We start from the raw sequence: 288,358 nt of genomic DNA on the forward strand, positions 1-288,358 counted from the left end.
TTTTCAGGCTCTCCCTTTACCGAGTGATACTGTAAGGGTCCACTGGCATGCTGCTCAGTGTGCCGCACTCCCCAAGCACTGGGGTTGCTTGCAGACATCCCACTACTGGGACAACTACAATGTTGGGTCTATAAAAATGACTAAAAGGTGAAGATTAAAATTAAGCACCAGACTACTTTTTGCTTTCTCCTGAGGCTCTAAATCTCACAGAGGTTTTCAGTGGAGTAAAAATATTGTAAAACAAAACTTACAAATCTCCCTTCTTCATTTTGATTCCAGGAGGTAAAATGTCAAATGTTGTAAGCTCACTACACTGACTTTGATTCTTGCCAGAGGTCTAACAAAATCGTGCCATTCTCAAAATCAAAGTGATTGGGAGCATGATGTATGTTTGTGCAAAGCAAATGTCAAATTTGTATGCTGGAGTATTCATGATCCGCATTTCTGGATTCATAAACAAGTATTTGAGCCAAAAGTCCATAAGTATCAGCCTGATGGAGAGCAGAAACACTGCTATTTACTTATCTAGCTAATGTGAACTAATCAATACACCTCCAAGAGTGAATATTTGAAGAAAGTAATTCACGCTTTGTCTGCAAAGTTGAAGGGATTAATTGAGCAATTTTTGATAATGAAAACATTATAGGAAATTGCAGTCTGATTACGGAGCAGGAAAAGAAGCAAAATGCACTGGTTACCTTTCCCTTCATGAATTAGTTTCTCTGTTGCAATAAATTGTATTGCGAGGGGTCAGATACATGTAGTGTATAATGCAGAATTGTCATTAACCCTCACACACACCACATATAATACCTTTCTGCTGTTGAGAGGTATTTAGAGGGTATGAACCAGTTGCCAATAGTTAAAATTCCTTACTTAGTCAAATGCTTTTCTTTTAACAGTATAAATGTACCATTTTCAAAACTGAACTCTGCAAAGTTCAAGATTTCCGAAGATTTCATTTGTATATAGTCTTGTTCTCCTCCTCCCTTCCTTCATCTCCTCCTGCTATCGCTTTTCTACTCTCTGTTAAGTACTGTAAGCAGAAACAAGTCTATGCAAAGCACCACAGCTGCTGGAAGAGTTTTCTCAAGACTACCTTGCAGAGCAGGCACAACTGAACCTCGAGGCACCCAGAACAAAGACAAAATAATTTCTGGGGAAAGTCTGCCAGCATGGGAACGTATGGCTTCAGCCTTCCCTCTTACCCCTGCAATGGTTCCCTCTCCATAGAAATCATCACCATCTCCACTCTCTTCTCCATTTTTATGGGGCCTCTTCTTTTTCTTTGCTTCCCAAAAGAACATGGAGGTATACTAAAGTGTTGAGTGTGGCTATGTGTTTGTGTTGCCATTCAGTCCTACTCATGGAATGACCTGCCAAATTTCTAACCAATTCCTACCATGTTTTAAAATAAATAGCTAAAAAGTGTTGACATACCCATGCACTTTGATACCTTGGAATAATTATCTGGATAGCTCCCTGTGAGGGTGGTGAGGCACTGGAACAGGTTGCCCAGAGAGGTTGTGGATGCCCCATCCCTGGAAGTGTTCAAGGCCAGGTTGGATGGGGCTTTGGGCAACCTGGTCTAGTGGAGGGTGTCCCTGCCTGCAGCAGGGGAGTTTGGAACCAGATGATCTTTGAGATCCTTTTGAACCCAAGCCATTCTATGATTCTATGTAATAGGTTTGATTTTGCATGGGGCTTGTTCTGTTTGCTAAGATTGTTGTGTGTATTTGCATTGCACGTTGTTTGTTAAAGGCAAATCAATAAGATCCTGATTTTTTAGTTCACAGAAATAATGCATATCATGCTTTTTGCATGGTAAAACTTTCTGGAAACAACTTCCTTTGGGAGACACTCCCATTGACACCATGTAATCACATGGCACAAGAGTTTCCTCTTTGCAGGGATCATTGTAAGCTGGGCTCGTTCACTGGCACATGGATTCCTGAAGGGAATCTCTGTAGTTTCCCTGGTTCCCATCCGGGAACTTCTTATCACTTGTTAAGAAGGAAGCTGTCCCAGGAGAAGTGACTGGAAAAGAACATGCAGGTTGCATTCAAAGCTCATAAATCAACTTTAGCAGTCAATAGTTTTTAAATGGGAATTTGATTTTACTTCTTATCTGGATTGGAGTGATTTACATTAACTTTTTTGAGTTTTTCTCAGACAATGGCAGAGCTGAAGACCCCCAGTAAGAGCTGGTGCTAGCGATGCTCCCATGGGCTCTGGTCTTGTGAGAGCTTCTTCCATGGCCAGAGGAGCTGGAGGTCTGTGAGCTATCCTGGCTTCTGCATTTCAAATTAGAGCACTGGAAACCCTATAAATTAACCAGAACATCTCTACAGAGGCGAGCATTTTCTGTCCTCAGCCTGTAACCCAGACACAGCTTACACTGATTTTTTTTTTTTCTTTTTCTCAGAACTTTTTAGAGGTGATACTAAAAAGAAAGGGAAGGCAATGCCATGAATGTATCTACATGTTCCTGCTTACAATACAGCTGAGAGTCCTTCCAGATGAAGAATATATCCAGATCCCCATAACACACATAATTACAACATCTCTGAAAGTTCATTTCATATGGTTAATTTCAATAGTAAATGATGAAAGTGACCACATTACTGTTGCAGGCCTTGCTGGATAGGCAGAAAACACTGCATCTTTGTCTTACTTTTGTAGATGACTTTGCAGACAGCAGAATCCAGTAGTGCTGCTGCTATTACTTTTTCATTAATTATACACATCCTCTAAGGTTGTTAATGTTGTTTTTACAGTAATAAATTAAACAGAGTTTATGCAGAAATAGGATTCGTCTATAATTTGTGTGATATGAAATCCTAGTAGTTTACATTATAAAAATAATGTAATATCTATTGTCTCAATTTTGCATATTTTTATTTCATTCATCACATAAATTGTATTATTTCTGTATAAAGTTCCCATTATAATACTAACTTTAAGGATGTTAATTTCCTTCAATTGAATTTTAAGTATGCTGGTTGTTTCACTGATAAAAGTGAATAAAAGATTTAAAAAAAAAAAAAATTAGCTGCAGATACTAATTTTCTTTTTTTTCCCTTCTTTTTGCAGTAATTTTTCAAAACCTGCCAGAAACTGAAATATAGGAGTAGCCTGATTCCAGCCCACTATTACAGAATTTAGTGAAACGGTTTCTGAAAAGAAAACATTCTCAACTGCATTTTGAAGTGGATGTTATATCCTCGTCTTTAAGGCAAGGTAACTGTTCTGCTCTCATCTCAACTAACTGTAGTACATGGGTAGAAAATATACGCAATGATTTTATATCCAGAAAATTTGCTGTAGTACCACTTAGCCTATTTGTATACCATGTAAGGTCAATACTTTACGCTTATTCTAGCTTTTGTATCTGCCTTGCCAGTTGGAGTAATCTGCAAATTGTGGGTAAAAGTGCTGAACTACTCACATACTGGCAGCATTGCACAGGCTCTGTGTATTTTGTTATGTACAGAAAGTGTTTGGGTGTTAAGACGAGCACACGATATTTGCGTGACAGTTTTCTACCACTTCTAGGTAAAAGATAGTAGGTTATCTACAAGTGTCCTGGAGGTTGTATTCTGGTTTTGTGTGTTTGTTATAAATGTTAAGATTGATAAAATCTCTTTTTTATTATTTTAAAAAGTGGAAAAATCAACAGCATGCCACATTTTTTGTGCCAACTAGGTGGTACCAGAATGCACAAAGAGTAACAGCAGAGAGCTGAGCACAGGTAGTTTTTAAAACCAAATAAAAGTAGTCTCATGTTTCAGAGGAATTCAAGCCACTTAGACTTCCTCCAGCGTGTGTGGGGGGGGAACAGGGAGGAGAAAAAACCCTAAACCAACCCAAATCCTGTAAACTCTAGGCACTAGTGAATGAGATATTCTGCAGACCAATGTGTGTGGTACAACCAGTGATACCTCTCTGATGTCTTTTAACCTGTTGTTGATACATATATGGTTGCCAGATGAATGATATACAATATTAATTTTTATAAACGTATATAAAAAGTAGTCTTGTATAAAGAAGTATTTCCCTGTAACTACTTCCCATAAGAATATGGTTAACGCAGGCTAATTTGTTCATGCCAAATACCTAAGTTAAAATGGTTACCACCAATTAAGTGCTTTTACTCAGAACACATCTGCATCCTATAACTCTGCAGACTAGGGTGCTGGTCCACACTAAAAGGGATTTACTCTTGGTACCTTTCCAAAGTAGACTTGGAGTTTGAAAAAAAAAAAAAGGAAGAAACAAAGAAACCAAAAGGCCAGAAATGCTTCACTTCAATGTTTATTTTCAGTGAATTTATATACAGGAGATTAAGGAAGACTCTCCTACAATAGGTCAATTAGAAGATGTAGAAGCATCAGAATAGTGTTCTAGTGCTGAGGAAAACACTTCCCTCCACAGATGCTCAGCCAGAAATTAACTGGTACTCAGCAAGATACTACTCTGTAGTATCTGTGGTGAACCCTGATTCATTTGGCTTGTGAAGCAACTGGAGGCAAACATTTTGAATAAAATATTTTAATTTCAGGTCAGATTGGCATTAACTCCAATCTTATGTTCCTGTAGTGCCACCTCTCTGTGGGCAAAAAAATCAATGTGAAATCATCTCACTTGTGTGCTCACAGGGCTCTGGGGATGAGCAGCCGCATTACCTAGACACGAGCAAATGGCTGGCGATTGCAATTAGCCATTTCTCTCTTATTCCTCTGGTGCCTGTGCATGTTGAGATGTCTGGCTTGGCCTGGGATAAAGACGAGGGAGCTGAGACAGCAGGCTAGCTCTTTCACTCATGTTAGTGTGGTTGGGTAGACGAAAAAGCACTTGAGTGCCCTAATTAAGGGAAAATGGCACCTCAAGCCCACAGTAAAGAGACAGCTTTAACAACAGGAAAGACACAAGCTGAAATTTTACTTTTTGGGATATTGTAGCCAGATGACCACAAATCCCAAACCTGCAGGAGCGCAGACTGCCTGGGGCCCTAGGGAGGGCTAACTTTGGAAGTTCCCAAATCCTTAGTGTGGAAAACCTGCGTGCACAGACAAAGGTTCCTTCCAAGTGGCTTTCCTACTTTGAAAAAACAAAAAAACCCCCAAACGTCCTATTTCCACTCCTTTTTAGAAGATGGCAGCTGTGTGTCATATCACGTATCAGGCCATAAAGGGGTTCCTAGCTGAAGGAGTTTCTGATGTATTGGTGAGTTGTGTATATCTATATACATATACAAAAAATGTAATATAAACACATTTGTACTGATTGGGTATGCTACCTAGCACCATTATGTCAAGCCATCAAAAGGAGAGTAAAGTGTAACATGCCCTCTGAAGCTTGTCTGTCTCTCTTCCCTTGCACGCGTCTTGCTCTGTGTCAGGTAAGTGAGTAGACATTTCCTAAAACAAAGTGAGGCTGCTCTTGACTCTTACTTACAAAAGATTCCAATAGAAGTTATTCAGAATATAAAATATTCATGAAAAGGGATTTAAAATATCATCCACTTCATATTATTTTAGCAGTAAATTAAAGCTAGTGACCTCCAACAAAATTATAAAGATGGTTAGATTAGCAGGGAAGGAATTCAGCCCTATTTCAGCACACTGAAGCTACAAAATAGTTCTCTCTGGCCCCATTAAAAGGTTCAAGAATTGTAACAGGGGTCTCTTGATTTCTATTAAAATAGCATATACAGTATGATTACAATACATTATATCTCTATATAATATTTATTCATTTCCCCCTAGTCTTTTGAACTTCATGATCCTTTGGTCAATTATTTTCAGAGAAGGAAATTGAAACTTCTTACATGGCAACTTTGACAAATGTGCAGCATATATATTGTATAGTATTCTCTCAGGAGAACTTCAGAAATAAAATTAGTTCCGTCAACATGCCATGAGTTCATCAGCTTGGGCCTCCCTGAACCCTTTGTCATGGCAAATATGCAAAGGACTCTTTCATCTATATCCCTGCTCTGAAACATTGTCTAAGATCACTCTTATTACTCTTCCTAATTACGTTTCCCATCACCTAGCCTTTCTCTCTGAATATAGGTTTAATAAAAAGGTATAATTTGCCCTTGGAAAAATCAGTGAGGAAATACATGTGTGTGTGTAAGTGTATATAAGTGTACACACACATACATACATAATTTGGAGGAAGAATTACTATCTCAGCAGGCAATAGATGTCTTCCATTTAGCAGCAGGCCAAAGATGATGATAAAATCATTAATTCTGTCAATATAAATGCTAAATAGAAATGGGAAATTGGATCTCTGCCTTGTGTCACATTTTCTCTGGTAGGAAATTACAGCAGAGAAATTGAATCTGACGAACCTTCTGTGTTTATAGCCCCTCATCAAAGGTACAGCACGTGATGTACAATAAATAGCATGACACCTCTTAATTAAACAGTGCTATTGTTTAGCCCAGAATAAATGCATTTTTTTGCTTGGCCAACAAACAAGCTACAAGCTCCCACAGGGATCATAAAATAAAGAGGCCATAAAGTTAACCAAAATCAAATTGACAAGCCTGCACTAATTATCTCTGGTATTATAGCACTGCAAAGGTGGCTATAGGTTGACAGATAATAGACGTGAGCTCATTAGTAGAGCACTGAATATTTTAATGTTTTCAAAGAGAGCATTTTTTATCTTTAGTCTAGGTGTTGTATGCATTGTACAATTTCCTAAATTACCATCTTAGTTATGTTTGTAAGTTGAATCTATAAAAGCATCATACCTGGTAGAAAACGGCTACGTCATAGCTGGGGAAGCCTATTTTGGACAGATATAAGCTGTTTGACTTTTACACTGGGTGATTGCGGGGGCTTGCAGAAAGTGTGGTGAAGAGAAGGGAAGAGTGCATGTGAAATAAATGAGCCTGATATTACCGTGTGAGTTCAGACACAAGAAGAATATTCAAGATCTTACTTGTATGTCTGTGATTTAAAAGTACTGCTTTTCCACCCACACAGAATTCTCCTTGTTAGCTGTGAATGTGATTCAGCTTTGAACATAGATTGTGTAAGTGAAATATCTTTTCAGTTTCTCCTTCTGTGTTTTCTTTAGTTAGTTAAATGGATTTATCTTCCTAGTAGGAAGGAATATATTAAAACCCTCACCTCACAGAAGGCCAGAGTATTAATATGGATTTCTGAATGCAATCAATTGCTTTCTTTAAACATAAACAAAAGTTTTCTGACAAACTGAATTCTTTTGTCCATGCTTTACTTGTAAATTATTTTCCTAACAGCTCAATCAAGAAATGCAAGAAAGAGAGTGCTGTTCTTTGACGCAAGATAGTTGACCCATGAGGGACTTTGTTTTCTTTAGACCTAATCCCTGTGTTTTACAATGAACAACTCAGTAATGTGAATTATTCTTTCCACTCTCACCAGTGGAGTGAATAAATAAAATCAAAACTCAGTGCAGGGGTAGGGAACTTTGCAGCACCTCATTGTTGGTTTATGGAAAGAAAAGCCAGGGTCCTTCCACAGTTGCAAAAAAAAAAAAAAAAATTAGTCTTGACTGGCAGCTTCTGCCTTGAGCCGCCACCATATGGCAGGGAGCTCCTCTAGCTTTTTTTCTAAGAAGTTCTTCTCAGTGTGTTTTGTTTGCATCTGAGGATCCAATCCTGCAGGTCCTGTAGCCTGGCCATGCACACATGGGGCTCTTCAGCACTGCTTAACCTCCTTTTCTGCACTGCTGAAATCCTACCACCCTCCCTTCTCAGCGTGAGCGGCTACTGGCTACTGGCTGCTCCAAGGAGCCGGAGGGCCTCTGGCTGACAGCACTGGCCTCTCCCTCCTGGCCCCCATGGGCAAGAAGCATGACTGGTACGGGGAAGGAAATGCCCCAGGGACAAGGGGATGTTTCTGACTTGCTGATGGCATCCAGGGCACGAATTGTCATTGCCAGACTATGTGGAGCCGTAGTCATACTTCTTCAAATTATACAGTGGCAGAAACAGGGCAGGTACCAGGGATTTAGTATTCCTTTTCCACTCAATTCAACCATTAGAAAGAGTCCATACTGAAAACCCCAGACAATCTTGGTAAAACGCCAGTCTTGGTATTTTACTTAACTTTGAACAGATATGCGTGGTGTTATTGCATGTCCAAGTTGCCTTCCAAGTCTTCACATGAAAAGATAGCCGGTACTCAAAAATTGGCTATACAAGCAAAAAGTCTGGATTAAAAATCATCCTAAAAGTAGTTGCGTCTTGTAACTCCTAAGTAACACTAAAAGGTATTTTTGAACTCCCAGATGCACAGAGGCATTTTAAATGATGCATGTTTCTTTTACTAGCTAACCTTTACTGATCTTTCAAGTCATGTTATCTTTAGGAATCAATAATCTACCAGCAAAAGAAACTAAAAAAACATGGAAAATGCTCAAAGACCCGTCTGTGACTACGATTGCAAATGATGGAAAACTCTCAACTCAAATTACTGTTTGAAATATCGTTATTCATAAGGGCAAACAACCCTTTTGCTGTGCCCATTAACCTGAATATGGACAACATTAAAAAGCACCACAGCTGAACTATGAGACCCATTGAAGATGAAGTGGTTGTTATAGCTGTGTTCATATGCAGTATTCTTGAGTGCACTGTAGCTATGTGGCTTGAATACAGAGCAAGTCCGATCTCTATCAGAAAAAAAACCAGATTCGGTAACCAACCTAGTGTCAAAGATGTATTTTACTGTGCTTTCAAAACTGAGAGATTGTTCCAAAACAGAGTGTGCTGCATGGAATGTAAATGTGATGCTGTTTTATTTGACTAAGATTTTGATTTGGTAATGCTTTTTACCGTGTGTAACATAATAAAACTTGTATAGAAAGGCAAAATGCTATGTACGTGGTAAATTCAGATGTGAAGTTAGAGACTTTGGGGAGAAAAGAAAAAGCGATGAGAGAGAGTAATTAAATACAAACTAATTTTTTCAAAAGCTGTGGCAAATTCTCCCCCTCTCTAAACCTTTAATCCAAGTTTGGTGTTTTTGAAGGATGAGTAGAATCAAAACTATTGTGAAGAAGGATGGTTACTAAAGGATTTAGTCAGCAGTGGAAAAAACATGACAAATTTCCAGTTTTACCTTTCCTTCAGACGTTCTGGGCCAATGTGAGGATTGTCCCAGCAGCCGGCCCACCACAGTTTTCTGAAGGCTTTTCATGAGCACTGTGGGCACAGCCCTTCCTGGTAGCCTGACTTTATCAATCCTCAGCTTTTATTGGTTCTAGATTTGCATTTTTGTTTGTATGGATAAGTTCTGTCGTAACCCTTAAAAACCACTGCCTTCATTCATATCAGTATTTTTTCTAGCCATTTCTCTGAGATAATTCCAGAAGCGTTTCCCAACCAGCTCCACTTTAAGTGTCATCAGCTAAAAATAAGGCTGAAAATGTAGTACATCAGGAAAAAAGCTTGGGGATACTACACCTTACTATATATCATCTTGATTTTTATATTAGTTTAAACCTACTGACTTGAGTATTTCTGTCTCTACTATGAACTTAGAAATTGGGTCTCAACTACATAGCTGTTGTTGAGCTTTGAGAGTGTCCAGTTTTCCTTCAGGGGGCTGGGACTGAACTCCAAGCATTCATGAATCCTTCAGGAAACCTTTGGTGTGCTTGACCTAAGGGTGGCATTGGGACTAGAGAGAGGCTTGCATGGCTTTTTGGTGCCTTTATGTGTACAAAGGATTATCAGTCTTTATTACACACACTAAATTTCTTTGATGGAGTACACTTTTTCTAACTCCCTATACCACATCCCTGAGCTTGGAAACCTGGGGATTTCTTGAAATCTTTCAGGAAAGACGTCCAGCAAGACCACATGACCATAAACTTGTAGCTTTGTGGGGTGGAGTAGAAGTAAACCTTTTGAACTTCTAATCAGAGTTAGCTGGGAATCTTCAGATGTGATTTTCTTTTGGTTCACTTACTAAACTCTTAGGTGAGAATGTTAGTCTGTACTTTCTCTGGTGAGGTTTCATTGAGCTGAATATCCCAGATCGAAGGGCCTCTGGGCTTCTAGATACCTGTTTCAGAGGTTTTGACTGTGGCAAGTTATTAGCTCTAAAAATTAAGAATATGTTGGACAGCAAGACCTCCAGATTCTAGGCCCACCAGCTTGAGTGTCATCAGGTGGCCCCAATCCAAGGGTGTGGGGCACAGGATATCGCTGTATTGGTGATGTACCCTAGAGTGAGAAAGTTGATCTGACTTTCATAATATCTTAAGTCATAGTTTCTCTTTTTATTTTCAGTGGCTGATCAGTTTAAAGTAAATCTGTAGAAATCTAACGTTTTGCCAACTGATACCAAATACATAGGCTGATGTAGAATAAAAAGGCAATGACAAATAGAGTCACACTGGGAACTGGTATTATGAAGGAAGTATGTTTTTTTCTTTGGAGCTATCTATTATGTTATTTATGAAAATGAAAATTTTTGCATTTCAGCTGAATAGAAGTATGTGTGCATACTGATAGTGTTTTACTTTTGCATTCCTATTTACAAAACCTATAAATTCTCCCTTCCTGCTCCTTTTTTTTTTTTTTTTTTTTCCCTTGGCCTCTTGGTATTTAAGCTTCTGGGAAAGTGCATGTCCAGGATTTTTGCTGTAAAATAGAAGATACAGAAATGAAGTTAAGTTTTCTTAAAGAAGTAGGATTTAAGAAAAACCCAATTATTCCCACCAACAATACCATTGTGTTTCCATTGTTCTTTGTTTCTTCTGAAATATCTGAAATTATTTTGCTTCTTGTAGAAATTGAAAATGAAAAACACTGTTTGTGAAATCATCTGTATTATAAATATAAAGCAAGTCTGGAAGTTCACTTGGAGATTACCCAGTATGAGTGTCATCTTGTGTGGGAGGCATTTTGCCCAGGCACTTTCTTTTTGTGTGTTAAAAATACCTTTGGATTCTGCATAGTGGTGCAAAGAAATTCAGGCCCACTAGGAGACCACCTCTAGACTGAGAGGAAACATATGCTCCAGAAGCAGTGCTCTTTTTCATTTGCTCAGCCTGGCATAATCCTCACATTCCCAGACTGACTCTTGTCAGGATTTAAAAAATGTATGTGGGGGCAGCTGGAGTAGTTTCCGTTCCACTTTATTTAAACCGTGCCTCTTAGCCTGCCACAGACTGGCAGACAAATGCCAACCTTCTTCAACTCTTGGTAGGGATGACTAAACCAAAGCACTTATATTGATTTTAGGATGATTTAGTACCCCTGTGTCAGGAAGATGTCCGTGGATTCCTTTATTCATGCCTCTACAGTAATGCTTTAAATTGGCAAGGATTCACAGTTCAGACTTCATCTCTAATCCATATTAATAGAATAGTATTGCTTTTTATTAGCTTTATAGCCGTTAATGAATGATTCGGTATGGGCTATGTGCTTTCTTGGTGGCCTCAGACCATCAGATCCTGTATAATGACGTATTTTTTTCTCTGTAGGTGAGATTTTCTGGACTTGTTTGCTCTGAAGCATGCATAACACACCTTTGCATTGAGTTTCTTTATCAACAGTGTAATTGTATTTCAAGGGTGCTCTCTCCAGGAAGAAATCTCCACAGACCTCTAGAAATAGACGTGCAATTGCCTGGACGAAAAGGAAATGCCAAGTACCAGGAAGACAGGGCAATACCGAGATCTTCAGGCAAATAAGAGCCAACAGTTCAAATCAACCTTAGCACAGATGATCTGTACATAATGTTTTGGGCTTTCTTTTTCACTTCGCTGGAAGTTTATGCGTGCAAAGAAGGCAGAACAGGATACGCTCACTAGAATCAACATATGTGTGAGAGCATTGCAGTTTAACTACAGTGAATGCCACAAGACAGTAACCAACATAAATACCCATGTCATGTCAGGATTCAGAAATGACATCGTTATCTATGATTGTGTTGGACATAATGTTTATGCGAGGAAATGTAGCCTCAGGGTCATGCCAGGTTTGAATGCAAGGAACAAGACAAACATAAAACCAAATTTCATTTCATTGTATTTGTGTTTGTGAACTGCAAGTACCTCTAAGATCACATGTGTAGAGTTGCAAATGCATCAGCCAGTCAACCCAAAACTAAATAATATTAAGCACAGTGAAAAATTTTGATAAGAAAATTGCATTTTGAAACAGGTTTTGAGAATGCTGTGATTCCAAAAACAGTGTACACCTACCCTGGATGCCCAGGGCATGTATAGATATGAATTTGCTGGTAGAGATAAATACTCCAATATGTGTGGAATCAATGGGTTACCCTACTACAAGAACTCTTGTAAGCCACATCTTTTGACCTGACTGTAAATCTTAAGATAGTAAAAGGAGACATTTCCTCCTTCCTTTTTTTCTGGAAACAAAAATAGCAAGAATAAAGAAATTTAAATTTAAAATAATAATATTTTCTTTCTTTTAATAAAGAAATTTAAAATTATTCTTTATTCTTCTGTCCCCTGACTTTCAAATATTCAAAACTGAGGAGAAATTGGTCCCTTTATAGGTTCAGAAATCAATTTATTCTATCAATATTTCATGTTTTGGGGAATGGACATACTAATTTTTACTATTTGAAATTTACACTTCTGTAAGCCTGACTTGTTGTTTCTATGTTTAACCTTTGTGTTATATTTTTACACATAGCTCATGTTTTCTGTTCAAAAAGGGTGCTGCGTTCTGGATGTAGTCTGTTCCTTTTAAAACAAAATCAAGTAAGAATAAAAAAGTGAAGGAGGAGATGGAAGTGCAGCCAGGGGATCTGCTCATTTTAGAATTCAAGACCTTGTCTTCATAAACAAAATCTAATTACGTGTAGTTTCTAGAATTAGCTTTTGGAACTTAGCAAGAAAAACTCAGTTTGGGGGAACAGACGTCAGAGCTGCAGAGATGATGTTGGAGTTTAGGACTGAGAGAATGGGAATGCCTTCCATTTTCTAAGACGTAGTTAGCTTCTGTGTGTTGAATTTCTATATCATTCCTGATAATAAGCGGTGCCCATGAAACTCAGTTTAAACATATGCAATGCCAGTAAAAAACAACCAACCAAAAAAAAACCAAAAAAGGTTAGTCAAACTTTAATCTTTTTTTATACCAGGCCAAACATTCAGGAAGGAAGTGAAATTGCCCAACACTTCTTTACTTTTTTTTCACTGCCTGTTCCTTGTGTTCTTTTTTTTTTCATATTGTATCTGTTGAAGTGCTGTGTAACAAGAAAATTACTGGTTTTGTCTTTACAGCCAATGATTAAAATAGCCAGCCAGTACCAGGAAACTATCAGTGGAAGAAGATACTTTTCAGAGAAAAATAAAAAAAGACCTATCCATCACTTTGTCTTCCCTCAAGTGAAAGACTCAAGTCTTGCACAGCCCTGGTCGAGGATTCATGATGAGCAGATCACAAGTGCCTTATCTATCCCATATCCTTTTGTGGTTAAAAAAGCACATTCAAAGTAAAATATATTTCTGCCACAATAGGACTGCAAAGTCAAGAATTCACCTATTTCACCTTTTAGGAATCTTTAACACTGCTATGTAACAGGCACTACTTGCCTATTTATAAGGGCAAGTAGTGACAGGATGAGGGTAATGGCTTTAAACCAACAGAGGGTAGATTTAGATTAGATATAAGGAAAAAATTCTTCACTCTGAGGGTGGTGAGACACTAGAACAGGCTTTGGGCAACCTTGCCTAGTGAAGGGTATCTCTGCCCATGGCAGGGGTGAGTAGAACTAGATGACTTTTGAGGTCCCTTCCAACCCAAGCCATTCTATGATTCTATATTTGTGTGTTTCACCTCACAAGACTGACACGCAGCAATGGTTACTTGAGCCGAGATTTGTATGTTTCTCCTGAAAAGCTTGACTATACCAGCACTAACTCTAAAAGCAGAGCTAGGAGAGGCTTTGCTCATCAAGCTGCAGGTGCTCACAGCATTATTAACTGTTGCAAGAGAAACACTTGAACTTTTACCAGACATGGTAAAGAAGGAAATAGCATTCACAGTTAAGCTGGAAGAGGTGTTTGCTGGTGCTGTGTGTTTGATACATACCACGCAGAGACTGCTCGGCTCTCTCAGTGAGCAGTGGGCCATGCACCCAGGAAAAGAGCCCTCAGGCAGTGTTGCCGCTTGGGAGTCACTGTGCACACAACTATGGCCATGGTTTGGTTTGCCAGGCCTGCCCCGATGACTGCTGCAATGAGGGAGGGAGAGCCCAACTTGTACTTGCCCTAGCTCAGCTGGATGGTTTCCTTCCTGTGGGAGAAAGAGCTGAACAGGCTGCACTTCTGTGAATTACAGCCACGCTCAGCTGCAAGGGTGGGCTTCCATTATTTCCTCCCTACACGCCCCACTTCAGCTTGCCAGGTTAGGCAAGATTCTTGTATTCCTTTGGATGCTGAATCTTTAAGAGTATTTTAATAATGGCAAAAATGAACATGACATGTCGCCAGCAAAAATATATTAATCAATTTAAGGGTAGTAAAAAATCATTAAATTCATGGAGAGTACTGGTCTGGAAAACTGAAGGGCTGCACATTTTCCAGCTTTACTTCCCTTCTGGATGCTGGTAGTGAGTCACAAAATATTTGACTGTTGCAGAGAAGTTACTGGGCTGGGTTTTAAAAATAATTGGTGAGTGCAGTCCCCTTGATCACACACGAAAAAGAAAAATATCTTGAGGCCTGTTTTTGGTAAAACAAGTATAGCTGGACAGGTTTGGGTTTTTTCTTTTTGTTGTTGGTTGAAATGAAAAAAAAAAAAAAAGGAAAATGTATTAGTTCTTGTAGAACCTAAACAGAAATTATTCAGGGCGATGAGGGAAAGAGAAAGTTTTATGAAACAAAATCCATGATTTTATTTTGGTTTAGCCTAAAACTTTTTCCATTAACTCAAAAGAAATTTCCTTTTTCAGTCTGTTTTTCCTATTAAGGGCAGCTTCTAAATGAGAAATGACACTTCAAAATGCTTTTAATACTGCCCCTCTCCCTCAAAAGTTAAAAGGAAATATTTTCCCATTTTCAAATGTTTCCCACCCATTTCTTTCAACTCATAGTATTTATTGAATCCGCTTTCAGTTTCTCAACAATTTTGCCTTTGGCACAGTTCAGTTTTCCACTGACTTCTCCAAACTATTCAAAAAAAGTACCCAACTTTGATCATGTGTCGTCTTGTAAGGAATAGGTGTGTCTGTCTGGCAACAGCTAAAACAGAACATGAGAGGTGTGTTACAGCAAGTAGTTAAAAGAAATTCTGAAGGAATTAGGATGGTCAGGAGGCAAGTGGGATATTGAGCTCAGGCTTAGTCTCAAATTTTATGTCCCTGAAATTATCTGGAGATGTGATCTTGACAGAGTATATCACAGTTAGTAATACCTTCTGTGATACATATGGTGGAGAGGCTTGTATTGTTATGAATATTGAACTGGTTTTTTTCTTCGTGTCTGTTGGCTACAGATAGTATATAGAGAGTCTTGAAGTCTTTTTCCCTGTACTGGAGCCCTGTAGGCTTTAAAGGTCTTTAAAGTAAGGTTTTTCAGAGTGACTTGCAAAGCTAGGTACAATCTGTGACACCTGCAGAGGTTTAGTGTCTGCCTTCTGAAAATTCGCATCTCCGCACGTTTTAATTCTTGGATTCAGCCCTCAGCAGTGTTAATCAGAACATCTTGCAATAAAAGAAATATGAATGAACATTTAATATAATAAAAATCCTCGACATAATAGAAAGCCTTGGAGAAGTAAGCAAGAGGAAAACTAAATAGCTGTTATTATGCTAACCATTGTTAATATTGTGTTTTTTTGCAATATCATGTTGTATTTCAAGTGGTGACTTAACATAGAAGTAGTATCACTGTGGGTTTTGATTCATTACTTCTGAAGATTCTTTCTTGTAGAGCGAGAATAAGATTGGCCATATTAATGCATAAAGAAAATTGTTATTTAATTTAGGTCCACAGAGTGCTTTTCATAAACAGGCCCAGCACTGAGGATTGTAGTTTTAACATTAAAGTACCATGATAGGTTAATTGTACCTGAAAATCCCGATATGAGACAGCGTTTTGATGAATGAATTCTTTATGTAGGCAGATGGGGGCAATCACCTCTCTGTACATTTGAAAGGGTATTGATCTTTCAGTTGTGTTAAGGATGCAGTGTTCTTAATTGGGCAGTTTGTTTCTTTGTTTTGTCTTGTTTTGTCTGTTTGATATTTTAGCAAGAAAGGTTCCCATTTATTGAAGATTCTATAGCACTAATGAGATTGTCATTTAACCTAATTCTGTTTGTTTCACTGACAGAAATGTAATACTGCCATATTGATTTTGCTTATAATAAAATGCTGCTTATAATATCTGTGGCAGCTGCAAGAATGGGCACTCATTTTCAGTCTAAGAAAAAAATACTGACAAACTTACCATTTTTCAGATCCAAAATGGTAGAACAAAAACATAGGAAGGAAGAGAGAGTTTCTTTATTTTGAGGGTGAATGACTCTGAAGAAAAAAGAGTGGGATTGAAATGGGGGGTGGGGGGGATAGGGGAAGTGTGTTTGATATCCGAGTGTTTCGTGACATTTCTTTCTAAAAGTTTCTTTACTGTAGATGAAGCCCAATGGGAGGATAGCAAACTCCAGGTCTCTAGTCTCTAAAAACTCAGCAAAGGTGATAGCTGATTGACTATTCTTTGATGACAGCTGCCTCTATAGTCTCCTTGGCAGTCCCTCCTTGGAAGCCTTCCACTGGAGGCTGCGAGCTCTCTCCGATGAACAGCCAGATAGCTTTCATGTTTTGTGAACTGCGAAAGTTGAACTTTCTTCAAGTGTATCTAAGAATATAGTCTGTGTCCCAGCAAATTATTTCAAATGCTCTGTCCCTGCTAGCCATCAGATACATTTTGATTAAATCAAGCTGAGTTTATTTGCCCTATGGAATAACTTGGTCTCTGGCATATAAGATAATGTTAATGAATATGGAACTGCTCTTAAAATAATATCCAGGACCAGTATCCTCTGTACAATCTAGTTAGGCTTAATATTACTTGACATTAGAGAAAAATGTGTTACAGATAAGGGATGTCACCTGAAGTGCCTATAAAAGAGAAGGAAATGGGACTCTCCCAAGAAAATAAGTTACACTGATATAAGAACAGCCAAATAGAAAGTTTGCTGCAATACAGTGTGTTCAGAGAGAGTTGTTATTGGCATATTATCCAAGAAGAGTGTGTGCTTTCCACTGTGAGAGCCCCTCTTCTCCTGCAGGGCCTTACTGTTTTCTCAACTATTGACGCATGTTCTTCTCCGGCAGCCAGGGTGAAAATTGTGATATAGTCCAGGCAGTACTTGAATTTCCATACAAAGGTCTTTCAGCTTGAATTACTCATACAGGACATACAAGCTGGAACCGTGTTGGCTTTCTCTGCTCCATTTGCAGCTGTTTGTCCCAGGGAACAGACTACATCAGCCAAGGCTGATCTTTCTTCTTAAGTGCAAGAGGAGAAATACTTCTCTTGTCAAATCCAAGCAGATGTCTTCTGGAGAGAGAGAGAGAGGGAAAGGTCATTATAGATGCATATTGTGCCTGAAGTAAAGCGTGGGACAGAATTTTGTCCTCAGTTAATATAAGGAAATTAAATGAGTTAATAAATAGAAACAAATCATATTATAAATTAACTTGAATTTGACCAACTTTCACAGGAGCCAATACTTGAAAATATGTCAAATGACAGTGGCAAAGTCCTCTAATCACTTCATGATGGTGAAGCAGCTACTGCTGTCATGTATGGTTTGCATATCTAACGCTTTGCCAAATCTGACTGACTCCTGTTGGACTCAGGTGCTTCTTGGTTTCATCCAGGGCCCCAAAAGCACCAGGAGGCTCTCCAGTCCCTTCTTCTTCTCCCCTAGGAGCTGGGCTACCTGTGCTCGAGGCCAGCTCTGACAGAGCTGGTATATGCACGCAGCCATATATCTTGCTGAGGTGGACCTTGCCTTGCTGACTTGATATCGTGGCTTGACCCAAACAGGGTGATCACTGCTGGCCAGCTCTGGGTGCTGTTGCCAAAGCTGCCCTGCTTGCCTTGCTGGGGTGCTCTGGGACGGTGCCCCAGCTGGTGAGGGCACTGCTCCTCTCCCTTCCCTGCCTGAGCTGCTGGGCCCTCACTGTGCCCTGGCTTTTTAACTGTAGGTTAGGTAGCTCTGGGACCACCACTGAGGCATGTTTTTGCTTGGGGAAGTTGAAGCTTCTTTTAACCTAAATCTTTTAATAACACTGTCAAGGCAAGGGCTTTAGAAACAGTATTTTTCTTTAGGCAATCTCAGTTTTTGTAAGTGTGTGTGCAAGCACATGTACATTAGGGTCTATTACCAAGAAAAGGAATGCTATACAGTGTTATATAAGTATGCGAAATACTCCAGTCCTCATGAAAGGACTGAGTAGGATCAGATAGTTAAGGTGGCTAACGTAGTGACCAGGAGATAGGAACTGAAGCCACCAGGGAAAGTAAATGGTTAGAAAGTGCTCATGAAATCTGGATGCTTTCAAGTTTGCCTAGGCCTGACTAAAATAATCCTTGGACTGAAACAATCACAGAAACATTAGTAGTAATCTTTGTGAAAGGTAAAGGAAGTTCTGAATTGCTAAAAATGGACAAGCATTGGGACTACCTATGAAAAAAGGAAAAGTGAAGGAGTCTAGTAATCATAAGTGACCAGCTTTATTTCAAATCCTAGAAAAATTAAGAAAATTATAATTTTAGGTACCTGGAAGACAACAAGAAGAAATATATAACAGTCAAGGTAGATTTTTCTCAACCAGTAATAACTAATCAATTTTCTTCTAGAAAATGATAGAAAGAGATAGCATTTAATGAAATTTTTTAAATTGTATCACAGCTTATAGGAAAGCTAGGAAAATACAGACAAGCTGGTACTTCAGTAAAAGTCAATGTGACAAAAATAGTCCTCAGCCCTCTCATTTCATCCTTGCACTGGTAGGGCTAGACCAACTAAACAACCACAACCTCCAGTACTCCTCTACTTTCTCCAGGGAAAGAAAAAAATCATCTTTATCTATCAGCAATTAGGATTACTGGGCATCATTGTGCCCTTCAGTGTTCAAGGCCAATTCCTCGTACACTATCAGCTGATCTAAACTGAAATTGTGGTTAAACTGTCAAAAGAGATAGTGACATTTTTACTTTTGCCATCTTATCCTCCTTTCTTCTCTCTTTATCCATCCTCTCAGGTAATTAAAAAGGTTCAATTTAACCTGGATCATCAGTTCCCTGATTAGGCTGACTGGTTGCAAAAATGCTTGTGTCAGCATGATGGTAGAGAGTGGTGAAAGGGTAAAGATAGAGCATTGTCTTATGTTACAGCTTACGTGAAACTGTTGCCGTAGCGTAACAGGTTTCCTGCCTGACGTGTCAGCTAAGCACAACTAACTGATCCAGTGCTACAAGCAACTTCCTTATTATTACCTATCTCCCTTCCCTGCTCCCCATATCAGATATGATTAGTTTAAGCTTTCCATGCCTCATACATTTTTGCTGTTCTACGTTTAACCACAATATCCTGTTTCTGCAGGTGCACATCCTTCTTTGCAGCCACGGTTATGTCAATCCTGGGGAATATTTTCCAGAAGCTTGTGGATGCACTCACTGTAAGTTTTCTCCCATGTGTACAATAATTGCTTAGAGCTCAGCACTGTTGCATGCATTTCTTTTCCATCTCTATATAGGTTCTTTCCAGGACATTAGGATTTAAATTTTCTTCCTGTCATAATGACTGGTGCCTACTCTGTTAGAATACTTCTTCCTGAGCAATTCCTCAGCTCAGTACTTTTATCAGAACAACATACCCTGTATATGCTAAAAAGAATCACAAACAGGTGAAATCAACAGCTATGAAGTATGAAGTAATAGAGCAAGTTGACACTTTGCAAAGAATTCCTTTCATATGTTAAAATTTTGATGTTTTCAGCTCTTCCTGGTTTTGCCATGTCTAGAAGGTGATATTAAAAGTTGAAAAGCTCAGTCATAAAGTCAAGTCCTTTTGTTTCAGTGTTCTAAAAATCAATGGGTTGATGAACCTTCCAGGCATGCATTCAGCCTTTTGGTATGCAGAAAATTGTAATTTTTTTTATACTGAATCTTTCATTTGAATATATGACAATCAATTTTGGCTGTTGATTTTGTGGGTTTTTTTTTTAAACTTGTTTGAGAAACATTTACTGCAGTGCTTGGTTTTTGCCCCAGTCCTGCCAAAATAACACTGTCAGAACCAATTGTGCTTTCCAGCTACTTAGAGAAATCACTCCCTTCTGGAAGGGATAAAAAAGTTTTGAATCAAACTTCATATACCTAACTTCCAGCTAAAACAGGCATGGCAGGCAGAAGGCCAGGAGAAATGTAGAAAAACTTACAGAACAGAGAGCTTTTATGTAAGGTAACAATACAGGTCAAGACGACCCATAAAGCAAAAGGCAAATGTTGTGGTTTAGCCAGAAAGAATAAGGGATTAAACATACCTGATAACCAGTGGACAAGGCAAAACTCTCCAGAGAGAAATAGTTTCTGTTGCAGGCTTTTTTACAATGCTTATGCCAATGTGGACTTAATACTGCTTTGGGCATTTATTGGAAAGAATAAGAAATACTGTGGGAATGTAATTCTGAGTACCAGAATCCATGGCTGAGAGTTACAGACAATACTCAACCATGAGATTTTTCTTCACCGTACATTTTAAGATTGCAAATGTAAAACAAGTTATTTAACTTTTATATGAGGGAAGTACTATGTTTTGAACTCATATTTTTAGAAAAAAAAATTTACTGAAAGCACTAGCAAAAGAAGTAACTTAGTGTCTGTGTCAGTCTCAGGAGGCAATTTATTATTGTCCCCATATAGAGTGTGATTAAATCATACCTTCATAATTTAATCCACTGTATTCAAATGAAGTATTTTCTTCCAGACTGAGAGAAGCTTCCATCTCATAGTTGTATATACATTTGTAAACCAAAGATATTGTGTATAGAACAGACAACTGTCTATGAAGCTATGAGTTAAATACAAATGAACAAGAAAGCCACACCAGAGAAATGTTTATAGCCTAATGGAAAGAGCACAGGCAACAAGATGGAGAAACTTCAATTACTAGTGCAGGATATGGCTTACTAGGGGTAAGAGTAAAGTAACAGAATCTCAGTGATGACTGATGGACAACTGTTACTAGGGTGTCTCCTGTTATAATTATATGAACAAAAGCAGATTTGGCATCACAAGAGCTGGGCAGGGAGCAACATTTTACACTACTGGTAGGAAAACCCTAAAAGAAAGGAGAACTAAGAGTCAAATGGAAAACTTTGGGTTGAAGTTGCTTTCTTGAGGATAACAAAAATGTTCTATTGTAATAAAACTCAGGTCTTTTGAGAAAGCATGTTTGATTTTGGCTAAAATCATAAGCAGCGTCACTGTAATCTCAGTATCGAGATAGGAGTGCTAGCAGGGATTGTCACCACAGGAGGTGTAAGTTTGTGTTTCAGAAGTGTAGTACAAATATTCCTAAATTGATAAGATCTAGTTATTCCTAGACATGATAGCTGACCAACTATTTCACCAAATAATCCCTGAATAAATTTGAAGAAATGTTACTTTATAATTGGCCTCATAAATAGTATGTATAGGATAGGAGGATTAGTCATTGCAGGTAATGTTTGATCAAGTAATTCAATTTAATAAAAGCATAAACAAATAAATATCCGTGATATAGGCTCCTCTTTCAAACATGAAAAAAAAGTCTAGCTAATGTCAGATTTTGCAGAAAGATTGGAAGTTTCTTACTAATCATTGTAAGAAGAATGCAATCTTCTTTATGCTTCTACAGTATAACTAACACCATCTCCACTTTTACAGTAGCATTACTTTTACAGTTCAGTAGGCCCAAGTAAAAGTTAAAAGCACAACGGATATTTCAAGGGACAGATCTAACATTGATGATTGAGTTCAAATAACACTTTAAACATAACTGTGTAGATATATTGTATTTTTCTTCTCTTTTACTCCCAAATCTGCAAGTTTATGGAGTTCATTGGTACTGATCCTGACCACCTTTATGGAAATGATTAACCCAAATGTGTGCTGGACATCTTGCAGCATTCAGTTTCATCACTTTGCAAAAGAGATGCATCGGGGCATCTTGGATTATTGTGTTACTGGTTTCTGGGGGAAATAATGCAGTATCTTCTTGTTTCGTGATTTAGGAATTCTTTGGTGGGTAGATATTTTGGTATAACCGATTTCTTAATCACTGATGATACTGGATTGCAGTTCTCAGGGATTTATTTTGGTAATGTTATTATAGAGGTTTAATTTGCCTCAATCTCTGTCTCTCTTTTGAAAAAGAGAAATGATATTTTCATTCCTGAAAACCAGTTTTCATGCAATGGAAGTATATTTTATTTCACATCATAGTAACTTTGCTGTGTCTCTGAGCGGTGTGTTCAGTTTGTAAACAGAAGTTGGAGAGAAAAGCAGAGGTGCAATAAGAAAGAAGAAAACACCAGGACACACATTTAGCACACATTATTGGATTGCAGCCCGTTTTAGTATTGTGTTGGGTTTGCGTGGCAAGGTTTTGGTAGCGGGGGGGCTACAGGGGTGGCTTCTGTGAGAAGCTGCTAGAAGCTTCCCCTGTGTCTGATAGAGCCAATGCCAGCCAGCTCCAAGACAGACCCGTCGCTGGCCAAGGCCAAGCCAAACAGCGCCTCTGTGATAACATATTTAAGAAAGAGAAAAAACAGTTAGAGAGAGCTTTTGCAGCCAGAGAGAGGAGTGAGAAGATGTAAGAAACTCTGCAGACACCAAGGTCAGTGCAGAAGGAGAGGCAGGAGGTGCTCCAGGCACCGGAGCAGAGATCCCCCTGCAGCCCGTGGTGAAGACCATGGTGAAGCAGGCTGTCCCCCTGCAGCCCATGGAGGAAGGATGAGGGGGTGTAGAGATTCCACCTGCAGCCCGTGGAGGACCCCACGCTGGAGCAGGTGGAGGCACCTGAAGGAGGCTGTGACCCCGTGGGAAGCCTGCGCTGGAGCAAGCTCCTGGCAGGACCTGTGGATCCATGGAGAGAGGAGCCCACGCCAGAGCAGGTTTGCTGACAGGACTTATGACCCCCTGGGGGACCCCACACTGGAGCAGTTTGCTCCTGAAGGTCTGCACCCCATGGGAGAGACCCACGCTGGAGCAGTTCATGAAGGACTGTAGCCCGTGGGAGAGACTCACGTTGGGGAAGTTCGTGAAGGACTGTCTCCCATGAGAGGGACCCCATGCTGGAGCAGGGGAACGATGAGAGGAGTCCTCCCCCTGAGGATGAAGAAGCGGCAGAAACAACATGTGATGAACTGACCGTAACCCCCACTCCCCGTCCCCCTGTGCCGCTGAGGGGGGCGGAGGTTGAAGCCGGGAGTGAAGCTGAGCCCAGGAAGATGGGAGGGGTGGGGGGGAGGTGTTTTAAGATTTGGTTTTATTTCTCATTCCTCTACTCTGTTTTGCTTAGTAATAAATAAGATGAATTCCCTCTCTAAGTTTGGTCTGTTTTGCTTGTGACGATAATTAGTGAATGATCTCTCCCTGTCCTTATCTCGACCCACAAGCTTTTCATTGCACCTTTTCTCCCCTGTCTGGTGAAGGAGGGGAGTGATAGAGTGGCTCTGGTGGGCACCTGGCCCTCAGCCAGGATCAACCCACCACAAGTATCTAGTTAATTCAGCTTATAGTTTACGTTTAGAAACAAGTGCCTCCCTAGGTGGGGCTAGCAGGTTGGTAAGACAGAGACCAGTAAAGGAGTGGTAAGATTGTGTCATGTAAGCAGGCAAATTGGAAAAGAAGAGGCACAATATAAGGGTCAATGTAGCGTCTTGACCAGATTATTTTAATGATTCCTAAAGAGCCATCTTCCCTGGGGCTTGTCTTGTTCTTGGTCACACCTAAAATCCTGACCTCTCTTGGAGCATGCTTATCACTTCAGAAACCCCGGGGGATGTCGCGATTGCTCTAGTGCCATTAGCCATTTCTCGCAAAGCGGCTGACCAGGTCCTCCAGAAATTAATTCCTACAGTAGCATTAGTCAACGTGAAACTAAGTTGTAAAAGATTTCCCTGAGGCTCAGAATAGGTATTATGTGCCTGGACCGTATTCTTTTAAAGGTATGTATTTCTTTTAAAACAGAGAGGCCGGCCATAATTTTTAACCTTATCTAAAAGTGGTTTGATACACTAAAAAAAAAATAATAACATTACATTGATATATTTGCCCATATCTGATGAGGCTGAGAGCATATATTCCAAAACGGTTCTCATACAACACGTTAACTACGATAGACACTAAGCTGTACCCTCTTACACCTTGGGTGCCTGTAAAGAAGTGTCTGTGCCTGGAGTTTCTAGCAGTAAGGTCTAAGAAGAGATGATAAATGTGGTTTTTGTGTATTTTTCTGTCCTGCCCTTACCCTGATACAAGCCCAAAGGAGCCTTGCTGGCCTGTAGCAGGGCTGCTGAGCGCTCACTCCAGTGTAGCCTGAGTTTTGTTTACTCTTTAAAAATATTATACCAGCTAGAGGCATCCTGTCAGCATAACCGATGGTTTAAAATTGCCTCCTGCCAACTGAGTTATTTCCCTTCTTAAATTGCTATACCAGGCAAAACCATCAGGTCAGGCCCTGACCCCCTTCCCCAGGGCTCCCCCACCCTGCCCAGGGCCCAGGACCCCGTGTCAGCCCCCCGGGGCCATCAGCCCCTGCTCCAGCAACACCATAGCACAGCCAGTCTCTAGCTCCCACAGCCCTGCCCAGCCGTGGGCCTCGATCTGTCCCCAGGGAGGTGCCCGATGCCTGGGGCTGGGGCTGCTGCCAGTGCCCCCGGGCCTGCCCTGCTCCCTGGTATCGGGGTGTCAGGCAGGGCCTCGCAGGCAGGGCCAGGCTGGGGAAATACACCTCAGGCTGCGAAGGAGCAGTGGGATTTTCTTCAGTCTGGCCTGTTTTGAGCTCAGGGAGGATTTTCTTTTCCTCAGAAAGGCTAAACCCAGTGAAATCTTGGGGATTTTTTTTTTAATCTGTGGTGTGTTTTGACTTTTTTCTAGTCTTTTGTCACTGTACTCACAAGGAAGAATTGTGTTGAAAAAATTAGAAATAAAAGTTAGCAGTCGAGTATTTAGATGGCCGTCATTTGCAGCCTGTGTTTGGATGTAGATGACAGGCCGAAAGTTTGGCTTTCTGGCAAAAAAAAAGAGCAGTTTTTTTTTCTGATGAAGCCTGCGATGGTATGCAAGCCATGGCTAAAAATCATCCCCTAGAAGGGTCACTCCAGATCAGGCTCTGAATTTTACAGCTTTCTGTAGCACTGGTTTCGGGTACAACACCCACATTGGACACCAGCCTTGGTGTTAGCCTGAAAGAGGATTTAGATTCTTCCAGTTCCCTCTTGCGGATTTTAAACTTTTACAACTGAGGTGTAATTTGTTTGCACCAGGGAGTGCTTCTTCCCTAAACTCAATGTTGCAGATAAAGGATAGGGACTTGCTAATCTTAATTAGTCTCGTTTATTTAAAAAGCAAACCCTTGAAAAGAAATGATGTCATGACTGCCATTTGCTCTCAGCTGCTATTTGCTTATTTATTTTCAGTGTAGAAAAAGCATCTAACCATCTTCCTAATGAATGTAACTCATTCTTTCCGTTCTGCAGGAGCTCTTCATTAGAGGGGACCTGCTGCAAATAGAGAGAGGCATCTGACAGACTTTCTATGTACGTGGGCAAGTTCTTTCGTTACCTTCTAGGTGCTTTTTTTAGGTTTGGAGGAGGTTTTTTTTAACAATTCCTTAATTGCTTGAATGGTGTCTCCCTACTGCTTCCTCAGTTTCTCACAAGTAGATCAACACATAATTACCTCGGTGTTAGATTGGTCCAACCACTTGTTAACATGACTGGATATTAAAAGTTCATATAGTACATTAATGTAATTAAGTTTTAAAAATAGTTACAGTCCAGAAGTACATGGAAACACTGCATCAATCAAAACTAGTGAAAGTAGCCATAAATATAAATGGACCAGTGCTTGAGATGACTTAATGTTATATATGTATGTGCTTTCCACTATTGACTTCAAATAATTTTAACAATTTTGAAAGATGATAATTTAAGTTACTGTGACAGATGAATAATTATTGTATTCTTCTGAAGTGAAGTTAACATAGAGAATGGGTTTATTTTTTTTACTGAAAAAATATTTATCTGTAAAGATAAAAAGTTTAAGAAGCAGATCTTAAATCTCTGAAAATCTATTTACATAATGAATGTTCTTGCTTTGGATTGATTGAAAAGGAGTAAATTTTGAGGAAAAATTGCAGAATATGTTCTCTTATAAGGTGAGAACTTTACCTTTAAGGGCAAATCTTCACTTGTGATGGTGCACAAGGTTTTTCTCATCTTGTGAAACCAAACATTTGTGAAATGACTAACAAAACCAGGGATAACAGGTTGGCATTATATTAAATTTTCAGATCCCTAGTTTTGAAAAAGTTATGCAATAGCCTATTTTCTGTTTTTATCTGCAGCCATGCAGAAATAGCTCTTTCCAGTAACAGTCTCTTCTTTATGGACATCTATGGTAAATTTGCATTTTCATACAGCATGGAATTAACATTACAACAACTAGATTTTGCAGACTTTTTCTCTTGGGTGTTGCCACAGGAATGTACTTACCCACTTTCATTTATTGCTCCATGCAGAAGTCCTGTACGGACTCTGTATACTCCAATTTTCTTTCAGATGCAGAAATGCATTCTTATATACAGATTTTAAAGTGGAGGAAAGAAATGACAGCTGGTGAATGTGAAGAATATGACTTGAATACAGCTAATACAGTATCACACCTAAACACCTCTGTGTTGATGTGAAAAGAGTTTATATGGTTACAGATGTCCAAAATCAAGACATTCTTCAGATTTGTGATAGTGGATGCTTAGGCATCCACAGAGTCCACTTTAATTACAGATGATGCTCTGTAGCCCTGGTCACATATCAGATTCTCCTGGCAGGTTAAAGGTCTGATCAAGGTCTCTGGTGAGACTCCTGGGACCATTGATCATTCAGCTAATGATACTGTGAGATGAGGAAACCATCCAAATAGCTTTGCATTGTGTAAGCAAAAATACATGGTGTTTTTGACATGCAGTGCTTAAAATAATGCTTTGGCTCTGAAGGAAAAGGGTTTGTGAAGAACATTGGCAAAATGATTGTTTTGCTGAGGTGGAAGCTAATTTCAGGGTTGTGCAGAATCTATGGACTGGTCCACAAGAATACTTTTACCAACAACAAAAAATAATATAAGAATGTTTATTTCTCCTAGGACCTTTTAATATTGCAAAGGCCACCTTTAATAAAAACAAAAATAAAACAAAACAACAACAAAAACTCAAACCAAACCAAAACCACAAAAAAACCCTAAAAACAGGGGGAAGGCTTGAGCCGTGACCTGTGCAGAGCTTTTCTTGTCCTTCTTGATTCACTGGTTGAAACTCTGCAGAATGGAAAGAAGGTAATTGTGTTCAGAAACAGCTTATCCTGGAAATGTAAAGACACAGATTATATTGATTGGTAAGGTGCTTCCCCCTAACTCTCCGCTCTTCTCCACCCTCCACCTCCCATTGCAGTGTTGACAGGACTTAACACACTAAAGTGCCTGAACTCTCAATTTTCACACTGTAGCCACAGCAGTAATGCCAGCTGTTTGGCAGAAGTTTGAAACTCTAAGGAAGTCACAGAGCAAGAAAGTGAAACACCTAAACAGTGTAAAAGAGATCTGAACATTTTAGTCATTTCACAAGTGGCTGGTTCTACAACAGGATGTTATATGCAATTAAATGAGTATAATAATTGCCTCCACTGAAGTTAATGGAATGATGTGAGTATAAACACAATGCAGGAACACAATCCAGTCAAGCAGTCAGCCTCATAGAGGGAATGATGTTATCTCCAAAGAGGATATCAGATGCTTCTCTAACTTACAGTGGGAACCTTGTTCTTGTAGTGCTTGCTGCAGTTCTGAAAAATGCCTGTAGCCTACATTGGTTCAGCGCTGCTCCCAGTGGGCTGTTATTACTGTGTGCTGCCTATTATAAATGAGGTTTCCCTCCTGAGGATGAGCTCTGTCCTCACTGAAGTGGAACAGAGGCTGGAGCCAGGACTAGGCAAGAGACAAGTGCAAAGCTGTAGCTCAGTAACAATGACCATGTCATTAGGGAAGTGCAGTGTAGTCAATGTATGAAGAGACCTTTTCAAAGCAGCCATGCTACTTTCTTACTATTACCAAAAGCAGAACAAACAAAATGGATTCTCCACTAAGTTATTTACATTAGTGTGCTTCAAAGCAGGTAGAGCTCTTTATATCCCATTATGAAAGGCATGCAAGTTACAGTGACATGGATCCTCCTTATGAACAACTTAAACTACACCATCTGCATTTAACAAAGCTCCATATGTACTGGTATGATCTAGCTACGGGCTGGCTGCCTGTATTTGTTAGTAACACGTGCAAAATAGATACCAACATGCAGAATCTAAAGATACTTTAGCAGGCTTTGTGGGAGGAACTGGAAGGCAGTGTCCCTTCTGCCTTCAGTGACCAAACAGAAAACTTGGGGCAACAATCATCCCAGGACAGAATTGTTGCCTCCTATCAATACATGCATTTGCCAAATTCAGCATATTGGTCATCCAGTTTTAGCCAATGCTTTTTTTTTCTTTTTTTTTGGCAGAAAATTTCATGTCTTCTTCCCCTAGGCAATCTGGGCAGACAGTATGTGATTTTAGATGTCCATATTCAAAGCCCAATCCTTTTGCCATGCAAATTTCAGCATGAGGGATCTGTGGGCTTCAGTTTAATGAAGAATAAGAAAATTAATCCTTCTTCAAAAAGGAAGGTTCATTAAGCCAAACAGCCCTGGTTACCCAGGACATAAACCAACATCCAAATGTTTGGCTCATAATGGGGTTGTTCTATGCTCTAAAATAAGAGGAATTGTTTTGCTGTTTCTTGAAAGAGCATTAAACACAGTCTGTAACTGAGAAGGGATTTAGCAGGGGAGTGCTTATTTTTCATCTGGTATTAGCAGTTAGTTCCGCTGGAGAAAACTCTAGGACCTGAGCAGCACTTAGCTGTTTCTTCTCCTGAATTCTGAGTACTTGAAATACTTGGGATTTCTAGGTGGTGTGTGGAACTTCTTGGCTGAAAAAGACGAAATTGGTGAAAAATTCCGGGTGAACCAAGATAAAATTTTCTATATGCTTGCATGTGTGCTATGTGTGTGCCTTTGGTTGTTACAGGTGACTTGTACTGCAACTCTTCTGACTCCAACTGTCTTCATAGCTCTGGAAGAGCAACACAGGACTAACAGTCTCCTAGATCTAGCCCTGTCATGGTTGTACCCTCACCCACTCTTTCCCTTCCCTACCCAGCAAGTCTTTGACCTGAAGCAGAGTGGATTGCTGGTGAACTCTGGGGATGACAGACATCTTGCTTTAGGAAGGCTTTGTGAAACATCTTTTTACAAGAGATGGCAGCAGCTCAGGTAGCTATCCTACAGGATGCAGTTCATCTTCAGGCTTCATAATCTTATCATTATAAGATAAAAACAAAACATTGAATTAGGAAAAAAAAATCCAAGCTAAGTCTTTATAAAAAAAGTAAATGGAGAACACAGCGTGATTGAAAAGTGACAGGGGATCATGAATGTCTGTTTTCACAGAAATCTGGATGTGAGGGATTGGGCTGACTGTAATAGATTCCCCCCACCCCTCTTTCCCCCCCTTTCCATTCTGCTGCCTCTGATATGGAGATTTACACTGACCTCTGGGCTTTTACATCTTGCAATTTGCCAGCTCTTTGATAGAAAGCACATTCTCACTGGCCACTTAATTCCTTTCTGATCAGTATTACGTGACACCAGCAATCAGAGGGCCTTTGATTCACCAGGACAAAAGAGAGAATGGAAATGTACTTTTTTCACCCTAACACAGCATTGCCATAGTCCCATGAGCTGGCTGTAATCCTGATTTCATTTTTCTTTCCTGTTCTTTAGTGATGTTAGAAACCCAGCTTTACGGCTAAACAAGAACAAGATAAGACAAGTTCTTTTACCATTTGAATACCAAGGGAATAAATCTTTTTATCTCTCCCTAACTTCAGGTGCAGGAAGTAAAAAACCTTTTCAGTATTAACACTGAATAAGACTGGTCCATTCTGCTTTGCCTGAAGCATTAGTTTCGTTTCTAAAAGGACATGTATTTAACCACATAAACCAGTAAGAAGCATAAGGAGAAAATGTGTCTATTTTCAAAAAGATGACACTTAAAAGAAGAGACAGAAAACACATTGACCATTAGATGCTGACGTCTCTAACGGTCTCCTTTATCAGACTAGGTCCTGGGGAACTGCGAGGGTGAGGGGTAGAAGTCTCCGCATTCTGTGCCTTGCAGAGGAATTTAATTGAAAACCCAGAGATGTATCAGACAAGGGAATGAAACCATCCTCGATTAAAGTTGTGACTGGAGGATTCTGGAGAAACTCCATTAAATATTAGTTCATGAATCTGGGGCCAATTTTGTCTTTATCAGTGAAACTACTTTAATACTGCATATGTAAATAATAAGGGTTAAAATAAAAAAAAAAAGGAAATAGGATGTAGAAGTAAGGAGAAATGTCATCTTTCAGTTTCCTGTGTTATACCTAGTTTCTGCTAGGTGCTCTTGAAGCATCAAAGTCCTGCTCTTCATTGTGTATGTATATAATATATACACACTCCTTTTCTGAGGATATCCCCTCATGCAGAGTTGATGTTAATCAGTTTTTGGAGTATTGCTTACTCCTTGTTTACCAAACAATGGTGTAACATTAAAACAGAAAAGCCATCTCTTTTTCTTATTCAAAATAACACTGTAGATTGGTTCATTTGGTTTTATATATGTGACACATTAAAGCATTTTTAAATTTGAAATAAGGCAACTTAAATATCTTGGGGTGGAGGGCTGAAATAACTGGGAAAATATGCAGCCAGCATTAACATGAGAAGATTTCTCAAGCAGAAGAATCTTCAGCCATTTTGAAGCTACTAGTGTTGGGAAATTTTAGGCAGATTTGGAACACTATCAAATAGATAAACTATATGCACATTATGCTATTTAATCATATTCAAAATCTTTTTCAGGTTGTTTGATCAAAGCTGTTGTCTGATTTGTAATTATTGAAGTGAAGGATTCTATCTGATTTTTACAGGAGAGACTTAAGCGCAATGCATAGGCAGAAAGGAATTGATTAAAATCACAATATTTTTAATCTGATGATAAAAGGTATTTTGTCAAAAAATTCTACCTCAGGAAACTTTTTAGAACATTGTAGATTTGCATAGAACAAAAACAAATTTCTAACCTCATAATCTTAAGTGTATCTACCAGGAACATGTATTTTTTTATTTAAATTTCTGGTTTTGTGAATTAACTTATGCAACTAACCACAATGGTCTCTGTGTATATTACTTGTATAAATCATCAGATGTACAAAGTCTTGTCTAGCTGCAGACATGGTGCTTCAGGTGTTAAACTGCTGAACTGCTTAGCAAAGGTCTTTCTTCTTAAAGGAGCTACCCGGTCAGCTGTGACCCAGGCCAGAGACTTGGGAAATTAAGGAATCATTACTTCTATAAAAACTACACTTGCAACTCCAGTTGCAATTAGAGGTACTGGAGGGTCTTCCTGCATATAGAGAGAGTGATCTTGTACAGCATGGAAGAAGAAATCCCTGAAGGTTTGGGGAAGCAGAAGGGAATAATATGGGAACAGTTGCTGAAACTTTTTAGTTATGAAGTAAGAAAAAATTTGTCAAGATCATAGCATCGGAAGTTATGTATAAAGAAGGATGTAATTAATTGAACACTTAAAATGGTGTGAATTTTTTGCTTAGCTCTTCTGTTTTATGCAAACATGCACCTTCCATACGTGTCTTGCACTCTCTGCACTGCCCCCGTGGAATGCGGTACATCTGTGCATGACTGCCTGAAGAGTGTGTGGTCTCACACCATAAATGTTGCCTTGCACTTCATTCTCAAGCTCATGTGTTGGATTGTCTGGGAGCAGAAAGGAAAGTTCCCAAAAAGTATGTGGAAGGTTCTCTTTGAGCTTCTGAACCGAGTAACCAGACACATTATTCTTCTGCATGATACCTAGGAGTTGGCTTTAAAATTCTTGATATCCAGCTTTAATTGCAAGGCATGAGAGTGTGCTTTGTCCAACTAAAATGTGGTGAGCTTTCTCTCATTTTCTGAATTCTAAGACAGTGAGCCATCCAGTTTTGCATTTCTAGTCTTTTAACTGGAAAGAATGTGATCCCTGACCAGTTTTGGGTTGGTTTTTGGTTTTGTTTTTATATTCTCCAATAGAGAAGAATGAAAATAAACTGGCAGATGGTGTTTGTTGCTATACTTCCCAAAGTGGCTGCTCATTTTGAATAACTGAGGGGTTTTATGCCCGGGTTGAGAAGCTCTGTTTTGGGTGTTCGTCATGTGACTGCCAGAGGGGTTTCTGAAAATTTTGCATTGCAAGCATACTTTTCAAGTTTCCTTTCACCTCACTTAGTTGTTGTCCAGGAAGCTGAATGAACGTTCCCTGGCAGGAACATTTCCAGACACCCTGAGAAAATGGGAAGATTATCCAAGCCATACGTTACCCAAGCACGGACTCTGACATTGCTGTGCTTGTGAAACTGCTTGACAACTCCTTGTTGCGAGAGGAGGCAGAGGAGACATCAGCTGCCCGCTGGAATAAGCCTTCCAGTCCTGCAGTGACTTCAGGGTGAAGGATTACAGGGTCTGTGAGTGTAATCCACCTGCCTGAATTCCCACTGTGGAGGCAAATCAAATCTCCAGTTAATCCATGTGGAGTAATCTTTGTTGTAAAGCCACTGCCAGGTAGAAGGACTATAGGTAGACTGAAGGGAAGTTAAATTCATTTTGAAGGTTACAATTGACTATTGTAAGGACTATTGTCCATAAATAGAAACCTGCCAACAATGTGGATCTGTATTTTTTCATTCCCTTTCCATGATAATAAACAGAGATAAAACCTATTTTAGCTTAGTTAATGGAATTCATTAATAAGTATTGAGTTTAGAAGGATTTTAGAAATATTTTCAATTGATGAATATAACAGTGTGAATATATAGCACTGAGAGAAGAGCATATGTTCGAAGTTGCTAACAGAGGACTAAGAAGATGTAAGAGTCAAATCACTAAGAAAAGGTGAAGCAGCTTAAATCACCTGTCTGGATTTTATTCCTAGCAGACTGAGTGCTACATTAACACTCTGCATAGTGTTAGTGAGAGCAAAAACTGTTATTGGTTTTAAGATTGTGGTAGTTTATGAAAGGGATTCAATAACACAGCTCTGCATAATCAGGATCTAGTTGCAGTGACCCAGGAGACCACTTCCAGTTCTGTGCCCCTATAGGTAATATTTAAAAGGCAGAGCCATAATGGAGATGAATGGATTTTTTCAGCTACCCAGAAAAAAATAACTCTACTTTGTAAACTGAATGCCCTTGCTAATTCTGCTGAGATATGTGTAGAAGGTATCTGCTGACTGTGGGAGATCCTTAATCTGGCATTGAATCATCCATCACTGAATGCTGGATCTAATTAGCCAAGTCAAGATGGTTTTCTCAGTGTCCTCTAAGTAGGTAAGACTTGAAGATCTTGGATTTGACATTCAGTCCTCAACCACTTCTCTGACCTTGACTATGAACTTCTGGACAATCGGATGAAGTTCTTTGTGTTTCCTATGTGAAAAGTAGGGAAGAGAGATTGTTCTGGCATTTTTGAGACTGTTCATTTCTTATTAATGTGTTGCAATTAGAAGAATCTTGAAGAAAAACTGAGAGCTTGAAGCACCCTGTGTGTGGCCAATGGGAGAAATGGCAATGGATATAGTTAAGCGGTTGCGAAAAGACATGTTAATCTGGATTTTGTGATGTACTTGAGTAAAATAATTGATTGTTCTACAGGTGAGGACCAGACACTTAGAGTGTGTTTATATCATCAGTGTTCTTTTAACACAAAACATTTTATTTTTTTTTAATATGATGCTTATTATTATTATTATTGCTTTTCATCTTACTATTAGAGCCCACAGTCTTGTTATGATGACAGATCAAAATTGGAAATTTTCACTTCACAGGAAATGAAAAATTTCAGCATGGGATTTTATTCTGAGTTATAATTAAACCTCCTATTTTTCATAAAATAGAATGTTTGAAAAGATATTTTGGGGTAACTTGAATTACTGTACTGAAAGCAAACATTTTGCCTTTTCATTTTTAGATATAAATCAAACGTTTCAATAGAGTCAAAAAACAAACTTATCTATAAAAAAAAAATTTGAAATTAACAGCTGCCACAGGAAGTTGTGATTTTTAACCAGATTAGCATTTTCTCGGAAATATATCCTGCTAGACAATATTTGACTAGTTGGTATTAATTAGAATAAAACTGTTTTGAAGAATGGTTGGGCATGGACAGAGAAAGGTTTTGATTTCATTCCAATGACTCAGCTATCATGTAGCAAAGCAGTAGTTACAAAACCTGGGCTTCTGTGACGACCAAATCACAGTCTTTATAAAATGAAAACAGCTAGCTATGTTTTCTACTTTTTGCTTTGTTTTTCTTCTTCCTCTATTTTATATGAAATCATGTGATGAAAATATGAAACATTTTAGAACAGTTACTTGTAGCATACAGATACTGTGAAATAGATAAATCAAATATTAATTAGAAAAGATTAATTTATATCCTGTTAAATATCCTTTGATTCATGAGCAGTAGTTAATTTAATCATAGGCATAATTTATAAAAGGAATTGAGCCTGAAGCTGTTGTACCTAGTTCATTTAATAACCAATTTTGTGTACTGTTCTTTCTGTGATCAGTTGCTGTATGATTTGAGAAGCGCATATGGCAGAAACAAAAATTGCCTCTTATGGAAGCGCATCCCTGCTGCCTTCCAGCTTGACACACAGCTCCTCTACCCACCAACACACCAGAGCATCCTCACTGAGAGGAGCTCCTGAAGAGACCCTTATGTGCTCTGGGGGGTGTGGGGGCTGGACCAGACCCTACATAGAAGCCTTATCTGGGGCACCATTCAGCATATAGAAGCAAAGAACCACAGAGCCTGCCCTCCTTGAGACCCACAGTGCAGCCCAGCCGCAGTGCTTTGCTTGATGTGAGCCTAGGTGCAAAACCCCTTCTCTCCAGCTCAAAACTTCAGGCAATCCTCCCACATGGGGGCCACCACGCTGAACCTCCCTCACAGAAAGTAAGTGCCTCCTAATACTAGGTGAGAGGAATGAGGCTGGGAGAAGCAGGGGCCCTGATTCTTCTGAGAGCAGTGGTGGGTTTCCCTGTGCAGCTTAGGGGTTACAGCCTCAGATGGGGAAAGCCAGCACAAAGAATCACTGCTCGCCTTCTGGAAAGATAAGACTACTAAGATACCATCTGAAGGCCAAGAAAAGTTCAGCTGACAGAAATTGTTACTGCTAAGCTGATGTCAAAGGAGCAGCAGCACTGATTTACACCAGCTGAGGCCAGGCGATAGGCCAGGGTGGGAGCAGAGGGATGGAAAGTACAAATGAGCTCTTGGAAGGCAAACCTTCATTTTCACCGATGTAGAACTACATTTAATTTGCCAGTATGTATTGAGAGTAGTTATCAAGTTTATTTATAATGGTAAGGATAGAAATTCATCAAAGAGAGCTTTCCTTACACTCTCTGTTTTATATCTGTATTACAAGTGAAAAATAACTGGTAGAAGTGAAATAAGCTGCTTTATGCAGTGTTGGAAGTTTTATGTTAATATATTATAAAATAATAAACAGATAGGCTTACTATACTTGCCTAGTATAATATGCTATCTATAAAATTTATAATTGATTAATTACCAAAAAGCTGCAAGTTCTTTAACATCTGTTAATTAGCCTAGAGGAAGAAAATAGCCTGATCTGCTAATACACTATTCATCTCTGTTGAAATTAGAAAACTGTGGTCTAACCTTTACTGAGAATCACCTAGCATTTTCATATTAGCCATTTTTGCTGGAGATACCATATTTACCACTGCAGTGTGACTGACAGTGACTTCTGGACAGATTTCTCATGGTGGCATCCTTCAAGCTGAGCACTGTACACTGCCCCAGACCTCAAGTGCCTACATCCTGCAGTTCCAGGCTGTCTTCAGAGCTATGACTATCTTGTGCCTTTTATGGGATATTGCTGCAGGGTTGCTTAGTTTGAGAGGAATCGCTAGGCAAAGAACCCAGTGGCTGAAGCAATTTCAGCAAAACATTTGGGGTTTTATGCTGGGAGGAGGGAAATTACTTTTGAACACTGGAAATATCCACAGAAAAGTGAGATCTTTTCTCAAGAATATTTTTTTCAGAGATATTTCTGATCAAAATGAGGGAACCTGATTTGTTTTTCAGTGATGACACACATGGTGACTATGACTACCCACCTAAATGTAGGACAGCTGGAACTGAGCTGCACCTGCCGTAGCTGCAGGAGGGCAACTGAACTCAGGTTTTCTACATCTCATCTGAGTGACTTAACCTGTGCCCCTTGGAGGACAGGCTCAGCAGGAGTACCAGGCTGAAGAGTAAATTGGGTTCAGAGGCACCACCCCAAATGCTCTGAGAGAAGTCTTTTAATTATGGTAGAGTCACTGAGCACTGCTTAGCCCAATGTTGTGCAAGTAGCAGCTTCTTCAAGATCTCGGTTTTCCTGCATTGGTGGGGCTGTTGCTCCTGCAAGGGCTGTAAGTGATTTCTCATGTGTTTTCTTTCACTGAGGCTTATTTGCTGTATTTAGCCTAGCTGTAGGGGAAATGGTGGAAAAATTTTTGCTCCAAATTATGTACAGGAAGGATGATTTGAAGCTAGGAAATGTCCTCACCTTTCCCCTTTGGGGATTTTTTTGGTAGCAACAAAGTAACTGAATGTTTCAAGTTCATCAGGAGTCTGCAAAATGTACCTAACTTGTCTCAGTGTGCTAGTGTAAAATAAGGAAATTCTGAAATGTCAAAAATATTCTTAGGACAAGAAAAATTATCCCTATGTAATAACTTCATCTGTTCAGGCTCTTCCACATTTTTTTCCTTCTACCTAATTATATATACATGCAAACTTTTATAAAAGAAGGAGTATGGACTGAGGCTTACGTGTAAAATATATTTTATCTTTTTCTCCTGGAATAATCATCAGTTGAGATTATGCAAATATCATAAGAAAATTGAGAAAGTTTCTAAGGTGATTAAGATGGCCTTAAAAGTAATACCAGCTAGTTCTGCCCTGAGAACAGTTCTGTTTCTTGGATATAGTTGGGTGTGGGGTTTTTGTTTTGTTTTCATTTTTTGATGTGTGTGTTTGTTCTTCTTGGTTGTTTGTTGTTTTGTGTTTTATTTGATTGGTTGGTCGGGTTTTTTTCATAAATGGATGACAGAAAACCCTGCAATGTATTTTAGGAGTAAAATGCAATTGTATTAACCTGCTAAGTTTTGACATTCTAGTTTAAATAACACCCTTTTCAACCTACTTTTTATGGCAACCTGGATTTTCTATTTTCAGTAAGAGGGGAAAAAAAATGCATCATGTATTTGCAAGATGTGACACCACACAACTTTTCAAAATTCTTTTGCAGTATGTCCTTATTGCTGTCTTTCAAGTGTGCTAAAACAAAAGCAATATGTGCTTGCAGCTGTTATACTAGTAACTGTGCTTCTTGCTTGCAAAACTTTGGGCTTGCACAAAAAAAATAAAGGTTAATAATATGGTCTCTTGTGCATAATGTGCATATGTAGAATGAGGGTGTTCTATTGCGTGTTCTCGTAGTAATGCCTGCCTTGTTGTTGATAGTGCTCAGTCAGAAGTTCTTTAGTATTAGAATATCTTTGGTGTTTGAGCAGTTTCTCTCTTTTCTTTTCCAATGTTAATGCTATTCATCTCTGAAGATGAATGTTCTGTATCTATTATATTTTCCATGGGGTTTGTTCATCTAGAATTCCAATGTTTCTCAAATATTAATGAATTTATTTTCGTACCATCCATTTTCCCCATATAGACAGAAAAAAAAGAGTGATCTAACAGGTAAGTTCAAATTACTGTATCACATTCTGTGGCTGAGGAGAAAGGGCAGTATGGGATAAACAACTCTCTGGGCTTATTTATGTATGCAAAATACTTCCTTAGTAATTTTACCTGTTATAATTACACTGGATTAGACAATGATAAAGCAAAAGTACTGTGTCCTCTTTGGGCAGCTCTAGGTATGTGATATCAAGATACGTATCCTGCATAGTCCGCTCCCCTATGTTTACCACAAAGGGCTGTGTTTGTAGAAGAGCGATCATGCTGAATATCTCTATATCCACATTAGCATTATTACTCTAATGCAAATTTTATATTAACACAGTTGCTTGTGATGTGATTTCCAGTGTTAAATCTCCACCTCTAACCACTGATATGTTTTCCCTATGGGCTAGATATTTGGTATCCTATTTAAACTTGCATGTTTCCAGCTGGACAGTTTCTGTTACTTGACCACTTTCTAATCCATGTACTTTTTTTTCTGTCTAATCCTCGTGGTTTGCTGTAAGGCAAAATGCTGTCGTAGATCACTTTATATGTCCCTCATTATGTTTACATGACTTCCAAAATAAAATCTCGAAATTTTCTTGGTCAAGTTATTTATACGTTCTACCTAAATGGATAAACAGTATGATACTGTGGCAACCAATGATGTTTGGCATCATTTGTATAAGTTCCAGTAACAATTTGTGTTGGCATATTATTGATCATGCTTACTGAAAACCATGTTTTGTTGATGGGAAGTGATCTGTCTCTCCAAAGTATGCATGTGCTCCCGTTGACTGGTGTAAGCATAGTGTGTTTAGGATAGTGATGCTCAGGAAATACAGGCTTTTGAAGAAACTGGAAAATGAGGGATTTATTCTGCGCAGTCAGGCAGTCTGTGTAACTGCACGAAGTTTATATGGTGTTTTTTCCCAACTGGCTAGATTAAAGCTAGCTCAGAATTGTTTGCATTGTAACGACTAGCTAGTTCGCTCTGTGTGTGTGTGTGTGTGTGTGCATGTGGAGAGGAGCAGCCACAGAGGAATAGCCACTGCAGTCCAGAGAGTCTGAAGGAAAATGTGGGTGTTTCTTAAATTAGGGTAATACCATGCTTTCAGGATAAAATGTGTTCAGCTCCGATGCTTCTTGTTCCTCCCTTGTGTTAGAGAGTGCTGGCACAACTCTCAGTGGGACTGGTCTGAACTGAATTCAGGTTTTAAAAATAATAATAATCTTATCTCCATTTGTTCAGACTATTTTTTTCTATATATTTCACACTGTAGTCCAAGAAATCCTGTGTCGGTGTGAGAGGGGTTGGATTCTTAGACTGCATGTGGAGGTGAACAACCTGGCTTGGGAAACCCATGCAGCCAAGAAGGTAGAAACTCCATGGGTGGTCCAGGCAAATTCTCTGTGTTCCCAGCTTATATTCTAAAGCAGATCCTTTGTAAACCTGCTGATGCTGCCAAGCCTGAGGCACATGGTATTTTGGAGATGAAGTTGTTTAAACCAAGTACTTCAGCTAAGCCTAAGCAGTGCTTGGGCTGCATCGGTGACACTCTGGTTGACTCTGGGTGTCTGATTCGGTGCAGGCGGGTGTGGCAGCTGCTCACCCAACAGCAACTATCTCAGAGAGAACCAGAAGTTTGTACTATCCCAGCTTCTCCGTTTTTTGTGAGTGTTTGCCTCCAAAGCCTGCAGTAGTGGGATTTTTGGGTTTGTTTTTTAATATTATTGCTCCAGAGGCAAGGTAAAGGGGCCAGTAAGGTGCATCTCCCCTACCACCAGCTATTAAGTGACCTCTGATTCCCTCCTCTTCTAAGCCACTTGTGCTACCTGCTATCAGAACTTGCCCTTTTAAAAAAATTATTCCCTACTGCTCGTCACTTTCACAGGAAGGTCATAGCTTTCAAATTAAACTAGTGCGAAAGTCTTTGCAACAAGAAATCTTTTATTTCCCAGAACAAGTTCACACTTTCAGAGCAGAACCCTATCTTTCCATTTGGGGCTCTTATTTTAAGTGAAGATATATGACATTGAATCCTCATCATATTACTTTGTGCTTTTGCCTTGCTTGACACTGATTTTGCCTTTTTTTCTAGGCCAAGGAGACAAAATATTTTTAATTACTTTGAGCATATTTTGTTCCCCAAGCTTTTGATTTTTCTGATGAGCTTTGAGGTTCTTGTCTGAATCTTTACATTTTATTCCTAACTGTATGGATATTTGGGGATATTTGCTGGATTAATTTTACTCTAGCATAGCTATATGGAATAACTGCACAAATCTAGGCTTCTGTGCTCAACAGCATATGTCATTGTCAGAACTGCTTTGTACCAGTATCTGTTTTCAGTTTCACACTGTGGTAAGCACCTTTGGTGGAAAACACTTTACGTAGATGGATGGCAAGCTGCAAGCAAATTAGTAGTTGGTATCTGCTGGCTTCTTGAGAGTAAAATATGTTAGCGTAAAAATATTCTAAAGTTGTTCTTTCCAAAAGAACTTATGACTAGTGCTTTTTTCAGTTCTTTTTAGCTTGCGTATAATACAGTAAGCCTTACTACATCACTGCTCTGTTTCTTCTCCTTTGCAAATATCCTTTTTATTGTTAGCAGTCTGTTCAGATGCTGCACAATCCTCTTTGGACTGTGTTTAGTAGTATTAAATATCACAGCAGCACACTCTTGACTTTGTTAAAAAAGAAAACACATGTTCTAGGGGTTTTTTTCTGTTTATTTCTGTGACTATTCTGCTGTCATATAAGCATACCTCGTACAGTTTTTGCCTGGAATATGCCAAGAACCAAAGTAGGTATTTCAGATGTCAACTGATTGGATACAAAGGTGATGAGGTCTGAAGTAAACCTCAGTAAACAGGTGAGGAAGGAAACAGCCTCTTGATGATGTGTCTAACAATGCTGAGGAATGCTTTTTCCCAAAAGCAAATTCTGTGGGAGCACTGTGGTCAGGTGTTGAAAATATTTACCAGATTTACTCTCTTGTGGGGAGGGAACCCCTCCACATCTTAACTGTCCCTCTTGCTTACTCTTCTGATACAGTTTCCCTAATGTGACATACTCATTTATTGCAATAGTACTAATGAAAACCAGTCATGAGTCGGGTTGCAGAGGCACTTGGATTGTACAGATATAGTGTAAAATCTGTTCCAAAGGGTTTATTCATTAAGCAAGCCTTTTTTATCTTTCTCATCTTCTCTCTTAGCTTTTGGGGCCATTGTCTGACATTTTGTGAAATGTGCAGTTCTCTGAAGTGGTTTCCAGTCAGTCCTCTTTGAAATATTTATGATAGTTTCATCTAAAAACTCTATATGTAGAACAACTGAGCTTTAATATATATGTAACAGGATAACATCTCAGTATAATTTTAATAAGATAAGACCTCACTCAGAACACGGATTGAAATGGGGTCATGAATCGGCACAGCACTAATCCATTTGTAAAGCGAAAATGAGAAATGGTCTGTTTGTGACATTCTCATAACACAAGCGAAGATTGTTATCCTGCTCGGCTCGCGTTGGTGCGGGGGTCGGGGGGAACAAGGACGTGTAATCTAGCAGCTGAATAAGGATGACCTTGATCTGCAAAAAGGCACTTTTGTTAACAAAAATTTGTAAGTGCTCACAGTTTCCATTTTCGTGCTTTCTCATTCCTAGTCCATCCCTCTAAATTGATCAATGCTTTGTGTCAGGCAGACTGTGAATCTGTCTGCAGTGTGTGTGTGTTTCGTCCCCTCAGGTGAATCCTGCAGGGGACGTTTTCCCTCCAACACCCCTGCCAGGCCACATGAAATTAGGTGGATAATGTGTTTGCTTCTCTGGACAGTATTATCAGCTGTGCTGGTGTTCTTGTAACTTAGTGTTTGGCAGTTTTGTTGGTGGGGTTGTTGGGTTGGTTTTGGGTTTTTTTCCCTCATTATTAAACACTACTGATTTTTCTTACTGGCACATGAAGGTTGATGCTCAGTTGATTGTGGGGGGGGAAGCTGCTTAAAAATTAAATGACTATTGTATCACTGCTGAAATCAATAATACTATGTCAGCTTGCAGCACATGAAAGTCTACCTCATGGTTTAAAAAAAAGTTAACGAGTAATCATTATTTCAAAATAATTCACTATCTGTTTCCAGTTAAATGTAGTTGTCTTATTAAAAAAAGTTGTACTGCTCTAAACTGACTAATGTGATATAGAATGGAAACATTCACTTCAATATTGTTTAAATAATGGTTGCTAAAACCATTTCTATCTGCACCTCATTCTCACTGTTAAAACATCTTCATTTTTGAATGACGTACTGTCTGCACACACAAATTTACAGCAAAATATTCCTCATTTTTAGCAATTATTAAGACAAAGGAGTATATTTGTGACATTATTAAAGCATCATCAACCTACAAATTAGTTACCTTATCTGTTCTTTATCTGCATAATCCTCATACCCCCATCACCATGTTTACAAATCCAAATGAATATTATGCAGCCCAGATCTAATTAATTTTGGATTAGCCTTCCAGACACATGTAGTTCTGATCAAAACAATCTGTATTCTCTCTTTTCTGATTAGGATGAAGTCTGACCCCTGGAGTATTCTGTTTGTCAGGGGATGTGCTGGAACATGAATATCAACAAGCAGGTTAATCCTTAGGCTGTCACTTTCTCCTGTATACGCAGCATCCTGTGTTTTGTTGCTAGAAACCTTGGGGATCTAGGTAATGTCAGAGAGCAAATCAGTATCGTGCGGGGCTCAGGTGAGATTGATATCTGACTAGACATTTAAGCAATCCAGCATGATGTATAACGAAAATAATCCGCTGAAATGACTTTTTGAAAAGATCTGGCATTCTATTGTGCTCTTCTTGAAGTGAAAGAGCCAACTTGAAGATATATTTGAAAGGAAAGCTGAGCTGCTATAAATTTCAAAATAGGTAATGAGAAATTTAGATGATGGTGATGGGGTAATTAATTTTTTTTATGCATCCTCTGACAGGGCAGCTGTCTGGGACTTCTGTTCAAATGTTCGTGGTACAATCAAAAGACTAATATGGAAAAAAATAGCTGCCCCCCGCCCCTTAAGTCAAGATGGGGTTTGGAACAGGACAGTTTGTCTCACAGGTAAAGCCCTCAATTGCAGTATTTTCAAGTTCCATAAATTGTCTTTTGTCCTCTTAAGAGAACTTCGTCACAAACTTGAAAAAAATAATCGTGGTAGACCACCTCCTTAGCCATGCTCTCTCATAACTTAAAATAAACCTTAAGCACAGAATCCTGTAGGCTTCAGGTTGTGTGTTAACCCTAAAGCAATTCAGTGGTCTGTGTGTTGTGATATTCTGGATATAGACAGACAAAGAAAGATCCCAAGAGTTTGGTGGACTGGAGCCTTTAGATTAAGTTTTTGCCTTGGCAAAATGCATGTACAAGGTACCTTGAACTAAACTTCGACTTACATTGCGCTTCCTCCTGAGAAATGCATGGATCTCCATGCCTATAAGTACTTTAATAAGTAGTGCAGATCAGTAAGAGCAGCACTGGAGAGGAAAAAACTTGGTGCTGGGGATGTGATGTCAATCTTTACCTATTTCACAGGGCTAGCTGCAGTCTGGTCCTGTGGTCTAATTGTTCATTTGAAGTTGGATTGTATTAGATATGGTACTGAAATGGACCTTCTGGTTAACTTGATCCACAATGGATCCGGTTTGTGTACTCGGAGTCACCTGCAAAATGTAAATCAGTATTCAGTAAGTACAGAAGACTGAGAGATTTAGTTTAAAAGTGTTCTCCTAAGTCAACTAAAATACTAAGGCAGATAGGTGCAGCATATAAAGGTAGCTGTTCACAAGACTACATTAATCAGCTCTGTTGCGAGCAAAATAAATGAGAATATTTTCTATGATTATTTTTTTCTACAATACCTGGACTCCCCATAAAGAATGCCTAGTCTTATATATGGGGCATGATGTGCAATCACATATAATGAAACATGGGCTAACAACAAAACAGAATTGGAAATCTATTTTAGGCATTAAGGTGGTATCTGTCCTCTAGGCCTTACCTCAGCGAACTACACCCCATGACTTGTTTCATACTGTGTAAGCAATCTGAGGGTAAATCCTGCCTTTGGAGCCATGTTTGAATGAGGAAGGATCCTCCTCTTCTTTGGCTGAGGAAGCCACTAGGATTTCTAAAGCCTTCAATTTTTCCTATGGGCAGAAATATTCTGCAATACAATAAACTTCCAAGGCAATAATCAACGTCCAGAGCTAAAAGTTCCCATTGCTGGCTTGAGTAACCTGATTTCATTAATTTCTTGTGTAGTTTCCAGTCTGATCTTCACTCAAGGGTACAGTGGCTCTCCCATAATTAAGGCTTTCCTTGTTCACAGCAATGAGAAAAATATTTTGCTTCTTGTGTGCAAACCTCTGTGACATCTGTTCACTTAAATTTATGATTTGGCATTTGAGGACAACTGGGCTACTTGATGGCTTAAGGCCTGGGTTTGAGATACCGCAGCTGCCGCTGGCACAGCTTATGCTCTGAGGTTGCAGCAGATAGCTGTGCTTGTCTTTGTCTATCCCATCATCTAGGCTTTCCTGGGAAGCTAAACTGAAGTGTCTCTCTTTCTGTTCTAAGTGAGGGTGAAAGTTTAGCAAATCTTCTGATAAAGGGAAGGCAGTTTACTTGTCTCCCCTGCAAAAAGTAACCTTTGTGTTTCATGTTGAGATTAGATTTGTCTACCTTCAATTTGTCATTGGTCTTGCTATATACCTCTTTGAGATTGAACCCCTGCGCCATGCTATTGTTCCTCTTCTGTGTGTTGGTAGCAACATATGCTGATTGAGTCACCTTTTTAGTCTGCTCTTCATTAAACTGCATGGACTGAGTTCCTTGGGCCTTACATTATAAGGCTTATTTTCTAGGATCTCATTTTGATGTTCCTGTATATCCGTATTGTTCTTGGCCTGCAGCTGTCAACACTGTATGCAGTGCTTTTGTAAAGACCTGATACTGCGTGCGGAGCCAAGATGGTGTCCTTGCTTCTCTGTGTTTTTCTAGATACATAAAGGTTGTATTGGCTCTTCTTATCCAGTGTTTGTTTGACCAGTCCTTTAGAGTAGGCTCACAACTGTTCTGGTTGAACAACATGATTTTTGGTGAACAGGGTTACTTTGGAGACGTGTTTTGGGGTTTTTTTACCAAAAAACCCAAACACCCACAACCCCACCACTCTCCTCCCTCCCGCCCCTGCAACACCCCCAAACTCACACACAATATGGTCATTTTAGGATTGGTAGCTCTCTACATTGAATAGAGGATTTCTTCATTGATTCTTTGCCTTTGAACAAGAAGTCCCTCTGCTTCTAGTTACCTTTGAGTTTCCCAGTTGTTATCCTTTCTGTGGGTAGTCACCAGAATTTAATGACACTATTGCTTTGTGCTTTACAAAGCACTTGAGGTAAAGGAAGCAAAAATATTAACCAAGCAACGTGGCAATGGTCAGAAATACATAAATATGAAATTAGATAAAGGAAAAAATAAAACCAACTGAGCATTATTAACCTGGACTGATTTGAAAATTACTTTTTACCATGAAATTTTAAATTATCTACTGTTTTCAGCAATTAGTCAGGAAGCTTTTAGGATAGGAGAGAAATCAATCAGGATGGGTAATATCTCAAAGCCTCTCTTTCCAAGTTTTGAAGGTGCCTGGGAAATCAGTAGTATTTGAAAAGTGAAGATATTGTGCATGCAACTTTTCCGTAAATGTGATAATGAATTTACTATTAGCATAAAGTAATTTTCCAATACAGGTGGTCTGCAAAGAACTTTCCTTGGAAGACTGTTATTCTAAACAAACTCAATTACTCTTTTCTTTTTTTTTTTTTCCCAGAAATGTTTGTAACCACAGGGTAGGATAGAATAGGTAGAGAATGAATATTTTTGCATTTGAATGCAGATTAAATCTTGTTGTGTTTTCTTTCCCATTTCCCATCAAACCAGATTCATTATCACTCAGCCATGCTCCCTTGGAGTACAGAGTCATTCACTTTGACTTAGGGTCACCCAATGGGTCAGAGCTACCAGCATGAGCTTCTTACCAGATCATGGAGGCAGTCAGTGTCAGTGATTAAATGGATTTTCTCCTTTCTGTGCCCTGAGGTACCAAGCTTCTAGATCAATATCTGGTTTTATACCATTTCCCAGTTACACAGAATTTACCATGACAAGGCAGCTTTATTTATGTATCATTGAAAACATTATTGAGCTGCCTTCTCTTCTGTGCTTCTCTTTAATGAGTTATTCTCCAAGGTTGGAGACTAACTGATTAAGTTGGTGTTATGGATAGCTTTGATTGGAGATACATCAGTACCTGTGTCAAGTGAGACACTGTGGATGTTTCTGTCTATGCTTCAGTCAAGCTTAGTTTTGTTAAATACACAAAGGCAGCTGGTAGCTTGAGATGCTTTGCAATTATGAAAAAATCATATACCTTTTCTACAAGTAAAGTTACAGTAGCTGCAGGCTGCAGTATGTTTTTGGTAAATATATGCAAATCTGCATCTACTTGTATGCTGCCAAAAATGATTAAGGAACAGAGAAGCCTAAATACCTTGGGGGAAAAATTTAGCTCTAAGGCCCAGCTGCTGCAAATACTTAAGCATGGGCTTAATTTTGTATGTGTGATCAGCATTACTGTGAGTTTAATAGATGTGTTAGCATACATAGAATTGAAAGCATGAGTAAATCTTGCTGAGAGAGAGGTTTATGTTTGAAACTCAATGTAAATAGGATAAACCTGGTAATATATGAAAGAATGTGACCCTCAAGATTGTTAGATGATGGAGTTGGGTTCAGATTCTTTTCTCCTTTTGAGTGGAATCTGGAATCAGTCTTTGAATAGGAGAAACTGGAAAGGAGAGGGGAAAATGAGGCTGCAAAAGCAGTCTAAAGATCAAAAGGTGCCAAAAATAATTGTGCTGTTGCCTGATGAGTTATTGGATGGAGTGCCTCAAATAATTGTTTGGGCCTGTAGCAATCATATGTATTGCCTCCCACTCCCCCTCAAAGTGAAATGGCTGAAATGCTTTTTATAACTAGCAATTTCTTATGATCTTTGATGAAAAGCAAGGTCTGCAGATATTTGAATTAATGTGATTACATTTGGATTTTTCAGTGTTCAGACTATCTTTGTGGTCTTTAAGAACAAATTGCCAAGAGTCAGATCCATTGTGCTAGACACCATATGGTTACTTTACTGTGTGATTGTCAATTCCTCACTAAACTATGAAATGCATCTTTCACCCCACTAAACTGACTGTCTTAATACAATTATTTGACACTTGACTTTAGGCAGCAAACTAACAAAAGCATGAAAGAAATTAATGAGAGGAATTAACAAATATGCACAAAGGACAGAACTGGAAGAAAAAAAAACCAGCGGAAATTAATGCTATGACAACTCATCTTTTAATTTGAAAAAACAACCCATAGAAAAGATTAATCACATTGTTAAGTAGTGCAACTTCTAGTAGCTAAAAAAAAACCCAGAGGGCTCAATTCATCTTTGTATTTTGTCTTTAGAAGTGAGTGTCAAATGATGATGCAAGATATGAAACACTGATGGATGGGACTGAGTCCTATGTCTGAATAATTATGATGTTGTGAATCTGTGCAGTTCTGCTGACCTTGGTGTAACATCAGTTTATGGCAGCTGAGAATCTGGCCCTTGCTGAAGTTATATAATCTTTCTCAAGAGAACAATCAGCATTACTTTGTGAAAGAGACTGCAGAAAAATCTGAAATCTAGACAGGGAGGTGAACTGAATCTCTTGTGTACAGAACATAAACTGATGTGTCATGATGGTAAGGAACATGTGCTGCTCCATGCACAAAAGAGTCACATTCCCACTGTTTATTGTACATATGACAGAACACATACTTAACCAATCTTATGACAAAGGCTAATAGCAGAATTTACCCCAGTGGTTTAATTTTTTCACAGGAATGCACAAAACCCCAGGTCAAATACTGCTTGAGTCAGGGCAACCTGAAGTAGTGGTGATGGACATTGTCTAGCTTAATTGCTGAATGAGGTTGAGGCCTTTGACTTCAGAAAGAAGCACTTTCTGAATGCATAAAAAGCTTGTGCAGCCCCAGACATATTATGGAGCCTGATTAGCCATAGTTTAATCACAATTAAAAACTCAACTCATCCCTACTCTATCCCAGCTGAAAACCAGGACATATAGCTGCTTTAGATTGTAGTTTATGGTACCTGCTTCCCCTTATGTAGGAAGCTTGGAAGTTAGATGCCAGCTTCTTTTACTGGAAATTATCTGAAGTCAGCAGAAGCTTGCTTACTTAGATTGAATCCAGGCCTTAAACAGAAGTGTTGTTCTTTGGATGCAGCCTCAAAGTGAATGACAGCCATATGATTGGGTGGATGAGCACCACTCTTGCTTTGGGGTTACCTCTAGGGCTTGTGTACCTCTGTCTTCAGAACAATCCACCACGCTGCAGCAAAAAAAAGGAGTGCCATGAGCTAAAGCACTGTCTTCTATCCATAGGAAAGCTGAAGCATGTGCCCCAGGTGTGTTACTGTGATCAAGGAGCCGGAAACAAGGCTGGCATGCCCTGAAAAGCAGAGAGGGGAGGTCAAGATATTCAGGTCCTCTGTTGTCCTCCTTCTTTTGTATGTGATACAACAGAGGATAGAAGGAATAGCATTCTGTTGCAGTGATTTAGTCTTTTTATACAATGGCTATTAAGTCTCCAGCCATTTGGACCAGGCGTGAAGACTCTGCCTGCCTTTCTGCCTTTGCTGGGAAAAGCAGTGTCGCTGAGGCAGGATGCAGAGGAAGATGATAAGCCAAGAGGAATTGCAATGGTGAAAAATGTCCAAAGCAGAACTAGAGCACTGTTTGAGAGAGGGTTTCTTTCATATTCTTACATAAAATGCAAACTTAAATAACACTTTTTAATGTTATAGGGAGTTCAACTAGCCATTCCCCATGAGGAAAAGACAAGTCTTTTTGAACAGTCCTGTGAGAATATAACTTGTTCTTGCTGTCTAACAAGACAAGGATGAAAAGACAGTAACATCAAAATATCCCAATCCCTGATGAATCTCTGTCATTCTGGTTATACCAGACAGATACTGACTTTTTTTTATTTTGCAATCATAATAAAATGTGCTGGGATTGCAGAAGGCTTACAGCTGCTGCTGTCTCATGAACAACTTTGTTAAGTGTTCATTTGAAGCAGCTCATCGTTACACCAGAGGAGATTCCTCCTCCCCTGCAATGCTGCATTGCTGTCACAATGTTCTACAAAGACTGTTTCTCTTTCCTACTTCTGAACCGCACAAGGACATTAGCATGAAAACGAGGACTTTGTTTCTTAAGTGTTCATCCATTCCTCTGGCTTGTCCTCCCACCTGAAGTCCTCATCTGTGGCATCAATGAGTTGCAGTGGAAATTGGTTTGATGAGGCAGTTTAAGTGCAATCCACTTACATATTATATGCAATAATCTCTCTCTAATTATAGACCTCCCTTTATTATTATAACATCTTTTAACACTTTTGAAGTTCCCTCAGTCTCATAATTCAGCTTCATTGACCAGAAGACAAAGAAATCCACCAGCTGCAGAGTTAAAATCATGATGCTTTTGGCTTTAATCTCTCTTTAATTATTAAAATATAAATTAGCTCTTGTACTCATTACTTCCCAAAGAGCTTTCTCTTCTGGGTTTCTCTCATCCTCTGCTCACAACTGCCACCTGCTTCTTCTGGTGGCCTGCCTTGTGCCAGGGAGGAGACTCCTTCCCAGTGTTTGTCAAGAACAAGTGTGCAGGGCCTTAATGGCAAGAAATCATAGTAGAGAAGAGGAGTGGGTGTGAGCAAATGAGCAGGTCAAAGAGCAAGGACATCTCTGTCAAAGGACGTTCTTTTAGTACATCAGTATTTAGCAGGGCTATCCCTTTAGTAAGAAGTAAGTGAAGCCTTTTTGGACCACCACCGAAGTTTTTAGCCAAAACTGGATGCATGGCATTCACCACCCAAGTGCTGTATTTCCTTGCAGGAAGGACAGCAATATGCTTCTGACAGTCCATGAAAAGGAGACCATTTGGCCTTTGGGTCAAAATCTCTTGTGTATTACTGCAGCTGGTTTTGGTTATCATGTGTTAATGGCTTAGATGATATACCTCTGTCCAGACTGATGGACATACTTTTTTTTTGGTGACAGTTAAGATTATTTTATGTATGTTGTTATTCAATGAAAAAATGGTTCTATTTCTAACATAGTAAAATGTCTAAATACACATTGTTTTGCCACAGTTATTTGTTGCCTGAGATCCTACATAAGGAATAGATTTTTCTGTTTACAATTGCATCTCCATCCCAGCAAAGAAAAACTTCGGAGGAAAGGATGCATATATTTTAATAGGATGGAATATTTCAAACACCAGGATTTGGTACGTGGCTCTTAAGGTTCACAACTCTAAACTAAAGCCTACTGAAGTCCATGGGTCTAACACTGTTTAGTATCTGAATGCATAGGAACACCAAATAGGAAATCTCAAGCAAAAAGGCCTATGGTCATACAGAGGGGCTCCTTAAGTGCTTAAAATTAAGCATTTGCTTACGTACAGCTGCTGGTTCAGAGTTTAAAACTTTACTCCTGATAGTTGAACTATGAAAGCATTTATTTTCTCCTGTTTCCAAAACTATGTGAAGCAGAGAGGAAAAGTCAGGGACTCGGGGTGATTGACACCTCTAGAAATAAAGGACAATGTGTGGAAGAGCTACACATACAGCTCTAGCTAAAGAGAATGCTTTACCGAGCCATTAGAAAGGCTGAACTCATGGAAAAATCATACAGCATATTCAACTTAATTGTGTCGCTTATGGAGTCCCTAAATGATGTGCAAAGGGATGATCCTAATTAAGACAGGCTCAACCTGTTGGCTAAAAGCTCAGAACATGGCTGTTCTTTCTTATGCTTATTATCTGAGCTCCTTCCACATTTCCAAAACGTACAAGACAAAATTTAAAGCATAAATCAATGAAATATATTCTGTGTCTGGGTTCTGTGTATTCATGATTTTTTTCCCACAGACTTTGAACGTGGTATGGTTTGGTTCATGGCCAAGTCCTAAAACAAAGCTTTTTATTATTATTATTTTAAAAAACCACAAAGGATAAAAACCAAGTCTATCTTCTATGATATTGTTCAGGCTACATGAATTAGACATGTGAAGCTGTGGCTCCATTGAAAACAGATTTTTGCTCAAATAAATGCTGAGGAAGCAATTTTGCACTCTGCCAGAATGAGTTATTTGTAACATCTCTTAAAATACTTTTCCTAATTTTGACAATACTAAGAAAATCTTGGTTTGTTTTACCATGAAGAAAAACTGGCTGTGCATAACTTATGTTGTCTTAAGAGGATATCCAGAACTCTGTTTATCTTTTATTTCAATAAGTACAGAATTGGAAAGGAAAAACAGAAAGAAGCAACAGGAAATGTGCTTGGGTATTTGAGCACAACCCCAGTAAAGGATGACTCAGTGTGGTTTATTGGATCTTAAATACTGTAAAGCCAAGCACATATGACTTCAAAGGGAACCCAAAGTATCACCTCTGATACAACAGGAACATCATGCAAAGTGGCACAGCCACCCGTGCCTGACAGCGAAGTGATCAAACTCTCTGCCAAAGGCAAGAGAAAAATTTGAGGAGGGGATGGAGGCAGAACCCCCCTAGGCAAATACATGGCATAGCTGCAGCATCGTACTTTTGAAGAGCTGAGTTCTGACCCCTGTCCTTTGCCCTGGCACTGCTTGCTGCACAAAGCAGGTAGGCGTTGCCCCAGCCACTCTTGTTGGTCCAGCGTTGCCACCATCAGCTGGTTGCTGCCACTCAGCAGCAGTGCTTTGCTGCAAAGATGTCTCCTGTCTTACCCAAGTCACCCACGCAAGAGGTACCTTTTACTGATGAAGAGGTTCAGCTTGGTTCTTTTTTAATGGGAAACCTTTGTTTATGATACTTGCTGTAAACAAAGGCCCCACAAGTTATTTTTAAAAAGGCAGAGTGTGACACTCTCTGGGAGAGCAGGGTTCACAAGAAATCGTAGGAAAACCCAGTCCAGCCTTTGCATCCCCCTGACCAGAAGTGCTCTCTTTGCAGAAGCCACATAAAGATTTGGGAGATTTTTAGGGCCACCAGAAGATTTGGCACGGCATAGCGTGCTGCGCTCAATGGGTGCCTAGCTGGGCAAGGCGTCCTCCCCGTCTTGTGTAAACTATGAGCTGCCCCAAACCAAAGGATATTTTGTTGTCAGTGCATCAGTTCTATTGTCGAGCCTTTTCTCCTTCTCTGGGTGTTGAACCATGGGGCCAGGCTGCTGGGAAGTGCCCTTTGTGCAGGCGGGAAGTTAAGTCATCAGTGATAACAAAGAGATGGTCCTAATAGTACTTGCAGGAGTGGGACATCTGAGGAGACTGGATGTGAAAGAGGAAACAAGTGGTCTGGGACAGCCACAGAGGAAGCATGTGCTTGGGAGGGTGGGCAGGCCGTAAGGAAAAAAGGAGAAACCTAATCTAGAAATCTTAGGGCTGCTGAGCTATGTGAAGGTATAATTTGTAGTCTATCTCAGAAAAATAACATGAGGTAAGAGCTGCAAGTGCTTTCATGATTATTAAGCTTTACTTCAGAATTCCTCATCTGACCCTAAGTTTTTACAGGATGGGTTTTAAGATTAAATAAATGGGGGGGGGGGGGGGGGGGGGGGGGGGGGGGGGGGGGGAAGTCAGCTTGTGTAGCTACAAGGATTTTTTTTATTTTGATGACTTTGCTTTTCTCCTGTTCTCCATCTGAATTGCAGCTTTCAGAGTTTCAGTAAGCGTAAGCAGGATTGTGGTTCCTAATGAAAAAATCTGCCAGCTCCTACATTGGCGTGGATGTGCCTGGAGTGGGCAGAATTGTACAATGCAATGGGTTTACTTCCAGAGTGGAAGCAGTAATTTTTGAAATCTAATAAAATTTCAATTTTATAATTGTTTAGATTGAGAGGGAGGTTTTCCACTTTTTATATGTTTTATTCCTTTTTTTAATTTTTTCTCCTCAGGTAGTTTTTACTTTTCCCCTTATTTATTTTTTTTTTTAATAAAAGACTATAAATTAAAATTGGCTGGGAGAGAGAATGAGGAAAAGGAGAAAGAGTTTAGAGGAAGAACGAATAGGAGAAGAAAAAGCATGGAGATATGCAAAGCCAGTGCTTTTCAAAACATAAATGAAACCGTTTATGGAAGTATTGTTGTGCATTTTTCAGTAAGGTGTTCTTTTTGCTTCACTGAGCCATGTAAGAAGTCAGAACATCTAACTTGGTATTGTCATTAGCGTAGTGAGAGCTGACCCAGGCCTCTGTTTACGTAGAAGGGATAACCACAGTGGGGTGGGACTGACTTAAAGAGGACAAAGTCCTCTGCAGTAGAAGCTGGTGTGAGAGCATTTTTCTAGTGAAGCAGGTCAAAAAATAGGTACCTTTAATGATTGTGCCTTCCCTTCTATCTATTAAAAAAGGTTATTTTGACCTCTTAGATCTTTTCTACAACAATCACTCCTTTGCATGTTTTCCCTTTTTGCTAGGTTTTCTTACCATTTCACGCTATTATTTACCATAAGAGGAAGCTTTACTCTCCTGTGCATCCCTCTCAAATACTGGAGTGACATAAATATACCTCCATAAACAAGTGTTTGTTAGGGCTGGTTTTGAGTGCAGCACTGAGGAAAAATGCCACACGGGTTGATTCAGTGCATGAAACTTTCATTTATACATGGAACAGGTACAATAGGATTAGTAATGGGAGAAAATTTCAAACACATTTGTGTTAGAGGGTAGTTCACAGAATCACAAAATTGTGAGGGCAGGAGAGGACCCTTGGAGATGTTTGAGCTCACCTCATTACTCAAAGTAGAGTCAGCTGGAACAGGCTGCTCAGGACCACAGTCAGGTTCTAAGGATGGAGATTTGACAGCCTTTCTGGGTGACCTGTGACGGTGTCCAGACACTCTCAAAAAGAAAAAACAAGCAACAATAAACCCCAGACAAACAAACAATCAAAAAACCCCAACAAACCCCACAGGTTTTTCTTATACTTAAATGATCTTTTTGTATTTCAACTTGTGCCCATTGCCTCTTGTAGTTTCACTGGGCACCACTGAAAAGAGTCTAGCTCCACTTTATTTGCACCCTCCTGTCAGACACTTATACACACTGATAAGATCCCCTCAGAGTTTAATGGTCCCAGCTGTCTCAACCTCTCCTTGTATGTCAGATGCTCCAGTCCCTTAATTATATTCACAGCTCTTTGCTGGACTGACTCCAGTAAGTCCATTTCACTTCCACTTTCCACTATGCTTAGCAATCCTCCCCAGCAATTGAAATTTTGGGTCTGAAACTGAAAGTTATGGTGCCACTATCAGCCCTGGTGTCGTTCCTATTGAGTATCAACCCACGCTCCCAAGGGAGCTAGTGCCATACAGCCAACTGATATCTTGGCATGATGACAAGAAATATTCTTCTGCAAGAGCAACACACCTGCTTAGCCCTGCTTGGAGGATGGTTTTCCTCTCCTAAGGCATTGCAGGTATTGTTTCACACAGTAGGATGTTGGAATGCTTCCCAGTAACATCTAAAACCATTGAATTGCAAAGACCATAGTTGTGCCTTTGTTAGAAACAAGCAGAAATGGATTTGACCATTGCTAAGCATTTAATTGACATTTGATCAGGTGTTAGATGGGGGTGGAATCGTATGCTCCAGGCATCTTTTGTGTTGATGTTTCAAACAAAAAAAAAAATTAATAGGAAATGCAGGGAACTTATATGCAAGCTCATATTTTAGTCAAAATTATTTTTACTTTGCAATTCTTTTTCTTTCATTTTAAATGTTACTTTTTCTTTGTCCTTTAAATAGTTTATTTGTCTGGATATGTCGAATAAGAGGGATGCTGTATGCTGCCAGGTAGGATAGTTTGACAGCTGCTTGAGTCAAATATAGGGTTCTTATACTGCATATATTGAGAATAAATTAGGTGTCACTGAGTTTTATGCTCCTCATGTTTAACAAGAGCTACATAATGCAACCAGGGAAGCATTCATAAAATAGTTTCAAATAATATCCTATTTATTTACTACCAGGGCATGTTTTAATTTTGAAGCTTAATTTTAATGGTTTTCAATGTGGTATCAAATTGCTAGTTACATGGGATCTTTAATAACTTCACAGGTAGTGAGCTTAATTCAACGAATAGTGAGGGACTGGTAGATAACTTGCTTCTGTGTTCAGTCAGCTTTCCGTATTAAAATGAGGATGCAACAGAATGTCTGAAACATTGACCTCAGGTGGGTGGATATACTTCTCTGAATACAACATTGACTCCTACATAGAGAGGGAGGTTCCTACCTTACTCAAAAATATTAGAATGCTTTCACTTGGTTCTAATTGGTTTTGACAAGTGTTTACAAGCCCGTTCTCTTCCACAGAAGTATGGAGGGGGGAATTTTAAAGAACAGACAATCAATCTTTGGAATTCTGAAAGGAAATACCAAGTGGGTGTGTTTGTGTGTGAATATATAATTTATACCTAAAATATGATTCCACACATATAGGCATTGGTAAGATGGAAGGAATTTTTGAAGCACGCTTTTATTTTTTTGAACAAGAAATTCATTTGCCACTCTGCACTTCTTCCAGCTGTCTGTACTATAATGATTTATGAGAAAGGATTGTTAAAATTTGATTTAGAGTGAAGCTAGACACTGAAGTACGTTCACTTTATGACAGATATTTCCTGTTATCTTTGTGAAGACCTCTGCAATAACACATTTCCATACCCTCCTAGATCTGTTAGAACCTGCTTAATGGTTCTCAAGCAAAGTCCCAGACTCTGATTCCCCTTTGTGTTCTGCCTTCTGGACCATGCAGGAGGGAAAATTAGGTACAAGAGGGAGCAGGTGGTGCAAGACCCAGTAGCAAATGAGCTATAAACTTGGGGAGAACAATGTAGGTAGAAGCAATTAATTTTATATTGAAGTACACTATTCTTTCCGCTAATCACAGCTGCTCAGGTCTCACTGTGAAGAAGAAAGGAAGGATGATAGGCAGATATTTGTACTGCAATAGAAAAAAAATCCACCTAGTCTACAATTTAAAGGGTCTTGTGTTAAAAGCTAAAGCCATTTAAATTCCAGCTTTAGGGGAACATTAACTTTTCCTCCTTAGAAAATGTATGTTAATAGAGGACTTGAGAACTGACTCTGAATGTGTTTGTCAGCTTAATGCTACATCAAACCCTTTACCTCTTTTTTTTTCCTCCTTTTTCAACTCTTTGAGCTTTGTGACTAAATTATGATAAAATAAGAATTCCCACTATTTATTTCACTAAGTTTTATAGTTGTTAAATCAGAAATGGAAAAAGGTAGGTTATGGATCACAATTTTCTCTGTTAGATCAATTAAATAAGGACCAGTTCTGCTATGCTTGCTTTATTACAGTAGCAGAGAGATGAAGTTTTTCTTCACATACAGGAGTGGTTGAAGCCCTATCTACTTATCTGACTATAACACCTAGGAAGCCCGCTTCTGGATTACAATCATACAGTCAGTGCTGTGTCCTCACCAGTGCTTACCTCAGCTGTCTGAAGCAGCAGGGCTGGAAACAAAGGGCACGCTTTGAAAGGAGTCCCCTTGCAGCAGTAAAAATTCACCCCTGTAAGGAATGAGCAGTGGTGAAATGTGTACTGTTTGGAGTATCTAGACCAAGTCTTGGTGTCCCATGGGGGAGCAAGGGAAGGAGAACAACTTCTAATTCTATCATAAGTTTATGGACTGGGAGCAGAAACTGCTGTATGAAACGGTATGCCTTGTATTCAGAAGGGGTGGGATTACAGAGGGATCGTTTTCAGATCTTTAGGCTCTTAAAAACCAGTGGAAGTTGGACACCCTCTGTAACGAGGGATAATTTCACCCAAGAGCTAGTGAGAGAGGAATGAGGTCATTCAGAGTCATGGGGCTTACAAATAGGCCACAAGATGAAATTCCAAATTATTATGGAAAATAAGTGCGTGTTTGCAACAACTGTGTTTATGTGGAAATCCTTTGCCTAGTTTGAATGTTTCTCTTGGAACCACTTGACCCCCAGAGGCAGTCTTCAAGAACTAAGTTTGGAAGAAATATATACGTTTGGCCTGCTAAAGCTAGTTGAGTCAGATGTTTGGATTTGTCACTCCCCTTTCTTATATAAAGTCTGGGCTCAGCTGCGCAGGAGGGTTTGCTAGCCAGACTGAGGAGACTGGTTATTCTGAGCTACGTTTCCTGCCTTGTCTGTTCTGCGGGAGATCTGATGCTTTGGCCTGTGTTGTAGCTGTTGTGTTCAATGTTGTAAACTGCTTGGGGTAAGTACGGGAGGCTTGAACTGTCTTGTGGCTGTTCAGTGAATGAGTTTGAACCCAAGTGGCAGCTGAAAGAAAAACGGATAATGTATCCAGATTCTCACAAGGGAGAAGATACTGAAGTTTAATGATGGAATACTCCATAACTTTGTGGACCAAGCCCAACAGGGAAAACCAGAAATTAATAATTTTAAGCTTTGGTGGGAAGTAGAGTGGCCCAACAAAGTTTTTATCTTTTTTTTTTTTTTTTCCCCCCACTAGCTAGTTGTCCCGTCCCACTCAGTGGGTTAGGGTGAGGTTAACTTTTAAATTCTCTGTGTGGTAATCAGGAGTGATGACAATTACTTTAGAAGTTCAAACCAATCATAAATTTACTTAAAACTCAGTGAAACTACAAAAGATAGAGGCTTGGCAAAAGTCGTAACAATGCTCAAAACTTAGCAGAACTATGAAAGGTAAGGGTTTAGCAAAACATGTGACGATATTACCCTATTGTGCTGAAAATTAAGTTAGAGACAAAGAGAGTGATAGAGAGGAAAAGAAAGAGAGAAAGAAAAAAGAGAGAGAGAGAGAAAAGATATCACCACCCTTGGATCCAGCAATGTTCTCTGCTCGTAGTTGTGGTCTTCAGGTAGTGGGCACGCACCAAAAACTTATGTTTCCCCTTTTTGTAACCCGATATGCCCACCCCACAGGCGGGGGTCTGTCATCACTGAGCAGGCACAGTACATGCTCAGGAATGTTCAGAAATGGTCTAGAAATTAGTTGGTGGGTTGTGGGGGTCCTGGGGGTCTCACTGCCCCCCCCCCCCCCCCCCCCCCCCCCCCCCCCCCCCCCCCCCCCCCCCCCCCCCCCCCCCCCCCCCCCCCCCCCCCCCCCCCCCCCCCCCCCCCTTCAGGGCTGACCAAATGAGTGGTGATCTGTCACAGGTACATGGTGCACAGGGCACAGATGGTCATTGTTTACGTGTTTCAGGAATAGAGGAGTGGTCTCACAAGACTTTATCCTGCCGCTGCAGGCTCCGTCCTTGTTCAACACTCCCTGGTCGTCATCAGCCCATCCCTGTCCATGTCAAGACGAGTGTTTGCAACATTCACTTGTTATCAGGACCTTACAGTAGTGTAGTGTAATATAGTAAGGTTTTTCCACTGAAGCCAGGGTACCAGCTTTAGCCCAAAAATTACCCAGTTGTCACCAAAAAAGAAGTAACAATACAATAATCCAGGAAAATTTGAAGTTATTAAATATGAATCAAAATTGAGTCTTTATCCATTTTGTATATTATATAGTGGGTTTTTTCCTCTCACATCTGATTTTCTTGTGGTGTTCTCCACTCGCTTTGTGGATCTTGCTGTGCCTAACCTGCATCAAGGAAGGTATTGTCTAATTAAAAAGGTTTATGTGGAATATAGACTTCAGCTACAGATTTCTGATTGTTCTGAAAGAGAAATATGTTCATCTAGCCCAGCCTAACTGGAAAATAACTGATGTAGCTTCCATAAGTGACCCAAGTGACTCCACCATTGGCCAGTGAAGTATTTCAAAATCATAAATGAGATTTAAACATTAGATTATTTGATGTCCTGGAAAATGTTGATACTTACTTTCTCGCCGTCTACCAGCTGAGTCTTTTGGACTGCATTTAGGTGATGTCCCTGAGCATGAAAGCTGAAAATATACTATTTTCAAAAAGCCTTATTTTCATCTTTGCACTCCAGAAAGGGTAGCTTTCAAATAACTGCCACCGGTCATAGCAGCACTGTTACCTGAGCTAATGGGTGACATAGCAGTTGCCATGGCTTGTCTAATTAGTGGGTATTTTACCTCCTTGTACATTATGTCCAGTCTGCTCTGCTTACATCTTCAGTATTTAGCATGACCAAATAGTCAGCTTTGAAAATCTGTCCCTACACGTCCACAAAACGGGGAGGCACATGGGACCTCGCAGAGCTGAATGCAGCAGCATGCGTGAGGAGTATGTCACGGTCTGGGCTAAATCCCTCCTACTTATCTATCACCATTAAATCTGAGCCTAAGGGTATGCGTGCAATGCAGTCTACCTCAGGTCTCCTGTTCCAAGTATATGCAGTTGTGGACACTTGCATGCTCATTTTTCAAGCTCTAGCATCTCCATGGGTGACTTCTGGTGTTAGCTGAGGCTGCAGGCACTCAGCTGAACAGCGCTTTCCGTTGGAGTTATGCCCCTTCTCCTCAGAAGAGATAAGCGCTCCAGGCGCTGTCACCCAGACAGCCATGGCCGTGTGCTCTTGGAGGCCCACGCCGATTTACTGAGAGGAGGGATGCGGCGGTAGCCAAGGCCGTGGTAGCTATGTGTATAGCCTGCCATTCGCATCACCCTCCTTCCCTATCTCATATTTAGTAATAATAAATTATTGTTACCTATGTTGGGCATTAGCATCAATTATCAAAGTAATGCAATTCAGCTAGAGTGTGCATTGGGACTTTGTCTTCGTTCCTATTTTAACGCTGCAAGGCTTCAAGCTAACTGCTAGCTGCCTGCCAGATCAGGCCCGTGGATACGTCTCAGGCTGGTGCTTATTTTGCACGGTACGCAGGAGGGTGCTTCTGGAAGCCGTGTGCTCTGTGCAAACTGCGCAGCTTTCACTTACTCTGACGAGAACCACCCAGTTAGTCTGAGACAGTTGAGCCTCAGCATTTTAATAGATCTGTGTGCTGTTAGACCTCATCACATTGTTATACCCAGGAAAAGGCAATTTTAATTTTCATATTGAATAGTAATTCTCTAACGTAAACATATTGCTTTGAATCAAAGCAGCCCAAACTTGAAAGAATACATTAAGTGGAAACAGGTGTAGTCAGCTGTTTAAATACTTCGCAAGTTGTTTGACACATTACCACAGTAGTTTGATTCACATTTGAAAGTTAGCCATTTGCATAAGCGGAGTGAGATCATAAATCATTTTGGACAGCGTATTATTATTGTGTTAGTTCCTGTGCATTGATGGAAACAAGTAGCTGCAACAAAGCAATGCAAACCTGTTCTGAAAATATATATGTGTTTATGATCATTAAAGAAAAAAAAGCAATAGAAAGTACTTTTTTCATAAATAATAATAAAAATCAGATGAGGTTTTTCTCAATTGCGTTATTTTTGTGCTTCCTTTTGGTAAGCTTGGAGTTGCTGAGTTGAAGTGGCTCAAATGTGTGTTTAAATAAGTCAACAGGGCACCTAAATACCATGTAAAAGGAAGCTCAGGCATTGTGTTTGCAGAAGTGAATTCCAGCTGCTACAGAGCACTCTGAATCGTGCGCTATCTGGATTTTCTTGTTGTCTTTTGAATAATTGTTGCATGCCATGACCCATGATCTTTGTTTCCCTAGAAGTACACACTACTCTATATTTTATGACATGCTGCAAAATGGATGAAAATATTAATCTTTAAAAAAAAAAGTTAATTTAATAGAGGAAGAAGGGAGAGAGCCAAGCATTATGTTATAGTTTTTTGATGAATGCTCTATATTTCATCTTTATGCACTGGAGCCAAGAGAGTAACTCATCTCTTTGCATAAACATATGGTGGCTTTATTTTTAAGCAGATTTGTGACAGTAGTGAGTGAGTGACTTTCCAGGCTCTGACAGTTGTCATATTCATGGGCAGCAGTACTGCCAAAGAGCATACATATTAACATGGTTATTCAAACTTCCTGTAACACCAGAGTAGTGGATTCAGAAACTACTTCTCCTAAAAAGTTGAATGTTACTAGGTTTGTTTGCTCAGGGGTGTTCTGTTTGCTTGTTTGGGGCTTTTTGCTTGTTATTTTGACAGTTTTTGAAAGTCTTTATTCCAGAGCCAACATATACAATAGAAACCGATTGCCTTTGATTCAAAGTAGTCAAAGATACTGGATTTTTGCAACTGCAGTCTTTTTCTGGTGAACAGATCTGTTTGTGGTGTTTAACAATGGGAGCTGACTAGTGTGTTTTTCTCAATAAGCAGTAAATATGAGAGACTGTGAAATGGAAAGCAAAAGGAACATCATCCCTGTCTTTTGCTTGACAAAGACCATCTGACAGATCCACTCTTGCCTCCTGACAGGCAAGAAAGGGAAAATAATGAAGAAAGGAGTCTTGAATAACAAGTTGAAATGCTAAGGATTTTATGGAGAAGTGAGAACCTAGATATAGGACCAAAAAGACCATGGCATGCTGTGCTGAGAAAAGTTTATTCAAACATATAAGAGGACAATATTATCTTTTTTTATTAGACAATTAGTGTGTTACAGCCAATAAAACAGGATCAGGCAATTGAGATCAGATATAAAAAAAGCCAACCACTCAGTTTCTTGAAAGCACTCTAAAATTTTCAAAGGAAAATATCATCAAGATCAAAACAACATCTTCATTATACTGAAATGGAACAGGGAAAGGGCATCCAGATAGGCACGGTCTTTCTGTCTTCTGCTCAGTTCCCCACTTAGGCAGTCGCAGTGCCGATAGCCACCAGCCATACAGTCGCAGCACGTGCAAACTTGAATGCTCTCAAACTTTCTAGTTAGTTTTCAAAATATAGGATTTTCAAGGAAAGGGATGAGTAAAACACAGAAAGCTTGATCTCCAAAGTTATTAGCTGGTTTTCCTATTGCTTCATAGGCAGTGTTTTGTGTACCTCTTTTCAAAGACATTAACTGTTTATAAGTGTTATTTGTTGAAATTTTGATGCTGTCTATTGTGTATCCTACTTTTTCCACAGGAGCTGAAAATTGGGTCGGGGGAGGAATTCTCTGCTTCTAGTCTTCATGTGTCAAAACTTATTTAAATGCAAATAGCAACCTTAAATGCTTTCTCGCAATTTACTTTTACAATCTGAGAATCCAAAAGGTTTAACTGATACGTAGCCTCAAAACAGAAGATTTTCTATCAGTTTATGACATTTCTAGAACCAGATCCAAATAAAATCTGTGTAATCAATAATGAACTGTACATTTTTATACGACAGAAATATCATTGAACATGTAATTTAGTAAGTTAGCAGAAAAGACAAATGCAATAGATAGCGAAAGATGGCAACCAATTCTGCTGCCGTCTTCCAGATCATTTTGCACCCAATGCAATGAGGTTTTTATAACCCAAGGCTGCCAATGAAGCTGTACAAAGAACGTGAGCGGAAAAAGATCAGATTTTGCATTATATAAATACATAGATGCTTAGTGAAAATAAGAAGGAGCAGTCAGTGACAAACTTTTTATTTCTGAATATTCAGGAATACTTACGTCAAGGACTTGAATAGCTTGTGTATTTAGAAAACAGGCAACTGCTAATAACTAATCTTACAGAAAGAAGGTACAATATGGAAAACAAACCAAAATATTATTTTTATTTTTGATACAACAAACCACTTAGACACGCGCTACATCTTATAATTTGGGTAGCAAAGCATTGAGGCATCTACTTGAGTTCTCCCAATAGTACTACTTAAAAATTAATTCAACAAGCTGTTGAGAAATCTTGCTTGATCCCGTAAAACACTCAAGAATGTGCAAAGTAATATGGTACACTTCTGGTGTCACCTGAAGTCTGTTACTAAATCTGTTTTGGATTTTTACTGAATAAGCCTAGTCTCATTTGTCCCAGTCCACTCCTATGCATAAATTTAATCTTCCCTTGGCATCAAGGGATGGATTTGCTTTTGCATTAATTGCAACCTTTGCCCTAAACTATGAAGTTAGATGATCACAAAGAATCACAACTGAATGGGGAATAGCAGCAGAAGTGACGAAGTTTTCATCTCAGGTAAAGTTTTAACTGATGCAGTGAACAGTATGTCAGGCAACAACTAAACTGGGTAGACCCCCCCCATGTTCAGAGTGACATGAGATCAACTGTGCAGTTTGTAGTTTTTGTCTTAATACTGCCACATATATACACCTGTGTGGAGCAAGATCAAGCTATAGGACAAAAGCAAAGCATGCTGTTCTTCTAGACTTTCCAGTTTCCTGAGTTCTTACACTTGATCTTTCAAGTGTGAATGTTTTTGGTATATTGTCCTTTTTTCTGGTGAGGAGATAGGGACATCCACTAAATGACTGGAATAGAGTGCTTTTGATAGCACTGGGTACTTCCAAATTTTACTGTCACTAAACAAAACTATGTTTGCTGAATGCAAATTAATTTCTTTACATCAGGATTCCTTAGAGACCACCAGCATAAATGGGATCAAAAAAGGATTAGGCAAACTTACAAAGGAGTCATGAACTATGATCATGAATCATGATTCTATGATTCTATAACTATTAAACACAATGGTTCACCAGCTCATTGAGAGGAGTCCCTAATCTGCTGTTCAATGTGATAATTCTTCAATACTTCCCGTAAGTATCTATCCCCTGTTGATCATCCTGAGAGACAAGAACATAGAATCATAGAATGGTTTGGGTTGGAAGGGGCCTTAAAGATCATCTAGTTCCAACTCCCCTGCCATGGGCAGGGACACCCTCCACTAGACCAGGTTGCCCAAAGCCCTATCCAACCTGGTCTTGAACACTTCCAGGGATGGGGCATCCAGAACTTCTCTGGGCAACCTGTGCCAGTGTCTTGCCACTCTCATTCAGCAGTACTGCAAGTGAGGTCTCACTAAAGTGGAGTAGAGGGGGAGGATCACCTCCCTTGACCTGCTGGTCACGCTTCTTTTGATGCAGCCCAGGATACAGTTGGCTTTCTGGGCTGCAAGTGTGTGTTGACAGGTCATGTTGAGCTTCTGGTCCACCAGCACCTGCAAGTCCTTCTCCTCAAGGCTACTCTTAGTCCAAGATACTGGGCTCTGTATGGGGTCTCTTGGCCTGACTCTATAGCTGATACATCGTGATTTCACAATCAAACCTGGAAGACCTCACCAATGCAAAAGCAATTTATTGTCATTCCACATGTGAGGGTAAATAATTTGCTAGGGGTAAGATGATTGAGAAGTCTCTAGAAGAAGCCAGAGAAGACATGCTGCAAAGAGCCATGAATTAGGACATAGTGCTTTATTCCTGTTCTTAACTAGAGCATTTTACTGAAACATTTGCTGCTTCTACTTTTGAGTTTCTCAGCAGTGCCAGTTACCCAAACTGGATCACTGGTCTAATAGAGTTATACCTCCACAGAGCATACCTGAAAGGGGTAATGTGTATGGCAACCCATTTTTTCCTCTGAAGGAAACTGCCCTGTACTTGCTTATAGGCAAATATAATCCCTGTTTTAATTGATGATTTCCCAAACAATTAGATAAGAAAATCTGGTTTAGATGTTTCTTCTCTGTAGCCGGAGGTCAAATCTGTTATATGATCTTAGAGCAAGTAAGGCCACAGACAAGTCCTAAGAACCGTTATTGATGACCGTGAGTTTCACATTAGAAAATAACTGGTACTAATTTTCCTTCTAACCAAAAGGAAAATGTGTGTGGTCCTCCTTCTAGACATGTAGTCAAACAATGCAATTGTTTATTCTACCTGGGATGATTTTGTCTCTACCATCAGCCAAATGATATATATTCATATGATACATTAATCTCTTATTATGACCATTGAAAAAATGACTTTTTTCCTCTAAACCTATTTTATAGTAGCAAAATTAAATGTGAAAACTTACAATTTTTCATTTGCAATATGGATCACGGAAGTGTGTAAATTGATTCAAGTTGCCTGTGTTGACTGACCCTTACACAGACAGTAATTTAAGCACTAGTCAGTAGTTTCTCTGGCAATTATTTCCGATGCTGCTAGCTGAGTTCTTATATCTGAGATAATAGATAGAAGATACACAAAATTTCAAGTGTTGGTTATGCTTTTCACCAGACCTACTGAAGAAGACTTGATGAATTATTTGCTAGCATCAACTTTTTTTGACCTGTTATCTTATACAGTAATAGATACTATGCCTTTCCACAAATTTTGTCTGATTGACCATTTTGTCATTTTAATAAAGTCTTAGTTTAAATCCCTTCTCTGTAATTAGAGATTGGATGTTTTTGTTTGAAGTTAAAATTAATCCACAGTTGAAAGATCAGAATTTTTAAAAGAATGAACTTCAGCCACTAAGGTTCAATAATGAACATAACTTTGAAATTTAATCTATGTGTCCTAGGAGTAAATAAATATGTTGTTCTAGGCATCAGTTCTGTTCTTGAAGATGTAGATTTTTTAAATTATTTTCTTTTTTTGCCCACAAGCAAAGGGGGATGAATGAGTGATGCCATCAGTATTTCATCTCTCTTTTCCAAGCAATAAGCTAATTTAGCAAGTAGTTTGACTAAATTTTTTCATGTCACTGCCTTCATCCTTTGACACACATAATGTGGATCTCTATACCTTAAGTTCATTTGTAATCCATACAGATTTAATGACTTTTCTGAGCTCAGATTATGGGAGGACAGGACACCACTGAGATCAGTAACAAGATACTGATGCTTCTAAGAAAAAGTGAACACACCTGTAAGAGGGAATTTCAATAAACCAGTCGTTGAGTGTACAATGATTGGCTGTACAGTGAATTTAAATCTCAGATCAACACGTAAATGAAATTGTCCTGCAGTGTTACAAAATGTCTTCTTCCAATTTCATCACTAAAAAGACATCTGGTATAGCTGTCATATAAATTATTTAAAATTGGAGACACACAAATTTGAAAATATCCTAAAAATACAAGACAGGAACATTCATACTGATTGCCTTCATTTGACCCACAGGCCATAACTCCAAACAATAGGCAGCTAGGCATGACTAGTAACACACTGAATTTTTATTAATAAATCCTTCTGAGAAAATCTGGATTACCTGTATCTCTTTCTCTGGACTATGTCTTTTGTAGTTCAGCTATTGAGTTGTTCCTGACAGAAATGGTGTCTACCATATTTCAAGCACATGATATCTTGCCTTGGAATGAGGCAAAGTAACAAGCTTTATACCTCAAGGTACATTTTGTTCTTTGTGCTTTTTCAGCATTGTCAGCAAAAAAAAAAAAAAAAAAAAAGCCATCAGGCAGGTGATGAGCATGAAGAGTGACAGTGATTTGAGGTGCTAGGCACTCTGTATTGGGAGTTAAGGCACTTCAGGAGCCTGATTGAAAAAAATAGCTCTTTAAACAATTTAAATTTGATTGGGTTACTCTTAGCCCCCTGTTAAGAACTGTCTATCATAGAAGTTCTCTACAGTGCTTTGAGGGACAGGGAGAGGGAGAAGGTAGGTCTCTCTAAATCAACTCTTATAATCATCTCTAGGTTGTGGGCAGAGTTTTCACTGTTCCTTTGAGAAGTTCAATTACGTGAAGATTACAGAAGTAGCTGTAGGAGAAGTTCTCAAGTGCCTTTGGTATTAATTCAAAGAGGAAGGAGTCAAAAAATAATTTGAAGCCTGACATTAATCTTTGAATTTGTAGAAGAGCAATTGTTAGAAAATTCCCTACTGGTTTATTTTCCCAGTTTGATTCAGAATAGTTTTGAACAGTAGGTTATTCAGCACAGAGTTAATATTTCTGTTCTGTATAGCTGGCATAAAATATTGCTGTCAAGAGTCAATTTGGATTGGTAAATATTTTTCTCTTGCAGTCTTCCAGTATGTTTTTAAAAGGGGCAGAGCAGATTGAAAAGGTGATCTTGGAAAAAGAACTATTCTGCTAAGCTTGATTAACAACAGTTGGTTAATGGATCAAAACAAGAATCTAAAATCAAAACTTTTTTTTTTTTTAATATAGTGAAGTTAAGAGTTGAGACTGTTTAGAACATTTTTGAATTTGAAAGCCTGAGAATCTTAATTCCCTTCAGCGTGCGTTCAAAGCCCTATGAAAGAAGTTGGGTTTACAACTAGTGTATTCAGTTCAAGATCATCAAATTCTGTCTGTGTGGCCTGATCTCATCAGAATTACCTTATTTTAGGTCACTGTCTCTGTAACAATAGCATTGAGATCTAGCGCCTACAAATCTGACCCAAAATTAAACTATATCCTTAGGCAATCTTGGATCGTGAACATTAAATCTTTTCTAACTGCAAATTATATTTCCTTCATTAATTTCTAGAATTCCCCAAGTCATCAATTACACAAAGCCAAATGTTCAATATTGAAAATGCCCAGTAGATTTGTATTTTAATTTCTCTAAGCTCTTTATCATTGTTCAGAGATAGTATATGTGATTTACAGACACTTAAAAATCCCATGAAATTATGAAATTATCATCACATTGGGAATCACTTTTCCACGATTTGCATGAAAGGCAAGGTGGACAATTTGCATAGACAAGGCTGAAGCAAAAATGTATGCTTTACTCTGACCAAGAGGAGCAGCAGCAGCTCAGGTTAACATAACAAGCATATTTGCCTCTGGTTTTCCAACTTAGATGAAGTCTATATGTATGAGCTGGGACCAAACAATCCCTTCAGTTCAGCTGTTCTTAATGTTATGCAGTTGCCATACCATGGTGTACAGCAATGGGGAAAAACAGATTTCCATTTCCAATTATAAAATACTAGGTAAAAGAGCAAGCATATACAAAGCCTGGCTAGGACACAAAGCTTAATATCACATGCCTTGCTCTAAAACCCTTGTTCTCAACAAGGGTTCTCATTAGAACCAAGATCTCTTTGAAGACTTGGAAAATTTCATGTTAGATTTGATGAAAAACAGAGCTTTGCATGAGTTATTTTTGCAAGAAGAGTATAGGGCACAAGTCAAATTATTAGGTTCCCTTGGGGATGCTCAGACAATTGAATTGCTGGATTGTCTGGGTGTCCTGAAGCATATGTGGAGATCACAGACTGTGTTTGCTGATGGCACTGTCTTGTCCTCATGGAGTTTTGACTTTTCCATCTGAAGGGCAAGTCAAGGAGAGAACACATTACTGAATCTCAGTATATTTGCTGCTTGACATTTCAGCACAAAAATTTAAACAGAAGTGCAGAGATGTTACTACCTTTGTCATAGCAAAATTTTTGACCTGCACTTAGTTCGTATAGAGAGAGCAAAAGCAGTTAGTGTGGTGGCCTTTTTGTACCTTCTCTGGGCTCAGGACTTTCTTAGTGTTAGGATGGTGGTCTTTGCATATTAAAGGAGGCATAAGATCTCTGCTTCATACCTGTGTGAACACTATCTTCAGGTTGCTCTGCCTTAAATTTCTCTTTTTACTTTTGGTGAGCAACTGGGTTTAATTATTCTTCCTTTGGGATGCACAGTATGCTTATCAAAAGTGTTTTCCATTAGAAGGGATTTCACCAGGAGTACCCACACAGGTGCTTTTTAATAACATATAAGGGACCTTTGCACAGAACTCTGCAGACCTTCAGATTTGTTACAGCATTATGACAACAAATACAAGGAATCTAAATAAAAGCTTTTGTCATGTTTCTGAAAAAGCAGGGATTTATTCTGGAGTCTTGAGGAAAGTTTGGAAGGCTATTTCCATGGTTTCATTGGGAGAAGAGGGGTCAGGTTTGCTTTTTACCTAGTGCTTGCAACCAGTTATATGCAAATAACTAGCAATATTCACACAGGGTTTTGGCTGGGTTTTGATGGTTTGGTTGGGTTTGTTTTTTTTTTTTTTTTTTAATGATAAAATGACACAGACTAGCTTCTGATGTACTCATGCTAAGTAACATTTTATTTGACAAATAGTCCTACTGAACTCAGAGGGAGGAAGTACATTCAATATCGTGTTTTGGAATCTGTCCATAAATAAATCTTGACTTTTTCATTGTTTCAAATTTTTTATCTCTGAAATTTCCTGGGGTAGATTCAAGATGTCCAAAACTAAGATCATTGTTCCTTAGTGTAAATTAAAAGAAAAATTAATTCTGTCTGAATTTATTTCCCACAAGTTTAATGCTTTCAAGATGGTGTGCTCCATCTCACCCTGAGCTTCACCAAAGTCAGTGTAATCAGGCCAGTGGTAAATATTGTCTAAAATTCCAAGAAGGAAACTTCCTTCACAGAAGATGAATATTGCAGGTTTTAATTTAAGCTGTAGTTTTTCAAGACAGAGAGAGATTTAGAGAGTCAAAAGCACATCTGGGAATATTTTATAAACTGGAGTATTTTCCCAATGAAAATGAAAAGCTTGTCTTATGTTATGTCCAAAATTTCATCTTAATTAGGGTTTGCATTCCCTACAAGCAGCTATATTTTATGTTTGTTTTGACATCAGAGACATGCTGTTAATTAAATGTCAGGAAAAGCAAAGGTGGTGGAGAAAAAGAATGACATAAAATATGTACATATGAAAATATGTATATGCATGTGTGTGCATGTGAAGCTAAGTAGTTTCTTTTGCTCTTAGAGTCAACATTGAGTTCATCATTGGGCTTTTTTGCTTCCTACACGTCATTGGGAAAAATTACCTTGGGAGTTTAACAAAAGGGTAAATGAAACGGAGAAAATTTTTTTTTTTTTTGTACTCAGTCTCTAGTAACCAACTCTTCAGTTTTCATTCTGAAGGTGAACTTTGAATAGTCATTCTTCTTCTCTTTGTAGTACAAGGTTTATTGGGATATCTTACGGATTGTTTGCTTTCGAGGGTTTTTTTCCTATCATTTTTATTTATTTATTTATTATTATCAGCTTCAGTTATTCTTAACCCAGCTGTCAGAAACACTGGTATGTGAACAAGATGCAGTAGCCGTGACTTGAGTTCATGTTCCGTTTTGAGATACACTGTGATCTGAAGTTCACAGGTGCAAACACTTGATTTTTGTCAGGTATAACTAAATTTGAGCTAGAAGTCTGAAATGGGAGCAACCATTAACTCTTTTTAACTGTCCACCGAATACGGTTTATAATAAAGATGTCACAGGGTAGCACACACAGTAGTCAATTCTGTAAATGTTTATCAAATGCTATTTCCTTCCTTGCATAAAATGCTCATTGTGAACTGAAGCATATGTGGAAATTGTAGGTGTTAGTCCTGAAGGCAATTCTAGGTCTTTCCTGTTGTCCCATACAGGGACCACGTAGACGGAGGATATAGGATTATATAGATGGAGCCAAACACTTTTGCTAGGTACTGGGCCAGAAGACAATCGGTCCGCTGGAGTTTCTCATACTTTTGCATGTATGACTTGTTTATCTTTAGACTGCCAATGACTATTGGCCCAAGTTATGTTCTAGCATGTGAATAGTATTATTTTCCATGGCATTACACAGTCCTCTGACAGCAAATCTACCCCGCCTCCCCATGCATATGCATAGAGATATACTTGTTTTCTTATGCCAGCTCTCAGAGTAGAGGAAGTAATATTCCCTCCTGGAGAGGGAAAACAGTATTCCGCTTGTCCTGTCAAGTTATCGTCTGTTTAAGCTAGTTAATACTCCACACATTTATTTTAAGACATTAATCACTGAATCTGAATGATACACAGATTTTTAAGGCAGTAGGAAAAAAAAAATCCCGCCAGAGTCTCGAACTATAGTCTTTTTATAAAAGGTTGTTCTGCCTGTGTCTATATCCTGAAAAGGGAGACAGTCAAGTCACAGCAGTGTATCAAATAATATGAGATTTAGAATGTAAAAATCACAACAGACATCTTATTCAGCACCAGATAAAATCTGAGTGAAAAATTAAATTTAAGATTTGGGTCTTGTTCCAAACCCTTCTGGAGACAGTTTCTAGATACCTGAGGAGCTGCCTCCCTCTACAGGACCATGCCTGGCCATGACAGCTATGGAATAATAGAAATACCAGCTGTAAAATGAAAACTAACAGGCAACAGGAACAGAACTTTCTCGCAGATGGTTTGAGCAGTGGTGTTTACTCCTGGAATGTATTAAGGATACCATCAGTTCCGCTGCAAAAGAAAATGGTTTCCTTTAATTGACTTAACTTTCCCCCAAGTAAATAAACCTCACTGAGGAGGGGAGAAGCACAGAGTAGGTACTCAGTCAACAATGTCAACAGTCAACTCAGTCAAACAAATGTTTTTAAGCAATGCTATTGACAACACATAAAAAACTTAAATTACCTGCTGGCAGAATCTATAAATTTTCCAGCTAGAAAGCACGTGTGTTTCGTATGTATTCTGCTTGCTGTAATACTGACAGCATTTTGCACATTTTGTTGACACGCGTAGAGTAGGGCACCGACACAGCGGGTCAAGCTGGGTTTTGCCACCCTGGTGCCGCGCAGCCACGTGCGGCCTTTGCGACTTGCCTGGCCTCCATCTCTTTGTCTTACAGCTAGTTCAAGGTGAAATCATCTGGGGGTGGGGGAGCATTATGTCTCACTGTATGTTAACATGGAGTTCATCATAACAAAATGTGCTCATTTAAATTATGACCCCTGGATTGTAAATAAAGATTATGTAAATAACCTTCTGCTTTGAGGAAATGGAACGCGTTGTATGCAACTTATATTGGTCTTTTGCAATTCTCTCTTATTCTTTAGATGCTTGTCATAGGCTAAGTCTCCACTATCAGCTATGTGTAAAGATGTGCGATATTCCTTTGAAGAACTTATGTGTAACTTTCATAGCTTTTTATCTCCAAGAAAATTTACTCACACTCCATTCCTTGTCTAGCGGTGAAATTAAACTATAAGAATGTTGTTTCTCTTGTATTAAGCACAGAATATGAAATCCTCTTGGAATTAATAGTATCTTGAGTTTAAAAATGAGGATAATCTCTATGACATTGGTGTCTAGAGGAAGCTCCTCTGTAAGCTTCATAGTCCTTTACCATACAGTAGTGAGGGCATTAAAAGACTTGGATGTAGAAAATAACTTTGGATTAAACAATTAATGGTTGACTTTTGCTTAACTGAAATTGAAAAATTAATAAATAGCAGAGCACTCTTTTGAGAAAGGCAAAATTTAGTAGGCTAAAGGATCCAAAGTTTGAGTTAGTATTTGGCATTCTAATATTGGGTGGACCCAGAACGTCTGTCATTACCGCAGTGTTGGGATGCATGTGAGGTTGTGGGGATATGAGGAGACTCTTATCTCCAAAGTCTTTGGTGGTGTTATCGCAAAATGTAAAGATAAAGTAAGAGTTGCTGAAGTCTAACTCAGCTAGAATTTGTATATCAAAACAGGTAAGAAAAGACTTTTCAGCTATATAAATAAACAAGCAAATGGAGCTACTTTCCTGCTGCAGTGACAGCACAGGTGTTGCTTTGGATGTGATATTTAAAAAAAAAAAAAAAAAAGTAAAAGTTTTGCCTTGATTTCCCCACATACACACACCCAAAACTGAAGGAGATAATCAGCTTAGGTAAGCTGAACAACCTCTATCCCAGGGGTATGGAACAATTAGAAGAGGAAGACGTAAGACCCAGTAGCAAGGACTAGGTTGAGACAGAAAGCCAGATACATCTGGAAAACAGCAAATATAATAACTATGTTTAAAATGGGGAGAGAAAAATGATCTGTGTATCTACATGCATCTGTAGTCTGGAAAGATTAAAAAATGTTAAAAATTGAAGGAGCAATTAAACACGTTGAAATACATAAAAAATGTCTTTCATTATAGCACTGGCTTTAACATGTAGATCAAACCAGCTAAATCACTCTGATAAATTCATACAGATACTATATATCCTTTGTCTAGTATAGTGCATCAACTTGACATTCATAAATTTCATCCATTAAAAAACTAATAAAAAATTGGAAAAGGCATGTTTAATAGGGGAATTTAAGATAAATTGTAAGGTAAATGAATCATAAACAGATGATATAATGACAGGCATTATTGAAATGTGGATTACAGTGCAGATTAGAGGTAAAACTCTCTGGATTAATTTTGGGATTAATCTTGTTTACTGTTTTGACAGGATCTATTCTTGCTGTATATAACTTTATTTGCTTTAAATCCAGGAGGGGGAAAACCTTTTAAGGTGAAAGATCAATGCACAAAAATGAGTGGACATAAACTGTCTATAATTATATTTTGACTGAAAACTAGAAGAGCGATTGAATTATGCAATACCCTCCAGTAGAAGCAATGAGACCAAAACAGAGACCTATTACTGCTAAAATAAATAAATGCCTGCATCAATAGTGGACTAGCTTTGATGGTCTTTTAATCTCTATCTAGTAATGTGTTTTAATGAAGTACAAAGATTTTTTTTATTTTTTTTTAAATATAAATAGACTGAAAACAGGTTTTATATTGTATGCAATGAAAGCAGCACAGGGCCACATTCCAAATAGCAAGGATACAGGAAAATGTCAAATAGTCAATCCTCAACACCTCTGTCCTGTGTAATAAATATGGGCGGTATCCTATTAGGGGAGAAAATGGAGTATGTAATTACAGGCTCTATCATAATGCAAATATTATCAGTGGGGCTGAGTCAACATTGCAAAGGGCAACAGTAATTCAGATAATTCACTTTTAGTTTTAATGTGGTAGTAATAGGTTTTGATTGTTTGGGGTTTGTTGGTTTTTTTACATCTCTGTGTGTGTGTATAATTCTTATTTACATTAAGATACAACACCAAGCATGTGTTTTGATCACACACTAAATAATTACTGTGTGTTGAAAGTATTAATTCTAGGATTATCCAGCCAAAGCAGTAAAAGTGATATAATTTTCACCATCTTTTTTTTTTTTTTTCTCCTTCATTTCCCAAACTGGCAGATATTAGCTTTCTAAATCAAAACTCACCAAGCAAGTTTCCAAGCATCTCCTGGTCTGTCCACACTCATCAAGTTCCAAGAAATAGAAGGGGTGAGACAGCTGCTAGTAGCATTTTGAAAATGTTGAAATCCCTTAGAGTAGCACAGAAGGACCTTGGTCTATAATTTGTCCACAGCAAATATGTCATGAATGTAAAAGTTATAACTCCCTTTAAAGGTCAAACTGGCAGTAAAAGTTTTTAAATCCTTAAGAAGGATGTAGAAAATATCCAATTCTATTAAAAAAAAAAAAAAGCATGCTTTTGTGGTATAGATGCTGAAGAACAACTAGGCAAGAAATTCTCTGCAAAGAAAGGATTAACATTAATTTCTGTAACTTAGCCTAGTATAGATTTTGATGATTATGGAACTAGTTTCTGGCAGAAACTATGCTGCAGCACAGTCATCTTCAGTAAATCTCAAATAGGATAAATAATCAGTAAGTACTTGTCCCCCATTTAGTCACCAAAAATAAATTAGAGGAAATACGAGCTTCAGAAATCATAAACACAAGGCATTTATCATGTTTTCTCATACATATGGTAATACTTAGTATGAGGTTGTTGGTTTGTTGGGTTTTTTTCTGTTCTGCTTTCATAAAAATTCCTACAAACACTGAAACTATTTGGAGATTAGAGCCACCAGTTGCCCTATCAGATTTCCAAGTTGTCACTTTACCACCCTACTTTCACTTGGACTTTAAAAGTTATTCATAATCTGCTCTGATAGTAACTCCCCGGAAGATATCTTGTAGCTGAAAACAGAACAAAATTGCACCTTTCAGTTAAAAAGCTTAAATTTGTTATTTTCTTGTTGGAAAGCCAACAAACCAAACAAATGTCTGAAGGGAGATCTTCACATGTGTTAGAAATAACTGAAATCAGCCCATGGGTACTTCTGAAACATATACATGTTCTTCATTTGATGCAATGACAACTTTAAAAAATCATCAGCTTCTCCATAACTCTGAGGGACACAATTTTGTGTTAAAATATGCACAAAGGTGACAAACAGTTTGGTGTCCCTTGATTGGACCCCTGGTGTCCCTAGAGTTTTTACATCATAAAAATTAATTTAGCAATGCCTCCTCTGTTTTGCCACAAATTACTTTTTTTTTTTTTTTTTTTATTGCATTGTGAGCTTGGCAACTCTTCTAATTAAACTGTTTAAAAAAGAAAAAAAAAGGTGCATCCCTTGATTTTTCAGTTTTAATCCCTACATGGGTCCATTATCCCAGACCAAAACAAATGGCTCCTATCAGAAGTGATGTTCTTAGAGCAAGGCATTTTCCATTTTATCTTTATCTGAATTGTATAGGATAATCAGTACAAGCCACAGTTTTGGGCACAGGCCCTTTAATTTTCATTTTCACCTTGCACGCTCTTAACTTATATAAGCAAATGCCCTCTATGTATCTACCAATTAGGCATACAGGAGTCTTACAGGTTGTGTGGGTGTATAAATATCTGATTTATGTGCACAATCAGGCATTCTTGTACGTGTAGGCACATTCCAGTATAGGCCATGAAATGTGTGTAAATATGGCAATCCTTTTTTTTTTTTTTTTTTTTTGTTTTTTAATAGGGCTTCCTTACGTAAGCCCCCAGATTTTGTCTAGGCTGAGGTATTTTGTTATTTGCCACGGCCCATTTGCCAGACACTCAGAAATGTTGGATATGAATGGTCTCCTTGAATATATAAGTTGACCTTGCCACAAGCAAGAGTCAAAAATGTGCAAATGGCTATCTAGGAGCCCAGTGTAAAGTAGATGAAAATAAGGTCCTTGAAAGAGTTGCAATTGAAATAGAAGTACTCTGTCAATTTAGAAAAAGGTTGTTGGATGAGTGTGTGACTGAGCTAAATATATATTGGGGGGTTTTTTAGGTAGAGACTTGTAAGGGAAAACAAACAGGATTAAAAGGGTATCATGAGAATAAATTTTTCCATAAATGCTTGGAGACTGTTAAAATAAAATGCTAGAACTGTAATGATATTTTGCCTGTTTCCCTAACTTATCAACAAAACCAGTTGTGCTGTAAAGGTCCCAAGACAAAGGAACATAGAAGAAGAAAGAAGATATAGTAGTTTTAAAATGAATTAAAGGTGTAGTAATTCATATAAGCTGGGAATGCCTTAGGAAGGTTGACATGTCAAAGGATGTGCTTCCATGGGAATTTTCTTTATTAAAGATGCTGGCTTGTGGATTTCAAATCCCATGGTGCAGTTTGCCGACTTTTAAACTGTGTCAGGACTCAAGATGAGCTGTTCTGTGATGCTACGTGTTAGAATGCTGGAAATATTCCTCTTTAGAAAAATCGTACATGTAATTTAGAAGGTGAAGCTGGGATGGGAGACATGATTGCTTAAGCTGGTGTCACTGAAAAATAAATAAAATAAAATGCATGGAGTTATGCATTTAGTTACCATGATGACAAGGTTGAAGATAAGAGACACAGGAGCAAACCAGAACTGGCTTATATTTTCCTGTTTATTTTTTGGTCTCTTCCCACCCTTCCCCCTCAATGCAGATTAAGGTTAATTAAAATATTTTCAACTTTGTCTGGGACACCCTGGCTGATTGAACTGGTTACCAAACATGGTGTGAGCTTCAGTCAAAGTTTATCCCATGACTGAGTCATGTTAAGGTTTCTCTGTTGTATCTTATGTTGTATGTTGTGGACTGACACTGCCTCCTTTCTCAATAAGGATGATAACAAAGTTTCTCTTCTGTCTCGCTATCTATTTCGTAAAGTTTATCTGTATAATATGCACCTTTGGTGTTGCCTTTAGTTTCCCCACATCTTTGGCACAGCTTGATGAAACTGATGGATGCTAAAAGCAACCTGGGGACACCAAGCACTTGGAAACTGAGTCACGTAAACCTTATAACTTGAAGAAATTAGGCTACAGAGAAGTTTAATGCATGTCATTGGACATCAGAAGGAATTACTAAAAACATCAGAAACAGGAAAAAATAGATGGTTACCCTTAAAAAGAAAACCCCAAACAGACAACACTCATAAGCTGTTCTGTTTCTGGTGTATTTTGCTGTTTTCAAATTCCTTCCTTCCCTCTTTCACCTCTATTATCCTTACTTTCTGCTACAAGTGTTACTGATTTAAATAGCTTTTTAGAAGCCCCTCCATGCTGTTCCTATTAGCCTGGTACCTCTGGGCGTAGATCACCAGGGCTTATGATGATGGACACAGGGTTTTCTGTGTCTCCATAACCTAACGCTGGAAAATGGTCAGAAGCTTGCTGTTCGGGACAGGGCCGTGCCTCTCAGCAGACCCACAGGGTGAAGTATAGTGATCTAATATGTAAAGTGTAAATTAGGCTGTACAGCGTAGTCTGTAGCAAACAGCAAGATCATATGGGTTTGAGAGGTGGAGCAAAAAGAGGGGGCTTTTTGTCCCATAGGAAGCCTAGGGAAGATGATGCTTTGTAGAAGCTTGCTGTGGTACAGGACTCCGTGCTGAGTTTGAGGCAACTTGTTGAGATGGCAAGAGCTGCCTGCCGTGTGACAGCCTATAATGCTGTAAGCTAGGCAAATTCGTGACAGTAGTCCTCAGTTTAGGCATTTGCAATAATGTTTATTTTTTAAAAAAAGCTGAAGTGGATGTGGATGAATGAAATGAGTAATTCCTGAGTGAATTCTGTAATATTTTCCATGTATGGTTAGAAATGTAAACATGTTGGGAACTGGTTCAAGAGACCAAGATGTGGAGGTGTGAGGGATATGTTTTAGTCTGTTTATAAATCTGAAACAGTAAAAACCAAAGCTGAATAAACTAGATGTAGGTATAATGTTTAGTTTTGTGTTTGGGTTTGTTTGTTTGTTTGTTTTATTTACCGGCTGCAGAAATTGCTGGTACTTCACCCTCCTTCTAGAAGAACAAGACAGAATAGGAAACTCTTTTCTTCAGGCCACAGATCAGGCAGCAGATGGCAACTTTGGATAGCCTCCGATCAGGATGGCTTGAATTAGAGATGAGCCCTATCCCCTTCCAAGTGAGCACAAAGCTAGGCTGAACTGGGAATTGGATTACGTCTAAACATTGTGTCTGGATTCAAAATGCAGAAGAGTTTTGCTGTACCTTTTCCAAGGGCTTGGCTTGAGCCAAGTTCTAATTAGGGCTAGTAACTTAACAGAGAAATGCTCTGTGTTGCCTATCTCCTCTGCTGGTATTTCAGAAAAGAGAAACTGTCTCTGGGGCACAGCTGATCTCTGAGGGCTGCTTATAGCACTCCTGAAAAGGAAAAAAAAAAGGTTATCTGATTTGGTAACTCTTTCATCTCCTTATAACCAGTTGGACTTAGGAGACACTTACTATGAACAATCTCCCAAAAAGTGAAAGCAAGATAACCTCCGAAGTAATCGGTAGCTTTTAAATAGCTGTTTGCAAACCAGGTGCAACTTGTTCTTTTCCAAAGCAGTTCATTGATGAAAAGGGGCGAGGACTTGAAAACAGGCATCATAACAAAAGGACAAAAACTTGGCAAACAATTCTGAAGGTGATTGTTAATGTAGATGACAAAATACAGAGAAGCCTCTCTAATTGGGTTTCAGAGTCCCTCGTTCTCAGATTGATTGGAGTTGTGCTGTTTAATGTTACTACCCACCCTTTGTAATCCTTTGCTGCATAGTGAAGGGGAAAGTTTTGTGGGACTGCAGGAAATGCAGTCCTGTTTTCTACTCCCTGACGGTCCACATGCTCTTGTGATAATAGCTTAGGTTTATTAAATAGGTCTAGTGTCTGCATCTCACTGTTGACTATCCTACTTAACGTGGCACTCTGCTGTGGAGCTGGGCTCAGCTGCAAAAGGATCTCAGCACCTCATTCTTTTTTAGCGTTTGCACTGCCAACCCCCCCCCCCCCCCCCCCCCCCCCGCCCCCCCCAGGAATGGAGGCGATGTTGTCCCTGGCTATCAAAATGGAAACAGGCACAGAAGGAGTAAGCCCTCGTGGCACACTGATATATGTGGTCACACGCATTTACCCTTATGTAAGTCCTTTTATCTCCCTCGCCCTGAAACTGTTCTTTTCTAGAAACAACTGCTTTAATCTGTGCACATGCTGAGGGAACATGGGCATCTGAAGCTGTGTATTACCTTATGCTATGTGCCTTTGAATTTATTTTGCGCTGCCTCCTCTTTTGTGCTGGAAAACTGGCTCTGGGTGACGCTAAAGGGCAGAAGCAAAACTTCCTCTCCCCACCATTCCTAGCGGGAAGTTAGCTACTCCACGAGGGCTGTGGCCTGGACTGCTCCCCTCCATGCAGACAAAAGGACAATCTCATGTTTACTGTAAGTTTATGGGCTTAATGTATTGAAACTCTGAGCTTAGACATACCAAATGCCGAGCGATGCTTTAGCACGCACGGCATCCACGTCTTGTTAACATGCCAACCTAATTCCTCTCTTTTGCTTCAGAGACAAGTACCACTTTATTAGCCACAAATCTATTATCTTCCCGTTTGAAGGGCTCTGAATAGGCTTGCAGCAACAGTCTGCTTTTGTAATACAACAAGTCTTTTCACATTGATAAAAATACTTTAATAAATGAAAAATAAAATTCAACAGTGACAGAAATTCCAGTCGTTCCTTTCATCCTCCCAGTGTGAGCCAGCAGGTGCAACTTGACATTCTTTAAACAAACCTTCCTCCTGCTTTGTGGCTGAAGAAAGGCTTTGGCAAATGCTTATCCTTTGATATGATGTGTACTTGACAAAATTCACAGGGAGATCAGAACTGCTGCTTTGAAGCAAATTCTTATTAGAACACTGGAGCGCTAAAGTGCACTGTGATTTGGCTCGGTTGCTAGTAAGACATCAAGTAAAATGTGCCCATTATGTCAATTCAAAGTCAAGTCTAAACACGCTGACTTCTGAGAAATCTGAAGAGAATTTGTGGCCGTGCAGCTCTGCTGCTTTATTGCTTATCTAATTTGCATTTCCTTCTCTGTCTGTCAGTTCCCCTCTGCATTTCTAGCCAAGCGGTTGGTGAATCATCTGGAATTCATTAAATATTTTCCATTACTATATTTTACTTTCCACTTTCAAACCTTCTTCTCCTCTCCCCCTCTCCTCCAAAATGCACTGCACTTCCAGCTGAACAGGAAAGAAGGTGAGGACCTGTCTCCCTTTCACAGCTTCGGGGTTGTTCCAGATTCATGCTCTGTCTGTGCAGGCATTCAGTGGGGAATACTTGATCTAGAATATCTGGAAAGGTGCCATGGAGAGCGGGCCGGCAGTGAGGATGGAAAGTCTCACGTTGTTGCCTGGAAAGGGTTTATAGGTGAAATGAAATTAATGCTTTTTTTTTCTGTCCTGGAAAAAACAAAGAAACAAAGACTACTAGAATGCCTTTTGTCTTTTCTCTCTCCTTATGTCTTGAAATTCTTTCCTGCCTGCAAGTAACCCCCTAGCCTGGTGATTGCTTGCTCATGCACAGCCAGCTGCTTCAGACACAATTCCCTGGGTCTGGAGAGCACTCGCAAAATGCCTGACCTGTCTCCTCCACAGCAGATGGCAGATAACTCCATCCTGGTGGAGGATCTCTCTGATCCTAACAAGCTGCCCAATTTAGCAGAGGTATTTCAAGATGCAGCTTCTGGAAGCTTAGGAAATGCAAGTTCAAACTTGAAATTTGGTGTGAATTTTTAATGTTGAATATAAGTAAAAATGAGAACAATCTGCTTTGATGCTTTGTTTATTCACTTTCACTTGACATATTCAAATCAAGACTCGATAAGTTACCAACAGATTTTCTATAGTCTAATAAGAAGTATCATCTTGAAACAAGACTTTCTGGTGTGGTCATCAGTGCCTGAAGTGGTATTCACAGAGTTTGAGTAGACAACTATTACAGTCCATCCTGGTCTTAAAATGTGCTAGGCATTTTTCCATCCGGCCATTCTCAATAGATGAAAAACTGCCTCTAGCTGGGGGTGGTAACAGTTCTTTACGGAGGTGAACAGAGAGGTTGCACTGGTGGTGGTCAGCAGGAGTAGGTGCATTCTGTGGTCAGTCCCTAGCAGGCTCCAGACCTGCAGGACATGTCCTAATGTTCTCCATCTGCCACCTGCAAGCAGGAAGCCCTTCTCCCAATTTAGACTGAGTAAATGAATGTAGGTAATTAGTCATTGTTTCAAACATCAGAAGCAAGCGAGTAAAGAGAAAGGTGCTCCAGGGTTTTGTTTTCCCTGCTGTCACAGGAAAAGTGCTTGGAATTGTTGATTTGTTAAAATGTTCAAGAGCGAAATGACACTTCTTTCTTTTTCCAAAAACTAGCATGCAAACAGAGCAAATGTTATGTTTTGCTTTGAAACACGCAAGCTACATCTTAACTGTCACACCTTACAGCACATGTAAAGGCATACATACCTACACACCAAAAAAAAAAAAAAAAATCCACTGGCAAGGCTAGCTGCCCTGGAGAACGGGTTGGAAGGGCACTTGCAAGTAACCCTGAGCAAGGAGTACAGAGGGCTGTGTGCACCTAGATGTGAAGGGGATTGGGCCACTCGGATATGGTGTTGGACTTGCCTCAGGTATATAGAGGTCTGTCTGCTCAGTCTCAAGTGGTATAAAATTGCAGGCTGAGAAATTGTTTTAGGAGAGGCTTGTAGCTTTCAGGTAATCGGGTTGTCAGGTGATGTAATCACCTCACAGGGAGTGCAGTACAGGTTACAGTTCATACTCAGGGTTTGTTTTTCTACCTAGACCACTGTAAGAGCTAAATCGCTTCGCACCAATGAGGATTACGTGCTTGAAAGTGTATCCGTTGTCAGTAAGTCTTGCCCTCAGATGCTAAAGAAGGCGTGTGCCACTCATGTCTGTGAACTTGTTGGGTTTCAGGAAGGACCAGCTGAGCTGTCAAGGTTTGTTAACCTCTTGGCATCAAAACAGTAAACTACACGTGTTCAGCAAGAAACCGCAAGCACTTTGCCTTAACTCAGCGGGATGAGCGTGCTGAGCAAGGGACCTCGGTGAGATGCAAGCGTGGACCTTATCTCAGCAAGCAGAAGTGCTGAGCCAATAACGACGCGATGGCTTTGGCGTCAGACTAACGAGCCAGACTTGCTGATGCTAGCGCTCTCGGATTTCAGCTCCTCCACATCGGGCCAGTGCACTGGAGATGCTGAGCCTGTAATATCACAGTACCTAATGACTTGGCATCACCTCCTCAAGCTAGAGCTGCCGTGCTAATAACCACAGGGGCTCAGCCTGCCACTTAGCTGAAGGACCTATTAATTAGCGGTGCTAAGCCAGGAACAGTGGAGAGTACTGCAAAATTCATATCGATGTCAGCCCTGAAAGAGCTTTGCCTCTATTAAAGAGATTAATAGTCGTAGTAGAGAAAGTGAAAACCTGCTGTTACATCTCCTGTTTGGCTGTGCGTTGCACCCCTCGATCTTCCATTTGATAGTGTAAGAAATGTCATCCCTTTTTCAGAGGCTAAAGGAGTCTGGTTTGCTCCTTTTTTATATAAACTTTTTTCAGACAGTCTCTTCTTCTTGCATCTAAAATTAGATGCAGCTTCTGAATTCACATCAGACAGAGGCACAGCAGAGCATCTAGGGAACAAGAGTATGTAAGGGTGAATCTAGAAGCCCTTAGAGAAATTCACTGTCAGATTGGAGCAAAGAGGGGGAAAAAGAGCTATCTTATCCAGGTTTGAGGAGTTTTTTTACGTATATCCATGAGACCCTTCTATTTTCTAAATGGTAAAAGCTGGAAATGGGTAGGGAAAAAACCTAAACTCAAACCTGATTATATTTCTCAAACCAATTATTTGTAAAGTAAAATGTATTTCATCTCTTCCAATAGAAACCAGGGAAATCAGAAAGGTGATTTCTTTTTCACCTATTTTCCACAAGTTTCAGTCTCTTCCCATGCCTAGTAAATGTTTCTATGAGCCTGTAAGAAGACATTTGGGAGGCTCCCAGTCTATCAATATTCAATTAGCATTTAGTACTACAGTCTTCTGTTTGCCAATTAAAAACTATGCAGTTTCCATAGTGACCTAAACAAGATGAGAATCTGGGTGAAGAGTAGCTGACATAAGTGAAGATAAGCAGATAGGAATGTAGATATTTTAAATGGGTTTGGGGTTGGTTGGTTGGTTTGTTTTGTTGTTTTTTTCTATTCTCCCAAGGTGCATTTTGTGGAACAGACAGTTATCCTGACTCAAAAGTCTCTGGCAGTGACTGGGCAGCTAAATACTGGTGTGAAACTGGTTTGGGTGCTCTTTAATGTTTTCTGCTAATGCTTCAGAGTAGTAAATGGCCAGGAAAGGATACTCTTTATTTTCAGCTATCCATGTAGCTTCACCAGCTCGTTTTCCTTATGGCATCACAGCTTAAACAGATGCACACACACGATATGTGCCTGTCTTTGAAATTTGAGTGAGAAACAAGGCTCCCTGCAGTGCAGAAGGGACTCAGTTACACAGCCTGGGTTGGAAGGGACCTCAAAGACCATCTAGTTCCAACCACCCTGCTGCAGGCAGGGACACCCTCCACTAGACCACATTGCCCAACGCCTCATCCAACCTGGTCTTAAAAACTTGCAGGGATGGGGCATCCACAGCTTCTCTAGGCAACCTGTTCCAGTGCCTCACCACCCTCACAGGAGAGAATTTCTTTCTAACATCTCATCTAAGTCGACCCTCCTTCAGCTGAAACCCATTACCCCTTGTCCTGTCACTACACTCCCTGATAAACAGTCCCTCTCCAGCTTTCCTGTAGGCCCCTTCAGGTACTGAAAGGCCGCAATTAGATCTCCCCAGAGCCTTCTTTTCTCCAGGCTGAACAACCCCAACTGTCTCAGCCTGTCCTCGTAGGAGAGGTGCTCCAGCCCTCTGATCAGCTTTGTGGCCCTCCTCTGCACTCTCTCCAACAGCTCCATGTCTCTCCTGTACTGGGGCCCCCAGAGCTGGACGCAGTACTCCAGGTGGGGTCTCACCAGAGTGGAGTAGAAGGGCAGGATCACCTCCCTCAACCTGCTGGTCACGCCTCTTTTGATGCAGCCCAGGACACGGTTGGCTTTCTGGGCTGCAAGCGCACACTGCCGGCTCATGTTGAGCTTCTCCTCAATCAGTACCCCCAAGTCCTCCTCCTCGGGGCTGCTTTCAATCCATTCCTTGCCCAGCCTGTAGCTGTGCTTGGGATTGCGCCGACCCACGTGCAGGACCTTGCACTTGGCCTTGCTGAACTTCACGTGGTTCACATGGGCCCACCTCTCCAGCCTGTCAGGGTCCCTCTGGATGGCATCCCTTCCCTCCAGCGTGTCGACCCCACCACACAGCTTGGTGTCGTCGGCAAACTTGCTGAGGGTGCACTCGATCCCACTGTCCATGTCACCGACAAAGATGTTGAATAGTGTTGGTCCCAGTACTGACCCCTGAGGAATGCCACTTGTCACCGTTCTCCACTTTTGGACATTGAGCCGTTGACCACAACTCTCTGAGTGCGACCATGCAGCCAATTCCTTATCCGCCAAGTGGTCCATCCATTGAATCCCTGTCTCTCCAATTTAGACACAAGGATGTCATGTGGGACAGTGCCAAATGCCTTGCACAAGTCCAGGTAGACAATGTCAGTTGCCCTTCCTTTATCCATTGACACTGCAACCCCATCATAGAAGGCCACCAAGTTTGTCAGGCACGATTTGCCCCTAGTGAAGCCATGCTGGCTGTCACCAACCACCTCCTTGTTTTCCATGTGCCTGAGCATAATCTCCAGGAGGGTCTGCTCCATGATCTTGCCAGGCACGGAGGTGAGACTGACCGGCCTGCAGTTCCCTGGGTCTTCCTTTTTTCCCTTCTTAAAAATGGGGGTTATGTTCCCCCTCTTCCAGCCGGCGGGAACTTCAACAGACTGCCAGGACTTCTCAAATATGATGGCGAGTGGCCTGGCCACTTCGTCCGCCAGTTCCCTCAAGACCCGCAGATGCAACTCATCAGGTCCCATGGACTTGTGCACCTTCAGGTTCCTTAGATATTCTCAAACTTGATCTTCTCCTACAGTGGGTGGTTCTGCATTCTCCCATTTCCTGCCTTCTGTGACCTGGGCAGTGTGGCTCAAGCATTTGCCAGTGAAGACTGAGGCAAAGAAGTCATTGAGTACCTCAGCCTTCTCCATATCCTGGGTAACCAGGTCGTCTGTTTCATTCCAGAGGGGACCACGTGTTCCCTCGTCCTCCTCCTATCACTAACATACCTATAGAAGCTTTTCTTGTTGTCCTTGACATCCCTGGCCAGACTAATTTCTATCAGGCTTTGGCTTTCCTGACCATCTGACAGTGGTGCTGCTGTCCTGTCAGTGGGATGAGCCCACCGCAGCAAGAGGCGCTGCTTTGACTGCAGAAAAGACACCAGGCACAAAATTGTGTTTTTTCACAAAGTTCCTTGAGCTTTGCTTTTTAAACTGAATTTTGTTTAGGCAATAATAAGTAGATATAGCCATCTTCAAGTTTTGTTGGTTTTGTTTTTTTAATTAGGGTCTGACAGAGTATGCCCAGAGATTTAGTGTGGGCAAGGAGTGCTGAGTTTTGGTAGGTAAGCAGATGGTTTTATGCAATGTAACATTTAAATTACAGTCTATAATATGTTTGTGCAGCACTTAGATCAATGGGTATTCCTTTAGAAATAGAAAAATCACGATTAACCTTTGGTTGTTTGTGCAGATGGAGAAACAGAGACACAAAAAACACGTGTTCTGTATTGTTTTTGTGAAGATCAACCACAGGTATAAACCTGAGCTTAGAGAAATTTCCCCAAAAACACTGGCACTGTGCTCCCCTTTCTTAGCCTGGTGCCCTTGAGGCTCAGTACAAGCTCATGATGAATGGGACACTTGGAAGCCATAGGAAAACTCTGAACTGGCTGTAGAAATTTCCTGGCCTTTTAGAACAGTATTTCTCAACCTTTCTAAAGCATTTTGTTTTAAAATGAGTGTGAGGGAAAGGAAAAAAATTCCAAACTCATAGCCTTCCAGTCTGCAAAATTTGCAGTCACTGCTATGCATTACCTGCAGCAGGTTCCTCTGCATTACCACGTGGTTAAAGCTGAAGCTTTAGAGTCTGAGCACTGAGGCTGATTCTTCTCTTCTGTCAACCCTCTTGTTCCCTACTGCTGTTTAGCTGAGAGTCGATCTGTGTTTTTAGAGCCCCTTGTTGAGATTTGGGCCCTATGAAGCCAAGTCTATGCATGTGCTGAATCCTCATGTAACTAGTACAGCTACTGGTACCCAAGTTGCCCAGTGGGGTAACAAGCTCAGTAAGATGGTTAGGTGGTTTGTGTCACTGCAGCAGACACATATCTGTAATAGGTGATTCTCTGCCCTGCATCAGGTTGAGTGAGGCAATTTTTTCCCAAAATAACAAAAAAATGAAGGCAAAATGTACTATAATAGCTTATATACATTTGTATTGCTCTGATATATCCATAACAGCATTCTGCATGAGATTCTATATGGTGTGGATAATAAGACAAATTAGGTATTCCAGCTGCAAAAACACAGTGTGCAGAGAATGATGTGCCGTTCAGCTGCAAAAATACAGCATTTGTGTGACATTACGTTGAACCTTCTTCCCTCTAGAGTTCTCCCTTCTAGGTCAGTGTGGAAAAGGCAGCCATTGCCAACACGGTGCAGTCCGTTTGCTTGGGAATCAGGATACTTGCCTTTCTGGAGTTGCAAGTTGGGTGCTTTTAGCAAATATCAAAATCAAATAAAGAAAATTGGACTGTCAAAATCCAAAAGAAGTTAGTAGAAATAAATACAGCTTGATTTGTTGGGAGTTTTGTGTGAGAGAGAGTAAAAACAAATAGGCTTTTTGAAAACATATCTATTTTCCACACTGGGCACTTCCACAGCCCAGAACAGCTAACAGGGGTCTTTTCATTTGGGTCCCTTTCAAATTTAAGTATATATTTTATTTGGCTTTGTTTATCTCCATAATTATCATCACCATCTTCATCTTTCATCCTGGTAGATTCACTGAATGGTGCAGATCCCTGTAGGAGAAATTCATTTTTTCAACCATAATTTGGCTGGTGCGTATATACAACTGCGATTACATACTTGTACCACTTATAGCTGAGCAGCAAATTAAAACTTCCTGTGAGAACCACATTGGTGATTTCCTTTTCTTCTTGTCACCGCTGCTGCTGGTAGCTGGCTGTGTGTGAGATACCAACTCTGCAAGTTCCTCATCCTGGCACCATACGTGGCTGGATGCTTTAACAACTGTTTAAAAACGTGTGCTCATAAGTGACAGGAAAATCCCTGAATTGCCTAGTTCTGTATTCAATCAAGGTTTATGAGGGTTTTTTAATTCTTATTATATAATAACAAAAACAGCTTTAAGGATGCAGACTCGGAAAGTCTCAGCTGGTAGGATTAGGAAAAAAGTCCTGTTGCAGCAAATTTACTGAAAGAAACAACTGAGATTTTGTGTAGTCTAAATTTTCCCTATTCCAGTACGTCCTGTATTCTATTCAAAGCATCGCTTCACAGTGTGATTCTCAACTAGTGTGCATAATTCATTTAGTAATGCAAATTGAATGGTCTCGGCAACAGCTCTTATTTAAAAAAAAGAAAAACCGAACAAAACAAAAAACCAAAACCTAAAAAACAACTACCAAAACCCCTGCAGAAAAACTCAGGTTCTTTGCTGGATAGTTAAATTGTTGAAAGTTCACAGCTCTGTACTTGTCTTTCTTACATGCACATCAACCTATTTTCTGCTCTGAGGCAAGCCCTTTAGTTTCATTATCCTGAGAAGTGGTTACACGCTTATGGTGATGTTCTGGCCATCCAACCTCATTGGTATCACTTGGTCTAAGTTTGGTGGTATTTTTTTTAAGCTGTTATGTACTCACAGCTCCAACTTGTTTCAGCTGCACAGTAGCCAGGAAATCACAAAACCCTCTTATTAAAACTCTGAAATTAATATTCTACTGACAGTAATAACGGCCAGAATGGCTGCACAGACCAAGCTACAGCCTGATTTTCTGCATCCTGTGAAAATGATGCTCACGGGTCAAAGGTGAGCTGCCTTCAAGGAAGACTATGAGAGAAGTATGTGCTGTTGCACTGCCTTTGTCCATAGTGATCAGTGCTATTTTATGGCCTAAGGTCAAGGGGATTAGGGAAAATTCAAATCTGGATGAGTTGCAAACTAGACATGCTAACAGGTCTGTCAAGAGCTGATTTTGGTTATGGACTGTGTGCCAGTAGAGTACATGGAACATAGAAGGCTGTAGTCCATTCTGAAGTTCAAATTTTCAAGAAACCTAGAAAACAGTGACTGATTTGATACTGAAACTTGGAGATGTGAGGGAAGGTGGTGTCTTGCTGGATCTGGTACATCTATTAACTGTAAACATTGGGATGAAAAGGATGTTTTTAAGAGGTTTGAAAATGGTGTGAAGAACTGTGCTGTCCTCAGTGGTGGATGCAGCAACTGATGCAGCATCGATGACATCTGCTCTGTAAATAAACACATTTCAGACAGCTTTGGGCTTATATGGCAGTGTCTGTGTCTCCTAGTGCTTCAGAAGAAAGCTAGGAGTGCTGCACACATCTCTTTAAGGGATATTACCAAGTGGCCTCTACTTCTCTGCCAATACATCTGTCCCTGCTGACAGCATGGCCAAGAAGGTCCTCCTGCATGACAGGAGTGAGCATCAGGGACTGAGCTCTGTATGGCTCCAGGCATGCCCTGCCCTGCCGTGTCCCTCAGAGCTTATCAGCAGGGCAAGTAGAGGAGAGGGAGAAGACCCACCAGCTAAACCACTTTGCAAAGCTTGTAGTTCAGTTTGGGGGTCTGCTGGTGTTTGTGGTTTTATTTTTTTTTTTAGTTGGTGGTTTGGTGGGGTGGTTTTTTTTGTTTGTGGGTGGTTTCCCCCCCCCCCCCCCCCCCCACTCAAAGTGATTCTGTTGCAGCTGCAATAGTTAATGAAGTGCTGAAAATGGAGCTGTTATTCAGCACAGGGGGGGGAAAAAGTCTTCCCTCTTCTGGCTCCCCACAGGCTCCACGAGTCACTTGGATGGGTCATGAGGGAGGACTTGGCTGTTAGCTCAAGCAGCATAGCCTGATGAGCAAAGCTTAGGAGTTTCATAAACAAACATCTAGGCAGCTGCATCCCACCCAGGTGACGGGAGGACAAACTGTGAGATGTGGCTGGAGATCTCCTCAGTTACTGTGCTCCTGGCTTTCCTCTGCAGCAAATGGAACTGCAAGCATTCTCCTACATGCAAAAAAGGGGCTTTCAATTTAGGATAAAGCCTTTTGCTTTGCATTTGTCAACTAAGGCATTGACATTTGTCTTGTTTTGGTTTATTGCACGTAAGCCACAGCTGTGGACACTTGCCGAACTAGTTATTGCTCACAAATAAACAGACATGTAAGACATTTGCTAGCATATTTACTTTTCTGGTGTGAAACTAATGAGTGACATCATTCTTTAGCAGCTGTCTTGATGTGCAGCCCTTCCTGCAAAGATTATGTCCTGAGAATGAAAAAGAGATCAAAACCCAGTAGAATGATAGTAAACATGTAAGCATAGCTGAATAATTAATTGAAATAATAAAGGACTCATTTCAGCAAGATCATGAGTGAATCTGAATCCTGGACTTCCTGTCCTATGCAAAGAGTCCTGAGAATGTTTATTTAAGTGGGAAACATTCTCTGCAAGGAAATGGGTAGAGACCTCAGGAGTTCAAAGCTAAGGTCCTGAAGAAGAAATACCAAAGCTCAAGGGCCATGCCCTTAATTTGTGTATACCATTGGTTACAACTTATACCCATCAATGACCTGTCTCTAAATGCTTGTTCACATTGAGCTTGCAAAAGTTGATGATGTTTGATTTTAGTCTGTAGGAGCTTCTGTCTCTTCAAGCTTTAATGACAGATAAAGATACCACTAGAATACCCTGACGTGGATAATGGCTGACTGTTTTTGGTCAAACACCAAAAATGGAAACAAAATGGAGTGTGATGTGTCTAAGCATGTAAGAAATTATCAAAACAAATATATACATATTTAAGATTAAATCAAAATTCCTTGTCTCATATTGCTGAAGACTCTGGAGAAACATTTTATGGCAGCAGCAATCAGTGGAGGCCAACTCTTTTATTTGCCAATACCATCAGCATTGTTTGAGTTAAGTAATGATAATAACTTTCTTCAACATGTATGTTTCCTGCATCTCTGAGAGAAACTACCAAATAAATGAAAAAGAAGGTATCTCCAGAAACTACAAGTGAGGTACAGCGTTCCATTTACAGCATGCTTCAGGGACAACTTGTCAATAGAATTGCTTCTCTCTCAGCAGCTTCTGGTGTAGCGGCAGACAGAAAATCCCAAAGAAATGTCAATGATGCCTAAAATAACAAGAAAGTAATTTTCAAAGGAGGTGTCTACTTCTCCCATAGTATGATAATAAAGCTGTCAGAGACTTGAGCAGGCAGTTAGCCCCAGAACTCAGTGATCATGTGATTCCAAAATGGAGCAGAAGGCAGTTTTGGGTTTGGGATTTTTGGTGGGATTTGGGGTTCTTTTTTTGGTTTGGGGTGGTTGGGTTTTTTCCCCATTTTTAACAGGGGAAACTTTTTTCATCCACTATTTGTGGAAGTGTCTGTGGGAATGACCCACCACAGAGACACGTCGAAATAGCTCCAATTTAAGGATAATTCGGTACCAGATTCTGGCTGGTTATAATGACTCTCAGGGAGCTTTTCAGTCCTAGTTTTCCCAGGTTTAAATCCAACTCCTGTTAACAACGTCCACGAGACGACATCGTTACCTATCAGGAGGCTTGCGTAAAATGAACTGGTGTTACAGTACAGTTTCTAGTAGACTGCATCATGCTGGGAATACGAACAGCATCTGCATCCAAAAAGCCTTTTCACTGCATGGAGGGCTGACTTGGTTTGGTTGACTGCTGCTGGTTTCCTTGCTGTAAGTGACCCCATGTTACTCAAAACTGCTGTGTATCTAGAGTGCCTAGCTGGGTATCATCTCACAGGACAAAACATGTATTTAAAAAAAAAAAAACCACACAACAAAAAATTGGAAGGAAAAAGCCTGTGACAAATAATCTGATGCTTACATCAGTAGGAAAGTTATTCACACGTTTCAGTGGTGCTGTTTTGCAGCGCTGGAACAATTTAAACCCTCAATGAATTTACAGCATTAAAAGGGACACGGCAAATCTCCCCCATGCCTCCAGGGTGTTGATTTTAAACACCTAAGCTCCACTAGCCTTTGGTTTCCCATTTTTAGGCAGGAAGTTTATTAGAAAGGAAATATATATGCTGCGGGAAAAGAGAGTCTTCTGGTACTTTCCAAGTCAGCGTTTACGTGACTCGGGTTCATTTTGAGAAGAATAATTTATAGTGGCGTGAATAAATAATAGCGGTGAGTTCTAACTGTCCAAACACGATACATAATACCCTGGGAAAATTTCCTCTGCTGCGTGCTAATGACTGATTGCTGGCTTTTATGTTGTGAGCGACTCTAACAAATAAATCATTTGAAAATAACTGACGTGCTCAGGTTTGTTTAAGCAGCACTTGTCAAACTGCATCTTCAAGCCAATGTGAGGTATGAGTTCAGTTTACTGCTGCAATCAGTGTGGTCTCTTTGCCTGCATTTGTAAGCAACCATGCCAGATCAGCTACTGAACTTAAAAAAAAAAAAATCAATGGTTTAGTGTGATTTGCATTGCACAAAATTGCCATTATATCTGTGACCATTCTTGTGGAAATAAATACATTTAGACATCGGGTAGGTGCCTAACTCATCTGGGAATGTCATAATCAGATTAATTTTAAGAGCAATAGTGACAATATATTCCCCCATGCATTCAATTTGTGTGTGGAGAAACGTTTTGAAGCTGTTGTTAATCACACCTTGTTGACTGCTCCTCTAGCTGTATCCATGGTGTGTAAAGCTTCCTTTTTTCTTTTTATTGCAACTTTACTGAAATGGTTCTTTTTCTATTAATTTTTTTAATCATCCAAAAGCAGAATGTTGTATGCTTCTCTCCTTGTCTACTACAGCTTCTTACTTATATGAGCAAATCTTGAAACTATGATGAAAGGAAACTATCTAAAACGTTGCTTTGCTTTTCAATTGCATCTCTTTCTTGGGGCTAGCAAGATGTCTTTTGAAAGGTAAGGACCTCTTTCTCTCTCTCTTGCAAAGGAAATAAAATGCTTGGGCAAGGTGATAACTGGACATTGCAAATTTTCCCCTGCCTGGTGAAGCCTACATTGCTTGTGCTGGTTTTCTGCACAGTTTTCTGAGTTGGTTTCGAGGAAAACCAAACAAAAAGAAATGAATAAACAGACAGTGCAAAGCACAGTCACAAAATTTACAAGAGCAATAAAAATTTCTCTCCATTCTACTGACTTGCTTATCCCAGGTGACGGTTAACACATTCATCTGTCTTGAATTTCTCTTTGGCTGTCCTCATTGCAATATCCAGGCACTGAGGTTTACTATTAAACAGAGCAGTGTAGGAAGGATGTCTTGGCCCTGTTAATTTCTGGCTTTTGACAAGGACACAGTTTCTTTCAGTGTCACAAATGAGACTTAGTTTTTTTCATTTCTTCCAACTGCTTGAGAGTGCAGGTTTGGGTTTTGAATTGCTTGATGTGAACATATGCTCTTAACATCCAAACCCAACTCATGGAGGCTACCAAAATCTCACCCAGGTATTATAATGGCTAAGGGTCACCGCTGATTTGAAGCCAGTCTTGAAGTGGTGACATGGATTTCAAAGGTTTCGTTTCTTATTTACAGCTCTTTGCAGATGCTCAGCATTCATCTTAGTCAAATCAGCTCTTTTTTGCCTTTTTTTTTTTTTCCTCTTTTCCTTTCTTTTACATATCTTCATGGAAAGATGAACCCGTCCAGTGAATCAAAGGGTGAAACTATGCTACTGATAGTGGATAAGTGGGTGTATCACTGAATATAATTTTACCCTGCTTTAATTTCTCACAAAATACTTGCATCGTTTTTAACTAGATTTTGTGCTGGGAGGTGGTTCCCTGTCTGCATTTGTGCTCAACTGATTACATTGGATCCACTGCACTCATCCGAATTTAGTATTCAGTGAGCAATTCTTTATCGCAGTCATATGCATAGCTTCTTACCATCTGGTATCACTATGGCTACTACTGGCCCAATGCAGTTTCCATGGTAGTCAATGGAAATTTTTGAGGCTGACTTCACAAAGCAACGCATCCAACACAGGAGAGAAAATATGTTAATCCACAAAAGGTACTAACAGAGCTTGTTGATGAAGTATACATTTTCTTTGCTTTGCCCTATTTCTGTTGTACAGAAAATGTAATCCCCACCTGACAGATGGGGAACACTGTACCCAGATTCATCCAATACGTGTAAAGGGATGTAAAATTGTAAAACTGGGTCTTCTAAGCACCAAGTTAGCAGCCTGACTCTGGTGCCATCCTAGAGAAAAGACTTGTGGGATGAAAGCAAGTATAGGGTAGGGGAAAAATCAGCGAACACAGCATCATACTCAGATTTGGAAAGAAAGGTACATCCCTTAACAGCTCTTTGCTGTTATAAAAAAAAAATCCCTCTAAATCCTTCTATGGTTATGTTTGTTTTAACAAAGGTATGTGCGTGTTTGCTATCTGATTAATGCAAGTCCTCCATTGTTGCTATAGCTTTTTCTGGAACCAGAGAATTGAGAGATCAAATTGAACAAGGTTCTCAAATTAGTTGAGTAACTGTAATCAAGGGTAGAATGTGGCCTGGTATCTTGATTGTATTGCTGTCATTTACTTCATGTGCCTCTAATACAATGGTAATATGAGAGCTAGCAGTTTCAGTCCCTTTGACCCTCTTAGGAGTGAGACCAGAACTTCACCAGGAGAAAGGGAACTACAGTATTTCAAAGTGATTTTCACATAGACTTTCTCACTATTATCTTTTTCTATTCTCTTCAGTTTATTCTTTTTCTGTGTGTTAAAAATTACTTTCCCTCCTCTGGAGAGATTTTCCCTATCCCATGCCCTCTCTACTCCCAGCTTCCCTGACCCTGTTTTTACCTTTCTTTTCACACGGTACACAATCTGGGTTGTTTTCAAACAAATCTGAACTTTTACTTTGTTCTGATTTTATTTGTGGCCTGAAAAACAAAGCACATTAACTTGAAACAGACACTGAATTGCCTATGGGGGTAACTTGCAAAGTACTGATGCTTGGAAAGTTCCCAAAAGAAAACAAAGCCCAGCAGTCTTGCCTTGTTTGTAGAGCTGATGGAGATCATTGACTCCTAAACCTTTGCCATCTCCTTCCAACCAGCCCCCTAAAATAACAAATACATGGGCTATGTCAAACAGTTATGGTCTTCTGAATCATGAGCCAGACATAAGAGTGACATTTAGACTGTTCCTGCACATAAACATTAGCAGCTTGGTTTTGGGGCAGCTCTGTCACGCATAGCAAAGCTGTGCTGATTTACTTCCACTGAGAATCTGGCCTGATATCCCATAGCGAACAACTGAAGTGATGGATCTAGAAAACAAAGTTCACTCCATGTGGCGTGAAGTACCTCTTCGAGGTTTTTGTTTATTGCTTCCTGATGATACACTAGGTGCTCCACGGGCAGGGAAGTCATTTTCATATGCCTGAAGTCTAATTTAGAAAGTAAAGCTGACAGGGCATGTTACAGGTAATGGGACCCAAGACCAGGCTAAGGAGAAGAGTGGGATTTCGTAGTTGCAATATGCCCACACCTCATGGCTCAGAGCGTGTGTAATTTGAATCAGCTTGTGGAGCAAATGCAGGCCAGTCATGACACTTTAGCATTCATTCAGCGGACAGAATGGAGTAAAAAGCTGCAAGTTTAATATTTCTCTATGCTTATGTAAAAAGAAGGGCATTAACACAAGCAGATCCTGGAGTCTAGGTGTTCTTAATGATAGCCTGAAATTGCTCGCTCAAAACTGAAAATTTGGTAGTGAAATTTCATTTCATTGCTAAAGAAGTTGAAAGCTTTTAACCACATCGTAGAAAAATGTCATTCTTCATTGATGCCATATACATAGAGTTGTACCTATAGTTTCAAAGTTTAAACAGGGAAAGCTTTGCAGCCTTAAGGGGAGTCCCCAGCTAGAACTTGCACACAGAGACAGAGAAGGAAGAGGGCACCTCTGAATACAACATTGTCCAAAGGCACAAAGTTGGAGGGGGGGGTTTCCTGCTCAAATGGGAACATAAATAGGGCTACTGTCAGAAATGCTATTTGTTTCTATGTCTTTTTCAGAAACAGCAGTAGGGTTTCCAATGTTGCTGCTGCTAAAATGTGGAGATGCAGATTACGCCTTCGTAGTGTCTCCCACAGCGAAAATAAAAGTGGCGGCATGGATACTTTTTGCTTTCAGTAGGATTTACCACAGGCTAAACACGTGTGTGTGCTCAGCAGGCTTGGTTGCCTTACCTTGATCCACAAGCATGATTCTTGCTTATCACAAAGCACTGCACAACCAGTGTCCACTGTGCCAGCAGTGCCAAACCTTCAAACAGCAAAGGTTCTTCTGCAAGGATTGGCATGCATTTGAAGAGCTGCATGCCAAAGGTACAGTGCATATTAATTTGACTTAGAGTCTGTCAGTCATACAAATTAGTGGGGATCTTGATCACAAAATACTTTTTTTTGTTGATTTCCCCTTCATGCTTACCTAAGATACGCTTGCACTTCTTTGTGAGGCTTTCCTTAGCCTTTCTTCCTCCCTTGTCCCTTTTACTTTCCTGTGCTTTGGACATAGTAAGTTCTCCTGTATAGACATAAATACTCATCTAAAGAAAACAGCATGTAATAAATAGTCATACTAAAAGAAGAAATGTTTTATTATCTCTCACCTGTTGTGCTCAATGGATGGCTTTGGTAAGAAATGGGACACTGAACACCTCATGTCTCTCTTGCAGTAGCGTGACTCTCTAGAGTGACTCCAAGGCAGGCAATGGAGTTACACTCTTGTAAACACTGACGGGTGAAGCGAGACACCAGCCTTGCGAATTTCCTCTCATAGCACCCTCCCTTCCACTGCATTATGCAAATGTATTACGCGTGTTCACTGCTCTCAGCATTTCTTTTTCAGGCCCCATCTATATAGAATTACTGAAGTCATCTAGGTAATAACTTGAAAGAAAATAGACTCATTCAATGAAAGATTCTGAAATTGCAATCAGCCCTTGAAAGAGGGAGTGAAATCAGGGACAAGTAACAGATGGCGGTGGTGGCTAATCTTTCAGCCTATTATTTTACCATATGGGGGTGTATGCCACAGACTTTCATGCTGAAAATAAAAGAGAAATTAATCATTGTGTGACAATATATTAGTTAAATAGCTCTGTTGCAGTGATATTTGCCTCCATCTAGAAACCATATGCAAGAGTATAGGCTCCAAAATAAGATACAGCTGCATGTAGGCTGTTTTTGTGGTGAAAGACATCATACGACTTCAGAGGAAAAAGAGTTACACCATTTAGTTTACACAGAGAAAATTAATTTTCTGGCTATGTTAAGGGATCTGTGAAAGGAAACCTACCTACAAACACCCAACGGACTCTAATAGGAAATGATACCTTCTCTGTGGAATTGAATAGAGAATTACATCACATGCATAGGACTCTATAGGATGGTTAAAAAGAAATTATTTCATTCTGTGTTATGCCAACAGTCTCTTAGCTGCCCTTTGTCCACTGGAGGCAGGAGTGCTTTAATAGCTGCAGGCCTTTATAAGTCACTTCAATTACAGTAAACATCTATAAATTTATCAAACTTCATAGGTTTTTCTACAAGAGAAACACCCAAAGAGCAGTTGTATCCATTCTATTTCTCCTGTAAATATTTCCTTAAAATGCTACTAAGGTAAGATCATTTCTCCATTGGTAAACCAGAACTAAGATACTAAACTTCTAGTTAACTTTCCTGCTAGCTATCTTCTCTGGTTAAAAGTGGTAAGGAGAAGGCCCAGCTCCAAAACATTGCTGCCTCTATCTGACTACCAAAGCATGTTCCAGAACTCACTCAGGCTTAATGTGGTTGTATCAGGCATGATAAAATTGGTTTTCAAAAGAAATATTGGGCAATACAGGTTTGTGTATGGTCATGACTAGAGAGAAGACAGGATAGATGGTTCATCTTGAGCCTGCTCCAAGCCCCACAGCTATACCCATACATCAGCATGCAGAGAAAAATTCTGAGAAGAGCGTATCCATCCACTAAATGATCTGATCATTTAGTTGACTCAAGTACAGAAAACTGTTCTTGGAACAAAAGACGACTAAGTGGCTCAGTTGTGTTACTAATTTACAGCATTTTGATGTGAACTGCAGCCAGGAAGTCTTCATTTTATTCTTTGCTCCAGACACGCTTGCTTCCTTAAACAGCTGTTCACCCCTTACCAAACTGTCAAGAAATCCTTGCAGTGCTTCACCGCTGGTATCACTGTCCCAACCTGCTATGAACAGCAGGACATGCATGAATAAGAGAAGGAGAAGGCATTCCTATCCTCTAGACTCTACTGGTCAGGTCTGTAACAGGGGCCAGAACCCCTGTTACTACACTGCATAAGAGTTTGAGCTCCTGTTTTGCACAGTTTGGGCTCAGCCTAACCATAGCTAATGCTCTGAAATGCTGTGGTCTCTTTGTGAGATACTGCCAAGGCCAGGCTCACAACTGCATTATAAATATAAATAACTGTCATTAGTGGTTTGGAGGTGCATGCCTATGTAATAGAGTAGGAGCAATAAGAAAGCTAGAGGTCAAAAGTAAGCCATGAAATTTTGAAAGGCTAAAGAAAAGCAGAGGTGAAGATTGCATCTCTGAAAAATTCTTTCCCTTTGTATCCTTGATTCCACCTTTGCAGAAAGGGTGTTTTCCTGTGCATGCATAGTAGGCAAGAAATATGCACAATTTGACGATATATTTCACGCATGAAGTGATGACAAAATTAATGTAGGGATCTATCACAATTTACAGGGCTGCAACTGGCCTTGGTGAATGGGTCCCCCTAGAATTTCTGCTATGCCTCTGTCTACCCTTTCCCTCCAGCCAGCCAGAGGACACTTTTTAACCTAAAATCCTGTGAGTAGAAGGAAATTTGGGAGAAAGCCCAAGGAATAAAAATCTTCACATGCTATAACAAAAAAAAATAATCCTTATAAAATCATTGTTCAAATTAGCCTGATGTTGTGATTAGTGTTTAAAACAGCCATGGCTGTACCCTCTTTCCATTTAACTTTCTTTTAACACTGGTCCCTGTGTAACCCAGTGTTTTTGATCAGATTTTATGTTACTAATCAAGGTATAGACCAGGCCTCTGACGTTGACTTTCAAATCAAGCAGTGCAAGTGCGTTGAACCATAAAATGGTTCCAATTAAAATAGTTTGGGACAGAAAGTCTAAGATGAATCTGAAGAGTTTTTTAGTGTTGCTTTTTTTCTCACATTCCCCAGATCAATGCATTCCTCATTTGATGTTTCTTGAACTTCTGTAGTCTCTTTTTCAAACATCAGTAATAATTTTACTCTGTGAATTCAGGTAGAGATGTAAGTATGTATTATATTATAATAATAAAACCCCACAAACTTGACAAACCAACATAAAATATAAGCCTTACATTAAGTTTAGGAAGGGGGAAAATTCTTGCTAGAACTCTTTAGTACTCGTCAACTTTCTATGGACAGTCACGTTGAACTACTTAAAAGCATGGTATCACACAGAAAGTCTGATCTGCTGATCATATTGATGATGCCTTTCATTTCCCAATGGGACACTCAAATGTTAATGTGAATCTTTTCCTCCTGTTTTTTTGAAGGGCTTGATCATAAAAACACAACTTCAGAAAGTGTCTGTAGTGCTGCACTGAACCTTCCTCCTGGTTCCTAGAGAGCAGGAAGGAAGGAAAAAGAAATGTATTCACTCAACAAAGAGTTATATTTTGCTCCCATTTCAGTATAAGCCTGCCTATTGTGTTTGTGAAATATACTGAAAAGGCAAAAGCTGACATTACAGTCTTATCAAAACAGACTGATTCATGGTTTATATGCAGATAATTGCTTACTACTTAACCCACTTTTAGCTGCATCCCCATATGCAGCCTGTTTCAGTCTCTAAATGCTTTCAAGTCAGTTGAAGAATATTAATTTGTTCCTCAACCCAGAAGGGTGCCCAATTGTTGGGTCAGCTGTTAAAAAAGGGAAAATAGTCATTTGCACCAGGCAGCTTGCTTTCTTCCATTTGATCAGATTACAAATGATTAATCAAAACTATAGACTTTTTACGAGCAGGCAGTTCTCCGTATTTGAGGAGAGTCCACATTATTTAACTCAATGTATGCCTTTTGTGAAGTATCCTTTGCCATTATTATCTATTATTTATCCAGTAGCAGCCCTTGAATGAATTAACTCATACTCTGCTTTAACTTGTAACATCAGAGCTTGTAGTTCAAACAGGAACATGCAGCCCTTGTGTTATTTAGGTAAGGAAAGTTTATTACTTTACATTTATGGAGCCTGGGTTCTCCTGTGCCCTGTAATCACAGAAGTCTTTTACTAGCATGACCAAAAAGTGAACTCACATCTATTTCTAAAGAAATCCAGACTCTTGCGTCTTGAACATGAAATTACAGCTTCCGCAGCTCTATAAGATTATGTTGTGACTTTCATCCTGTTATATTACAGTGTATTTTAAAGCCATTATGGACAGTTTGACAGCTGCTAGATATCAATGTATTGCTCTCAAAGCCAAGTGAGCTTCACTTGTTAGCAAAGGTTGCTGAGGGCTTGGCCTCTTCTGATTCCTGCAGAGCAAGACATTCAATGTGCTCCATGATTTTGGAGCACATCCTGCTTATGGTTTCAAACATGTGTTCCTGAGTTGCTCAGTTCATTTGAAACTCTCAACTCCTGAATCAAAAATGGATAAAGAAAAAAAATAATGTGCCAGCTTGTACTTACTTGTTCAGCACTACCAATCCAGAAAATTGGATTGGTAGTGCCAATACTACACTGCCAATATTTAAAGTTCCTCTGGATAGACAGTAGTGACATTTAGAGAACAGGCCCGTCACAGATGACTTGGTTGCTTTCTAAAGTATCTGTATGCTTGTAAAATCAAAGAGGTGGTCCTTGTCCTTGTAGGGAATAATGCTCCTATGTTTCAGGAAGTCTGTTTCCCGTAAGTGAGATACTTCAGTCTTGATAGAGGCCCTTGATTACATCTCTAAGCAAAGTGAAACTTTGCTTAGTTAAAGGTTCAAATATCTCTTAAGAATTTGATCTGGGCAGCCAATATGTAGCTCGCCTCTACAGAGGTGCAAGCCATGGGGCAAAGGCTCAAGAAGTCTTTGCTTGCCTTCATCCTCCTACTCAATGTCTGTGTATGGGCACAATCAGTATTTGTTCCTAATGAGGCTAGAGCTGCCCCAGAGCCAGGAAGCACACTGAGCAGAAAGCCTGGCATCAGCACTCACGCTGAGCTGTAAGGCTGGCTTTGTAGACTGCGGCCCTTCGAAGAGTAGGTGAATTGCATTTTGAAAGTCCACGGTCCCTCGGGGATTCTGACCCATGTGGTGAGAAAATGAGAGATGAATTTTCTAAGTACAGGCTCGCTCTCGAAGGGGCGCGAGGGTCAGCTTCGCAGCGCTGTATGCAGCTACTTCAGTAAATCAGAATGGTTTCCAAGGGCCTCCAGCTGTGTTACAGGTCTTCTGTTGCTACTCCTGGAATATTACCAGAGAGAAAGGCAGCATCTTAGACAAGGGCTGTGATCCTATAAATGTCACTGCTCAGAGTCCACCTACATGGAAGTACTTTTGGAATAGAGAACTTTGGTTTCTACATCAGTGACCAAAATCTCTAGTTCTCTCTGGATTGGCTTGGCCTCATGTAGTAGATAGGAAGAATGAGGGAAAGATCTTGTTTGCCAAAAGACAGGGTTTTTGTTGTTCCCAGTCTGAAATCATAAATGAATAGTTTCTTGAATACTTTAGGGGGCTAATTCAATGCGATGTTTCTCTTCATTTACCTCACTGAGTCCTGTTAATAGCACCTCAAACCTAAAACTTTTCTGCTTTAATAGTCAAAAGTTGCAAAAAAGCAACATAAGAAAAAAAAGGCAATTAATTTTTCAAGGCAATGATTCACAGTAGCAATAGATTCCATCTATCTCCCTCTTGTGCTAATGTACAATCTAATTTTCCAACTTTAAATTCATTTTGAATCCCTCCTTTTTAATATCTGTAAAATTTCTGATGGTGACCTCTACTTCTTGCATAATTACTGCTAATGAAAAGCTTAAAATGCCTCATTGAGTTGGAAAGCTATTTAAATACTTGTTATCCAGCCCAAAGTCTGAATTCCCCATTGTCTTTGGTGTACTTTTGCTAAGAAGGACAAGTTATGAGTGTTAATAAACTGGCTGTATTGGAGAATTGGTCCAGCTACAGGTGGAGGCTGAGTAGAAGCTGAACTTCATCCTAAATGCTCCCTTCATTTGCTAAAGTAATATGCTAGCAAAGGCAGGATCTTACAGAAAATGGGGGGAGGAAATGGCTTTGCTCTTCTACCCTCTCTCTCTCCCTCCCTTTTCCACAGTCAATGTCATTTTTTTTCTGCTTTACGTGATTCAGTCTCATCTGGGTGAGGGCTACATCCAAGGATTGAGAAGTAAATAAGGTATGTGGGCAACTTTGGTGAAGCTGCCTTGGTTTGACTGATTTTGTGCAGGGTTGAATGAGTAGAAGATGTGGTCCTTTAGCTGTTGCCTGGAACTGGAGCAAACTGAGCTTCTGTGGAGAATTAAGGCTCGAGTCTTGGATCTATATCTGAAAGCTTTATCTGGTTTTGCTTTTATTGAAAAGGTGTTCAGGCATCATCTCCCAGCTCCAAACCTGACTGAAGGAGGAGTGGTTGCGTGGCTGAGGCACTCAAGAGTGGCCTTGGAGACCCTGATCTGCTACCTCACAGATGTCCTGTGTGACCTTTGGTGTGCTACTCAGTCTCTCTGCGCCTCAGTTTCCCATTTAGTTTAAAGTCATGCTTGCCTCCTCCTGGGAAGACTGTGAAGACAAACATGGTGTCTCAGACTTTCTGAATGGGGCTATTACAGAGAGAGGTGAGAGCTGGTCAGTTGGAATAGGCCATAGTGGCACAAAAGAGAAGTCATAGCCTCAACCTTTGCCCCGTTGGGAAGCTTTTGACATCCATACAATACAGGTAGTTTTTCAGCATGGCTGCTGTTACTGCTAAAGCATACTACTAGTCTTCATTCTGATCTTCTCCCAGATGAAAAGCTGGACAGTGGTATATCGGTGAGCCTTACTCATCCCGTGTTTAGCTGGAAACATGGGTGGAGGACAAGAGATTGCCTGAAGCTATGAGAACTGATTCCTGTAGCTTCTCCAAGAGGTGGACAGGTGGAGAGTGTATCCCTCTTTCCCTGCAGATAATAGAAATGAAAAATCAGGAGTGGCTGGAGAAGCAAAGCCTCCTGTTTTTGAAAGGAAAATGTACTGCAGGCAGGATGGCCTGAGTAGCTCGTTTTTATTTAACTGCATGTCCAGTGAAGATCAAAGGAAATTAGCTGGACAGGGGAGAGACAGACGGACTGTCTGACTGACTCCATGATTCAAAAAAAAATTACATACTGTAAGAGAAAGATTGAGGACATCTCTGAGGACTTGGCCCTAAGCCCAAGGATGCTCTACTTGAATGAGGAAATAGAAAAAGATGTGCCCATTTTATTGAACCACAGCCTTATATCTCACATGCCTCTAAAAGTCTTCTGTTAAAGACCCATTCACTGAGACGATTTGTGCCCCTGAACTTTCATTTTGCTCTAAGGGGTGTCTGTAAGCCCCAAGGTAGGCAGAGAGGCTCAGCTCTGGCAGAGAGGGTGTGCAAGCCCTGGGCTTGGTGGGGAAAGGGAACGAGTCATCGCCAGGTCTTTGGTGCTCCCAGTTCCATGAAAAGACACCCTGCACCTTCCAGGAGGTGGGCAGGCCCTGGGAGGACTATGGACACCACGGGAAGAGCACATCAATCCCCATCAGCCTGGCAAGAGCCCAGATGAGGGGATTTAGGTGTGTTGGGGTAGGTGGGGGCACGCGCTGAAGGATTGACGGCAGCAGTGGTTCTGCCCACGTGGCAGGATGCGGGGGCACCTGGTGTGAATGTGATCTCTGGTCGTGCTCACCACGCTGCGAACCCCTTGGCTCCAGCTTAGTTTTGTCTGGCTTTTAGGAAGGATCAGCCCCTGCTAATTCCGGCTGGCCACCCACCCCTTGCTCTCATCTGACTGGAGTCTGTCACCTCACCACTGCTGAGTTCTCCAGCTTCGTGAATTTCACAATATGGACTGCAGTCTAGTTTTCACCTGGGAATCTCAGTTTTTATTGGAAAAGAAACACATTTTTGGCCTTTGTGGCTTTAGAAAAAAATCGGAAGTACATGAACTTTACATACTGTGAAAGGGGGTGGAAAACTAAAAGAGGTAAGCATTTATTATTTTTAAGTCTACCTTTTAGCATATCTCAGGAATTTGGGGGCTTGACATAAAGTTGGAATTTATTTTTAACACTGAGCTGATGGTGACCCATCTTTGAAACTCTTGATACAGCACTGTGGAAAAAGCAAGACATGAAGATGCCAGATCCTGCCGTTTGCATGTGTTATGTCTATCTGGAGCCATATCATGGAAGTGAAAGGGATTACTTCTGGTAAACAGGAGGTATACTTGTGGTCTCTGAATCTGGGGGAGAGTTTCTAATCTCAAATTTCCTTTATGTCAGCTCATGTAACCATAATTACCAGGCACTGGTCCTTCTTATTCCTGTCGCCTATCTGACATCTGTGCAGAACTCTGAAATCCCAAACGTGTTGGTGTGAATCTGTGCAAGTCCTCTGGTTGTGGGAATTTTTTTTTTTTATTTGGGGGATTTATTTCTTTTTTTCTGATCAGGTGCACAGCACACGCCTGGTTCCCACAACTGAGAGGAAGCAGTTTCTTGGTGTTCACTCTCCTGGGTAGTAATTACAATTTGTCAGGAATGCAGTTTATTTTGTAATTCAACATTTCCCCATTGCACAATTGTGTAACACCTATACAAATATTTGTTCCTGTTAAACGCTTGGAAAAAAATAAAACATAGTAGAGGTCAGAATAGGCCTAAGGAACAAAACCTTTTCTTTCAGTGTCCTTGAACCTGATCCACTATTCATTAAAATAATGAGTAATACTTCCATTGACTTCTGTAGGAATAATTCCAGATCCTAAATGTTTGTAGTTCCTGGCAGATGCTATATCAACAGCCCTAATCTATTGATAAATCCAGGTGGCATAGTAGAGGTAAAACAAGAATGTCATCATTGCCCAAGTACAAATCTTACAGGACAGCAGCGGGGTATCACCATGGACCTCACTTCCTGTGCTCCTGCAGTCAGTGGTTTCTCTGATTACAAGTCTGATAAAGGAATGAAAGTAATTTTTTCTGATTAATTTTGTACTGAAGCTTCTTCTTACGGTGTCAGGCTAGTACCATTTACACCTTCTTTTATACTCTGTCAAACAGCCCCAAAGAAGAGGTTAGCATGAGACATACAGCACTGGTGGTTACTACTTTCTGGGCATCTTTTAAGTCCTTAAGGGTGAGCATTTAGAGCAGAAAAAAGATGTTAAATCTGGTTGTTGCAATCCAGGATTTTTTGTGATCATTGGGTAGTTGTAGTATTATGCAAAACAACAGCAACAAAGTTAGAAAATGGGAATGTAGAGCAAGCAGCTGTGACTTTTTCCTCATTTTCTTTTTAATTTCATTTGGAGGGAAAAAAAGGCCAGGATAAGAAATTCTGTAGGAAATATTTTTTACTGAATATTCATAACCTGCTGGTGAAAAATGATGTGGTTATTAAAATATCTGCTGTTCTCATATGGAAATAAGGCCATCAGATGTCTATCCCCATCAGGAAGCAATGCGATTGAAATGACTGTCAGACTATTTGCACAGTGATGGTTCTTATTTAAGCTGCCACCCCTACCAAACTCCCTGCAGTATTACACCCTTCTGCCTGCCTCATGGTGCACCAACAAAACAGGCAGAAGTGTAAACTCACAAAAAATTTTTTTAAAAATGTTCATAAATACTGTGGGATTTCTGTCCATGTTTTGGATGGACTGTATGAACTATTTGAAATGGATTTTGGTGAGTGATATTTCAATATAATCCATTTAAGTGGAAAGAAAAATATTCTTGCTTTTTTTTTTTTTTTTGGAGCACCTCATTTGCATGAAACTTTTATTTTTTAAGAGTGTCTCCTTTTTGATTTTCCCATGTAGAATGGGAAGTCATGTTAGCTTTCCAGATTAAGTGATAAAAGTGGTTTATTTCCTTGTGTCCCACTCATTCTGTACAGTCTTCTAAGTCCCAGTAGCAATCTGACTGGCAGAGTTTTCACATTTTGAATCGGGGCATACAGAAAACACAGCCTTAGTGTATTCTGTGTCTTTTTTATTTTCTTAAGGAACTGATGTTTTTGCAGATACAATCCCCCTTCATGTCAAGCAAGATCCCTGTCGATATGTGATTTTTACTTGACTCAAAAACCAAATGGAAGACATACCCAACGGTGGAGCAAACACCTTTCTTGATGTTAGGAATACTCTTAGGAAATTTTGAAGGAATTGAGAGCCAGAAAGCCAAATCTGGGAAGAGCACTCCAGGAAAGCTTTGCCATGTAGGAGGTACCAGCAGTGTTCTGAAGGAGCCACCTCCCTCTCCAAGGGTAGGGATGAACCGATGAACTGAGTAAACGCTCCCCATTAGATCACTCCATCATCTCGCTGGGTACGTGGATTACCATAGGGCAGGCACCGCCATGATGCGGCTGTTGCATGACTTTGCCTGCGTGCTTGAGCTACACTTGAACTGTTGGTGAACCTCAAGAGGCTCAAAAGCCACGAATTCATGGTCCTTCATCTAATTGATTTCTGCACCAAAGATTGCCCATTGGGTTCCAAGCAAAAATAAAATTGAGATTCACTTTAACTTTGTAATTTTACAATCCAGCTGGAAGTTTATCTTTTTGCATCAGAGAGTCCTAAAGGTAACGGCACTTTGGGTCCATAAGAGCCAGATGAAGCTATGATCCTCTATATATGTCTGCACACACGGAGCTTACAGCAATGAGAAGAAATGAGATCTAGAAAGCTAGGTTTGGGTTACCCTTGACTGGAAAAAAGGGGAAAAAAATAACAGCATTCTCAAATGCTCCCTACTCAAAAGCTGGTCTCTAAAAGCTAGGAGATCAACCCCAAATCAGAAGTTTTAAATTAAATACAAAGAGATGCTATCTATTTGGATTCCTGTGTTAAGCTTTTAAGATGTACATTTCCAAGTTTTTTTCAACAACTTGAGGGTGATATGGCCAATATATATTTTACTGTGTTTTAATAATAATTGTATTTCTGCAAAAGAAATTTCTTCTAGGTTATCTGATGAATTCTAACCAGGTCCCTGCCTTTTTTCTACATTGCACTTCTGCATCATCAACCACCTTGTTTCTATATTAAAAAGGTGACTGGAATTTGCAGGTATGTTAGTTATTGGTGATTTCGCACTTGCTGTGAAGCCAGACCTTTGACAATTATAAACGGATGCTTCTGTAACACATTTGGTTCTGCTCAAAAAGTGGAAAAGTTGTTTTATCCTCTATTGGAATAATAGTAAAACTATAGTTTTATTGTAAGTAGTAAAACTTATGCAGTCACAATCAGGAAAAAAAATCTTCATGATAAGACTATTCACAGTTTCACTCAATAGCAGTATTTTCTACTTAACTCAGTTAGTTAACTACACTTTACCCAGTGCAAGTGTTGAGCAGAAGTGAAACTGGACTGAGGATGCTAAACCTGTGATTATTCATCAAGAATGACCGTCACCTGGAGTTGCAGGGCCAAATTCAGTAGGTCTACTCACAACGATTGTACTATCTGAGAAATATCTGTCCTTTGGGGGAGGGGGGGGGAAGCCAGATATTCCATATAATAATCCCTGATCTACAAAATTTTAACTTCTGAACACTGTTGTGTATATAGTACTCTAGAAGATAGACATAAATGAGCTTCTGAATTGAAACAGTGAGCCAGACATAGCCTGTAAAGCCTCAGTTAACTGTAATCTTAAGCTTGACTGTATGCAGAATAATTAAATCAGAAAATTCTTTAAAAACTAAAATAACTACTACCATCTAATGTTTAAATGTTGTTATAGTGGTTAATAACGCTTTTCAATAATGCGTGTGCATCTCTACCTTACCTTTTCAATAATAAACAGATTGCATAAATGATGCACGTAGAAGTTCCCATAACCTGATGAGTCCATTATGGAATTATATCTCTAACTCACATGCAAAACTAATCACAGGAAGAATGTTCATGCGGCAGTTGGTTGAAATGAACAAGAGTAAGTTAAAAAGATTATTGTCTTGGTTTTTTTTTTAATCCACTGATGCTTTATTCTATATAAACTCATCACTAGAAGGCATAAAAAATCTTTAAAAATCAAGTTACACAGGTAACAAGACTAGGATGTGCACAGAAATCTAAGTTTTGATTTATTTACTTTTAATTAGGGAATGCAGTGAAACAAACCATGTTCGCTGATGTTTTTCCATTTAATGTACTTTATGAGAAAAGTCCAGGTTTTGGAACATTTAAATCAATCTAATTGCTTTTGACATGTCCGCTGCTTTTCATATTTTTCTCTCCCAGATCTGTTTCTCTTTTTGGTACCTGGTTCTTCCTTTAGCTCCGTTCTCTCTCATCTTCATATTACCTATCTTATTGCTTTCAGCTTCCTTATCTTCTCATCAGTGAAGTTTCAATTCTGATTCAATTCTTTGAATCACAAATGTAACACCACTGCACAATGCAGATCCAGACACCATAAGTTTACAGGCATGTCTACTCTACAGCCATAGGACAATAATGTAGATATCCACGCTAGCTTTAAATTGCCTCGCTTGGTTAACAATACCGGCCTAGCCACCATGTGAATCAGCAAGAGCTAATGTAACCTACTAAGAGAAATCTGCAGAACAGATGCCTGCTAAATCCTGCAAAACCTTCTTTGAGGGGAGGTTACACTGTGCAGTAATTTTTAAGGATCCCTGTTTAGATAGGGATCCTCAGACTTGGAAGACCACTGCTGAGTGAAAAAGTGAAATATTTTACCATCTCTGGTGCACAGGTATTTGTAAGTCTTCAGGTTTGAGTGGTCTTGCTGCTGTATCTGGATCCTGAAGTGGCTTTCCTTCTCCTCCAGTTAGATGAGGCCATCAGTGCAAGAGCTTTTGGTTATGATCTGGATTCATTCTTCACATAAGTGTGGAGATTAATTAAGTGAGGAATGGATACCCAAGACACTTATAATTAATGCCTTAAGTAAGTTATAAACCAGGGCTCCAAAGATGAAAGCTTACTGCTTGACTGATTTACTAAATCACACATTCCCTCTCGACCACTGTTTTAAGGGCACAATCTTTGGCAGCTCCATGCATGTGCTTTGATAATTATTCACTTCAGAGCTTCTTGCATTATCAACATCACAGTATTTTTTCCCAAGCATAGCAGTACATGCTCATGTTAAATTCTTTGAACTTTCATCACTTTGTAACATCTGATTAAACCTTTTAGACCTGCAAGTAGGTGTTTTGCATATTGAAGAACTTAATCTCATGCCTAAATCTTTCTGCCTCTGGGGGTTCCCCACATGAAAGGTATTCTCCATAAGCTTTTCAGATGCTTCTATTTTCATCCTGGAAAACTATGATGACTTTAGGGGGAATCTAAGAGGGAGCAAGTTACTTTGAACCTTAGTCTTCTGCTACAGGGTGGGCATGCTTTTCAGTTTCAAACTTAATTAAAAAAAAAAAAAAATTCTGGCACTCTGGCACCTTTCAAAAAGTTGGGTACTTTTTTCTTTTTCTTATGGCATTTTCAGAAAGAGTGTTTGGAATGTGGTCCAGTACTCCTGAAGTCTAAGAGAACTGAGGATGAGAAGGGAAGCCATTATGGCTAAAAGTGAACTGAGGAGGTTATTAGATGTAAAAAAATATCCTTCAATAACTGGAAGTCCAAATGAAGAACATAGAAAAGATAATAAACCTTCTGGCAAGCTAAACATGAAGCCATAATAAATCTGGCCAAAAAAGATTCTAAGGAGCAAGGGTGCAGAATTTAACAATAAAAACTCTTTGCAAATACATCAGAAGCAGGAAGTTTGCCAGCAAGTTGATGGGGCCAATATATTACTGAAATGTTAAAAGACCACTATAGAAGGACAAGTCTATAGCAGAAAAGCTTGAAAGTATTACATTTGTGAATGCTCATTATGGAGGGGCTCAAAGAAGTTTCTCTGTTGGAGCCCATTGCTGGGGACTGTCCTGAGGAACTGCTGATACTGAAGTGCTTTGATAGGAAAGGGGATGAGAAAAAATCCATACAACAGGGCCAAGGGCCACACCGTAAGTGTGCAACTCGTGTAAAAGCTCTAAAGAAACTCTAAGAGGAGTCAGGTCTTCTGGTATCTTAGCACTTAAGCCACCCTTGTTTTAGAGATCTACAACGTTCTGTATCTGACGCTGCTTTTTGAAAAAAACTTCAGGGCAACCAGGAAACTACAAATGTGGATGTGACTTCCGTATTTCCAGACTGGTATAATCTTCCCTTATTATAGTCAAAACAACAAACCCAAACCCCATGCTTATTGCAGAGCAAAACAAATCAAATTTCCAGCCTTATATCTTTTGTATGGATAATTGTTACAAATTCAGTTGAAAAGTAATACTATTTTTGTATCATTGCTTGACTTTTGACAGGAGATTACCTTCTATTCCAGCTTTAAGTCTTACCAGGCCCTTCAGTCTAAGTTAGATTCATGCCCTCCACAACTGGGATAATGAGTGGGGAGGAAGAACTAATACTACCTAAAAATCGAACAGGAACTGTGAGATGTTTGGTGGTTCATACTTCCAGGAGAAAAGCTGGTGTTCCCAGTTTCCTGCAGTATTAGTGTGGCTGATTCGAAAGACTGGCCTCAGCTCTGTTCCCCATCCATAGTACTGAGGGGAAAAATAAGGATTAAGGTTATTGTAAGTGATATTTTGGTTAAGACATACAAGGGCCACCTGGTCCCTGCCTGATCACCAGCGTAAGTCAGAACAGGCAGTTTATATCCCATTTCCCCTGGTCCCTTTGGAGCTTTGGAAAGCAATGAAAAAGCCTGGAGCTGTGTACTTCATCTCCTGTTTTCTTCAGCACTCCCTTTCCCATTCCTTGGTGCAAAATCTGCTGTCTGCATGGGAGACTGAAGCACACTTGAGGAAGAAAAAAAATCTTTCTGCTCATCTTGTGCCTCCTAAGAAGCTTCTGCAGAGAAAATTATTTCATGTGGCCTTTTTTGCCCTCTTTTTTACAGTCAGTGGCATAAACAAACTATACATAAACATTTACATGACCTGCAAATAGGTAAGACCTATGTTGGTTGGGCTGTGTTCATTAATAGCACAACTCCAACTACTGTGCAATAAACCTCTTATTATCTGTGTGGTAAGTTCTATAACTTTAGAGAATTTTGCATGTGAAGCTGCTACCCACAATGCCTGTTATTATAAAGCAGATGCGCTTATTTCATCCCAGTGCATTTTGACTACAGAGAATGTTGTTGATGATAATATGTCGACTTAATATTTTCAATTTGAATTGTGGTTTAGTTTTACTTTTCATGCCAGAATCTTGATGTAGCTTTCGGAAATAGGGTAGTTGTTTCTAGCTAGAAAGCTTTGACTGAACATATAGGAGACCTGTATCAGAAATGGTGGATGGCAATCCAGCTGTGCATAACAGGATCTTAAACATTGACTCCTGATCCCTTAACACTTTTTTTTTTTTTTCTTTTGTCATGAATAGCATATAGAGCCGTGTAACTGTAAATACAACTTTAGATCATCTCCGGGGATGCCAGATAAGTGGTTGCTGCCTTTGTTAGAGAAAAGTCATCCGGAATGACCAGACCATTTAGAGACACTTCAAAATACAACTGAAGAGGATCGCCAGCTTACCTGAGATTACCATCAGCGTATATTGCCGACCCTTTTTTATGAAACATTTTGGGTTAGGTGAAAAAGCAGAGTGAGTAGTTTCTGCTGAATACACTTCAAATATTTCCTTTTCACCTATGAAGATCATAGCTATCCAGAGAAATGAATTCTTTGCTTTTATCCTTATTTGCAATATATAGGGTTTTGATTAATTTTTATATGCATTTCTATAATTTCTATAAATTTATATTTTTATATCAATTTGTGTAATTTATAATTGTTAAAACTCTGAGATAGAACCTTCTTCATTCCCTTTAATTGAAAGATAATACTAGTAGTAGAAGGGAGGATGAATTTACCCAGATCCCTTCAGATATGCTACACTTACTCCACAAAATCTTCAAATACCATTTCAAATGTCCATCCAAGCTAACTGTCTACTTTTTCCAATGGGGGGGGGGGGGGGGAATCCTGTTTGCCCGTAAATAAATAAATAAATAAATAAATAAATAAAATTGTTCGCTGTGAGTTTACAGGACTTCACAAGTCTGAAAACTTCGGGACTTACTGAAATTGTACAGTAATTCCTCTAGAAGAGGAAAGGCAATCGGTTTCGCTTGACAGTGAAGAAGAAATCACCATTTTATCCTCGTCTTTTTCTTGCACCGCGGGGACTGTAGCCGCACAGGAGGCTGAGGCTGCGGGGGGGCTCCCCCCCCTCCCCCCTTCCCCCCCTCCCCTTTCCCCCCTCCCCCCCTCCTCCCCCCCCCCGGCCCCCCCCGGCCCCGGCGCGTGCCGTCTGAGCCGGTGCCGCAGCGCCACCCCGCGGGTCCCGGCGCCGCCAGCGGGGGCTCCCCCCAGCGCGGGGCGGGTTCGGGCCGCGGCTGTATCGCAAGGAGAATTACCGTGCGCCTTAATGTTCCTAACCCCCGGGAAGCAGGGAAATAAAGTCTTTAAGGTGCGTAATGAGCCTTTGCAAGGTGTTTGAGCTGGTTTTAATGAGCCCTTACCATATTCTTCGGCAGCTCTGCCCTCTCTTCCTTCTGTTTATCTCACGGGCACGTCTCTTGTCTCTTCTAGCTGAAGTTGACCGGGAATCCCCTGGCTGAGGGACTGAACATCATTTCTCCTGATTTAATAGGAAACAAACAGTTGCTACTGCCTTTGAGCCCTCGGACCCCGGTAGCCAGGCGGGCGCCCCGGGAGCCGTCCCGCCTCGGGGAGAAGAGCCAGTGGGGCAGCTCCTGCCCGGGAAACCCGGTGCCCAGCTCTCCACCTACCCAGAATCATCTTTAAACACAGCGTAATATTTCCTCCAAAGCTTAATTTCACAAAGTTTCTGCTTCTCTGTAATTCTTTCACATTTCTGGATTTCATCTGCAACACAAAAGAAGAATTTTAGAGGAAAATCAAAGAAGTTTTTCGTAGATAGCAATGCGTGCACATGCATTTTCTTTACAGCAGATCTTGCATAACCTTTAGAAAGTGAAATTATTTCTGGAACCTTATTTATGGAACAGCAAACGAATGGGTAGCTGACCCCTGGGAGAAAAATGTAGGTCATCACTGACAAGCATGTGGAAAGACCACTAAATTCCAAGTTGATGTTGCCAGGCTGATAACTATATTAGCAAATATTTTATATAAGCCTAGCTTGTATGTTCCCTGGTAACTATGTTGGTTTTAACAGCTTACGTAAACATGATGGATACGAGCATTTCTTTAAGATCTGCTGTATCACACTGTACCAAAGCATTGGGTGAGAAACTGGCAATAGGTCATCCAAAATAATGCAGTTTGATGTGAAAGGATTTTTGTCAGTTGGGGTAGAAATTCTCTGGGGGAGGAGGAGAAGGCATGTTTTGTCCTTAAAAATATCTGATTCTCCACAGGTACGCGCTCCACTGACAGCACGTCAGCAGTTAGCTGTGCGAGAAACATCCGTTTCTTGTTGGGTTTAGTATCTTAATTAAATGTATTTGACCAAGGAGGCAAAGGCAGAGTGGACAGGTTACTGCAGCTGACATACGCAGGCAAAAGTGCTACACGGCAGATACATCTTACTACGGGCCACCACCTTTTGCCCTGCTGGAAGCAGAAGCTCCCCTGCCCCACAATGCAGAGTGCTTTGTGTAAGAAATCTTATTTGCGCTGTCTCAAACCATCATGTGTTTGTGTTCCTGTTCAGAAGAACTTTAATTCTGACCCTGCTGAGGGTGTATTGCTTGTTTTGGAAATACTTGCAATATCCCTAGAATGTTTATTTTCCACCCCAATATGCTGCTACATTCTTGCGAGCTTTCTCTGGTTGTAATGCAATGTTTGGCCAGGAAACAGAGAATACAAATGAAAAACAGTGCCCCAGTCTTAGGGAAATGGAGTGAACCTGTGACAGAAAGTGTTTTATTGGAAAAAAGACAAAGATTTCCAGAGAAATAATAAACAAACAGCTGGCCGACATCCCTGTAAGACCATCAACTTCAGTTGTTTATTTCCTGGAAGGATGGGAGTATTTTGTTTAATTCTCTTCCTCTGCCCTCAGCAGGTAGGAGAAGCAGAGGGTAGGTCTAGTGATAACGTTCCAAATCAGATAATTAGATATTTAATAAGTGTAGCAACAACACAATTTGCATGACCAGCTAACTATCTACAGATTGTTTCCAGCAATGGATCCAAGCCGCTGGCTTTCTCCATGTATTTGTTGAGGACCAGCACTTAACCAACTGTACATAAAGAGTCAGGCACCAAAGGGTCAGCACGGGAAAACACTTCTCCCCTGCACTGCTGTGCAGGAACCTATCTAATGTCAGTGTTGACATTAGGGTCCCTTTTGCCAGGGCAGTAGGGTGTTGGAAGGGCCAAGACAAGACCTGTGTTTTCTGAAACAAGGGCTCAGCCCCTCAGTAAAGAAACAAAAGTTCCCAAAACCAGTGTCAGAGCACCTGAAAGCAGGCCTGGTGTCCACAAAGTCATAGCAATTCCCTGCACACGGGCTAGATAGAAGTGCAGCTATTAAAGTGGGTCCAGGTACAGAGTCAGACCTGAATCTAACAACAGCTGGTTATGTCACCTCGGAGGGGTAGACACACTACCCTGAGAGTGCTCAGAATTCAGGCTCTTCATGATAGCTAGCACCTTCCCCTTCAAAACTACATCGCAGAGTGCTATGGCATCTCAGAGTAATCCTAGAAGCAGAACATTCCCTTCTGATAGGCCACAGGCTTGTCCACGGTAACAGCAGGGCATCAAGGTCTCCCACAAGTGCAAGTACAGCTTGCAGAGGTATATAATCTAAATATTAAGACTAAAACGTTGTTGGATGGCACCAGGTGGTTCAAATCCCACTTTGTGATCAACAACAGAGGCAGAGAAATAAGCATGACACAAATCAGAAAAGGAGGGTCAGGTAGGCATTTCCTCATCCAGAAGCATGAGGAGACTTGAAGAGTCTGGACTTGGAAAAAAAATAAAATTGAATGAAAAGTCTAGGAACAAGGAGGTTTTACAAATGCAGAGGAAGAGGTAGAGTCCTACATGGCCAACTCTGTCATAAGAAAGCGAGTGCCTGAGCCTGGGAGAACCCAGCATGCCCGTTATGCTGCAAGTGAAGCTGCTGCTTTGGCAGCTACCGTAGCCATTATTTTATTGCTAAGCTAAGCAGGTCAGATATGTACGTTCACTGGGACTTCAAGACACTTTGTTTGTACTCAGATGAACTTGCACATGAACATTTAGTGAGTAGCAGAACATCCACAGATCTGCTTTCACTGGTGTGGATGATGGATGGAGAACCTAATATGCAGAAGGAGAGGACTGACATAAAATCGAGAATTTGTCTTCAGGACACTGTTTGGAGAAACTTTTTCTTGCTATAAATGCAAAATAAAAGGGTTGGGGGGCAGGACTGATTTTTTTCCCTACAAGGCACAGTAACAAAATTGGCATTGTACTCTAGGGAAAAGTCAACCCTGCGGCCAGCAGCACAAAGCCAAAGCCTTTGAGCAGACGGATCGTTATAGATAATATGAACACACAGAATTGATGTATCAACCCATAAACATCGCAGTGTCTGTGGAGATGACGGACAGGTAGCCAGAATAGCTGCAGTGCTACCTGGGCCTTCTCTCCCCTTTAAGAAGCAAAGCAAATGGGCTTGCACCATGCTCCATGGTGTTGTAAAATACAGCTTTTAAAGCAAGACAGGTCCTTGTAACATATCATTGCTTCCTGGAGTGTAGATGTACCATCTATAGGCTACACGTTCTCTGCTTTCTGCACTGCTCAACTGTTGAGCATCCAATGGTACCTCTAGACGGCCGGCCTTTGTCATAGCAGTTGAACATAAGCCCCAAACAACCAGACATACACCGTCTGCTTTCTCTCCTCTGCTTGCTTCGCACAGCCAGCATCTCCTTTCTGCTAGGAGGACTGAGTGACAGCCAGCTAGCTCTCCTCCAAGGGTCAGGTATAGCCATGCCGAGCAACTGGACTTTCAAACTCTGGTGGAACAGACGTGGAGATGGATGTTGCTGGCACACTGGACTCCCCAACGCTCTCACCGTGGCATTGGCGTACAAACCTAGCTGCAATTTGCAAAAGGTGTTAGTGTCGTTGCAACTTTCTTTGTCACTGGGAACTGAAAGTCTGGATAGAAAGTTTCTAGCAGGAGTTTGAATTTGGCATTGCTGCATAAACCAAACATGGCTTAAGTTCAACACTTAATACTTAAAAATGTATTACGCTATGCCTTTGTATAGTACAACGTACAACAGACATGGGAAGTCATCAGATTTCTGGTTTGTCTGGAAAATTACTTTCTCACTCTCTGTATACATCATACTTAGCAGGGATAGGTTAAAATTGATCTCCCCAGTGCTGTACTGTCACAAACTTGCTTTATTTTTGTTTGAACCTATTGCGTTTCTTCTCTGACTGCAAACATAAACCTCTGTATTTGTACCCCGGTAAATCTTTGTTCTGGTAAAGAATAGCACACAATTTAAGTTTTGGCTTTGAAATATTGTGTAGGTCAGGCTCTTTTGTCTGTGTAACAAGACAGATTTTCAGAGGCATGAAGGGTAGTGAAGTGGTTGACTTCCAACAGTAGGTGGATGCCTAATGTCCCTTTGCGCCCTTGGAGACCGTTCCTTTGTGTGTTGTTTTGCCATCTGCCTACACATGCACTCTCTGCAAGTTCAGAGTTAAACCCAGCATTAGCAGCAGAAAAATCAGTGCACTTAATGAAGAAAAACTAATTGGTTCCGGGCAAAGGCACGAAGAGCTTTGAGGGTCTGTTTAATATTCATTGCACAGATTCCCAAGGAACTAATGTCCACTTTTAAAGTTTCACTGGTTGCGTGTTTTTGGGGGTGAAGAATGGTTGGGGTTTTTTTTATATCAAGGCCTACAACAGGCTGTAAGGTAAGACTGATTAAATCAATTTCATCCTTGGTTAGCGACAGTTTCTTCAGGCTTCTGGCAGTAGCTGGGTGTTTGAAATATTGGCAAAGCTTCTTCTTACTGTCTAATAGATGAGCTAAACTACATTTTCAGCCCTTGAGATCATAGGTCATAGCTCTGTTTCACCAGCTTCGGCTGATGACATCACTGACACCCAAAACAGAGCAAGGAACTGCTGAATGCATCAACTGCTAATATTGTTAGTGGTGGGGAACCTGAGACACCTGCTATCTTCAACTTTTGATAAAAGTCCAAAGCCAGTTCAGAAGAAAGTTTGCTACAGAGCACAAAGAGGTGAGAGAGTAACCATTTCAGTTACCTGCTTTACAACAGCAGTAAAAAAAAAGAAAAAAAAATTCTGCAGGAACAAAATATGAGAAGAATATTCACATCATTTAAATCAATGGTCAGGCTTTTCAGTGACATGTAAAGAACTTACCAGCACATCTTGCCCCAAATGATTGTAATTACATTCTGTCTGCTTGTTTGAAAAAAATTTAACCTGTATTTCTAATGTTTTGGTGGGTTATTTCTTTAGTCTTCCCCATGTAAAAAAAAGTTTGGAAAATAATAACTCGAGCCTCATCTTGCTTTAAAAAGAGCTACAGTAACTACGCTCATCTTATTTGAAATGTTTGTTCTTATTCATCATTGATTTAAAGAGAAAAATCTTCTTCTATATGGAGCATGCCTGGAACTATTGTTCATTTATCTTTGTCTAAAAAGCTAAGTACCTATAAAAAGGAGCCTTCACTTGTGAGGACAGGACACCTGTCCCTCTCTTGACTGTTTGACCCAGATTAACCTAATTTCCCATACGGGGTGGAGCACCCCAAGGACTGGGCGTTTTGGCCCACCCCAGTGGATGGAAGGACAATTTGGGGCAGATCCTGATGTCATCCTGGTTCACATCTGTGGAAAATGGCAAATGCAGCACAACAATGACTTCACTATGAGGATTTTGTGAAGCTGCCAATGAACTACTTACGAATCCTCTGAAAGACTATGAGAGTGCGTGTAAACCTCCATGAGACACAAAGTTCAGTTCATCTTTGCAGCTTGTTTCATGCCTCTGATGCCCAGCATGGTAATATAAAGGCATAAATTACAAGGTGATAGGGTTTGCCGGTTCCAGGCAAAACAGGTTTGTTAAATCTACACAACCCTCTGTTCCAGAAGAAAACCTTTAAGCAAAAGGCTGGCTTCCACCCAGATTTAAAAGAGAAGATTGCTATTCAATGGGCTGTGTTAGCAGGAGTCTGTGACCAGCTGGTGGGAATGATCACGCACTCTATTATCATAGAGTTAGCAAAGAGTAAGGCTTACTCTAATCACAGGGGGGTTTTTTTGTTGGTTTTTTTTTTTTTTTTTAACAGAGTTTTGGTTGATAGGAATCATACCAGGATTTGAAGAAGGGAAAAACTTTTTTTGAAAGGTAAGGTACTGCTGAATGGCAATCAGAAATACTGGCTGGTTTACACATAAATTGTTCTTTCTTAGCATTTGTTTTAAGCAAAGAAGTTTTTATTTTCTATTTTTTGTGCTACCCCAAACTTGCAACAATTCACATGAAACTTAGCATATGCCTTACAGTGGTCTTCTTACATTCTGTTAATTAAAACCTTACCTTCATAAACTAATATCTTATTTATGATATTGTACATTAAACCACTAGTAAGCTCTAGAAGTATTGCTCTCCAGTGCTGTGGCCCTTGCCACCTCTTCTGTTTACTTACGCTGGGTGCCAGCGTCGCTGTGAGCACGTGCTTCCCCGCTGGTGCTGCGGTGGGCTGTCAGCAGAGGAAGCTTGGCCGGGTCAGAGAAGAATGAGGCTGATTTGGGGATTTTTTCCCATATCTGGAAAAGCTTATTATATGGCTTTTTGTAACTGCAGAGTAGTGGGATGAGAGGAAAGGGAAACAGAGTGTCTTAAGGAGCGTTAAGAACCAAAGCGCTACTTTGCATGAAACTGTTAAGGCTTGCAAAAGTAAAGCAAGATTTTCAGGAAAGCTTCAAGGATTGATTTTGCTTACGAGGAAAGGTGAGCACGAGACTTGATCTATAGCAGGTCTGGCATCCCAAACTAGAGTCTTGTACATTCAGTGCCTTCAGTTACTCTTCTAATGACAGATACTTGGGGCAACCTGAAGTCTTGTTTAAGCTCCGGTTTACATGCAATCATGCCTGTTCAAATACATGCATTTATAAAGCTGGCTTTGGGGACAGGGGGGACAGCCCTGACTTTTAGGCAAACTGTTGCCATGCTGGATGACGTAAAATTGCCAAGTGCGGTTAAAAAGCCAGCTGTGTTTTTTTTAAAAGAGGTGTTTATGTGTTTGGAGGGGCATAGAGTGGGAGAGAGAGGAAAGGAGGTGAAAACATGCATTGGATCAAAGCAGCTTGTGTTTTTTGGTGTATGCATTTTTTTGTGGGTGGTTTTCTTGGTTAGTGTTGGCTTTGGTAGGGGTTTGTGCATGTGTCCCTCCCTCAAGCACTGAGATAGACTGGAAAGAAGCCGGAGCACCAAGGTGGGACTGGGTTTCTGCCTTTTTTGTGCTTCCAAAATCAAGAAGCAGAAACGAAGCACCATGCTACTTTGAAAAATCTTCTGGCATAGATTGCTGCATAGGCTGCTTTTATGCTAATATTTGTGTATGAAAATGTTAATTATGCAAACAGTACTTTTTAAAGTACTTTTGCACATGTCCGACTTTCCCAAAATGCACCTAACTGCTTTGGGGGTGTGTGGTTTGTGCTTTGTATGTTGTTGCATCTCCAGTGGTCCCCATCCTGAATGACGATGGGGTGGGGGGATATCTGTGGCTTTGCAAACCATGTTGTGTGATTCTGGTTTCTTGTTACTTGTATTTTTTTCCACATTACTAATGTGCTGAGATGCTACAAATTCTCCAATAAAAACCCTCAAACTGTTGGGTTTTTGTTGCCTTTTTTTTCCTTTTTTTAAAAGCCACATAAATTAAGTCCTGAATTACATACAGCTGTCTCAATTTGCAACCACTTGGTTGATTCAACTGTCTATAAGCAACATACTAGCTCCCTTACTCAGAACCAGCTTAAGTTTGAGCTGCTCACTCAGAGTCCTGTGGAAATGTAACTACTCCTGGAGCAGAAGGATGTGCCCAGTGTAGCACTGGGTGTACAGTCAGTTTGCAGGTAGGAAGTGTTTTTTAAAAACATGAAGGGTAAAACCCTGTTACTGTGAAGGTTTTGTGGGTAGTTTGGATGGAGGTTTCTGTAGGCATTTCTTTTGATTTCCAATGATAGCACAACAGTATGTCCATCTTGTTGGCACTTTTGCACCAAGAAAATAAGCTATCTAAAATGACAGGAGCTGGGGTTGTTTCACTCTGAACTGCTGCTGCAGGACTGTGGTCAGGAAAAGAACGTGGGACAAAACCAGAGTCAGAGTATCTTGGTTCTCTTTTTAATCACAAAGTGATGCCTTAACTTACCCCTTGGCATTAGTTCTTAGGGCTTTCATTGTATCGAAGTTTTTTGGTACGTAACTGTTCTTTTTGGCAGATGAAACACGAAATTGCTCTCAAATCAGGGTGGTGGTTTTGATATAACAAGGTTGCTGAGGCAGCAAAATATTAAGCACGTACATACAACTAATGACATTGAAAGACCAACATCAGTGCATTGTTCAGTGATAAGCAGGACTGGGATGACGGAAAATGAGTTTGGCCTGCCTTTCTTTGAAGATGACAGCTCTAGAGCTCATCTTGAATATCAATAGTGAAGGTGTTTGCACTCAGTCAAGCCAGTTATCTGTACCAGGAGACATGCAGGCATTAAAGCATGTAAAGTAAGCTTTGATCAGGCGTGTAAGCAGGAAGCTGCTCTAGTATAAATGCGAACCAATTCCATGACTAGATTTCATTTTCAAGGAAATTAGGACATACTGACTGGTAACACTTGGTGCACAGGAGCTGAAAAAGCACAGTGCAGGTCCAGCCATTCTGTATAAACACTGAACGGCCCTTGCTGAAATGATTATGCCTAAAAATACAACAAAATGCTTCAGATGAAGGAGAAAAGATAGGAAATCAAGAACTTTCACGGATCTCCTTTCTTCCACGTGTAGTTTTAAGCAAAGCTTTATTTCCTCAGGCAATATTAAACAATTCATAAACTTTAAAATTTATCTAGAGAATATGGGTACCTATTTGTATAGCATATTAATTTGAGCCAATTCTTTTCTTTGATGCTGAAGATTATCGCAACCTCCTGAGTAAGCTGTTTGACCACTAGAACAAGTCTTGCACAGTGAAAATGAACAAAGATATGCAAATATGACTTAAAATGAAAAGAAACTTGCAAATGCTGCTTTATTTAATTCTTACAACAGGGAGGCACTTTTACATTTTTTTTTTTTTTTAAAAAGTGTAGAGGTTTCATTATAACACCCTAAAATGTTCTTCCATGAAAACAAAAAAAGTTACTTTTTTTGCTTTAATTTCACCTTTATACCACTTACTATACTTAAACAAAACCTTAAAAAAAAAAACCCCAAACAACCAAACCCCTGGGTGTCGGTCGTATGGTATTCCTGCTGATAGGCAGCTACATATGAACCAGTGCTGCATGGATTCGGAGACTGTGCTGAGGCTGGCCAGTGTGAAAGTCAGAGAAAATCCTGTATTACTTTACACAAGTGGGAAGTGAAGTTAACAATAACTTCAGACAAAGCAATAACGTTGAAAGATGGGCTCAGATTCTGCAATACTGATGTACTAATATTAGTACTCGACAATGAAAGAAACCTCACAAATGTCACTGGGAGTATCTCTGGAGAAAGGCAATCCTCAAAATTAATATTGTCACAATCCATCCTTCTGTACATACATTTCCACTTCAGTGTCTCAAGTGAAGAAAGCAAACCTCAAGTCAAGAATCTTGGCAGATAAATGTCTCTCTGGTTGATGGATGAGAGTATATATTCATCACTTACAGCAATTCTTACTATTTATTTGGTTTGGGGTTAACGAAACCACCAGGTGAGTGGCACAGGGAGGCTTCTGGCTCTGAAAATGAGATTGGAAGTGGAAAGAACACTCAAAGGATGCTAAAGAAATATTAGAAATGCTTGAAGTGAGCACACCTGAGGAAAACAATACTTTTCTAATCACCTCTTCTGTTAAAGTTGGCTGAGCAGAACATGGCTTTACATTCTGATGTTACTAGCAAAATTCAGGCTTTCAAGTATGTCAGAAACACAACTGCAACAGGGCTGAAAAATAAATCTCTTCTGGGGATCGGTGAATGCAAGGTTTACCTAAATAAAGGGAATATGATGGACCATTAGAGGGTGGTCATATTGAGGAGTGCTAGATTTGACACAAATGGAATAAATGTTTGCTGCCATTTCTCAGCCTTACTTAGCAAACTCTTTTATATCCTGTGATGAAGACCAGTGCTCCTTCTTTCAAGCCATCTCCTCTATTTTCTAAAATTGCTTGGTGTGCGTTTTAAACCCACTTTGAAAGTAAATTACCTGACCTCATCCAGAACTCTGTTAAAAGTCTAAAGCTGGGTTCCTAAAGCAGAATAATTAAAGCTGGTACAGTATAATAAGAGCTATTTTCAAAGATTTAGCTACTTACAAAAGCATTTCAGTTTTGAAGTTGCTTTGCCAATACTGATACAACTTGTAAACATATTCACAGAGTCCTTGGGCTCTGGATTCCTGGGTATTTTTTCTTTTACCAAAAGCGCATATTATAAAACCTGTACAGATTTATTTTTTTTCTTTGTATGTTATGCTTGGAAAAGTTTAATGAGACTGGCTTTGTTTAGACTCAAATACATTATCAAAACTTGCAACTTGTAATTTTGTGCTGATATATGAAGAATAAGAACTAAAATTGGTTCTAAACAGAACTTCCTGAACTTTCTCTCCAAAGTAAATATATCAAGGGCATAGTATGAACATGGAAGATAAATCTAGCTTTAAGATTTATCACTGATATGAATAAGAGGACATTGTAAGAATTTTGATCTTGATTGTCTCTTTACAGCTGAAAAGAGAGGGGAGTTTTTTCCCCCCATTTTATATAGAATGGGGGAAAACACGCCATTGATTATTTTCCTGGCACACTTTGAATAAAGTAATACAGGCTTCATTATGGTATGAGACTAATTACACAAATTATATCTGAAAGAAAAACGTTAAATTAAGAATTGAATGGTTACTGCATAATCAGTGGGCACGAGTGAGATCTAATGTCATTGTGTTTAGAAATGGCTTCATCCAGATCCAGCTGTCTGTTGTTGACCTTCACCTCCATGCAGCCGTTATAAAAAGCAGTTACTAACGTAGCACCCAGAGGAACATCTGCACAGAAACACATTCAGTTTATTAGGCCAAGGCATGCAAATTCTTATGTATTTTTCAGATTAGCAAAAACATGGGGAAAATTCCATTCCCTATCCATTACTCAGCCATGGGAGAAAAGAGCAGTTTGGCGGGAAACACTCAAGTTCTTCTCCCTTTTGTTTGAGATAAAGTCAGCAAAGCTGAGAAAGGGCAGTAAAATTTAAAATGTGCCTTAGAAGTCTATTCCCATCCAGAAACCTAACTATGTGAATGTTTTTCATAGTAGCAGTTCCTGTATTAACAACTGTGAACCAATAGTTTGTTTCCTGGAGTCCACCGTTCTTGTCCTGACCTACAAACAGATGTTTACGGGCTTCAAGGTCACAGAAAGAACCATCTTGCTTTTGCCAGAAAGCTACTCTGGATTCAAATCTGCAAGTCCTCAGATGGGAGACCCCTGGGAACTCCACACATTTTACTGCTTCTTCAAAGTGAATTCTCTGTAAAAGACTTTATCTGTTGCTCATTTAGGTATCGTTGGGTTATGGCAACATCGGATCCTGGATACGCTTCCAGGAAACAATGTGTTAAGCTGAAAATCAAGCAGGCATTGCTCTGAGGTCTTAGGGTACAATTGGATTTTTACAAGGTAGACGTAAGGTGATCCAAATGCCTTCAGTAACTAGAATGAGGATACCTAGAAGCTGACTTCAAAAGCATTTTTTTTTCCAGATGTTAATCATCCTATTCCTCCTAGACGATAGACTTGATTGTCTGGGGAACAAGAAATGTTGCTTCATTGTGATTTTTATTTTGCTGCATGCTGAGGTACTGGACAAACAGTCCTGTAGAATTGTGCCCTTCTGCACGTTTTACTCCAGCGATGACAACACTGCTGTCACAGAACTGTGCAAGTCTCATTTAGCCTGCATTAGCTGTGCTGAATTAATTAACAAAGAGGCATACTCCCAACGCTGTTACTAGTTTAAGAAACGTGCATCCAAAATGGGAACTTCCAGTCTTCATGAAATGAGCATTTTTGTCAGGTGCCTCTTCACCACACAGGTCTGTGCACTGTAGCTCAGTGTGGGGATCCTTGCCCACCTTTTTATACCACTCTGCAATTCCAAAGGCTTTTCAGGGGTGAGTTAGAGTGAGCAAATGAATCAGTGTAGTCAAACTGGCTGTACACAGAGACCTAAATTAGGTTCCCTGTATCACTTTTTCTGTCTTGGGTAACAGAGGCTGTTGTGGAAGCAGCTCCTTTGGATACTTTGAGATTGGTGGGGTTTTGTTGGTTTTTTTGAGACCTCTAAGTAGAAACTGTTTATGCATACAGTTATTTTTGTTAATTTGCATGTTGAAGATACATTTTAAACCTGAGAGATGACGCTTACTTTTAAGGAGCAGCAAGTAACTAATACTTGCTTCTTAAATATTTGGGATGCGTGAATGAAGCCAAGGTCTTAGCTGTTAAGATGCCAATTACTCTGTGGCTGGCAATGTACTAGACAGAATCATTTAAATATCACAAAGATGAAGAGGTCTAAAAAATCACCAGCAACTCAGTTACTATGGCGCAGTTAACTGACTGACTCACGTCTACTAAGTAAACACTGACTTCAGCTCTCTCTTAAAAGTGAGCTGGTATTACAAAAACACTGACGCTTACCTATTGCGGTATGTGACGGTACTATACCATTAGTGCATTCTTCTCATTCACTCTACACCTTCAATTTGAATCAAACTCACCTGGTTACCTGGTTTTCAAGATATTGCATATCCATTCAAAAATGAAATTAGATGAGAAATTGTCATATTTGGTATCTAAATCTTGTTACATCCTTGATTATCAGTGTATGAAGACTTGTAGAGAACAAGTAAATTCCAATACATTGACCTGGAAACCGAGGCAGCTACCACTTCAGACAGAGGCTGCGGTACCTGCAGTGCTGCCCTAAACACCTTGCTTCTATTCTGACAAGCAAGTCTAGAAAGTGGAACCATAATTCCAACTTCTTCTGTGTATGCTACCTTGGAAGAAATGCCTGGAGAGATCATTTCTAATGGATACACAACTCCTCCTCTCTCTTTACTCCTGTGCACCCTTGTCTCCTGCAGAAGACCAGCTATATCTGCAGGAGTACTATGACACTGCAGCCTACATGTAAAATGGATGTCAATTCAAGACTGTGCTGGTCAAACTCTTAGAATTTCCTTAGGAATTGTGTCTTATTCTCCCTAAAATAACTTTAACAGAGGATACAGAAAAGCTCTGCCAGTAGTAACATTGTAACCATGGTGTCTTTCCCCTACCAGTTTTCAAGTATGAGGATCTTAGGCTTTGAAAATTCCTCAACTATGGCAATGATGTTTTTCTTCACAATTCACCCTGAAGTCAAACTATTTTATAGATAATCATGTGTACGCTTGCTGTACAAAATGATGCCTGTACATGTCGTAAGACTGGGTATATACTAGCAGCATGCTTTAAACAAAATATTTGCTGTTTCAACACATTTTCTGTCTCATAAAGATTTTCAGTCATCTATTGCCCAGAGTTTAATTGCTGAAACCATATTCCTGACTTCTCCTTCTGCATTTCTGACACTTAATTTACTTACAAATGTCTAGTTTTCTTCCATGCTTGATGCAGTTCCTAAATTGTGCCAGCTGGTGGCATTTCAGAAATACGCAGTGCTCATTCCTCTCCAACTCAAAAATCAAGACATATTCTAAATTCAAACCTTTAGAGAGATACTTATGACTTTTAATGGGCCTAATAATGTTGAAAAGCAGGCTCCCTCAAAAGCTGAACAGACTGGATTAAACAAGAAGCATGCTGGGGGAAAAACCTGTCTCTTTTTGTACAGTTGTAGGCTTTTCCTAGTTTCGGTAAGGCTAAATATAATCAGGCTTGTACAAATAATCAAATTAATGAAAAGAAATATAATTCACCTGGCAGGCCGCCCAAGTAGGTAACAACATTTGCCATCATTGCTTGATGCAGGACAGACAGTTGCTCTGAATCGCTTCTGTCTGTGTGTGAATCGACAGACAGCTCAAGCTGCTGTTTGGTTACCAGAAGTCCAACCAGCACTTTTCTGGGTGTACATAACTTTTTTGATTCCAGATGTGCAACAGTGATGTTTCCAATGGTCGCAATGATTTTCTAAATGGAAGAATGGTAGGTCACAAAAGATGTCACGTGTAACTTTAACACACAATTATACTTAGTTCTGATGCACTTTATATTTGGGAGTGGAAGAAAAGGAAATGTTAGAGCCACATTTTATAAAACCAGTACTTTGGCTATGGTTGTGAGGTGACATCATGTCTCCCTTACAGGCAAAAGGAGTACTGCTACAGTTTCAAAAGTAACCAGGTGTTCACTCTAGGTTCTTATTCAAGCAAAACCATGGATTAGCCATGGTGTATAATCATGCTCTATCTTGGGATGCCTGATGTAAACAGATATAAATGGAAACTTAAGGACAAAAAGATCTGTTTATAAATTGAAACTAACATGATGCCATTACTATAATATCATCATTCTACTTCTGTCATATTCCCCTTTCTGTTTGTGCATTTAGAAGGAAAGGTTAAAGAAGGCATGATGTAATGTGTAGTAACTGACATAAGAGTGCTTAGTGCTTAGTCACTGCTGTAGCAATTGTTAATAGTAACATATTTTCTGCACATAACTATATAATCTAAGTGTTCTTCAAAATATTAATTCAGCCTACCAGCTCCACTGCAAGTAAGTGTGAGTAGCTTTTTTTTTTTTAACTTACTACTATAGTTGTGAAAAATCAAATGAGACAAAACCAAGAGGTGTGACTTATATGCATATCAGCTGCTATGATAATTGTAAGATCACCTGTGAGTCAGAGGAGTTAGAGTCCACTATGGACAAAGCAAGAGGCACTGTTTCATTAGAAACCAAGGCAAACATAACACCAGTGTCTGTGGATGGGCGAATAGTCATAGTCACGTTTATTAGCCAATCTTCAGCACTGTCAAGATTATCTGTTTTAAAAAGAATAATTGAAATTAATACAGTGTCAAAAATTAGTATTTAATCTGCTGACACTATGGGAAAATTAATACTAAACTCCAGAAAAAAACAGTGAACTTTGGAACTTTTAGAAAGAACTAGAAGTCTAAAAAACCCAACCAAAACCCAACAAAAACCAAATAACCCCCCCCCAACACCCCCCCCCCAACTTCAATAACTTCAATCCTGCATCTTCCCTAATCTTCTGTGCTTATTGATCTTTTTTTTTTTTTTTTGCTACCTTCTCCGTTCTGACGTGGAACAGGTGCCCCATTTATTAGACATCAGTTCAAAATTAAACCCCAAAACCTAATTTACTCATAAATTGTTCCCACTGAGTAGAAGATTGGTACATCTTGTACACCTTTACATTCCAAAGCAGTTCCACTGTTAAAATGGGAATATGCAGGTGCGTAAAGTAAGTATGCAGACAGTGCAAATATAATTTCATATGATGTGTTCAGAGAAGCTAATACAAAAGGTGAAAAATACCTCCTTAAATAGTAATTTTTATGTCTCTTCTTCCAGTGTCTCTTCCCCGCCCCCGCTCTCCTAGTCCAATCTAGTAGTTTCTTTATTTCTAGCAGTTTCTTAAAGAAGCAGAAATCCTAAAATATGAGGTGAGGTCATGTTCCTACACGTTTCCTGGATTGGAAATCTTGAAATTGGGGCAGGTCAGGCAAGAAAATTCGGGGTTCAGGAAGGAGCAAGAGGTGCACCTACAACATCTAGACTGGATATTTGTGTAGAAGCAGAATTGTATAGACTAAACTACCAGCTATCCTTTTCTCCATCCCCACTCTTCTTTTTCTGTCAATAATATGATAGCTTTCCCCATTGATGAACAGGGGACAGAATTTGGTTTCTGTAAAGTGAGTGTGTTTAACAGTGCCCATCCTTTGCAAATAAAGAATATACTTCCTAACCTAAAGCACCTCAGAAATTAAATAAATGACACCAATAGGATCAGATTTCTCATTCACGCAAATTTCTAACAGAAGTTACGGGAATCAGTGCTGGATGCAGTGGTGTACAGCTTAGTTTGTGTGTGTGGCTCTTTTTTAAAAATTTTATTTTATTTAACAATTCATTAGTTCCATCACCAGTCCAGCACAAAAGATAGGAATAGACAGAAAAATACTTACTATAGTTTATCTGAAACTCTGCCATTCCAGTGCCAGGGTAGAAGGATCCTCTCCCCACTGCTACTAAACAGTGTTTGCTTTGTTTTTCTTGAATAACTTCTTTTACACCTGAATGTCCCTGATTCATCAGGTTCCAGGCACGAATGCACCCATCCAGCCGAGGGTTAATCTGTAGAAGAATTACAGCACTAGGTGTTCGCATTCAAAGTTGGTTTAAAAATGTGAATACTAAGGCATTACTTTATATGTAAACTTATTTCTGGGTAGCCAGAAATAGCTTCATCAATGGTATAGGTTACAGCACTGATGCTGGAAGAAAACAAATGGCATGCATTTAGTACCTCAGACTTCAAAAGGTATTTCTGATTTAATAACACTTCACATTTTGATGCCAGTGATCTGTACAAAATAGATTGCTTCAATTTTTAAAGCTCATGCTGTCCTTTTACTTAGGTCACAATGGCTTTTCTGTAGCTGAAAGACAATGATCACTAGCACTGTTCCTTGTTCAAGGTTTCATCTTCTCCTTGTACCAATGTACAAAGAAATTTCTGGAATTACTTTCTATTGGGTAAGGGGATGCTGGTTTATTGCTTCATATTTTTTCTCCCTGCTTCACTTTTGAACAAAAATGGATTTAAAGGGAAAAAAAAGTGCAGCTTCTATTGTACAGTTACTTTTTGCATCTCTGTTTCGACTGCCAATTAGTTTGAGGCCTCCTGGACTGAGAAGCAGACAGTCACAACAACTTGACTGTACCCATCCCCAGCATAAGACAGAGCTGTTGCGGATGGAAGACTGAAAGAATCATGGGCCTTGTTGAGCTTGGGCTATTATAAAACCTATTAAAAATGAAAGCTCATTGTGCTGCCTGCACAGGGAATTGCATACCTATTCAGAGCCTAGCAAAGGCCAGCACCAGAAACATGAATCACTCTGAAATGCTCTTGCAGCATAAGTGGTGGTGATTTAGGGAATCTTAAAGCTATATTAGAAAACAGGCTACAGAATCCTGAAAGATTAGACCACAAGTGCTCTGTTCTTATAACTGAAACCTAACTGAAGACAGACTACAAAGCTTTATGCATGTTTATTTTCAAAATAGTGGTTTAATAACCTGATTTTCACTTTCTAAATGGATTCCATGCCACTCTTCCTTCCTCTGTGAATACTAAGTAAACAATACAAACCCATACAAATAACAGAACAGTATTAATCAAAATTAGTCTTATCATTTTAGTTACCTGTTTAACAAGAGTATTGCCCACTTTGCGAGGTAATCCTGCAATGTACACTTTAGTTTCCAAGAAACCCTGTGATTGTTTAAAAAGAGTTCCTGGGCTGTTAATACTCATCACGGCTTCTTTAGCTATTTTTACACTGATGCTGTGTTCTAGTTCTTCAACTGATATCTAGAATTAAATACAAATAATTACATATTCTACATGTTTGTGTGTGTGTATATATTTTAAATACTAATTACATACATGAAGCATTACTCATGTTTCTCTAAACATCTAACTTGTAAAATAGTTTTAATGCAGTCAACATTTACAGCACACTTAAACTTGAATCATGACAGCTGTCCATATCCACAGACATCCACAGGAGGATGATCTTCCATTCTACCCCCATCCTATCCCTGGGAAACCCCATGCAGCTGATTAGTTTGCTTTATGCGCTATAGAGTTTGCAAGAAGCTGATTTCTACAATTGCTCTGTATTCAATCCACATCTGGCATACAGTTCTCCATGCCAGTCCAACATGCTACAGAAGACTGAATCTTCACATGGGATGTAGACAAAATAGATTCAACACTTGCTCCCACTATTATTAGGCACCAAAGTAGATTTTTAATCTCAAGGAAGTTGTACTGAACTGAAACAAGAGGTCTATGCAGAATCCTAGCTTCTCTTGCCCCCCTTTCAAAACAAACAAACAAAATCCAACTGACGTTAATAATTCGGTCTGATTTATTGATGGTGTGAGCAAGGCCTTTCACCTCAGGTACGTAAGCTTGAAGAACAAGATAGATTTCTGGTCTAGCAAATGTAAGACTTGCTCTCTAGACAAAGTTTCTAATAACTATGCACTTGACCATGCAATCACACTTTTTAATCCTCTGCTGCTTCATTTTTCATGATTACAAAGAATAATTCCTATGCTGCCAGCTAATGGTAATTACCTCTTTCTCTATCATAAACAGGTGCCATGATTTCCCAGATGTAAGGCATTCTTGTGCATTTCTTGGTTGATTTTTAAATCTGGGATTTCAGGGCATAATTTTAAGCCTTTTTAATAGTTGCTTAGTTTCTCCCTATTTTACTTGTCAAGACAGAATGTTCCCATAGTGGGTTAAAGGAAGGAAAGGGGAGAGGAAAACTCAAGCTTACTATATGCCACAGTCCATCATTAATGGCTTTGCCTCCACTGGTGACTTTTGTTCCAAATTCATTCTTGAATTGAATTTCAATCTTCCCATCACGAAGAGCAAGCAAGATCCATGCTGTATTGTCAAGGGACTCTGCATATAGTATAACTCCCTCTGCATCATATGTCCGGAAATCAAATTCTGCTGTAAATCTGAGTTGTGAAGAAGAAATCTTAATAAGGTGACAGGAAACATAAAAAACTGTATAGCCTAGGATAACTCATTAATAGGAGGGGGAAAAAAAAAGTTCATAGATATTAACTTTTTGGTCACTCTGTGTCTGAGCAGTTGTGATATTTGCACACAATTAGTCAAAAGCAGAATCTAATGTAATTCTTGTTCATCCAAATCCAGTGAAAAGTTTTGAGATTAATGCCCTGAGCTGTTATTTGAAAGAGCCGTTCAGTTCCCAAATACGCTGTGAGCTTTACATGTGAAGGATATCACACCCCCTTGAGTAAGAAGATAGATGTAATATTCCTATTCCATTTCATGGACATGTGATGCAGAAAAACATATATGATCGATGATGTGCTTCAGTACAACAGGGTTGCCAAGTGTTGTCCTAAAACAATTATAACCTAGCAATTTGCTTTGGTTACTATTGCCTTTTATATGTCATCCTCTAATTTATATGTCTGGATCTTGGCAGGTGGTTGAATTTGTATATGTAGCAAAATTATTTTTTACATACCTGTACAGTGGAAGAGAGAAAGAGTACAAGTATAGCAAAAACCAGTCCTTGTCTTCTAGAATTTTTGTACTAGACAAAATAGATTAAGGATGAAAAGAGAAAACAAAGCATTTGGAAGTTAGGATTTGCTGAAGACAAGAGAAACAAATAAGGGAGCTGTAATTAAAAACTCAGGTCGCTTTCACTCTCAGTCTTGTTCTTTGTCCACTAGATGTCATTGTCTCTCACGCAGACCCACCGAAAAAATCATTCTGTATTTACAGAGACTATTAAGATCGCTTCAAACACTTGTCATCTTGGAAAGGTCTGTTAGGAGAGCACTAATGCCTGGTCAACTTGGAATAGTGGCAGAGAAAAAAGTTCTCGGTATTTATGTCCTTCTGTAAGGTTCTGAGGCTCTGGGGATCACCAGCTCAACAGCTGCTGCTGCTGTTACCCTCAAATTGTTCGGTCAGTAAGTCAAGGAACACTGCAATTTCAGCTGCTGCAGTGAAGAAGTCGAAGAGTAATAAAGGGGTCATTACCATTAGCAATTGTTCTGACAGCTGTAAAGGAAATCATACAGACAGTGCTCTAAGACAAGGTACTGTGCTCTATCGGTGTCCTTGGAACACTGTGAAAGGAAGCACGGAGGCTGGGGGGGGGAAGCATTGGCCTGGTCTTATTTCTCAGCAGTATGTGTGTACCATGTCACAGCTTCTACCCAGAGCAGAAGTGAAGCAGCAGCAACATCCAAACAAAAGCCACTCCCATATATAACTGGATGCTGTACAGTAATTATTCTCCTGTCACATCTGAATTTTATGTTGAGAATTTTAAATGCCTTCCTGTATCTGTATTGCTGCCTCCCACCTTCCCCAGCCCCTCATCTTTCCCTCAGGAGAAGAGTAAGCTACTGTCATGAGGAAGCACCAATCTTTTTGCTCTCTTTGTTCACTAACAATGGGACCTACTGCCTATTAAACTTACTGCCCTCAATTCTCTTCCTTTTTCACCCATTCAAGTCTGGATCTCTTCAAACTCTTTCTTCCAGTCCATATACCTCTCCCTGCAGCAGCACTGCTAATCAGAACTGTAATGGCTGGAAGACTCCAGCTGTGTTATTTGTAGATATGATCACATCTGAATGCCAATGGTGCATGTCTTGCCCCAGCTGTGCACTGTTTCCTGGCTGGGACAGAGCTGCTACTGCCTCCTTACCTGCTTCTGAGGTATCTGGAAGAAACTTGTTGACCTTCTAGTTTTGCCACTTGAGAGAGCTGTTGTCTATACTGATGAGGTGGCTCAAGGACACGGTATAACCAATAAGAGATGCTATAAACTGCCTGCAGACACATTACTCTTGCTTGTCCACTTCCAAATTACTCCAGCTTCCTCTACGTGCTAGTATATGTAGGAACCAGAGTCAGTTCATTCTCCATCGAAAGGTATCTTAACTAGCAGGGAGACGGTGGTATAATTTATGCATGCAATGCACTCCTTCTAAACCCTCAGAAAATTAATGGAAACAAATGTCTGTAATTTCAATGCATACTTTTATCAATAGCAAATACTTACCTTGTCACATTCGGTAATTTAAACTTTAAGTACAGAACAGGAATTCCTATAAATTGCTCTGCCAGGTAAAGCAGTTCATAATTCTTTTCAAGGTTCAGTGGGATACACGCAGTAACAGACTGAAAATGGCAGAGAATACAAACAGCTGTTAATGCATTGTGCTGGTTCATGAAACAACTCCTATTGCTGGCTGTTAGCCTGTTCTTTTTTTCTTTCTTTTTTTTTTTTTAAATCAATGGCTTACCTCTGTTTATTCTTTTGTTGTTTTTTTTCTTTTTTAAACTTGAATACCTATGAAGGGATATGTTTTTTCTTTTTGCTTGAAATGTCCATTTATTTAAACTGTTGGAGGATAATTCAGGTTGAAACACAGTTCTGGTGGATTGCAACTACTATTTAAATATTTAGTATTTGAATCAAGAAATCAAATCTTCCATCAGGCACTTTCCTTTCACCAGGGACCTGTTGTTTGGAATCTAAACCTGATCAGGTGTTGGAAGTGAATAGGGCCAGAGCTGTGTCTTGACAAGGCTTAATAAAAAAAAAAAACCCTAAAAAATTTCAAAATCACCTTTTATTATCTTTATCAATATTGAAGAACAATTACTCATAGCTGAACAATCTCTAGTACAACTAGAATAATGTATCTGGAATAAAAAGTAACAATTTACAAGGAACAGTTTAATAGAAAATGTTTCTATCTGGCTGTTCTTTTAATGTTCTGTTTGAGCTCTGGAAAGGAATGTTGATGAAATCAACACCACAATTCCTGCTGGAATAGCACTGAATTAATATTTTGGAGAACTGTTAGTGGGGATATGAAGCTCTCAAGACTACATTCTCAGGAAAATTGCAAAAGAATTTCTAAGTATTTGTGGCAACTGCAAGGCCTACAACAGTATGTAAAACTGGAATTAATCCTAATGCTCTAGCCAAAGTCAATGTGAGTAATCAGTCAGCCAATTGCAGTTGCAATGAGAGGAGGAAAAAAATGGTGCTTATTCTTTCGGGTACTCATCTACCTGAAGTTTTAAACAAAGACTTTTATATCCAGCAATAATGTCTATTTTATATGTAGTGCAAGTTTAAACTAGGAAAACATTCAGTAAACAAATGTCGGGTATCCATTCTAAGGCATTGTTGACTTTGTCTTCTGAAACTGTGAGGTTATAATTAAAGTAACATCTACAGTTTTGTTTTAAAAGTAAAGCACTCAGATTTCCTTTAGATACAGGGAACTAGGAGAGAGGTGGGAAGACTTGCAGAATGTGGTTTAGAGCACCTGTCTCATTGACTAGTAGGAGCCCAAAAGTCTCTTTCATCTAAAATTATCCCTTAAACCACTCCTTGAATATCTTCTATACGATGGCAGTATAGTAGTCCTACAGAAGAGAACGATCGAGAATAGGTGTGAAGGGCTTTTTTGTTCTCAAGACATGCTGTACTTTGGTAAAAGTTAACAATGTCATTCCCAAACTCTGACTACTGTATTCATGATGTAGCAGTTTCCTTAACTATATAGTTGTTCATCCTGAATTTTATGGCTAATTCATTTTATGTCTGCTAGTGTCTCCAGTCTACATATATTTTTGGATGACATATTTTCAGCTGATTAAACTTTTTTTTTTCAATTAAAAGGCCTGAAACCAGCTTCCAGATAGAGTTCATCACTTTTGAACAACAGTATTGAAAATAACATGTAATGAGGCCAGAAGATGTTCTTCCTGTTTCACGAATAAGCAAAATGAAATACAATGACTGCAAGTGTTGTTCAGATACTAAATTACAGAGAGTACAAACAAGAGCTAATACCTACATGCTAGAACTTGAGCCAGACCTTGTCCCTACAGCTTAAGCCAAATTTTGTTATACTGTGTTAGAGGTGGGGTTGTTTGTTGGCAGTCATCTGAGCTAAACTCACGTAACAAGTCTCAGCCTGCCTGAACCTTTCAAAGTATAGAGAGAACCACTCACAAGAAAATCCTTGCACTGGGATTCTCCAGAGTTTCAAACTTTCTGCTACTAAGAAGTGTAAATTTTCGAACTGAGCAACAACAGCCAATTTTGGCTGCAAGATGTTCTTCAACTGGCAAGTATTACTAAGTGCTTTTTCTTAAGCTATGGCAGACAAGAACTGTGGAAAACAATCCAGTTTTTTCAACCCAAACAAGCAAAGCATAGAGTAATTCTGAAAGCGTGAGTGAAAACTTTTGCACAGTCTAAGGAAAACCTGGGAACATATGGGCAAATGGAGTATTCTGGCTCAGATAATGCTGAACAGGAATGATTTGATAGGAGAAAGTTGGGGCTTATCCTGGAAGCAGCAGGGAATAAAGACGACTAGCTAAGGCAAGCTTCTCTTGACAGGATTCCTGTAAATAAGCATGCATGAACTGAATGGCAGCCAAATCCCCACCGGGTCTGCTTTGTGAGCCAAACCACAGCCCAGAGTCCCCAGCACTTTCTCAGCAATTTTAAAATCAGTTCTCAAATTGCTTTCTATTTTCTAAGTCTAACTTATCCTGTCATCAAGAAATATCCAGCTTTGTGATCTTCTGCATGGAATTTTACATCTTGCAGTTTTACCTCACAATTCTTCATGTCCTTAGAGAGCTTGAACCCTTTCTTGCCATCACAATAGCAGCTGTAACTTCCTGGAGAGTTTACACAGAGCTGAGCACAAACATTTTCAGCACATTCATCAATATCTAGGAGAAATGGAAGCATACAGAAAGCTTTATTCAGATTATTCATGGCACAGACTGAAAACTAACACAATAAATTAATGGAATAACGGACAAGATGGGTTCTCTGGCATAACATGAATCCAATAGGTGACTGCTGCCAGGCTAAACTAATGCTAATGGCTGTCTCCTATGTAAAACTTACAATCCAGAATTACCTGCTGGGTGTATAAGACCTAGTAATCTGATAGAGGCCTTGTGTGCAGAGCTGGGGAAAACTTGGTCTGATTTGTGAGGAAGAACCTGAGCTGTAAGGTGACTGAATTAGTGAAAGACAGCTCAATAAATCACTAACATTTATGGCAGAAATGCCATTCTGGGTCAGATCTCTTCCTTTCCCTATAGACGTCATGAGAACTTAAGAGTACTAAGAGTATATATGGCAAATATGTGGAGAAAGGATGTGCTTTATTCACATAACCCCAAAATAATCTTGGGGCAAAATACCTTTTAAAATAACATACAATAATCTCATAAATAACTAACTTTCAGACAGCATCTATTTGTGGAGACCAATCTGATTTCAGCTGTGAATAAGCTAAACCAACCAAACGAACTTCATTTTCTATTTAATAGGCTGTATACAATAAATAATTTAGAAATGAAAGGCTGTGTAAAAGGACAATGAAACTGTTATATTTCTACTATAGAAACAAACAAAATCTCTCCTGCATAGGAAACTCTAATAAGGGTGATTTTGGGTCTCAGATTAAAGAAACTACAGTATTTGTTTTGAAACAAATGGCCCTTCTAGTGGGAATAAACAATTTTTTATTAATGTGTGCATTTAAAAAAAATCTGGTTTATACTATGATAGGGGTTTTTTAAGATTAAAATACTTTCTGTTGCTTGGGGGAGGAGAAAGGAAAAGAGGAAAAAAACCCAAACAAAACCCAACCCAAAATGTTATTGGAGAAACTGGTACTTTGTAGTGAGCGTGCATAATCTGCCAAAACAGGATACTACGTTTAACCGTTTGTGGATGCTATTCTGATCTCTCCTCTGCTGCAGTTAATGATCATGGGCAAGTCGCTTTAGTGCCAAGTGCTAGCAGTTTCTACATTATTTAAATGGCTGACAGTTCATTAATAAGTTAAGGAAACTGGTCTCCTGTTTGGCTGAAGAGTTACCTATTACTAAAATGCTTCCTCTTCCTCACCTTTTCTCTAAGTCATTGGTGTAAGGGGTCTGTGCTCAGAATTACACTCTCTTGTACATGATCTTATCAGAAGAAAAAGCTGTTCTGTTCTGCAGCTAATACAGTCAGAACAAAAGTTCTGCTCAAGATCCAGCCACATGCTGTGTCAGTCTTCCTGCTGACATGGCAACCTGATGCTTGGCTGTGTAAGCTACACATACAGTCTTCTCTTGGTGTTTGTGTAATTTCTACCTCCTTCCGCTCATCTCCCATTCTACCCTTGATCTTCAGAAGCCGGATGACCCTTTCTATAGGCTGGTCTATCTGATACCAACTTTTGTGTTCACTTTTTGTGTGAACTACTGCGGACTCTTCCGAGTCACGGTTATTAGCTCCAGAATGATTGCTTACCTCTGTTCTGTTAAGCTGAGAACCATCTCCTGCTGTGTAGCAGGCTGATGGAATGCAACAGTGAGGTTCTCCTCCTCCTCTTTCTAAAAAGAGTTTCAGTGCCATTTGGAGCTAGCTTAGCAAGTTTGAGAATGATTGCACTGCGTGCCAGAAGCCTATCAAAAGTCTTGGGCATTCTACAGAAAGGCATAGGATGCAATACAGAAATCTGTAGTATATTCAAGCTGTGCAGAATTCAACATGGCATTAGCACTCTACAGCCAGCTCCACCACCTCCTTGCTCCCGTTTTACTAGAAGAGCGCTCTCTCCTGCAAGGGACTGAGGGATGGGAAAAGAAGCAAGATGGGAGTTCTCTGCATTAAGATCACGGTACTTCTAGAAACAGTGAGCTCAAACCAACTGCTCTGCCCCAGCAGGGTTCTCTGAGGGTACTACACTGCGTCATAAAGACACACGGAAGACCTCAAGCCTTTGACCGGCAAGTGTTGCCAGCATGGTTTCCTGTTCAGGGGAAAGGTTCGATACATACTGGAAGACAATTCCTAAGATATAACCGGAGAGTTGCTCACTGGCTTTTTGGGTTGTTCAGGTTCTAACTGGTCTTAGGTACACAGCTGACATTTTGGATGGACGAGGCACTTGCAGTAGAGAGAAGCAGAAGAATTTCCTATGTAACCTTTTAGTGTTATTAGTGTTATTTTACTGTTTATTTTGGAGTCTTACTCAAACTTCTTTCCGTATGCTTCAGAGATAATGCTCGCACGTTAGTTACATGGCAGGATTTGGTCAGTTGTTAGGAAGTATTTTGCTGATGCATATATATAACTGACTGACCCCCTCCGTTTTCTCCAGCTACGATAGATTACCTCTTACTCTTCTGTTTGGCATGTGTACTCCTTTCCATTTAGACATCATTAAACTGTTTATGGTCTAGATAGGGATTTACTGCCTAACCCAGTAAATTGCAAGCTCAGCTTGGTGAAAAGGATTCTGCTGTGAAAGTCACTTCCTAATAATTTCTGGTGACTGGCAATCTGATACCTGTTTAAAACTAAGACTGCAAGATGATGTGTTACAAGGTGAAGCTGCTTTTGTTGCTCTTGTTTTTGCATCCTAGCAAACATGCAAATGAGGCAATGACAAAATCCAAAGGTAGCCTAGCCATACTATGCAATGGGTGAGCAGAATACTTTCTGTGACCTTTCCTATCCTGCCTGTTTTTGGGGCAAAACAAAATCATTCTGGTTATGATCATTGTGAGATCTGAAAAGGCCAAGAAATCTACCTAGAACTAAGCACACCGAGAGAAGAAAAAAAAACCCACAGAAAACAACACAAAAAGAAACAAACAAACGAAACAACCGAAAAACTCCAACCCTGCAGCCCGCTTCACTGTGGAGATGTAAAAGGAAGTAAAAAACTTAACACCTCCCAAAAGCAATTGGAGCAGAGAGACTCCAAGAAGCACCTTCCTTCCCATTCCCTTCCTAGAGGAGCATGACTCTGTGTCGATACTTTAGGAGGCATTATTGTCTGTGAAAGAGCCTGTACCCCTTCCAGTACTTGAACACCTAGAGTACAAAAGTAAAACTACAAGCACTGGCTAACCAGTAGCACTAGCGTAAATGTGAGTGCTAAATTCTCTGAAAGCAGTGGTTAATTTGAGCACATTCCTAAGGCTCAGGGCCTGCAGACAAACAGAGACTTATGACGTTATTATGAAAGCTTATCGCATAGTTTGACAGATGAATTTCTATCATTAAATCAATTACTCAGAGACTTGCACTAGTCTTGTAAGGGTGTAAGTTTCCATTACCCAAAATGAACCTACTGCTCAAAGGTAAAGTCTCCCTCCAGAGTGTACTATAGCAGCAGAGGGACAGGCACAAGCTTCTTGGATAGGTATGAAGTCTCCTTCCTCAGCAGATGTTCTGGAATCCCTGATCAGACCAAGTGGCAGGACCTCCCTATGCAGAGCTAATTGTCCTGCTACAGAAATACTGACATGCACAGGCTGGAGGGGACCGAGTTTTCTGGAGGTTTGTTTTAATCATTTATGCTATAATTATCCTGCACTTTTTTTTTTCCTTCCAAGTTGTAGTGAGCATCTATGCATGTTTGAGATATTTCAAGGGCTTCCCACAGATCTGTCCAAATGCCAGTCCCACATCATAAAACAGTCAGCAGAAGCTATTCGCACAAACCCATGAATCTGAGCAGCACCCTGGGTTCATACAGCTGCTTTCAATGGAAAGCTAAACTAGCTTGCTTTGCATAAGTTGCCAAGATATGATAAAGTCAGCCACAAAGGAGCTGCACACCATTTCCTAGAAGGGAGCTACTCTATATAACACCAGGGAAATATGGTGATTTCCCAGAGCATGGATGTGGGTAGGCAGGATTTTGTGTGTTAAACAATTCATGCGAGAAGGGGAAATCCCGATTCCTTGTCGCAAATTTTCAGACTATGTGCTAGGGAGGAACTACCACCTGGAATACAGACATACTCTGTGCTGTTTGATTAACTGGTTCAGTCACTCTTTAAGAGAAATTTCCCCTACAGAGAAGGAAGAAGAATATGGGGAAAGACATGACAAAACTTAGGTCATTCTTTAAAATATGGGTTCAGCTTGGTTCGTCTCTTTGACGCTGACTGCAAGACAGATCCCTCTAGCACAATAAGCATACTTACTCATTCCCACTACCCCTTATTTTGGCAAGGTGTTTAGATTGTAAAGGTGGTGAAAAGAAAATAATCAAATTCTGTATCTAAAATTGTATGTCTTCTATGAAACAAAGACTGAATTGTACAGGTATCTTCAACTGATAGTGTGTCCCAAAAGGTGGGAATGAAGAACTATAGTAACATTCCCCTAGGAATGGGTAAGGGAAAAAAATCCAAACTTTCTTCTGTTCCACTCTTATTGTACCTGTCATCATAGAGAAAGTTGTGCACAAATGTATGCAAACATGATTTTTCTAATAAGCATAATTGAATTTGGCCACCTACACGCAATATGACAATGAAAAGCTAATGTCATTTAGTATTTCTGTAAGGCTACATTCCTGTCATTCTGCAGAATCCTGTCCTTAGACAGGATTTGGTGACTCATTTAATGTGGTTACAACAAGGTCTGAAAAGCTTAGCAGTATAATCCTCCTTCTAGGAGGTAAGACTGCTCGTTTTAATGTCCTCATCTTGCAACCTTCTGGAATCCATGTTTCAGAAGGAAAATAATACTTAAATGCGATTTGATACAACCCCTGTATCTGCAGAAAGTACTAAGAAGAGCGAGAATTAGATTACTGTGAAGTTTTTCTCATTTCAGTGCATGCAAGGACATAAAACTGTTAGTAATATTTTAATCCCATAGTAACTGGACGAAGAGCAGACATCTGAATATGTAATCACTACCACTGTGCAAAGCTTTCTCACGAGAAAGCTGCATGAAAAGCCATGGACCAAAAGATTCACAGCCAGCAAGAAGCTACTTTGTGTCCCTTTGAGCAATAACACAAAGGCAGCATTTAAAATAAAAATCGCTGATGTATTTTTCTTAAACTGGCAATGTAGAGAATTTCCCTTCATAGTAAAACTCTAAGAGCTTATATATCTCTTCTACAACTGAAATTTAATTTCTGATGTGTGTACTAAACAGAGAGGAATAAAATATGTTCTAGGACAATTATGCAAATACTTTCAATACTTTAAAAAGCTATTTTATGACAGTCTGTGTATGAATGGCTTCTTGCTGCTTTACCGCCAGCTATCAGTACTTTGCAACCTTGCTATAATTGTTACAGAACTTTGTCTTGAAGTTCTTTCTTCCAGATTTTCATTTCAGAAAAGAATACTCCTGAGGAAAGATTCTTTTGGTGCAGCTTCTTTTTTTCATAGCTCATTTTCTGGAGATTTAGGAACATCTTTATTTTAAATGTGGTATCTTTATACAAAATCTTTTATACAACTGTTATGCTTTCATTTCCTTCATGCCTAGGACACAGATCAGTTCACTCTAACACTGTTATTTTCTAGCATAACTAGATACCCCAAGGAAGGATTAGACACTTGAATGTTATTTTAAATGGAATTCAATGACCCCAGTGAAAAGCTTTCTAATATCTGAGAATCTAAGGACATATAAAAGACAGAGACTGAGTCCCTGGCCATGAGGGCTAAATAAGGACCTGAATAGCCTATCAGATGGATAAAGACAAGCTTTTTTGGTTTTTAAGACAACTTGATTAAGCACAATTTCCATTTTTGACAATTGTCTCTTTATAAATCTTCCTGTCTTGTCCAGTTTGGAATTGCCAAATAAATACTTTGAATTGCTTTTGCTATAACTTGTCTTGAATTAGGGGTATATATTAAACTGATTGACATCAAATATTCCATCCTTGTAACTGTAGTGAGGCTTAAAAACAAGGTACAAGACGGTCTAGTAATGTCCAGATCCGTAACACATTGTTCCAAGTCATCTGAAAGAAACATGCTAGCTGGTTAGAGAGCTTGGACAGAAAGTCCTCTCTACAGTGGGACAGGAGAGCTCCCATGAACTGAGAAAGTTATCTGGCATATAGCAGGACATGAGAGTATACTGTAAAACCCTCCAACAGCCGGGAGTAAGCCATTGCAACTGTACGCACTGCATGTAATACAGCCAGACTGAACCTCTGAAAGAACAAACAGTTGAGTTGTAGTGTAAACAATATGAAGATTAATAAATATGCCACTAGATGAGATGCTGGAGTTTGGTATAGCAGTGGATTCAAACAGGAGGGGGGCGGGGGGGGGGGGGGGAAGAGAGAAAAGGGGGGCGGGGGAAAGACCTGCCTTCGCAGTTCTTGGAAGTTGAATTATAGATGTAGCCTTCTGCACATTCACATTCGTACTTCCCCAGGGAGTTCTTACAGATGGCTGTCCCACAGATGTTTGGATGCAACACACATTCATTTATATCTAGAAATACAAACAAGTTATTAATAAGTCACCATTTTTTCCCAACCCTATCCAAAACTGTGCAAACTGAGTAAGGCTGGCAAACTGTCTCTTTCCTGCTAAGCTCACCATGCTTTCATAGCAGACTATACCTATAGCCACAAAGACTTCCAGAGGTGTCTAAAAGGCACTTCTGCATGCCTTCAGTGAAAAATAAATTTTCTGCCTGCTTACCTTCCTCATTCTCTCATGTGTTCTGTGGATAACAGGAAAAGGGATGCGTGTCCAGGAAGGCAGAGAAAGAAACAGTCTGCACATTTCCTATAAGCTAAACCAGACTGCATTATAAAATCCTATCTTAGAAAAAGACATCCAGAAAGACAAGAGATAAGATTATCAGAGTTTCTTACGTGCTATGATCAATTCATGTCACTATTGTCTTTTAATTGGCTATGCTGACAGGTGTTCAAGTCCCTCACTGTCTCTCCATCCCTCAAACCATTTTAGTGTCTATCTTTTATATTGTTTCCAATTTTTCAATGTCACTTTCAAAATGCAGATGCGACAACTGGATGCAGCGTATAGTATCAATCTTACTAAATGTCTAGTAGACAGAAAAATACTAGATCCCTGGTAGTACCTTAATTTCCACTTGTATATGCAGGGATCATTCTAGTTTCCTCTGGTTTTATATTAGTTGTAGAAATGGTGCTGCCAGGGAGAACAGATTCTGCCACTGGCTTGCTAGGACTCCCAAAACATTTATTAAGTCAAAGTTGTCCTGAATTCGGCCTAGTTTTCTACAGTTACTGTGTGTACTCCAAATTCCTAGGTGTATAATTTTGAAGTTGGATGTAATGAAACACTTAAATCCAGTTTATCAAATGACCAAACTAGTAGTCTAGGTACTAAGGCATATTAGTGTATTTTTATCTTTAAGTATTTTTTTAACCAACTTTTTCAAGTATCTTTCCAAGAATTACAGATATTCTAACCAGCTTATCCTCTTGCCCTTTTTGACAAAACAGCAATCTTCTGTTCTTCTGGAATTTCTTCAGAAATTATTCATTCACAAAAAAAAAAAAAAAAAAGCAAAACATAGACTAAAGGAAGTAACATCAGGAGATGACCCTCAAGTCTGGCCTCTCATAGTATTTAACATTATCCAAAACTCTTGGCATAGTTCATCAATAAAATATATGGCATTCAAATGGAATAAGGTTGTATTTTTTTTTCTAACTATGTAGTAAGAATTGCTAATTATGTTAATATATAGTCTTTATCTGGAATGGAATGAAGCATGTAGGTCATGGCCAATAATAACAGACACAAGCATGTACAGAAAAAATTATGCTGGGTGAGTAAAAGGGAAATCTTTCTCTCCATTAAGAGCATTTTCAGATTCATAATAGTTTCTTCTCCGATGAACTTCAAACTCCCCAAAGAGCACCATCACTAATTAGGAGTGATTCAGCCTAAGCCAGTGTTTACCAGACAGGGTTTCCACAGTAACAATGTTAGGTGGTCGCACCACTCTAGATTCTTGTTTCAGTATGCTTAAAGGGCATGTGAAACTGGTTAGTGATCAAAACAAGCTTTACAGAGTTCTAGTAAGGGACCACAATCTAATATATAGTCTTTCTCTGTTTAATTCTTCTATTTTTCTTTTTGTTTTCTTTTTTTGTTTTCTTTTTCCTGAATTGGTTTCAACCCACCTCAGTTCCTTGATCTGGTTCACAATACAGTTGCACAAATGCTTGCAGTGGTGTAAGGCTGCAGGTGGAATGAGCAGCAGGTTGAAGCAGGACTGCATCTCTCAGAAGCAATGCAAGCTTCTGCTGACAGAGCATTTATGAACTACTGGACTAAATTCTTTCCTCTCTAGTCAACAGGCAACGTACTGTCATGTAATGACATCCTCCTTAAGACTCACTTCCTACCTCCACAATCCCGTTTATTTGAATGCATGAAGTAGCCATCTTCACATAAACAACGGTAGCTTCCAGGTAAATTAGAACAGCGTTGGCTACAACCTCCATTTAAGTCTTCGCATTCATTTATATCTAGAAGGAAAACAAAATAAAAATCTCTGCTCAGAGGGACGGCATCCATTGACCAACTGTGTGGGTATACGTAAAAATCTGATACTGTTCAATAATAGTAGAACTAAAATTGTGGTCCTGAGAACTAACATTGTAATGAGATTAGAGGCTATACCTTCTTCACATTTTTCTCCTTGCCATCCTGGTTTACAGACGCATGTATATTTGGCTTGTCCATCTATGCAATCCTTATATCCATCTTTATGGCATGGCAGAGGGCTACACTGGTTTGAAATTTCTGTGGGATGGAAACATTGGAAATACTTGTTATTTGGGGTTATTTTTCCTCAAGGATCAGTTTAGTCTTTCTTCTTCTTTTCCTCAGGTACCTTTCACTGTTCGCAAAACAGGAAAGGGCTTGATGCATAACATCAAGTACCCTACAACCATCTTGCTGTTAATTCTGTCAGCAAGAATTTGCAAGTGACTGAGAAAAAAACCAAAGCCTCCGAACATTACAAATATGTTGTTTCTACTTTAAAGATATGTTCTTGTAAAGCTCTGGAATGTCATTCTGAGGCATGCTTTTACAGATAAGTAGTGTCCTAAAAGAACAGATAGCAGAATGAAAAGAAATGATTTTTTGATGTTCAGATTCAAGAAAGTGGAATGAAAGGCAATGTTCCTGAAGTACAAAACTTGCTACAATTCTGTACCTAAGGACTCACTGGATTTCTTAACTGTTTCTTATTTCACTCACAAAACTAAAGAACTGACCCCCATAGAAAAATTAGCTTTCTGTGACTAAGAAAGCTTAACAAAATCTGTTAGTATATTTGTTGACTAAATCTACTTCTCATTAAATTCTGTTGCAAGTAAATCCAAATGCCAAGAGGCTAGCCAAGCTCCAAAACTACAGAGCACCTCTAGAATAGGTGCTGCATGTCATGTAATATTCATATTGCAGACTAAAGGACTCCAGTTGCAGATGAAGAATGACAGAAAAAATTGTGCAGAAGAAGTAAAAGGAATGGGGTTTATGTATGGATCCTTCATGGCAATTTCCAAATGTAAGTTCTAGAACTCCCTACATCTTTTTTTCTCTTTTTTGATCGTTTATTGATTTTGTAGGTCCAGGAATAAGTGCAGTACCAGCTTGGTATGAGCAAAGTATTTCATAAGTGATATATGTGGAGATATCCTCAGAGTGTGCAACTGGGGAACAAACTTGACTAAATGTTTCTGAGCAAAAGGCAGCGGTGGCTTGTGAGTGTCTGAACTGATGGATGGATTCAGTTGGCAGTGTGAAACATGAGTAGATGGAATAAGGTGAATTAAGGCTATAAAGGGCAAGAAAATTGAGGAAACCAATGAATGAAAAAAGGAGAAATGGTGAAATACACTAGAGGAAGAAGACAAGACAGGATGGATAGGACTGGATGGACACAGAGGTTATGTCCACAGATGAACAATTAAGATGCCACTGCAGGAACAGTAATGTAACAGCCATTCATTCCAAAAGCAGGCCTGGTATTCCTCTTTTGCCAGTTCAGGGTGCCTTCTGAGCTACTATCCAGGAACGCTTTTTGATCAACACTTGTGACAACAACTAAATGTCAGAAGATATACTCAGCCTGCAATAGAAAGGGTAGGTGGCAAGAAATGTATTGTGGTACCTGTACCCTCTGCCACTCAGAGGCTCTGGTATCCAATAGATGTGCCATGGTGAGCTGGATAGATGCAAATGCAGGGATTTTTTTTTAAGTGCTTATTTTCAAAAGCAATTAAGTATGCAGATTTATAGGATACAGACTTAAAAGATGCAGCTTAGATACCTGCTTGGATTAGAAAAGTATGAAAAAGAGTCTTCAATTCCTATGAAAACTTTCTCTTTCCTTCTTAGATAGGAATTAAAAAGTCAATATAGCCACAAATTTTTGTAATTGTTTATCCAGAAATGTGTATCCTTAAATGTGTGTTCATTTGTGTTCTGAAATACGTCGTTTTGACAAATATGAAAGCAATGAAATTTTTCAATCCTGTTTGCGTTATCTTTATTCCTTGATTTTTTCAACTTGAGATTCAAATCATATTATTATAAACTAATTCCTAGAATTATTTAACTATTTCTCATTAGAAAATTGGATTTTTCATTTTGACAATATCAAAACAATTTCATCGATAAGTTCAGAAAATCAAAACTTTTAAAAATAAAAAAAAATCTCTTGATAACAGTATCACAAAATCTTTGTCTCGATGAAAACACATTTAAAAATAAAAAAGTTATATAGTTTTAATTTCAAATTCCACTTCTCCAGAAGTAGCTCCTTTCCAGAAATGTGCATAATTTTTGCTGAACATTTAAGCCTTAGAAACACTTGTGAATTTTACGCATACTGTCCTTTACTTCTCCTTTATCCTCATGACTGACCAATAGTAACAGTTTATTTAATTTAATTTTATAATGTGAACCCAAATGGAGAAATACAATGACTAGCAAGTAAACTAGTTGTTTTCACTGAATAATACCGAGACACTGCACATTCACACAACTCTGCTAAATCCTTTCCTCCCAGGACCTCTAATGAGAGTGAGAAAGAGTGATACGAATGGGAATACATTTTAATTTGTGACAGCAGTCACGTTGGTGATCTGGAAAATATGTTCATCCATAACCATGTGCAGTGTAATTATTAAGGATTTTTTTTGCCTTCTGTAGTTTTCAATGACAAAAACAGTGTCAGATGGTTAAGGATAAGTATCCCTACTCAAACTAATTGAAAGCTTCTTTGATGTAACCAGGCTGTAAAGGTTTAAGAGGTTTAGAGAGATGTTTCAACTGTGACAAGTAGGGAATATGGTACAGATTACCTCCTGTGAATTTACTAGAAAAACCACAGTTCACACTGGACTTATGAATGTATAGGCGTAAAAGATAAAATATTTGAGCAACATAACAAGTTTCATGCTTTGTGACCTTCTTGTGTCTGGAGTCAATGTGTCTTCCAGCTGATCCTTGAATTTTTCAGCTGGTAACGTTACCTACTTCATGAAGGGCTACAGCGTAACTATGGGCCAAAGGCTGGTACAAAGGAGAATTAACCAGCTGGTCTCTTCCCTGAACTGACAGAACAGGACTTGCTAGATGCAAAGAGTTAGGCATAACTATTAAAGACATAGTAGAGTATGGAGGACGTATATGGGAATATTGGTGGGTTGGTGTAGGACACTTCCATGTTTCTGGAAGAATTCTGCCTCCTATTTTGCATTTAATTATGCTTCTTTTCCAGTATGCTTTATAAAGTTAAAAACGGTCACTTGTACCACTTGCTCTGAAACTGCTCCATCTCACCTAATATTTTTCTGTCACCTTCTGTTCCAGATTATTGAGTTTGCCAAAGTTAAATGGAGATTTGTCTCTTTTTCTGCCTGTGTGAACTGCTTTCTAGCCATGTACGTGTGTGTTGTTAGATGTGAGTACATTAGATAAAGTGTCTAACAGCAGCACTTACCATTGACACAAGCCCTCAGGTCGGCTGGAGAATCTGGAATAACTGCAGTAACCCTGAAAACCTCTGCTCGATGGGAGGCAAGGCAGCCTACAAACGCAAACCCACACAATCTGCTTATGATAAAAACACTCATTTAGGCTGAAATTACAACAGCTTATGCATGGCATCTTCAAAGAGTCTGTTCTCACAGCTTGAATTAGAAAACTTGTCCGGGCATATTAAGGACAGCTGATCACAGACCAACCTTCTGAGTGCCTCTGCTAGGATCTAAGCACACAGAACTGCTTGGGAGCTACTATGCATTGCAATCAGCACAGAAATCATTCAAGCACTATGGGCAGAATAACTAAACTAGTATTAGCCAAGTAAGAAGACCAGTGAATGATATAGTAGAGTTGTTCAGGCTTTTCATACTTACTTAAATATTTGGGATAAAAATACTCCTGCAGAAAGAAAAGAAAAATAGTAAGAAAAATTTAAGGTAGATAGTATTACAGCAAAATATATCACTGAATATGTGCTATAATATATTGGTATTAAAACTACAAAAGAAGCAAAAAAGAAAATGTCACTTTGACTCATAGAATACAGACCAAATTTTCTACATCGCTATTGTTTAGACTAAGACAGCACATGATTTAATAAACACAAGACTAAGTGAAGAGATTCAGATACTGCACTGAATTGGTGTCAAAATGACTTTGAATATTGTCTCTTTAAATGGGAGGATCTTGCCCGATGTTGTTATTGGATGCAGAGCAGCCTCCTTTATTTCCCTTTTTCACTCTTAAATAAACAAAAAAACCTGGAATAGGTTGAACATTTCATATGCAATTAATTCCACATAAAGTGAAAAGTGTTACTAAAACAGAAATTGTCAAAAACAACTGATGATTGATTACTGAAACTATTTAAACTTAACAATCAGTATATCCAAATACATGCAATGTTATCAAGGACAGAAAATGGAACTGACATAGTTTGCAAAACAAGAATTCATTTTAACCACATATTTTTTGTAATAAACCTTTTATAGTACAAAGTTGAATAAAATCTACCTAATACTAAATAATGTGCAGTGGGAATGAACAGAGGAATAGAGTTCTCCTGCCAGGAAAAAAGCTCACAGCAGTATGTCCAATCCCTTCATTAAAAGGGCTGCACTGCCATGCATCCTCTGTGTAAAATTTTAATTGAAGCCAACAGAGTTTCCCCACATGAAATGCTTGCAGACAACTGTGGTCTAAAACTGGTGATCCGTACAAGAAATTAAAATAATATCTACTCAACTATTCTCTTTGCTTATACAGTCTTCATTATTAATTGCACAGGTTCTATACACAAAGGAATTTCAAACCAATTCTTGGTCTGCATGGTGGGGTTCTTTTAGTTTGGCAGTGTGAATTCTATGTGCTTCTAGCTTTCCCTCTGCAAAGAACTACTATCTACCTCGTAGATATTCCGTAGATACTTACAGTTTCAGGATTATTTTCAAAGATTTCCCTGGCTTCTTCCTTATTGCATAATTCTTCAATGCATTCTCTTTCTAGATTTCCCTTCTTACTTTCTTCCATAAAAGAATTTGCTCGACGTTTCCTCACCAGGAACTGAGAGGCATACTGCTGGGATAAAACTTTGTAGAAACGAAGGAGCTCTGTTGTTATTTATTTTTAAAAAATAAAAAAACTTGAAAAACACTGTAAGCACTGAACAAATATGAGAATCTAACAAAAATCTGAATTAAGTGCTTAGTCAGAAGTTGCTGTTTGCTATCATTTTGGAAAATGTGGGCAAGAAATCCAAAGATTCTGTTTTCTGTATGTGGGATAGCTGTTTCTGACCAAAAAAATTCAGAGTCACCAAAAAAAGTTTGTGCAATTCAGACATAGCCTGAATCATAATTTAAATGTCCTATTCAGGACAAGATTTGGTTTTTTTAGCTATGGATATTACGAAGTCAGATATATGACCAACAAGTGGAAAAAAGCCGTGAAGCCTTTTATATTACTTGTTTCAGTGTTTTAGGAGTAAATATTCTGATCCTATTTAACTTATGTGAGACCAAAAATGTGTCTTATAAAACCAAGCTACTGATTACATGTAATTAACATAAATAACAGAAAAGAACAAGACAAAGTAAAAGGTGAGAATGATATCCTGAGAAATATCAAGGCAGACTACCTACAAATACATTCACATCTTACCAAGATAAAATACAATCCTAGCTAACTTCTTTGATATTTCGGATTCATCATGTTATGTGCCATATTACTTAATTTTTCATGTATCTTGTTACAGTCATTTTATTGACTTTTACACAAATGGTGAACAAATAAATGAGTTGAGAAATTACATTAAAAAATAAAGATATCTGTTTGCTTTGACATTCTTTATAAAGCACACAACACTACAGGAACAGCAACTAAGTTAGACTGCCTCATTAGTTTAACTTCTGGACGTATCTTGTGATTAAGAGAAAAATGGATGACCCTAATTGGAAAAAGTCCAGCTCATAGGGTTAAAGACCATGGCTGACATATGTTAACTAGAGAGCACCACACTTCTACACCTGCCCTTCTTTTATCAGCCTTTACACAGCTTAACCTCTCAGACTGGCACAACTGTGTAAGGGTCATGACACCCGCAGTGCAAACCACATATGGTCTATATACATATTCAGCACTAGTCTGCGAAGATCAATTCAAGCAGACATAGTCAATTCAGTAGTGTTTATGAGCAGGTAATCCCTCAAACCCAGAGTGCCTTTATGGGACGTGCAAGCAGCCAAGTACCAGAGAACAGCCTGCCAGTGTCTGTGCACTAACAGGAATGAAAAAAACTTAGAAGGCTTATTAGAAAGAGCTGCTAATAAGGCCCAGAATGTGAAGTGAGAGTAGCTTTCAGGTGACAGATGTAACTAAAATCATACCATCCTAAACATGGGGAGCACAACTGTAGCACTCAGAAGTGCTGCAATATTGGATAACGACCTGAAAAAACCTTTCTGTTACAGCATCCTAAATGTATTTGATGTGGCATAAGCTTGTAACTCCAAAGTGATCTATTTGCTTTCATTCTGGTAAGACTAATCTTTTTGGTAAGGCAGGAGGAAAGATTTCCTGAGCATAAGGTGGACATACTATGGCATACCTCTGAAGTTTTGAAGCAACCAGCAAGTTGCTTAGAAATGCAAGAAGTCAGCTTGTGCCCTTTCCCGCTACTAAGTATATGAGCAGGCAGCAGTCTGGTATTTAAGGATCCATTTCTTCTTATATACATGTTGATCTACATGGTGGTCTTACTGAAGAATGGAAAGAACTCTGCAAGGTTAAGACTGATCCTCAAGGAAACTGCTCAGAGAAAGAAAAGTTTTATTTTTTGGGGCCCCACTTCCAGAAATTTCTGGCACAAAAGAAATGATTCAAGCCTGCTTTCTTCTTCTACTGTTTTCCACTTTCACAAATCTTAAGGTACGCCATAAGCACATCTCAAGGCCTGGATCTAGATTCTCTCGTTGTTACGTATCCTTCATACAGCAGTTAGGAGGAGCAATGAATTGGAAGCTGCTGCATCTGGGAATCTCCTAGACCTTTTCTCTCAATCTGTGAGACCACCACTAACATCGTTGCTGGGGGACTGGCAAAAAACCACAGCGAGATCACAGGACAAGAAGGGCCTCATAAGAGTTCTTCTGAGCCCTAACCACACTGGAAAGCAGAAAAACTTTTTGATAATTTATCACCAACTGTTGCTAGTATCATTTTAATTAATTTGGGTAAATGGCTGCATGTGTCATTACATAAAAGCAGACTATTAAGAAGGATGCAGAAAGTCCATCTGTTCTGCGGCAACAGGAGTGACAACAAAATAGTAAAACTGCACGTTGCATCTGCTATTTTGTTTAGGTTGGAGTTTACTACCAGTGCAAGCATGCTGACGTAGCTTTGGGGCAGAGGCTCTGTGGTGCAGATGAGGCCCAATTCATAACTGATTTCAAACAATCTTGTTTTGACCTTTAGCGACAACACTCTCTTTTGACATAGTTTTTCAGTAAACAAAGTACAAGAAAATTCCAAGCGCATGCGATGTTCTCGGGGACATTACACCAGATGTAATACTGCCCACCGCATGTTTTCAATACAGTGGGGTAATGGAATCAGGTCTGTTCCCCTACATCACAGCAGTTTACCCTTCCCTTAAGCTGATTTCCTATGACTTTTGAGCTTAAATAAGACATATAACTCAATGCAAATTCCATATTTTTATTGCAAATACTCAAATTCACATGCATAGAATTAGTAGTGTATTTATTCAACTTTTCTTTCCTTACAAAGATTATGATAGGATCTTTATTTAAAAAAAAAAAATCCTTGCCGCTGCTGCCAGTTTGATTACAGGAAACTCCATCCCACTTTCTGACCCTGCCAAACCAATAGTTAACCCTTAATGAACTCAGTGTGTTTCATTTGATTATCGCCGAAGCCTCATGGAAATCCTAGCCATGATTTCAATAGGTGCTGTACAGACACTGTGCAGTGATTACTTATCAATAACTTGTTTAGAAGTAATGCTACTGAAAAAAAATTAAAAAATGAGGGAAGAAGATGAGCTGCAGTAGTTCTTACAGCTATTTTGTAGTGCAGATGCAACTATAAGCCTGCCTTAAGTGGGCTAGTTAAACATGGCCTAGAGCTGCTTAATAACCCAGTTGTAAAAAGCAGTTGTAACCTACTAGTGCACTCTCTCAGAAACTCAGAAGACCCAATAAACTGAATAAAAAAAGAAATGTGATGCCACTGTAGAAAGTGGCGTTATTTGTACAACTGTTATACTGCAATCAGCTCTACAATTCCAATGACTAGAGCCTCCCAAAATGCTCATGAGTGGCATAAGCTTTATGCAGCCAACAAAATAAAGCCAACCAAATGCTGGTGTTTGCCTGTTCCTTCTCCATCTTATCCAAAACTTGTTCGTCACTGGATGTTGGACCAAATGCAGCTGCACTAAGACAGAGAGGCAACTTTCCTTTGTAATTATTGAATGGTACAAGCTACATTATTAGGATCCGTCTGTTTTCTGGGTTGGTTTTTTTTTACATGTACCAGAAATCCCTGGCATTGTTCAGAACCAGCAATAGCAAACTGGACTACATGGGCCACTGAAATTTTGCACGAGTAGGACAACTTCCGATTTCTCACTGTTCATGAAAGAGAAAACTGACAAGGTATGCAGTGGGGAAGATAAATGGAACAGAAAATGTGATGAAAACAGAGAAAAGTACATGACAAAAGATTAGATGACTTATTTTTAGGATCTGTTTAAAAGTGTTATAAAACGAACTTTCATCTTTCCATACCATTCCCTTCACAGTCAGAATGGCTAGCATTCAAACAGAAGTCTGAATAGTAAACATTAGGTTTTTCTTCTGCCTGTTTAATCATTAGTAAAACACGTCAGAAACAGGCTTACTTTGAGCTGCAATTCTGCTTGTTCCAAATACATATTGTCTTCCTTTAGTACTAAGCTCAAAGACTTTCACGTCAAAGACATAAGCTTTGATTTTCTTTTATTTATATGTGACAGCAAGTAGTTCTTACCTATGTCGGTACGTCCGAACTTATCAAGAGTCAGGGCTGCTTGCCTGGACTTTGCAATAACGCCACTCTCCTGAGACCATGATCTATCACGTATTTTTCTCCTAAGCGAATCAAGCGCTATTTGAAGGCACGCTTTCCCCTGAGCTCCAGAGCTGCCTTTCGGCCGCAGCTAGCTTCGGAGCCGCGACCAACCTCCAAGTGAGAGCTCAGCTGCCCCAACCGTATCGGCTGGCTTCGAGAAAGCAGCCAAACCCGACGGGATCAAGGCACCCCACCAACGCGGTGGCTCTGTGGCACCTACCCGGGAAGGGAGGTGGCGATGCACCGGACGTGTGGGGAGGGCCGCCCATCCCCTCGGTGCTGAGGCGGCCGCCGGCGGCACCCCCCGACCCCACGCCCAGGGGGAACGGCGCCGGTCCCCGGTCGGCAGCTCGCCCCGGTGCCCCGCGCCCCCGGCCCCACGGCGCCCCCGGCCCCCGGCGCTGAGGGGCGGGCGGTTGGGAGCGCGAGGGGCGCTAACGGAGATCGCACCGCGCGCCCCGGACCTGCTCGCCCCGCACCCCTCCCGCCTCGCCTCACTCACAGGTCGCGGCCTCCGCGAGGGCGATGGCCACCGCCAGGCCCGCCAGCAGCGGGAGGCACCGCCTGCCCCGCGGCCTCATCGTTAGCGGGGGGGGGCGGCCGAGACCGGGGACAGCGCCGTGACTGCGCGGCGGCTACTCTGCGCGGCGGGGCCGGGCGAGCCTCTGGGGGCGGGAGGGAGGGGCAGCGGGGAGGCTGGGCCGCGTCCAGGCAGCGTTGACCTGCGGGAGCGTCAGCAGGGCGCCGGGGGCAGCGCGGCGGGGACGCGGGCGGTTCGAGCCTGACTCGTGGCCGGGCGCGCCGAGGGGCAGCCCCGGGGGCGACGACGGCAGCAGCCGGGCACGCGGGGGGTCCGCGGGCATCCTCCCGGGGAGCGGCTCCCGGCGCTCAGCGAGCGGGAGGGCACAAACCGAGGAGGGCCTCGCACCAGCGGGAGAGGGGCAAGGCGGGCCCAGCGGCGCCCGCGCGGCGGTGGGCATTACGGTGGGGTCGCGCCGTTGTTTGCTCTTGGACGGGGGCGCTCGAGGGGAGCGTTCTGTCCTCGCCCCCTTACAGCTGATTGGCTGATCCTCCGCGGGCACCGAGGAAGCCACACGCTCCTATTGGTTAGCCGCGGGCCTGCCCTCTCGTGCCTCTCCGCCCGATCATCGGCGTTGCTTGCTTTCGCGCTTCGCTGCCGTCGATAAGTTTGTCCCTTGCCGTCTCCCGTTAGCGGTAACCAAGGGTTACCGGCCTGGTTACGCGTCCCCACTGCCTCAGAGATCTCGGTTTCGACCAATGGTCGGCTTCGCGTGAGCGGGGCTCGGGGCACGTGACCCCGGATCGGCCGCGTCGGGTCCGGCGCGGAGGAGTCGAGTGGAGCGCCGCGGCCGCCGCCTCCCTCTCGGCCGCGGCCTCCCGTCACCCGGGGCAACGCCAGCCCCGCTGGCAGCCGCCGTGGCGGGGACAGGCGGGTGGCGCGGCGCGGAGCCGCCTCGGGCGCGGGTGGGCAGCGCGGAGCCATTAGCGCTCGGACTGCGCGGCCTCATCGTCTCGAGCCTCCGCTGAGCGACCGGTAAGTACCGCCGCACGCGCTGGGCGGGGGGCGCGCGGGCAGCGGCGGCGGCTCCGGGGGGGGGGGGGGGGGGTTGGGGTGCGAGGCGGCTGGTTGTGCGGCTCGTCCCCGTCCCGGCCCCGCCGGGGCCTGTTTGCCCAGAAGCGCCGTGCGCGGCGGGCTGCCGGCGGTGCCGCTGGAGAGGTGCGAGGCTGGCAGCTCGGGGTCCGAGGTGGAGCCCGGGCGCCCCGCGGTATGGCAGGGTGCCTTCTTCGGGTGTTTGCGCCTCCGGGGGTGGGCGAAGTAAGCCTGCTGTCGGCGGGGCTGGGGCGTCTCCCGGGAGGGCTGACGGGTGAGGGCGATGCGGCGGAGGGGTCGCCCCGCCAGGCTCGGCTCCCGGCCGGCGGAGCTCGAGTCGAGTTTGTTCCAGCTCCGCTCCAGTGTCAGCACGTAAAAGATGTCGGTGTGTGTCCGCAATGGCAGCCTCGGACTGTGGTGTTTGGCTGCCAGTTTGTAAGTCGTTGAGCAACAGAGAGTAGATTTTTTTCTGAAATGTTGATTTTATAAAACAAAAGCCATACTCCCAGAGTGGAAGAGAGAAGCAGAGAAAACATGCCTGAGACAAAGTCTAGATTTTAGGACTTCTTCTTTTTGGAAACTCAAGAAGGGTGAGAATGTGACTGCAAAGTGCACACACTCACAAATGCTAGTCTTGTAGTAATTTTTCTTTACAGAAGAACTGATGGTCCTAGAGCTTATTTCTCACAAATACGTGTATGCTTCAGTCTTTCAAGACGTTACAGTTCTTGCTTGCACTTCACACACCTGTTAAATACACTACGATTTTGGCAGAGAGGATGGTGTTCAGATTTTAGCTGAATATACCTCCTTCACTGCTCAATTGCTTGGTTTGCTGTTCAAAATATAATGCAATATAACTAAAATACTGTGTTCTTATAATTACTTCAAACAGCTCGGGCAAAGAGCATCACAGTAGGAAGTTTAATTATTTAACTTTATGAGGAGGGTCAGATTTAAATGGTTTGCTTAATTATGTTTTAGAGAAAGTGAGAGCTTGATAGGACTGAAAAAATTGTCTACCATAGAACCCTCTACCAAAGGCAGAACATTTAATGTAAACTCTGACAGTGAAATGTGTAAAAGATGCTTGTTTTGTGCTTTGATATGGAAGTAGATAAACTTATTCATCAGATGACTTTGGATGTTGGACTTGCGGGTACCCAGTATTTTGGATCACGTAACATGCAGGCTTCTAAGTAGCTCTTGATCTAAATCTAGTGTGTAAAGAGTTAATGCAGTTATCTGTCATGTTTTTCTTTGTCTCTGTAGTACACTTCTGTTCTCTTACCCAAAAATGGGATCTTTGACATTCTTAGTCCTTTACACTTCTGTTGACCTGCTAGCTAAATGATATACCAGCTTAACTACAGAGTTTTACATATTTCTGAGCTTGAGGGCATAAAGAGTTCAAACTGACAGGTATAATATCTGGAACAACTTCTGAATGTTGTTAATGCAACATATGAGATACATGTAGTATGTTCCATACGTATTTCAGAGATCAATTTTTTTTGTCTGTTGCTAGTTCAAGAAATGCGGTCTCTCCAGAATAGCATAACACAATGTGATTTGCTTCCCTGCCACAATTTTCTCAGCGGTGTTGAATGCCCTTTCATCCTGTAGTGGCATGTTTTGGAAATTTTTTATCTTATTTGTCACTCCTCCCTCCCCACCCCCACACCCCCCCTTTTGGGTTTTTTATTTAGACAAGATTCCGCTGCTATGACATAGTTGTCCTCTGCTCTTCACTCTTTAACAAGTTTTCTTCGTCTCATGAATCCCATTTGAATGCTATGTGCCATACCTGTGCTTTAGAGCAATTTTGTGACAATTTGCAAAGCTAGACAATCTGTATAATACGGGAGGGGAATTGTTCTGTGATGATGCTTAGGCACTGAAAATGTTATACTTTTGTTCGTTGAGCTGTTACATTTTGCTTTTCAGCAGAACTAGCTGAAAATTTGTGTAGCCATGTTCTCAAAGTTAGCTTTGTATGTACTTGCTTGTGGGTTGAGGCACCATACTCCATTGTGTGTGAGGTTTTTTTAAGGTTTTTTGGATTTTGGATTCTTCAGAGCCCGATGTTAATACTTGTAATAGTTGTAATTATCTTGCTTGCCTTTTTAGGAACTTACCTGTTCTTCACACGCTAAGCTGTCCTGTGGATAAGCTATTCTCAGGTGCTCTTGTATAAGGGAGTATAAATATTTGAAGACTATCTGTTGTCTCTGCTGTGGAAGAAATTTGACCTGTTTCTGACATTGAATGGTGGCAGATCTACACAAAAGCATCCTTGAATATAGCAGCTTCATAAGATCAGGAGTTGTTCTCAGTTCCTACCTGTATAAATTTTCTAAACCATCATAGTTGATTAGGGACAATATATATTTGTTACGAATAATGCCTCAATTTTTTTTTCCACTTTCATTGATCTAGGTTGGGAAGATGACAACTTTGAAAAGTTATTATATTTAATTATTCACTTTTCTGCATCATTTGAAATTACCTTTAGTTTGAGGTTAGTTATTTAAAATATGACAGAAATTTTGTTGGGTTTGTTTTGATTTTTTTCTTTTTTTAAAAAAAGGAATATTGAGAAACAAACTTTAGGAAACTTGTTACTGTAATTCAAAGTGTCGCTATTCTCAGTTGATCTGCTCATGGAGGCAAGTTAGTAGTAGGGAATATCTGTTTACCTCTCAGCTGCTCTGATATGAATCCAGTTGGGTTTTTAGCTGAAGCTGCTGATCAAAATGGAAACTAAGCTGGTATGAGCCTATGAGCTGAGGTGATAGTGGACATTCCTTCTGCAAGGGTTGTGATAATCTCTGGAGGAGAGATTGCTGTGTCATTAACTGCCATCCCCTGTCCCATGACATATGCATGGATATTTTTCCGTATTCTGTAGCCTCCCACCCCAAATTCCATGCTCCTTCCCCAAATAAGAACAGTTGATGACTTGGACCCCATCTCTGGAGGTAGTCATTCAGGGCAGGGGAAGTGGCATGTCAGATAATTGGGTGTCAAGACCCACTTGGGTTGAGTCACCACTACACTCCCCTGGTTCCTCACAAGGCTCATCCTCCTTTGGTTCAAGTGGTTCCTGCTATACTGTTCCTGTAATGTACAACTCAAATCAAGGGTTATTTCCCCCCAGGTTTAAATCTCCTTGAGGTACGCACTGGATTTCCCCATCCTTCCACATGACCACCAAGTGCACTTGGCTCCTTGAGCAAAGATAATCCCACAAATGGCTTTGCCTTTTCCCAAGTGAGGAGCATCCCACACTGCCTTTCCCAGCCACTAACAAGCACTGGACTCTAATATGCAGTAAAGTAAGCAAGCTCGGTGACCAGAACAGGAGCCTGCCCATTAACAACTATAATGTGCTCAGATCAAAGCTGTCATCATCTTGACCCCCACGTTGGACACCAAGAAGGACTGTGGTGTGTTGACCCTGGCAAACAGCTAAAGTTGCACCCAGTGACTTGCTGGATGGGAAGATAGAAGGAAGGTGAAAAGACTTGCAGATAGAGATAATGGCAGTTTAATGAGGAAAGCAAAAGCTGCATGCTCAAGCAGAGCAAAAAGAGGAATTCGATCACTACTGCCCATCAGTGGGCAGATGTTCAGCCACTTTCTGGAGAGCAGGGCCTCACCATGCTTAACGGTTGCTTGGGAAGACAAACGCAAAACCCATGAATGTTCCCTATACCTCCTCATTTCCCTGAGCTGTCTTTTGCTGAGCATGACATCATATGGTATAGAATATCTCTCTAGCCAACTGAGGCAGCTGTCCTGGCTGTGTTTCCTCCCAACCTCTTGCCCACCTGACTGGGGAGACAGAGGGGCAGGACAGAGTGGGAAAGAAGGCCTCCATGGTGTGCAAGCACTGTCCAGCAATAGCCAAAATATGTGTGTGTTATCAGCAGTGTTTTAGCCAAAAATACAAAGCACAGCATCATACAGACTGCTGTGAAGAAAATAGCGGTCAGACTTGGAACATCATCCTACAAGGGAGGTTGCGGATTTGAACTCATGAAAGTAAAATTGCCCAACGATTGCCAGTGAAAGGCCTTTACCTGGGCAACTACTGTTGTTCGCAGTAGGATTTTTGTAGCTGAATAACTAAGGAAGTTTTAAAGCTTTTTCATCTTTGTGCACTTGACTGCATGGTTTGTGTAAGCTTTACTGTTTCATAGATAAGTGTGCATACAAAGAAATAAACATGCACGTGATCACAGAGTTATTCTCCATTGCTTGTTCTACAGAGCAACATCAGAAAGAGTAATATTCTCTGTTTCTCCTACTTGAAGAGTAGGAACTGGGATTGTAAAATGATGGAAGTACTTGATACTTCTATTTAGTGACAATTACTAGATATTAAGTTGCCAGTTCCTCAAAGTACTCACTAGAGAACCCAGTTTCCTTGTTGTGGGATCTTTCTGTGTGAAAGAAATTGACAGTTAAATGAATATAATTAACAGGTAGGACATTCTTTGTTTGCTTTTGATGTCTTATCCTGTTATGTTCTTACAAGTCTTACTCATGCTTGAAATTGGTCCTTATTTTCTGTCAGTCAGCAGAGCTGTGGGATGTGTTAGCAAGACAAGCAGTGGAATATCATAGCTTGATGTGTCTTACTGCTCTAACTTGCAGGTTTCCTTATGTGCAGTGGTCTTGCAATATTATTTTTTATGAATACTGTGTCGTTACTGCCCAGATATGTAAAATGGGGGCAGATGAAGTGTGAGAAGGTGGAAAAGTGAAAGATGTAATGAGACTGTCATATTCAGTCAGCCCCATGACACACTGAATACACAGGCTCCTGCTAGGGAAACGGCTTGCCTTGGGTATACATAGGGGCTAACAATGGGTTTAATTTCTTTTTTTTTCTTTTTTTTCTTTTTTCTTGCTAGCAGTGACAAGACAACATCTGGGCCTCTGCAGTCTCTCTCCCAGTCTTCTTGGGTTGTTCTGGCCTGTCCACATTGTTTCCGTAGCTTTCATGGCTCTGGATGGCTAGTGAAGAGGGATGTTCAGTCTAATGGCCAATTGCTGCAGCTGGTTAAAACGGTGGCAGGAACCTGTCAGGTAAACACATGAAAGTATCTTAAGTTTTTGTGCTGACCTTTCCAAACTGTATTTCATGTCCTCTCACGTACGGTTTACTTTATTTGCTATATAACATTATTTTTCAATTCCAAGAAAAAAATCCATTGTTTTAAATGAAATATTTAAATGAAAAATCCATCATTAAAAATGAAATATTAATCATCTCTAATTCAGGTACTTTGTTTCTTCAGGAAAGTATAAAGTTCAAAATATTGTCCTTCGCATACTGTTTCCTGAAGTTGAGCATTATGAGGTGATGCTAGAATCATAGAATGGTTTGAGTTGGAAGGCTATTATAGTTTTAAGACTGGAAATAACAATGTTTTTAGTATTCCTTCACTTAAAGGGGCATAAAATTGAGCAAATTCCTTTGACTCCTCTGAGTCTTTGTAAATAGAAGGAACAATTGAGGTATACACAAAGAAATGTTTTTCCTATTGCTTTGCTTAAAATCCTGTCCTGGTATAAATTCTAACCTGCATACCAGTTTGCTAGTATATTGTACGTACTCAACACCACTTGTTTACACATTTGCAGTCTAGATTGCTCCTGCTTGAAACAAGCGGCACTGGTACTTATCGTACCTTTATTTACAGCATCAGATGCTGTCTACAGAAGTGTTGTATATTGCATAGTGTTGTTCAGATGCCCTGATTGAGTCAGAAATAAATTTCTGGTATAGGCACAACTTTGAGGCAGAGAGATGGTAAAAATACAGGGGAATAGAAATTAAATTACAGAAATTGTTAAAGAGACTGTGACCATACCAAAAAAAAGGATAAAATTTACAGTACCATGAAATTAAATTTCAGCAGGCAAATACAAGTTGAAAGCAAAATCATTTTCTCATGTGAAACTTACAGCACAATATTAGACTTCTCATTTCATACCTTGTTCTGCTGTTCTGTCTGATTAGATGGTTTGACATATTGAACACTAAATCCACAATTGTAACAATGCCTATTAATTGGTATTTTGATACCTATTCTTTCTACTACTTTGTGGTAAATTTGCTATGCCTGTATTAAAAAAACTTAAGTGATGTCTAGCTAGAGGAAAAAAGATTTGACTTTTTTTTTTTTTTCTCCTTATGGAGGAAGGTGACACTAATAATGGTGGGTCTTGATAATGCTGGTAAAACTGCTACAGTCCGAGGAATTCAAGGAGGTAAGCAATTAATTTGTTTATCATCTAAATGCAGCATTGAAAGAGAGAGTATAATTACTAATTTTCCATCATTTTAATCTAAAAATATTGCTTCATCTCTTAATTTCTCTCCCTTCCATATGTTGAAAGAAAAGTTTGGTAATTGTACCATCAAAAATGGTGCAAATGTGGTTGCCAAAGTGAATACGTCACAGATCTCATTGTGTGAAGACCTGCAGATGAGAGAAAAATTAAGGGGTCTTACCTTTGAAACATAAAGATCCTGATTTTTGATATCCGGCAAGTCATGCTAGGGTGACTTATGAAATAGGTACTCTTAGTCATGTGCTTTATGCTCAGGAGAAGTAGCAGAGCAGGCTCTGTGTTTGCTCATTGGCTACTGCACTTAACATCTTGTTGGGCTAATGTAGACCAAATCAGTGGTAGTTCAACAAAGCTGATACCATTCTGCTACATCTTTTTCAGAGATGGTATTATGTTGTAGAGGCAAGGTAGGTAGTATGAAAAGACCTGCCTCTTAAGACATTGCACCATGCACACTTAGTCCAGTGAGGCAGAAAAAATTAGTCCATAGAGGTGTTTCATTATCTCGGAAACACTGAGACCAAATGTTCAGAGTACCTTTGTGCTTATGTGCCTTGAATTGACCACTGTTTTGTTAACTGTGCAAAATGCTGAATTGCAACAAAATCTGTTCTGGGGTCTTGTTTAAATTTCATGAGTATCATAGTGTATTTTTGGACAAGAGGAAGTTTTTTTCAGTAGTTCAAAAAATAGCTGAAGGAACGTTTTAACTAAAAGCAAGCTGTCTGTCTCCATCAGTTGTTTTAAGTGAAAGAAAGTGCAGGACAAAAACTGAAGGCTGTAGACCACGTTCTAATTAATAGTTACTTTGAATTAATGCAATGACACAAAATATTGTGGTTAATGATATGTTTCACATCTTAGCATATATTAGAGAAATCAATGGACCTGATTTTTTTTTCTTGTGTGCATGTGCTGAAGTTGCTTTCAGATGACCATTCAGTAACACTCATACATCAGTAAACTTTATCTAAAAATCAGTGTTGTAAGTGTATATAATGAGGAAGAGGTTAAAAAGAAGGAAATTGCATGTGTATGTATATAACATAAAGAATAGTTCTAGTGATATGTATTATTTATCACCAGAAAAGCACTATCAATTTTTTTGCACTTACTTCAGTAAGAGACCACTTGATTTTGGAGGCTGCTTTGCACTATCCAATGACGCATGCAAGCAGGATATAGTTTGAGATAAAACTTGCGCTTATGAAACCAAAAATTCTCTATGTTTGTTTTTGTTTGTTTGTTTTTGTTTTTTTTTCCTTGTGGGTTTGTCTTTCTAAATAACTTTCATCTTGTGTAATAACAAGAGAGTACTTAGTAGTGTTGTGGCAGACTTGCAGACTCCACCTTGACTTTCTGTTTACGCTCCTTATGTAAGTTCACGGACTTGCTAAAGTGTGAATAATGTTATAAATATTCTCTCATTTATATTCCTGAATCTTTGCCCTGAAAACATGAGTCCTTCATTATTTAGCCTTCCATTCTGTTTCAAAATCAACTTTAACACCTTTATCAGCTGAATATGACAGTTATTTCTAAAAGTGTTTTTTTTCTGGGGAAAAAATGGGATAAAGATGCGTATTTCTAAAGGGAAACTCCAGGAAAAGATAGTTCTGACTTCTGTTGACTGTTTCCCAGGGCTTGGATAGTGCTTGCCTTAGCAATTTTTTTTTTTTTTTTTCTTAACAGGGCTTACAGACATTAGAACCTTCAGTTAGTCTTCAAGGTTGATAAAACCAGTATTTTTGGCTGTGCACTGGTCATACAGCCTATAGGAGGAGACTGGTTATGACTGCTGGGTTTTAGCAGAAACCAAATATATTTCAGTTCTTAGGACTCTTAAAGCTAGGCAAATCAGCATGGCCACCAAAGTCACATTTGCCAAAATGGATCTGCAGCTTATATGGCAGACCCTGTTTTCGCATTCATGGCTGTTTATTATTGGAGACCTTACTGTACAATAGGAGCAGATGTTTCAGCAGTATCCCCTTACATTCAGCACCATCGACAACTTTCACCCTTAACCAACTCTCATTTTTGCATTGCTCTCTCTTGTAAGAGCGTGTACTTACGGCTCATAGCGCAAAATGTTCTTCAAAATAGTCTGCTGAGTTTTGAAGCTGTAGTTTTTCACGAATGGGGGTCCCAGACCCTTCTTGTGCTGGAGTATTGCTTACACTGTCCTGGTCAAGGGTTCTGTTCTGAATCCCCATCTTGGCTGTGTGTGAAGGATTCTGTCAGAAAAGGAACGTGGTAGCAGAAGGCTGATGGTGATTTAGCTTCTGCATTGCTCTTCAAAGCTCAGTGCTTTTGACCATGCCTTCATTTCTTCCTCTCAACAAGCTGAATTTTACATCTGTTTCTCCTGCCTTGTGCTACCAAGCTACATAAAACAGTTGTGGAGATCCAATTAACTCACCCCTGTAGTGACAGCTTTGTGGCGTGAGGCAAGTACAGGCTTTCTTTGCCTTCTGGAAAGGGAGACAGCAAGCAAAAGTATTAAATATAAAGCTATGGGGTTTTAGCATATTGCATGGCAGACTGAAAAACAGAAAATAAAAATAAACAAACAAACAAAGGCCAAAACCTGATCTTGAATAAAGGGAATTGAGTAGTTTACATTTTGGAAGAACACGATTTCAGTGACTTCATCTCAGCCCTTGGTTTGAACTTTTGAAGCTGTTTTGGCAACCATAAGGGGTAAAGAATAAATTTGGCAGAGCTCAATGCTTCCCGAGTCAAAATACATTAACTGTTTTGTTTGTTTTCCTTCTCAAACTTGGATTAATGCCATGCAAATGCTGTATAACTGTTCAGACGGGAGCGTTGGTGGTGAGGGGGACAGTAAAAACTGCAGTACACTGAACACCACTGCAATTTAACTGTGGTGTTAAATATTAAAAATTGCATTTTTAGCTTCCCCCCCCCCCCCCCCTTCCCTGGTACTTCTACCTAAATTAAAGTAACTGGTTGAGACACTAGTGCATTAATTTGAAATTACCTGAGGAGAGGGAGAATCTTATTGTAAAAAATATGTGGTTAGCAATATGGTGTCACTTAACAGGGAGGGTTTGCTCCACGTTTTTAAATACGAGTTTTGCTACACAAATCACAATGTAAAATCCTCTTCAGATAACTAAGGACACTTTTTACTGAAGGCTTTCTTCTTTGAACTCTGACAGAGTCTCCTGAAGATGTGGCTCCAACTGTTGGGTTTTCCAAGATTGACCTGAAACAGGGACGCTTTGAAGTCACCATCTTTGATTTAGGAGGTGGAAAACGAATTCGAAATATCTGGAGAAATTACTATGCTGAGTCCTACGGTGTAATATTTGTTGTGGATTCCAGTGACATTGCGAGAATGGAAGAAACAAAGCAAGCCATGATAGAAGTTTTAAACAGCCCTAAGATATCAGGAAAACCTGTGTTAGTGTAAGTAATGTTAAATGTTCTCCTAAATATCTGAAATTTTGTAAATTTTGACCTTCAATACATCTCAAGAAGTATTTATGTACAGTATAAACATAAGTATAAAGTACGCTAATACTACTGTAAGTTTAGCACTAAGCAATAGTACAGTTAGTTTTAGAGTATTTCTGAAGCATTTATTTATACTAATCTTGGTATCATACTAGTGAACAAAGCCTTTTCTTCCTTCCTTCCTTTTTTTCCCTCTTGAATTGTACATGGTGATATACTGTATCCATTCACTACATCTGACATTAGATCTTATTTAGTCCTTCCCAGGGATATTCATTTCTCTTCTCTTTCATTAGCAGTGGAAAAATAATAAGGTGGTTTTTTTTAACTCTTTAGAATTCTAATATTACTTGAAATGGTATGATAGGTTAAAGGCTTTGCAAGTTTGGCATGGCAATATGGTGTAAAAATATTGTTACTATTTAGGCTTACATGACTTACTTAAATTGTAAATGGTTGATTATATTCTGCAATACCAATAATCTCCTCAGCAATAAATGTCTTGTTCACTTAACACATGGTGGTGCTGCTGATACATGGTCAGCAAAATCTCATTAAAGAAGACTTACTTTAATATTATTTGGCATGCGCTTTTGTTTTAGTGCATGTGTTTTAATTTAAAAAAAAAAAAGTTGAAGTTTCAAAAGGTCTACAGACAGTCTTTCACAGAACAGATAGATTAATGAACTTTGCTTAAAAACTAGGTTTTGTAAAACACTGAAAGTAGCATTTTATTAAATTCAGCCACACAAAAGGTCTTTGAGGACAAATACCCTTTTGAAGTTACAAAATAAACTATGAAAGTTTAAAAACATTTATCAGGACTATAGGTCTCGTCAGCATGAGACCTCCATAATGCAGTAATTACACAACATTTCTGTGATACCATAAAAAAATCTGTAAAGCCAAGAGGAGAGGCCTCTTACTTTTAAGTAGTAGTGATGCTCCAATGGTTTGGGGGTGAAACTGGCTAATCTGTTTGGATCAAGTGGAGTGCAAGCTAATAGTGTATATGTTGATAAATAGATTAGATTTTAACTTCCATTGCTATCTGAATGTTATTACTACAGGGAAGGCAATAAAAATAAACCCAACCTAATGCAGCTAGTTTAACTCAAATCTGTTCTGAAAATGCAACCCTGACAGTTGACAACTGTGCAGTATTTCTAACTAAATACAACTTTAGGGTTTTTTTTCACAGAAGTCTCTATGCCCTAATTCTGTAATGAAGTTTATTTGTGTGGCTGGCTGTACATACAGAGAGCCCACTCACTTCCCTGGACTTGATCCTGCTTTTCGATCCATGTCAGCAGCTAATCAGAAGGCAGAGTGCATTAACTGAGCCTAATGGTGATTAAACTAAGTTTGTTGATGTTATTGCCCTCTAATTGATTGAGCTTCAAGCCTTTGAACAGAATTTGCTCTTGCAGTGTCCCAGTTCTGTGGAGGGATCCAGCAGTTCTTTGTTTTATGCTCCCTATATGAGCCTGCATTTTGAGTTATGAATTCTTTCCTGTATTGTCTTTGGTTTTGGTTTGGTGTCTGTGTTCGTGGCATAGCTATGCTGCTTTTGACATGTTCGAATCACAAAACCCTAGAATTTGTTCCAGTATTTGAAACACTTCTTACATTGTGAAGCAGGAAGGATTGCTCAGTTAAGCACTAGTGTTTGTGGTATGGAAATGGAGTGCTTAGCAAATGAGATTAAACTGGTCCTGTGCACCTTCCCTTCCCTGAAGATGCCTTTGGTTGGAGATGCAAATCCCCGTCTCTCATACTTATGAAAAGAGTTCTGTGGCATAAACTTTTCTCCCTTAAGTCCCTAGAACTGAAAAATGAAAATGTAGCAAGAACAGAATAAAGGAAACAGCACGTTTCTATGTTTGTTGTGAAAGTTAGCCTTTTAAAAATATTTTTCTCTTCTAAGGATGTTCAGCTTTTGCAAATTTATTTGTTTGTTTGGGATTTGTTTGTTTTTAAATAATGAGATACTTGGTATCCACATACCCGAAAGTTCCCTAATATCTTACTAAGTTTCTAATTAGTGTATCTTAGTCCATGCATGTATGTGTGAAGGCCAGTATTTACTGAAAACAATACAGTGACTTCTGCATATTAAATGCAGGAAAGTTGAAGTTTACTTCAAGTAATTTTCTCTCCCATGCTTTTATAGTGCAGAGCACAATCTACTTCTCTTTTTATAGAGGACTGTTAAAATTTCATGCCAGAGGAGAGACTCTTTCTCTGTGATTTCCACACTCCATGGGTGTGTCTCTGGTCTGGACTACTTTCTTCCTCCAGCACTTGAAATAAACAAGGAGAAGCAGAAAAACAGGTGTAATTTGTTTACTCTCTGCTGTCTGCAGGTGCACAGATTTCTCTATATTATTTGTATGCTTAAATATAAAGTGCTTATTCATTAATGTTTTATTAATTACCAGTTATCATCTTAAAAACTAACAAAAGAAACTAAACTCTAAAGAAATGAAAATGAGTGAGCTATAACTTCAAAGTGTGTGTGTGCTGAAGAATGAGGAAAGAGGTATTGGTAACTTGATCAGAATGAAACAGTTAAAATGCTTATACTGAATATTCATGTTTCTTTTTTAATCATAGAATGGACCAATATACCAACATTTCAACAGTCAGCACTGAATTTTAGTCTAATGTTATTTAACCTTACTTGAGCTGTATGTAGTATCTTGTACAATGAAGAACATATAAACATGCTGTAAGATTGGATGCAAGTCCATTCTGGATTTTGAAGGCAGCAGCAGAAGTTACTGCATATGCAGTATCAGGTGTATCATTGTGTGTACCTAGCATCTGCTTGTCTTTGAAATAACCTGCTGGTTATGTCTTTTTTTTTTTTTTTTGTTGTTGTTGTGTGTACTTCTGGTAGGTAATAATCAAAAAGACAGAATTACCTTTTTCTTTTGCATTTATGGGCTTTCATCTATCTGGACAAAACTAATTTTGCCAGTTGGTTGGGGAAAAATAAAATCTTCATGAATAGTAGCTAAGGTGTACCTTTGAAATAAACTACTGCTCACGAGACAAAATAACGTAAAGGAACATTTCAGTTATTGGGTTATCAATATCATGTATGTGGCTGTGCTCTGTAATATTTTTCTTATTAGTTAAACAACTTGGAAAGGAGTGATACTGGAGTGGTAGCAATGGTAAGGAGGCAGGAATTTGCCTCGGAACAAGAATTCTCATCTGTCAGAGTTCTCTTCCTAATCTGCCTTTATACCATGGACTACCTCAGCATATATAAAATAAAAACTTGAAATAGAAATTGCGTTCCCTGTTAGGCAAACTAATGCTTCCTAGAACTTTCATCATGTTTTACTTGTAGAACATTAGGATTTGGATTAGGAAGAGTGCTGTTGTTGAATGCTTTCAGAAAATTGGCTGTTCAATAATAATTCCAAGAGGAAATAAAATACAATTTGTATAACTCTGCACTAATGAATAAACACATTCCCTAATATACTCACCTTTTCTTACATACTCTGACTTCTGTCACTAGTTCCTGAAGTCTAACCCTCTTTCTCCTTCTCTTTCCTTCCTCCATTCAGCATTTCCTCTCTGGCTGGGTAAGCACATGCTGTGTCTGGTTGTGGTGCAACAAGCAGAGTGCTCGGTTGTCTGTTGCCTTTGAGAATAGGTGAAGTGAATGAGTTAAAACTAGTTTTGGTCTCTCTCCTCTACCCGTATGAATTTGATATAGGTCAGTGGTACGGCTATTGTAGGAGCTAACTGTCGTTGCAAAAATGGTAAAGAATAATAGGGGAAAAAAACCTTTTTCTACTCAGGTAAGCAAATTTTGATGTGATGTAATGGGTAGAATATATGCTGAACATGAAGTTTTCTAACTAAATATATCTCCTTTTTATCTCTCAGATTAAAAAAAACCCCACATATCCTAATTTAGATAACTGTATGTTTCTTCCTGTAAAACAGTAATGTTGTTTATAACTACAGGGTCTGGTTCATTACAGTAAAAACATCTCTCATAGATAGTTACATTTAAATAAAAGTATTCTCCAGTTGTTTGCTGTTACATGATGGCAGGATTGTCCATTACTTTATATATTCGTTCAGTGCTCTGTAGATTCATTCAGTTTCAAGACACACAAAAAACCCCAGGAATAGGAACAAACTTCAACAGTGATACACTTTGACACACAGTCCTTAATGAAAGTAGACAAATGTTTGTTTCCCCCCCCCCCCCCCGTAATTATGCACAGTAATTATGTGGTTCGTCTACACTGAGAGATATAGTTATTCACTCCCTCCCCTTTTCTCTGTTTTTGTTATTGTTCTTTGGGTGCTGTGACAACAATGAGCCGTACTGTGTATGTGTTAGTTGATTTACTTATTCCTTCTTGGAGAGAAACAGTTGTGTGTCCTTCCTCTTCTGGAGAGGACATGTCTGTATAATACTGGAGTTTGGCCAGATAGTAAGGGTGTAGACCATACTAACTTCCTACTAATCAGGACTGGTCTCCAACACTGCATCAGCAGGTTTTGCATGCTACGTGCCCTCATGCTGTGTCCCAAAACTTTAAACATACGACATCAGCATGAACAATTCTTTCATGAGATGCATTGCACTGATCGTTATTTTGGATGTGTTGAATTAAAAATAAACTAGTTTTATATCTTTTAAGTCCTAAGGCCAGAGGAATGTCACATGCAGCCCACAAGAGACTGGGGTCAAGTACTGTAGTGTGGATGTGACCAGTCCTGTCCAGAAGGTGATCTCCAAAAGCTCTTCACTCCAAAAAGCACACATGGGTGCTAGTCTACACCACTGCATCCAGGGATCAGAGCTTGCTCTCTGGCACTGTCCACAAAGATATTGTAGTTATAATTTATTACCCAGGTGAGCAACGAAGTTAATGTATGTATTTGGAAGAAGGGGGGAGAACAATTTTGGATATGTTGTCTAGCTGAGACTGTGATATGTGTGTGCAGTAAACATGTATTAATCATAATATATAGGGAGGTGTGCAAATGAGGCCCTCGATTCTTTCATGGAGTACGTGGAAAATTATATCCACAACAAATACTTTAAAATTTTCCCAGTAGAAGAAAGAGTAGGTCCTTGAAAAATGTATGTGTTTTATTCTGGAAAAAGTAACCTTTTTTTCTTCAAGTTAAAAAGTTAACCAGTTAAGGGCAGCAATGGTGGGTGGAACAGGCGGATGCAGTCCATAAATTCATGGCTCCATGGCTGGTGTCATTGCCGTAACTTTGGGTTCTTTGACAGTGGTGCGGCCTACATGGCACCGGGCCTGATGAACCCTGATGGAATTCATGTCTCTCAAAGGGGGAAGAGGATCTTTGCCCAGGAACTAGCGGGGCTCATCGATAGAGCTTTAAACTAGCCTCGAAGGGGCAGGGGGATAACATCAGGCTTGCCAGCAACATGTTGTGGGATGATGTGCCCAGGTTGGAGGGATGGGGCGCTGGCAAGGGCCCTCAGCCTACTGCTCATAGATGTGCTGGATGCACAACAGCACGCCCGAAGCCTAGAGGAGACGAACCGTGGGCTCCGGATGCAACAGGAACCAATGGGGTAACACTGGGAAGATACATCAAAAGAATCCCAGCCACCCCAGCCAATAAGTCAACCTCATCAGGGGCACAACTGAAATGCCTCTACGTGAATGCACGGAGCATGGGGAACAAACAAGGGGAGCTGAAGACATGTGTGCACCTGCAAGGCTATGACATTATTGGCATTACAGAGACATGGTGGGATAGCTCCTATGACTGGAGTGTTGGGATGGAAGGGTACAGGCTCTTTAGGAAGGACAGGCAGGGCAGGCGAGGAGGGGGCGCCGCCCTCCACAGGAATGACCAGCTGGAGGGCACGGAGCTCCACCTGGGGATGGAGGAGGAGCCCACCAAGAGCCTATGGGTCAGGATTAAAGGGAGGGCTGGGGTAGGGGACATCATAGTGGGGATCTGCTACAGGCTACCTGAGCAGGGAGACTGAGCAGGTAGAGCCCTCTATAGGCAGATAGGAGCAGCCTCATGCTCACAAGCCCTGGTCCTTATGGGGGACTTCAACCACCTTGACATCTGCTGGAGGGACAATGCAGCTGAGCATAAGCAATCCAGGAAGTTCCTGGAATGTGTCGATGACAACTTTCTCCTCCAAGTGATAGAGGAGCCCACGAGGAGAGGTGCCATGCTGGACCTTGTTCTCACCAGTAAGGAGGGTCTGGTAGGGGACGTCAAGCTCAAGGGCAGCCTTGACTGCAGTGACCATGAAATGGTGGAATTCAGAATCCTCAAGGCAATGAGGACAGCGTGCAGCAGTCTCACTACCCTGGACTTCAGGAGAGCAGACTTTGGCCTCTTCAGGGATCTGCTTGGTAGAATACCATGGGACAAAGCCCTGGAAGGAAGAGGGGCCCAAGACAGCTGGCTAATATTCAAGGGTCACCTCCGCCAAGCTCAGGAGCGATGCGTCCCAACAAAGAGGAAGTCAAGCAAAAACACCAAGAGGCCCCTGTGGATGAACAAGGAGCTCCTGGGCAAAGTCAAATACAAAAAGGAAGCCTACAGAGGGTGGAAGCAAGGGCAGGTAGCCTGAGAAGAATACAGAGAAACTGTCCGAGCAGCCAGGGATCAGGTTAGGAAAGGCAAAGCCGTGATAGAAATTAGTCTGGCCAGGGATGTCAAGGACAACAAGAAAAGCTTCTATAGGAATGTTAGTGATAAGAGGAGGACGAGGGAAAATGTGGGTCCCCTCTGGAATGAAATGGGTGACCTGGTTACCCAGGATATGGAGAAGGCTGAGGTACTCAATGACTTCTTTGCCCCAGTCTTCACTGGCAAATGCTTGAGCCACACTGCCCAGGTCACAGAAGGCAGGGACTGGGAGAATGCAGAACCGCCCACTGTAGGAGAAGATCAAGTTTGAGAATATCTAAGGAACCTGAAGGTGCACAAGTCCATGGGACCTGATGAGTTGCATCCGTGGGTCTTGAGGGAACTGTCAAATGAAGTGGCCAGGCCACTCGCCATCATATTTGAGAAGTCCTGGCAGTCTGTTGAAGTTCCCGCCGGCTGGAAGAGGGGGAACATAACCCCCATTTTTAAGAAGGGAAAAAAGGAAGACCCAGGGAACTGCAGGCCGGTCAGTCTCACCTCCGTGCCTGGCAAGATCATGGAGCAGACCCTCCTGGAGATTATGCTCAGGCACATGGAAAACAAGGAGGTGGTTGGTGACAGCCAGCATGGCTTCACTAGGGGCAAATCGTGCCTGACAAACTTGGTGGCCTTCTATGATGGGGTTGCAGTGTCAATGAATAAAGGAAGGGCAACTGACGTTGTCTACCTGGACTTGTGCAAGGCATTTGGCACTGTCCCACATGACATCCTTGTCTCTAAATTGGAGAGACATGGATTCGATGGATGGACCACTTGGTGGATAAGGAATTGGCTGCATGGTCGCACTCAGAGAGTTGTGGTCAACGGCTCAATGTCCAAGTGGAGAACGGTGATGAGTGGTGTTCCTCAGGGGTCAGTACTGGGACCAACACTATTCAACATCTTTGTCGGCGACATGGACAACGGGATCGAGTGCACCCTCAGGAAGTTTGCTGACGACACCAAGCTGTGTGGTGTGGTCGACATGCTGGAGGGAAGGGATGCCATCCAGAGGGACCCTGACAGGCTTGAAAGGTGGGCCCATGCGAACCGCATGAACTTCAACGAGGCCAAGTGCAAGGTCCTGCACGTGGGTCGGTGTAATCCCAACTACAGGCTGGGCAGAGAATGGATTGAAAGCAGCCTTGAGGAGAAGGACTTGTGGGTATTGATTGGTGAGAAACTCAACATGAGCCAGCAGTGTGCGCTTGCAGCCCAGAAAGCCAACCGTGTCCTGGGCTGCATCAAAAGCGGTGTGACCAGCAGGTCGAGGGAGGTGATCCTGCCCCTCTACTCCACTCTGGTGAGACCCCACCTGGAGTACTGTGTCCAGCTCTGGGGGCCCCAGTACAGGAGAGACATGGGGCTGCTGGAGCGAGTCCAGAGGAGGGCCACGAAGCTGATGGGAGGGCTGGAGCACCTCTCCTATGAGGACAGGCTGAGAGAGTTGGGGTTGTTCAGCCTGGAGAAGAGAAGGTTCTGGGGAGATCTGTGGCCTTCCAGTACCTGAAGGGGCCTACAGGAAAGATGATGAGGGACTGTTTATCAGGGAGTGTAGTGACAGGACCAAGGGGTAATGGGTTTCAGCTGAAGGAGGGTCGATTTAGATGAGATGTTAGAAAGAAATTCTTTACTGTGAGGGTGGTGAGGCACTGGAACAGGTTGCTCAGAGAGGCTGTGGATGCCCCATCCCTGGAAGTGTTTAGGACCAGGTTGGATGAGGCTTTGGGCAATGTGGTCTAGTGGAGGCTGTCCCTGCCCATGGCAGGGGGTTTGGAACTAGATGATCTTTGCGGTCCCTTCCAACCCAAACCATTCTGTGATTCTATGATTCTGAGTTAAAAATCTGGTATTTTTTTAAAAGTTTTTCCCAGTAAGTATACTATTTCTGTTATTTCTTTGAATAGCAGAACACTTCCCCAGAATATTTTTCCTAATTTGTTTTACATCTGTCAAAACAAGCAACAGTCCTTTCTGAAAAGTACTAGGATTTAACATCAATTTATATCACTGCATGTCATCTTAGATGTCTTTTGTCGGAAATCAACTTTATACTGTGAGTAGTGCTAGCAAGATACTGCTGTGAATTATCATGGGTAGATGCGTCTCATTTCACAGTGAAGAACAGGATCCATTACTAAAGAGTTTGAGATGCAATCTTCATTACAGAGCAAAGTAGAGTTGGAGTTACTGGCCCACTCTTCCTTTTGCCATCTTTTCTTCCATCCCAACCCATTGTATTATGGTATGCCATATCCCATAGTATGCCTATACATGTGGCAACTTTGCTTTTTGCCAGTGGTAAGAAGACACACTGCTGACTGAAGAAAAATAAAGGGGAAGACAACCCTTGCTCTTCATCCTCCCTGATAAAGGAATGGGTAACAAGCCTGAGCACTATTCAGGGAGAAGTGGAGGGAAAAGCCTGGAAAGAGAATAGGCTGCATTGTGCAATGTGAGCATAAGACTGGTACAAGACATAGTACAGTAATACGGGTTTGTAAGAGTTCTGATATTGTTCTGTCTGATACTTGCTTCAAATTGAATTGCTACTGTGGCATCTTATTATCTATCATCGCGCATGGGAGGTGTCACAGTATCATTTTGAGACGGTTTTCCTAAAGTGCTGATGGTTTTGGCTGTTATTGACTCTTAGTACAAGTTACTTAAAGACGTTAAACTTTATATTTGGCATTGTTTTTACTGTTCAGTGTTACTACTTTATTAATGTTGCTTTGCTCATGTAGGCCTCATTTAACACTCAAGTGCTTAAGTAGTTAATCAGTCTGTTATGTGTGGGGAAATTGAGTTGTAGAAAGTAAGAGTTCTTGCAGTTCTTATGTTCATGGGTCAATTCTTCCGTCAGCATCCTCAATACTTATATAGGTATGCAAGTTTAAATTTTCTTCTCTCAGAATTTTTTTTTGTCCTTCCTTTTGTCAGAAAGGAACAGTTAGACTTCATATTATGTAGACAAATGCTGGTTTTGTTTGGGGTTATTTTTGTGTTTGTTTTTTTTAATTTGTGGTTCTTTGGTGTTGTTTCGTGGGTTTTTTTTGGGGGGGTGATTTACTTTGACATTAAAGACATACAAGAGGAAAGTAGAAACTTTCTACCTGTTATTTTGGTGATGAGGGATTATAGCTATTAATATTTCACATTTCTTATTAGAACACTAGCAGCTCTGCTTTAATTTTTTTCCTCTTTTGCATAACTATGTAACTAAAAAAACACTGGAAAGTAATTGTAATGATTACTGCAAAATTTCTGCTGTTAATCATTTTGAATGCTCAATATCGAATTCTCATGATGTCAATGTAAGTTGTAGTTAATACTAATTACTTTCAGTAAATAGTATCTCATATTAAGAAAAAGCTTTCCACAAGTCTTTCTGATTTTTTTTCTCTTCTCAGTTCTTCTGCAGTGTATTATGTATGTTTCTGTTTTGCCATGTTCTAACCAATATACAGCTGAAAACTACTTGAATTATTTACTTGTATATGGATAGGCAGCTGTCTTCCTGAGTATTAGTGAAACTGGGGTTTTCTTCCATGATTTAAAGTACAGCTCTTGTTTAACAAGACCGTGTTTACTTCAAAGAAACATACCTGTTTTGTGAAGAGGAAGGGCTAGCCCAGGAACACATTTCTCTCTGATAAGGATGCTTGTGTGAACACCCCTTCATGGGGGATGCTGTGTAAATACATGGTGTTTGTTTTATTCTAGTTTTCTCTCCTGTCAATGCTGGCTGCAATAATCTTTCACAGAAGTACCATAATGCCTGCCTTTTTATGGGCCCAGGAGAGAAGGCTATCTGTTATGTGCCTTTGTTTTTTTCTAAAAGTAAAAACAGGAAAAGATGATGGGGTGGTGTTTCTGTGTAGTGCATATTTCTGTGTGTATTATATACATACATGTATATATGAAAGAGCATGTTGGCCATAGCAACTTTTTTCTCTGTGTTGTTTATTGGCTAGTTCCTACTCTGCCCTTGTAATGTAAAGGTAGCTTCCATGTATGCGAGAGTGAAGCGAGGTTATTTATGGAATAGTATCAGTGGTGTCATTAATTTCTTTTTTTTTTTGTTGCTACTGTGTAAACAATCTTTTTTCCTTTAAAGTTCAGACCTCTGATTGTACTTTGATAATAGTTAATTCCAACTAATTTCAACTAATTGTTGAAATAATTAATTTAATAGTTGCAATTTTAAGCTGGGATGGAAAGAATCCAACTATTCATAAATAGCGCAATGTGAAAATGATTCCGTAGTCCCTTTTGTAGTATATTAATTCCATCTAGTGCAAAAAAAATCAAAGACTTCTAGCTTGCTTAATGTGTTGTAGAATTGCAGTGCAAACTGCTCCGACTTCTCTGACTGTATCCAGATACAGTGGTATATATTGTGTCTTTCTAAAGCATAATGGAGTTCAGAAATAGGTTCCTGGTTTGATGTTTGGTTTTGGCATTTTTTTTCTTTTTGGAAATAACTTCTTTATCTCAGTTGTATTTTTATTTTCTGTTAAAATGCATTAGAGCACTATTTCTCATGTAGTGCCGAAAGGGGTCAGGTACAGGACAGAAGCCAACCTTTGGGACTATGGAAAGCAAAAGCACTCCCTATCTTCTTGCTTCTGTTCACTGCAGGAATAACTGCTGCTGCAAAATAGAGCAATGGTATATTTCCTGTCTTGCTAATTCAGCTGTTTCATAAAGAACATGTAAGTTATCTTCAGAGACAGATTGAGTCAATGGCTAGCTGCTCTGTTTTAGGTACTCAGGGGAGGTATTCGTATTTGCTACTTTAGACATCTGTCTTGCATACCTACATGATGAGGATCCTAGGTTTCTACAATTAGCAGAATTTCATGGAACCATTTAGAGTTCTGGAGACCCTCAACTAATTCTTCTGGATGCTTCTGTAGTAGTACAAATAAATGCATGTCCTATACCCTGTCTGGTTCTGGACTTCCCACTACAAGAAGACTGTGAAGACAAACATTGATTATACTATAGCGAGTCCATGCTGCTTGGGTATTGGAGTGCGTGACACATGAGGACGGTCAGAGAACTGTGTTAGTTTGGACTTCAGATGAAGAAACTAAGGGAGAGATCTTCCCACTGCCTGCTAGTAAGGCGTGAAGAAAACAGAACAAGGGTCTTTGCAGAGGCATGGTGGCAGGATGAGAAGTGGTGGACAAGAACTGCAACCAGGGAAATTCCTGTCTTGATCTGAGTAAGAGTTTGCGTAAGAGGTTGGTCTGGATGTCCCCCAGAAGTTCCTTTCAACCTAAATAATTCTCTGGTTCTAGATTATGTTTATTTTTATAAGGATGGAGTTCTATTGTTTTTAATTATTTTTTTCCTTGATTTTTGTACTAGCGAAAGTGAGACTGCAGAGGCAACTGCATATTTAGATAGGCTAGGCAGCAGTAAGAATGTGCCTTATCACTATGTAATAAAGTATCATATTCCCCATCCTTACCTGGTAGGGGTCTGCCTATGTAGTTGAATAATGTAAATATCTCTATGTCAGTTTATTAATGAAGGCTGGCTTCTCAGCTGGCTGCTAACAAATGTTCCTGTAGGTTTGGTAACGCGGTCTTCTGCTACTAGTGATCTTTAATGTGTTCAGAAAATACCAGCTCAACACCTATTTGTAAGAAATATAGCACAGTGTTATGAAAATAAATAACCCAATGTCTGTTTTGCATTCCATAAGACAGTGCACACTGCCCTACTATAACATGAGTATTATTTAATGGTGTTAAGTAGGTAAATAAGCCTGTAAGTAACTTTTCCTATGGAGGCAGTATTGAAACACTTCCAATTTTTCTGACTTCTTGTTTGGTTTAGGCATCACGTTCTGGATTGTTACTAATGGTGTCTGCTTTATGTGTAGATTTTTTTTTTTTGGTAGAATTTCAGATTCCTGGAAAAAAAACCTTTAGAATTTGAACTAAGTAAATAAGAGTGCTAAAAAACCACAAGGCAATTAAAAATACTAATTATTATTTTATGAAAGGTAACTAAACTGTTCTTATGAATCCTGTCTTTCAGGTTAGCAATATTGTCAATGCTTCCCAAAAGCATGGGTACTTGCCATATTGCCACATTGTTTTAGTTTGTGTAGAAGAATAAAAAAGTATCACTTCTGTCCTCTGATCCTTTCCCTTCATTCATGTGTTTCTGTGAAAATGATAAAATTCTTTGTAGTCTTCTAACTCTGTTTGGAAAAACAGATGCAGTTTTTCCTGAGAGCTCTGTGAAAGAGGAAGTGGGAAGAAAAATGAAGCAGTAGAGGCTTCACAAGATCAGTTTACTAAATAGGAACCATTGGTATTTCAAACAGTTTATTTCTTTTGTCATTTGCAGCATGGACAACACCAGCAGCATATTACTTTGCAAGGGTTTCTTTTTCGGTACTTGACTGCAAGCCCAAATTTTTCTTTAGATACTTGAGTATATTCTTGAGTGTTGTTCATACTGATTTCAATGTTGTTGATCATCTTCCCTTGCTCCTCCACCAGAACTGATATCTGGATAAAAAGTTCCTTTAAGTCTTTGATCTGGCTCTCCAGATTGACTAGTTCTTTGTGTCTCTGCTCAATCTCCGAAAGCTGAGCTTTGGTAATTTTGACTTCAGTGAGTAGATTTTCATTGAAAATCTCCCATTTTCCTTGTTGGAGCATGTCATTGACTTCTTCCTCACATACCTCTTTACCAGCTACTTCAAGCTGACGGACTATAAATCTTCTGCATTTCTCTTGCTTAGCAGTTATAGCATCGTTGTATGAGAGCATAGCATTTAGGTAACGCTGGGATAAGAAAGAGTACTGGGAAGCTAGAATTCTTACTGTGGCACGTGATGGCCCATGTTCATTTTCAGCCTTTTTCACTGTTTTTGACAGTTCATCCAAACATTTTCGTATGTGCTCTGCTTGAATTTTTATTTCTCTTGCTATGTTAGATTCCTTTTTAAGAACACTGAATCTTCTCATTGAAGATACTAGGCTTTTTTGTTGTTGACTGAATTTATGAACTTCTTCGACCAAATTATTAATTTCATTCTGAAGCTTCTGGATTTCATGCAAGTGCCTTTCTGTTATGGGCTCTTTTTCATAAATAATGGCCTGCTGTTCAAACTCCTCCTGCTCTTCTTGTACAGTTGCACCATTGTTTTCTCCAGCTATCTGTAGTTCCTTAGCTCTCAATTTAAGCTCTTGGAGGCGGTCTCTCATGGTTTTTGGGTTCAGGGTTTTTCTTCCAGTTTTTTTTCCCCTCTTGCAACACAGAGAGTTAACTCCAGTATCTTTTTTTTTTTCTTGTTTCACTGTAATCAAAGTGTAACAACAATCAGTCAATATTAGCAGTTATCTGTATACAAGAAAAGTTTTGCAGATCAGAGCTACTTCCCTCTGTACAAAAGTAAAGTAAAAGTAACAGTGCGTTGGAAATGGTAGGTATTCAGAACAAATGTAAAAGATAAGTGGTGTCAGTGCACTCTATCATTTAATCCAGTTTCTGTAGGACTTAAATTAAAAACTTTAGGTTATGATTATCTTCAGATTGGTACAGTTAACAGTCTTCCCTCAGCTTCTTCCCTATAGGGTTGGTTTTAGTTTCACATACAGTGTTTTGTAGCCCAAGCCCATTTTTGTGGTGGATTTGTGATGTAGGGTCCAGAATTTAGAACATGAGGAATATGGCATGTGGAGAGGACTTTTATTTTGGGGTGGAGAGAGTAGTAACTCAAATTCTTATCATAACTCCTTATTTGATGAAAACTTATCAACTTTAAAATTTTTTTGGAAATAAAAGTGAATCTGCTGCTCCATTTTTGGATTCTCAGTAGGAAACACACACTGCAGCTTTTGAGCTTATGAGATAGACCATCTAATGAATCAGAGTTATGGTTTAGCCACACTAAAAAAATCTTTCTGCATTTTCTATGCCTTCCCTTGCCTGCAGAGGTAAACTGATAGTAACTGAAGGAGTTAACTCTACAGCAAAACAGGACAACAGAACTCTAATAATTTAGCATGGAAAAAACATGATTTTTGACGTCTGAGGTTTCATAGAGGTGAATCCATATCACTAATGTTGTGACTTGAAGATTTTTCTAAGCCTTTTTGGATTACTGCTATCCTTACATTGTCATTTGCAGTCTTCCTAAAATTTATGCAAATGTACTTTGTATACCATAGTGAGATACAGTTCAGTATTTTTTCTTATTTAATAGAAGGTAGATTTAGTTCTGTGTTCTGCCCTAGCTGTTGTGCAAGCTTTACTGGAGCTAAAAGAAATTATCTATTGTGTAAGTGTTAGAAAATATCTTAAGTTCAACTATTTTTAATTATAGGGAAGAAAGTATTTTCCTCAAACTCTACATGAATGTTTTCCTTGGACTATGATCAAGAATAGAAAATTTCAGTAAAAAGTAAAATGTTCAGGACTGGAAGATTATGGGATTTTTACTTAGAGTCTTCTGGTTAAGTCAAATGTGTGTCTTTCAAAGGGTTGTTCAAGCATACATGTTAAACAGTACAGTAGTATCTTTTGGCTGTTTTCAGGGCTTTAAGGGCAGTCTTCTGAAATAGTAGTGTTTTATAGATGCATTTCTTCTTAAACCCCAATTTTAAAGATTTATTTTTTTAGTAAACAAATGCAATATTTCTCTATAGTATCCAAAAGGATGCATTTGTAATAACTGCAGAGGATCAATCCAGTAACCTGTCAATATGCAAACGATTCTGTTACATTTGAACAGCTTCAACTGATACTACTGTGGTATCTCTGATCCCTGGTGCATATTTAAAGTTCCTAAATCGATTTTTGCATAATATAAGTCATGGAGTTGAACAGTGTGAACATGTCTTCCACAGACTTAAATCTGGCTGTCTGATGGAGGATTAGTTGAAAAACTAAAACTTGAAATGCTACAGAGATCAGTCATGAGAAAGAATGTTGATATTCTACCCCAGTGTGGATTTCCCTTACCACTTCTTTTTTTTCCCCTTAATGCCTTAATATCTGAATTTAGTGTTTGTTGATTCACATCAAGAGAATCCAAAGAGCCTAGCAGTCATTAGAAGTTACAGTAATGTACTGAGATTTGTGATCAGGCAAGCTCGCAAGTAATATATTGGAAGACACTATTTTGGTGTTGGGAAAATGCAACATGCATTAATTTTGTTACAGTAATTCCTCTTCATTGCCTAACTTGCTGTGTATCTCCCCACAGCAGAAGTCAGCAATTTCTTCAAGATAACATTCTCTAGGAATGTTTAAGAGCCGCTTGGCACCACCGAGACTGCCGCAGGGAAAGTTCAGTCTGGGGCATGTGAAAGGAACCAGGAGTGCTAAACAAAGCTTCAGAGAAGTGACCTGAAAATCTGTTTTAGTATAGCCTAACACATCTGTTGACCCATGTGAATTTAGCATAGCTTGACAAGCCTGTGATTAAAAGCAAGTTCTAAGGGCGCCATTAATGCTTATGATGTGAGGTGGCAAGACTTTCTTGTATCTAAGAAAATGTAAGTCATTACTGAAAAACTCTAAAATATGTATGCACAATACAATTTCTCAAAAGGGCAGTTACCAGTTTTTCATATGATTAATCTCCTATGGTTTGAACAAAGTTGAATATAGGAGCATAAGAACTATACTGGGTTTCATCTTCAGTTTGTGTATCCATTAAGAATTGACATCTACTTTTCGATGTTTTGAGTGCATTGGTCTTGAAATAGCTATATTCCTTGGGGGGGAAAAAAGCAACAGAATTGCAATCTGCAAATATTCTCAAATGTAAAACTTGCAAAGAAGTAAGCAAAAAAAATTAAGATTGCTGTTAATGGATTTTTTTTTCCCTTGTCTAAACATCAGTCTCACTAAAGAGTGGAATGTAAGCAATTGAACCCTAGTTTCATATCTTATATCCTATCAGGCTTGCCTTCAAAACCTGCCACTGAATGTGCTTGCCAATAAATGGAGTTGATTATACTGACAACTGAAACATGCTGGTTTCAAATAAATAAGGATGTCTTCATGGCAAAGATAACCTTGAAAATTGTTGGCATGACTTCTTGAGCATTCCACAACAAGCTTTGTTCATGTACTAAGTCCTTGTGGGTGTCCTACATGTTTGTGTATATGTATAGGGGCACATCCTATTTTCTTTTGGTTGAGATGAAAGATCTATTTCCTTGAAGTTTTTGTCAATAGAGGGAGAATATGCCTATTCTTTTAGATTTGAGTAAATGGAATATATGGACTGAAAGCACTCCAGGGACTTACTGTGTCCCCTACATTCAAAAAAAGATTTTAAAAGTTGATCCTTCTGAAGTGATAAAGTAGCACAGCCTAACAGATCCTGATCAGATTTTTTTCTTCATCGAAGATTGGAAAATTTGGGTTAAAACATCTAAGAGACTGACTGCAGTAAAGGCAAAGCAAATCAGTAGATGGGAAAGCATTAGCTTGTTAAACTGTAGCTTCAAGTTGCTAAGCTTAGAAATGGCCCTAAATGGCTCTTACACATATAAACCTGAAGAACATTGGTGAGGTCTGCCCATGTTTCTGGCCATTCCTCAGTCATAAATTCTGCTGTATTGTCTTTTATCTGAACTGTTTCTGATGCTGGAACCATATCTTTGGAGCTGGAATCACAAGCCGCTAGCCGATCTTTAATAATAGAAAATCTGTAGACATTGAGTTGCTCTAATAGTATGGCTGCAGTAACTTAGTCAAACTGATGTGGCGCTGTGCCTTCTCTGTTCACACTTACAAGCAGCGTAAGGTAGAGAATATAGCCAAAGAACAGATGGGGCTACAGGGTGGGTTTGGGGAGGAGGTGGAAGGGGTAAGGAAGAGAAAGGAGAAAGAAACAGGCCCAGTTTTGCCCGGTACCTAAGTTGTACTCGGAGTTCAAGGATTATTGATGTGCTTTCGTACACATATTTGGGGAGAAAAGTAGGAATGCACATGCAGCATTTCAGTTTGGTCACTTTTGCGTACCTTATCTTCTAGAAAGGCTTCCTCCTCCCCCAGCCCCCACGTAGTATTTTTATCATGCAGATCCACTGATTTAAGTTTATATTTGTTCTTTTGGTAGGCATCTTTATGTATTGTTGACAGCTTCAGGAATACAATTTTCACATCCTTGTCAAATACATTTTAAAGGTATTGCAAGAGTCTTTGCCTTCTGATAACTTTATTATGTTGCTCATCAGGGTTATAAATCCCTCCAGTCAAACTGATGACATACGTGGCTGGGAAAGTCTTTATAATGACAATTACCTCACCATACTGCCTAGGGGAATAATAGATCCTGGTGAGTGGACCACCATTATTAATCTGGCATGGTGATAAAGTATGTCCTAAATGCAAAGATTAATGAATTTAATTTAAATGAAAATGTTTATATTATCTCATCCATTTTTAAGGGGAAAAAAGCAAAAAGGTCTTTTTCCTTAATTTCAAAGCAGCTATACAGAATATTCTTTCACCCATCTAATTTATCAGTAGACTCAGTGAACAGGGAGTCTACATCCAAAAATGAGTTTTGGGCTGTATTTAGTTAAAAGGCATAAATGGATATGTGAAGTAGGTAAGATGATCATATGGAACTCTTGTTATTGGTTGTAATTAGACTTAATGGCTTTTTTTTGGCTTTGATGAATTGTTTTATTTCCACCCCACCTCCTGACTTACCAAAAACTCCTGTTTATATTTCAGTTTCCTTAGTCTTGTTCACTATTTCTTGGTTCATTAAAATGCCTGACACAAAAGGCTCTGTTTGTATTTGATCTTTGATGCAATTTGCATGCCTTCTTATGTTCATTTCAACATACTGCGGTCCACCAGGAGACGAGGACTTATAGACAATCAAGGGACAGAATTCTCTCTTTAAGATCTCTTGGAGATATATGAACTGTGTTCTGCATCACACTCCTTTCTTTACTGTTGCTGAAACAGCTACTTTTTTTTTTTTTTTTTTTTAATGATTGCAACAAAAATAAGGGCTAGGGTTTTTTTCCTGTTCCTTAGTTATGAGTTAATTAAGGGTACTGGGTAGAGGACACATTCAGGCAACGTGTCCCAAAGGAATTTCAGGTTACAAGCAATCATATGTTTGGTTTTGTATTATTTTTTAAATCATTTCCAGGCTGCAGTGAAGTTACATTATAGTTCTGTTATATAGTGCCAATAAACCCATATAACTGTTATTTTTGAGCATAATGGCTCTGAGTAATGTTTGGAGTCATACTCTGGTCTGGAGCTTGATTACTGCTTTAAGTGTCTTAAGTTTAGCAACAAAAAACTAGTGAGACACATATACCATTTAAATGTCTACAGTTTAAAATACTTATAGTAGTCTGTGGGGAAAACTAGGGGTTTGAGTTGAAATTTGTTCCAAAGACTATGCTCTGGTATGTTCTCACAAGAAAAGAAGGAACTTGTTTGATGGTGGTTTGGAATCTGGCCCTATTACCCAAAGATACATCTTAAGTAGCTAAAGTAAGCGATCTTGCTACAGGTTATGTTTATTTTCTCCTTTGTTTAAAAAGTTTCCTTTACCTTAAATATCTTGTAAACAAACATGCTTAAACCAAGGATTATCACACAGCAAGGTGGTTGGATGAAAATATCCTCTTAAAGCATGGCTGTCTTAAGATGATAAATCCTTGGACAAACGTATTTAAAAATAGTTCTAAGTTCAAGTTTCTGTTTGTGGGAAGTGTGGGAGTGGTTCAACAGGAAAATACTAAAGGCAGAGAGCTTACCCTGGTTACGAGCCTAAAAAAAGATGCAATTATAAGTGGAAGGCAGCTAAATTGTGTCAGAGTATATACGATATGATAGTGCAAAATCAGTAACATTGTCAGCACAGGGTACTTAAGCGTTAATGGGTATGTCAATATTAAAAAATACTAACACATAAAGGTAATTTGAATTTGTCAGGTTTTGTCTCTGGGAAATAACCTGTAGAGCATTGCTTCTGGCACTGCCAACTATGCAATGCTGAGGAAATAAAATCTGGTTGCTTCTTCCCTTTAGAAAGTGTTACTCACTGAAATTGCCACAAGGCTACCAAGTGAACCCAAAATGACCAATATGCAGGAGCATAGAAATGGTGCATTTGAATCAAGGTAGCTTGGGAGTTCTCTAATTAGTGTGAAATAGATCATGGGATGTGGAGAAATGTTGATACTGAGTGAAAACATGAGATTCAAATGGAATAAAACAGGTCTGAGTAGTCAAGGAGTTCATAAGTGTGCTGGAAAAGTGTAATCAAATCATTCTGCTGGAGTAAGCCCTCCAAGGGAAAGGTAGAGGGGGAAAATAGACCTTAGTTACTTAAAATAATTCAGATGTTATGGGTGTTTGGCCAGAAATCTACAATCATGTTGTAGGAAATGTAGTTGTCTTGTGTTGATTGTGTGGTGTTGCATGATATGGGAAAGAATCCTGAGAGAGAAGAGAAGGGAATAATACAATTTGCAAGTACAATAATATAATAATACAATTCAGCATTACTGGAGTGGGAGAACATAGCAGTTTATGAATCATGTGTATTACAAGCTTTTATACCTCCAAAAATCTCTACAACGTCAGTACTTTTCTTACATTCCAATTAGAAAAATGTGGTGGGGTTTGGGTTTTTTTTGCTATTTTATGAAGTATTTGGTTCAAAGATGGGCAGTGAATCTGAGAGCATACCTTGGAGTTTTATAACCTTTATTATGAATGTTTGGCTGCAGACATGGAATACTTGACGAAAAGCATCTACCACCATTTCCATGTCTACAGACAGCAATTCTCATGTTCCCTACTGATACTTTGAGTAATGGAAGGTGGTGATTTCATGCTTTTGCACTGACGTAAGTCACAGTTACGGTGATGCATACTTCAGCTGCGTGTCCTGACTGACAAAACAATGATCTCATTCTGCAAATCAGTTAGTTGGAAGATTATTCACTGTAATTGGTAAGGGAACGGACTATCCCTTGATTAAAAGCAAAGCTGAAGAACTTGTTTAACGTTTTGATGGTGTGTTTTTCACCTGTTAAACCAGAGATTTACTGTCAGTAGTGCTCTTAGACATCAGAAATGAGCAGTAGAGAGAAGTAAATGTATACATTGTAGATACCTGGGTTTGTTTGTTTATTTCCAACAAGAATAACACTGGAAATCATCACCTTCATTTAATTAGCTTGTCCAAATATGATGGCCACCTATAGGTCACAGAAATCCAGAAGGAAAATCGTGATCTCCTCTTCCAAAAGATAACATAATTAAGGTCCAGATATTGATATATTTTAAAGCAGTATTTGAAAATGAACTCGGAGCAAGAGAAAGGTCTGCAACAGGATAGAGAACAGGTGGAATTCTTTCCATTTAATAGGATATATACCTTGAACTCCTAGTTAATGACTGTATTGCTATAAATCAGTTTCAAGATTTTTGTCTTCCTGACAGTAGAATTGCAGGGTTAAAACTTATACTGTGCAACATCCCACCTACTTTACATTCCTGTTTCTTCTGTCAGACCGTATAGCTACATATCACAGCTTTGGAAATCATCTGTAATAAATGTAAGGATTTCCAGGCAGCTTTTTTAAAAAAGTATCTTATAGGCAACTTTGACTAAATAACTTTAATGTTTCCCTAGGTATTGGCATATCAAGATGAAATGGAGTATAAGAAAATAGTTCAACTTTGCAATTTTTTTTAATCTCATACAAAAATATAAGGCAATATCATTTATTGTCATTGCTTTTGGAATTACACATCTGGAAGCTGAACATAATATTCTTGATGTGAGCTCAGACTTCTCTTTGGATGCAGCCTATTTGATCCATAGGTATGATTAAACTGATAGCAGAGCAGGGTGTGTCAGAGAAATATGTTTCTGGTAAATAAGAATAAGTTTCAGACCCGAGGTGAGAATGAGGCCACTTAACCAAAATGAAACAAGTTATAATTGTTGACATTCGTGTAACCGCTTCAAAAGGTAATAGGAGAATTAAGTTGCTCTAGAGTTGCCTAGAGATGATATAAACAGGAAGTTTAGAATCTTATTTCTAATTATTCTCTTATTTAAATGTGACCTAGAGGAACTGTTTAGGGAAAAAATTGAATTGGAAGAATGTCTCTTATATCTCTCTGCAACTGCAGGAAAGCAAACTCTTAACTGATGTTTGCAGGCTGATAATCTTGTAGCACTTTATTCACCAGTTTTTCATTATAGCTTACCCTAATATTCAAAGGATTGGTTTTGCATAAGAATTGAAGGCATGGAAAGCAAACTAGAGACATGAAAAAAGCCAGTTTATTTGAGAAAGAGCCTAGAGTCAATCACTAAAAAGTTACTGATGGGTTTGTAATTGTTGTCAACAATCCAGAAGACTCAGGGAAGATCTGTTAACACCCACCATTTGGATTATTTCAGTGTAGTTAAAAGCTTTTAAAAGAAATCCACAAAAAAATTGTGGAAAGAGGGAGCTGAGAGCTTAATCTTAGAGTGCCTTATGGTCTCCATGGGAGGCCTGAAACTGTTGGGTAGTTCTCCTATCTGCTTGATTTTTAAAAATATCAAGAACTTTGTTTTCTTTGACTTACTCAAAAAGCTGACGAACTGCCAACAACTGAAGAGGAAAGAACAAACAAAACAATCTGACAAACTGACATCTTTCTGCCCCGTTGTGGATCAGAAGTTTGACTTTCATGGATGTTAACATGAGCAAAACATAAAGAGACTAACAAACCTTTTCTTGCTGTATCTGCTGAGGCCTCACTTCTCTAGGATAAAATATCCTACTGATTACTGTTCACAGAATTGCTCAAGAAAAAAGTTAATAGATAAGAGATGAAATTTCTGAAGGAAAAAATGTAGAACAGTATTTTCAAATAGAAGACCGACCATAGACTGAAGAATACAGCATTGTTCTTTCCCTTGTGTAGACTGCTGTTAAATTCAAAGGTTCTCGCTCTTCTTAGTTTTCCCAGGAATGCTAATTCAATTGCTGAAAGGTATGGCTTCTTGAAGTAGCCTTAAAGACTAATATTCTTGATCTTAGATAAAACATTCTCATAAAGATACATTTTCCTTAAGTTATTTTTAATCATGGTGATAGTTCTGATACTGTAATATTTTGACCTGAGGGATCATTTTCTCTTCGTTAATTTTCATGGCCACCATGCAGGTTTGACCCACAATTTTGGGTTTGTCAGATAACTGACTCTGATTAAACTTAACCCCAAAAGCAACATCTCTGTGACACTTTTACAGATTACTCCCCTCCCTGTACCCTCTACAGTATGTAGTTTTCAATGTTATGTTACTGTATGAGACAAGTGGAGAGAAATGCGTAAGTTGGAAAGTAACTGTTTAAAAAAACCCTCTAATTCTGCAAAACAAGAAAACAATCACATGGGCAAGCACATACCCTCACCCAAAATACCCTCTTTCCAAATAAAACCTTTCTGTAACGCTTCTTGGATTTTTGAGGAAAGCTGAGATACAAATGTGTCCTTTTCATACTGGATTTTTTTTCACCAAACTTTTTGGATTGTAAAGTAAACTTTAATACTGATTATGGTGTTTTTTTCTTTTTTCTCTTTGCTCAGTAATTTACATTTTAGAACTAGGTCAAGGAACACACATAGTTTGCATTCAGACTTTGTATTTCTCTGGCATGTCTTCTGGCTTCTGAGAGAAATATTGTTGTTGAACTGTAGATGTCTAGTTGTGCCAATGCACACATACACTCCCTTTCCACATTGTTTCCCATGACTCTTAAAATAAAGTTCAAAAGCTCTCTCTTGCTTAAAAAAAATCCTACTTGACATAAAAGCAGTTGGCTATCTATTCTTTATTTCTTGCATAAAGTAAGTTTGTTACAATAAGAAGATTCCAAATATACTTTATGTGAAATTGAAATAAGCTAAGCATGATTGTTTCTCACTCTGCAAACTTAATGTGATAAACCAACAGACACTTTCCTGTGCTTCCAAGAATGTTTTGATATATACCTCCTACAGTTTTTTTAAACATGAAAAATTGCTATATATGAAGTTCTACTGACTTGGAAAATTAAAATCAAGGTCTATCCTTTAAGATAACTCTGATGTAGTCCGTAAAGAAGGAAGTTTTATGCATAAAAGTTGCCTCAATACCTAACATTCCTGTGCATGAGCAGCAGAGCTCTGAGACTATATTCACCCAGAGAAGTATCCAGTTCTTTGCAAGTAGACATCCATTATTTGTATGTCTTGACACTTAGGCACATTTCCATTCTAAACCACACTATGCAGCCGTTTTCTGATATTTGCAACTTTATAAATATTAAGTAAAAGAAAAGTCTTTACCTTTTAATCCTGTGCTGGTGGCTTTCAGTTTTATCCTTTACAGTGGAACTCCTGAGGGTAAGCTTCAGTATAATCTGAAAAACATTGTTTTGAATATTTGCCTAAGTAATGTGTCTTGAGTGGCATTCCATTAAGTATTTTTCTGCATGCCTTCCGCTTCTAGTTCTTATATAGTTGTCCAAGGGCTCATCTTCAGGAGTGGTGGTGTGAGAGAGAACCTGACTTCTGCAACTGCAGACAGGCAAATTGATTACTTTCTGCTTGGGGAATCTGGTTCTGCCTGTTTGAAACCCAGCCTTGCTGAGAGGCGGATCACTGCTGGAGCTGCCTAGTAGCAGGAAGTGTCTGGAGCAGCTCCCTAGTAGATAGAGGCCTCCTAAGCTGGAAGTGGAGCACTGCCTACCTATGAAGCACAAGTGTTAAGTGTGGGGATTGCTTGCTTTCACACTGAAGCATGAAGCAAAAAAGAAGCAAGGCTAGGTCATTCATACATTTACTTGAAAGGGCAAAAACCATCCAGCGTAATAATACCCTCTATCACAGTCAGTTTTAACTCCATTTATAAGTTTGATCTAAAGGCTGAAGCAGGAAGGGGTATACAGCAGGAAATCTATGACCTGTGCAAAACCACTTCAGTTCTTGGGGAGCATAAGGTGGAAACAGCTATTTGGATATGCTGCTTTTTCAGATACAGCACCTCAGCTGTATTTTTTGGATACAGTCAGTATTGCAACAGGAGTGCTGCAGAGAAAATGGAAGCTAATTGACCAAAAAGACAAATATTACACCTTTCAAGGTATTAGAGGTTAAAAATCAGCAGCTACTGCAAGTTATAGGAGGTTAGAGTCACGCTCACACTGAGCTATGCAGCTTACCAACATTTCATTCTGCTTCAGCTGTGCTTTGTGGAATGTGCAGTCCAATAACACAGTAAATAGTGCAGTTATTTAATCTTCAGGTGAGAAAGGAATAGGCTGTGGCAACAAACTGTGTTCAGAAATATTTTCTTCAATTAGATCTAGATGAATTGACAGCGCTGCAAAGGAATGCTTTTTGAGACTAAGGGGCAGTGCAGTAGGATTTTCAGACTGTAACAAAGTAAGTTTATGTGGAAAAAAAAAAAAGTTGAGATAGTTATTTCTAATCTTTTAATTATTTTCCATAGCTTTCTGGAATTTCATTTTAGTTTTTCCCTGGTTTAGCTTTAACCCCATTTCATAGCTAAATACTGAGAGGACATTATTTGTTCTAGCTGGTTGGTGCGAAGGAATAGTGGTAGAGTATCATAAGCATATTGAAAATGTCATAGGTTCTGTATATGCATTGAACAACAGTTCTAAATCATACAAAGTACTGTAGAAGTACTCTTTTTGTTGAGAAGTAGGAATGTGTTATCAAAGGAGAGACAGGGAGAAGAGCCTTATGCTCTTTTTAGCTCTGTGAGCAAGTCAGTGAAGTTTTGATTATTAATAAGATGTAGGGGGTTTTATCCCTAAGGTGATGATAAATAAGTGAACCTTTTGGACCACAAAAGGTTAGGACTGATTAAGATTGAGAGAGAATGAGCATTTGAGAAGCTGTCTTTCTGTTGTCTCCTTCATAAAATCTTATTGAAAAGAAAGATTAGATAATGAATCATAGTGCATGAGGTTAATGGTGACAAGGAATGGTTTTTTGAGCTGTGAATGCAACACAGCTTTTTTTTTTTTTTTTAATGTCTCTTTGAAGCTAAAAACTCTCTTGGGACTAACATAATTAAGAATTGAGGATCTCATACTGTGATTCTGGAAAATGGGAAGGAATAAGGTCTTAGATCAAACTGAAGTGCTGACAAGTCCTGCTAACTATGGAGTGAATTCTTACCATTGTTCCTTCCCAGCAAGGAGCATGATAAATCCAAAGTACAAGCCTAACAAACATTCTCTAAAAGCTATTTGAGTTAATGATGACTTGAGATTTCAGAAGAAAGGCTATGATGTCTGGATCCAAAACCATCTGCCGCTGCATTCATGGAAGCCAAATGTTTGTGATTTTATCGAGAAAGTTGAATCAGAGTTCTTATGTAGTGGAAGGATTGCTAAATTTCAGAACAACATTATTTTAGTGGAATTCCTTTATTAGAGAGAGGCAAGTGCAATTTTTAGATTCTCTAATGCTATGCAATACTCCTTTTTGCAGCTTTTGCACTTAGTTTGGATCATTACTGTTGTAGAAAGCAGAAAATAAGATTGCATTGTAGGCTTATATTCCAAAATGGTCTATACTGGTTCAAAGCAAACAGTATCAGTTTTCATGCTGAAAAATAGTAACTTTGAACAGGAGTAGTCTATTGCTTGTAAAATATTATTTAATATCTTTTCATACTTCCTAGAGTTTTACCATACTACATTTTAATTAAAAGCAGGTAATGGGAGAAGAAAGGCTGGATATCCTATTGTCACGAAGAGTTTTTATGGAAGATGAGACCAACTCTTTTTTGAAGTTTTGTTTATTCCTTATAAAACTCTCAGACCCTCAGGAAACATGAATGATTTCCTATGTTTTTTCTTTTTGTCACTTTTGTTTGTCTGTTTAAAATATATATTTTTGATTTCTGTCTAAGTTTCTCCATTTGTTACTAAAATTTGCTTGTAAGTGAACGCAGAAAATCATTGACCAACATGACTGCAAGTTTACTTTTTTAAGGTGGTTCTTAGGGAATGCATCTGCTTGGCTAACACATTCCTAAATACTTAGGTAAATTTACCTTGCTAATCCATCCTACCTTCTTGGACATTGACCAATTTAAATCCATTTTAATCAAGAAATTGAGGTCTCAAGGATAGTCAAGTCCTGTGAGTTTTATGAAAATTATTTCTTGTATAGCGTAAAGAAATCCCCATAAGGGAAAAGATTTTCCCTTTCTGTAAGAGGTGCTTCCATACAGGTTTTGGCAGTTACCCTTGCTTTTCTTATATGTAGTTTGTGATGTACCTTTTAAGACTTTATATCAGAAGCTTTTCCAGTTTCATTTCATATATAGAGGAGTTTTCAGTGAAACATTAAAAGATTAGTCTTGATAAAAAGAAGTAACGTTCATTTCTGTGGTTAGAAATCCTGGTATCACCAGGAGTTTGCTGAGGTGAAGAACTTAAGTGTTTGGGATGTTTATAATTCTGCAAAACCCTCTTACCTTTGTAGTAGTTATTGATAACAGTGTTGAAAGGAACGTAACAGCCTCTGCTTCAGGGTATATGTCCGTATTAAAGTGTGAAATAATGAATAACATTCTTTGGGTGGTAAATCAGATCTGGTTTGTGCTTTTTAAAAAACATGCATTATTGGCTGTAGTGTTGGGTGCAGTTACAGAGTATATGGAAGATAAATCTGATTAAGAACAACAGTCCTCGAAAAACTTCAGATGTTTATCTTCTGGAGTCCTCTTTGCTACTATATCTCTAAGAAATAATACAATGATGGCAGTTCATCTAACAGAATACTTAGTTTGTAAGCTATGTGTTTCATACACCTTTTTTTTCACTTCCCTCTATTTAATAATAAAATACAGTTTTTAGAGCCATTCATGCAAGTTCCTCCCTCCAGTGTTGAAGTTTTACTTACGAAGAGCAAGTTCAGTACATTACATATCAAATTGTTTGGCATTAGAGAGAAATTCTGGATAGTAGGCAGACCCGAGATGATCCTGAAGCAGTATTATGCAGGAAAACGCTCATGGTTTGGGAAGTTGCAAAGTTCTGAACTTTGATCCATACACTCCAACAGATTGTACTCTAGCTTTAGATGTAGAACGGTAGTGTCTTTTACATCCATCTTTATAGCTGTAAAATATAATTGCTTTGTCTCTTAATAATTATTAAATAACTGCTAAGCACCTTTGTAATTATTTAATGTTAGTATCTGCTGAAAATAGTGCATGGACTAAGTAGAAAGAATTAAGAATTAAATTAAGAATTAAGAATTAATTAAGAATTAAAGCTGAAACAAGGCATCGTCTATTTACTTCCTCCTTCTTCCTCTTCTTCCTCCTACTTTTGTCAAAAACTTAGATTTTGGAGATCTGAGAATCTGTCTCCTGTCAAGGTGCTTACTGTTTCTTTTGATTTTTTTTTTTTTCTCTTTAGGCTGGCAAATAAGCAGGACAGAGAAGGAGCTCTGTCAGAAGCAGATGTTATTGAGTCCTTATCTCTGGAAAAGCTTGTCAATGAACACAAGTGTCTATGTCAAATTGTAAGTATATTTTAAAATGCTTCATTTTCTAACATGTACGTAAAAGTTGCAACAAGGTAGGAGATTGCGTGTAAAACTGAAACTAAAACCCTGCAATCCCAGAAAAGATGCAGTACATATATCTGTTCTGCAAGCAATTCTACTGTTCACCTTGACGTTCTGCTTCTGGATCTGTTGAAGTCTTTATAACGAGGATCCTCAAAGTGCCTGCTGGTCCATTTTGAAACCATGTTAGAATAATTAGTTACTGATGGGGTTTAAAACTTGTTCAATTGGACAGCAAGTTTAGTATTCCACCTTTTTAAAAAGAAGCAGGAAATGGAATTTGTCTACGTTGACATTCAGGAAGGATCACTGTTTGGATATGATGTTTGTCTCATTTCTGTTCATAGCTAAAACCATCATTTATTCTGAGTCACCATCTGGCAAACAGTAGGAACTTAATCTAATTCCTAGGGCATCTAATTCCCAGCACAGTAATCACCAAGGAACACTGTTAGAACTAGTTGCTAGTTAACATTTATCCTAAAATAACTACATTTCCAATGTAATATTCACAGTCATGTTAAAAAAAAAAAAAAAAAAAAGTTGAGGTGAAGCCATAACTAGAAATGTGTCTGTAAACTACTTAATATTGTTCAGTATTTCAGATAATTTATCCAAATCATTACTCCCTGAAGTTTTGTTTAAGCCTTTGTTTTAATCAACCAGTTTGTTAGTTAACTATTTGTAGGCATAACTTTTATAATCTTTTTTCTAATGGCAATAAGAAACATTTTAAAAAATAATGAAAGTTATGCTGTTATTAACCAAAATTAGAAGGCAATTTTGCAAAACTGTTCCAGCTGGTATTTGAGTTTTAAAATTTAAAAAAGACTTTGAATTAATTAGAGGTGCAAAATTCATAGGGTAATGCATATTGCTATTATTTGCTCTAGAAAGTTGAGTTATAGCAGGACATAGCTATGTTCACTATGTCATGACTCTGAGTGCTTTTCTTCAGTCAGTGGACTTTGCGTTATGCATATATAGTAATTATAAAAATAAAAATGGCAAAGGACTTCTGTGACAAAAATATATTGATAATGCTTTGCAAGAAAATAAAAGACCTGAAAGATTCTAGTGTATTTTTGCAATACTTTAGAATTACTTAATTTCGTCATGTTCCAGTAAAACACTGTTCTTGTTCTCCGTTTATATCTTAAGTGTAATCAACAAAGAAACTATTCACATACTCCAAGTCATTTTAGCAGCTGAGAGTCTTACATGCGCAGCTTCTTTACTAGGCTCATGAAAGGTAAACATGGTCCCAAGTTATTTCAATGTGATGACTCATGGGATGAAAATAAACAGAGGTGTTGTAAAACAAGATTTAAATAAAATTAGGTAAAGACCAAAAAACCTTTTGTTTCTTCTTATTCTTTTAATTAGTTTTCTTCTGGATCTTTAATTATCCCCACAAAATATTAAAGCAAATGGAAGGAGTCATTTGTCTCACTGTCACACAATGTCAGTGAGAATGACCTTCCTATTTTCTTTTTTAATATGTCTGTATATTCTATATTTCTACATTTTTATATTTTATAACTGAACTACAGCAATAATAATCTTGGTGGAAACTGAGAAGAAAATTGACCCAGTGCTGTCCCTTGTTTTATCTTAGTTTTCTCAGAGAAACAAAGTATTATTGCCTATACGTCTTCTCCCTGATTAGGTTCTGCTAGAGTGTATTGTAGCCTTCCATAGTGAACAACACTTATATTTGAACCTTAATTTAGACAAAATGGGAATGTATTAAAATGCAGACTAGGCTTGGCACTCTGGAGGGACATAACAGGTCAGAATTCTTTTTTTTCTGTTGTAAATCATAGATACCATATGTGACTATGGTGCCATTTAAATACTTGTCAAATTAAGAGATAATACACAGAATTTTTTAGGTGTTGATGTTGGAGAGAGAGTCTTTTTTTAATCTTCCTTCATTTTTGAACACAAATCCTGAACACAATCAGTGTGAAAGATCCTTTCTTATGTCAAATATGTAGCTTGATCTATTCAATTGTTATTCAGAGAACAGTTTAAAAGACCCATACAGTGCTCCAAAACATTCTGGAAAATAGTCCTAAAGAGATCTTGAGAGGTCATCTACTCCTTTTCCATGTTCTAAGCTAGAATCAAGCCATATCTCTTTTGTTCCCTTTAAAGCCCATGACACTTCTCCTCCTGACAATGAAGAGCAAATTATTCTTTTCCTATATTTGCAGTTATGCCTTCTGTTTTTGAAGGCTATTATCGTATCTCCTTGAAACGTTTTCATCTCGAGAGAACCATTCCTGTTCCTTCAATGTTTTCTTACCAGATATATTCTCATAAACAATTTTGTTTTTTTTCTGTTTGCTCCTCTTCATTCCTTCAAGTCAATCCACTTCCTTGAATTGTTGCATCCAAGCTGGATAAAGTGTTCCAAACTAATTTAGTAATGGATTTTGCACCTATCTTCCAGTAGGTTTGCCTAGATCATGTTTCTCTTGCTTGCTGATGAGAATATCATGACAAACGTTTTACTCCAATCAAAATGCATAATATTTTGCTTCACCTCTATTCACAATACCTGTTCTTGTCTAAAAAATAGAATTGTTGTGACAGTTTTTCTGACAAATTCACACAGGATTTTATTTATCCCCTAGGCGCTTATGAACAAGTCAAACATTTCTTTCATGAACTGAAGCTAAGCTGATTCTCTTGCATCTCATTTTGTCCATTTTACTAGATAAATATAACATGGACTATTTATAAACCAGCAGCAAAACAGAACATACATATTGGGGGTTGATAAATTATATTTCTATACAGATGCATAGATATGGATGTGTATAGAACCAGATGTGTAAATATACATATATACACATAGCAGGAGTATATGTAACAGCTATGTGTATATATAACAAGTGTGTATATATATGTCTAGAGATAGACATGCAAACGTTTTTCTGTGCAGTATTCTAGTGTTTTTGAAGTGGGACTGTAAATAATGGAATTTGGTAGAGCTAATGTGATTTGTATCTTAGGGGGAAAAAAAAAGCACCTAAGTTTATAGCACACCTAAATGCAAATTTATTTCCCATACTTCTCAGTGTTTTACAAGCTTCACAGTAATCAGTAATTGTTCGGCTGATTTCTTGTTTTCAGTCAAGGAATGTGATCTGAACTGCAAATAATTTTCCCTTCCTTCTCCTTATATCTGCAGGAACCTTGCTCAGCTATCATGGGCTGTGGGAAAAAAATTGATAAATCAATAAAAAAAGGTTTATATTGGCTTCTACATATCATAGCAAAAGATTTTGATGCCTTAAATGAACGCATCCAAAGAGACACTACAGAACAAAAAGCATATGAAGAACAAAAGAAACTAGAACGAGCTGAGCGAGTGAGAAGGATACGAGAAGAAAGGTATTCTCTCTGGAATTTCTCCTACCTCCCCTTCCTCCCTTTCTCTAAGATATGTGATTCATTCCTGTACATAGATCTAGTGGGAACCAAGCCACCAAGGACTTACTTAAAACTTACAAGCCAAGAGTCTCCATATTAAAAGTATGGACCTGAATGCTAGAGCCTTTCTTTAAGAGCTACAAGTTTTTGCCTCATCCCCTTTCTTTTATTCGCTCTATGCTGGAAATGTACTATGAATGAGAATTCCAAGGTAGTTGTGGAATAAATTTGGCCTTGCTAATATAACTTCACAGGAGGCTAACCTAAAAAATAAATCCTGTCATTTAATCTTAAGTTACCTTCAAGTGTGTTCTAAAATAAACTTTTATTAACCTAAGTTAGACTTTGTAACCCATATGTGAATATCAAAGACCAGATGTGAAACTTTATTCAACACTATGCTTAATAAACTTCAGGATATCCAGCAGGTGAGGCATGGAGAGACTTAAGATGATGCAGGGTGGAGAAGTGGGACAAGTGGTTTATTACTTCCCTTCAAAGCCCTTTGTGGTCATCAGCAGCCCACCATGGTTCCTATTAGAGACTGATGTGAATCATTTCACTGGGGCATTCTTAAGAAATTTGCTGAGCATCCCTGTCTCCCCCATCTGCCCTATATACGCAGAGATTTGCAAGTCTCTCTTACTGTGAGAAGTAACTGAGAAGGTACTGTGAAATGTTTTGGCTTATACTCTTGCTCATTTGGTTTAATTCGGCAAGTAAGTTTGGGCACAAATTGGAACACAGGAAGTTCCATCTCAACATGAGGAAAAACTTCTTCACTGTGAGGGTGACCAAGCACTGGAACAGGCTGCCCAGAGAGGTTGTGGAGTCTCTGGAGATACTCAAAACCCACCTGGACGCCATCCTGTGCAACCTGCTCTAAATGATCCTGCTGTAGCAGGGGGATTGGGCTAGATGATCTCTAGAGGTCTCTTCCAACCCCTACCAGTCTGTGAATCTGTGAAGTAAATTACTTAGCACATTTTAAACACCTGGAATTTGGCATGGTCTTCATGCATATTTCACAAATACAAAAAAATTCACATGCTGTTAATCTGCCAGATACCTCTACATAGACAAACCCCTCTGACCATGTTGGATTGTGTTGGGTTTATGCCACATTGAGAGGTGTAGTGAGGAGGACTGACTTTGAGACATGCCTCAAAGAGATTGTCTGATGATATGGTCATTTTCCATATATTCTGTTCCCGCTCAGTGATCTCGATTGTATTTGTTCACTGGAAGTATTGGTTGGGTCTGAATTGTATTAAAGGCTTATAAAGTTTTCCTAAACTTCTTGTGTCTTAGAGAAAAGCTAACTAGTAACTTCTGGTTTTACCTGTAGCTGAGGGCTTGTTTCAGATGTAAGAGATGGCATTAGCTCTCATTTTGCTGTTTTGTATCAAATCAATTTCTTACTGTAAGAAACAGGTTAATCTTGATTCAAGTGTAATTCTGTTTCATTCTGGTTTAGTAATTCCCCAGATTGCTTTTTGTTCAGATTTGCTTCCCTGAACGTTTTCTCAAATTGCATTTCCTCCACAATATGTTAGTAGCAATCGTCTTGTTCCAATGGAAAACCAAAGAGAGAGGTAGTGCCGATAAGATTTAACATAGCACTGGCCGTTCTTTCCAAGTCGTACGATTTCATAGATAGATCGGCGACCTCCTTTTCATTCCCATCTGTGCCTCTGGACATTGGGGTTACTTCCTCTCTCAGTACTTGCAGCTGTGAAGTAGGTGTAACAGTGACTTCCTATGTGCAAGTACCATCAGATCAATTGATGAAAAGTATTTGATGAGCATATATTTTATTAATGATATAAAATTTAATACATAGTAATTTAATATTTCTTACATAGAGATATGGTACATAACAAATAACTAGTGCTGGTGCAACAACAGTATACTGAGAATTGTGTCTTTCTGAACTTTTCTGAGTTTAGTTGAAGCAAATATGATTCCCAAACTGTTACTGCATAAACTGAACAGTCTGGCACCAGTTCTCCCTTATGGATATTAAGAAGAATCTAGAATTATGAGAAATGGAGGTGTATTAAAAATAGAATAATAGGTTTTGGATAGTCTAGTTTCCCACCACATGGATTTTTTTTTTTAACTATTGAATACCATGAAAGCAATTGATATAAAAGATTGCCAGTGTGAAAATTTCAGTATACTGTTGAACAACCAAAACCTTCCAGTTACAGATGTCTTCTGTCACATATCCTGTCCTCAGAAACTGGTTCTACTTCCTGAAGTGCTGATTGAACATTCAGGCACACGGCAGCATGTGTTTCTCCCTCTGCCATAACATACACTTGTGCTTTATTGATGTTAGCCTGTCATTGTGATTTCTGTAGAATGTTTTTCAAAATACAGACGCATATTGTAAAAAGCAGCTGGTAAGAATTGGAGGATGAGTTAGATGACCTAGTAAGTGTTCTCTATTTTGTAAAACTTATGACTTGGCTTCTTCGTAATTCTTTGACCATCCCTCCTCTTTCCTTTCCCTTTCTCCCACACCCCCCAAAAAACCCCAAACAACACCCAAAACACTAAAACAACAACATAAACCAAACAACAACAACAAAGGGAAAGAGAAGAAGGAAGAAATGTACCTGATGAGGAAGACCCTGAGCCTGGGAACTCTGAAAACCCTTTCCAGCCTATATCTGCTGTAATCTCTGAGGTATGAGAATATGTGGAAATCTGGATCGTTTTAGACCTACTACTAACAAATGTCTGAGAGGTAATGAGAAAAAAGCTCATTTAGAGGAATTGTTCTAAGTCTGTGCACAGCATTATTTTATGTATTTTTTTAATCTTGGCAGTCTTGTTTTATGTGCATTGAATCAATGCTTTCTTAAGAAAATCCCCTATTATTAATTCGGGGACAAAAAGTTTTGAAGACGCAGTAAAATAAAGGTAATAAATGCAATTGTTAAACTATTTTATATTCAGCAGTGGAAAATATTCAAGGTCTAGTAGTTTCTTGTAAAGTGTTTTGGTGATGTAGAGAGTCATATAAAATCTCCCTGACTACTTTAACTATTTAGATTTCTGAGTGTAACCTGTTTTCTGTTGAAAACTGAGACAATTGAGAAGTTTTCTTAGCTTTGAAATATGAAAAGCATATTAATATATAAAGTTTTCTTAACCTGTGTTTCTGAGTTCAGGTAGTTCTTATTTATTGCACTTTTTTTTTTATTTAGTTGACTTGAGATAACATAATCTCAAGAAACACGTAAACTCTCAGAGAATTTTTCTAGTAATTAATTCAAACATTTGCTTCTCTCCAGGACAAAAGTGCCCATATCCATGTATCTTGTACAGTAAGCTACATGCACATTAATGCACTTTATAATAACATACAGAGTAAGAAGGCTATAGCTGCAAGTTTTGCAGAGATGGTGATTTAGTGTTCTAGAACCTGTGAAACAGCCTATCATTGAGTCTGTGTGATGTAATTGGTCTTTGACCAATGGTAGCACTTTCTGGATACTTAAACTAGGTGCATGTGTATTTTGTTAACGGGGGGAAAAAAAAAATTGAAGAGGAATAAGTATTAGGAGTTTTCTAGATTTTTGCTCAGGACTGTTGTTGTTTATACAGCTAGCATTTTTTTTTTTTTTTCATATGACCAAAAGGAAAGCAAGAAAAAAGGCTATAAACCTAAAGATCATTTCTTTTGCTGTTAATCTTTTTTCTTTTTTTTTTCCCCTTCCTGTGGACAGGATATCGGAAATTTAATTTTTTCACCTATTTGAAAATATTTTCTATGCTCCATGTGGGAGAGAAAAATATTTAGGAAAATTTTTATTTTTAAAATAACCTTCCTGTCTTATTAGTCATTTGACAGCACTAGAAGTTGTTCAAAAAATTCTTGGTTTTTTGCTAGAATGAAAAACAAATTGAAAAAGAAAAGAAGCGGCAAAGGTTGGAGACTGAAAAGGCTACAATTGTCTTGAAATCACAAACAGAGCAGGAACAATTGGATGCCCAGCACTTATCAAGTAGCAGTAGCCAAAATACAAATGATAGTAGACCAGAAACATGCAATTCTACAACTTCACAGCTTTTGCAGCATGCAGAAGAGAATGAGCAGCAAGCCTCAGAATGCCTTGACTCAGGTAAAACTGCTTCCTTTTAATATGTCATTTAATGTTGTTTTCCACGTAGTTTTTCCCTCTGTCTGTATTATTTTGCATGTTACCACATGTCAGTTTAATCTATTGAAAACATAAAAATGCACCATTAGGTTATTGTATTGGAAAGCTGCTTTGAAAAAGTGCAAGGTTTGTTGGTGTGACTGATACTTAGCTGAAACTAGGTTCATTGTTATCATAATCGAATGTGTGGTCCCTTTTCCATCAGTACCAAGCTACGTTGAATTTCTTTATTAAAACATGGAGTTTGCATATGTTTTATGCTTGCAGTTTATTTTTTATAGCAAAATGTCAAGTAAAATTTGCATTTCACATAACTTTGTGTATAAGTTTGGACTGAAAACGCTGATGAATCTTACCCCAACAATTGTATTAAAAAATTATGTAAGATATTCTCTGAATATAACTGTATGATAGGTAATGCTTTGTTTCTGTTTGGTATAGATAACAGTAAGAAAAAAAATAAAAAACCAAAATTAAAACGAGGCCACAGAGTAGAACCTGTTAATGCAGAAGACAGTGTTCCCAAAAATCCTACACCGCCACCAGCTCTTCCACCAGGTAAGTGTACTAACAAACAATAATCCATGTCTCAATGTGTGGTTATTTATCCTTTAAAATACTAATTTTGAATGATGAAACTGGAATGATCTTCAGACAGAGATATGCTGCTAAACCTTACTCTCTAGCAAATCTTTGATGCAGTTTCTCACTTTATGGTATTGATTTGATCTATTCTGTTGGGGAAGATAATAATTTCACAAAAAAGTCAGAAACTTGACTACTCACTGATGAAAAACTGATTAAAAATATCAATATTTTTAAGGGTAAATCAGTTTATTTTTGAAGTATTTCATCATTATTCACCATATATACAATATATTACATGCTTTTGGCATTTCTAAATGCTTTGATTTCTCCTAAAGAGAACTGGCTTCCATACATTTCTTCGAAATCAAGTGCAGTTGTGGCATGTTTTGACTGTCTCTGTTTTCCTTTAGTTGGCTGGGGAACTCCCAAACTTAATAGACTTCGAAAACTTGACCCTCTTGGTGAAACACATCATGCTGGTAATTGAAACTATTTTGGGTTTTGTCCTTTTTTTAAAGCATTCTCCATTGTTCATTCACTTCTACATTCATCTCATTCTTCATCTTTTTTTTAATTTTTCTTAATGCTAATTTTCATTGACCAAAAGCTAACCCTTTTGCTTAGCAGAAAGCATCTTTTTGATTTTTCAAGTCTTATTTCCTTCTTTTACCAAAAAGAATATGTTCTCTCAGTTTCCCTTACAAAGTTTAAAGTGGCACAGGATATCAGATGTTATCAATGATCTGATTCTGATCACATAGAGTTAAATATTCTAATGTGCCATATAACAAAGAGTAACAGGACAAGTTACTTCAAGTCCAAACACATACTACATTCAAAATGAAAGTTTCAAAGTCTATTTCCATTGTCCATATTTAAGCAGTGCATCATTATCTGATGCAATGGGGACAAGAGTTGGGTTACCTGGATACTGGAAGAAGTCTGAGGTACTCAGCAGACAGGATACTGCAGACACGCCTAAGCAGGACTGGAGAGATCCAGCAGGGCTTATTAATTTGGGATCTATGGTGGCTCTTCCACATCCAGGCTGGTTCTGCACTAAGCTGCCTGTTGGTTTCCACACTGATCTTATAATCTGATCTGGAAATGCTAATTGCTTCACAATACTGAACCCAAACAGGCCCCATGTATTTCTGTAGTTCTGTCAGTTCTGAATGTTCTTAGCCCACATCCAGATGAATTAGCTGTGCGTAAACTGACTCCTTGTGTTGCCTCTTGAGATAGTCTACAGTTTCTTCTACCACCTACTCCTGTTTCCATATGGTTTTAAAAGCATAGTCTGTATGATTTTTGTCATTGATTTGGGGGTGAGAAAGGAAAGCTAAAGACATGTGGGCATCTCTGAATTAAGTGCATTATGTTAGCAACTCTAACTGAGGGACTGCAATCCCAGCTAGGATGAAAAGCCCAACATAAATTTGATTGCAGAAGTAGTGAGACTTCCAACTGAAAACTAGGTTATTGGTCAGCAAGGAGAGGTGTCAGTTATAAAGCTTGTGATCTGCTGCTTTACCTGAAGAGCTAGTGTCCCTGAAAGTGCACAAACTGGTAGGAGAAATAAGTTTAATAACTGGAAATGTCAAGGTGTAGTAGGCATATTCTTGATTACTCTCTTCAGTAATGGCTATTTTCTATTTTTGGAACATCATGGAAGATTGTTTTTCATATACTCATATTGCATCTTTTTCTCAGTTTTAGATGGTAATTTCTTCATTTTTCTTACATTTTTATTTTTCAAATTTTGAAAAGCCAAGTGAGTATGGAGGCATCTGGAGTAATGTGAGAGGAGGAGGAGAACCAAACTAAAGCAATGAGAACACTTACACAAATTGAACAGAGAACATTAATTGAGGAACTGACAGAGAAAGGAGCTCAGTGCGGCTGTAGTGATCCTTGAGGTTAACCCTGACTTGAACTGATTGTACTACTATCATGTAGTACAGCCCCATGTGGACATACCTGCTGAAGTTCTGAAGCAACAGAACATGGAGCTTCTCTGCCAAAGAATCAAAAGATGCCTAAAGGGGAATTAACATCTCTAAAAACTAGTTTTTCTTTTTTTTACAGGAGTGTAATTCATATGCATAAAATGTAATTTGTAGTCTTAATCATAAAACCATCTTGCTCTTTTTTTTTTTTTTTTTTTAAGGCATATAGAGAGAAGGCGGCAAGAAAGAAAAGCCAGATGAAGAGGTAGGGCCAGGGGAAGAAAGGGAAGGGATGATACTCAATTTTTATCTGTACCTGAGGGAGGTGTTGCATTTTGTAGCAAGAGCATGGATGGGGCAAAGAAGGAAAAAAAAACACTTAAGCTGAGTTCACTGCTCACAGGTGTGTAAGTTAGTAACCTGAGACCTGTGTTGATTTAGTCCATTTGTAAAATAAAGGTAATAGTAAAAGTATTTTAGAATCTGATGATGGAAAACATGTTGGTAGGCGAATGATCTCTTGATCTGAGGTATAACTATTGAGATCAGAGGAAACTTGGAGTGCTCAGAACTTTGCAGCTGAATTCAAGATATTACCTGCTGTTTGCTGAGATTTTTTTTTTTTTCAGGAATTTTGAGTCACTCACAAGATTCACACAGATACAGAAAATCCTGAGAGAGCAAGAAAACATCTATTAGGAAAGCACTATTTATAAATGAAAAAAGCTCTTCAAACACATGGTCCAGCATTGTCAAACCTTTAGTTAGGTCCCAATAGCAAAAAGCATCAATTACTTATTTTGCTTAAAGCAGTTGGGTTTTTTCACTCAAACCGTTTGAGAGCCATAGAATCAGAATCACTTAACACTACTAAGTCCATCTTGCACCGATTTTTAGCTGCCATCTGTCCTTGCCTGTTTTCTGTCATGAAACAGTGTTTTTGAATGAGTTTCTGCATATTTTGCAGATAGAGAACCTGATCCTGCTTGGAAACTCATTCAAGTTTTCCAAAGATTAGTGGAGCCTAACTTTGATCCATTTCTTTTAATATTCCCTGAATTTCATCTTTCCAAAAACCAACCTCTCTTTGGCTGTCCCTTCAGCAGAGAAATAATTTTTTTTTTTTCCCCAGCTTTGCCCAAAATGCACTTCAAAGATGATTTTATAAGTTTTTCAGGCATTCAACCTTTGTGAAATAAAAAGGCCTGGTTTCCTTATTGGTTTCATGATTAACTGATATAAATGTCTTGAAGACACAATTTGCAGGGAAAGCTTAAAGTTTGTTTTGGTTTTTTTAATTTCCTTTAACTGGGACTTCAGTAAGGCTTTCTTTTCTGTGGGTTTTTGGATTCTCTGAGGTGCACTATTTTCTATAACAATGCCGCATTCTGCTGACCAATTTGCTTTGCCAAACTGTTATTGGCCAAGTGGGTGAAAAGTCTTTGTATATGGGGCAAATGAGCACCTACCTTCATGTAGACCAGGCTGAAAAACTTCAATTCCAGTAGGATGCCCAGTAGATACTTTTGCCAGGACCCCAGGTAAAATTGTTTGTGTCCATAAAAGCAAGAAAAGAAAAAGTATGTAACAGTCTGCTTTTAAAAGTTTAAGGAGCTTTGGTTATGCATAGAGGTCATTTTCAGGAGTACTCTTAAAGTCTATGTCCAAGACTGTATCAATGAAACATTTGATAGCTCCTTGAAGCTTCAAAACAGATATGACTTTTTGTAGTGTTGATTTCTGCTAGTCAATGGAAAACCACAGGAACAGGTGTTTCTCAGTATTCCCATGCATTCTAGTACAGGTCTTTGTCAGTTAGGATAGCAGTTATTCCTTTGGTTTTATTTTAAAAATTATTTTTTTTGGAAGTGTCACAGATATATATTTCAGCAGCAAGGTCTACCACATAAAATTAGTATAGTGTGAGGTTGAAACAACCTTCAAAGATCTGGTTTTTAGTGCTAGGTGTTCTGAGAGACATAAATCTGTCTTAATGGTTTATTGTGCAAACTGAAAAATTCAAGTGTTGGTGAGCAGCCTATTTAGTATATGTATTGAGTAATTTTTGTGTCATTCTTAGCAGAGAACATTATGTTGGATGTTTAGGCAGAGTTATCAGGCAGTAGAGTCAATTGTATAAATCTTTAATTATACACTTATTTTCACTAAAGACTGCAATTTTTCCAGTCATGCTAATGATTCTAGCACAACACTAGGTAATGAGTGTCTATTTATTGCCACTGGAGGACACATTTGCAAGAATGATAAACCTCTCTCATTATAGGAGGTAAAATTGTCTGCCAGTCTTAAAGTAGTCTGCCAGACCTCAAGAATCTGACTAATAAAAACATCAATTGTCCAGCTTTTCATTTACCCTATAGTCATTTGTTGCTTTTCACATGCTGCTGTAACACTGAATTAGCTCTATTAAAATCAAAAGCTTTACAACAATAATGTAAAAGTGTTATTATTTTACTGATTAAATGTAAGGATAACTAAAACCTTGATCCTACAGACATGTACACATATTCTTAGAGTAATGTAATTGCTTTTGTTAATTTTAGCACAAGAATGCAGTTTTAACACAAGTTATTGCATATGTAGAACAAGTGGAATATATTTTTATTGGAAAATTATGATTTATTAAAGCTGAATTTTGTGTTGGCAGGCCATCAAGGCTTTGTTGGGGAGGATGTCTGTATAAACAAAATGGAGATTTGAATGCTTCAAAAAGCCGCTTTTATTTTTTTTTTCTTGATTTCTACCTGTTTCCTCTTACCATCTTTCATGATATGCTTTTGCTTGTGAAATGCTTTGCATGTGCCAGTCTGCATGTTGGGGTTTTTGGTTGGGTTTTTTTTTTTTTTTTATCAATTGCAAATGTTTGAGAAAACTTGTTATTATCATCTGGTGTACTTAATAACTTTGTTATGAACAATTTTACTACTTTAAAATCCCTTCTTGACAAAAGGAAATGTTGCGCTTTTATCCAAAAATTCTTAATATAGTTCTTTTAGAAAGTTAGTGAAGCTTTCAAGATAGATGTCATGCATAAATGGTCCCAAAATTTTGGATGCTGCTTAGTATTACTGTCACTTAAAACTTGACTGCAATGCAGACTTGACTACAGCAACATTCATATTTTGATATTTCATTTTTTCAATTGTTATTTGTACATTTTGGATGTCTCATTTCCTATTTTTAGGGATGTTTACAGATCACCTTTGGGCTTGATCTTGCAAATGCTGATGCATGCATAACACAATGTAAATAAACCCTGCTTTGGTCAATACACCTCCAGACATTAATTAGTGCTATGTCTGAAGTTGCTTGAATGAAGTAGCTCTAAACTTGTAGGCCACCTAGCTTTCATTAAGGTAGCAAGAATTTAACTTATTTAAACATCCTTTAATGATGGATTAATGTGGTTTTCTTCTCTGGCATTTCTTTTCTTATACAGATTTCTATGGAAAACCTCTGCCCCCGCTGACTATACGCCAAAGACCCAACAGTGATACCCATGATGTCATTGCTTAACTGGATCACAAATAGCATTTAAAAAACATAATCAAAAAATCATATCAGAAATGGTTTTTGCCTTTGAAGAATTTTTTTTAAAATGACACTCTGTCAGATTGTTGCAACATAACTTGGTGACAATTAAACCTGGAGTTCATTCTATCGTACTGAGTTGATCAGACTTTGTCATTTACTTTTCACATCACCAGCTGTTCTTCAGGATTTAGCATGAAGTCAAGAAAGCTCTATGTGTCCATGGATGCTCGTATGAACATGGTATTGAATATTTATGGGGTTTACTTGTGAAAATACATAGCTGTAAACCTGAAGAAAAATACCTTCAAGGTCACATAATACTGGATTGTACCTTGTCCCCAAGACCTTTCTCCAGGTGCTGCGCAGTCATTGGTATTTTTGCAGCTAATAAATTATTCTAAAGCATTTTGTAAGATTTGTGTATGATAGGGTGAATATAGGAATGTTATGCAACAAATATTGAGTATATTTTTCTAACTTTTTATAAAATTATTTGAAATTTTGAGTGGACACTCATACATACTACCAATAAAATGATATCTAGAAAGCATTAGAAAGCTGATAGTCTAATGCATACAAATAGAGTACGTTTGACTCCTCTTACATTTCTCTTACAGTAGCAATACCTCTTATTAGGGATTACATTACCAGATGCATATTTCTGGCAATCTGAAGGGGAGGGGAAGGTAGAAAGGAAAGTTTAAGATAAATACATTTTATACAAAATTAATGCTACTTTAATTGTCTGAAAGTTTTCTTGTGTGTTGTTTTCTTTGTTTTGTTAAATGAGTTCAGTGTAGGTAATAAATTCAGTTGAAAACAGAGCTGAATATTGTATTGTCTACTACAACATACAAGAAAATTGCACATAGTGAAAGTTTTGCACTAATGCAGTCACCAATTTTGATGGAAAACTAAATCAACCAGTATGCAGATAAGCTCCAGCAGTTTTTTAAGCTCAATAATACTAAAATACTGCCTTGAAAACTAAAGAAACCCCAGATTTTTAAGGACTTACATAATACTTCCATGTAATGTGTTAATTTTACATTAAAAAGAAAAATCACATACAAGTGATACATAAACAACAAGGGTTACAATTGGATATATTCCTATTTAAATGTTTTTCCTCTTACATTAGAGACAACCATTGGTATATTGTGTAAGGGTATATTGTTATGCCACTTAGTTACAGCAAGGATGAAACCCCCATTCAAAGGTTTTTTTTGAAGAAGCGGTACTTGATGTTTTTCTATTATGCTCTGGGTCTTCCATAACATGGTATTACCAAATGATTTTAGTAGACATTAAAACAATGCAATGTATGTATTCAGCACTTTGACATTAGAAATTTTAGCCATATACCACTTATGGCAATGAGTTGCACAAATAAACATCTACCATATCAATCAAAATGAAATTATTAAAATTTCTAAAGAGTATGTTTGAGCGGGGGTGGAAAATCAGTCTTAAGAATATTGTTTGGAATGGGTGGAGAGGAATATTCCAAGTTTGCTACTTTAGTGTAAGGATGAAACAATTTGTATGTGACTGTCAGCATGAGAAAGTTTTTGTTGTAGTCTAATAGTGTAACATGGTTCAGTTTGATTATTCTCAGGATTTAGTCATTTTCACTTCAAACAAACACAATATCAAGTGGAGGGGCGGTTGCATAAAAGTTTATGTGTGCAATCTCAATCTTACTCTCTTTAGCTATGTTACCACTTACGGGTTTTTTTTGGCTTAAAGGTTCTACTTTTACAGGCTTATTTTTTTTACAGCTTCAGTTTCTAGAAATGTATTACCCTTTTATTTCAACACTTATCTAAAATAAATTAATGGAAGTCTTTATTAAAAATAAAGCTAAATACTGCTGTCATAAAATTTGAGCAACTGAAATGTAAGATGTTGATACTTATATGTGAAATGTGTGTTATGTGTGGTGTGTGTGGACATGTGTATCAGTTTTGTTTCTGCTTTTAAAATAAATTTTACCAGTATGACCAAAGTACTCAAAAACATTTCATACAGTTTTGTTTATTAAAATGGTCTGTAATTATTTACTACAGTAGTTCTTTCAGTAATTTATACTACCTTGACTTTATTTGCTCAAGATGACATTTATGTCTAGAATAAAACTAATGCACAGCATCAACATGTTTCCCATATTATCATAAATTTACAATTTTTGGAAGCAAGTGTATAAGTCTCATTTACATTGCTAAAATGTACAAAATAGACACCTTATAGATGGAATCTTTGCATATTTTTACAACTGCAATGGGGTCAAATTTAGAATATATTTATAGATTGGCACTACATAATGTATATATGTAAACATAAAATGCTTTGATAGTGCACTTAATATTTGAGAGGTAATAAGTTGCACAGTTTTAAGTTGAGAGGTGGTAATTATTGCACAAATTAGAAGATTTCATCAGGTTCTGATGCTTTTCCTTGTCAACAACATCACTTTCAAAATGTATCAGTGCATTCTGCTAAGGGTATTTGTACTTAAATACATGAGTGATAAGAACACAGAAATGTGCTACATAAGCAGAACATTTTGCATTATCTATGATGTGCAACATTTTAAATACCTTTTAGACAAAGTATTTTCAAGGTAAGTTAAATGTATCTTCTAAGATAAGGAATAGTAATTTTCATGAGCTGAATTTATGTAAAAGGTAATCAGTGCTTTAAAATAAGTCATCTTCATTGTTATTTTCCTTTTTAGCCAAAACCTAGAAGGCCCTCACTCAGAGATTTAAAGGTTTTAAACAGAAAATAACAACTATAATTGTATTACTAAAATAGGTATATTTGATATCCATTAGGTTTGGTTTCACATCTGCGACATGACATCTCTCCATGTAAATAACGCACAGTGAGGGGCACTGTGACTTTAGAGGTGACACAAACGCACTATTGAGGTGACACAAACGCATTGTGACTTTATAGGAAGCTATTTGATAATCTTGAGAGATTTCTATTTCAGTTCCACAGTCCTGATGGAGAATTATAAAGCTTTACAATAATTACCAGCAATAAGCAGCTGATGCCAGCCCTCTAATGGCCCTCTCATGAGCCCAGGCTACGAGGATCAAGATAGAAGCAGCAAGGCAGCCGCAGAGAGGCTCACGAGGCAAGCGTAAGGGACAGTCCTCCGGCACGTCCATCACTCCACTGGCTGCCGATGGGGCCGCGGAAGCCCCTGTGCAACAGGCTTTCAGCCCGTGTTACCTCTCACTTTCCAGGCTGTGAATTCTGCATGAGCTTTATAAAGGCTGTGGTGATTATCCTTTCCTGAAACTCAAAGAACTGTAACTCTATCCTCTGGAGACCCATCCATCAATTAAAAATGGATTTCTCAGTTTTACTATTTTAGATGACCTTTAAAATAAGGTTGCTAGGAGTGGTCTCATGACAATTTTCTTCTCCAGTAGAAACCAGTATGTTTCCTGAAAACAGTTATTTTTGGATATAATGATGTCACATTAAAAAAGATTGATGGACAATAACAAAGTAAGCAGCATAGGCTGCTGCCTTTTTTTTTTTCTTCCTTTAAATAACATTCAAACAGGTTTTTTTCCACTCAGATATTCTAGTATTTTAGTTGAAAGCTTAGTACCGTAACTTCAGGATGCTACCAACCAACTTGCCATACTGTCTGTTAGCTTCCTAGCTTCTGGAATTCATTCAACTTAAAGTATTTTACTATTTTGAACAGAATATACCCCACAGTATCTAAATAGATGCTTCTGTAAATGGAGTGAAGAACAATATTTTAAAAGTAAGTGTAATTTGAGGCAAGTTTATCTTAAGACAGAAGAATATTTTTCTTGGTTGGTTGGTTTTATAAAGGTTTTTGGGAGTGCTTTTTTTCCCCTATTTTCTCCCCCTACAGTTCACATAAGCTGTATTTTCTCACTTAGGATTGCTCTGGCTACTGCTCTGTGGTAACAAAATCTGTGGTTTCCAGAAGATCATAGGAAAGTGGACCATGGAATGGTTCGCAAAGTATGTATACTCCCCAGTGAATATGAATTTAAGATCACTTCAAATTCTCTTCCTACTGGGTACTGGAATGATTGAGAGAGAGAAAAGTTGAGTGAGGATGAGTAAGAAGAAATGAAGTCCTTGCATCAAGTGAAGTATGTGAGTTAAACTCGTGAAGACCAACAAAGCCAGGTCAGCCTGAATAAAGTAGTCTAGTGATGCTACTGAAATAATGACTCACTGATAAGCAACTGGATAATAGACTGTAGGACTGAGGAAGAATAGGAGACTCAGGATTGTGAAGTGTATCCATACACTCAAAATTTTTCTTCAGAAGGTAGCAGATTTTGCAGACCTCAAACTGATGTTTAGTCAGTCTTCCCAACACATTTGCCTCTGATACTGCAAAAAGCAGTGTCCTAAAATTTATCATGCAGAAAAATATGGTCTTAAAAAAGTTTCCCAAAGAGTACCACATCCCAATTGCATTAATTTACATGATCTTCTAATCTACCTATTTTTTTATCCTAAAAGTCATGCCACCCATGATTTCGATTTCCATAAAACCTAGCAAGCCTTTGCTATGTCTGTCCTAAATAGCAAACACAGAGAATATTGTTTACTCCTGTATTTCTGAATTACTACATAATAATGGTGAAGACTCAATTTGCACTTGCTCCAGGAAGCTGTGGACACTTTGAACAGTGAAAGTCACAGTAAGGGCCTGTCTTTTGGCTAGGCTTGGAGGATGTTGATGTGCTGCTGGTGGTTATATTTCTGAATATTGACTTGCTAATTGTAAGACATTTCATCCATCCTCCACTCCCTGAAAGTATCCAGGGACAATAGGGCATATGCTGTGTCCTCTTCCTTTGCTTTTCTGAATGCAAGGACATGCTCAGAAAGTTTGAAATAAAGTAACTTAGGTTTGAAGGAAATGTGTTAGCTTAAGAGAATTATGGACTGAGGTTACAGTGGAGTTATGGAGATACAACAGATTTTGCAGAAATGAGATGCAGCTTATGGTTTGTGGTTTAACAGAGCATCCACTCATGCACGTGGTCACTTAGAGTGACGAGCATAGCTATTTAGGTGACAGAAATGGCATAGTTTTGGATTGCTTTTTATTAAGAGAAACAGTAGCCCACCTTTCAAAACGTATTGAGGTTAATTCCCCCAGAGCCAATCCATCTCTTCAGTAGCACACTAGAGAGATACAGGTTGCAGTAGCATTTTTACTGTTTTGTTGCAGTTTGTGATGGTGGCACAAACTGGTGAGTTGAAGTCTGTCCTTCGCTTCTGATGTGCTGCAAATCTTACTGGTTTCAGACACATCAAGCAGCACCAACAGCACCATCTACAAGTGGAATATAGCCCTAGATTTAGGGGCTATTTATGCTCATTCAGGGTACTTGTTTTATTTGTACAGTAAAATTCAATTATTGTATGTATTTTCTTGTATGTTACTGGTCTTGGCAGAATTACAACCATGGAGAACTGTACTTTCTACAACAGTTTTGTACTGTATCTGTTGGTACAACTCATTTATCAAACAGCCTTTCTGGTTTCCTTTCACGTTTGATATGGAGGAAGTCTCCATTTTGTCTACTGGCTCTTTGTCAGGATCCTGATTGAAACATTTTAAATAAGCTTTCAAATATGATGGTAATTTGCATGAGGTTTGCATAAACGTTCTTAGTCTTCATTAGTCAGTGCCTGAAACTCAAATATTTATCGATATGATAGCACTCCTGCCTTTTTACCTTTGCACCCCTTTCCAGCCTGGATTTGAGAGGCCAGTTTAGGTGCGCAGAAGCTGTGTGGGCAGCCATTAAGCGAAACTACCGTCAAACAAACTTGCTGTTCCCACGGGGTTGCTCTTATTAAAGGAGTTTGCAAATGCTGAGAAGTGAGGTTTCGAGAGAGACAGGGTACGTGGTGACTTTGTTTTGCGGTGCCTCATTGACTGCAGCAAGAGATGGCCAACAGAACAAGATGCCCTCTCTTGTAAGAGGAGTTTGCAGTTCTCTGTGGCTCTGTTCAGACAAGGCGGTCAGAAGAGGGACTGCTCAAGCGCAGATTTTAGTGCTGCTAAACCATTTACAGCTGGCAAACGGGGGTCGGGTGGTTCTCCTGGTTACTGTTCCCAGGAGAACAGGAACGGGCTATCTGAAAACGTGTGTAAGGCTTATGCGTGACTAATTCCCAAGTTTCTATTGATGCTTCCTTGCAGTAGCAGCAGGTTAAGCTAGACTGATCTCCGGTTTAGAGGAGGCTGTTGGGCAGCCGCATAGCAGCTGCAAAGTCTGCATAAGGCTGGACCAGGCAGGAGTTCAGGACCAGTGAGAAGCCATTAGCAGAGAGGTCTGTCGGCCGTGGTGTGGATGGCAGCAGCGGCTTGAGCAGGCTCTGGGCTGAGGGCCAGTTTTGTAAGTCGATTAACAGAGGCTCCAGTCACCGCACAATCCTGGCGTCTCTCCTGGAGAGGCGAGGGGACGGCAGGACAGTACAGCTTCCCGCGGGAAAGCAGAAGCAAACCCAACAAAACTCACCAACCACCCCCTGCACCTCCGGGGAGCGAAGGGACCAAACGCGGGCGGTGGTGGCGGCGGTGGGGCCGGGCGGGCGGAGCTGCCCCTGGGCCGCCGGGGGGCGCCACGGTCCCGCCGCCCCGCCCGGCTCCGGCCATGCGGCTGCCGCGCGCGGCTGCCCGACTGCTGCCGCTGCCCCCCGGCGCCGGGGCCGCCCTCCTGCCGCGCCGAGCGGCGGCCCAGGCCCCCGAGCAGGTGAGGCGAGGGCCGGGGTTGCGGCGGGGCTCGGGCTCGGCAGCCGGAAGCGGGGCGGAGGGGCGCTCGGCCCCTTCCTGCGCGTCCCGGAGCGAGCGCCCTTCCGCCGGCTCGGGCCCGTACACCCGTACGGGGATAGTCCGCTCTGCCGCCGCCTGTGAGAGCGGCCGTGGTGCGCTGTCCCTCCTCTCCTCTGCCCGAGAGGGGCCGGCTGTTGAGAGCGAAGCTTTCGAGTTTGAAACGGCGGTTTGGGACGCTCCTGGGGACGTTTGTAGCAGCAAAAAGCGTCCCGGGACCGGGTCGTGACCCGTGTGGGGGCCCCACTGGGCAGCGGTCAAACCCCGCTTGTATCCCTTTGTCCCTTCTGTAAACAGGCGCGGGTATCCCTGGTTTTGGTGCTCCGTGCCGGACGCTTCCCGCGGCCAGCTGCGCCTTCAGCCGTGCCCCTTGGGCTGCGGTAGCTGCCGCTGTGAGGCGGGGCAGCCCTCTGACGCGGGAAGAGACACAAACATGGGGCCCACAGACGCGCTGTGGTGTTGCGTTAAGAAATTACGAGACAGCAGACGCTAACTCGGAGCTTAGCACTTCTTCAGGTTCCACCTTCTGCCCAGTGTTTCTGTTCGGAGGGGACCAGTGTTTGGCAGGAAAGGGAAGCAGGAGGAAGGGTGGTTGGAGGCGAGGGCTGCTGCGTCTCCTTAGAGAGGGAAACCCAGCCAAATGTAGCGTTTTTCTTCTGAATAGCACAACTTTGCTTAGAAACGAAAAGTTCTTTCCCTCCTCCCAAATATAAAATTTTCATAGTTAGAAAAAAAAACACCAACCCCAAACAAAAAAAAACAACAACAAAAAAACCCCACCAAAAAAGCATAGCTGAGTTTCTTTTTTTACTTACTCCTGGAATCAGGTATTGCAATGCCTTGTGGCTCAACTCAAGCTGACTTCTACAGTGATTCAAATTAATTTTTTTCTTTCACTTAAGCACATGAGTGCATCTTGGCAGAGATGATCGTAGTGCACGATCATAATTGTGCCTTGCTTATTTTGCTCCTGGTATATTAGAGTCCCAGGAGCCACTGTATTATTAGCATAGTGGATATGGAGAAAGGAGTATTATCAGCAAGCTTTGAATAACCTCTTCACAGGTAGGGAAGGAGAGAGTACGCTAGCTTAACTTGTTCTTTGAAATTTCTGTTATGTCTTGATCACATGTGTGGTGTGACCTTGATATTTGAGCATCCTAAAAGCACTAAGTTCATTTAAATTGGTAAAATGTTCTTTTAATAATTCTAGTGAGAACTAGAGAGGGTTTCATTTGGCTTTTTTTACTACTGTTATTTTTTCCTTTCTCTGAAGCTGGAAATCAGAACAAAAGGGAAACTTCAAAAGCAGATTTGCCAAGTTGTTCTGGATCATTTTGAGAAGCAGTACACCACGGAATTGGGAGATGCATGGACCAGTGTCAGGTATGTTGTTTTGGGGAGATGCAGGAGGGAGGGGAGAGGTTCTGTTATTTTTTTTAAGTGCTTCATAAAATAGCTTTGAAAAGGGTCATGTACTGTAACCATTGTTTCAGTTTATTTTCAGTTTAGAACTAGCATGAAAGTGTGAAATAACAGCAGAATAAAATTTGGAAAATTTTAAGTTTTTCCTTGACATGATTCTTTTGGACATGATGAAGTTTCTGTTCACTTGTATGCATATGCACGCCAAAGAGACTGCCATCTCATGTGTTTGTTGACTGTTCTGTAAAAACGTGGTCCAAAAAGCATCCCATTATACTTAACAGCTGCTCTTAGGTTTTTTTTCTACAGCTATATACTATCTTGAGATTCTGGGACAAAGATGTTAGGAGAGGAGTACTTCCCCTGATTTCTTTCATTAGAAGAAATTGAATATTAATGACACGTACAGAAAAGGGTATCACTTAATTTGGGCCTTGATCACACAGCCGCTAAAGCACTGGCTGTCGTATTGAGAGAAGACGTCTTCCCTGCTAGCTGGTGGTTGTCGCTCGCAGGGAAGCCAGCAGAAGAGCCCTTCTGGAGAAGTTCACTGCTTAACTTACATACTTTTCAATAGGAATTTGAACGAAAGCAGTTGAGTTTGACCTTGTGTTGGGTTTGCGTGGCAAGGTTTTGGTAGTGGGGGGGGCTACAGGGGTGGCTTCTGTGAGAAGCTGCTAGAAGCTTCCCCTGTGTCTGACAGAGCCAATGCCAGCCGGCTCCAAGACGGGCCCACCGCTGGCCAAGGCCAAGCCCATCAGCACCTCTCCGATAATATATTTAAAAAAGACAAAAACAGTTAGAGCTTTTGCAGCCAGAGAGAGGAGTGAGAAGATGTAAGAAACTCTGCAGACACCAAGGTCAGTGCAGAAGGAGGGGCAGGAGGTGCTCCAGGCGCCGGAGCAGAGATCCCCCTGCAGCCCGTGGTGAAGACCATGGTGAAGCAGGCTGTCCCCCTGCAGCCCATGGAGGGAGGATGAGGGGGTGTAGAGATTCCACCTGCAGCCTGTGGAGGACCCCACGCCGGAGCAGGTGGAGACACCTGAAGGAGGCTGTGACCCCGTGGGAAGCCCATGCTGGAGCAAGCTCCTGGCAGGACCTGTGGAACCGTGGAGAGAGGAGCCCACGCCAGAGCAGGTTTGCTGGCAGGACTTGTGACCCCGTGGGGGACCCATGCTGGAGCAGTTTGCTCCTGAAGGTCTGCACCCCGTGGAGGAGACTCACGTTGGAGAAGGTCGTGAAGGACTGTCTCCCATGAGAGGGATCCCACGCTGGAGCAGGGGAACGATGAGAGGAGTCCTCCCCCTGAGGATGAAGAAGCGGCAGAAACACCGCGTAACCCCCACTCCCCGTCCCCCTGTGCCGCTGGGGGGGGCGGAGGTTGAAGCCGGGAGTGAAGTTGAGCCCGGGAAGATGGGAGGGGTGGGGGGAGGTGTTTTAAGATTTGGTTTTATTTCTCATTCCTCTACTCTGTTTTCCTTAGTAATAAATTAGATGAATTCCCTCTCTAAGTTCGGTCTGTTTTGCTCGTGATGATAATTAGTGAATGATCTTTCCCTGTCCTTATCTCGACCCATAAGTTTTTTTCGTTGTACTTTTTCTCCCCTGTCTAATGAAAGAGGGGAGTGACAGAGCGGCTCTGGTGGGCACCTGGCCCCCAGCCAGGGTCAACCCACCACAGACCTGAAGTGTGTGAAGAGTACTCCTGTGATTGGTGCCACACTACTTTGAAGGGAAAAACATTTCATGTGATCAGAGTCTTAAAAAATGTGTTTCCTCTGATTGCCCTCTGGTTTAGCCTGTTTGGATGGAAAAGTAGTTTAAAGTAAGCGTCTCCATCGTTTAAAAAACCAACCAACCAAAAAGGTCAACATAGGTATACAGCATTAGTTTAGGTGAATCAACTTAAAAACTCTTTCAGGTTGGATCAATGTATTTTTCTCTTTTAGGCAGTGAATATTCCTGAGGAGTATTTTTTGAGGCTAAATGAAAAGACGCTGAGAGGAATTCAAATAGAAAATGGGGGAAATCCATGTAAGAAAGTGAAAAAGTGAAACTGAAATACTAACAAACATGTTCCTACCATGTAAGCTCTGCTTTTTGACTGTCCGGGAATATCTATTAGTTTAAGTTTTTCTGGCCTAGTGTTGGAGAACATAAAAGGAAATTTGGAAAAGAACACTTGGGAAAACTGGATTTTACAGTATTGGCTGGAATAACCATTGCGAAACCAATGTGATTCTTTTTGTTGTGATATTTACAACTAATATTACAGTTGTTCTTTGTCCCTAGGGAAGTACTTTATAGTCAAGAAGAGTATTTTGCTTCATAATTTATACCTAATACAGTCATTTGTTAAAGATTTAGGAAGAATAGAGAACATCTTGTATCAGAAAAAGTTAGTGGTTTACGTGCAATAATTAGAGAAAACAGTGGCTTGATTTCCTATTTAAAATTATTTTCCTGAATAATGTTCTTAATTGTATCTAATCAAAATGATTCCTTTTTGATTATACCAGAATCATCTAACAGTGAGATGTAAGAAAAGGCTTCCTACACTACAGTAAGCTCATTTTATTTGCCAAGTTATTAAATAGCTTTTCATTTTTTCAATCTAGAGAGGTACTCACAAACACACTGTGCTGGCAGTACGCCGTCCTGCTTAACAAGTTCAGCCAGCCTGTTGAACTGGAGAACACCTTGCATGTGAAGGGATATTATCCTGCCTTTCAAGGACCTTTGCCCTATCTTCCGGCATCGTTGAAGTGTTACATCAGGAGAAATCCCGGGAGATTCCCTGCACAAAAACACCAGGCTGGTAAACTGAAAGACTATTACCTGCTGAATGCTGCTTCGCTGTTGCCAGTGTTGGCGTTAGAAGTGAAAGATGGGGAAGATGTTTTGGACCTCTGTGCTGCACCGGGGGGTAAATCGGTAGCTATGCTGCAGTGTGCTTATCCAGGTAATGTATCCAGGTGCCGTTAGGAGCTGATCCCTGGCTCCGAGCCTGGGCTGTTTCAGTCACGCCTGTTTTCTGTACAAGGTGTGGATTAGGGGGAAAATAACAAACAACAATTCATATTCCAAGTAGTTCCATACTGTTTAGTAAGATTTTTATGAAGTCTGTTTACCTAAAAGAGGACGAAAATGCAGCAGTTATTTAAATACAGGTTACTGCTGATTGACAGACAAAAGTGGAGTAACTGTTTTTCTTCCTCCACTGGTTCCCTTACTGTTACTTCTCAAGAAGTTACTTAAAATCACATAGATTTGTTGGCACAGGAAGGTAAGTAATCTGCAATCTTAGAATACTTGTACTTCTTTTCTTTTTTTTCCTTTGCTACCTCTCTGACCAATGCTATGCAAATAGTACAAGTAAATTTAAGTGTACTTATGTAAAACAGACCATAACAAATTAAATGTGCAAGTTCTAGGCAGAAGGAGAAAACTTATGATGAGGAATGGGTCTATATCAGTATTTAATAAGCTCTGTGTCTCCATTCACCTAGATGTTGCAGAAGGGCACTAAGATAATGACAGTGTTTAGAAGGGAACAGCAAGCAGTAGCTCAGTTCTTCCAGGCCAGGGAGTTAAAGCAAGCTGTGATTGCTGTTTCCAAGTTTATGTGTTAGCTTGAGTGGTAATTGTCTCAAAATGTTCACAGCACCTTATGTTCTCACTGATGAGACCATTACTGTAACCACCTGCACCTGTTGATTACAGCTGGTTCTCCCTCCCTCTTCTAGAGGAATGAGGTGATGCCAATGAGGTAAATTAAATGTGGATTGCCCTTTAAAAAGGTTTGGAAAAACACACCACTTTCATCCCATGGCTGCTTCTGAAGATACCAAGTTGTTGTTGAGAACGTAAGATGTAAAGAAGTTGATTCTTAATGTATCTCAGCAAATACTAAGATGTACCATGTTGTGTATGGCAAACATGGTGTAGGACAACCTGTAGAGACATGAAAATAGAAATTTTATTAAATTAGAAAACAGGACTAAGAGGAAAAAATATGCTGTCTTTCTGGTCTGGGTACAAGCAACAGCAGCATTTCTTCTGAAGGGGTAACTACTCTGGCTACTTGTTAAAAGTAAGTGCAACCAAAAGGCTTTTGTTAAAACACTTCTACCTTAAATGTCAAATAAATAAGGGGTTGGACTACTTGGCTTAGGATACATAAAACTCATGTTTTATTTATTAAAAGGCGATTAATTAGTAAGGGGGCATGTACTTCATTTAGACAATGGCTCAAGGAGCCCAGAAGGCACTCACTTAGCACTGGTCTTTGGATATGGATCATGTTTAAAGTTTGTTTTACTGTGGAAGTCTATTGCTACAAAAACTATTTGCTAGTAAATATTTACGGGTTGATCTGTAGGAGCATGTTGAAATTTACTCAGGTTTATAAAAATTCAGCAGAGTTACAAAATGTGCAATAATATAAGCACATGAGGTATAAACTCTATGGCAGTCATGGCAAAACAGTAGAACTTCTGAAATCTGTGTAAGTCCTTATATTTGTAAAGAAACAAAACAGAAAAAGCATAAAGACTTCTTTTAGGGTGTTTACTTCATTTTTTTAATTTTCTAAGGTCATTTTCACTGTAACGAACATGATGATTTGAGGTTAAGATGGTTGAAACAGACAATAGAATCCTTCATCCCGGATCCTTTGATTAACTTAATAACAGTCTCTAAGCTGGATGGTAGACAGATTGGAGACCTTAAGCCTGAATTATATGACAAGGTAATGTTATTACTTACTAGCAAGTGGTGTTTCTGTATGCTGCTTCTTTTTCTTCCTATGCTGATTTTTAAAATTCTGTTTTTTATCTGGCCCCCACAAAAACATCTGACCTATCAAGGGGAACCAAGGTCAGTACAGGATTTGCAGAGCCTCAGGAATCACTTTATGAAGCCTGTTGGGCTTTTATTCATGTGTTAGATGATGTTACCCATTTTAGCCTTGGTAGTGAATTCTGAAGACCTTGGAGCTATGTTCTTTGCATGATGTGTGATTAGGAAGGGGGGGAATAAGTGAGAGCTATTTGGGTAGAGGGTACTTTCGGAGCAGTAATTTCTTCTCTTCCCACCCCAGATAACTCCATAAAAACATCTCAAAATAGTAATTAGATAATTTCTGCTCCTAAAATGGAAAATAAAAAGGGTGTTCTAAGTGTCTGCAAAAGTAAGTTGAGTAGATTTTTGGCATGCAGTGTTCAGAAAGTGAATATCTTTATTGTGAATTGTCTTCTTTGCTCTTATTTATTGTATAGGTACTGGTTGATGCTCCTTGTTCAAATGACAGAAGTTGGCTATTCTCTTCTGATGTTCAGCAAGTCGCGCTTAGGGTAATACAAAGGAAGGAGTTACCGTGTCTACAATTCCAGCTGCTAAGGTGAGAAGTGCAAAGGAGAGCTCTTAAAGGAGCTTTTTGTAATTAATAAAAGTGACGGGGGGCAAGATTTGTCCTATTTAATAACCAAAACCAGGTTTCACCATGTGAAAAGAATATGAAGCATATCTTGATGCAATGCTCTTTAGAATAACCGATTGATCTAGGTTAATGTGAATATGGAAATTTGTATGGGGTAATATAAGCAGTGAGGCCTAGGTCCTCTACTACCATGCTGCTCTACAGTCTTAACTCTGTTATTCACATATATGTCCCTTTTCAGGTGACTCGGAACAGTCTGGCACTAGAACGAAATATTTTTAGTGGACACAGCTGAAAAGGTTTCAGATATATTCCTCAGCTGAAGCAAACACACACATGTAATAGTGTTTTAATAGTGGTTTGGGTTTTTTTTAAACTATCTGTGAAAGTAGTCTATAAACCTGCCAAACTGGGCATTCTTCCCCAGACTCCTTTTGTTGTTGTTCTTCCACAGAATTAGCCTTTACGGTTCTTTATTACAGCCTTTTTGATACTGTAAGTCAGGACTTGTTACCAACCATCACTTAGGTCACTAGTTAATGCTGCTTCAGAATTTGCTTTCTGGGCTCTTTGTATCAAGAGGTTGAGTCCACTATTGCACACTCTTGCATGCTACTTGAATTTAATACCCATCTGACTATTTGTAGCACAGAAAGATTACTGATTGTAATTGATAGGGTAAAAATGTAAAAGAATGTGGGATTTGGTGGGGGAAGAGAGGATTGTTTGTTTATTTTTCAATAACATCCACCCAATAATCCGAATCAGGGTTGTCATGTGTTACACTTGTTAATGGTACCAGCCACAGACCAGCGTTTGCGAAGCATTTCAAACTCTGCAGTTTTTCTTGTTGGGCAAAAAAACCTGATGAGTTCCCAATAATACCTTCTAGGCTCGAGTAGGGTTTTTTTGCAAAGTAACAGTCATGCCTGAAGTCCATCTTTCAAAGCAAATTGAGGGAAAAATAACATATTATAAAAAAGAAAAAGTTTTTATGGAAAGTTCCCATTGCAGCAGTTTAAGATAGTTTTGCATGACTTCCAGTTGAAAAAGGCCTGGCAGAAGCCTATGATTTATAACAGAAATATGAGTATCTTATTGCAGTAATGCATCATGTCACCCATTTCCTTTGAAGAAATCAATCACATGTAAAACACTGACCTGTTTCAGTTTTCCCTTTTCAATATTTGACATACAAAATCCAATTTGTGAACCCCTACCAAAAGAAAGCATCTATCATGCAGAGAAATTTTGAGTATTTGCATAAATCACTCCAGATTGTAATCCTGAAGTGAAGAACTCATGACAGCAGGAACCTTTTTTTTTTTTTTAAAAAGGAGACACTCCTGTCAGCCCAAATCAGATTAATTGAATTATTCCTAAATCAAGAAGAGAACGTTACTTCTGTTGAAAGTGTACTTTACGATAGCAACAGCAATAAGAATTGGATTTGTAAGGACAAAATACTTTTGATATGTAAGTTGAAGTAAAAGAATGGTAATTTCTCTTTCATTTCTTAACATAGGTCTGAGCAATTCTGTAGATTGACCAATCTATTGTTTAGTGCATTGGATTTTTTTTTTGTCTTTTAAAAGATTTTTGACCATATGAAATAAATGGTTAGGTTCAGGAGTTAGAAATTACAAGCATTACTGCGTAAAATATTTGACATATACTTAGTAAATGGTATAGCTGTTCACTGTATTTTTATTGTTCCTTTGATCACTTTAGAATGAATTTCCACTACTAAAGACATCTCAGATCCCATGTGAAAGGGAAAAAGGAAATGATTAAATGAGTCAGGGAAAGGCTAAATGATTCATGCAAGTGCATTAAAAGTTTGGCAAAACTAAAATTGTGAAATGCTACCCTATACAAGCCTGTGTTTTATGGCTAGAGTGCATAATTAGAAATAAAAAAGTGAGTTTGAATCCCATCTCTGATACTTCCAGTAATATTCAGAAAGGCTGAACCTACATTAATCTAGCTGTGCCGCATTTTACGTGAGTCAGCTCATGCAGAGCTACTTCTGGCTTGTCCACATTACCTGGTGCTTTATGTTCCTGGGAGATTCTCACCTTGGTTCCTGTATCTGTAAAACAAAAATAAGTATAAAGCTGGATATCAACAATTTTGTTGAGCGTAGTGTAAGAAGTATTGTGTGATTTGAAGATGAAGCTTAAAGTATAAGGGCCAAGCATTATTTCAGTTTAGCAGTAGTATTAAGTAGAAGGATAACACACAAATGAGAAGAATGAAATGGAAAGTAGAGTTCTAGCTTCATTTCTGTCAAGTGACACTCAGCCCAAAATTTGGGATTCCCTCTTTCTTAATCAAGGAAACACTTCACTTGTTCATCTTGTAAACTGTTTTTTCTGGGTTTGGTCATCTTGTGCTTTTTTATTGTTGTTTGTTTGGGTTTTATTTAGTTTTGGTGGGGTTTTTTTGTTTTCGTTGGGGTTCTTTTGGGGGGTTGGAGGTTTTTTTAGCAGATCAGCATGGAGGAGAAGCTGGGGACATCAGAGAGGAAGTGAAAGAAGGGAAAGTGTTTTTTGCAATACAGTGTAATTTATTAAGTACGTAGAGGCTTCAAAGAATAAAGCTCTGAAAGAAGTGTTGAAACGGATGCAATGATCTTCCTGCTCCGGTCTGAATAAAATCTGAAATGTAAATAAGTGGCATAAATGCTGAACAGCAAGTTTTAAAAGCAGTAAGGGCATCACTGATTTGAAGGAAATTGAGATTGTAATGATTGTTAATACCAAAAACCAAAGCATCCCTGCTGAGGGCTATAATCCAAGAACACACTGCAAATCTTGTTATTATTTGGAGTGTTCATGCAGAAAACAAATTGCAAAGTAAGGAAGGAATGTTCATTTCCTGATACTGAATGCTAGCACAAAATGCAGTGATTCCCATAAATGAATTTACCAATGTTATCAGTTCTCGGATAGAAATTAAATTTTGAGTTAAGCTCGAGTGCATAATAACTTAGTGGTGAAACAGTTACGGATGTTGTAATTATTCCTAGACCAGTTACTGCAGCAGAAAGAAAGCGTGTTAGGGTGCAGCTGAAAATAAATCCAACAGGAAACAATTTAGAAAATGCAGTGAAGGCATTCAGACTACTGTAACTCTTTTATACACTACATCTCTCAGTAGTTAAACAGCTCTAATTGGTGTTTAATAGAGTTCTGGTCCACAGGAGCTCAGACCAACTTCAAAAGATACGTATTGGCTGACTTTTTCACCTCTCTTTCTCCCTAGCAGTTAGCTACTAGGGAGGTTGTTTTAAATGCCTAAGACATGCACACACAAAGCTAAGAGATTTAGGGGAATTCAGGGTGCGTGACAAATTTGAAGGACTTTGAATACTCTGTGCTTTGGATTACTGGTGGCAAAATAAGCCATACAAAATGCTCATTTTCCTAGTTGATCTCTTTTGAGTTGTATGTATTCTCATTTTTCAAAACTCAGGATGAAATATTAAACTTGGAGAAATACAGAAAACTTTATTCTTGCTAGTTAATGGAATGTTTCAATCCTTGTTTTGCTTATAAATATTTTTTAAGGAACTATGTCTGTTCTGTGTAACATACATATCTCCTCTTACAAACCCTGTGCAAGTGGCGTGCAATACCAAGATAAAATGAATGTTTCCCTCTGTACAAAGAACTTTTTTCCTTTGAATATCAATCATAACATGGTATTTGATATAGCTGATCTTTTTGAAGAAAAGGTTACTGCAAGTTTTGGGAGTGGTTTTTTTTTTTTTTTTTTTTTCTTATTGAATAGTTTGGGAGGTAGGAGAGTTGTGGACATGCCTTTACTTGGAAAGATAAATAAAAAAACCTCAACCCAAATATTCTGAACCTGTTTTTCCAAATTAAAGGCTACTTGAACCATTAGTTAATGTCATATGTAAGTAACCAGGTGTTGAACAAGCAGCTTCATAAAGCTTTTGATCTGTTTCTCTTGCTGCTTCAGTCCTGGGCTTCACCAAAGCAGAGACTGCTGATCACGCAGCCCCTTTGTATGGTGGTTTACCAATCCACACACGTGGGAAGTGAAATGAGATTGACGTTTTCCCTTAAGTCATCAGGTAGAGTTGGCAACCTAAGTCTCCAAAGGCTAATCTACATGCCACAGGACACGCTTTATTTTCTCTAGTCCAGACCTTTGCAAATATATCTTTCTTAGAATAAATGTTAGAACTTTTGATGAAAACATAGGACATAAATATGACAATTTTTAAGTTACAAGCTGCTCTGTTTTCTCTGGTATGTGAAAATTAGTGGCATGATTTCACAGAATACATATGTTCATAGATTTTCATCATAGATTTATTTGTTGAAAAAGAGTCTTTTTCACATAGTAAGTAGTAGATACTAGGATTTACTGGATTTGCTGGACTCCTATGCAGGAGCTCCATGGGTGGTGTTCAGAGGCATTTTGGAGTGACTTGAGGAAATTCTGAACTGCAGTACTGCAGGGGAGAGAGAGGTGAGCTGAGGAAGTGAAGTAGATGACATTTTTTGTGGAGAAGGGAAAGAAGGCATATAGGAAAGTCAGGAAAACTGCACTGAGGGTTGCTTCTCCGCACTGTTTTTCATCTCTTTGCCTGGAATTTTTCCTCTTGCTCCTCTGTAGCTGACCGTTTTACCCACTCATTGTCCATAATCGTCTAGTCAATTAGCTCCACAGGGAATTTGTTAGAATTGCAACTCTTGAACCAACAACTCTTCTGTGGGTTGTGCGAATGGTTCTTTCTTTAACCATTTTCATCTCTGAAGAGCTGAATAGATTACATAGAGTTCCAGGCTCCAAATTGGGTGTGCTGTTCAGGGTGCCTTGCTGTGCAACCATCTTCCCTCTCTGTGCATCCTTGCCCCTTTGAATGAAAACAGCTAGATAGCTGCTGACTAGACAGGGAGCCTTCATTTTTTTAATTCTAATTTCTTACGCTTAAATTTGTCATGTTTGTGCTATGCCATTCCTCAAAAACACTGTTGGTTATATTGCTGGAGGTGAGTCATTTTACCAAGCTTTTTAGACTCGTGGTTGATTTGAATTTCTTCTCAAAGAGTGCGTGCTGTGGCCATTGTTGTGGCTCCACATTATCTTCCATCAGAGATGTTAGAATAAATAGCTTCTGTTTTGAAGTACTGCCTGGTTCCTTAAGCCTTTGGTAGTGCCCTGTGAGTAAATTACGGATCATGTCCCTTATGATACATTGCAAAACAAATTTTATTGAATTAATAAATAACTGCATGAATAAACAAATAAGCTACCCAGCAGCCAGGCAGTTGTTTTGGGATCACAGATTTAAATTCAGACACAAATTTCGCTTTAATTCCCCCTTCAGTTCTTTATATGTATATGTGTGTTTCATAACCTGTAAGGAAAAACACTAAAGCTGCGTGACAAAGCCTGTAGTGAGCTTCAAAGGCCTTTCATTCTCCCTTCCCTAGCTGAGAAGGTTCTGCTTGGGCTATACATGTGTTTATTCTTGTAAATAATGTTTAAGTTGGGAAAAGGGATGGATGGACGTCTGTGACTGTATAAGGTAGAAGGTAATTCTGGGATAACTAAAATGACGGAAGAATTGAAGGTTTGTCACAGCAGAAGTGGACTACCTCTGGCTGCCACAGGCTTGCCAGCTAGAAACAGCCTTGCCGTTGGTGATACTGAGCACACGGAAACCCAGCGTGTGAGTGCGCGAGGCAGCTGCAACGCTGGGAGTGGAAGCAAAATTCTTCGGCATTGCATTGGCACTTGTGGCTCTTAAATCTGAGGATGGGAAATAAACCAGTTAATAATAAATAAATCAAATAAAACAATCTGTTACAATTACTCTGCAGTTCTGGTATTACGAAGCTTATCTCATACCCCGTCTTAACAGGATGAGTATTTCAGAAGTCACTGTGCAGTAGAGGAGAAAGCTCAGTAATATTAAACTGAAGGTTCAGTCCTTGCTTTAGAAGAATTTAAAATTGTTTGCTATAGAAATGTTGTTTATCAGAATTTCCGGGACAAATTTTGGCTAGATCAGAGCAGGCTACGTATTTTGGGTTTGTGCTGTTTGGTTGTTGATTTGGCATTTTGTTGTGGGTTTTTTTTTGGTTGCTGTGTCTACTTTAATTTATAGTTCAATCTAATGCTGAAAAAAAGCAGTTCATGTTTCTTCTGTTGCTGTTATGTTGAGCTGCAGTGTCTCTCCACATTAGCAAAGCTTACTTAGAGAGGAGCAGAGGGAGCACATGCTTGGGTATGGTATGGAGAGAATACTTGGACTGGCGTCTCTGTCTCTTGTGTGCCTCTGTCACCCCCTGTCATCAGGTATTAAAAAAATCAGTATTTTGACACAGGAGGAATTTCCTTATCATTTTGACTAGGTATGCAGAAAAGAAGGAGAAAAAAAAAAAAAGACCTTTAACATGCAGACCATATTACCATCATGTGTCTGGGCTCTTGTAAGAGGAAGAAAGAAATGTGTGATATCTTTAGTGAATAAAAACAATAAGGTTGAGGATAAAAGCAAATGCATCTTGAGATGCTTTGTTTCTTGAATAGCTCATAAAAGGGGTGGCAGTTTTTATTCTGATCAGGCATTATTTTGCACATGGAGCAGAAATACATCCCAGTTGCCAAAAGATGGCACTGTTGAAGTGTTATATTATTTTAAAATTGCCCTAAAGTATATGTAATCTTTTTACTTTAATACTGAAAATAGTTGAATGATTAACATAATTAATGCTGACCCTTCCAATGGCATGCAACATAAACCCAACCACAGGAGGAGTAGGCTGGACATGCAGGTGCTACCTATAGTATGAAATATATATTTATTGTCTACCTATTTTTAAAAGGATGTTTGAGACACCGAGACTTTTAGAATGAACAAAATGTCAGCCTATCATGTTTAATTTTCTGTAAGTGTGAAAAATCCTCATTTTGGGTTCTAACTACATTTTAGTTGCATGTAAGAGTTTTTGGGGTTTAGAGTGTTGTGTGGCTGTAGAGCGGTCTTTTTTTCCCTGAGATATTAAATAATAATAATACTGCTCTGTTTTACCTAATTTATTGTTAGCATCCTCTCCATTGTTAGATTCAAAGTAAATCTTGAGAAATAAACTAAATAAAACTACTTTAAAATAGTGTATTTCTTTAAAAAAGATTCTTATCCAGTAGTCCTGTAATACAAGGGGTTAGGATAGATTACTCTAAAGCATCTTCTGTACCTCTGACTTCCATAGTACAATACCTGCCATTACACCTGTATCCAAAGACACACTCTGCAAAAATATAAAGTATTGCTAATACTTTTTTTTTTTTTGTAAAACCTCATTTAGAATAAGGAGGGGAGCAATCTGCATGTGTTAAATTGTTTTAGAGTACTTCCTGAATGGGATGGACATAAACCACCCTTTTGTTTGGATTACAGGTGTGTCTTACACTTATGTGCCAGAAAGATTTAAGTGTGGATTTGTTGGCTATAAAATGATACTGTCAGTAGTTTAAAGCAGGTGTGGAGAACCATCAGGCAAGTTTCTACAGAATGACGTGCCAGTGAATCTTGCTCTATCCTGCAGTTTACCAGCTATTGCAATTCCAAGCTATTGATGATTTGAAAATATCATTAAAATTTTGGACTGTTTGTTATCACTACAGTTTCCTAAATTGTGATACGCAGACATGTACTACGGTTGTGTTCAGAACCCCAGAAAAGTGCTGATTATTTCTTTTTTTTTAGGTTTAGCATGTATGTTGTCTTCTAACAAAAATCTTCTTTTGCATACTGGTTTTATGTCATCTTCTGGAAGAGCTAACCTTGGAGATCTTGTGTGCAGGCCTTTCATGGCAAATAGGGCATGCTAATGGATTGTCATGCATTTCACCATGTGGTGGGTTGACCCTGGCTGGGGGCCAGGTGCCCACCAGAGCCACTCTGTCACTCCCCTCATTCACCAGACAGGGGAGAAAAGGTATAACAAAAAGCTTGTGGATCGAGATAAGGACAGGAAGAGATCACTCACTAATTATTGTCACGAGCAAAACAGACTGAACTGAGAGAGGGAATTCATCTAATTTATTACTAAGCAAAACAGAGTAGAGGAATGAGAAATAAAACCAAATCTTAAAAACACCTCCCCCCACCCCTCCCATCTTCCCGGGCTCAGCTTCACTCCTGGCTTCAACCTCTGCCCTCCTCAGTGGCACAGGGGGACGGGGAGTGGGGGTTACGGTCAGTTCATCACGCGGTGTTTCTGTTGCTTCCTCATCCTCAGGGGGAGGACTCCTCTCATCGTTGCCCTGCTCCAGCGTGGGGTCCCTCTCATGGGACACAGTCCTTCATGAACTTCTCCAACGTGAGTCTCTCCTATGGGCTACAGTCCTTTACAAACTGCTCCAGCATGGGTCCCCCATGGGGTCACGAGTCCTGCCAGCAAACCTGCTCTGGCGTGGGCTCCTCTCTCCATGGGCCCACAGGTCCTGCCAGGAGCTTGCTCCAGCGCAGGCTTCCCACGGGGCCACAGCCTCCTTCAGGTGTCTCCACCTGCTCTGGCGTGGGGTCCTCCACGGGCTGCAGGTGGAATCTCTACACCCCCTCATCCTCCCTCCATGGGCTGCAGGGGGACAGCCTGCTTCACCATGGTCTTCACCACGGGCTGCAGGGGGATCTCTGCTCTGGGGCCTGGAGCACCTCCTCCCCCTCCTTCTGCACTGACCTTGGTGTCTGCAGAGTTTCTTACATCTTCTCACTCCTCTCTCTGGCTGCAAAAGCTCTCTCTAGCTGTTTTTTTCCTTCTTAAATATATTATCCCAGAGGCGCTGATTGGCTCGGCCTTGGCCAGCGACGGGTCTGTCTTGGAGCCGGCTGGCATTGGCTCTGTCAGACACAGGGGAAGCTTCTAGCAGCTTCTCACAGAAGCCACCCCTGCAGCCCCCCCCCCCGCTACCAAAACCTTGCCACGCAAACGCAACACACACCAATTTTAGTCTTTTCTGCTGTGCCTTGACTATTTTATAGCTAGTGTCCGTGCCCATGGCAGGGGGATTGGAACTCGATGATCTTTAAGGTCCCTTCCAACCCAAACCGTTCTGTGATTCTATGGAGCTAAACCAATAACCGCATACTTCTGCAGTGATGTATTACGATAGCATGCAACATAAAAGCTGTAGTTACACATCAGCTGCCAACAGTGGTGCTGCTGCTTTAGGGTCTTGATGGCAAGTACTAAGGGGTTGTCATGTTACTAAACGCAAAATGGTTGTAGGGAAAGGTGAACAAGTCATGAGGCTCCAGGAAAAATTTCCTCTGCTTTTAATGTGTATTCTTATCTTTCTCCATATGAAGCTTGAAACTTTGCAGTATTAGTGCCTGTAACATGTAAAATTCATTAGTGTAAATGTATATACCTGAATTTAAAATTATGAAATTAAGTATAACTAGATCTATATTTCAGTTGAACGTTTTAGTTCTTTAATAAACATGAAGGTCATCTGTACCACTGAGAGAAAAATAACGGCAGATTAATTACCATTAAGTAATGTATTCTATTTTAAAAACAATGTATTATAATAAGAGGAAGTTGAAAAAATATTTGAGGGTCTTCTGCCCTAGCGTCCTTTTTAATCATTCTAGATTTGGAGCCTATTTTTGGAAGTTACAAAGTACCTTATAACAGGCACCAAATTCCTTCAGCTAAGAGTCGAGCTTTAAGTAAGGATTTGGGGGATAATCAAGATGCCTAATATAAGAGGAATCTTACATTCTTGGATGGTGGAGTTGCAGTAGCTGTGGTGGCTTCTGCCAGATGTCTGTAAGTTAGGCTCCGTCTCTGACCTATCCCTTGGATAAGCTTGTTTCCTGCCATTGATTATAGAGGAAGACTAATTTCTTAAATTTATTTGAACAAATTCTCTTGTGTATGAATTCTCTGTCATGGTGATGATGAGGGACCCAAATTCCCTGAATCTGCTTAGCCTGGTGCAGTATCACCCTGTGACTTTGAGGCCAGCGCTTCTTCACTTTGAATTTTGCAGCTCAGTGCAGGTTTATCAAAAGCTAAGCACGGCTTAATCAGGGATGGCGGTCGGTTGACTTTGAACACAGCCACTGAAACAACTGTTGCTGAACTTGACAAGATGGATAGATACATTGATTAACCTTGCAGCGTAAAGTAATCCTCCTTAGATATTTTAATTCATGACTTAGGTTCAGAATAAAGATGACTGCACTGAGCAGCCTGACCTTTTTGGGTCATGGGCCAGTGAAGAGTCCCAAGCCAAAGGAGGCTTTGGGAGTTAGGGGGGGGTTTGATGTGAGATTTTCAGGATTTTGCTCAGAAGCCTGTGCTGCTCTTTCCTCTGAATCACTGCCACAGTTACACCATTATAGGAGTGTGGTGCCTTTGAAAGTGTTGTTTTGAATGGTTGTTACTTTATATATGGTGAGAAAAGGACACTTAGCAAGTGTCCAGGCTTTTAACTCTATAAGCTGTAGCTTATCTACTTTTTTGGTATTTACCTTTTCCAGCTTTACATGGTTAGAATACTTTCTCACTTGTTTAAATGTTCATGTAGCATCCATCTTTTAGGTAGGAAAGCAGCTGCTGTTATCTGCTTCTATGAGTAAAGTCATCAGGTATGCTAAAAGTACATCTTGATTGTCATGCAAAAACACTTTCATGTTTCCAAGCTGCCTTCTTATGGCTTGCCACTCCAGTAAGCATGGAAGGGTGTAGCTGGAGGGGGAAATTCTATGAAAATGAGTAAAGTAGGTGGTTTCTAATAGTACTGTGAAGATCAGCTCACCTTTGAGAGCCCATTTAGACTTCAGCCCTGTTCTGTTTGAGTTCTAATGTGAAAGCTAGAAAGCAAGCAACTATTACGTGAGGTGGGGGGAGGAATACTCTTATGTTTCCAGAACTGGTGTGAGGCCAAGGAGACAGCGGATCAGTGTGCAGTTCTCTTGCTGGCTTGTTCATGAGAAGGAAAGATTGTACGTTCCTGCTCTGCTTTACCATAGTTACCTTCCATACATCTGGGCGCACTGTGGTTGCTCAGACAGGCCAGAGAGCAGCAGCATAAGCCCTGCCCTTTTAAATGTCCTGCTGTGGCTGCAGCTGTGCGGCTGGAAACAAGGAAGGTAGCTGGAGAGACAGTGGAGCAGCTTAGGGCCTCGGGTCCAGTACTGGTGTTTTTGTAGAGTATATCTGTGTTGGGATGCAGAGGGGTAGAAGGATGAATATCTGGAGCTGGGTAATTCAAATGCATCCTGGTAACAGCAACGTTTTAGAAAATAAGATCTGGAAGGGACGTTAGGATGATACCTGCTCTGTTTTACTGTCTCAAGGTGGCTTTGTAAACGTTGTCCCGTATCAACCTGTCTCTAAAACATTCTTAAATATTTTTGCAGACTCTCAAAAGCTACTTGGAGGTCTGAGATAAGCTTGCAGTTTTGTGATAGCTTTAGCTAATTTTGGAAGTATCCTAGAATGAGTCCATTAGGCCCTGTTAAATTAAAAGTATTTAGACCACCTAAGTACTCTGTAACCTGTTCTTTACCTATAACAGGCTGAACTTGAACACTTAGGCTAAATGTGCTAGCCATCTGCTCGCTCTCCAGCTTTTTACTGAAGACCGATACAACAAAGACATTAAACACTGATTTTTCTTTGAGCAGCATCAGTTGAGAGCGCTCTGTTTTTTCACGCTAACTAAAATTGGAGTAGTATAGACTCCAGTAAAATATGTACTTGGCTTCTCATTAACATAACTGAGACTCATAGAAGAGATGAGCAAGGTAATGTGTACACTCCCCAGAGAAAGAGAGTGGGTATAATTTGCAGGAATTTTCACCTGGGAAGGTGAACAGAGTTGTATTATCTATGTCTGAACCTGTCATTTGGCCTCGTGTTTCCTGATTATTTCGGAGAGGACTTTCAGAGTAGCTTTGATCTGTGATCTGCTTTGATCCATCTTGTGATGAGGCTTTTCTTTATTGATTCTTTTCCTGAAAAGACCCAGTCTGTTAAAAAGGACTTGTCTTTTTCCCGTTTTATTTTCTTCTTTCCTTTCTCAACTGTTTTTGTTCAGATATTACCCTTAGCAAGTCCTCAGCTTCTCTGTTTCAATGGAATTGTCTTTGTTTATCTGGGCTTGGAATCAGGCTCACTGCATTTGGGGACTGCTCACCTCATCTGGTTTGAGGATATAGGGTTTTTCTTGGGGTTTTTTTGGTCATCTTTGTATTTTTACCTGTAGATTTTTTTTGAGGTGTCAATGCAGTATTGTCAGTAATATCTACCAATCTAAGATTATTCAATGTCTTTCCATACAGCATGACTGCATGAGTCATTGTGCTCCACGACTCCATGCTTCCGGTGTCTGACCTGCCCTTGTGCACCTGCTAAATTCCCAGTGACATGCTTGGAGCCCCCTGAGCGCCTACCTGGGTGTCTCTCTGATAGTCACAAGCTGAGTAACAGCATTCATCTGTTCAGATTCTCGTTTTTAAACAAAATAAGTTTTGTTTAGGGAACAGTTGTATTTTAATCTGGTATTTGCTTCAGCCCAGTCCTGTCTGTTTTCCAGAAGCAGTGAGGTGATCTGTTTGAATACTAGCTTACAACTCAGTCTTTGAGCCGTTATGTCCTTGAAGGCTCCAAAGTGTGTGATTAAAAGGGATTACCTTAGGAGAGCATTTTAATAGCAAGTGAGCTTTTAGTATAGCTTCCTCTTTCAGTAATGTGGTGGCACCAGGTTTGAAGAATGCTCTTCTGTGGTGTGAGATTTGAGGGTTTTCTCCTTAGTCTTTTAATTTGCAATAGGTGAATATAGATTGCATATCTCATTTCTATACTCTCATAGGTTATATTTTATCTGTCTGAAAAAGAACTTTGCAGATCTGCTTTAATGGAAAGCAAACAGTCTGTTTAAACTCACTTTCAGTGGGGAAGTGAAAAAACCCTGTTCTGTCCATCCACCAGAAGTCATGAAGCTTTCAGGATACTTGATATCTTAAACCACTGTTTTGCCTTTGTTTAGTCAAAATTTGTCAACAGGTTAATGGGTGAAGGACATATAAACAGGCAATATGATCCAATAAGTCATATTTCCTTAGGAAATATGATTGAAAAGTAGCAGCTAAGTGAAACCCCGGAGTCCTCTTACCCGCTAAATAACTTGCAGAATTTGTAGAAATGTTTGTAAAATTACAGCCCAGTGATTAGTTGAGGGTATTAGTGCAACTGTACATTCTGATATTTGTTCACGCAAGCAGCTAGGTAAGTATCTGACTATAACTTTTGATGTGGTGTAACCCATTTTGTGTGCACGGTTGCAGCATTTTTGTAGTTATGCTTCGCATATAAATGTTTGAAATATGTTCTGCAACTCTGGATGCTGCTTTCTACTTGCCACTGTTGTATAAAAAATACCTTCACTTAACTGAGAATGCATTAATAAATGAAAAAGGAAAAACATGTTGCAGGTAGTTTCCTGAGTTATATACTGTTACGACATTTTCATGATATTATTTTTCTCGTATGTATACCTGTTTATAACTCTAGTTTTATAAGTCTTCACATGTTCCCCCACCCCCAGTATGTCACTTATGTTGAATTTTTTTTTTTTTTGTTATTTGCAGGTCTGGTATTAAAGCACTGCGTCCTGGTGGGTCGTTGGTCTATTCTACATGCACTCTCTCAAAGGCAGAAAACAGCGATGTAATAAATCTCATTCTAAACTCCTGCAGTAACATTATGCCTGTAGACATAAGTGAAATGGCCAAAGCTGTTTCTCAGGAATTCACTTTTCTCAGTGGTACGCAACACCATGAACTTCTGGTTCTCCCAGAGAAAGGGAGGGCATGGGGTCCAATGTACATAGCTAAATTAAAGAAAATGTAGTCCATGTCAATTAGGTTTTTTTTAATAAGGGATACGCGATAAATTAAATATTAATTTCTCATATAGTATGTGGACGTGAACATGTCCAAGGCAACTGAATTTAGAGCATTGCAGTTTTGTATCAGCTGCTGCCTAATAAAGAGGAAGCCAGACACCTAACTTCGTTCCACTTAAAATACAGAATGTGTCTTCTGATGTGGACTTGTGGGCCTCCATGAAGTCCTTGTGAAGTCAAGCGAGCTTTGTATTATTTTCAAGGTGATGCTTTTAAATGGATTTGTATCCTAGTGTGGTGGCATTTTGCACTGTTTGGGGCTTTTTGTTTGTTTGGGTTTTTTAATTACTAATTTGGTTTTAAAACAGTATATTTTAAAATAAATGGTTTCAGTGGTGTGAAGTCATGGAAGTCCTGCATTGTCTCTCAAACACGTCTAGAAATCTGTTTTCCTGTAAGAACTGATTTGTATGCAGAGTCCGTCATCTTAAGTGCTGACTATTCCAAGGGCTGGCAAAACAGGTTTCATATTTGTGAAGTTGTTTACTGGTTAAAAACTGTCTTTTGCTTACAGTCGCAAAGGTCAGCAGCTACATCAACATCAGCTTTTTCTTTTTTTCATATTTTTGAGCTTATAAAAATATAAATTGAAAGAGTAAATTACGTTGAAATGTCCTTAAAACAGCAGATTTGGCTGTGTTTAGCGTTGGTACTCTGTGGCATAATGCAGTATATCCAACAGGCTCTAGAGCACATATTTTCAACAGAAGCAGAATGATTAATAACTGCAATAATGGCACAGTGTTCAGAGAGTTTTGTTCCATAATTACAGTCATGACGAGCAAAACAGACAATCTGGAGAAGTGGCTTATCCACCGAGCTAAGAAATGTTACGTGAATTTGTGATGTCCTGTTTGTGGTGTGTAAGGAAAGAGAGTCCCAGTGAGAAACATGTACCGATGTTGGGTTTGGGTTCCCTCAATTCTGCTACAAAATGCTATGGGTAAATATATAGACATACGTGCGCATGTTCATGCGTATGCACATGCAAACTGTGTCTCCCTATGTAGTGCCTGTGGGTCAGGGGTAAAAACTGCTGATCCAGCAGTGCTTGAATTATGCTTATGAGTGGGTCATGTAACAGTGTATATATTCAGTTGAATGCTTGTTCTGAACACGTCCCTTTCATCCCTCTCTGAGCAAACAGGAGTCTTTCCCTGATTGAGGCTTATAATAATTGTTATTAAGGAATGGTGTTTTAAAGAACAGAGAGGTGTTTTTTCTGGTAGATGAGTTGTTCATGTGGACATGTGCATGTGTGAGACTGTGCCTTTATGTACATATTTCATATGTTGTGCATGTGCATCTCTGTGTATATATGTAATTCTAAGTTTTTTGCAATCACAAACATGGCTTGTTAATGAAGATTTTTTTTTTTTCTGAATACAAAAGAATATCAACTTTTAAACACTGGAAAAACTACCAAATTGGTGATTCTGCACCTTGTTAACAAAGGCAGGAATAAAGTTGATCGCCTGAGGCCTTTTGTAAGGAGCTCCATGTAACCACACGGGAAATTCAGTAGTTTTACATGAGATTCTTCAGCGATTCTGTTGCTGTGAGCTCAGAAATACTTGTTACAGCTGTGACTGAACTGCTTTTTGTCTCTGAAAAATTCAGTTGACTTTTCACTACCTTTATGCTCTGCTCACCTTGTTCTCTGATGAGCCCTGACTCCGCTTTCATACCAATTTTCTGTCGGTACACCCCCGGTCATGAGGCACTCAACGTTTGTCCTCGCTCCGAGCGCTGTGGCTGCTGGCAAGGTCCTGTCTGTAGTATCCAGAGCAGTGAGAGGACAGTGTTCTGAACCACAGCACCTGAGCTGAAGAAAATCCTGATTGCCTAAAAGCAGATGCTGATCATGAGTAGTAGCTTTGGTTCTTCAGGCTTCTGTGACTATGAGGAGGATGAGCCAGGCAGTGTGACCTCGGAATAGTGTCTCGCTGCTACACCTTTTACTGAAGGAAATAAATTCATAAGGTACTTCTGCTCCTTTGGTGCATGAGCCTCCACAGTTATCCTTTCGCCTGCTTTTGTGATGAAAAATGTTTGAGGTTCCCCTGTAGTATTAAATTGTCAGCAGCGTCTCTGAAAACTTAAGAGGATATAAAGCGTATGCAACTTGAGGCACAGAAGTTACTAATGTATGCAGATGATACCGTGTTCCTATGAAAAGACCTAACAGCATCTGTCCTAGAAACATTAAATGTAATATCCAGATTTGGAGTCATCTCAGGCTACTGGATGAAATAACAATACCCTTGTCAAAATGCTTTCCATCAGTTTTATTTGCCCTGTGGAAATTGAAATGGAAAGCCAAGAATGTAATTTACTCAGGGATGGAATTAAAATCTGTGGTTAAACTGAATGGTTGGGGAGAACGTGGGCTAGGTAATCACAGAAAGAACAAAGGGATCCTTGAAAACTGAACTTCACTCAATCTCAGCATATGGCCAAGTCCCCACGAACTGCATTGCATTAGACTGAAATTATGCAGCAGAGCCTCCTGATGTATGTAAAAGCTGCACTGAGTTCTGCATAACCCTTTGCTGATCTCCTGGAGTTTCTTTGCAACTAGTCCAAAAATGCACCAAAAAGGGAGCAAAAACCGAGGCTAATAAGTGATATGTATTTTGCTTTGTAGCAGATGAATGCTAGTCCAGAGTGCTGCGGAGCTTTTTTTTGTTCTGTTCTAATCAGTTCTGGCTGGTGACAGGGATTTGGTGAGTAGGTGTGGAGGGAGAGGCGGTGCGAAGGGAAAAGCAGAAAGGATGGGAGGCACGCCTGTAGAGGTAAGGGGCAGGGTTTGCACGTGTGGGGAAGCAGCTTCCACTCAAGGGTACTTATTGAAAAGGCTTCGTGTCTATTCAGGTACCCCTCAGATACTTCCAGTGTCCTAACACGACTTGTGCTCACCTTCAGGACAAGGCTTCAACATTTTCCCTTTTTACACCTTTTTCCCAGGGAGTTGCAATTTAATTCCTCTGCCATGTCTGGCTGCCTCTTTCATGAGCAGCACTGATGGAAATGGGGTAGTAAACAAATCAGCCTCTCTAACTTAGAGGAAATTGCAGCCCCAGGAAAAAGACAGGTGAGCAAGATGAGGGCAAGAAAATGACCATTTTTTTTTGTATTGTGGAGTAGCCAGAGAAGTCTGGATGATCTCTAATGAAGGCAATTAAGAGTGTACTTGTGCAACTACTCACAATCATACTGTGCATAGGACACATTGGTGCCAATATACCCCAAAGGCAGCAGAGATAACTGGAGTTCAAATGCTATCGTGCTTTTCTGCCATTCCCTTTTCAAACATACAAAAAGTAATTTCGCTGTGAGTTTCAGGGAGGGTGGCACAATAAGAAATGAAGGCCTTATATAAAGGCAACTTCAGCGTTTGCCAAATTTTATCCTTTATTCAGCGACATTTGACACAATTCAATTACGGCTTGTCAAAAGCATTCTCCACTGTGGAATAGAGTGGAAAAAGAGATTACACACAAATGGCTGTGGATTGTTTCACTCAACTAACGAACTCTTGGCTTTCTTACTAAGGTGGGCAAAGAGAAGGTGAAGCACACTGAAGGAGGGTAAAATGAAAAGATCAAGACTACACCAGTGGAAGAAAAACGTGAAATACTGGAGGAGAGATGCCATGGCTTTTAGCATGGGAGAGCAGCAATGCTGCACCCTGCGCAGGATAAGGTCCGTGAGTGCCTGGGCAGTGGGGAGAGGAGAGTTTCTTTGTGGGGAGAGCCACAGTTACCTGTGCTGGGGCAGGAGGATCCCCTTAGTTCGTTTGGCTGTCTTAGGAGAAAAATGTCTTTTGAGGACAGCAGTCATGAAAACTGCAGGGGACTTGCTTTAAATTTGCAGAGTATTTAAATTAGCTATAAGCATTGAAGTAGAGCATGGCTACCTGTTTACTGCAAAATGAATGGCTGTATCAGTGCAGTGTTCCTATCAGAAAAATTGATTTTGTGGGAGTAAACTTTGACAATCTGATCTGTTCTGTCATAGAATATGGCCTGCTAGTAAGCCGATTTAACTTTATGCAATATTGGCTATAAATGAGACTCTTTCTTTTACGGGAAACTTGAACAGCACATATTCGTGTAGTCTCTTAACTTCCAGGTAAAAAACTCAGGTAAAAGTGAAACTTCCAAGTTCTCAGTTATCAGTTTCTCAAACTTAGATCAGAGAGCACAGGGCATATGCTCTATGCTAGTCTTAGCTTTTAGATAGTGCTGTTGTGTCCCCACCACATGACTTTTGACTAAAGGTAGGTTTTTATAAGACAGATCATAGCAATCATGAAACGTTTGTCAGAAAATGCTTTCATTGGTGGATCTTCCTGGCTGCCTCCTAACATTTGAGGACAAGGTCTAATGGCCTTGGAAGGTTTTATTTTCTTAGTAGTTGTACATAGTTTTCAACAAGGGCAAGCATCGTAGAGCTCCCATGGCTCCATTTAAAAAATGTGTTTCAGGTGGTACCGAAATAAAACGCCCTGATCAAAAAGTCACAACAACTCTTGAGAGGAAGGGATGGAACATAAACCTGGGTTTCGTGCCAGTCTTTGTATTTCACTGAAGAATTTCCACTCCTTACATCTGTGTTTAAAGTTTCCTCGCTGTTTCACTTTGAGATGGTCCTACGGACATAGCAGTACCGTGGTCACTTACCAATGTATCATGGTGTGTTAACCCTTCATGGTCACAGAGGAAGAGGAAACGGGTTTGCTACCCTAAAACCGCAGGTAATAATTCTCAGTAAGAAGTGCTCCAAAAATTGTTGCAGGACTAGGTCTTTCATTAAAGAATATAGAAGCACTAGAAGGCAGCACAGCTACCCAAACTGGAATAAAGCTAGTGGTTCAGTTGATTAGTGACATTCTTGCCGTGTTCTTTCCAAAATGATGCTTCCCTGATGTATGGCTTTCATCTTTAATGACCATAAGCGTTTGGCCTGATCTTACTTCTGACAAGGCTAATCAAATCAGGCAGTCAAAACAGGCAAGAGGCTCGTTTACATGCAACATCAGAGTAGGTCTCACTGATCCAAAAGAGACTTGGGTTAACTGCTGCTGTGTCTGGGTCACCCGTGCTCTTCTGGCGTAATACTTGTGAGGCAGCACCTCTGTGTGGAGGTGGACCTTGACAACTCCTCCTGGTTCTCCCTTTGTTTCCAGTAACTTCCTTTGCTACTGGGGAGGTCTCTAGAGGGACATGACTTGCTTCCGTGGGGCGCTCTGAACGAATGGCTTTCAAACCATCTTTGGATGTACTTCAGTATGGCACAGGTTAACAAGGCAAAACTTTGGTCCCTCAACAGGTGTTCTTGTAGCATCTTAACCTGCTCGAGGTGCCTTGATTTGAAGGCACATAAAACCATAGTGCACGTTTTCCCTTTTTTTAATGTACTCAGTGCTTATTAAACATCCTACCCTAAGAGAGGAAGGAGGCTGGTGCTCTCTGCCCTAACTGAAACGGGGTAAAGCCCAGAAGTGTGATAAGGCAGCAGGGAGTGGATGGGCAACGAGCAACATGAAAGTAAAAACAGAATGATAGCTTCACTTTTTTAATCATTTCAGCCTTACTGAGAACTGTAAGACAAGCATGTGTGTGTATTACTGAGAGTTAAATGGTGGTTTCTAGACTAAACGTTTCATTAGAAATAACTGTGACCCCAAACTCCTCATTCTATCTGGGTGACAAAATAAGGACTGCCTGTATAGAGGGGTTTGGCGTTGTGTGGGCCTTATGGAAAAGGGTGTCCCATGTCACCAGTTCTAGTTCCCTGCTTTGGTAAGTCTTCAGCGTGCCTGCCATAAACTACTAAAATTGTACCTCAGAGATTTCAGGTTTCTTGTCTTTTCCACTGGAACACAGTTCTGGAATGACATTACTCAAAATTGAGAGAACTAAATGATCAGTTCACCTTCCTGCCTGCTTATGGTGTTCACCATCACACCAGTAACAAATGGGCAGCTACTGCTGCCTGCATTTGGATGCGGTGGGCTATGAAAAGCAGGGAAATATGTAACTGCTAGAGTTCTTAAAGTATTTTTCTAATTGTCCCAAAGTGAAATAAGATAAGGGGAGATTCAGAGCGTTATATCATGGTTTTTTTGCTTTGTTGATTTATTTTCCAGGAAAAATCTAGCTTGGCTGAGTGTGTGATTAAGTAGCTGATGGAATAATTCTTTACAGGGAGGAGAAGATGCCAGAGCATTTGAGTGGTGTAAAACTAGACTGCATAGAGGATTAGAAAAGGTACAGGGAGGAATAATTTTGTGTTGGCAGGAAGTAGACTTAATAGTACTTTTTTATCTGTAATTTTTATGATTCTATGGCTAACCAGGGAAATGTTTAATGTTCCTGATACAGTAACTGAAGGTAGAAGGAGGAAGATTGACATACCCAGCACTGTTATAATTCATTTCATTACTTCACACAGGGCTTTTATATTGTCACGCCCATAAAGCGCCAGTGTGTGCGCTTATAGCCAATTCATCTTTATATACTGCTGCAGATCCCATTGAAGTGAATGGCAAAACTCCCATCAATTTTAATGGCAGTGGGATATGGCCCATTTTGTAGATATACAATGTGTATTTCCTGCACACACTACTTTTGTGTATAATGTATCTCTCAGCTGAAGTTTGGAGAATGTTTTATAAAGCGGCTAAGTCACAACCATTGATGTCATCAGTCTCTAGCTAATGAGATAACGTGATCTGTCTTCAGAACAAGATTTAAAGGTTGACACTTATCTATTTTAGGCACAGTATGCATGTAGAAGGTCTCCATGTGTAAAGTACCGTCTTTGGAAATTTTGCCCAAATAAATTGCAGGAGGTAACTATGTTAGAAATAGATGTTACACTTACAAGGTTAACATTATGCTTCAGCGTTTGAAAAATAGGAAGCATTAAAGAAAATTGAAGGCAGCATGGATCAGTGGGTTAGTACGTTACACAGCAGTTTGCAGCACCAGAGGCTAAGAAAGGTCCCTTTTGGAAAGCATCTGTTTGGATAGCAACTCACTCAATTAGCAAAGTACAAACCAAAAAAAAAAAAAAAAAATTAATTATTGATTCTTTGGATGTTTTAGCTAGTGTTCTTATTGGGAAACATATTAAACAGTGGAAAGGTGTCTGTTCCCTCCAGAACCCATCATCCTTGACCCTATTTAAAGAAAATGTACAATACATGAGCCATATTTTAGTAGCTGTAAACCCCGCTGCTTATGCATTGAAAGATCTGGATTCCTAGCAGCATTCAGCATGTGCATACTGGAAATGGAATTGCTTGACACTGATGTCTTCACTTGAGAAGTTTCCTTTCTTCATAATAATGTATGCTGGCGAGCAGTCACATTCCCAGCTTAATGAGAGAACAGGGTTTGTAGAGGACTCAGACAGGAAGATTGCAGTTTAACTAAAACTCTTGAAGTGTAGTTGTGAGTTATGTACCAGTAAAGACTAAATAATTCACCAGACTGCACTGCAGGTGATGGATCACTGTGCCTTACTGTACAATACAGTCTTCCACTGAGTGCTTGCTGCAGTCACAGGTCCCGGAATTGGATTATGCGAAGACTTAGGAACTCTTTCATTGACGGGATGTATACAAGAATATATCCAGCTTGTTGAAGTACACTTGCCTTTAGTGTTAGCGCCGTGACATTGGAGAGTATCTCTTTATGAATGTTGATTGAAGTAGCTGTGCTGTGTTGGGGTGACACAGTAAGTGAACAGACAAACACCACCATTCTGAAAGACATTAGCATCATCTAAATGTACAAGCAGTCCAGTTGCATCCAGTCCCTTGCAGCCACTCTTGGAAAACAGTAGTTACCTAAGACACATATGAATTAACTGGTTCTGGTTGGCTGGTTTTCACCATCCTGGTATTCTCAGAGGTTTGTTTGGGTTTGTTTTGTTATTAATATGTAAGTGGTCTTTTGTTTTTTTCAATTACAGATACAAAGTTGACTTGAACTGTTAGACTGGGATTTATATTCCTGTGTGGTTCTCAAGAGAATGCAGACCTTGAATTCAAGTGCTGAAAACAGTTTCATGTAGAGCTGTCTCTTGAGTGCTGAACTGTGCACCGTAACACCATTCATTGGAAAGCACCTATAAACCCCTGCTCTGGCTTTGTGGAGAGAATGGCGTTGTGGCTATAGCACTAGACTGAAGTTCAGGAGATCGGAGTTCAGTTCCTAGTTTTTCTGTTGATTTCCTTTGGGCAATTTGCTTCTGATGTGATTTCTAGAAGCACTTAGTGTAGGCCTAACTTGGCTATCAAAATCAAAAATTCCTATTCTCTGAAAACAGAGTTAAGACTTACTGAAGCACATTTGCTGTTTTGTCCTCAAAGTCTCCAGGTCTCAGTTTTCCATCTGTCTACTGAGAATTATGTGTTTTATTCACAGAAATGATGTGAGGATAAATTCATGGATACATGCGAGCCATGCAGGTCTTAGAGCAACAAAAGCCAAGCTTGACCCAGTAGCATTTGTTTACTTTATAAAGGTCTGACTGACTCCACTGATTTCCAGAAGCTGACTAACCTTTTTTAAATTCTGATACTACTTTTTAATGAGAGGATTCATTATTTTTGCTGAGAATGTACAATGCTTTAATAGCAGAGGGTGGGGATGAGGAAAGCTTTTTGCCTCAAATTTTCTTCCTGTGTCCTCTTTCAAAAGACAGTCTTGCAACCCACAGCAGCTGTCAGTAGCCTGCAAATTTTTTCTGCCCTCCCTAGCAGATGTCACAGTGGCAGTTGGCAGTATACTGTGAACTCTAGAGATGTCAAAGATTAAAATAAGTGAAAGTTGTTAAACAAAAAAGACATCAAATGGTCTTAGACAAAAACCATAAATGTCTGAGCTTCTGACAAAAGCCTGTCTCCCTTATGTTTCTTTTTGCAGAATACAAAATGCTCTAATTTCTAAACTCAGCTTTGCTTTAGTCTGAGATATGCTGCTGCTTTTTTTAAATATTATTGATGCTTGACCCAAGAAACACAAAGGGCATGTTTTATTTTTCCTGAAGTTGCATCATACAAATTGGCTCCCAATGCAGAAGAGAAAGTGATATGGAAAAGCATTTATGGTTGTGGGGATGCAGAGGCCAGGGGATGTCAAAAGGGGACATTATCATAGATCACTCTCTGAAGGCTACTCCGCTGCGTGAAGGAACGCAACATTTTGTGGCTTTTGGAGATGGTTTGCAGCAGAAGAGGGAAACAGATACTAGTTCCAAAGAGGAGATGGCTGAGGAGGAATAGGAGAAGACGTGTTGAGGTAAAGAGAAAGCTAAAATTATCAGACTTTATGCTAGATTTAATTACTGTAGTTAAAGCAGCGCACAGGAGCAATGATTGGAATGAGTATTACACATACATGTAAATAGAAAAATATGCATAAGATGGATTTTGAGCCCCAAATTTCCCATGCTGGAACCAAAAGACTGTAGAGTGCACCAACTATTTGGAAGAACGAGTAAAAATAAAATTAAGATAATTACCGTAATGAGTGGAATACCAATTTGTCAGTTATTTCCAGTGACAGAAAACTTTAATCACTGGCTTAAAGTGAGGAAAAAAGTGTCTCTGGAACAAAACAGAACTCTAAACTCCTGTGTTTGTCCCCTTTCTATGGTCTGTTTTGCATAAATTTCTAGATATGGAGCTTCTCATACTATGCAAGCAGCAAAATCTTTATCATTAAAACCTGGGAAACTCCAAGTTCAGGAAGGTGAAATGCAATGCCTGCATTTCAACTGGAAGCTCATTTTCACAAGATGTTTCTGAGAATGAGGGCATAATAAGCTGTGACTCAGAATAGACAGAATTATCATTACTGGTGACCAATTTTGGATGAGCTGTTTTAACTTCATGTGTTGGACGGTCTCTTGGAGAGCTATATGGAAGAAGACACTGCATGGGGCAGAGTTGCTGTTTGCTGGCTCTACTGAATGGATCCATGCTTTCTGCTGAATGTTTGACAATGACTCAAGACAGAGATTCAAAATTGGACTAGCTTGGACTACATAGGCTTTCTTTGACTCCAGAAGAAAATATCTGTGCTTCTGTGAAAACTGGTCCAAACAGTATTTAAAAAAAAAAAAAAAAAAGTGTCCCACCACGCACACGTGTACACACACATGGAGCCTTTTAGTCTAGACTTTTCTGCCTGGAAGATACTTAAAGATAGCTGGAATGTGATTAGGTTCATGGGATCACAGATGAGGAATTGAAAGCTGATTAAATGCATTGGGGTGTGTTTTGTTTTTTCTGTTTTATTGAACATTTTGGATTATTGATTTATTTTTTATGTTTTGAATAAGCAGAACATTTCAAAGGAAAAAAAACCCACACCCATGCTAGGGAGAAACTTCTTAAAAATCTAAAGCCTTCCAAACTTTGTTTTGTGGAGGTGTTTTTAGTTGGTTTTGTATTTTTTTTTAAAGAACAGGTGGCAAAATTGCTATTTCTGAAACAGGCTATAAAACAAGGAGAGTATAAAAAGCTTTCTAAGCAAGCACATCCTCTGTTGAATCCTACAGTAAAAGGAAAACAAGAACTCTCTCTTTCACTCTTTACACGATACCTTTAAGTCTGTCTGAAATGGAGTGAGGTTAACAGTGGCTAAGTGACCTATGTGTCAAAGTCACATTCACTTCCTTGGAGACTTAGGCTTTCAAAATCATTTCGGCACTTTGAAAATGTTAACTTAAAGTTCAAAATGGAGTGAGTTTCATTTAGTTCTATAAGGCAGCTCTCCCTCCTGGTGTCTTGGTTACTTCAGGCACACAACTGCTATTGCTGATGGTGATGGGAATGTGCATTTGATCTGCAGTAGGGGATTTTAATTAAAACATTGCGTAGGCTTGTTTTGGAAAAGAAAAGGTGAAGTTTTGTTGGAATATGTGCAACTGGTTTACACTATTTAATTGATCATTGTTATGATGAATAAAGCAGGACCAGACATGAATGGGTGTGAAATTTTGCAGTAGCAACAGTGGCACAAGCAGAACTTAGAAATGCCATCATACCAGCTCGTCTCTAACAGCCTGTATGTCCATGTTTAACTCAAATTATGTGACAGGGTGTTGCAAAGAAGATACCGTTAGGAAGAGAGGACAGCATGCAAATACCTGATTTTGGTGTAAAAAAAGATAATTTCAGACTGCAAATTGTTGCTTGGGCTAAGTGTGTTTCAGAAAGTCCAGCTGATGTCTGCATTCAGCCTCCAAAATGTATTTGGACCCTGACAGCCCACTCCCCGAGAAGATGAAAGATTAGGCCTGCATACAGCTGAGCCCATATAAGCGCACAAATAGGTTTCGGCTTCAAAAAAATGTAAAATCCGTAAGAAAAGCCCCATGCCTTTGGATAGCAACTTTCTCCTCGTGTTCCACTACTGTGCAAAGTGCAGCCCAGCAGAACGATCACTCGCTCATGCAGGGCATCGCCACTGCTCTCCCTGGAGCGAGCACCCAGGGAAGCTCAGCCGTCCTCAGTCACCTTGCTCCCTTTGCTGCTGCTTCTTACTGCTCTGCAGCACGTTGCGTTCATGCATACCTTCCGCATTTGTAAAGAGAACTGTTTCGTTTCTTTCTACCCAAAGTTTTAGGGGTAAATAAAACCTGTAAGAACTGTAGGAGAGGCAAAAGCAGCTCTGGGTGGAGGTGAGCAGGTTGGTTTGATTGGAGAGGAAAGAGAATGAGTGCTTGAAGTAGTTACATTAGCATCCAAAATAAATTCATTTGATCAGAAGCACTGGCAAGGATTACTTCTATGATTTTGGGGAAGCTGGAAAGCATGTAAGTGGCGTGCTCATGCGTTTTCTCTCCCAGCAGTCATTGTTTGCTGTCCTGGGGGAGCAAGGTATTGGACTAGCTGTGTGTGTGGTCAATGACATAGACCTGGTTTTAAGAGTTCTCACAGTGGGATGGCTTGCTTTACGAGCTCCTCCCCTTAAAAAAGGCAGCATTTAAAGGAAATTAAAAAACTAGTCTTATTATTGAATTTATAGTAATATTGTGATCCCAGTCTGGTTTTGGTTTTTAAATTTCTATGGGTAGGTAGTAAATATGACGATTTTCCTTCAAAATGGCAATGGTACTTCCAAATCAGCAAAATGCTTACCCAGTCTTTGTTGTTCTTTCCCTGGTGTACTCCCTTTTTGAAATAATTGTCTTAGAGCATTGATAAATCTGAAGAAGCCAGCCCTAAGCACAGCCAGTTTGGCAGTGGCCTGTCCTGGAGGAAGAAGTTAGCGAATGTAAAAAGTGATATTAGAACAGCGCTGTGTTAATGCCTCCTTACGTTGTATGCAGTATCTTTGTTCAGTGAGCCTAATGACATGGGAGTGAGATCCAATTCTTTCCCCTTTCAGTCTTTAACTCCTATTCTGTAATGGCAAGTTGATGATGACTTCTTTGAACATTTGCTCTTGTACTCAGATCAGGATGTGCAGGATGCTAACGTTTTGTCTCTCAGAGGCTTCAGCTGGGAGTATTTTTCTGTTCTATAATATCTGTATATTATTCAGTTGAATAACTGATTTCCTCATCTCTCCCAAAAGGTATGATTATGCTTACACTAAAGTGCCAAGTCTATTTTGAATGCCAACCTAGTAAGTTTATCGAAGGATGGGAAAACAGTAACTAAGTGGTTGTTTTCTTTCAAGACTCCATGGAAACTGGAGTAAAAGTCAAGTTTGGCATCAGTTCATTGGCTTAATTTATCTTGGATCTGAGCTATTGCAACCTCTACTGTAGAAGTGTCTCAGCTGTTATCATATTTGAATACAGAGTCAGTTCTAATCTCAGTTTCACTTCTGTATTTCCAGGAAGAATGAGTCTGTTGAGCCTTCCATACAGGCCTGTCAACTCGTTTCAACTCATAGCTATTTCCCAGGACCAGTATTATAACATGTTTATCTCACAAACCTACTCCATTAAAGGATGTCAATACATATGTTAGACTTAAAGACTTCATAACTAATCTTACCTTGTAGCAGTCCCTGTTCTGAGTCTACACGCTGAAAACATTCTCTCTTGTCTATGTCAGGAGGTCCTTTGCTCTGTATTCTTTCCCTACGGACCCACTGTAGTTTGCATGCCATATTTCCCCTATCAAGGTTGGCAGGTATGCTCGCAGGCTTATAAAGGATTTGTTAAGAAATTATCCTGGCACCCTTGTGTCTGATGCAAATATAAACAAGTCAGCTGCTGTTTTTCTGTTACAAAGGAGATTGCATAAAGGCAGTGCTTGAAAAATGGAGGGAATTACATAGCTCGTTTATAGGTTAAGCGAGACAAGCCTTCCTGGGATTGTAGCCACTGTGACTGTGACAGGGCAGCAAAACTCTGGAGCAAATCTTTAATTAGGTATAAATTCTTTCTGGGGACTGATACTCCACTGGCATAAATTCTCCCAATTTCAGCGGAGTAGTGTTAGCCAGTAACAGCTAGGAATCTGCTCCATCCTTTGAGAGAGAAAGGCTTTCTGGAAGTTTTCACTTGCAAGATCTGGGCTTTCTCATCACCTTGGCTTAGAAATTAGTTTAGGACTATAATCCCTAGAAGGTCTGGGGGTACAAGCCTGATCAAGTGTAAGTAGTGTGCTCTGAATGTCGCTTCCCTCTCAGAGGAAAGGGAATGGTGTCCCTTGGGTTCCCCCACAAACAAACTTTCCGAAGACATGAATGTACTTGTAGCTTCTAGGGAGCTGTCTGGCTGTTCAAAAAGTGGCTGAAGTGGTAGTACACAAAAAGTAACAACCTGGAAAACAGGGCTCAAAGAAAGGAAGAGAGAACTAAGACCACAATTAACAAGCTGCTGACTTCCTTCCCTTTTTAAACATAGAGTTCTCTCTAACTTACATTGTAAGCATGGCCACTCCTATCCTACCTAAAATTTTCTGGCTTTATTCTCAGAGTAGAAGAGACTTGCATACTATCTGCTTGGTCAAAACTACTGCACATAGTTTACGCAGTGCTTGCAAAGAAAAGTGAAAATTTTTTGTCTAGTCCTATTTGAATTCCTGGAGCTGTAAATGAGACTTACTCAACTTTTAGTGTCTAGAATGGTAATAAGTTGCATCTATAGATATAGACATATAGATATGTATACTGGTATGTATATTTGTAGCAAGAGTGTATTAAAATAGAGTGACACAAAAATAATTTTCACTTCAATTTCAGAGAATAAAGCAAATCCGTCTTGTATCGGTCATACTTCTCCCACATTTTCTGCCTCAGAGAATGGGATTTGAATTGTTCAAATGAAATTAGAATGTTGTGGCCTTGACCTGCATAGAAACAAGAATAATAATAATAAAAAAAAAATCTAGAAGATGCCTGTGTAATCTATGGGGCTTATAGAGCTGTTAATTTGTGAGCATTGTTAATTCAGTAGCAATAACCTCCTATATTAGTGCAGCTGAGTGTCAATATTAACACACGGTATTACATGGATTAAATATGCTCCATTTGCCTTTTTTATTTCTTCCCTGCCCCCCCCCCCCCCAACATGCATGATCAGTTTCAGGTATAATACTATAACATTTGTATTATATTCAGCCAATCCAGATCTCATTACATTAGACAAACACAGAACAGGAAGAAAGTGAATCACATAAATGCCACTAATATTATTCATGACTTTTCCTACTGCCGTAGGTTGGAAATAGGCTACAAATATTCTCTTACAAATGACTTTGTTTAAGTTCTGGTATTGTATTGCTGCATTTTTTTCATTGCTATTTAAGAGGTTTTGTTTCATTTCTTCAGATCAAATTCAATGCTTTACTGTTGCTGTTTGTTCTCTACCATTGATGACAATGTTCATCTCCCTCACCTCCTTTCCACCTTCCTGCTGGTTTCTGGATGTCAATCTGTATCACAGACTGGAACTGTCTGCTGTGGCTTTTCATAGGATAGAGAGTCCTGGGGTTTTTTGTTTGGTGTTTTTGATGTGGATGTTGTGTTGTAAACCAGCACAAAATATGGGAATAGAAATATATACATTATTTAGTGCATATATAAAAAATTATATATGTAAGTAAAAACCATATATAATATTGCATGTAGCATGCATATTGAGGACAACTGAAGGTAAGTCTTCTGGAGGAGTCTTACTAATGGAAAAGCTCCAGTCTTATATTGGACCATGCTGTAGTGTTTAATAAAAAAATTATCTGTGACATTAATTTCTGTAGGATACTTTAACACAATTTAAAAACAAGATTCTATCTAACAAATTCCACAGTTTTTCAAAATAATTGCTATATAAATCCATGGCATTTCTATGGTGTTTTGTTGCTTCAATTATTTATTTTTTTTTTTTTTTAGGTTGCACAAAACCTTCCCATAAAGAAGTACAGTATCTTCTGCTTGTGGTTTGCTGAAGTCCTAGAGCATACCGTGGCATAAAATGCAAAAGTAATATGCTCTTGACAAGAACAGGTCTGTGTTTATTGAGCATTGTTGATTACCTGAAAAGATCACTTGCACATATTAATTCAAGAAAGCTCTTCTATTGGTTATGGCATGTGTATGCTGAATGCCTTTCCTGGTCTGTTGCTAAAAACATCAAGAGGGTAATGATGTACAGCCTACTAGGGGGTTTGAACTTCCAAAAAGAAAGCATAGTGAAATGGAGCAATGGGGAAAGTTGATGAGTGCTGTGAGTTCTTTTTAGTGAGACTACTGCAGCTAATTCACAAATCTTTTTTCCTCTTCTTTCACTCTTCTGTCAGTTTATGGAGGACCAGGGTCTAGTGGGAGAGTTGGCAGATCTCGGGGCATGGCATTATCTCTGCTTTGTTTCACTCCATTTCTGTTCTCACTAGTCTGGGACTCTTCTGGTATGCTTCATCATTCACACGGCCACAAGGTCTTGAGGGGTTTTCCAGTGATGGTGACATTACTCACTGCATTACATCTGTGAATACTGACTCCAGAAGTTACTGGCAAGAGAGCAATTTTTCTGAATAGTTGACCTCTTGCTTGACATAAAATTTCAACACCGTTTCTTGGGGTTTTTTCCTTCCACCTGCTGTGGAAGGAAAGGTGAATAGTGGGCTCTGGAGGGAACAGCAGATCAGATGACTTGCTACTGGCTCTTTTATTTGTTGACTACAAGGTTTATTTCTTGACCAGGTAAATTTATTTTTTATTATTTGTTTTTTTTGTTTATTTGAAACACTTGAAATGATGTGTGATTCTGATTCACTTGGCCAAATCAAAACTCTGCGACTGACAGTGTGCTTTTAATAGATTCCTCCAGTAATGATTAGGTCAATGTAATATATGCAGTGCTTGAATTGGGATTTTCACTCGCATATGAATATTCAGTGGTGGTGTATTTTTGGTGGGACGGGTTGTTTCTGGAATTAGTAGGCCTGCTTGTCAGATAATACCAATATATTGACTGGTATAAAATAACATTAATTAGAGAAATCTGAAAGGAATAGAGGGTCAGAGATTTGCTGCTTATTGGTGGTGTTCATTTCTTTTGACTAGGCTGAGATGTGTGAACTGGATTTTTTCTAACTCGGTGGTTAAGTCTTCATTTTAATACAAAATTGCTATTGGTGCTGAATTTTGTAGTGTCTTTTCTACCCTCTCGTGTTTGTGACTTCTGTTCACTAAAGTCATTAAAACTCTTGTGCATTCTGGATATGAATAAAAAAATGAAAATCTTGATTAGTACATTCACTCTTTACTACCAGAAATCAACATATTTTTTTTTTCATAGCAGATTGCTGCACAGAAAATTTTGAGTTATAGCTTTATTTACCTTCTAAGAATTTTGCAGGAAAGGGGCTGTTAATAAACCCAAAAGGGAAACACCAACCAAAATATGGAAGCGTGTTCAGCCTCAGACCCAGGTAAGGTCATTTCAGGCTTAACGCAAGTGTTCTGGCATATGAATGTGTAATAGAGATGTGGAAGAGAGTTGAAGGTGGTGGGGAAAAACCAAGCATTCAGATATGGCTATCTGCCTTATTTCCTGAGCTGTATGTCATTGCTCTCATTATGTTGCGGTGCTGACTGACCACAAAATGGTTCCATCTTCCATCCCGTCTCAGGTTTATCAGGCGAGCAATCCAAGCAGGGTAGGGGAGAGGCATTCTGTAGCCTAGATGATGGCATCGAAGACTGCACAGGATAAAGCTACAGGGCACAAAGTGAAGCCACTGCAGCCCTTAGGAGGGTCTGGATGTGTTGCAGTGTTGACGAAAACCATTCTGCTTTCTCCACATGAAAGGATAGCTGCCTTTACATTCCCGTGGGAGGCCGTGGCACCTGGAAACCTTCATACCTATTAAAATCGCATACTCTGAGTATATGTGAGCAGGTTTTGAGGTCAAACCACTTACTGTGTTTACACAGAGGGCTTTCTAGGGCATTAAGTCTCTTGTCCTCCTTTCTTCGTGTTTCTGCAAGGTCTAACATCATTGTGTTCTGGTCCGCAGCTATGCTTCTAAATATACATTGTGAAATATACATGTAGTGAAATACACGTAATAGATTCATGATAATGTGGAGCTAGGTGAGCATTGCTGTGATCAGCTTCATTTTTTTTTTTCTTGTATCTGCACCTAAATAATTGCATTGCTGAGATGAATTTGTGGAGAAAAAAATCTTTATGCTTGTAGTTAAGAATGCAACATAACGAATCCTGATATCCAAGCCATTTGAATCAGATTTCAGTTAAGGCAATTTTTCATACCATGACAACTATCAGCCTAACAGAAGATTTCTCTTTCCTTTTAAAGGTGACGCTATTATTTTTGTTAAAGGTAAGCAGAGCCTTCCAAGATCTTAGACTCTGAATATATGAAATAGGTTTTGAATCTCAAAGCAAAATGTGATTTCATAAAGTTATTTTTTTGATAAAGTTATTTTTTGATGTGGCTTAAAATAATGTTTTCTCCTAGGCATATCTCTGAATTCAGCACAGCCAGGAACTCAGCCTCTGTTGAACACCAGGCCTTCTACATGTATAAGCTACTGATTGATGCTCTGCTTCTTAATTAGATAGGTGAGTAGGAAACAAGCAAGAGTTTTCTGGTATATTCAAAGACCTGAGAGAGACTTCCCACACAAAAAAAGGCTATTTACCAACATTTGAAGTAATACATGTTTTCATGAATATTGGATTTGTTGTTTCCATTTTAAATATGTTATCTATGTCAAGCAAGTGCAAAAGGTGTTAGAAAGGAACTTCTGCAACGAGTAAAGAACAAGAAAATTTGGAGTCCAGCTGTTAGGATTGAGACAAAGAAGAGATGACCTTGCAGCTCAATGTTACTGTGAGAGGTAGGGAAGAGTTTTGAGCGGCAAGAGGGTAAACAAGGAAAGAGATGAGAATTTCCATTTAAAAGAGCAGAGACCAAGTAAAATTTTAATCTTGAGAGAATGATCTAATAGAGACTATGACTCCAAAAATGGAGAAATGCAGACTAAGGTGTTTAATTTTTCATGCTAAAGAAATATTTATCTGCAAGACTGTCCGTTCTGCCTTTTAAAGGATAAAGTTTCTCCTATGTCCAGCTCTGCACATTTATGGCTTTGATTAAATATCCTTGTTCTTTTTACAGCTGTTAGCCACAGACCTGTTGTATAATTGGTTGACACATTGTGATTGAGTTTGTTGTTGATTATGCAAAGCTTAACAGAAATAGGCTTCAAACTAGTATCTCCAGATTATTCCTAGGAACAGCGTGTTTTTCTCCACCTTACCTTATGTTCCCCACCATTTTTATTCAAATAGCCTGTCCTATCATAAGTCAAGCCCATAAGGTAAAATCTTTTTGAGAAAGGGACATTGTTTTAGGAGAGACTCAAGCAAATGGCTGCATTCTACATTTCCTTGAGGTAGGATCATGTCTTAGGCTTTTGTGGCATAGTGCAGGACCCTTCTACAGATCTCGTGACTTAGCAAGCCAGATCATCTCATGCTATTATATAATGTTGTGTTGGGTTTGTGTGGCAAGGTTTTGGTATGGGGGGGGGGGGCGGGTCTACAGGGGTGGCTTCTGTGAGAAGCTGCTAGAAGCTTCCCCTGTGTCTGATAGAGCCAATGCCAGCCAGCTCCAAGACAGACCCGCCCCTGGTCAATGCCAAGCCAATCAGCGCCTCTGTGATAACATATTTAAGAAGGAAAAAGCAGTTAGAGCTTTTGCAGGCGCCGGAGAGAGGAGTGAGAAGGTGTAAGAAACTCTGCAGACACCAAGGTCAGTGCAGAAGGAGGGGCAGGAGGTGCTCCAGGCGCCGGAGCAAGATCCCCTGCAGCCCGTGGTGAAGACCATGGTGAGGCAGGCTGTCCCCCTGCAGCCCAGGGAGGGAGGATGAGGGGGTGTAGAGATTCCACCTGCAGCCCGTGGAGGACCCCACGCCAGAGCAGGTGGAGGCACCCAAAGGAGGCTGTGGCCCATGGGAAGCCCATGCTGGAGCAAGCTCCTGGCAGGACCTGTGGCCCCATGGAGAGAGGAGCCCACGCCAGAGCAGGTTTGCTGGCAGGACTTGTGACCCTGTGGGGGACCCCACGCTGGAGCAGTCTGGTCCTGAAGGTCTGCACCCCGTGGGAGAGACTCACGTTGGAGAAGTTCATGAAGGACTGTGTCCCATGAGAGGGACCCCACGCTGGAGCAGGGGAACGATGAGAGGAGTCCTCCCCTGAGGATGAAGAAGCGGCAGAAACACCGTGTGATGAACTGACCGTAACCCCCACTCCCCGTCCCCCTGTGCCGCTGAGGGGGGCGGAGGTTGAAGCCGGGAGTGAAGTTGAGCCCGGGAAGATGGGAGGGGTGGGGGGAGGTGTTTTAAGATTTGGTTTTATTTCTCATTCCTCTACTCTGTTTTGCTTAGTAATAAATTAGATGAATTCCCTCTCTCAGTTCGGTCTGTTTTGCTCGTGACGATAATTAGTGAGTGATCTCTCCCTGTCCTTATCTCGACCCACAAGCTTTTTGTTATACCTTTTCTCCCCTGTCTGGTGAATGAGGGGAGTGATAGAGTGGCTCTGGTGGGCACCTGGCCCCCAGCCAGAGTCAACCACCACAGATGTGGTGCAGCATTTCTGTGTTTCAGGGAGAAGAAAACTTGAAAGGTTCTAGGAAACTAGAGCCCTCTGCTGATGTACAGGCTTTGAACCTTTGGCCTCATAAAGACAATTGGGTGAGTGGATGGATTCCAGTCCACTGCAGAGCTGCAGCAGAATGCAGCAGTGTTGATTGATTGCATTAGCAACATGCTCTCACATGGAAGGATTAAAATAGTGGTGCCCGGTTTTAGTTGGAAAAGGCTTGGTCAAAAGACGTAGACCACACAAAGCACCCGGGTCTCAGTGAAGCAGGGTTCATGGTATGTCTGTGTTACCAAATAGCGCTGTTTAACAGAAGCAGCTGTGTGCAGCAGAACCGTCGAGGCTGAGGACCCAGCACTGTGTGTTTCAACGGTTTACTCTGGGTCAACTGTAGCTTGGTGCTGTGAACTCGGTGGCCATCAGTGGCTGCAGAACATTAGGTGGACTCTTTAAGCGCACTAATTGAGTTTCATCGGAAAGGAATCCAGTTTTCACAGTCCAAAACCACCCCATAATGTGAACCAAAAGTGTGGTGAGACAGAGTTGCTCCAAAAGCACAATCCTGATCCAAAGCAAAATACTGATGTACATGCATTTTGTACCTACCCCTTGAATACAAAGGGAACTGAGCGACTAAGCTATGTGTGGATTCTCCTTCCATTTAATGGAAAGCCATCCCATGCTGGATGAGTTTAGCAATGCTAAACTCTGTTGGGTGGCAGGGAGACTGCCTGGTCTTCCCAAGTGCACAATCTTGCTTCACTTCTGCCTGCCCTTTGCTCCCATCCTTAGCCTCAAACTGTCAGTATTTTGAGTTTGTTGGACTTCAAAAAGAAAAGAGTTAAGCCTTACATGTTTTTTAAAAAAACACTTGAATACTGGTTTCTTGGTGGATTTTCAGATCTTCAAATTTCATGTTTTCAAGCTTTACACTGCACGTGTTCTAATACAAATTCCACTAGCATTTTCTGTGGATCTCTGATCCTTCACGTTTAAGATGATGAAAGTAATTAGCTAAATGGTTGTTCTCAAAATATAGGGAAGTCTTTTCAGTAAAGCCATAGAAAGAATTAATCTTTTTTTTTTTTGCTCCCCACACATCTCCTAGAAATTTGAACAATTGATTTTACATAGGTAGCAAATTAAAGTGTAATAGCAGTATGATGAACACATTTCAGTTCTGCAGCTTATTTCACATGCTCTTGAAAAGCAATGCTTAGGCACATTATCAATAAAGGATAGGTGACATTTCTGGTAATTGTCATAAACATGGAGTCTGTGTTTTACTCCTTTAGCTTTTTTTTTTTTTAAAGAAGAACAGACTTAGAAACCCTAAGGGTAACTATTGAATTGAAACATACATAAATATACAGTTCCTTTAAAGAACATTTCCGGCAAGAATCCCATCCTCTTCCTGGGGCTGCCAAGTGGCCTGAGCCACCTGAGTCTGTTGGGTTGTTATATCTACCAGTAACTAAAGAATATGGAGGTACTGCAAAATTCATTCCAGCTGCTAAACCTTATGTGTCTTGGTCGCTGATTTTGGGAGGTATTTAATGCTGTGTAGTCATTAAAGTCCCTTGGCTCAGCTCACCTTTTCCACTAATTCTGTGTCAAGGTAATGCAACAATTTACAGTGCATTCATTGTTCCTGATCCACCCTGATGTAAGGGAGAAGACAAAGAGGCCTCCTGGTCTATGTTTTATGACAAAAAGCGTGGAAAATGGTGTTCTGTGTGATCACTTAGAACAGTTGTCTCTTTTCTCTGAGGCTTCAGTTTTACAAACTGTCCACAAAAGCTTATGAACCCAGATTTTGAGTATAGCGTCCATGGCATGAAATGGGGAGAGCATGGATATGCACAGCTATTCCTCACATCAAGACCTGTTTTCATGTAATTTTCTACTGTATTCTGAGCTAAACATGAAAAAACAAATTAGGAAACAGGATAATTAGTTTTGAGGAAGAGTTGCTTACAGGCTTTTAGGTATTTTTGATTTCAGTCTGCTGTACTGAAGTGTGATAATAGATAATTCATTTGCTAAACTAGAATACCTACTAAAAGTTCTTGTCAGAACATTTGTAAGTGGAAGCCAAGAAGTCAAAAGACAAGGAAGGCACTCATGGTGTCTTAACAAAAGATATGTGTGCACATCCCGCTTTTAAAATTCATTAGCATAAATGTGTAGATGGAAACACTCTAAATGGTAGAAAAGTTTGTCACTGAAGAAATCACCCTTTAATATAGCAATTTGCAATACAAGTTACAGAATCTTAGTTCATGAATCTTTACAACTAGTTATTCCGTATAATTAACTGCATTTTGAATAAGTTGCATCAGATACACAGACAACGACTTGAGATATGATTTCCATCTGAGCTGAAGCACTTAATTTTTTTTTTATACACATATGTATATGCTTCATGTACAATCTATCATTATACATATGTGCTTTGCTTTTTGGAAAATCAAACACATAATGTGTGATCCAGAAATGGCTGAATCAAGGAAACAACTACATTGACTTTAGGCATCTACTGTGATGGATAAATAGGGGGCTTTGGCACTTTTGAAAATAAAAGCTTGTTGTCTTTTGGTAATGTATGATTTTCATTCCCTTCATCAGAAAAATAAGTCTTTGCTAATTTGCAGTGGTGAATGAAAAAAACTTGTACATTAATGAATTTTGTGCACTAGCAAGTTAACCATTTTACAAGGATGGCTACTGCTTCAGTAAACATAGTCTCTTTTTTGTCAGCGTTAGCGTATCTTTAATTATTTATGATGCTTTATAGTCTACTAGTCAATGTTCTGTCCTATGCCTGCAGAAATAATGAAACAATAATAAGAAGAATCTTGACTGCAGCATATGCCCTATCTTTGAAAGGTTAGAACAGTCCACAAATGCTGTTTTCTTCAAATAATAAGTGGTGCTATTTAGGAAAGTGCTTATAAACAAATGTCTTACAGGACTCTTAATGCAGTATCATTTTAAAGGTTCTGCTTTTGTCAGAGAATTAAGCTGAAAACCATCTGCTTTCTGTCTTAGAAACATTGGACTAAATCCAAATCGGAATATAGTAGCCTCACTTGCACTGAACTAGATTCACTTTAATACTAATTGGAATACTAATTAGAATACTGGAACCTGTGAGAAGGGAGCAACATGATGTCCTCCTTTCTTCCTCTGCTGGTTACAGCTCTGCTCTGAAAGAGATGCCCAAGGGCAGGAGTCGGGAGCAGAGGAATTACCACAGGCTTTTTGCCCCACACAGCCTCGCAGCCTTCCCAGTGTTCTTCCTTCTCTTGTCTGTATTCCCCCTGCCTGTGACCTTGTTTTCTCTTATGGTCACCTGTGGAAAATTCATCTCCTCCTGCAAGCTCATGTGGCTGCATCCCTCACCAACACTTACAGTGTTCTTTCCCAAATTACTCATTGCTCCTTTCCTAAACATCATGCTCCCTGCCACTCTTATTTAACCCTTTCTTCCCATTGAGGTTGACTGGTTTTCCATGCTCCTTCACTTTTCCTGTAAAAAGTCTTAGTGTAGCGTGAGACTGCACACTGGTGCTCAAAGCAGTCACTGCAGAAAAGCTGCTTATCTCAAGCTCATAGGACAATGTCACCCCACTGCTGACGAGCTCCCTGTACTGTTTTCAAAGGCAGAAAGGGGAAATTGCTTCTGCAAGGAATGCAAGACAGATGGCTGTTAAGTACAGCAAGTACTTTCTTGCTGGAGGGAAATAAAACCTGTGCCTATTGCACTCTGACAGATTGGTTTGAAAGGGTTCCATACAGTTTATGGTCTCCAACCTGGTAAAAAGTAACTTATTTGGCATCAGTGACTCTCCCCCATTTAATCCTAAGTCTTTCAGCGGGAAGAGAAGGCATAAGATTGTAAGTAGTAGATATAAGAAACTGCTTTAGGTATCTTAAATCAATGTATCTGTAGGCTATGTGGAAGTTGCAGGATGAGGAAATACTGACTGTGAGAGACAGTTGTACCTTTCCTTGATCAAAAAGGTCAAAAGAAAGAGCTTGTCAGCCAGGTAGCCAATAAACATAAATTTTACCTTGTGTGGATCAATATAAGGTCATATGTTCATATCTGATTACCTTAGATGGATTAAGATATTGGAAATTATTAAGATATAAAAGACAGTTTGGCATCATGATGGTACTTCTTTGTCCTTGAAACTCTGTGGTTGGAGAGGTTCCCATTGGCAGATGCTAGATGGTTCTTGAAACCTGGTTGCTGAAATGAGGGAAGATTTCTACCCTAGCAGGTAATTCTCCTATTAGGATTTATTTGGATATTCTCTACTCCTGGTTTTTATATACCTTTCTTCTTTCGGATTGTTTTCATTTTCAGTCTCTATCCACTTTCTCTCTTCATGTTTTGTTAATGACCAATTACTAGCACCGTAGAAATAAAGCTTCCCTAGCTTGGTTCTAAAATCTTTGTTTTTACCAGCCAGCACATCTGGGCATGCTCAGAGTTATTGATATTTTTGCAGTAATCTCCTTGGAATTGGGAACATAAAAGTAGGAAGACAGATTTTACTGAATGTCAGCTCTCCCCATTCACATAGCTGTTTTGTGGAAGTGAAAAAAATCTCTTAACATTCTGTTTCCTCATTATAATTAGTCTGTAGTTTAATAGTTTTGCCACTCTTTTCACCCTTATGACAAGGGATCCATTAGGCTCTCATCCTTGCCTTTGCACTGCTCTGTTACGATGGAGAGCTTCCAAGAAATAGCACTTCCTCCTTTCTATGGCATGTGAAAAGAAACCCTGTTCTGTAGGGCTTGGGCTTTGCCTCCGTTTACAGGGTGGCAAACGCAGAACAACTGCAAAGTTGTCAGTCTTGTCACTTGCAGTCTGTACTGATCACTAAAGCCCAAGTTTGCCATTTAGTCTTTTGGGGTATATCCCCTGTGAAAGTTTCATTGTCAGGACATGATTCTCCTGGATGATCTTTCTTAGCCAATTATTTCAGGCTACAGCTGTTATAACTGATCTTGCTTTATGACTTTATTGTCCCATGCTTTTTTCATCATTGCTTTGTTGTTGGGGGGATGTCTTTAGGATAAATTCTTTTCATTTCTTTTGGAGTATACCCAGCTCCTGGTTTTTTTCAGTCTATATGCAGTCTCTATTTTGAATAGTTTATTTATTTTTTTATTTTATTTATATGGTATCTACTAATGTCTTATAGGAATAAAGATGTTTAGTTTGAGCTTGTCCCCTTCTGACTGAACCCCTGCTGTAGTATCTAGTGGATTTCATATATCTCTTCTCAGCACTAGGCCTGCATTTTCCTAATACGTATTCACCATGAAAATGTTAATATTAAATATTGATTAAAACACACTATTGTCTGAAGCGTGTATGTCCTGGCACAGCAATTTTCTAGTGCCTGCGTGCCTTCTATTTTTCTCTTTGCAGTCTTCTGCAAAGAAATCCTGATGGTCACTTATAATGAATCATTTTAATTGCAGCATGATTTGTAACACAGCATTGCTTTAAATCTCACATGCAAATTGAGATCTCTTGCTCTGTGGAGTCTCTGATAGAAAGGTAGGCATTTGTGCCACTGACTGATGGGGTAAGAAAGATGAAAATATCCAGCAGAAATCAATATTAGATATAGTCCAATATCAACTGTAGATATGCACTGCACTAGAAAAGTCAGCATGGAATGAGTCACTCTTTCTGTGGGGCTTTATTTCGCCTTGTGTATTGGATGAGCTCTGACCTCAGAGGAGGTGGTGGTGTTTGTTTGCTTGTTTGTTTGACTTTGCGATTGTTTTGTCTATGATTAATGACGAGTGGTGTTCCTCAGGGGTCGGTACTGGGACCAGCACTATTTAACGTCTTTGTCAGCAACATGGACATTGGGATCGAGTGCACCCTCAGCAAGTTTGCCAACGACACCAAGCTGTGTGGTGTGGTTGACACGCTGGAGGGAAGGGATGCCATCCAGAGGGACCTTGACAGGCTTGAGAGGTGGGCCCATGCGAACCTCATGAAGTTCAACAAGGCCAAGTGCAAGGTCCTGCACGTGGGTCGGCGCAATCCCAAGCACAGCTGCAGGCTGGGCGAGGAATGTATTGAAAGCAGCCCTGAGGAGAAGGACTTGTGGGTGTTGGTGGATGAGAAGCTCAACATGAGCTGGCAGTGTGCACTCGCAGCCCAGAAAGCCAACCGTATCCTGGGCTGCATCAAAAGAGGTGTGACCAGCAGGGAGGTGATCCTGCTGCTCTACTCCACTCTGGTGAGACCCCACCTGGAGTACTGCGTCCAGCTCTGGGGGCCCCAGTACAGGAGAGACATGGAGCTGTTGGAGCGAGTCCAGAGGAGGGCCACGAAGCTGATCAGAGGGCTGGAGCACCTCTCCTGTGAGGACAGGCTGAGAGAGGTGGCTCTGAGGAGACCTTACAGCAGCCTTCCAGTACCTGAAGGGGCTTACAGGAAAGCTGGAGAGGGACTGTTTACAAGGGCATGTGGTGATAGCACAAGGGGTAATGGCTTTAAGCTGAAGGAGGGTAGATTTGGATTAGATACTAGGAAGAAATTCTTCACTATGAAGGTGGTGAGGCACTGGAACAGGATGCCCTGAGACGTTGTGAGTGCCTCCTCCCTTTAAGGTCCCTTCCAACCCAAAGCATTCTATGACTCTATGAAGATCGAACTTACCATCATAAGCCCTAAATGTCTAAAGATGGGTAACCCCTCAGGGTAGAATTTAGCAGATTACAGTGCCTGAAGACAGGGAGGTTTGTCTTTCCAACAAAGGGATGGATGTAACAAAAGCAACCTGTAACGGCTTTTAGTTTGGCTCTGGCTAAGAAATGAGAAGTAGTCATATCAGTTAAATACTCAAAATGGCCTGAATCTATCTTAATGCAACTTTCATCTTGTTTTGCTGCAGCAAGAGCCTGTGAGATTGTTTCAGTTCTCAGCACCAGTGCAGGACTCATACCTGTCTCACTTTTCCTGGAAGAGAAGAGGTCAGGCTGGGATGCTGACATAAAAACTCATCTACTCTATGCCACTGTTCTCCAGACAGCAATCTGATTTTCTTCTTTGGTTTTGCATATTCCACAAGGAAATACAGCTTAGGGGTTTTTTGCTTCGTGTTTCTTTGGTGTGTTTTTTTTAAATAGCCGTGCCTAGTGATTTACCTGAATCTAACTAATGCATTTGTAAGGTGATAGCTATTGTAGTAAATAGACAGAAGGCAACCAACAGTGTTGCTGTTAGAGAAGAGATGAGTCATGATATTTATGTAAGCAACTCTCCTTTGTTACTTCAGACTATAAAATGAGTGTAGGAATTAAGGTACAAGATTAGATCAACATTTCAGATACTCTGCTATTCTGTGTCCTTACACTCCTTTGATCCTGGATGCTTTATAGACACTCCAAACTGTCTATGTCAGTGATAAACTGATGTAGAAAGTGAATGTTTTTTTGGTTTGGAACTGGGGAGACCGGGGGGGGGGGGGGGGGGGGGGGGGGGGTTGTCTTTTTTTTTTGCCCTCGTAACTTCAGTGTTTGAGGTTGACTAATTATCTGAAAAGTGATGGTTTATGGCCCTTCAAACTTCTGGAGAATTTGCTTTTGTTTCCTTATTTTCAGCATGCTTTTGGATGTTCTTGAGAACCACACAAGGGAGATCTGCTTTTAACACCCTCATTAGGGAGGAGGAAATATTTTGCTTTCAAAAGCCTGTATTCTGTTGTTTGTTACTGCAAGTTTAAAAATAACAAGCTTAGAAATATTTCAAAGGTCTCTAGAGAATGGAGCCTGGTTCTGGAGGCTGATGGCCAGATTGTGCTACTAGGTATGATATAAATCAAGAATAACTCTGTTGATTTCAGAGCCATTACTCCAGCATAACCAGGAGCAGAATGTGACCCTCAGTTTAATTTCTGAAATGGCTCCTGAATTTATTGGAGCTATGCATCTCTGCAGGACCTTTCATGGCTTCACTGCAGTGGTAGCCTGATGTAAATCAGATTTCCTTGCAGCTGAGAACAGTGCTGATTATATATGAAGCTTTAATAATGTTTGCTGGAGTTTTGTGTTCCTAGGACCATCTTAGGCCTTCAAACAGCTTACCCTTCTGCCTGTGACCGGAAGAAAGAGGGAAGTGTTTTACAGTAGTAATAAAGAGATTACATTAGATGAAGTTATTTTCAGTAGCTATATCAGGAAGATTGAGAGTCAATTATCCTGGGCAGGTTCATCTTTAGGACACAAGCAAAGAGGGTTGAGACATTTATACTGTACTAGCAAAAAAAGATTTAAAGATGCTGTGTTTGCACAGTATACTTGGGCCTTATCAGTGGGAGCAACTAGTGAGATCACTGATCATATTTTGGGAGCTGGAGAGTATTGCTTCAGTCTCTTTTGGGGTGCTCCTTGACCTCATTGGACTCTTACTCAGCAGAGTAAGCAGACTGTGTGGCTTTCATCACCCATGGCAGTGAATATGTGGTAGGGAGAATAGTGGTGAGGCTTCTGATAGTATTTCTGAGTTCTGTTTTGTGCATTTCTCCTCTGTTGCAAAATGCGCTGATTTCAGAAACTTTCCGATATTGTTCTCTGCTGATCCTGCCTGTATTCTTGCATTTGTATATAAGTTGTATATACATAATTTCCCCACAATAAGATGCTAGCTGCTTTTTTCTTTTTTCTTTTTTTTTAAATAATACTTACAAAATGTGGAAGACTAGCTTTCCAAAAGTAGCTTTGCTACTTTTAAGAGCCCTGACTTTTTTTAAAGTGAAATTTAGCATCCTGTAAGACAAAAGATACTGCTCTTTCTCTGACGTTTCATCTGCAGAGGGAAATGTTGCTTGAAGAAAGGCCATATGCAATGGTATGTCATTCTGCTACCTATTATTAAGCATTCACGTGCCCCCCACTTCTTGGAAAGAAAGATGTCTATTCTGAGAATGTGACAGCCGAATCAGTTACCTTTGCCTCTCCCAATTACAAGAAACCAAAGATCAGCTGGCGGATAGGACTGTGCAGCTGGGAGGTAAGACTAGTGAAGCTATGCTGACATAAATCCACTGAAGAGCTTACTCAATATATGCCCCAGTTACTCTGTTTGCAAGACTTTGTCTATCTTTTGGCAACCTTTAGTTATCTTGTCAAGCAGCTGCTTCCTTCTTTGCATTGATCTGTGCTTTTACTGCATTTTTTATATATTAAAATTTTGCTTATTGGAGCAGTGAACTGTGTTTTCAATCAAAACGAGGTGTTTGATTCCTATTTGACTAAATGATAGAAATACCAATTCCTTCCAGCATACAGTGGTATCAGAGAAGCGTTGTTATGTTTTTCAACTGGTTTTGGTATGCCTGGAAAACATGCATTGTTTTGTCTTTCTAGCCCTTTTCCTTCCTTTTTGGGGACTGTAATGTATCTATGAATTTGGCTCTTTATAGCAAGGGGGTTTCAGTCAGATTTCACTTCCCCTCCACTTTGAGTTAATTCTGGCAGGAGAGTGCCTTTATATAGTCACTTCTGGCACAATTTGAAATGGTCTGATTATCCAAAGAATGAACCTAAAAAGTGTAATCATTGCTTGATCTGCCATTCTGAAGCAAGACTGTCTAGTAACAACTCACTATTTTATTTTGGTAGCATCGATTCACCAGAATTGCTTGCATTTTGGTGAGCAGTACACCTATTTCTTCTTCAGTCTCTCTCCTCAACAACCACTTCATCTTAGCAGTAGCAATTGAACTGCTAAGGTAGCTGCTGCTGAAAAATAGGGAGACACAAGGAGTGAATCTGGAGGAAAAAAAACCAACGCAACAACCCTCAAAGAATTGGCATTACTTTTATGTGGAGCAGCACGCTGGAGTATCAGTGGAATTCATCTACATCTACACTCGACAAGGAGAAGTCATGGAGCAGAGCAGAATGTTTTTCTACTGAGATCCAGAACCTGAGTAAGATTTATCCCTGCTTTGCTTCTGTACAGCCAAGCTGCTCTGTTAGCTGCACTTAGTGGTCTGTGGGGCATCCTGTAAATATGTTTTCCTGGTTCTGTTCCCAGCTGCTGTAAATCAGAAGCTGTTTCACTGAACTTGTTACTTGAGTTGTGTAATACTGGTGAAGATGAGGAACAAATTCTGCCTATTACACGGTCTTTTTGGCTGTCAGCAACAAATTCCTATTTCTGGATGAATTCCTGCTGCTGTACTTATAATCTTTGAGAGGGTTAGATGCTGCATTAGGTAAAGCCCAGAGAAGTATCCAGGTAAAATTACACAGGGAAACAAATCTTCTGTCGTTCCTAGAGTTCTGTCATGTAAGTCCCCAGAATCAATCTGCAACTTGAGTGTGGATTTCTTTCAATAGCTTTTGTAATTAACAAGTTTTGTTGAGAAAGAATAAAGATTGCCCCAAACTTTGGGCATTTCCCTGAAGATATTGTGTGGGGGTGAGGGGAAAGGAACGGTTTCTTCTGCCTTGGAGAGGGCTCTGGTGCACCTGGGGAAACAGGTTGCGGGTAACAGGATCACAGACCCCCACCACTCCCAGTTAATTCTGAAAACTGGGTGCCTTTGCATGCCCATTTCTGGCAAAAGTTAAATCCGTCTCATTATTCTAAATCTCTGTCCTCTTGTTCACAGCTGATTCACAAGGCTGCCCACTGCTCTTTCCAGTTTCTCCCATTACAGATGTATGGAATCTTGCCGAAGGAGTCTTCTCCCCTTTCTTCACCAGTGAGTTGTTTAGCTGACTCTGGGAAGGGAGGTGTTCCTCAGCTCAAGACAAATTGAATTGAAGTAAAACAACAAAAATAGCAGATGGCTCTCTGACATGCAGGTGTTGACAGAGTGCTTCAAAGTGTCTGGCAGTATGCAGGGTTAAAAGACCTTACAGTTTAAAACAGCTTACACTTTAAAACAGTGGAATTTACATGCTTCAGAGGTTTCCTATCTCCTTATCTTGTCCATGAGGAATTAATAAGTTAAAGGCGTTCAGCGCAGAGTGGTGGCTTGGTTGCATGCCTTTTATTAAGTAGCTGAGGCGTGAGGAGACTGTAGCTTGATATATTTACGTAGACTGCAGCTTATGGACATGAAGACTTTTCTTTTGATGCACTTTCTTTAATACTCTGCACTCCAACTCATCCAGCAGCTGATAAAATATACCTGTCCGTTGCAGTAAAAATATTATGCTTTTATGTGTTGACTTATCCCCTGAGATCTCCAAACACTTTGTAAACCTTTTGGCTAAGCTATTGTGAATGGAGAGTCTTTATTCTTATTTCCTACTTTAAACAAATTGAGGAAGAAAGGAATGAAGTGATTTGGTCAAGGTTAGTGTGTAAGCTGCAAGGCCTGGCTCTCTATCTAACATCCATTTCCAATTATATATAACAGTAACTCTTTCAAAATGGTGGGATTTTTTTTTTTCCCCTTAACTTAAAAGAGATTATTGCTGACTTGATTTTATTACCTTTTTTTTTTTTTTTGGAAAGTGGTATGGACTTTTTCAAAGAACTGTTTCCTGATCTTGCAGACTTAAACTTCCAGACAGAACAGCTTTTGTCTGATGCTAAATGTTATACTTGTGAGCAATGACTTCATTGCCATGTTTCCATAGAGTTCTTTGACTGTGTGAGATCAAGCAAAGGCTATTTTTACATTCTGAGTCCTTTCTACTTAGGAACCAAGCAAGCTATTTCGATAAAACATATAACTTCAAGTGCTATTGAAAAGCATTTCTTAAGACTATGGAAAGACATATAGGGTTGTTAGACACAAAAGTCTGAAATTCCATTCATGGTTTTACACAGCACTGTCTAATTTTTTTCTTTCTGCTTTTTGCCCTGTTCAGGTGCTCTGAGTCTCCTGGGCGCTGGGAGCAACGTGCTCTTGGACAACAAGAGAACAAGAGAATTGTTCTGCAGCTACTTCTAAGGAGATATCTGATTCTTCAGGTCTTCTGAATTTTTTTGTAGGTAAGAGTGTGTGTGTGGTAGCCCTATCAATCTTCAGGAATGTTTCAGGTTTTTCTCTGCCATTAGCTTGTGATGCAACTACTGCCATCAGCTCTTGGGGGCGGTGAGGTGGTGGTGATGGGTTCGTCATGTTGCCTTTATTCCTGGCAAAGAAAGGTCAGGAATCGATCATTAGAAATTTAGATTGTTCTATTGAATTTGCTCACTTGGGATCAAGGCAGAGGAAACCCAAAACTTTTAAGATGACGAGAATGGATACGTATGTAGTCTGCTATGTTTGGAAAAATGCTTATGGAAACAATCCTTGGAAAAATTGTGGGTCCTGGGCAACTCCAGGCAAGCTGGTGAAGGTTGTGGGTGTATAACCTGGTGAGTTTTAAGTCCTTTAAAAATATTACTGACCAGAGCCACAACAGTTGCATTATTTTTTAATATCTATGTATTTAAATATTCATCTAAGCCTACAGTACCATCCTCAGGCACTCCCCAGATAAACAGGTCTGCTACCAGTACTTTCCATCTTTTAGTAGCTTTTTCTGTCAGAGGCTCCTTTTCCATTTTTTCCTCAGTATATACATAGAAGACATGGTGTGCCTGTTTTCTGTACACAGCTCAGGAAAAGGAGTAAGGAAAGGACCATGACATTCACTTATGTTGCCATTTCATTTGGTAGATTTCTTTTTTTAATCACTAGTAAATGAGAAACTTGAAGAATTCCCTATAATATCTATAAATACAGTGATTACCAAACAGTGGCCCACTTTGGCTTGTTCATGGATGTATTTGTAACAAGAATTTATAGAAACTTGGTAATTCTGTGTGCTTTCACATGTTGTCAAATTTAAAGGTGATCACTGATGGTTTGTTGTTTTTTTTTTTCCTGGTGCTTTTTCTTCAGAATGATTGATCTATAATAAATGAGATAATAATACAGAAAACCTCCATGCTCTTAATAATTTCTTGATTCTTCTTAAATTATGTCTTGATTCTATTCTTACATATTTGGACTTCCCATCTTTCTCCTCTTACCCCTCAGTCTTGCTTTTTGACTCCTCCTATCCAGCCTGTGTCCCATTCTTCTGTGCGTTACAGAAAGCAGAAGCAGCAGGATTGGAGGAGTAATTAGTAACTGTAATGTTTTAGTGCTTGTCCTTTCTTGGCTGTCTTTGTTTTCCTCTGGGGACTACCTAGTGAGTGTGGAAAAGAGGCAGAGGCAGGGGAATAGAGCTTCCCTGCCAACTGAGCCCAATGACTTCGGATGCTTGGAAGCAAATTACTGTGAATTCTCTTTTGGCTTGCCAAAGTGTTTTGGCTGAGTTCAAGTATGTGTATCAACTTTGCAGTCCCAAACATGTAGCATAACAGCTTTAAAGAATCTGCACAAATATATATATATATAAAAAAATATTCACAAGACGTATACAGATAATTCATGAAGGTAATTTTAAAGTGCCAGTGGCCTCTGCATTTATTGTAGTCAATTCTGTAGCTGATGTTTCATGAATTTTTATTGCTGATGTAATAAATTTCAGCTGCAGGAGCAACTTTAGGATTAAAGTGATATCTTAAACTACCACCAGCATTCACGTTAAGTAACAAAGTAAACACAATTTTGACCTGTAGAAGAGGAAAGTACTATGTTTGTCCAGTCTGGAGTAGCTACTGCTTATGGTAGAAGATTTTTTGCTGCTCGTGTCATAAGCAGAAACATAGAATCATAAGGCAGAAATGCGCAGCACCCTCAAAATGAAGGCTGCCTACATAACATGGGTTCAAGAAATTGCCCAGCTGCCCAAGGAGTTTGTAGATGTGGGATATTTTATGACAGCAGTTTTGTGGTGTGCCTGCAGCGAGAAATACAAACATTTTAAACTCGAAGGTAATGTTGCTTAAATAATTTGTGTGCTTCTGTATATACATGTTTGCATAGCAGTAGCAGTTACTGGAACTGATGCTAGATATTTCTGGTATTTTCATTTGGTGTAGGGTTTTGCTGCTTGTAATTCTGAGATGCGACGGCATTAGACGTTTCTTAAACATGTGCCAAAACAAGCAACCTGATAATTACTTTTTTGCTTTTCCATTGTTCTCTGCTATGGTGACTGCTTTAATGCTTTATGTGTTTGCACTGACTTATTTTTATCTGTAGTGGTTTTTAAAAGCATAAAAGATACAAACAACTGATAGAGCACACTTGCATCATCCAGCAAAGCGTTGCACTAGTATTCCTTGCATAGCTTTGCTGGTTCAATCATATTTATATTACTGTGATCATCTAAAGTAAGTTTCTGTAACTATGTATTTTTGCTCAACATGGTACTAGAACAACACTGTTGTATTCTGGAAAAAACAAACAACTTGTCTTTCCTGGAAGTAAAATATTTATAGAGAAAAAGCAGGTGTGAAGTCCACTGGCAATTCTTAAAGCAGAGAATAAAACACAAAGCAGATGAGTTTCACTGCCATCTTGGGATGCTGTTCAAGGGTGTTGCAGACAGCAGCAATACTCGAAAAGTTCACAGCCATGTTCTGCGAGAGGGTAAGAGCTACCCACGCTCTGTTTGGTGTGGATTCACAAGTTGTTCAAGGTCCTCAAACCTATCTCCTGGCAGAGCCCTTGTGTACAGCTGGGCTTTTCTTTGAGAATTGGGGCTTCTAGCTGCAGGGCTCAGTGCCACTGCCTGTTTTGGTCCTTTGTGCCCCGGGGCAGGGTGCTTATTTGGTCACAGGGGAGCAGACCGGCTGTCTCTGCACACAGGGAACCGTGGAAGGCAGAAGGGTGGTGGCACCTGCTGCGCTCATGAAGCACAGCAACAGGAAGGTGAGAGGTCTGGCCCGAGCACTGCTTTTCATACTTGAAATGGCAGTCTGGAAAGAGCCTCAGCTCTTGCCTCCTTAACCAGATATCTGGTAAAGGCCAGGTTTTTTTGGTCTGGTTAAATTCAGGTCGCTTCACTGACATCGAGACATATGCAGATCTGTGCCAGAAGGGCATCTTGCATATACAGCCATATCATGTTAACATTAGACACACATTGTCTATTACAGTATACTCCAAAGTTAATTCCCATCTGATTGATGACCTAGAAAAAGACAGATTTTGAATTTTCTGTGATGGATATAATAACACTTTATCATCAAATGTCTCTCAAATGCTAATGAAGGCAGAAGAAACAGTTAAGCAAACACCTCTTCAAATTAATCTAAATCAAAAAATCTGTTCAATTAATAAAACTGGCAAAGAATCCAGGAATGTGGGATGAATGCAGAAGAATGTCAAGTTTTTCACCTCAGCATCACTGGTTCATATGTTGCTAAAGTTAGGGAGAAAGGAGTTATTAGGTGAGATGGAGACCTTGCTAGATCTTTCCGTGCTCTTTGTTCTATGGAAAGATGAGTGTTAGAAGAGATTAGAATCAGATCTGCTTATGAGGGGAGAAAATTAAAATGGTGAAAATACCTAAGGCAGTCTGGGAGTGTAGCAACTAGCAGATCTTCATCATTTCTCTTCCCTGACAACCAAAGCTAGTCCACCCAATACAGGAGAGAAGAGAGAAACAGCACGTAAGGTTCAGCTCATTAGGCGGTGAGGAGTGCTCACGCCGGAGGTTTGGAGAGCGCGTGCCAAGGCTCCAGCCTCCACGTCGGAGAACTGAAAGGATGTGTCTCATCTGCAGGTAGCTTGAGAGTTGAGGAGGGAAGATCAACCCCTCCAGCCTCTGTTCTTGGCACAGAGTCTTGTTGGCTACAGACTTTGCATTTATACAGGTCATTTCTGGATTTCCCCCAGAGAGAGCAGATCGATTTTAAAAATCCACTTGAGAACAGAAAATACACGGCACTGAGCTCCCATCTGCTCCCTTACACAGAAATGTTCTGCTCTGCAGTAATGTTCTGTAATACTGTATTAACACAGCTGAAAACAGTAATGGATGGGCCAATGACTGCAGGATGGTGGTAGTTGTTTTTAATAGGCACTCACATGCTTAACACGATGTAATTGTTAACATAGGATTTCTACACAGAAATAAATCCACTTATTAATAAATCCTCTGGGAGAGCTGACAAAAAAAAATAGTGATGATTTTCAGCAAAGCATGATTGTTGTTTTTTTGTTTTGGTTTGGTTTGGTTTTTTAAGGCAGAAAGTAAAAGATCTGCTGTTTAGCAGACTCGAGCCTCCTCTAAGAATAGCTTAAAATAGTAAATGTCCTCCCTGTATAAACAGAGAGTCTACTACAAGTCATTGACTAAACTAGTATCTGAGGGACATAAATTTGATACACATTTCTTTCTTTGTCATTTAAGAGAGTGTCTTTTTATGTTAAATGGGATAGCTGATAGAGAAATTACTCTGATCTTGTTTTCCAGCTCTATCTATCACTTAGAACATAACTAGCTAGCAGTGCTTGAAGGAAGTACAAGATTTGAAGATCATAGCCCTCTCACGTTACAGTTCGTGGTGAGGTTGGCCATTTATACAAATTCATTCAGATGCTTCTCTCAAGATATATTTACTGTATCATACAAAACTGGGTTACATAGTTCTTGCTCAGAGCAAGATTAGAAGATTATGTATATTTTTCCCTGGGACACTAAAAAAAGTCCTATTGGCAAACAGGCAAACTTGTTTTTTGACTTACTGCAATATAAACAAAAAAGCTACACATAAAAAGTAAAAAGAAAAAAAAAATCTTTATTTGATGTAAATTTTGAAATAGTGTTAGGTAAATCAAAAGAAAATTTCACTGCTGCTTATTTCAGACCTGGTTTGGTTTTAGTTGTGATGAAAAAATCATGCATGAAAATGGACAATCAGTACTTACCATATGATCAGCAAAGCCTAACAGATTATTTAATCCTATAGTTTTTAGTTTGCTGGACTGCATAAATAACACAACAATAAATTTAGAATACATGATGAAAACTGATGCCTATGTATGCATTAAAATGTCTGTTTTCCAGCTGCAGAAGAACTGTCATCAATTTCTTCCTTTGAGCTTAAGATCAGATCTTTAATCTTGAGCCAGAATTTTAGCTTTTACAATCATGTGCGATTTGTATGAAATGAAGAATTACACCTTACTGGAAGTCATCACAATCATCCAGTTAAAGGTGCCAGTGGAATGAATCAGTATCACAGAGATGAAAGGTAACGATGGCACCGTGCCTGCATCCAGGTATAAGTGGCCTCCAGAGAAATTCAGAAGCATCTTGCTGAATATGAGTGAAATGTTGGCTGAGTCAAGTCAAACATGGATTTCAAAAGCAGCATGTCAATAGTAAACATTCTAGGAAACCCCATCCCAAAAATGTGATGACCAACAAAGGGTTGACATGGGTTTAGCAATTCCTGCTAAAATGCGTTCTTTATTTACAGTGGTTCCCATCTTACTGGACGGGAGTTCCAGTTCTTCTCTCTGTCTTGTGGCCTAACTGAATTATTCTGAGAATTAACCTGTCTAGGATTCTGTGTTATTTATGCAAACAATTGCACTGTATTTATTAAAAACAGAGTGCAGCAGACCTTGTTATAAACCTTATTAAAATTCTGACCATTGTCATCATTTGGCAATTCATAAAATGATGTGTTAAAAAACATAACCTGTAGTCTGCTCTGTCAAGAGTATTCCCCTGTTAGATCCATGCATTTTCAGTCCAGCTTATTCTTTTGTCTGTTTATATGCAGACGTAACACTTAACAAGTGATAATGTGTAAACAAGAGTATGCATTGTGCAAATAAATAGACTCCCACTGTTGAACAAGTCCTTAGCAGTTTGCATTAAAAATAAATACAGATGTAAACTGGAATGCAATATTTATTTTAACAGCAGGACTTTATCACTGGTAGCATTCCCTGATGTTTCCAGGATTAAGTAAGTGGCTTTTAAGAGATTCACTAGTCCAAAAGTTTAAAACAGTTTAAACCTTTTGTTAATAGCACCAAAGGGAAAGATAATAGCAATTAACAGTTCTTCACAATATCAAGAAATAACATTTGCATTAACTGACTGAGAATTGCTCGTTCCATGCAACCACAAGTCTATTTACCCACTGACAAATGTAGTCATAAGAGGTGAAAGAAAGAAGGCACAAAGATTTCCACTGATCTCAGCATATTGAATAATACTGAAGAAGTTTTTATTCAAGACACAAAATGGATCTGGATTCCACACTCCATTGAAAATTCAGAGAAAAGAAGTAGAACTATCACTAGGCTGTTAAATATTTCCAGTATGTTCTTCTCATTAATTCCAAAGGTGCTTAAAAAGAACCTTCTCAGAAGTTCAAAATAATGGTGAAGTTTCCTTTATTTTCCTGAGAGCATCACATCACTAAGCTTGCCTTCAGCAGTTATTCTTAAATGCTGGACTCAGTCCCATTTCCCTCATCCCCCTCCCCCGTTGCTCTGGATGTGCTTTAGGTCAGAGGGGTAAATATGAGGTTCAAGGGATCAGTACTGGAGAACAAAACAGTGGTTAGCTCCAAGGTCTAGATTCAAGTCAAGCTCGGATCAGTAAAAGTGGCCTAGTGAAGAGCTATCAAGTAGTAGTGAGCAAAGCAAGAGGAGTACAGCAAGAAATGTTCACAAATATTCTGTTGAATAAAAATGTCGATTCACTTTCCTGTTTGATTCACATTTGCATTTAAAGCGTTATAGCAAAAAGGTAAGAAAAATAAAAGCACTGGAAACACTTGGACAAGAATTAGTTTAACTGTGTCCTGCGTTCGCTATGGATGTGATGATTGTGCATTTTGTCAGGCCACCTATTTAAGGATGCTTTCTCTTGCACACTCATCCAGTTAAGTCGTTCCATGATTTGGGCTAGTAGTCATACAGCAAGTATATTAAATATCTGAATGAATAACTAAGAAATAGGTCTGAGGGAGGTCATGCATTGTGATGGGGTTTTGAAACAGGTGTGAACTATAATGCTGAGCAGAGTCAAAATTCATAAAGAGTCACTCTGAACAACAGCAACATCAAAGCAGTAAAACCACTGGGTAAGTTCCCCATTGCTCATGATCCATTCCAGCATTAAGAAGCCTGAGTCCATTTCTTTGAGGATCAATATCCAAATCACATGAAATAACATCACAGTTGTATGAAAGATAAACTTGTAAAAGCAGATACGGGATTTATGGGTTCAAAGGTCATTTTTCTCCTCTTTATTTCTCAAAATGAATGCGTAACTTCAGGCAAGTTTTTTAAAATCTCTGGCTGTTTCACTGTCCCCCTCCATCAAAAAGAATGATAGTATCAGCATTGTGTGCAATCAGTTAAATTTGTACAATGCTTTATATTTGTATGGCTTTCTTCCATCACAGTATTTTGGAGAAAGGTTTTATTCTTTTATTTGGCACAAAGAAGGAATTTGGTGGAGTAGCAAACTAATGTATCCTGTTATGGTAGCTCTTTCAAAATAGAGCAGCAAAATTATGTGTAGGCATGATAGATAAAATAATGTTTACACTGCAAATTGTAAATTACCCTTATGAAAACCTATCTTTAATGTAAAAGTTACTCAAGTTACATATTCAAAATTTGGCCATTTTTATTTTTTGAACATTCAAAAGAGTGTTTTTGAACACTCAAAAGAATATGTAAGATACAAAGGGATATCTTACATACAAGAGACCTAATTTACTACAGAAATGAAGACTTGTCCTTGGAGACCTCCTAAAGAAGTCTCTGATGCTTCCCAGTTGAGAACTGTTCTACTACATCAAAATCCCTCCAGAAGGTTTACAGTTGAAATTTGTCAGGCAGCAGTTGTCTGGTAGAAAAGAAGTGACGCAAGATAAGTCAGAATTACTGACTGAAATCCCTCTTGCTACAAATTTTCTTATCGTAATGCAAGTTCTGAAAGCAGTGACATTGGAACTAGTGGGACTTGTCACATCCCATTTGTATATAATTCTCCAAATTATTACTTTGTCAAGTATATGTGCTACTAAAGAATTTCATAACGTACCTGCCTCGGACTTACAAAATCTCTATGATGGTGAAGGCAGACTTCCCATCCATCTTTTTATCTCTGTTCATACTGAACATTCAGGGTAGTAGGTTCAGGCTTAACAAAAAAGTTGATTAAGCCAACTGCCCAGAAGATTTTTTTCTGCTCTGAAGGGTTGATAGCTGAGCATTCTGGAGGATGTTGACCCCTGAAAGGGGTTATCAGGAGCTTGCAGGTTAAGAACTCTGGGCAGGCAGTGTGTGGTGCCAGCTGGCTATAAGGTCTGAGGGAACTGGAGAGAGAAACCAAGAAGCGCAATGTAGAAGAGATGTACCACAAAGCACTCCAAATCCCAGATTTGTAAGAATGGTGGGAAACCTAGGACAGGGGATGGCGTTCAGGAATTATGGTAGTCCTACCTGAATGTGGCTATTTCTTGAGCTTTATGAAGGGAGAGTAATTGAGCTATGCTCAGGTGCAAAGAGTTGGGAGAGAACTGAGAGAGGCATTGTGAGGGACCTCCTGTACCTTGCCTGGGAGCTGCATTTAACTTGGGCTCTTGCCCTTGCCTGAGCTACATTATAGGTATGTTTGTGTCCAGTCATGTACTTTACTTATCCCAACCTTGCCTTGTTGACTTGACTTTCCAGCTTCACCTTGGGCTTGCCTTATTGCTACAGACTTGCCTATTAATAACTTGACTTAGCTGATCCTCATTACAGTCACTGGAACTACTCTGCTGCTCTTGTTTGGCTACTATGGGCCTGGGCCCTTGCTGCTTTGGTCTTAGCACCTGACTCCACTTTCCTGGTAAAGCAGTGGCCTCACTGCAGCCTGATGATGTAAAACACAGTGACCATAAGTTTGGGGAAGAATGTGCTTTTGAGGGGCTAGAGGCAGTTGAATCACAAAGCCATTTTGTGAATAAACAGAATTTCTGCGCCCAAGAAATTTGCTGGTGAGAATGATGAAAATTATCGTATCAATGTGGAGCCTCACAGGCTAGCAGAACTTTAAAGAACGAGGATCCATGGAGTCTGAACCATTGTAATTAGGTGAGCTAAGACAGGAGACTGTGACTTGGGTTGTGACAAGTCTAAGACCGCATCTAAAAATCAGTGGAAATGTTTCCACTAACATAAGCAAGGGCAGGATCTTGCCCTGCATAACTCAGCAGATGCATATGTTGTTAGAAGGCTTAATGACAAGGCTTTCTGTTTTGTTCTCTCTGTTTCCTTAGTGAAGTGCAACATATGGTTAACTTTTCTGTTGGATTGTGGTCTGTTAATGAAGCAGACACTTGTGATAATTATACTTCCTTCTCTGAACTCCCTGATTTGGCAAGTTGATCTGTTAGTATTCTGGGGGATTGCAAAGGTTTAATTTTTGTTTCCTTAGTGCTCGTACACAAAAAGCAGCATATCTTGATTGGTTGGCAGTTGAAAGTGCAATTAAACATTTCAGAATCTGGAAGAACTTTTGAAGACATTCCTTTCCCTTTTTGTTGTTTTTATTGTTCTTGGGTTTTGGTGGCTTTTTATTTATTTAATGACAGCACAAGCAAGTTTAATGTTTCATTTAGATGATGCCAGCTGTCCATTGTGAATGTAAATGATGAGCCAGTGGAACTGCATGGTTGCCTTGAACAAATACGTGAAATAGAAGTGTGTTGTTACACATCCTGCAGGTGCCTCTGCTGTGGGAATCTATTCATTCCGAGGACATTTAGCTGATATATTGTACAGCTGGTCAAAGAATGCCTTTCGGCTATCTAAAAGTTTCCACAGGAAATGAAATGCTTTGGAGTTTGCGGCAAAACATTATTTTATAAAATTAGGCTAATTTTGACATTTGTCTTTTTAGACTGCTAATTTCAGATCTCTGCCTCTTCTATTCAATTTGCCTCTTTTATTCTTTTTTATGAACTATATACAGTAAACTACTGAGTTTTTTTAAAAAGGAGTGGATATTTTTCTGCATCCTGGGATGCAGAAGTACAATATCTTTTCATCTGTAGCAGGAAGCAAGAGAGATACTAGGAAAAGGCTATGCCGACTCTCTGTAGTAAAGCAGAGAGCGTGAGGGTGAAAATAGTGTTGCCAACTGTGCTTAATCCCCTGATTCAGGTGGACTTTTGACTACTTTGCTGCAGGAAGCTTTTCAGCATATTGCTACTGGTTATTGAAGGATGGTTCTCTTCCTCCTCATTCTTTGTGATTACCTTTCAGTCTAGTCAACACAATTTCTTCTGAATGTACTCTCTTTGCCTAGAATGCACTGAGAATGTGCTGGAAAGCTGTGCACTTCTGAAAACTGGGCTACTAGAGGAGTGTGAGATTCTCCCCACCCTGTTGCTTGGATGTTATTCAGTTATCTTTGCTTTCTACAGTTACCTTCATGTTATTTGTAGTGTATGCTGTTGAAAGTCTGTATTTACAACAGCTGGATCTATTTATGTTAAATTAAACTTAAAAATGTTTTCTTTTCTTCCCTATATCTTTTCCACTTGTTATAAGTAGTATCGTAATAAAGCTGGCTAAATCTCAGTACATGAGATTTTCTTATGTACTTACTTTATGGCGCGGGTTGCATTCCTCAGAGAGAAGCAACGTGGTATGGTAACTTTTATAGCTTTTTGGTATCTTTTGAGGGGCTCCAAACAGATTTAATGTGCCCTTCTCATTTTCCAAAAGCAGATTCTTATCTGCTTCTAACGAATTCAGAGTTTAATCTTGATAGTTCTCTTACCAGTCCAAGGATTGTCTCACCTCTGTAACACATTTCTGTGTCTGGTCTTTTGATCTGTAGGTTAAGGCTTTAGAATTCATGTGGATTCTCTGAGTTCATAATGCAACATTCGGTGGATGAGGCAAAGGCAGTGGATGTTGTCTACCTAGACTTTTACTAAAGCCTTTGACACCATTTCCCACAGCATTCTCCTCGAGAAAATGGCTGCTCATGGCTTGGATGGGCATACGCTTCGCTGGGTAAAAAACTGGCTGGATGGCCGGCCCCAAAGAGTTGTGGTGAATGGAGTTAAATCCAGTTGGTGGCCGGTCACAAGTGGTGTTTCCCAGGGCTCAGTACTGGGGCCAGTTCTCTTTAATATCTTTATCAATAATCTGGACTAAGGGATCAAGTGCACCCTCAGTCAGTTTGCAGATGACACCAAGTTGTGGGGGAGTGTTGATGGGCTTGAGGGTAGGAAGGCTCTGGAGAGGGGTCTGGACAGGCTGGCTCCGTGGGCCGGGACCAAGTGCCTGAGGTTCAGCAAGGCCAAGCGCCGGGTCCTGCGCTTGGGTCACCACAACCCCGTGCAAGGCTCCGGGCTGGGGGAAGAGTGGCTGGAAAGCTGCCTGGCGGAAGACAACACCCGGGGCTGCTGGTTGGCAGCCGGCCGGCCGTGAGCCAGCAGCATGCCCAGGTGGCCAAGAGCGCCTGGCTCGCATCGGAAGTAGCGTGGCCAGCAGGACTGGGGAAGGGATGGTCCCGCTGTGCTGGGCACCGCGGTGGGAGGCCGCACCTGGAGCGCTGTGTTGGGTTTTGTGCCCCTCGCAACAGGAAAGCCACGGAGGTGCTGGAGCGCGCCCGAATTGGGGCAGCAAAGCTGGCGAAGGGTCTAGAGCACAAGTCTTAGGAGGAGCGGCTGAGGGAACCGGGGTGGTTTAGCGCCCGGAGAAAGGAGGCTGAGGGGAGACCTGGTGGCTCTCTAGAACTCCCTGAAAGGAGGTTGCAGCCAGGAGGCTGTTGGTCTCTTCTCCCAAGTGACAAGCGATGGGACGAGAGGCGATGGCCTCCAGTTGTGCCAGGGCAGGTTTAGATGGGCTGTGAGGAGCAACTTGTTCTTTGTCACAAGGGTTGTCGCCAGGCCCCGGAAGAGGCTTCCCGGGGACGTGGTCGAGTCACCAGCGCTGGAGGTATTGCAAAGACCCGTGGACGTGGTGCGTAGGGGCCTGGTCTAGTGGTGGGCTTGGCGGCGTTAGGTTAAGGGTTGGGCTCGATGACCTGAAAGGTCTTTTCCAATGAAAATGGTTCTATGATTCTATACCTTAGCTGAAAGCATAGGAGAATATAGTCTTAAGAAAAAAGTCTAAAACAAATCAAGTAAAGCAATACGCCTCCTTTTTATCACAGCCTACCTTTGGAAATTTGTCTGTGTCCAGGCAAGTCATGATTTGTCTTCTCTCACCTTGAGCAGAGCTCCCAGCATCCCAAAGTTTTATCAGAAAACTGATGGCTAAGACCTTCTCCCTCCCTCTTATTTCCTGTGTTTCTGTGACGCTTCTTTCTTTGTGTGTGAGTGTGCATGTTTTGGTTTTAGGGAAATTTCATTTTCAACTCTTTTCTCATTGGTCTTCGAATGTTCACCTGTCAGTAATACTCCAATTTCTTGTGAAGATTGATGAAAAGAACACATGCATGTTCAAATGCCACATCTTCTATGTTCTTGTCCCCCTTTGACCAGTGAATATCTTTGGAAAGATGTCAGACTTTGAAATTGTCTAAATGGAAAGTAAGATTAAAAGTCTCACAAACATTTCACAAAAGCATGATAGAAATTCTCTATAGTTGCAACATTTCTTTTTCAAATGCTTATTCAAACAGCTAGGGAGAGCCAGGATGGGCATAATCCAGAGGCCTACATGCCAACTTGGAATTATTGTTCCTGAGGCTAGGTGTGTGGGTGCGAGGTTTTTTGTTTGTTTTTGTAAGGAAAATGCAAATCATGAAATGGTATAACAGCAACACTTCTGTGTGACATTGCTTTGTCAGTGATGTGATTAAACTAGGGTTTGCTAGTGATCTGATAGCAGATTCCTGGATGATGATACAGCATAAAAGTACTGTAGATACTCCAGACAGCCATCCTGGATTGGGGCTTCAGTGGGTTTGTACAAAGACATGGATGTTACACAACTGAATACTTGATCGTGACAGAGGGAAAGGTACACGTACCTCGCTGCAGACCTGGCACTGTTGGCAGCGTATTTGGTTTAGTCTAGAACAGGTGCAAGAAAGGGCAAGTTAGCTTGACGATAGCTGTCTCTGTGAACCCTGGGATATTCTTCTGGCCTGCTCCTCCCTGGAGGAAATTATATGTTTGTCTTCAGTTCTTCTGACCGAAGCTTAATGCTCTTGACCATTACATGTGTTCTCATTTGTGCCCATAGTGCTCTTCTGCCTCCACTCTCTTCCTGGCTACCTCACTCCTGCTGGTGTCTTGACCACTGTTCTGCTTCCTAGATGCTAGTTGTCCATCTTTTCCTCTACAGCCAACTCATCGGCAGCAACTTTTTGTTGGGACACTGAAATGGTTATTTGTCACTACAAGACAATCTTACTGCCTAATACTAGCTGTCTGTCTGAGAAGAAGGTTGGCCTAGTCCACAGAGCGTAGATTTGGGACTTGTCCAGTCTAGCTGCAACTTCATCTGTGGATTTTCTGTCTGAACATCAGTGCTTTAATCACCCATTGGCTGAAGAGACAGGTAAGCTGTTTGTCTTTTTAAGAGGGATATTGTGAAAATAAACTGTTAATTTGGAACTATGAAGTTCCAGGGGTTGGTAAGAACCCATTAAGTAGACAAAACTTGGGCCCTTGATTTTTTTGGTATGTGCAATTTTCTTCTGCCACCAGCCCCGATCTTTCTCTGTCCTTATTCTCAAAAAGACCGGAAATAATTTTCTCAAGTTTTATGGAAATGCCAGGTTTTCAGCACAGTGTAGTCCTAGAAAGAAAACGTAAATTTGCAGTAAGTTGTAAGTGACCAAGGAAGCACTTTTAATGTGGTATCACTTTGTGACTCTTGACTATAGCCATTGCCAGCACTTAAGTAATAATGAAAATGAATTGTCTCCACTCTGACCCATGGTGTCTTTACTAATGTATGCTACTTCTTGCCCTAATGTTCTGTAATCTGCAAAATATTTTTTTTTTTTTCCATTCTAAAAGCCATTTCTAGATTTCTATTCCATGACAATTTAAAAGACAGTATGATAACAAATGTTAAGGGGTTTTGCAGCTTTTTCTGTGCCTCTCATGGAAAATGTACACCCTGCTAATTACAAATGCACTTGGAGGACTGCAGATTAATGTAATGTAATATGTTCTTTCCAGCTCCAATTTCATCAGAATACGCAAACATGCCTTCAAATCCTTTTGTATTCAACAAAGTACTTATGTTCTTGAGAGCCATTGAGTTTCGTGCAACTTAAATGCATGCCCGAAGTTAAACATGTTCTTAAAAGCTTTGAATAGAAATTCAAAATAAATGCCTGAGTTCCTCACAGTCAAAGCTCTCCTGCAGCTTAATTGAGAGCAAGCTGGTTAATGGGAATAGCACAAAGCATGAACTCTTAGAGACCACACTGAAGGAAAGAATTACAAAAACAACTAGCAATGTCAAAACTTTAAATACTAGAAAACTTTCTCTCCTTCTTCAGTCTAGTCCTGGGGGCAAACCACCAAACATCCTCAGGAACTGGAAGATGAGAAAAGGCTGGTGTGAGAAAGAGGCAATGACTGCATCAGAATGCTTCGCTTCTGATGTAAGGAAGCATAAGACTGCACAGAGAGGGATTTTTTAGCATCATCATCCAATGTGGGATGCAATGGCACATGTTTTATGTTGGTGTTCTTTGACTGAAGCCTAATGTTTCCAATCAAAATAGAGCAGTCTTCAAAAGCTCACAAAATTAATATTCAAATTAAATATGAAAAAATTGAGGAAAACAGGTGATGTACATGACTTCCCACATCACATCAAATTTGGGATACAGTATTTTTCTGTGAGTGATTTCAATAATTATGGTGAAAATAAAAATCCCTACATTTGCAGGGATCCTAAGGAACTCTAACTAAAATTAGTGAGGTAAACTGGGGAGACAGTGAAGATTTTTGGGGAGCTGCACTTAAACCTCAGAGGTGGAAGGGAGGAGAGGAAACTTCAGTATCTTTCTCTGAAATGGTTCCAGTTCAGTAGGAAAGCGCAGCCTGACCTTGCCTAAATATGGGGACAGAAGATGGCATAAGGAAGATCTTCAGTATCTTATGAGGCACTCAGATAGTTGTAGAAGGGAAAGGTTATGCAAATGAGTTCCTTTTTTTTTCCTAGACTGCTGACACACAACACTGATGAGATTTGGGGGAGATATTTTAAATTAGAAACTTGGGAAGAGTTGACAGTTGCAGAAGGGTACTGAGGTCACCCAAAGACATCTGGTAGGACTGTCAGTCAGTAACACGAAGGCAATTTTGCCATGTGTAGGGTAGGACAGAAAATTGAGTTGCATTGGAGAAGGAATAGATGGAGGTCAGAGTTGAATTCTCAAAAAGTAACAAGGTTACAGATGTGAATTACATCAAATCAGGCACAGGGCCAAAAGTATGTGTTAGAAATGCTGGTGTGCACAAATGCTTATAAAAGTTTGTATAATTTCTTAATTTAAGCATACACCAAGTCAGCAAAATTTACAGGGGGAAAAAAAAAGGTATATATTGAGGGCTATGTTGATTAGGGGTCTCCAGCAGACAGTGAATAAATTCACGTCTGTTTATTGGGGCCTCTGTTCCCACTTCTCCCCCCCCCCCCCCCCCCCATTTTCTGTGTTTGGGAGTATTCAGTCCATGAGTATGACTTCTTTTGTTTCTGACTATTAGTTTTGTCACCTCTTTTGCTGACTGCTAGCATAGACTTTGCTGATAGCTTGCCGGTGAATCTCAGTAATTGATATTGGGAAAAAACCTGGAGGTTGCTAATGTATTAAAAAAATACAGGGTGTATTCTTACTTTGTCTGTTGCTACGCTGACTTCAGTGCATGGTAGTATTTTCTTATACCAGCTGAAGACCTGCCTGTCTAGGAACAGCTGGTTTGCACAATGGGGCACAAAGTGTTTCAAGAACAGACCTTTATGGAACAGTGAATGGACAAACAAATAAACCAACCCACTCCCTGGTACAACGTGAGACAGAAAATGAAATCCAAAGAGGTAAGAGAAAAACAAAGCAATAATCTAAATGCTGGAGTATAGTCTTTGAGAAAAACTACAGGTGTTTTTGTTCTGGTGGGTTTTTTTGGGGGTGGGTTTTTTTGTTTGTTTGGGGTTTTTTTGTTTTGGTTTTTTTTTTATTCCTCCTTGTCATGGTCCTCAAACTCTGTTTGAAATAGCCTTTAAAACTAAAACAGCGTGATCTGAAGTGCTCCTCCTGACTAAGTAACCTTAGCCTGGTGATATGATCAGTTGTTTACAGCACTGCAATTCATTGCTGCAGAAGTGTATGCAGCTAGAGATGAGTCCTACCCAAAACCCAGATCTGAGCATCTGCACATTTTGGGGGAGCAAGGTATATGGCACGGCCTTCAGAACTGAGCACTGTCTTTATTGTGAGCTTGAGGTAAACCTCAGATCCAAATACGAGCAGAACCTGGGCTGTTAGCCCTTCAAAATGTTGTATTAGAAATGCTGGGCTGTGGCAGCAGAGGATGAATTGGATAAGGGAACCATGCTGACAACAAAGCACTTCACTTTAATACATGAACACCTTGGAATTCAATCTATCTAAAACCTTTGACATGGCTACAATGATATTTCTACAAAAGACTCCTTGCTGAGCAATCGTGCATTGCCACGTCTTAGGGACACAGAATTCTTGGCTACATTATGAACCTCGATACTCACAAAGATAATGCAAAAAATACAGAATATAATGTGGGTGTGGAATAGCCATAAAAGACATGAATGAGACTGTAGGAGAGATTTCTGTCTAATGTTCTCATTATGTCAGGACCAGTTACTTTCTGGGGGAATGGTTTTCCTCTTGGTTATATAAAAGCAAGGGTTTGGGGAGTACTGGCATGTTACTCTGGAGATGGCTGTGCTGGATGAACCAAGAACTGCTCTCGACTCTTACTGTTTAGAATTGAGCAAATCTGCAGCAAATAAGGTACTTGGTGAAAGTTTCCTATGTGCAGACAGTTACCTGCCAGTCCTCCCACTCCCTGGATCTTTGCCCCTGCCCTTTTCCTGGGCTACAGTTCAATAGCAGTAGCATATGAGAACATTTGCAGGCCTTGTTGTCCTGTCAAGTATCCTGTTGTAGACTGTTGCATTGGTCCTCTTGCCCTGTTCTCCAAGCCTGTCCTGCCTCCAATTTCCCTTCTGTTTCTAGTTTGAGTGACTTCTTTGGTCAGGGTTATATGTATGCAAGTAAGATGTACTGTGTTTCCACTTTTGCCATACGTATGAGTTGGGCCAGTTATTTGCTCCAGTATTACTTGACAGAATCGTATTGTGATTTCTGTCCTCATCTTCAGAGCTCTCACTCCTTCTTCTTGAGGGAGTTGATAGTCAGGATTCAAAAGATGAGTGTTCCTTATACGTGATGTGGGAGTAAGTCCATGGAAGTAAGGTTATTGCAAGTGGACGGCTGGAAAATCATGAGAGAAGATGTCGTCAGGCAGGTTTCTCCCTAAGTAACTGCATCCCTCTGCTTGCACTAGCATCTGCAGTGCTTGGGGCTTCTAGTCCTTTGTGCTGAGCACTGGGCTGCATTGCTGCCTAGTAAGATTAAAAAAGTGTTTTGCTATAAACTCCAGAACATTAATGTGTGCCACCAAGTGTGTGAATGTTAAACCTGATGGATTAGGAACACAGGTATGTGTGTTCCTAGTTTCTACTTTTTACGCAAAGTGTGTGAAGGGAGGTGCAAGTTCTCTTTCCAGCTGCTGCACTGTGTTGTTTTGCACACTGTGCCTGGTTACAGTGCAACTGAAAAGGGCAACTGATACAAGTCACCTGGGATTTGGCATTTGTCTGGTAGTCTAACATGCCAATGCTCTAAAAGGTCTAAAGCATCATAAGCTGCAGGAGTGTTCAGATTTGTGAGACCAAACTTCATTAATCCTCTCTTCTGATTTGTTCCTATAGTCCTGTGATTTGTGATCCCCCAAGAAGTGTGCAGACCAAATGGCTCTATTTACAGGAAAAGGCCTATAAAAAGAAAGAAGCCTGGACTGAAGCTGCAAGGTTGTATAGTTTAGGGAGGAAAAGGTGAGGGAGGCTGGTCCTGTTGCTGTTTTGCTCAACACAAAGGTTCAATTTCCTTGACAAATGATGGACACTGCCTCCAAAATTGGAACTCTGATCCCAAAGGGGCCCTGTGTTATTATAACATAAAGAATGGTTATTAAACTGTCAGAGGGTTAATAGTTTCATCTTAATAATCTTGATAGATGGTGCACATTTCAACAGTGCTCCAAAAGCCCACAATGAGCTTTAAAATATTTTACTATTGGCTTGCCCTTCATTTCCCAAGGAAGTCTAAGGAGAACTCTTCTTGCTAATAAATTCTTTATCATAACTTAGCTGGTTTTCCCCTTATAGAAGGGAAATATATCCTTTGCTGTGCTGTCTGATTAATCGGTCTAATTTTATCAGGAAAATTAAGTTCTCTTCTTTATCTAGGAAGTTATTTAAAGAGGGGTGAGCAAAATCCCAGCCTATATGCCTGATGACTATTCTGCATAAGCGTCTCTACACTTTATTAACTTATTACTTTTTAAGTGATTTCTGTCTGAAGGATTCCCTTCAACTTTGAGGGCCATTTGTCTTCTGTTCTCAGGATTTCAGGATGACAAATGGGATGTCAGATATGACTTACTGTAAGACCTTAAGGGATTCATAGGTGGTAGTTCTTACCCTTACCTCAAAATGCTCTGTATGAGGTAACCTGTAAAGCTGGCCAATTTTGATGACCAAAACAAATATCTCAACAGCTTTACAACAAGCAAAGTAGCTATACTCTTAACTGAAGTAGTTCTTAAAATATCATTGATCATTCAATGAGGAAAAAAAGAACTAATAAAATATATATGTATATAAATATACATGTGAGTTGATCCCAGTCACAGAAATTGTAGTATACAACTAAGGATTAAGAGACAGGAGAGTCCTAGCAATTTCAAAACAATAAAAGCCAATGCTTTGCTTCTCTTTGCTTAGACTTGTGTCAGAAAAGGAACATGTCCTCAGACATGTAGAACTGATGAAGATGCACAAGCATCTCCATCTGTATATATCTTTTGTATTTTCCAAAACTAATGCATGCTGAATCCAGTAACCAGGTGGAGGGACTCTGTTAACTGACTTATTTTATTCTAGCCTCATCATTGACAGAAAGGGCATCAGTTTGCAGTGTGGTAGGATTATGAAGGACATAAACACTCATGATTGAGATCATAAGCTAATTTGTAATAGCCTGTGTTTAGGTGGAAATTTTCCCACAGATGTATTATTGTGAATTATGTTTATTATGGAACTTCTTGTGCCTTCTGGGGGTGACTGTCTTCAGAGATGAGGTATGGGTCTGATATGGCACTTCTGCTACTAGGGCAATACTTTTGTCCTGATAGTTGTTCCTGCACATAGCTCCTAAACAAGATGGGAGATTATAGTGACATGCCCAGTGAGGTGAGCCAAATATTCTGCTTCCTGGTTTAGCTGCAAATGGGCTTGTTGTTATCTTCCTGGATCTCTAGGCTTGTGTTGATATTATTTCAACTACAATTTCAACATCCACACCCTGCTGATGGTTACAGGACAGTTACTAGAGTTAGCAGCTTTGTATAAAAGCTTTTATACAAAATTGCCATGCCACTCTAAATAATTCAGTGGAGAACATTAGCTCAGAATAGTTGAGGTTGGAAGGGACCTCTGAAGGTCATCTGGTTCAATGCCCTTGCTCAAGCAGGACTGCATACAGCAGGCTGCCCAGGACTATGTCCAGATGGCTTTTGAATGTCTCCAAGGTGGGACATTTCACAACCTTTTGGGGCAACCTGTGCCAGTGCTTGGTCACCCTTACAGTAAAAAAGTGTTTCCTGGTGCTCAGACAGCACCTCCTGTGTTTCAGTTTGTGTTCATTGCCTCTTGGCCTGTCACTGGGTGCCACTGAAAAGAGCCTGTCTCTGTCTTCTTTATACCCTTTTTTCAGATACTTATGTACATTGATAAGATCTCCCCGGAGCCTTCTCTTCTCCAGGCTGAGCAGTCCCAGATCTCTCAGCTATCCTTTATAATGCTCCACTCCCTTAATCACCCTAGTGGCCCTTCACTGGACTCTCTCCAGTAGCTCCATATCTCTCTTGTACTGGAGAGTCCAGAACTGGAGATAGTACTCCAGGGTACAGCCTCACCAGTGCTGAGCAGAGGGAAAGGATCACCTTAACCTGCTGACAACACTCTTCCTAGTGCAGCCCAGGATGCCATTAGCCTTCTCTGCTGCAAGGGCACGTTTCTGGCTCATGTTCAATTTGGTGTCCACCAGGACCTCCAGGTCCTTTTCTGCAAAGCTGCTTTCCAGCCAGTTGGCCCCCAGCATATGCTGGTGCTATGGCGTTGTTCCTCCCCAGGTACAGGAGAGCTACTCATTGGTAGTTGATCAGTTTTTTTCAATTCTTCACACAAGGCATTGAGGATAATTTGCCATCTACTAAAGGAGAGTAAGTTGTGACAATAATGCAGACAACGGCATACTGTAAGGTAATACACGCTATAAAGTTTGGAGGAAGACATTAAAATATACTTGAAAGCCGCTTATTGATTGCCTAGAAGGGGGATCTAGAGATAAAAAATAGCTACAGGAAAGGAAAACAGAAAATACAAATGCTACAGAGTTCCGTTATTTCAGATTCCTCATTTATGGTTCACTGCTTTAAGTTTTAATGCTTCACAATAAATCAGATTAAACACTCACTATTTGTACATAAAAGTCTGAAATGTATGTCTTTATAAGATTAAATGTATACTAGAGCATGGAGAAGGCTGTCCATTATTTTTATGAATAACTTTGATATAGATTCAGTGGTCAGGCATCCCTATATCTGATATAAACTTGAGGGAAATATGGTGTGGGAATGGCCATGGTGCCACCTCCTTTATCTGTAAGAAAAGTGCGCTGAAATATCCTAAACCTCAGAAAGCACAAAGTCTGGAGAAGTGTCTTATGGTAAAAGAAGAAACAAACCGACATGTATTCTGTCCTTCACTATCAACATGATGACTCGTAAGTGCTCTTTTTCTCTGCATCTTCCTCCTATTAGTATCATCATCCTGTCTGAGCTAAATGACCTGTAACAGATGACAAATATAAGATAGTTCATGGACAAAAATCACACTCAGAATTGGATATATTGTAAGGGCACTGTAACCTGTTACGCTGAAGCTTAACAGAAATGCAAAAGAAATTTTTCTTCACTCTGGGACAAGTTTCCAGGTAGTTGATTCAATTAAGTGCAGGATGAGTCTTCATTGTGTTAGACTTTTCTGATCGAAAGATTGGTTTCTGTGACTTTGTATGGGAGGTAACTGCAGCAGGAACTGACTGGTCAAATATGCGATGGCGGATCAGACTCAATACTGCAATAAACATAATATAATCTTTCTGGATTTTGTGTTTCACT

At 39.7% G+C, this 288,358-nt stretch overlaps 4 protein-coding genes and 1 long non-coding RNA gene across 8 annotated transcripts; 3 read left to right on the forward strand and 2 right to left on the reverse strand.

Moving 5' to 3' along the window:
• The first annotated feature begins 57,591 nt into the window (after nucleotides 1–57,591).
• LOC142604065 (uncharacterized) lies at nucleotides 57,592–112,163 on the forward strand. Its single transcript, XR_012837962.1, has 4 exons — nucleotides 57,592–57,709; nucleotides 107,708–107,836; nucleotides 111,343–111,564; nucleotides 112,010–112,163. It is a non-coding gene; the product is annotated as an uncharacterized LOC142604065 (long non-coding RNA).
• Nucleotides 112,164–121,260: 9,097 nt separating this feature from the next.
• On the reverse strand, nucleotides 121,261–154,533 carry PROS1 (protein S). The gene is made up of 15 exons (XM_075768140.1): nucleotides 154,129–154,533; nucleotides 149,424–149,581; nucleotides 148,367–148,391; nucleotides 147,949–148,035; nucleotides 144,612–144,734; nucleotides 144,335–144,457; nucleotides 142,290–142,415; nucleotides 135,745–135,866; nucleotides 133,159–133,277; nucleotides 130,870–131,059; nucleotides 129,720–129,887; nucleotides 128,476–128,644; nucleotides 127,154–127,302; nucleotides 126,232–126,445; nucleotides 121,261–123,291 (listed from the first exon to the last, which is right to left on the reverse strand). The coding sequence occupies exons 1-15, from the start codon at nucleotides 154,205–154,207 to the stop codon at nucleotides 123,146–123,148; spliced, it is 1,998 nt and encodes a 665-aa protein (XP_075624255.1). The 5' UTR covers nucleotides 154,208–154,533; the 3' UTR covers nucleotides 121,261–123,145.
• Nucleotides 154,534–154,680: 147 nt separating this feature from the next.
• Nucleotides 154,681–209,177, forward strand: ARL13B (ARF like GTPase 13B). 4 transcript variants are annotated; one of them, XM_075768163.1, is made up of 13 exons: nucleotides 154,681–155,181; nucleotides 159,513–159,728; nucleotides 160,161–160,335; nucleotides 161,457–161,523; nucleotides 164,793–165,042; nucleotides 193,257–193,362; nucleotides 196,610–196,812; nucleotides 199,450–199,546; nucleotides 200,756–200,987; nucleotides 201,468–201,584; nucleotides 202,025–202,093; nucleotides 203,785–203,828; nucleotides 207,024–209,177. In XM_075768163.1, exons 2-12 carry the CDS (start codon nucleotides 159,712–159,714, stop codon nucleotides 203,790–203,792), a joined length of 1,341 nt encoding a protein of 446 aa, XP_075624278.1. In that variant the 5' UTR covers nucleotides 154,681–155,181; nucleotides 159,513–159,711; the 3' UTR covers nucleotides 203,793–203,828; nucleotides 207,024–209,177. The 4 variants fall into 4 exon arrangements, with proteins under 4 accessions (XP_075624278.1, XP_075624269.1, XP_075624297.1 ...); XM_075768154.1 differs by lacking the exon at nucleotides 203,785–203,828; XM_075768182.1 differs by lacking the exons at nucleotides 159,513–159,728; nucleotides 203,785–203,828 and having other exon boundaries at nucleotides 161,453–161,523.
• Nucleotides 176,763–189,458, reverse strand: STX19 (syntaxin 19). The gene is made up of 2 exons (XM_075768196.1): nucleotides 189,136–189,458; nucleotides 176,763–179,095 (listed from the first exon to the last, which is right to left on the reverse strand). Exon 2 carries the CDS (start codon nucleotides 179,001–179,003, stop codon nucleotides 178,128–178,130), a length of 876 nt encoding a protein of 291 aa, XP_075624311.1. The 5' UTR covers nucleotides 179,004–179,095; nucleotides 189,136–189,458; the 3' UTR covers nucleotides 176,763–178,127.
• A 4,527-nt stretch (nucleotides 209,178–213,704) lies between the features above and the next one.
• On the forward strand, nucleotides 213,705–235,158 carry NSUN3 (NOP2/Sun RNA methyltransferase 3). Its single transcript, XM_075768213.1, has 6 exons — nucleotides 213,705–213,903; nucleotides 215,257–215,366; nucleotides 218,024–218,367; nucleotides 220,001–220,155; nucleotides 220,685–220,806; nucleotides 234,500–235,158. The coding sequence occupies exons 1-6, from the start codon at nucleotides 213,805–213,807 to the stop codon at nucleotides 234,759–234,761; spliced, it is 1,092 nt and encodes a 363-aa protein (XP_075624328.1). The 5' UTR covers nucleotides 213,705–213,804; the 3' UTR covers nucleotides 234,762–235,158.
• Nucleotides 235,159–288,358: the final 53,200 nt, after the last annotated feature.

This window comes from Balearica regulorum, chromosome 1, assembly GCF_011004875.1.
Source record: "Balearica regulorum gibbericeps isolate bBalReg1 chromosome 1, bBalReg1.pri, whole genome shotgun sequence".
NCBI lineage: Eukaryota > Metazoa > Chordata > Aves > Gruiformes > Gruidae > Balearica > Balearica regulorum.

Coding starts and splice junctions, on each gene's coding strand:
- PROS1 (XM_075768140.1), bottom strand. CDS start 154,207: ATGAGGCCGCGGGGCAGGCGGTGCCTCCCGCTGCTGGCGGGCCTGGCG. Junction 144,458..144,611: donor AGGAGAAAAATGTGAAGAAG/GTATAGCCTCTA, acceptor TTTTCCTTCTAG/ATATAAATGAATGCGAAGAC. Junction 131,060..133,158: donor AAATTACCGAATGTGACAAG/GTAAGTATTTGC, acceptor TTCACAACTCAG/ATTTACAGCAGAATTTGATT.
- ARL13B (XM_075768154.1), top strand. Junction 160,336..161,456: donor CGGTGGCAGGAACCTGTCAG/GTAAACACATGA, acceptor TTATGGAGGAAG/GTGACACTAATAATGGTGGG. Junction 202,094..207,023: donor TGGTGAAACACATCATGCTG/GTAATTGAAACT, acceptor TTTCTTATACAG/ATTTCTATGGAAAACCTCTG.
- STX19 (XM_075768196.1), bottom strand. CDS start 179,003: ATGAGAGACCGCCTCCAAGAGCTTAAATTGAGAGCTAAGGAACTACAG.
- NSUN3 (XM_075768213.1), top strand. CDS start 213,805: ATGCGGCTGCCGCGCGCGGCTGCCCGACTGCTGCCGCTGCCCCCCGGC. Junction 218,368..220,000: donor GCTGCAGTGTGCTTATCCAG/GTAATGTATCCA, acceptor TAATTTTCTAAG/GTCATTTTCACTGTAACGAA. Junction 220,156..220,684: donor AGCCTGAATTATATGACAAG/GTAATGTTATTA, acceptor TTTATTGTATAG/GTACTGGTTGATGCTCCTTG.